Source organism: Aquila chrysaetos, chromosome 1, assembly GCF_900496995.4.
Source record: "Aquila chrysaetos chrysaetos chromosome 1, bAquChr1.4, whole genome shotgun sequence".
Classification (NCBI taxonomy): domain Eukaryota; kingdom Metazoa; phylum Chordata; class Aves; order Accipitriformes; family Accipitridae; genus Aquila; species Aquila chrysaetos.
In genome coordinates this window covers 83,604,385-83,891,973 of record NC_044004.1, presented here as the reverse complement: position 1 = coordinate 83,891,973, position 287,589 = coordinate 83,604,385, and the positions used below count along the sequence as shown (strand labels likewise).

At 44.0% G+C, this 287,589-nt stretch overlaps 2 protein-coding genes and 2 long non-coding RNA genes across 8 annotated transcripts; 3 read left to right on the top strand and 1 right to left on the bottom strand.

The window, feature by feature from the left end:
- The first annotated feature begins 84,223 nt into the window (after positions 1-84,223).
- LOC115342173 lies at positions 84,224-95,748 on the top strand. 2 transcript variants are annotated; one of them, XR_003923662.2, is made up of 5 exons: positions 84,224-84,699; positions 84,880-85,023; positions 87,376-87,498; positions 90,053-90,245; positions 95,619-95,748. It is a non-coding gene; the product is annotated as an uncharacterized LOC115342173 (long non-coding RNA). The 2 variants fall into 2 exon arrangements; XR_003923661.2 differs by having other exon boundaries at positions 84,224-85,023.
- A 19,755-nt stretch (positions 95,749-115,503) lies between these two features.
- ADAMTS3 (ADAM metallopeptidase with thrombospondin type 1 motif 3) lies at positions 115,504-243,779 on the top strand. 4 transcript variants are annotated; one of them, XM_041122759.1, is made up of 25 exons: positions 115,504-115,816; positions 116,601-116,628; positions 124,827-125,227; positions 157,555-157,711; positions 205,677-205,876; positions 216,938-217,021; positions 218,184-218,340; positions 219,553-219,658; positions 220,627-220,770; positions 222,169-222,301; positions 222,798-222,911; positions 224,003-224,148; positions 224,702-224,877; positions 226,049-226,182; positions 226,722-226,845; positions 228,921-228,977; positions 229,190-229,273; positions 230,622-230,702; positions 232,308-232,471; positions 233,076-233,241; positions 233,983-234,115; positions 234,386-234,593; positions 235,342-235,459; positions 238,265-238,408; positions 241,192-243,779. In XM_041122759.1, exons 1-25 carry the CDS (start codon positions 115,748-115,750, stop codon positions 241,785-241,787), a joined length of 3,924 nt encoding a protein of 1,307 aa, XP_040978693.1. In that variant the 5' UTR covers positions 115,504-115,747; the 3' UTR covers positions 241,788-243,779. The 4 variants fall into 4 exon arrangements, with proteins under 4 accessions (XP_040978693.1, XP_040978699.1, XP_029871956.1 ...); XM_041122765.1 differs by lacking the exon at positions 238,265-238,408 and having other exon boundaries at positions 115,505-115,816; XM_030016096.2 differs by lacking the exons at positions 228,921-228,977; positions 229,190-229,273 and having other exon boundaries at positions 115,505-115,816.
- Positions 243,780-264,115: 20,336 nt separating this feature from the next.
- Positions 264,116-266,981, bottom strand: LOC115344052. Its single transcript, XM_041126030.1, has 6 exons — positions 266,952-266,981; positions 266,772-266,816; positions 265,605-265,853; positions 265,306-265,496; positions 264,776-265,062; positions 264,116-264,480 (listed from the first exon to the last, which is right to left on the bottom strand). Exons 1-6 carry the CDS (start codon positions 266,979-266,981, stop codon positions 264,473-264,475), a joined length of 810 nt encoding a protein of 269 aa, XP_040981964.1. The 3' UTR covers positions 264,116-264,472.
- A 3,203-nt stretch (positions 266,982-270,184) lies between these two features.
- On the top strand, positions 270,185-278,892 carry LOC115342847. The gene is made up of 3 exons (XR_003923929.1): positions 270,185-270,305; positions 271,752-271,791; positions 277,294-278,892. It is a non-coding gene; the product is annotated as an uncharacterized LOC115342847 (long non-coding RNA).
- The last annotated feature ends 8,697 nt before the right edge of the window (positions 278,893-287,589 follow it).

Genomic DNA, 287,589 nt, shown 5'->3' with positions numbered 1-287,589 from the left:
AGTTGTCTTTGCAAAGCCATCCGTTTATGCAGCCATGTGTCCAGCTGGCAGGAGAACTCCTCTTTCTTTTTTCACTTGTTATTGTTGGACTACCTGTATTTAATTGATCTGACTTATTTCTAATGGTAAATAAAATACTGCTTGTTCCTTTGAAGCTCAGCATAGTGCTAAGAGTAACAGCAGCTGCTTTTCTCACGAGTGAGGGTTGTTGCTCTGTTTTTAAAGTTTGAGGGATTGCAAGTTAGTATTATCTTAAAAGAGAGGCGAAAAGGCCTGTGGGGAATTTGCACCACATAAAAACTGGCAGAGAGAATGTCCTTAATCCCTTCTTTTCATTCTCCCCCCCGCCCCCCCCCCCCCCCCCCCCCCTCATTTTGTAGATCTAGGGCTAGTTTAGGCCGTGATTTCATAATATTACTAGACGTTGCTGGATCTCTCAGCAGTACAAGCGTGGTCTAGATCAAGCTGGACTATGCGATTGCATTTGTGTCAAATTAGAGGACACAAATACGGAGTTTATGCTGACGTTGGGGCTTTTTCTTGCCAGTGTCATGCCAGCTGTGGGAGGATGGATGATACAAGATTTAGCAGAAAGTTAGTCACAGAAAGACACTACGTGCGGTGAGCCTGAAGCTACAAAGTTAAATTGGCAAAAACTCTTGAACACATGTAAATTGGCAAAGTGAATTTCCAATAAGGTATCTGTGCTTTTCATCAAGGTCGCCGTGATGTTTTTGATCAATTTTTGGTGCACACAAGAATCCTATGGCGCTATGGGCTTTTGGTTTGGGTAGGGATCTTTAAAGAAGCCTGTATAAGTTTAGCGGCTAACTTCAGTGCAGATTAAGGTGAGTGCACACATCCATATATTCCTTCATTTAAAGAGTTGAGCATCGTAGACTCATTTGTCGAGCTGCCAGTTCACAATTTGAAAGCCTTGATTAACTTTGCAGTTGAAGTAACAGTAAATAACGTTTTTAACCTGCTTTGTTTAATATAATCCCCTACTTTTCTTTCAAAGAAAAAAGATAAGAGTCCTTCAGGAGAAACTGCTGCTGCATTATTTATAGGGATTGGGCTTTTGGATAAGGGTAGTAGCTAGCCACAGAGCCCGGATGGCTCTTTTTTGCCCACTGCTTCCTTGTTTGGGGAAACAAGGGTCCCCTCTGGCAGTGCGGAGGATGCCTCTCTGGGCCTCCTTGCAAGGTGAGCGATAAGAATTTGCTGCTGTGTGTAGGTTCAGGTGTTTAAACTTGGTAAGCATGCTGTCCCTCCCAACTGCAGTTACTTTGGCAAATTCTTCACCGACCACATTATTCAGTGTTCAGTTTTGACCAGGAGTAGATAAAATGATAATAAAAATGACATCTCTGCTTTTACTTAGTTCCTTGCTAGAAAATCGCAAAGAAATCTGTAGTATTAGCAACTGCAGTGAATGAGAACTGGAATTTAAGCCTATGGTTTTCATCTCATTTCATACTTAGATTAGTGAATTAAGACCATCATCATCTCTCTGAAGTAGTTAAATTCTGTTCCCCATAGTACTGATAGGGGGAGGCTAAGGACCATGTTGTCTGGCGTAAAGCTAAAGAAACTACTAGAACTTGCTAACCCCTTTTCTCTGAATTCTAAGCATCGTGGTTTGAGCCATTTATTTTTTTTTCCTGCAAACTAATCCCCGGTATTTGTTTTCTGATTATTATTTTTTCCTGCATAGCATGATAAAATACACTGAAGTATATTATTATTTGATTATATAAATTTTAGCTTGTTTGCAGGCTATGTGGTGAATCACTTGGACAAAACATAGTTTGTCCTGGATCAATTAAATGAATGTGGTTTGAAACCCATGGAAAATGGGAGACAAATAATACTCATTTCCAAGTTTTCAGACGGACAATTAATGTTTTTACAAAAAGCTAACGTGCTTCTGGGGATTGGCAAACATTTTCACAAAAACAAGTAACAAATGTAATTCTATACTCCAGGAGCAAACCGATATGCAAGTGATGGAATATTAAATGCTGGGGAGCTAGTTTCAGTTAAAGAGCATGCTCGGAAGTTACCCAAATTGTTTGTGCTGGAGATGATTCAAAAAGGTCCCTCTGCTGTTTAACATGTGTCGCATATTTACAGAATGATGGAGGCTTCTGTTTTTAAGGATCACAATTCTCCTTAAGTGCTAGGTAATCTTTCCTGCTCTGAAAACTGTCCTGTCATTACAGACCTCAGATGTTATAATGATTGGAGCATAAAGACAGACTAGCGAAGCTAGCGGTGAGGAGTTCTCTCATTTCTTTCAGATTCCAGGGGGAAAACTTAGCGTATGACAAATTGTTCCGACTGGCCTGGAAAGGAACCAGCCGTCATCGACATTCCTAAAAGCTAAGGATGGAGGCAAGTGAGGATGACGGTCCTCGTGCCATCCTTCAGGATGGAAGAGTTTCTGTGGGAACTTGTTGGGCTTCACTCTGCCTGGAAGCCCGTCTGCTCCGTTCACTCACTCACACCCTTCCACCCCTCACGCTGGGATGCCACGGCAGTCAGCTGTTTCCAGTTTAGCATTCTGCAGATGAAGCCTAGAAGGCATTTAAATTCTGGCATCTCATGTTCTGTCTTCATGGAACAAGTATGGGGCAGGCAAGAGTCTCAGTTATTTGTTTAGATCCCCAAAATCAAAGCAAGGCTTTTATCCTTTGCTTGGAGTGTTCCTCAAGCTCTGAGTGTTCATCTCCTACCAACAGTAGGTATTTGAATACAAGTGTGTCCCTGCAGATAACAAAATCTTCACCATGGCAAGCATAAAAGCAATGAAATCTTCCAGCTCTGAGAACCCCTGGTACTCAGATCCTTCAGGAAAAAATGGGGTATTGCACTGTATACTCTGAAGCTTAATAATACCAGGCCTTTTTAGGCCTGGAGAGAGGTAGGGAAGGAAAACACTTTTACCTGTGCCAAGTACCCTGCCTTCCTTCAAGGAAATCACACTTTTGCATCCACACTTGAACAGTAAAAATACGGTTTTGGTACTTGTTACTAGAGTACAGCTGAGAACTTGTGATACTATCACAAGCTTGATTTTGGCTTTACGAGTCCAAGGTTCAAATGTGTTAAATGGAGGGGCCAGAAAGGTTGAAAAGCCGTTTGGAACGTTGATGGGTACCACACATGTTGTAATGGGAAGAATGTTGTTAATTAGAAACAAACGCCAGCCTTCAGCATCAGCCAGTTTTGAGGAAAAGGGCCTGTCATATTCAGAAGTTTGGGCCGTATTATGTTTGTTTTGAATTTGCGTGGGGACTGTTCCCCGGTGCCGATCAAAAGTGGTTTGCAGTTGTTCCATAGTGGATAGAATGCAAAACCATGGTAAATGATTGATCCTTGGAAGTGCGAGAGGGTGAGAAGAGATCTTTGGATCATGGTTAAAATGTATTCTTGCAGCCAAGTTAGAGCAAGCCAAGAAGTTGTTTTTCCACTCTAATCTTTTAAGATGACCTGGTTTATTTTGCACTGAGATGGGCTAGGAATCTTCAGGCAGAGACATGGTAACTTTTGAAGTACTTGAACTTGGGTAGTGGAGAACATCTGACTGGGTTTAGTATTCGTTCCTATTTGAGGATGTGATGGTTGACCATTTGTCATTGTGTGTGTTTTTCGCTTTGGGAACGTGTTTTAGAAAATGGTGAACCGTGAACTTTTTTCTGGCAGGATAACATTTTAAATATGGATTTTGCTTGAAGTTTCTGAAAGGCTGAACTGGATTTGAGAGGTCTAACTGAGGTACCAGAGCACTTAAGTCCACTGATTTTCTTTCAGCACCCAAGTTTGAACAGACAACTGACCTCTATACTGATGGGTGTTGATGATAGAGGTTTTTCAAAAACAATGAGGAACGTGTGTAAGGGCAACAGGTCCTTTAAGAGTCTGAAGCATCATTGTTCAAAACAGTAATTGCAGGATAGGTTAGTTGAAGCAGACTGTTAGAAGGATTCGGAGATCATTTTTTCTCCATGCAAATTTCTTGCACAGTTTTAGCTTCATCACTGTCGATGAAAAGCCTTGCCATGAGGAGGGGCTTTCCTAACATTCCTGGTTAATATAGCTGCCACAGAGGAAAAAATAGTCATAAAGGTGTTTTTTTAACTCAAGGTGCTGAATCAGTAAGTTAGTTATTGTTTGCTAGTTAATTCATAGTGTGCGTTGTTAATGACAGGAAAAGGAGTTTCTCTATGAAGCTTCTTAGAGAGGATCCCCTCCTTTTGGTCACGTTTCACGTCACTGGTGGGCATGAAGAAGGTAAGAAATGTCAGCTAGAACTTACCAAGACAAATGAGTCAGGAGCACAGTGGACTAACAGTTCCTCTGAAAGGACCCTGCCTTTTCTAGACCTTGACTTGAGCTGATACCGCTCGTGAGGAAAAAAGAATTATTGCCAAAGCTGTAGGGAGACAATGTGCTGAGTACGGTACAGGGCTCTGCCATGCATACATTTATTTCCCTGAGGATTGGTACTTCAGTGTTTCAGTTTTTCTTCATGCCTTTTGTGCTACCTGTGCAAGACATTTTGTACAGCTACTAATTTACATAGTAGATTCATGTACGTTACATGCTTGGAGTTTGGTAGCGATGTGAATACGGTGAGATCTTGTTCCCTATTGGAGTACATAGCTGGTCTGCTAATTGGAAGTGTTAAGAAAGAATATTACTTTTTAATGCTTGGGAGAGGTGGATAACAGTGGAACATTGTCTCCTGAGGGGCTTTTCAGAATATGGTTTGTTAAAGTCAGAAGGGCCTGTCAGAGCTATAATCTTAAATATTACACATACACACTAACTTCTACCTGTAAGTCCCTGACATCTGCCCTAGCCTTATGCTGAGAATGTGTATCCTCCATAGACCCCTGCCTACCCTACCCTTCTTGTTTCTCACAGAATTGTAAGTAATGTCACCGTTGTAGAGTTATTTTGTTTACGCTGTTGAGATGCTCTTCTTCATCTCTGCAGGGGACCGTTGTTTTGTAATCTTGGGTAGAGATACATAGCCTCAAGTAGTTCAGAGGTCATAAGTACAGATCGGGATGTTTAAGCTGTTTTTCTTTCACTGAAGGTGAGTGGAGTAGAAGGGGGATCCCAAGGCAGTTGGGACACATTTCTTTCTGATTCAGCGTTTGGTTGTGGTTTACTCTCTTTGCAGTTGCTGAGTGAAAAATCTGACAGTGGTCCTCTTCTCCTTGATGCCAGTTCAACTTCCACTGAAAGTTACTTTTTTAAACACCTTTGTGCAGTATTATTTCCATCAGCGAATGAGGCAAATAGAGATTAAGAAACATTTTCCACAGGTGCAACATGGCTGTACATGTCCGTATCTTTTTCAGTACTTGAACTGTAGGGGTTCATACTGTGATGTGTAATCCAGAAGCTGCCAGAAGTCAAGTCAACCACTGCAACAGGTAGTGGCACGCTAATTTTTTCCATGTTTAGCTATTTTTATGTTTGTTGTCTCTACACTAAAAGACATTCCTTAAATTTGGGCAATGCAGCTTGAAGTACTTGGAGCACAGCTATGAAGAAACATGGAGAAGTGATAAGCGCTCGGTTCCTAAAGGGTCATAGGTTGCACATCAAAAAGGGGAATATGCATACTGATAATAACTGCTCAAAGGAAGTCTGTGGCAGAACTGTGAGTGGAAATTCAGTCTTCAGCACTTGGATTATAACAAAATCTAAATATCGCTTTGTATGTGATGCACATCCATGTCTTTCATACCACCTTGTATTTCCCTTTTTCTTTAAGAAACAGGCAGGTGTTAAAATGATACCCTAGAAAGTGCAAATTCCACTTAAACACTGCACAAACTGAGTAAAGACGTTTTTCAAACAGAATTAGGATTTGCAGATATGCAGACCTGGTTTTTTAAGTACCTGAGCCTTTTTTCTGTACTCAATACTGTATCATAGGATGCTTTTAGACTTTGTGAGCCAAAACATCAGTCTCCATGGTTTGATCCTCCAGGGTCTTTTTACTGTCATTAGTCCCCATATTAAATAATGTCTTACATCTTGCAGGTTATTATCTGATTTGTACTTTGATAAACCTGGATAAAGTTGAAATATTGGTAGGCAGGCTAATTATTTCCAAAGTCTCTTTGCAAAGATAGCCGGCTGCGTCATGAATACACTGTTAAATTGGGGTGTATGGGGAAGAGAATGAGCAGAAGGAAACATGTTGTTACAGTTTCATGTGCGGTTTGGATAATTTTCTGAACTTTACCATTTGTGTAGTTAGTTTCATGATGCGCTGTGTATTAGTAAATACACAATTCAGTATGGCATAAATTCTGCTCCTTAAGGAAGTGCGAGTGCCTCTCCAAATCCTTGTGGAACTACTGCCCAGCAAGTGTCTGTAGTCTGGCTTTTTCCCGCATTAGTCTACAGTTAGTACCTCAAGCAGAGTGCAGTTATCTGCCGTAGATCACTTGCCATCAGAAGCTGTGAACTGTTTGAGTAGTATAGCAGGGTAGAGGAGTTGCCACGGCAGTGGCTGTGGCGTGAGCATCTAACAGTTTGCATAACTAGGTACGTTGGAATGAAAGAGAGCACAAGGGGGTTGTGAATGTGTCTGTATACAGTATGCGTTCCGGGCCTTGGTGAAGGCAGAAATTGCAGTCTTCTAGCCAGGAGCAAGAACGGGTTTGTCCTTTCAAAGATTCAGAAGGCGTCGCAGACTCCAGATGGCACCCAGCTCCATTTGAGGTGAGGGACCAGGACACATTGCAGATAGTGCAACCCATTTTCCCATGGAATAATACGCACAGGGATAATTCGTTCATCTAAATATGACTGTATGTTACAGAAAAGTATGTTGTTTGTTTTAAGACTCAAGTAGCTTGAATTGAGCAAACATGGCAGGAATGTAACAGATGATCTAAGGTGATAGATGCAATTTATGTGCTTGAATTGATGGGGTAGGACAATCTTGCATTCTGTAATACTCCCAGCCGTGACACTCATGGCAGAGCTGGCAGCTGGGTCGACTCTGTGATAGCAGGATTGGTTTGTAGGTACTTGACAGAACATCTTACTGTGGGCCGAGCACACATGTTATGTTACAAGGAGCAATTTGTTTATTTGAGTCTTGTTTTTTGGGACTTCTCTGTATTTAGAATAGGTTCTGTGTCTATAGGCTGGGATTGACTAGCTTTGGAAACTAACTGAAATTTCTGTGCTTGCCCCGTGAAGAGAGATGCTAAGGTATGACTTCCAGCCTGCTGTTACAGAGAACGTAAAAGACCACTTGCCAGCTCATGGGTCCTCCTGTGCTCAGCACCTGTGGAAGGTACAAGCGGCCAAAAAAAGAACAGCTGTAGTCCAATGTGATCCTGGTTGGGAGAACGTTAAGATGTAGGAATTCAGTTTTGAGTAATAGACATAATTGCCCTTAAGGGCTCAAATTAAAACTGAGGCCCTTTTTGTTTTACATGCTTGATATAAGCAGATGGAAATCATATTGAGCATAGCTACAGATTGATGTAAGTCAGGAAACATACTTTCTTAAGGAGGCGAGAGTCAGAGGGACTGCACTGTAAAAATGGCACGTGGTCTAGCCTTGGGCAGCTAATAGTGTACTTTAATGGGAGCTGCTGCAGGCAGATAAGGTTCTCTTCTGTACGAATTTCTGAACTGTTAGGCTAGGAAGGGAAAAACAAACATGGATTTGAACTCTCTTTTACAGTGGAGAACTTGAGTCCTTTTTGTCTAGAAAACAGTTAAACAATAAAATCTTCTAACAGGGAAAGTCAGTTGCTTAGAAATGTATCTAATAAAATACGAATACTGGCAGTACTCTCTAGGTACATTATTTCTGCTTTAAGGAAGAGTCTGAAATTGAAAGTTGGCAAAGAAGGACTTTTTAGAGGTTTCATATCAATGTAGCCTAAACCTTGTCTTTTATCTTGCGGGTACAACTAAAGGGATTTGCCTTTCTGAGCACTCGTGTTCTTTGTGCATTTTGTTGAAGTCCAGCTGGCCAGTCTATGTAGTGAAACAAGATATATTTTTTTTTAAGGTTCCATAAAGCAGAGGAACTTAAAACTCGGAGACAACTTCTGAAAATGTTTTCATTTATGCCTAAACATGACACTGTTTATGCGAACTTAAGATTCATTCTTGTGTCAAATTCCAATTAAATTTGCCTACAACACCATCCTTCCCACGAGTTCCATGTCATACCATTGTGTTGGGTCTTTTTGCAGAAAGCCAGCCTTCTTTAAACACTTTTTAAAAAAACTATTTATTTTTTTAAATCTGTCTCTCATGCTATTCAGTGTTCAAGCCAGGAATTGGGATTTTTACCTTTTCTGCAGCTGCCCATGTGGTTGACGCTATTTGCTAATTAAAATACTGCGTTCTTTTGACACTCAGCTGTTTGAAAATATTTCTGTTCCTTATTTCTAGGAATTTCTTTACTACATTGCCAGGATTATAGTTGAGTCACTAGGTCCTTATCAGCTTCTGTAAATGGAGAAGATCCAACTTTATCAGAAGGAAAATAGTGAGGGACTGAAACCAGGTCCATTGATTCCAAAGTGGTGCCATTTGCAAAGAAGCACTGATTTTTGTCTGTAATCACTGTGCAGTTCATGTTCTTTATTTAGTTACTGCCTGTATAAGTGCTTGCTCCAGAGAGTGCAACTAATAATTCTCTTTTATTTTACAGAGTAAACAACCTCAGATTAATTGGATAATAAAAGCTTTGCTATGCTTGCATTTTTCCACTTTATATGCTATTACTGGAAGGCTGAGAGATAAGCTTTGTTTAGAGATATTTAGAATAATGATTTCAGCAATAAGTCCCCCAGAGATTGACTATGCACATGACTGCAATTGTTTAAAAATATATAGTGACCTTTTACCCTTCAGATGCAGATTATCTAGAATGAACTCATTGTAGAAATCAGGAGAAAATAGAAGCAGCAATGCTTTAAAATGCTTTAATGCAGCATACCTGCTTATTAATAGCTAGTCCTGCAGGTACTTCTGTTTCCCTTTGCTACAGCACGGCAATGTTGACTTGAACATGTCAAAATGGAACAGAACGTAGCTGACAGACTCCGAGAGCTTGGAGCTTTGGTGTGTTTACTTTTCCAATGCAGCCAACTCCCTTAAGGAATGGAACAGAAATCAGAACAGTCTGGCTCAGGAGTAAGTATATATCATGTTATTTGCTGTCACAAACTATTTGCTCTTGTGACAATTCAAAGTTTGGATTAAAAATCTCTGTGGAAAATCAGGCTTAAGTCTGGGAGGTGCTGAAATGCAAAAGTGAGGACTTGACCACAGTATAGTCTTTTAAAAATCCTAAAGATAGGGAAAACTAATTCTGATATTCTGGCCAAATGAAATTTGTTTGGTGCTTTGGGCTTTTATAGTATTTCTCCTCCAAGTCCTATGAGGCGAGATGATTGAGGCGAGATGATGTCCTTATGGTGTTAAATAATGCAAAACACGGATTCGTGGTGCAGGCCTGAGCAAAGGAGCTGTTGTGTTACGGTGCTGGCATTATAATGGCTGTCAGCATCCCTGGGTTTGTAACGGTTTCTGACTTTCCTTGTTGCTATTTGGATGAGCATCACTATGACATGTTATGGGCCTATAGGCAAACAGCATTTTCTAGTCCTTGTTGTGAAAGCTTTGTGGTGCCCTCTCAAAAAATTGCTCACTTTTTTCCTTACAATTCACTCATTTTCTGACCTGAAAAATGAAGGTAGATTGCCCAAATGAGCATGCAGCCTCACAATCAGTTACATAACTCTTAGGCTGCAGAAGATGCAGTATCATCTAACTCAGTTTCATTTGCAGTGAAAAAACAGTGAAGTGAAGGTGCCTTAATTTAAAACTTTTTTCCCCGATGTACGAATGGAGATCCTTTCCTTAGCTAACTGGTGCACAGTAGCTGAGCCCACAGCCAATTCCAAAGTTTTTCAAACAGGATCTTGGCCAAGTCTGTTGATTTTTATGCTTCACTTGACTGATTTCATCCATCCAGACCTCTCTGATATCTTGAACCTGCTGATGCCAGCAGGAATTTTGTGACCGGTTTCAGTGGGATAAGGATTTCATTCTTTTTTTTCTTTTTTTTTTTCTTTTTCTTTTTCTCCTTTCTAATAAGACAGGTTGAAGCCAGATCAGTTTCCGCTCCCTTGGGTGGTAGTCCTCTGTGGAACGTGCTGGTCTTTGAAGCTGTAACACTGGGATGCTGAATTGGGCACTGAGTGATGAGGACACATGTCCAGATTTTGGTACTGGGGATGTGCTGAGAATGGCCTGTGATTTATGAAGTTCTCTGTCAACTGCACAATACTATATGTGGTAATTTGCCTAGAACATTGGCTTTAATTTCTGCTATCTTAGTGTATTTAATTATGTTACTATTGAGTAGTTTTGCACTGACGAGGATGTTAATTTTGTGTTATTTTAAAGTCATTTGAGACGGAAGAAGTAGAGACAAAAATCATGAGACAGTAATACGTGAATTTTCAGAAGAGAGGGTTTTACAAGTTAGTAAGTGATTGAGGGTCTCAAACAAGATGTTGAATGTTCACTGCAAGTTGTATTTTCCAGTGGAAATTGAATATATTAAAACAGTCTGAAAACCCTGAGAAAAGAAGATTCTGCCTAAAAAGTAAGCAGAGTTGGTGCAAGCTATAATATAGGGGCCTAACTATGGGTTTACCTTACCAATTTAAAAGTTCAGTTTTGGGCGAAAGCTGTTATTCTTTCCACACAGTGAACAGTGAATATTTCACAGGTTATGAATACCTAAAAAAAAGGACTTTTCTCTATCTAAAGCTCGGTAATTTTACTGGGCAGTGTGCTTGCTTCCATTTTGAAAATGATCAGCTATCCTTCTGAGGATGTCAAGTAATTCAAGCAGGACCTGCTATGAGTTGTTGAGTTCCCGTATGGATACTTACTATTTCGTATACCCATTTCTGTTTCTTTTCCACAGGCGTGATCTCACAAGTCCTGTCAGTGGCTGTGTCTGTGATGATGTAAGAGGAGGTATGCTGGCACTCCCTTAGGGCCAGTGTCCTATCCATGAAACTAACGAAGCCGGTTTGGATTTTCAGTCATTTGGAAATTGATCCTTTGTGATGCTGAATGATTTTGATTTGCATAACCTATATGGGGGTTGAAGGTGCATGCACGGTGTGAAGCGCAGAGATGCAAAGGGTGAAGGCACAAGTGTGTGACTGAATGAATTCTGTCTTCCTCAGCTTAGAGCAATGTATTTCTCACTCAGAGGGCTCCCACGTATCTTACTTGAGCAGTCCGCTGGAGGTAGCTGTGTGCACCCTTCTGAAATGTAATGCTGCCGTAGGACCCTGCAGGCTTCAGTACGAATAGGATCAGTGCTAGAAGAAGAAGTTGTGAAGGAACGTAGTTGTGTTCCACCAACTATACCGTTCGCTGGCTGTCGTAATGTGGAAGGAGTTCAGAGCAATCAGGATGGGTTCTGGATCCACTTTTTATTGCTGGGTCAGCATGTAACTATTTAATATGGGTCAGAGTCTTTGTAACATTTCATCATTCACGTTGATGGTGCTGTTGGAGCTATTTAGGATTACTTCTCTGGTATTTTTTTTCAAAAGCTGGTCAAAAAAGAACTAAGTGTCAGTATGATAAGACAAACTTTTAGATTATGGATGACCACGATAAAATGAAATTGTCATTTTCTTATGGCACAGATTATTAATTGTCAGGTAAAAAAGCAAAATGTATTAATGCTTACTCCAAGCCTCACTCTCCCTGATAGTCTGGGTAATATTTTGCCTTTTGTTTTTTCCTTCTCACCATTTGTCTGATAATTTTCTAAGTGGCTGAGATGCAGATAGCAAAACCAAAAAAACCCAACCAAACCCCATAATGGTCTTGTGCTTTTATCGCTCCTAGATTTCACTTGCAAAATGAAACTGCAGCCTATTGTACAATTTGCTTTCTTGTGTTTTCTGAAAATGTGGACGTATATGGGGTAGTGATGCAGTTCTTAAGGGAAAGAGAAGTGTCTATGATAGTCTGCGCGTCGTTGAAATGCCACTTTTCAATGGTAGTTAGCTGAAGAGAAGATGCAGGTTACCTTAAGACAGCACGAAACGCCGTAACAATGTTGGGAACTGGAAAGATATGCCAAAGCCTTCTATGAACTCATATTTTGCATGGTCAGTTAGGTATTTTAACACTGAGTTTGTGTGCCTTGTTACTCGTGTCCTCTATCTCCTTTAAAAAATGAGGCCTCTCTGAACTTTACCAAATGAAGGTCCAAAATGACTCACTTATGAAAGACCTGGCCAGGTGAGCGAGGCTGTGAGTGAATAAAGAGCAGCATTCTTTCGTAACAACAGCTGCCGGATGGACCCAAGCCCAGGGAGTCAGTTCAGTTGTTAACTTGGAGAACCTGCCAGGTAGCCCTTCCCTTACATAAAATTCCTGAAAACAAAGATGTTTTGATGTATGAAACTTTTGAAGAATAATCAGTAATTCTGGAATCCGTATTTTGCAATGCTTGCTCCTTTGAGAAGACCCACTGTATCTATTAAGACCTTTAAACAGATACGTGAACATAACATGTTAGGCTACTGTCTGTTGGGTTCTGGTATTTTAACATATAGTAAGCTTGTAATTGGCTCACTTGCTTTATCAGAGAAACTTAGAAGAAGTTAAACCCTTCTTTCTTGTTGTCATTTTTTAAGCTTTAGATCTCTACAGGTGGTAATAATAACATGGATATGAATAATATCCCAACCACTGGTCAGTATAACACAGTGGAATGTAAAGGGAAGGGAGGATTATCTGGAGAGCAGTGTCTAGGGCAGAAGACTGATATTTGAAATGCTAATAGTGGCTAGGAGCCAGCATACTGCTAGTAGTGAACTGTTTTCTTTGGAGATAAGTACTGTCCGTACTAATACATCTTAGTTTTTTAATACTTGTTGGTACTAAAAAGCCCTCCATGCAGAAACTGAACTAATATTTGGCAAACAGGGCGAATACAGCATCTGAAGCTCTTGAATGATACAAAGATTGTTTCTTTTTTCATGCTTTTGATTATGCTATGATTTGGAAGAGTATATGGAAAAGGAACATATCTCATGTTGCATCTGTATAACAACTGCCAAAAATATTGGAATGATTTAGCAACAAATACTTATTTTTCTCTATAACATAAGGGTTATGGCTAAGCATTCCAGCATTCTTGGTAGAATCCTTTCTCGCTGTTTCTATCTAAATATTTCTGGTTTATGGAAGGAAGTTGAGCAAATAAACTGCTTGTCATCATAGCTCTCTCTTAAAGTTTAGAATACCCTTAAAGTTGCAAGAGAAATGCTCTGAGAGGTCAACTATATTAGCTTTGTCTGAAGTTTATCACAGATTAAAACCCCATAGCTTATTTTAGGAAGGCTTTTTACTTTGTTTTGGGAGCCTCTATTCTTCAGATGCTCTCTAGAGAAGTTTGGATTGTGGGGAATGTTCATGTCAGGGTCAAATGGCCGTTCTATTCTTACGTCTGTCCCAAACCTATCTGGGGATACTGTTGTGCTGGGTACAGAAGGTGCTGATCTGCAACAGTTTTTCTGCTTAAGCTTAATTGGTATTGCAAGCTTGCAGCCTGTGTTATCTGTTGTTGCTGAAATTTGGAGTTGAGATGCTGAGTATCTTTGTAAAACCCGGGATAAGCTAACCTATAAACAGTAGAAGCAGGAAAAATACACTGCTCTCGCAGAAGTAAGACTGTTTCCTAATGTGAAACTAAATATATGGTAGTATTTCTGCCTGCATAGACATGTGTATGTGTCCATACAGATGGAAACACCTTTTATTTATTCAGTCTTAACAGGAGAGAGACTCTGCCAAACTCAAATGCAAATATCAAGAGATATTCCTGAATATGATAACACACCTAGAATAATGAAAACATATACTTTTTTTTTTTTTAACATGTGATGGGAAATAATAGTAGTTTGGGGGATTATTGTTTTTGTTAGTTCAAAGCCTTAACAAGATACTGTTAATCAACAGATTTTAATTAAAGAAACCCAGCTGTAAGTAGAGAGACTTCATTTACCACAGTAGACAGGTGGCTTCTATGAGGCTCCAAGTACTGGCTTTCACTTTGACATCCGTGTCCTGTGTTCCACAGCTGTCATACGGGAGAGTCTTGGCAAGAGACAGACCTCTGCCACCAGTCTGGGCTCCCCATGGCCGAACACTACAGAAGAGCTCTAGGAGGGAATATCTACATCTGGGGTACCTTTTCTGCCTGCTCACCACCACGGCCAGTGTCAACAACCCCCCTCAACACAGGCAAGAATGCTGTTTTTCTATGCGTTTCCTTTGCTTGAGGGACATAGGTACGCATGAGGCTTCTGGTGAAACTAGGGCACTGGTCTGTCCTCAGCAGAGAAGCAGCGAATAATTGCTGGTCTACCTAAGAGAGCTGTACACCTTTAAAAGCAATTCCCTGGGATTGTGAGAGACATCTTCGACGTGCTAACTACTCACACCAAATACCGTCTGCCCCGTGGCCGTCTTGTTGGAGTGCTTAGCTCTGTCCCTGTGACATGCGCTATGATTTGTTAATCCATATTTCTGTGACTTCTGTACGAGAAGTATGCTCTGAGGCTCTTTTCCTGCACAAAAGCAGCAGGTAGGGCATATGAGACTTTAATGGCACCAGGCACAGCAGCTCTTGAAACCCTGCCCCAGAGGTAAAGTCCTCCGGTCAAACTTGGGGTGGTTTCTGATATTTGGAGCTTGAGGCAGTAGTGAATGTAGTCGAGGTTAACGCTTTTCTCCTGCCCCCTCGAAGTTGGGGCAAGCATTGAGAACACAGCCACCGAGGGTGAAAGTCAGTGGACTTGAAGCTAAGAAAGCAGAGGTTACCCTTGTACCTTTTCCCCATTTCTTTTCTTATTGATCATTTTAATTCTCAGATTTTATGTCAAATGGTAGGGTTGTCATGGCACACATCATCTTGTAGTGTGTGTACATGCTTCACGGACTACAAAATACCTCTGACCACTGCTAGGGTTCCAAGGTGGATGCTGTAATACAAAGTATAATTCACATAGTTCTTCTGTGCTGAGATAAAATTTCAAATTGATTCTAGATAATGGCATGCATGCAAGCTATTGTATACTGCATTTCGATTCAGATACTGAAATGATTTTGGAACTGAGTCATAAAATCAAGTAAGGTTACGTTACCGCTGGGAAAAAGAAAGTCCTCTACCAACATTGATGTGTACATTGCTGAAGAATATTTTCTGAATAATATTTTCTGAACGTGGTGGCTATACTTCGTGGACTGTATATTTACGTCATTTGCGTGTGAGCGATTCTAGATCTTAGAATTTATAGACTGATGTAAAAGGCGAGGTGCTCAGATATTTCTAGACTTCTACAGCTTGGCACTTGTGGGACTTGTAGAAGAATCTAGGTAATAGTAGTACATAGTAGTACTTAGTGCCTAGTAGTACTTTTATGTGCTCAAGAGGAAAAAACAACTGCTTCAGAACAAAGTTTTCCACTGGCCCTGTTTTCATTAAACAAGACAAAATTACAAAACATCTTCGTCAAGTGTTTGGCTGCAAAGACCATCTTTTAACAAAACATTGTGCCTCTGAGAGGACTGGAATCCTTAGAAGTGTTTTATTTGGAAGAAAAGGGAAATGTGTTTGGAATTAAAGCAGAGAAAAACTTGATCATTTTGTGTGAAAAGGTGGAGGTTGCAGGCTAATAGTTCTGGAAAACCATAGTAAAAGGGGTGATCTGATTTGCTGCTAACCCTTTGGTGTGGGTGAAAAGTGTTATCGTGTACTGAAGAGTAATTCCTCACTGTATAATTGCAATCTAGGCCTCTCTTTGCTAGTCATTAAATGGAAAAAAACCACTGAATACTACTTTCAAACGAGACCATGCTGTGTATCCATGTAACAATCTTCTTGCAGTATACATACATGAAAACGAGGCTGTGTTGTTCCCCAGGTAGACTTTGCTCGGAACCTTTTCTGATTTTTTAATTTTTTTATTTTTTTTAACAAGTCGGCTTACAGTAGGCAGGGGGTGGGGAAGAAAAATCCTGATTACCAAAATAAAGTGAATGTTGAAGTGCCTCTGACTGGCATTTATCTTTGTTTCAGAATCTGTAAATATTACATAGGTGACTGTGGCATCAGGCAGGCTCTGATAGTGTTTAGAAAGAGAAGTATTAGATTTCACTGACTGACTGTGAAACCCTGTCATTTTTTTTCCCCCCTCCCCTTGGGGCTTAAACCAGCATTTCATATTGGGTGTAGGAATCTCTTTGCCAGCGCATCCCACATCAGGAAACAAATTTCAGCAGCATCATTTTGTAGACTGTATGTTAGCTTTTTGTGGATTTCATGTCTGGATGAACTGTAGGTTTGTTAGAATTAAATGTGTGGCTGAAAGATTGAAAAAATTCATATTTATATCTGTGTGGTGTTTTTAAACAGAAGTTTCCAGCAAGGATCTGTAGTAGTCCCTCAAGTGATAGGAAGGAAAAGTGGGAAGTTTTTGATGTGTAAGATTGACTGGGTTAATAATGTGTGCATTAAATATTAATTTACGCACATGCTGTAATGCCTGTATTGAACAAGAGCGGGGAAGGTAGGACAAATGTTGCTGCATAGTCTTAGAGTTGGGAGACCTTCACTGTGTTTCTGGTCTGCTGCTGTGTGACCTTCTGCGATCCCTTCCCCACATTCAACAGTCAGCAAGTTTTTGGGTTTTTGCTTGCTTTCTTGTGCTTTCTCTGGCCTACTTTGGTTGTAAAGTTTCCTAAGTAGGGTCTGTCTCCGCCTACACTTCACTTTGACCAGCTAATCTGTGTTAAAATTACAGCTTATTTGTTCTCAGTGCGATTTTAATACAGCTTGATTAATAGCTTGAAATACTCTGTTTTCCAGGTGTGAATACTTCTAGAGCGTAACCTAATGCAGCATTATACAAACAGTAAATAAAACTGTTTGCTTGTTATAAGCTAGCAGATCAGGAGTTTTGTTTGCTTCCTATCCGGCTTTGCTTTGCTCTTAGGTACCGTTCTAAGAAACAGACAGTTCAAGATGCCTAACTTCCTAGTCACAGCGTGATGTCACCTATGTTGTGTTGGGAAGAAACATACGTGCTATGACACAGTAGTTGTGTGTGTATAGTCAGCGTTTCCTTTGTAATATTTCTTGAGTAATATTTGACATGCAGTTTGCGTTGCTGCAACAGACAGAGTAAATATGCTAATGGCTTCCAAGTGGGAACTGCATGCTCAGGAGCTGCGTGTGTAATTTATCCCTGTTATTGTGTTCTAATACAACTCTTCAAATTGGCTGCACATGTTCAGTCATTTCAACCCTCCAGTTATTTAAGTGTATGTAATATAGCTGCTTAACCCTTTCTCACACCATTCTGATAGACTACTCGCATGGTTGAGGTAACTGTTCAAATGAAGGAAAACAAACTACCAATAAATTGGCTTTTGCATTTACTATTAAAAAGCCTGTGCCAAAGGCCTGATTCTGGTGCCATAAAAGCTTTGTGTAGGGGGAGTATAAACAAAACTAATGAAGGAATTTTGAAATGCAAGTTTCAATGGTTTTTGTGCTCCTTGACATCATGGGGACAGCCACAAGGCAAGTTTTTCTATTGCATGTCAGACGAGTCTGCTGAACCCTGGAAACCATTTGACTCCAAAGACCTGTTTTCTTAACTACAGAAGGCAGTTTTGCTCTAAGGAATTTAGTCAGGGAACTTCATTAATGTTACATGTGACATGAACTCGCCTCCTGAGACATGTAACTCACCCTGGATTGGTGCATCTGTGCAATTGCAAAATGATTTTATAATGCATTAATGTATGTAGCTTCATCTTGCCACAGAGGTAACGTAAGTAACAAAAACTGGATTTAATGCCAGCGAGATTTGTACGCTGGACTGAAGCAAACATTTGAACTCACGTCGTTCAAATCACTGTTGGCATGATGCTTCCCTTCTTTGTCGTATCTCGCTTAAATATAGTTTCAGCTGGGGTATACCCCAGTTTTAATCCAGGTTATGGTACTTAGTGTATTATAAATGTGAATATTTGAACTGAAGCAAAATATGCATGGTAATTGGACAGCATTTACCATTAATTGTAGGGCTATGCCCATCCACGCTTGCGTGGTGTACTTTTGTGGAAACACTCAAGATCCAAACAGAAAGGTGGCTCTTTTTCATGACTGAAGGTTAAGGTTCCTCCATAAAATACAATGAAAAAGTGATTTATACCGAAGTAAGAGACCCCACAATAGAAATGGAAGAATACCGCCACAGTTAATTTCAATTTAAACTGTCTCAGGAAAAAATATGTGCGCAAATGAGACTTAAAGCAGTGCTACACAAACTACTTAAGCCAAAAGTAAAGCACCTCTCGCCCACTGCCATAAATTATTTTCCTGGCCTATAATATCTTCTTGTATAGAAAGTATCAAGTGAAGGTCAGTGAGACCGCATATGCCTTCAAACTTGATGTGCCTGTATTTCATTATTTTTGGATTGTGGTGGTGTCAATAGAACAATGAGTTTGTGAATAGAGGCCTGGAGCAGTGGGTAGCAGGACGTGCAGTCTCTTCCTCATCACATATTTAGTTCATACGTCTCTTCCTCCAGATAAAACATCATTCTCTAGGTATAAATATGAGCTGGCTTGTATGCTGTTCTGTTCCTCGGTCAAATGAAGACGTTGGAAGGAACGCCTAGGGGTTTGTGGCTTATGTTCATTTTAATGGTAGTGTTCCCTCAGAGCAGAGGCACGAACAAGTGTCTCACTGAAACTCATCTTTCAGCCTCCGCAGCCCTGCAAGACAACACCTCTGACTGCAGGATCCCCCAGTCCGAAATGGGTCAGAGACCGCAAGCAAAGCTGAAGACTGCGGCCGTTACCAAGCCCTTTTCTGGTTGGAGAAGTACCCGTGAGCAGGCTTGCATGTTTGTTAGTGATAATGGTTGCCTGGCTGATTTAAGTGTTTTAGTCCATGGTCAAATTTATACTTTTACACAGCTCCTGTTGCCCGTTGGAGTCGTTCTCTACCTTGCTAAGCCAGGAAACACCGCTGTTGCTCGCTCTCTAATGGGACACCCTCCAATAGTTCTTTGAATCAGATGTGTTTTGATACAATTGTTCACAAAAAAGGCAAAGAAGAAGGAGTTGCTAGTAAAAATGAAAGATCTGGCAATTATTTTTTTGCTGTAGTGGTTAGAAGCTGTTCCTGTCTTGAAAATCCGTGTAGATTTTAATGTGGGGCTTGGCCGTCATTCAGTTTTTGTACGTTTATGACTGGTCCAGGTACAGGTTGTTTTGGTGGTGTTTGGGTTTTTTTAAATGAAAGTATAGTAGTCACTGGAGACAAAGTTAAATTGGTATAAAGCTTCCTTAGATTCATATAGCTTTTTCCTCTTCCCAGACTGGCTCGAGATACTTTGGCAAAAGGTCAGTATTATATCATTTCCACTCTACCTCCGTTCTGGCTGACTGCAGGTTTGCTGATAAAATTGTAGCGTGGAGGTTAAATGGTGAAACTTCTGTGTCTGAGGCTGTCACTCTGGCATGTCATAAAAGAAGCCTAGATGATTCTGTTCACATAAAAATCCCCTTCTCAGCATAATCTATGAATGTTTTTCTACCACTGTACTATTTAAAGGAAAGGAAGAGGTGATCTTCAAATCACTATGTATGTAATACCTACAAATATTTTGATTTTTAAAAATTTTTTGTTTAATAGACTATATGTTGATGTATATCTTACTCAAGACCCGAAGAGGAAATGTGACCTAAGGGGACACATATATCTGTCAAAAACTGTGTAAAAGCTCCTTTGTTTGCAGAGCTGAGTATTTAAATTACAGAATTGAAGTTGTCTGTGCAGTTCTCTTCACCCCTGTGTATATATCTGTGTTACGATGCAGTGTTAAATGACCACAGACTGTTTTATTCTTGGCAGTTCTGCCTCAGTGCACAGGATAATTGATGTTCAGGGGTTTGTGTACTGCGTGAGGGTCTTGGACATGCCATAGTGGATGAAGTTGTAATGCACCCGGTGAGTAGGTCAGGAAGTTACAGAGCAGAAAGGATGGTTTTGTCCTGAAGGTGGCTGAATGCTCCCTGGCTGTGGTATTTTATCTGCGGACAGTTCAGAAGGTAGTACAGGAATCTCTCTAGCAAGATGGAGCATGTCTGTGCAGCACACGAATAGCGTGTTAGAGGACTTCCTGCAAAGGAAGAGGCATGGCATATACTTATGTTCCAAAGGGTGACTAAAATGCATGTAATGAACTCTGTTATGCTGATGGGTATGGTGTTTGTTCCTTCTTCTGTTCCTGAGCTGTTTGTGTATGTTGCTTTATTAGATAATATTACTGCTTTATATGAACAAAAGAACACTAATAGTAGGCAAGCCTTAGAAACATGGAACGTATCAGCAGCATCCACGCATGCTCATATCCAGGTTGGGGTTGTAGGATGGCTTTTCTAATGCTCTCTGACTTGAGGAGCGATAGGTTGTTTAGCAGTAATCTGGACTGCATTCCGTACTTGTCTTAAACTGCTCCCAGAGATACCATCAGCTTTAGCTACATCTTACATAGGACTTCTCCTTTAAATTTGGACTCAAACGTGTGGAGTTCATAGCATGTACGTGTGTCTTTGGGGTCATACACGTGATGAGTGAATTTGTAGTATTTGAACAAATATAATGCTTCCTTATCTTAAGCATATTTCTGCGTACCTGTGGTTGATGTTTCTATTGCATATGCGAGGCCTGGGTGGAGGACAGCACAGACTGCTCTTGTTCTGGCCAAAGTTGTGGAGTTTCTTTTTCTTCCCTCTTCCAACTCTCTTCAGAATCCGTTAGGCTACAATGTATGGTGAGATCTTTGTCAAGAGGAAGGAGGACCTATGGATCCTTATTGCTAGGCAAAATAGTAGAACATTTTGCTGACCAGCTGTGAGAGAACTCCGGAGGAGTCAGTGTGGTATATTCCAATTCTACTGTCTAGATACTGGCAGCTGATCGCCACAAGTTTATTGGACTCATGTAGACCCAAACAGGAAATGCTAACTTGCCATTTTTGTTCTTGGAGTTTTTTGTGCTGCATGGAGAAAAATCTGATGCACTCGGCTAAATGTTTTATTTGCTGTGGGAATTTGCTTTGGCTAATGCAGTTTTTAAGACCTGTTGGTTCATTCAAAGGTCAAGGAACATTTATGTAAGACAGTCTTCAATAACATTCCTTTAACTTGGCAAGTTGAAAAAGCACAGCGCCAATTTTTCTCCTCTTTTGAGTATTAAATTTTTGCATGGATCCTTTTGACTTCCAACCAAACAGTGAAATTGCTTTTAAAACCTGAGGGCAGCATCATGTAAAGGCAGACACATGCATAATGAATTAGTTTCCGTTGATCCTCCCCCCGCACCCCTACCTCCCTATTAATAAGGGTTAACCCAAACCCCAGCACACTACCTAAGAGTTTTCAGCTGAAATGGTATACAAAGGTAAGATTTGTCTAAGATTGCTTAAGTCCAGCTATCTGCTGTTACCATTTTTTCACCCATCCACACATTCTGGAGATACCAGATGTGAGGGAAGGCCCCATTTTCTATGTGTGTAGTTGCTTCTCTTCACTGAAGAATAGTAGTATTTTGGTGTTTTCTGTATTTCTCTCACACTTGCCATCTGTACAAATGCTCAAAGCATTTGCCTCCTCTTAAGTTCATTTAAAAAAACCCACTCTTTGGTAAATTCCAGATTAAAAGGATCAGATTAGGAAACATTTTAACTGGTTTCTTTCCTTAGAAAGACAGACAGACTCTTCTGTCACAGGCAGCGAAGTGGGTTGAAGGGTGATTTACCTGAGCTGCCTTGTGCGACTTCAAGAAATGGAAAAAGCAGATGTCTCTCCACAGAGTTTTCTTATACATTAAACATTCTTCCTCCCACTTCCATATGCAGTTATTTCATATTATGTGCACAGAATTCACGTTTGGTTTATGTAAAGCTGAAGGAGGAGGAGTATTGGGGACACTTTACTGAGAAGCAGGATGAGATCCCTAGCCTCCTTATTAGCTGCGAGGTACCAGAAGGATTTCAGGTATCGTAGGAGCACTTGAAGGAAAGCTACTCTTAATTTAATTTTCCTCCTTTTTGCTGTTTCCCTTGGGACAGAATTATATTGCTTGTTTTATGATCCCATTGTATTGACAGATCCTGTGCTCTGCAAATGTGAACCATGGTTTAAAAGGAAAAAAAAAAGCCTGTGTTTCATTATAGAATGATATGCTCGATGTATGTTTGCTTTTTTTTTTTTGACCCTGGGATTTAAACAATAGTAACGCAGTCCTTGTGTGCAAATGCCTACTTAAAACACCTAGCTTGTGTTGCAGATATCGCCAGAAAACTTAGCAGCTTATCTTACTGCCAGAATTACCCTATGTTACCTGGACTGAAACTCAGAAAACCAGCCTTGCCACAAACTGTGATTTCAGCTGGGAAGGTAACACCTTTCAGCTGAGTCTATGCAGTTAAAGAAAATGAGCCGCATAACACTCTTTGGCTCAGAGGCTAGATGTCACAGCTTAGTTTGCATCCGTGCAGCTTGTAGCTAAACTCTTCTTCACCAGAAGAGAATGGTTGCGTCAAAACTGCCTTGCAAGGAGAGGTTTCCTGAATCGTGCCAGGACGTTATTCAGTAGAGTGATAGCTGACATGGGCAAAAAGTGCGCTGGAGAGTGAGAAAGAACCAGGGTGAAGGATCATGTGCCAGCGTTTGTGTCAGAGCCTTGTCCCTCTTTTATTTATAAGTGGAGACAGAAGCCTGTCAGTTCAGTGGAAATAATACAGAGCTGAGCATCTTTTATCTGCTTATATAGTCTCCTCCTTCAGTTGGCATCGCTTAACAGAGGGCTCTCAAGCATGAGAGCAAAGCCTGCAGTACCTTGCTTTGGAAAGTGATACGGTGCAAAGGGTCCACCACTGACCTCTGGGCCCACTCAAAGGAGATGGGAAACATTCAGGTGTGTGCACTTTGTTTTCTTGCCAAGGTTCTCAAACACTCAAACACTATGTGGCTAATTCTCTCTGAGAGATCACTTGGGCAGCGAGGCAGTGCATACTCTTATATTCTTGAGCTGGAAGCCAAAATGACAGAAGTAGAGAATCTGAATTTTAAAAAAAAAAAAAAAAAAAAAAAGATGCCTGGATTTAAGAGACTAGTTCTGGAGCAATATTCTAAATGACTGTTTGGTCAGCTCTGTCATTCTGCTGCTTTTTTCTCAGGAGAAGTAGCTTTTACCCAGGTGTGATTTTTATGATCAGGAGTAGCGAGAATCAACTTCTTGTGTACCTCAGTAGTATTAGAAGCTTAGCTGTTTCCACTGCTCAAAATCGAGCCAGCAGTGATGCGTATTCAACATAGCCCCTACTCAGAAAACAGCCGGTTCTGTCCTTTATCCCAGTAGAATTAACTGCTGAAACTGAGAAAAATTCAGCGCTTAGTTGAAGATGCAGCTTATGGAATAGTTACAGTGATCAGAAACTCACAGGCAACCTGGAAAAGAAGTTGCTTTTCCTTTCTTAGGGCAGCAGCATAGTATTTCAGTTTTGGTTTTTGCTATGGCTGATCAAAGTCAAATCAGGATTTCCATCACTGGGCAGAGCTTTAGCTGATTTGTCCTGTCCCTTGCTGTTGCTTTTGCAAACCAGCGATGACGTGTGCAAGTGGCAAATACAGAGAAAGAGGTAAAGAGTAAGGACTGTGCATTCACACCTAAGGCAGAAGATGCCTCTCAGGAGAAACCTCCTGAAATGAGACTTGAGTGAGCACAGCGTTGCATAGACAGTATTGCCACAGAGACCTCTGACTGGCACTTATCGTCAAGTCCGTGTTAGGACTTCAGTCCTCTGGGTCAGCACTAACAGTTCACAAGCTTGCAGCGATTCTTCCGTAAAACCGCTTCTGACAAGCTTGCTAGGGCTGCTTGCTTCATTGTCCCTGGTAGTTAGCGTGTAGGTGTTTGGCAGTCCTTTATCCTAGCTATGTTCCCTCTTTACTTGCTTGTTTGTCACTTTCCTGTGTATGTTGTACCTTTTACCTATAAGAGCTTTAACTGCTGTATTTTGCAGTTGTTGGGAGGAAAAAAAAAAAGGAAAGAAAAAGAAAGAAAAAAAAAAAAGACAGCAGATGATGTCTTTTTGTGTGGGAGAAGCCCTGGGTGGTGGAAAAAGTTGTTTGTAAAGCTCTGAAAAAATCTGCATTGACCTTGAAACACGTTTGGCCTTTTTTATCCTATTACAGTTCTTGCAGTTTTACCTGGGGTGAATTAATCTTTTCATTAGCTATGTCTGACTGCTCAGGCAAATGTATCATTCAGCTGGGTGAGCACTCTGACATTCTTTTTATGCAAAGAGATGTCACCATTTTTAATAGTACATCCCAGGGGTGGCTAAATCTTTTCACTGCTGAGAAAGACATGTTTTGGCTTTAAATGAAGTTTAAAAACCCTAGTGTACTAAGTATATTCCAGTGCCTAAATAGATATGCACACCTGTATCTGTGGTGTCCTTTGCTTTCTACCTCCTTTTGGAATTCTGAGGAGTATTCATAGTTATTTGTTTCCAGACCTACTGACGGCTGCTTGTGATTCATGTTTATGTACCTTACCCACAAAAATGGCAATGAATCTTCTTTCAGTGTGTTGCATGGAAACCTGAGCGTTTCCATTTTAAAGAAAGGTGCTGCCTCGTGCCGCAGCTGCGCATTACTGTAGGAATCGGCAAACTTTGTGGAAACCCATGGTTTGCAAATATTTCAAAGTGCTTTGCAGTTTCACATATATGACTAAAATACATGAATCTGACTGTCATGGTAAGCCAAACCCGCAGGCACAGACTTAAGGTGGTGTGAACTGGGAGAGCTCTTTAACGTGAGTGCTTCCCGCACCTTCTCCCTATGCATCGGATACATGCCAGATGGAAGTAGGGGTGCTGGGGGTAGCGTGTCCGAGCTACGGAGAACTGGTGTGAGACTGGTGAGTGCATTTGTTGTGCTTGCAGCTTAGTTGTTCTGCCTCTGCCTGCTCTCGGCTTCCTGTTTCTTCCTGCGTCTGCACTGATCTCTGTGCTGCAAAAACAGAACGTAGCGGGTGAACTGGAGTGTGTCAAGCCAACACCCTGTGAAATGGAGAGCATCTACTCTAAGACTTTGATGCAAATCAGGAAATATTTCATAGGGATCTACAACTGGAAGGGGCATAGTGTTTGTTCTAAGGTGTCCGTACGTTATAATCTGTCTATCTAGGATGAAAATCCTAATGTATTCTACTGAGTGAGACCTTAAGGCAACGTTAATGTTTGTCCTTACTACTTGTGCTGGCACATGAGTCCCGGCCTCAGTCCTCTTATGTATAGAAGCTTTAGTCTGATTTTCAGCACAAATTTTATTCCTGCCTAGTTTATACCCCTTTACTCTTTTGTCATCAGCATTCTCTAACTGAAAGTTTTTCTCCCTCCTTTGACACGCTTTTCATGATATTTTCAAAGAAATGGATATTCCAAAAGGATATTGAAATCCATATTTGGATTATGCAAATAGCATCTCAGTCACCTGTTAAAACAACTCCTCCAATCTATCCCTTTGTTGTATTTGTGTGTATTGGTGATTCTGTCACCAAAACGAAATCCCATTAGAAGTGATTGGAAATATTATTAGAGCATTAAGTGCCTTTGGCAGGAGAGGAGGGACAATAAAAGGCATTTAGCTGTGAAGAAAGAGCCCACAAAGGAGTATTTTGTGCACAGGATGTACAGAAGGCAGTAAACCGCTGGGCTCTCTTCCCCTCTGTCATCTGAAGGGATGTTGTGAAATGTGTTAGCTATTACGAAGAAAGGCTCTAGCTCTGGTTGCCCTATATATGTGCTAGCTTTAAGAAAATCTGTGGTTTTGCTGCTGATCTGGTAGTGATTTCCTGTCTGCAAAGGAAAAATTATAATTTTTAATTGTACTGTAGTAGAAACTCGTGTTGATATCACATGTGGTATTTGTTTGCAAGTTTAACTTTATTCTGTAGAAGTTTAGCAGTAAACATTGAGTACCAGAATACCTGCCAACTGCCTCTTCCACCAGATCTTTTCTGTGATTTAACTGAGACTTACAGTGCATCTTTCTTTACCAAGTTCACTTTTCAGTTACTGAGTTCACTGTTCATCTAAGCCAGATTTTTACTTCGTTAGTGAGTGACACTACCATATAATAGAAGCACAGTGATACCAGAGATTTATGATAAATTGCCTTTCCGTAATTCCAAAACATTTCGTTGGATGCTGTAGATGGTTTATTTGCTTGTATGATGTACTTTGAGTAAAACAGGCAAACTTCTTTCATTATACCAAAATGAATCTGGAACAAGTCAAAGAAAATGAGAGTGCAGCTCCACTGAGTTTGTGTTCAGCAGACTTCCCCTAGATGTAGGCCAGGGAAATCAATAGCAGCTGGGTGCATTGCTGCTGTTATCTGAACTTTCCTGTTCTATGGAGCGGCTGCTCACTATTCAGAATTACAGGGTAAAAATGCTATTGTGAGTGAAGGTAAATTGTTTTGAAGCTGCAGTTCATGCATTCGTGCATTTTTTCGTTCTAAAATTCCATTTTTGGTAATGTTTACTTTCAAGCTTTTTCTTAGTGCTTTTTTTTAATGACTTTGAAGTGCCTTTTCAGATTTATTTTCAAGACACTTATCTTGTAAACAATACTTGAATCAAGTATTTCATTGTCTAGGACAAATAAATCTAGATTTTGAATAATCAGAAAGCATTACTGAAAGATTTTCAGATTTTTCCATACTGCTAGTGTATGGAAAAAATGCGGTTTTCATAGTCCTTTTGGATTTCAGGCCCTAATGTAATGGTCTAATAGAATCCTTAAATTTTGTTTCTAGATAAGACTTTATGTGCTTTACCTATAAATTTCAGACAGTTCTTTGCTGAAATTGAAACCAACCTGGGAAGAGTATTTTGAAAGGCGATGGGACTTGAGATAATTGGAGGGAGGAAGGTACTCACTGTGCTTAAAGGTTCTTCGCGGATGGTGATTAGTTGCCCTCCTAAGATTATTACTGAGGTGGTGAAATTATTCCTGAAGGAATCAGGATATCTTAGGTCCAGGACATTTGGAAGGAGTTTGAAAAAGTGTCCTCAATAACAGTATTTCTCTATAAAATTAATGTCTTACACCTTTTTCTATTAAACCTTCTAAGCAAAAGCTAAATACTAACTAGGAGATTTTTCAGTTTAAATAAAAAAAAAAAGGAGAGGACATCATAGCCCAAACTATACACTCACCGGACCTCTCTGTGGTTTGGATTAGTTTTAATATTTGTAACCAGTTCTCGAAACAGATTTGCTCTCAGTTCATTCTAGTGGCTTGTACAAATGTCCCTCCAAAGTTCAGGGTGGGGGAAAGGATGGAAGGGAAAAGGGGGACTTGCCTATGCAGGCGTGCTGTGGACAGTCTACTTCTGTGTATTTCAATAACTCCTTGAAAAAAGGGTTGTTTCCATTTTTATGCGTGGGTCATTTCTGGTTTTCTTAGAGTGATGGTGAGGGAATTTGGGTTCTTGAAGAAAAAAAACCAACCCACATCTTTTCAGACTAAATAAAGTACATAAACTTGCTAAAGATCCTGGCTGGCTGAGCACGTTAAAATTGCTGCTGCTCAGTTTCCACTGCTGCTTTTAACCACTCTAACTGGACTGAACTAGCACAGGTATGTTAGCAGATAGAGTTGCACACTACATCTGCCATGTGTATACATCTGTAGAGTTCTGTCAGACTTCCAGTATTTTTCAAACTGAAACAAGCAGCTTTCCAAATATTTTGTGGCACCCCGGCGCACCTTTGTTCAAAAACCCTGATAGAGTGAAGTGCCTTTTACTGTTTAATAGGCTTTTCTGAGCCAGCTGTAAACGATTTGCCATTTTTTTCCTGAAGCACAGTTTGGGGAGTTTTTGCAGTGGAGGAGAGCTTCGCTTTGAAGTGCAGAGTCAATGCCCAGAAGAGGGCACTCCTGCCCAAAGGAGCATAAAAATATAGGTTTCCTGCGCAATACATTAGAAGTGTGTTTCCTTTGTCATGCCGCAAGTGAGCCAGGAATGATGTACCTGATAACACTAGAGTGGGATAAAAAGCAATTATTTTTCAAGAGGCATTTAAAAGCTGAGCTTTCTTTCCTGTCAATGAGATCTGGTTTTGGTTTGGTCGGTAGGTTTGTTGTTAAGAAATTAACTTAGAATTAAAGATAAAATTAACTATTTGCATCAAGACCTTACCTACCCTTGGTGTATTCAGATGGCATGATCCAAGTAGAAGTAATATTTGAGTAGTCCGTGTTTGCTGCCAAGTTTTCAAGGAAGTCAGACTGCTGAATTGGTGCAGGTCTCTGGCTAATCACCCAAACTTGATGTTTGCTAGCAATGTACTCGTTTTTAGATGACATGAGTCTCCTCTGTGGGAGCAGAGAGAGTGTTTCCTTGACTTGATTTATTCTGTTCATTCACTTCAGTCCAAAAAACCTGGTTCACTCACAGTTGAGGAAACCAAATGGAGGAGAGGGAGCTTGCAAAGTAGGGTTGCTGCTTTTACTCTTCGACAGTAGGAATAAAAACAAGCTGTGATGTACCAATGCTAAAACTCTGAAAAACAGAACAATAAAAAGCGTTTAGTTCATTTATTACAAACAATGCTTTATTTAATAAATCGGTTGTTTTCCATTGCAAAACTTAGTTAAGAGGTCTTTTTTGTGCATTCAGCTTTTTTTAACAGTTTTAAGGTTTGGCAGTTGTAAGTTTCAATATACTTTGCTAAAAGAGTAATTAATCACTCTTAATTTAATATTTATTTAGAACCTTATTAATTATATGATACTAAAATGGATGTATTATCTATTCTGGTCATTGAAAAGTTCAGTTCAGAGGTTTTATTTGCATGTCTTAATGGTTACAAATGATGAGTGTATCTTTTCTTATGATAGTAAATAAAATTTGCAAATACAAACCAAGATCTAAATCCTTGCTCTAAAGAAAGGTTCCTTGTTTCTGAACGCAATTGGTTTTTTCATCTGTGATGGTCTATGATAGATCCTTTGGTAAAACACTGGAGTACTGGTTGTATGATAGAAATTAAAATTCAGCCAAGGGACACTTCTCTCTCTGCGGCAGGTGTTTTCAGGTGCTAGCAATCCCGTGTCCTAAGAGAATGGGAATTCCAGCATCAGAACTGATTCTCTACTACCTCTGTGTCACCTCCTTTTCACTTACAGCTCCCCTCCTTGGTACTGCAGGGTTTCTTTGTGTGATCAAACTGTAATAGCTTGCTGTGATTGTAATTGATGTGTTATCTATATCTTTTTACCTTCCCATTTGTCTTTGAGTTGGGATAATGAATTCACACTAATCAATCCAGACTATGCTGGAGTTTATTCCTTAGGTATAAGTTTTAGCTTGAATGTACATCCTCAGACACTGAAGTCCTTTTCCTGTTGGTTTGGTTTGCCAAAGGTAGCCAAATTTCCATTGAAATCCCAGCATCTCTGCGCCCGAGTCCTGAACTGAAGAACCCGAAAACAGGAGGACTTTCTTATCCTCATTTTCATCCACGTTCATAACTTTTCTGCAAGTATCCCTAACAAGGGTGTTACTAATTGGAGTGACTTCTGAAAGTAAGAAATTGAGCCACAGTATCAGAATTGTTTCATTCAGGTAGACTTAGATCTATTAGTAAGTCTTGGCCAATATCAAGCTAAGTTCGATCTCATCTGTTGCTTTACTGATTAAATATTTATTCTTTTAATGTTTAGAACTCTCGATAAATTTTGGTGTATAACATTTACGAAAGAAGAGATCCGCATTAAATGAATGGTACGCCGATATGAAGTGTATGACTGGCCATTTTGATGTTTTGAAAGAAAAAAAAAGTATTTGTTGCAAAGAAACCTCTACTGGTTTTCCTAAAGGAATTATAAATATATAAGAGCTTGCTTCTTGCTTAAAATATTTTTTTACTGATTCTTTTTGAACGTACTATGCTAGGACTTTTAATGGAAATGCTAACAGAAATATTGCTATTGTAATAGTTATATAGAGTATAGAAAGCAGTGGTAGTGCCATTAATAACATGCTATCGACACATGTGGCATCAGGCAAGGCTGCCTGCAGCTGTTGCTTCCAGTGGGAAGCACTGTTGTAACTCATTTTCTCCAAGACCTTTCAAATGTGCTGCATTGAAATGGGGTCTCCGTTATGTGCATATGGGAATAAATATTCCCTCATTTGGAAGAGCCTATGAAAAATACATTTTCATAAGTCAGCTGAAAGTTTATTCTTGGAAGGGAGGGCTTAAATTGTTAGTAGTAATCTTCTTGTGTCTCCTAAATACGTTAAATGCTAACTCATGGAAATGATCTGACTTAAAAATTACTGTGATGGTTCTTGGGTTGCTCCCTGTTGTATTTGTCACTAGAAGAACAAAGTGGGTGGGTAAAATTGTGTTGAAAAAATAACCTACTAAGTAAATATCTATTCGTATCTATTCAAGTGGAAGACATACGTCACCCCTGAATAAGCGATGGGCAAATCTGCAAAGGTTTTTGTGGCCACCACTTCAGTAAGAAGTGGAATTTTCAGGTACTTATCCCATTATCCAAATTATGACCCACATCTCTTAAACCTTCACGCCGAGGTCAGAAGCATGAGAACAAGCTGGCTCTAGAAGGACTCAGTACTGTCTGCTCTTTAGCTGTGAAAGCAGTGCTGCGATTTGTAGTCTTTCTTTTGAGATATTTTGGTGCATCCAAGATCAACTTCCCGTCTGAGTCACTCTAGACAAGTAGATAAATCAGTAGATATTCAGACAGTTTCCAAAATGAAAATAAATTATGCCGGCAGAAGTTTGTTCAGGTGGAGAAGGGACAGCCTAGAAGATGCAGCAGAAGGAGCAGAAGACAGTGGAGAGCCGGGTTGACTCACGTGTGAGGGAGTTAGGAGGAGGCGGGTAGCCGGGCATGAAATGAGCAGTGTGACAGAAAACATTTGGGGGTGAAGCGCTTGCACCTACTTGCTCTTCTCTTCGGCGTGATCAGCAGGGGAGAAGGGAACTGGTGGAGAGAAGGGGAGTTTTATTCCGATTAGTTTGCTCCACAGAACTGAGCTGTGCTAAATGCTGCCTTGGCTGGTGTTTTGACTAACAGAACGGCTGTGAGTCCCTATAGAGAGTGATTTTGTTTTCAGGCGGCGGTGGTGTGTGACTGTGACAAGGGATTTAAGCCGTCAGAGCTTACCCAGGTCTGAAGAGGAGGAAACTCTGCTTAAGTCTCAGTGGACCTGCAGACCTAATTCAGTGCTGAGTTGACTGTGCTCAGTAACCTGTTCACTGGTGTATGGGAGAGTTTGTGCCAGGTTGATTTTTAGTGGGGAGGGTGGATCCGGAGCAGCGTTTGCTGGATCTAGCTTTGGCACAGGGAGAGTGGTGTTTAAGCGGTAGGCTGCACTAGAGCAGATGGGCAGCATGCTTTTGGAAAGGTGGAGTTCCTCGCAGGGTGAACGATTTGGTTTTGGCTACGAAGCTAGCGCCAGCAGATCCATTGTAGTGCAGCTCGTGTAAATGCAAGATTTGCGAGCACAAGGAAGAGTTAGATTCGGTTCCCTGGATGTTGTCATCTGTCTATCCTGTTTGAACACTGACTACAAAGACAGAGAACAGGATAATATGCTACCAGCGATACCGGACCGTGATATCAATAAAGCGGGGATAAAATAACGTTGGTGTTTGCTCTACTTCCTCCCTATTGCTTTGGTTTTCAGATGTTTCAGAATCCTTGTACTCCCATTTTCTGGAGTACAGAAATATCCGTGTGACTTAAGTGTTGCTTTAATGATTTCTGTCTGCCACTGAATATACATGAATTCATTGCTTGATAAGCCATACCTGGCTATGAATCATGCAATAAAAATATGCTCTCTCTTACAGTCATGTGAGTAAATCTAAGCATCAGTCAATTTTAAATTGCAGTTTCTATTTCTCAACAAGTGATGTTTCACGTATTAAGGGCACCAACATTTTTCTGATTATCATGAAATTATTTTGTTTACCTAATGTCTCTAATTTAGAGTGAAGTTTCCAAGCCATTCCAAGCAATTTTGTAACCTCTGCTAGAACATTTAGCAAATGTAGTCTACAGAAGCAGTTAGCTCAGCCAGAAAAGATACTTTCATCCTTCCACAGCACAGTGTTTTTACCACTCTGCAGAAAGAGCACAGCAACTAAATCTTGTTGCGAGGAGGCAAAACTATCCTGGTTGAACAGACAGCCAAAGTTTTACCTTCCTGTCTAGCTAATGTTTCTTCAGTAAGAATTATTTAAAGCACTGATACTTTACTGCAAGGGGGACTCTTTGAAGTCCCCTTGACTCTGCTGTAATTCACAGGTCTTTGTAAAACAAATTAATATCTTGGGAAGAAAGCTATGTCAGCTAATAGGGAATGAGAAACTTGGAAAGTGACTTCTAGTCGGTATATTTCTCTGACTTCAGTTCAGTAGGACAAAGAATCTGCCTGAGGATTAGACTTAAGAGAATGTATGAAAAAAAAAATCTATGGCCAGAGGAGGAAAAAAAAAAGGAAGGAGGGTAGATGATAGAAGTTGGAAATAAAGAACAGCAGTTTCATATGTATTGAAAAGGGAGCAAATAGATCACGAGTAGATACAAGGTGCTTTGTATTTCTTCTTACATATGGTGATGTCAGACCTTTTACATATCTCAAAATGATACAGAATTCAGTTCAAGACTTAAAATTATCACCAAAAAAATTGGTACCTATTCCAGACTTCTATTAAGCTTCAATTAGAATTAATTTAGCAAGTTTTGTCTGGTAGGCCAATAGCTAGTGTAAGCCTGTAGTCGAGTAAAGATTTCAGGGAGAGATTTTGTTTGGTTTTGTTTTTTTTTTTAATAGTGATAATTTTCTGTAGTATTAAATCATCTCATTCTTAAGACCTACCATTATGTGCTCCCTTAGATTACAAATGAATGCCAGATGTTAATGAATAGTCAGGAATTTCCCGCTGCTACAGAAGGAGAGAGATGATGTAGCAATGAGAGAAGATTTGACTTCAAAAATACAGGTGTCATCAAGTGCAGTTATATACTAGATCTGCCTGTGTTTAATCTGAGCATCAAGACTTTCTTGTGAGGGCAAAGTCACTGATTTTCAGGCTGGAACTGGAGCTGGCTTAAGCCCTGCAGCTTGAAATATAAATGCACACTTAGAACACCCTTTCAGTGTCTATCCATGAGCACATCTGTTATTTTAACTGTAGGACACTTTCCAGGGGCCAGAAGACTAAATACTGCTTACTGTCACTCCTGAACTGGTATATATTTGAGGGGAGCTTTTGATGTCTTGTTAATCATTTGTCTGGAAGATGCTTTTCTGAAGGTGGGCAATGAACAGGGAGGTAGTTCTGCCTTAAGTGCAACAGGGAGGGATTTTTCAGATGACTTTCCATCATATCTATAGTGTATGACTGTTTGTCTGAGTCTTCTGTTTGAAAGGATACATGAGGTCTCTTCTGTTGTATCAGTTAGCTACCTGGTCCTAGGTTAAGGCTTTTACCCCAGGACTTCTCCTTTCTTAATTTTTTCCTGATCTGGGTTGTTCTCTTGTAAATCTTGAAGTTTGGGTGGGAATTCTGCTTCTGAAAAGTTCGGCCACTTGTCCACTTTGACACGCACACACACAAAATTAATTAAAGGTGGTTAATTAAAGGTGGTTACTTAACCTTGTTTATGAGGCCACACGTAAGAATATGAATTTGACTGCAGCTGAGGAAGGAAGTTTCAAAGCCTAATTCAGTTTATCTGCTGAGTTTCAGAAGGATTTTGAGCCCCTAAGTTTTGAAAAATTCAGCTTAAGCTTTTAAGTTGACATTTGTAGCTCCTATCCCTCCACCCCCCCACCCCCCCCCCCCAAGTATTACCGTTTTTGAGAAATAAGGCCATTTGTAGTGAAAATGTTCCCTGTCAAAACCAGTGTTTCCATACCACAGTAGTAACCAATTTGGGATTAGCTAAATCCATTAAACAATGGATTTAAAGGTGGGAAACCAAGCAAAGTAAATTTGAGTGAAGTTCACAAAGACATGTGTAAAAGAATAGTCTACATAAGTTAACTTACTGTATATAAAGTGGTCAGCACAGCACGCTCCTGATGGCCAGGGAGGTTGTGCTGTCCTTAATCAAAATGGCTGAAATGAATTCTCTCTCTGAGACTGAGGTGATGAAATTAGAAGACGTATTTAAAAGGGCTAGTGTAAGCGTCCAAATGGACATAGTGATTAGGAGAGCTTGTTCTTTGTGTACACAGAGAATGTCAGCCCACAGATATTGGTCTTGTGTTTTGGCAGATCAGGGAAGGAATGTGTACAGAATGGCGTTGATTCTGTAAGTAACCGTGAAACAAGATAAAACAAGAAATGAGACCTGGACTTTTAAGTTCTAGCTCTGTGCATGTAAAATGGCGGTATGGAGCAGCGTACTGAAAGTTTGGAAGCTTTTTGGAAAGTTTTTGTTTGTCAAACACTGCTAAGCAGAATTATTTGGAAAGGCAGCGTAAAGCAGCGTTCTGAAATAATTCCTGTCCTCGCTTAGTACAGCCAGTCATTGAAGCTGTTGTTGAAGGTGACAGAGAATCGAAGATGACATACAGCAGCGTGGCTGTATCGTGAATCGAACGATACAAATTAACATCAGCCTAAAACTTAACTCAGTATCTGAAATAACCTGGGAAGTGGGTAGGAGAGAGAATTCTTCTTTCCACACTGGGGACCTGGCTTGATTGCTGGAGCTGGCTCTCCATGCTCTTGCCAAAGATAGCAGACGATTTTTAATGGCCACACCTATTTAGGATTGTTATTTTATGTCTCATCCAATAAAGGACAGAATAAATGTTGTTCTGTTTCAGAAAAATACAACAGCCATGGTAAATGCTTCCAAAACTAACAATTCTTTAGAAAAATAACCGTGTTCTGGGGAGTAGCAGAATCAAGCTCTTTATTAGTCTAATGCTTGCATAATGTGACCGTTATTAATTTCATTAGTATTTGTTGTGCCAACTCTAGTTATGAAACATATGCCATCTTCTTCTGTTTGTTTTTTTAAAATGTTTTTTGTATGGCCTTATAGTCAATTAAAAATTCCATAATTCCGTAAGGTGACTCTCGAGGGTGGTCCTGGTTAGTCGCCGAGAACAGCGCACACACCGGCCTTAGCTCCCTTGGCACGTGCTCCAGGGCAGCGCGGTCATCTCATCCGTAACGGTGGTATGTTACCGCGCTCAGCAGTGCCACGGCTGGTTCTTGTCCGTCTGTTCGTAGCTTGCACCTAGTGCTGCCTCTCTGCTGGCTTGGCCCACCATTTCACGTTGTGTGCTTGGGTTGGCACAGTTTAGGCAAAGGCTATCCCAGTTCCTATCCTAGAAGATGCTATTGGAGGTCATGACATTCAGGGGGTGTCAGTACTCTTCCAGTATTCTAACAGTAGATCCAGTGGACTTGATCTTACTAGGTTTTGTTTTTTGATTCCTTTATTCATTCATGAAGTGTGTGCTGAAATAACAACTTAACAAGGAAATGCAGGTAGTAGAATTGAAGTGGCTGTTTTGATTCCCCCAAACCAGAAAGTTCCATTTTTGGACTACTGTAATAAAAGCCAAAGAAGCAAAGAACACGAGAACTGAAAAATGGTGGTGCATGTGCTACTTCCACTTCACATCTGAGTAGATAATAGCTAGGCCATTGCATAGGAACTCTTCTCTAGTTCTTATACTTGTGGGCCTTTTCTGTGTTTTATAAACTGCAGAAGTAGCAAATAGACTGTCCGAAGTGCAAGTGTATTTTTAAAAAACCCAAGGCAGTTCAAAAAGCATTTGCTTGCTTAGGGACTTAGGTGATTTTGCCTGAAGAACTGCTGTTAATAAATGTAATTATCATATGTAAACAGCAAGTTTTATGCAGTGTTTCTGCAGTTTGTATTATTGCATAATTAAAAGTTCGGGTTTAGCTTTGTTGAATTTACAGAATTACTGTATTAACTTGCAACAGGGAGGCTTCTGGAGTGGTTTCCAGCATTTGCTACAGAACTGCACTAGCATTTGTAATCCTGGAGAGAGCCTGAATTCAAACTGGCGCACACGGCGTTAATGAAAGCATTCTTGATTTTCGACATTTTGGGTTTTTTAAGTGTTTCTGCTTTGCAATAGCTGTCTTTATTTGCAAGGCGTGCATGGTTAGAGGCTTCTCTGTGTCCTCGCGAGAGCAGCCTCAAAACCAGCCAGCTTGCTGAATTAGAGCCTACGGTATTATTACTGTCGCCAAACTCCAGCCAGCATCATGAAACCACAAGAATCGAACAAACAATAGGATTTGTTTGGTAAAAAAGATTTTTCCTAACCCTGAAAGATCTCATTTGTTGTACTTCAGAGATTAATGGGGAGGGAGGAGAATTCCACTCCTTTGAGTCCAGTCTCAAGGGAACATGTGAGCATTTGTCTTTTGTCCTGCAAAGTGGGATGGCTAACTGTTTCAGACAAGGCAAACTCAGTTGTTTGGGACAGCTTTACAGACTGGTAAATACAACTCCCAAAAGCAGTTTTCGCAAGTGGCTCAAAGTTGATAGCCAAGACATTCCTGACTACCTGAGGGTTCTTTGTCCATACAATTCATAAAAGGAGCTGTGAGACTAGTAGGGAGCCCCCATCTTAAAGATGCGCGTAGGAACTCGGTGTTCAGCTAAAACCTAGTGGCACTGATTTGTGTTGAAGTTCAGTGCGTGTGGAGTGTGGTGTGACTTCATCTCTTCGTCTTTGGAAATGGATTTCTGGTTGTCCTGTGGACATCTAGCACACTGGTTAGAAGTTAACATGGTGTCTTTCCCAGTATTGTATACATTTCATAGTCTACTGTAGACTGTGTAACCCAGAAGTGCTTGGAGGTTTCCAAAATTACTAGGATATCCTAGTAAAGTTTCAGGTTACATGACATCACTTGAATATTTCCCAAGCATTTGTCTGAAAACACTTTTTCAAATAAAATAGAAGTGAAAGGATATGTATTTTGTGTTAAGTAAAGGAAAATAATTTTCTCAGAAGCAAATGTAGTTCGAAAACTCCTGTCTCATTTTATACAAAATTAAATTTCGCAAACATTATTAGGACAAAATCGAACCAGAGTCTTAATGAACTGTAGTTTTACTACAGTTCAAAAACCGTATCATATGTAATTCTCATTGCAACTGAACATCCAGGAAGAATTAAAGCAACTGAAAGCAAACTGAAAGTTTTAGTGTTTGGCTTCAGTTTGTCATTTTAAAACTTCTAAGTGCTTCTTTCAGTTGTCTAAAATGCGTGGAACATGAAGGAAATACCTGACGATTAGCAATAACTTCAGTTGAGATGATGCTTAGAAGAATCAACCTTTACCAGAGCTTTTCCTATCTTAAAAATGTGGAATTGAAATTTTTAAAAGATTTCTATTATATGTTAGGAAACAAGGGCTGCAGTTGATTTCCTTAGTATCGAGTGCAGATGAGCAATCATGAGACTGTCAGATAGATGTTTTTAATTTCTACCAGGGTGACTTTTCCCTTACAGTCTCTGTGTAGACAATTAGGCTGTTAACAGTTTCACTGCCATGTCAGGCATTTAGTAGGGTCTTGCAACTGTTAAGTCACGCAAAGTCTGAGATCTTACGACCTAAAATACTTAAAAATAATGGTAAAACTTTGAAAGCAAACCTTTCAGAGTTGTAGAGGAAACGTCATTGGCAAGGTATGCTCTCTGTCTTATAAAAAACTTTAAAATTTAAAGGTACTAAGAAAATCTTTAGAAAATTAAAAAAAAAGAAAGAAAAGATTGGCATAGGAGTCTGGTGCGGAACCAGCATTTCTTGGCTGTGTACAGATTCTTTCAAAGAAACATTTGGAAAAGTTCTTTGCAGCATTTTTATTGTGTTTTTCTTCATCAGTTTCATTGCCAAAATAATTTAATGTGGGCTGAATACTTGCTCTCATTCTCTTTAAGCTCTTCGACATGAGCATCTTGTCTCAAAAAAAGGCAACTTTTATCTGTTAGACAGTTCAGGCTGTTATTTGGAGCCTAATGGCAGCAACCGTAACGTGCTGTAATCCAGACAGATTTCTGAAGGCTTCGGACCAAGGCTATACATTCTGTGGCTCAGGAATTTTTTCAGCGCTCTGCCGTGGCAAACAGAGATGCCTATTCCCTAGTTAGGCAGTGGTGATTAGTGAGGGTGGCAGAAGAGATCCTGACTTTGAGATATGCCAGGAGCTGCAGAATATAGTAAAACCACCGAAATGTCAGTGCTTAAAGTGGTTAACAATTCATATGGCACCAAACCTGGTAAGAATTTGGAATTTCTGTTGAGCAGTGGTATGTTTTTTAAGAATAGAAGAGTTGCATTAGTAGAACAGATAATTGTCCATCTGGCCTAATATCCCAGTTCTGGTTGCTTTAAAACAAGGTGTTAATCTTCCTTTCTTCTATATACTGTTAATTATCTAACACTATAGCCATGGTGGGGTTGGAGCAGAGGGGATTTCTTTCTGATCCCAGCTGGTGATCAGCTTATGCCTTGACGATAAGGATTGATAGCCCCAATAATTCTTATATAAGCTAACAACAGTTGATATGGAAAATATAGAAATTTCATAATGGAAATTACATTTATGTTTTGCAGACATCAAGGAGATGAGGTGGAATCTTACAAATATTCCAGCAGCTTTTTGAAATTTGCTACCTAGTTTGTCTCAGTAGTCTAATTCACTCTTCTGCAAGTCCTGTAAATTTGCTTAAACCACAGCTGAACTGATCCTCTCACATAACGCTAAGATCTGAATCTTTTCATCCATAGTGAATAAAGTCCTATTATGTCTAACAAGATTGACCCCAATCCTCCCACACATGACATGCAGTGTTCCATCTGTACAAATTTCAGTAAGTAGTATTCCTCTTCACTCTAAAAAGTCTCTAATTTTCTGAGTATGCCCAGCTCTGAAATTTTTGTGGATAATGTGAGCAGTTGCCATGATCATGAGCGCTTCATTTATTTGCTGTCTCAATTCACGAAAGACACAGAAGAGCTGTGAGATGGCCCTTTGCCCCTCTGCAAAGACTCCAGTTTGGGTTTTTTGATAGGTGCTTTCCATTGGTGTAGAAGAGTCGTTGGTAGTTGGGATTAAATATTTTGGATTTCAAGGCTGGGATTTCTTTACAGAAGCAAGCTCTTGATGTCCCCTTCTAATTGACTAATGCTCTCACTTCCTCCTGTTTTTTGGATTCCTTCCAATCTAGTCTTAGCAGCAGCTGTGACCAAATGTGTATCTTCATTAAGCTTATTTTGTAAATCATTTATGCTGTATCCCTTTTTGAATACTGAAATGACATTCTGATCACAGTTGTCTGTTCCAGATTAATAAACAGTATGTCTGCATAGGGAGTTTTCTTGTGCTGGGATGTGAATGAACAAACAGAATTTAGTTCTCGTTTGTGCTTTCTTCCTCACAGTGCCTTTGGCTGAAGCATCTGGGCAGTTCCATCTGTATATTTGGAAAGCCAAAGTCAATGCCTTCCTTATCTCAGAGGCACTGTAAGGTTGGACAAGGCTGCGTGTCACTGGAATCTAGCATTGCCCTGACTATGTAAGAGAAAAGCAAGATCAAAATGTTGTTTTGTAGCATTGGCAGCACCCACTTCAATTGTGCCTGAGGTCTTCAAGATCAAAAGAAAGAACCGTCAGTTACAACCGTATCTTAAGTGTCATTACACTTTGCAGGCAGGCTTCCAGCTGTCTAAGGGAGTTTAAAGATGCAAGAGCGAAATCGGGCTGTCCTCATCCTGGAAACTCAACACAACTGAGACGATGTGGCTGCAAGGTCTGTGAGCCAGCCATGTGGCACTCCTGTGCCTGGCCCTACAAGTAAGTATTCATTTAACGTAGCGATGCTACAAACATGCCTGGAAAGGAACTGCATTGTGTGGCGTGTTTTACTGTGACATTTATTTCCAAAGCAAGGTGGCTGACTGCAGGACGCTCATGGGCAATACTCATGTTAAAACAGAGACAGAAGAATTGTTGGGAAGAATAAAATGCCAGAACTGACAGCATGCACTCTCCTAGCTCATGGTAATTGCAAATTAAAATGTGTTTGCTTAAACCACACTTGAGATAATGAAGAGACTGAAACTGAGGATGGGTTTTAGTTTACTTTGAGTTGGTTTTTTGTTTTTTTTTTGTTTGTTTGTTTTAAGTTGACATTTGTATCGAAATGAGAATGTTCATATTGACGGTTATCATGTCTCACCTGCAGGCAATAGCTTCTTAGGATGTCCTCATAAAGTTCCTTGTAAATATGCGGTAATCCCTCCAGACTTGTGTCTGTAAATCTTGCATAGCTGATTCTGAATCAGATGTTTGTTTCTTGCTTGTAAATAGTTGCAAATGGACGTGGTTTCAATTTGTGTGAATGTTGACAAACTCTTCTGACAGGCATTGGTTAGCTTTCTGATAGGAAAAAAAAAAAACGGTTACCATTTCTCACACCTACTTTTCATTTTCTGTAGTTCACTTTCATATATCGCAAACTCAATCCCAGAAAGCCTGATCCAAACCGTAGCAGGATTTCCATCAGGGCCCAAGTCCATATTGTCGTTTTTTCTTTCCATGCCTCTGGTGAAACCAATGTTCAAAGAGAACTGTAAAATCCATTGTGAATTTGTACCATGGCTGTACGGACATGTCTCGAATACTGCATGCAGACACCCAGATGGGAAGCGATGAGCACTTTTTCCTTGAGTATTTCACCTGCTCGGCTACGTGCTGGTAACAAACTGCATGGCTACTTCAGTCATTGCCAGTATAATGCCAGTGAAATGACATAAACTTAGGCATCAGGTGACGTAGTTGTATGCTTTTCATCTCTGCGAAATACTCAATTTCTGAATCCATTAAACTCAAAATGGGGCCCAGTATGGTTTGTACCTAGTTTTTTCAGTCGTTTGCCTTCCCTTCTATCTTTTCAAATAAGAACAACATGAGAGTCCTTTAATTTTCTGCGTCAGAAGTGGAGATGGGATAAAATGTAAACTTGTTTGCCTTTTTCCAGCATGCGTTGCATTCACAGACCATGAAGAAGTCTGTGTTCTACCAGAGCCATGGTAACCATTGCCAGATTTTGATTTGATGGACCAATTTTCATTTTCACTGCTATTATCGGACTGAAAAACAATCCTTTTATATGCCAAACCTGGCCCTCACTCCAATTGCTACTAGGATTGGCAAACATTCCAGGAATCTCATGTTCTGACTTAATTCCAGCATTCCCCAGTGATTCACTTATTTCTTAGAAAAATATGTTCCATTTGAAATTAAACACTGGCCATGGTAGTGTGCATTTGTGTAGCAACTTTTCACCCTGAAAGATCCCAGCTTATGTTCCTGACTATATACGCTGGACTACATCCTCACTGGCACAGCAGTTACGATGTGACCAGTGGTATTTCCACTTGTGCTGCCCACGCTCAGCAGCCACTTCTTCGGTGCAGTTGTTAGGGCTGGAACGCAGCAGGGAAGTGGGACTACACAGCACTTTGGGAGAGGAAGTAGAAATCTTCTGAAAACAAAGGCAGGGGAGTCCGGGGATGACCTCTCCGTCCCCTCTCTGTTTGATAAATGCAACATGTTCTTCGGCAATTAAATGTGACGAAAACTGCTGTTTTCTCTCGCCCTAGATCAGCAATCTCCCCCTCTCTTCTTAAGAGGATGTATGGCTGGTTTAAGCACTGTTCAAAAGAAAAACCTTAGCTCCTCCAAAAAGGCGAGTCAACTGGAAGCTCAAGATTTGTTGGGAATGTGACCTCTAGAGAGTAGAGTCAGCTGTAAAGAAATAAGGCGTTCTTCTTTCACAGTGAGCGGAGCCATGCTTTTCAGTGTGCCTTCTTCAAACTTGGGGTGCTTGTTTTCCCACCTGATAGGCTGGAGAGTCTGTGCGTGAATTTAATGTTCGGGGAACGTTTGTCTTGTTTACAAAACCAAGTTATGCTGCCTCTGAATAGCAGTATTTAGCAATACTGGTCACTGTTAAGTGAGTATCAGATCAAGTGACTTTGGGGTTGTTATTCTATGTTATTTGTATGATTGGAAGTTTGCCCTCAGGAAAACTTGAGGCAACCTTTTTGGATTATGCAATGCTTTGTGAAACTGCTACAGATACGGCCAGGGTAGGAGATAGGGAAAGTGTTTGGGTTTTGTTTGTTTCTTTTTTTAAAAAAAAGATTTAATTTTGATACGTAGGTCTGATAGGAAACTTTGTTCCCTTTTTTTCTTTGAGGCCATATTTCCGTTCTGTTTTCTGGTATTTCTCAGCATATTCACTTGACTTGTGCATATGGAGTAAGTTCTGAAAGGCAGCTGAAGAGACAAACTGGCAGAAATTATACATACGTATCTTATTTTTGGTCTGTGCCCATATAGGATGGGCACCTGTTAGTAGTAGGTACTATAGGGCTGGTCTTTATTTCTTCATATTGATTTCTCTCAGGTGTACAGGAAAAATGCCTCTTGTCATTTTATAAATAGTAATTTCCTTGTCAGTCTTCAGCTATAAAAAAATACAAGCTTCTTTCATGCAGATTACTTGTATATTTAGGCAGATAGATGCATCTCTCCTGAGACCGACACCAACATGAGATAAAACATTAAAAGGTTTGCAGCAAATTATGCCTTTCTCCTTCTCAGATTTAGATGAATGACTCTCTGTCACTTAAACACTTATGCTCTCAGTTGTACAATTTGCAGGGACTGGCAGTATACAAAGAAAAAGTACCATTTGTTTTATGTGGAAACTTAGCTGCTCTTAGAATCAGCTACAGTAAAGCTGGAAAATATGATAATGATATTTTCATAACACAGTTAAAACTGGGCCAGCCCAGGTGGCACCATGCTTTCATGCACAGTGCCCAGAAGCACACGTTGCCAAATTGTACGGAGCCTGATCTCGCTGCTGGAAATGGGAGGAAAATCAGGGCAGAGCTCATTCCAGGTCTGTTGATATGTCTATAGTCTATCCACACACACCAGCACTGGGTCAAAGAGCATCTTTTATTTGTGGTCAGTGACGAAGCTAGAACAGAGCTGTGAACTGGTGAGGATCTTCAAAATATTTCGAGACCGAAGGGTCACTATTTAACAATCACTCTCACATTATATCCTTAAGGGGGTAATGGAGTTTATTTACAAGTTAATACAAATATTTTGTTTTCTCTGCTACTCAGCGTGCTTATTCACAAAGTGAATTCATAATTTCCCATAAAGCCTCAGAGTCACATTTGGAGACTTTGCATCTTCATGTTCCTTACATGGAGCAGAGTCCCAGCAAAGGTGGAGGGAGTTTTGTCGGAGAACTACGGAAGCAAGTCTTTGTGCACCCAACTCCAAAGCAGCCAACAGACAGATACTGGTGGGCAAGGTTGCACAGCAGTCAGTGCAGCAACTCTGCACCAGCAGAAAGCTTTGACCCATAATGGTGTTATTACTGTCTTTGCTGGAGTATGAAGCATGTGCTTAGTATAGTCTCTGTCTCCTCTCCCTGTAACCAAAGTCTTTGGGGTTTTTGCTACGCTTGGGAGAGATTTCTACACAGCAGTCTCTATTTGTATTTTATTTGGACTGGGTAACTGGAAGGAGGTTTGCTTCAGAGTACGGAGAACCACGTTAGAGACAGACATGTTAGCTTCCAGCATCTACAAACATGTTGCTTGTCTTTGCTAAAACCACATCCCCAGCTACTCACTAAAAGGCCCTTTTTATCAAAAGTACTGCAAACATGTGAGCTGTTGGCAATCCTGCTTTTCTCTAACATTCTTCCTGTTGGTCTGGGAGAACCAGGAGCTTGAATGGCAGTTCAAATACGGACAAAAGTATTGTCTACCCGCCTCTTGTCTGTGCTGCTGCTGTTCTCAGACCCAATACCTCCTCGTAGCCTTAGAATGTTTTATGAAGGTGCTCTCTGAAACATAGCCATCGCGTGTCCTGTATGGTGTTGAATAAACAAAGGCATGGCTGAAAGATTTGCAAAATTCTACAGGGCTGGAGATTTTTATATTCTTTTCTGTCTTGTTGTGATTGCCGTTTTGGGTGAGCTATGAAGCAGATAGTAACCATCTTTACAGCTTTCTTCTATGGAACGTTATAATTACAGCTTTCGATCTTCTTCTGTTTGTCTTTTGTGGGATGTTGAAAAGCATTTTCTGGTGCTTGTAGTAGACTAGATGTCCTTTGAGCTGTCCTTTGGAGGTTTCTCCTTGTTGCACAAGATCATCAAATTAGACGTTACTGGTTCATAGAACAGGATAGTGAAGAAAGAATCCCAGAGAGGAGTTTGAGCCTTTCAGTGTCCTCATGTCAGAGGCCAGGGACAGGTGATATAGTTGTAGATGAGTGTGTGGGGTAGGTAGGCTATCCTTGTTACTTTTTCATATCTCATTAAAACTGTTGTGTTGAATTTAAATAGGCCAGAGCCCTCTGTGAAGAGAGTAGCATTTGAAGCGGAGCAGGGGAAAGAAGCTCCTACTAGTGGGATGCTGGCAGTACAGTATCCAAGCAAGATGGAAACTCCAGACCTCTTGCCTCCTGTGCTTTGAAGGCAGCACTTAGTTAAGACCCAGCGGCCACTGTCTAATGGGCTGTTGAGACTAAGATAAAGGATCTCAAGGGTATGTGACTTGTATCGATAGCTGCTGCAGTGGGGTACAGCATCCCTGCACAGGAGAAAAAGACCTCCTTTATCTCACTGAAACCATTGCAGCTTCCACCATCTGTAAGACAGGCTATTGCGAGCGTCTCACCAAGAGCAGTTACTGAAAGGAAAGTAGTGGTGATGATGGAATAGGGAATAAGCTGCTCAGGGCCACTGGCTCAGGTATGAAGTGGCAACTGTTAGTGGATGTTCTTGCTCCTGTAACTGCCTATAAGGCTACTTTGATCGCCATCTCGTTTTCTTTAGTCCTCAGTAAAGGAGTTTGTAAAGTAAGTTTACAATAATTATCCTCCCTAAAAAATGGCATTACCTCAGTTTATAACATATTACCTTATGTATTCTCATTTGAGAAGGCTTTTAGCATTCAGAGAAATTGATAACCTTTCCTGCACGTGGTCATCGCTGATTAGATCCTTAGGATAAGGTTTTGTAGAATGGTATTCAAACCTGGCACAATCTTACTCATTATTTGATTTGTCAGGGTGTTCTAATTTCTGCAGAGCTTTATTAAATCCCATTAACAACATCTTGCTTTCATTCCTCTTAGGCTACATAGGTCTGTTGAAAAGGTCTCTGGTCCTATTGTGCATTTCTAAGAATGATAAAATGATGATAAAATGACTCAATCTGTTTGGACTGCTGTACTTAACAGACAATTTACATTCATGTTGGCATTTAAAGGCAACAGAATATGACAAAACCAGAATACGACAAAAATCCTGATATTTCTCAGTTTAAGCAACACCTTCTCAGGTTTTTAGCCTGATTTTTTTGGATATTTTATTCAGATCATCTACAGTTCACTATTAATAAGGAGCATGTTTCAATAAAAAGTTGTTTAAAAAGAATTGTGAGAAACAGCTGGAGCAACTTTGATAACCAGCTGTAACCATATTTCTGAAAAGCTGAAAAACGCAAACCCAAGATTCTTCTGTGCTCCCTTAGTAGAAAAAGAAAGGCCAATTCTAACGATTCTCTAAGTTATGATGAACTACATGTCAAAAGGGCTATCTTTACTTTATGAGCCTCCTGACTGCAGCCACCTCTGAGATGGATCCCATGGAGCATAGTGATTAAGTTCAGCCAGAATACTGCAACGCATGAGTGAAAACCAGGGTTTTGGTTTGTGGCTTGTGGGCAACGTGCTGCCTGTGAACTTTCTGCTACCACAGAAAATGAAAAAGTCTCAAAGTGAGCCTGGCAGGGCAAGCAAGCAAGGAGCAGCTTTAGACTTCTGAAAACAAACATGGCCCCTTCAGTAATTTTTGGTAGTCGTCGTTGCATCCTCTGTCAAAAGGTATAGAAGCTTCAGCAGCAGTGTGCAGGCTTAGTCATTGATTCAGCTCCGTCTTTGAGGAAGAAGCTACTTCTTCCATTTTTCTGTCCTGTTTGCATGCCTATTTTTTTAGGATTTACTCATCAGCTGTACTGGATAGACCAGAAATATCTAATGTCAGACAAGTGAGAGCAGGGTTTCGATGCCATTATGTTTACCTGTTTTGGTGATGGCCAAACTTAAAAACATGTGGGTTGAGTCTGGCTTTGGGCTCAGTTCCCTGCAGTTTGGCTGCATGAGCAGCACGGCATGAATTGAAATACCTAAGAATCTGCCTTCAGTGCAATTGTGACAAGTTCCTGGATGCTCTGCTGAGTTGTTTATGCAGTGCTGTGAATCTTAATGTCATGTTCAGGAAGCACTTTTAGCCTGCTATTCTGTGTTGCTGACCAAGGAATTGCTCAGGAAAATGAGAAGCTGAGTTTTTAGCAAGGAGAATTTTAACGAGTTTATGATGATTCACATTAGTCCATCCAATATTTGGTCTCTCTTGCTGCTGGGGAGATTTTGCTGTAAGTAGTTTAGAACAGAACTTTGTTGCCTGGAGATTAAAGCATTAAGTGACTTCATGAAAAACCATACCGAACTAAGTTTTTCAAGTTGTTTTTTAAATGCATTACAGCCATCTGCATCCTCCCCAGCAGTGACAGTGGAACATTCCTTTAGCTATTACATGAAGCAGAATCTCCTTTCAGAAGTGTTAGAATGTGCAGTCAGTCCAGACATCTGAAATGCTGGGAAAAAAAAAAGCAGGGGCACTGTGCGATTTTTTTTTTTTTTTTTTTTTTTTTTTTAATCAAAATGCTCTCGATTTATGGGGTCAAAAGCATTTGGACTCCCTGCAATGAGCAGATAATTTGTAATTAGTGAAAGATATTAATGCAGATACCAATAGAATGACAACACTGACCCAAATGTTTTGATGTAGATGGCAAGAACACTTTACAGCCCATATAAAACTCTTGTGAAATATTGCAGTAAAAATCCTTTCCATTGTTCTCTTGGAGTGTGTCAGCAATCAATGGGTTGATACAATATAATATGTTAACACAGTGAAATCCAGTTGTTAAAACAGGATTAAAGATACTCTGGCTTGAAGACTGAAGCATTCTGCTTTGGTTTTTTGATCGTCGGACAGTTCCAGGATTTCAGAGTTAATTCTAAATGTCATATTTTGCCACTATTCATTGTCAGTTGCAAATAGCTATGTTAAGAAAAAAAAAAAAAAAAAAAAGAACAAAAGAGGTTTCAGATATCACAGTCTATTCCAGGAAAGCCTGCCAAGTCTCCAGAAAACTCAACTTAGTAACTGAAACTATTAAAATCATAAAGTTTCATAGAATTTTCATTTTATTATGCTTTCATCCTAAGGTATTTAATAGAAGACGTTACACATAGGATGTCATACAATTTTCAGGCTTTATCTGTGCAAGGTCACTGTTTGTGTGATTAACAGCCATTCTTACAGCAGATTCCACTACCAAGGTATAGTGGTGCACCCCTCTGAAACGTTCACTGTGCGACTCAGGAATCTGTGATACGCACTAGGTCTGTGCAACCACGTGTTTTCACCCTCCCTGCATCAGGAAAACACTGTGCTCTCACAGTGATGTTCTTCATTGTACAAAAGTTGGGGGAAGGTAACAAATAAATAAAACAGCTTCTTGTGGGACCGCAGATGGAGTGTGCCACACATTTTTTTAATAGTAGTTAAACAAAAGGAACCAAATAGTTTTCCAAAACATTCCTCTTGGTCTGACTGCTAGGGCTTCAATTAATGCTTTCCTTTTGCAGAAGAAGAGTGTGGGACAAGGAAGGAAACGGTCTCCTTAGGTAGAGTAAATTTTGCCCACTAGCAGTTACCTCTGAAAGTTAAGGGTAAAGGAATAGGTATTATAAAAACCCAAAGGAGAGAAACTGGTAGCGGACATCCCGCTCCCTGCAGCACCGTGCTAATACAGCTATATACCTCCAGAGCCAAAAATGGCATTGGCCTGTTTGTTCTGGGCAAGCCTCGGTACCGCTATGTCCCTGTAACTATTTGGGAGCATTGCTCATAAGCGGGTGTTGGCGTCGCCGTGTCTGCTTGTTCCCGTCCCTGCAGTCTCCACACGTCTCCTCGCAGAAATTCATGGAAAATGTTTCAGCCGGATCAACTCCTTGATCAGTTCGACTTGTGGTTGCCCAGTTGCTGGATTAATGCTGTGAAGAAGCTGCAAAAAGAGAGGATCTGAGCAACAATAATGGGGCTTGCTTAATCTGGTGCTTCTGGAAAACCGAAAGCGGGAGCCACGCGTTATGCTGTGCTATGCAATGCTGTATCCAACTTCTGCACAAGCGATTTGAAAGAGATGTTCTTCATTAGCCCTAGGATTGTGGCATGGTGTGATTTTTTCCTGTTTCCCAAGTGCCACTGTCTAAACAGTCTGGTAGACTCCGCAGCTGTGGCGCGCTGCAGCTTTTCCTTGCAGTGATGAGTGCCTCGAGCGAGGGGGGACTTGCTTATGACTCTGGGCAATCCTGAAAATGTGGAACTCGTTCCCTCTGGAGTTATGAAATGTGGACGGACTCCTCTTTTTTTACAGTGGAAAAGCATGAAATCATAGCCACATTGGCTAGAGTTATTATTCATTTAACAGTTAAACTTCCATTATGTTTTACTGTTTGCTACATGCCATTTTTATGTGCTTCAGTTTTATGTATTTTGCAGTTAACTGTTTGAAAGGAGAAAGAAGCGATTTACCAGAACTGTGCCTTTCTCCCAGCTAACTCTGTGCTTTTCTTGTTGCTAGGGTGATATTTGTTTCATATTGCATGTGGGCATATTGGAAAATGTCAATGTATAAAGTTTTACTGTCTCATTGTTCGTAAGAGACCCCGAGAAAAAAATGACTCTACATATGTTGTGATAAATCATCCCTATCTGTGGGTATAACCATAGCTATAAGTACTGTTACTTGTTGGTTTGGAAGTCCAACTACTGAGAGTGATGTTGTGTCTCGCCGTTACTGTTCAAAAATGCTCAAGGCATGGTGTGTTTGCTTTTTAAATTAGTAACTTTCATGTGTTAGTTTGAAAAACTAAAAAAAAAAACCAAAACCAAAAAACCCAAACCAGAAAAACCCAACAAGCTGATACTTGTCATTCTTTGAAATCAATAGCAGCCCTTCTGTTAACTTAATTAACCTTGGCTTATGCCCATTATCTTCTACTTATTAATCAGAAAAAGTTTCCTTAATCATGTTTGCTTTGGCTTAATTGGAAAATTTGCTCTCTTTTTGCAGTAGTACTGTGCTGCGTGAAGTTCTTCTCCGAGAAACCCCTTTTCTGAAAGAAGCTCCAGGAAAGCAGGTGGGTGTGATACCACAGCTTTGAGCATTAGCTTGAGTCTGCCATTTGGTGCAGTTGAACATAAGCTCGCACTAAAGTAAGTAGATTCTCCTTACAGGAACCACTGCCCCATCCGAAATGGGACCTCACTCGAAATTCGTACCAGAAGCCTTGGTAGCAGTAGCTTTGTTAGGTAAATTAAGACTGCCTGAGGGAAAGCGCCAAGTAGGGGAGCGGGGCGAAAGGCATGGGGTACTTCTTCCTTAGCCCATCCAATGCAGGTGGCAAATGCGGCATGGATGCCTTTGTTCCCAGAACCCCCCAAAAACCTGGAAGAGGAGACTGGTTTATGCGGCGGCTACTCTGCAAGTAACAGAGGGAAAATGGCTGGGTGAAGTGGTATGTGGCTACAGACCCATTCCCCCTTCCATTCTCAGGCACAAACGTGAAGCTGTAATAGGAAAATCTAAGGTGTGGGTGAAAAAACTACTGCAGTATACCTCCACAGGGACTGGATAGGTACTTAAGGATAGTACTTAAGACAGCTTTCGCTGGTATAACACAACTGTAGCAACCCAAATATTGGGACTATATGCACACTACCGTAATACGTTCACAACTGATAGAGTCCAGTGGATTAATCTAATTTCTGTACAGTTACAGCACTTTAATAAGATGCTTGCAACAGGCACCTAAAGCCACAAGCTACAGGAGTTGCAGTTAATTCCAGAGTACTAGAATTAGAATCATAGAGTAATTTGGGTTGGAGGAGAGCTTTAAAGGTCATCTAGTCCAACACCCCTGCATTGAGCAGGGACATCTTCAACTAGATCAGGTTGTTCAGAGCCCCATCCAACCTGACCTTGAAAGTTATCAGGGATGGGGCGTCTACCACCTTTCTGGGCGACCTGTGCCAGTGTTTCACCACCCTCATTGTTTAAAAAAAAAAAAAAGACTTCCTTATATCTAGTCTAAATCTACCCTCTCTAGTTTAAAACCATTACCCCTTGTCCTATCGCAACAAGCCCTGCTAAAAAGTTTGTCCCCATCTTTCTTATGGGCACCCGTTAAGTATTGAAAGGCCGCAATAAGGTCTGCCTGGAGCCTTCTCTTCTCTAGAAGCACTTGTCTGGTACTTGTGCAGTTTTTATCTGGTGAAAATGTCACCACATTGACTTCTTACTGTATAGTCCATGGTTGTTACTGTACGTATCTAAAATGATTTTGAAAAAGCTGATGGAAACTCTCTTTGACTTGCTGTCTTGCTTCCTCTGTGTGAGCTTGTTTTGCTCTTGTGATGAGTCTGCCTGCTGGGCTATTCCAACGAAATCATACCGTAATCACAGAGTTTTTTAGGACCAGCAACTTATTTTTAGATCTTTGGTTTTGAGATTCTAGTTTGGGAGTTACCCTGAAGGTTTCAGTCTTTTCATAGTGTTTCCCCAGTTGAAATAGGGACATGGCACCCCTAAAAATTGGACCAATTCCAATTCATGCTGATAAATTACATGAGCAAATAAAAAGAAGGCATTTTATTAGAGCCTGCTTCGTAACTTTCATTGATCTCCATGTTAATTCTCGATATGGGTGTCTTGGAGAACAGTGAGCTGAATGTGAGCCGGACATGCATGCTCGCAGCAAAGGAGGACCAGCAGTATTCTGGGCTGTCTTATGAGAAGCATCACCAGCAGGTTGAGGGAGGTGATCCTTCCCATCTACTCAGCCCTGGTGAGAGGGGCCTCGGTATTGTTTCCTGTCCTGGGCTCTCCAGTACGAGAGGGACATGGACATACTGGAAAGAGTCCACCCACAAAGATGATGGACTGGAGCCTCTGTCGTAGGAGGAGAGACTGAGAGAGCTGGGACTATTCAGCCTGGAGAAGAGAAGGCTCAGGAGGATCCTATCATTGTATAGAAATATCTCATGGGGGAAGTAAAGAAGATGGAGCTCTTCTCAGTGCTGCCCAGAGACAGGACTAGGGGCAATAGGCACAAACTGAAAAACAAGAAATTATGTTTAAATGTCAGAAAAAAAAAATATTGCAAGAGTGGTTTAGCACTCTGACAACAGGTTGCTTAAAGAGGTGGTGGAGTGTCCGTTGTCGGACATAATTCAAAACCTGACTGGACACAGTCCTGAGCAACATGCTCTAGTTGACCCTGCTTTGAGCAGAGGGGTTGGAGTGGATCATCTCCACAGGTGCCTTCTAACCCCAGTGATACTGTGATTCTGGTTGTCAGAATTTGGCTTGGGCAGTGCTACGTTCATCTGATATTAATGAAGATTTTGTGGTTTATATTTTTAGCTGTTCATCGAAGTATTTTGCTTAACGAATGTTTTGTAAACTACAGTATGCGTTGCAATACTATTCTAGTGGTTTTTGGTATTAACATATTTCCATTTGTGCCTGTGGTTTTTTTGTGTTTGGCTGGTTTTTGGGGTGGGGTTTTTTTTTTATATCAGTGTCCCTAATGTAAGTTAAATTGAGATTAGTAGGAACTGGGCTTTCAAAAAATATGTGACACAGCTTGTTTTAATGTCTGTCTTGGAATTAACTGTCTTTTACTAACAAATGTACCTCGTAAATGATTTGGGTTTTGGACTCAGAAAAGAATAACAGCGATGGCAGGATGTTTTTGGTGGTTGGGTTTTTTTTTTGCTTTCAATGGCTAGCAGGCTGATCCTGCTTGCCTAGAAGTCAAGAAAGTATTTGGGGTTCCAACAATACTTACTTGTTAAACACCTGAAAGTCTCAATAGCTTTTGAATATATAGTGTATGTAAGATTTGGCTAAAAGGTAAGGAAGAACCCAGACAATAAAACGTGTGTCTGGGCTTAAACTTTCCAAATATGCAAGGGTTCCAGTTACGGCCATCTCTGCTGTGAAGGAGCATTTTAAGAATGTAGGGGTTTATGAGGGTTGGTATCATTGCTGATGCACGCAGAGCTGGAATTTCAGCTCTGGCTTGGCAAAGCCTCATCCTGAGCCCCATCAGGACTCGGTGCTTCATCTGCTAGCACGACCTCATCACTGCGGTAATGCCGCTGAAACTGAAACGCAAGGTACATTCCTAAAGCTGAGCGGGTCTGCAAAACCCCCTCGCCTGGTGCCTCTGCAGAGGTCGAGGACCAAGGCTGCTCGAAGAAAGGAGCAGTGCTTGGGCTGCCCGCTTCCCCAAAAGCAGCACCACGTGGCGTGGGGCAGCGGCTGCTGCAAGGACGGTACGTGCTGGTTGGAGATGGAGCGGTTCACCGAAAGGCTTAGGTGATGATGGTGTAAAGCGGTGACTGTAGCTCAGTGCAGCTAATCGTTCTTTGCTGACTCGGGATGCGACCCGAGGAGTAGTGGCACAGCGTACCCGTTGTGTAGCAGCTGGCTGGGAATTCTCCAAACTTGCGGAGGTGGCTCATAGGTGCCCGGCTCCCGGGGCTGGTCACTGGGGTTTAGCTGCCTCAATTTTCCGTAAGCTGTGTGGAAGACCACAGTCTGGGAAGCCTGACTTTGAATTCCCAAATGACAACGCATACTTTAAAAGTATGCATTATTTTACAATATTCCCTGTCAAGAAAAAAGCGTCGCCCACCACCTTCCCTACGCGCTTTTAGACACAGTCGGTGTGTAACTCTAACTCCACACTGGATGATAGGTCTGCTCTCTGGTTCGAGACAGTCCTAAAGTGTGGTGCAAAGGTCCGGAGGAGACTATGAGTGTCCTGGAGCACTGCTAAGTAGCGTTATTCGAAGGACAACTGGTCAGTCGGTCATTCATGCACTGGGAACGAAGGGAAGGAGCGGGAAGTTGGGCGGTTTTGATTTAAATGTCAGATTGTTTTGAATCATAGTCTGTGCAGTATGTAGGTCAGTGCTAAAGGGATAGACTGTATCTGCAAAGGTGCTGAGAATGATTAATTTCCCTGGACAGAATTCTAGGGGTTTGGTTTTTTTTTTTTCTTCAATGTGTGCTCAAGTAAAGCTGCACATTCTCATTCATGATGGGCTCAGGTTTCGGACTGTCTGCCCAAAGGGGAAATTTATCCTGGCAACTGCTGAAAGGGGAACTCTTGTGGATTGGCACCAGTTTGTGCATAAAAAAAATTAATTTTTTTGCTGTGTTTAGGGTAGCTTTTCAAGGATGGTTTATTTACATTTCCTTCTGTGTTCTCTAACCATTTGCATCAGCAAGAGTTGATATTTGTGTGCTTTCTAGCAGCTGCCAGGCACCGTGTAAGATGTGTATTAGCCTCCTTTCACTGCCATGAGCAAGCAATACCTCTATTCCTGTGGAAAATTGTGCCTACAGTGCTAGCTGAGCACTTGCTTCTGTGTGCAGAGACTGACTAACCGGTTGGTCTAAAGGGCTCTGTTGCTTAACGGAGACATTTTTTTATTAGTCAGTCACATTTATGCTGGTGATTTTGTTACTTAAAGCTGTGAAATCATGTGGGAGTGAATTGAGTTGAGAAGCTTGGGTTGGATCTTCTCTGAAGCGCAAGGGGTGGATCACGTAAGACCTCTGTAGCGGTCCTGACCAGAGAAAAGCTGTGTAGCTGTGTCAAGCCTTTAAGAGTTATTTCACTCATTAGCTCTTTATATGATGCCTAGCCTAGCTAAAGTCTGTATTGCCGAACCATAGATGCTAATGGTATAGTAGTATTTAAATATAATAAAATCCAGGCTAATGGAATATTTAGAGAAAACTTAATGAAATCTCATTAACAGTCCTTTACATGAGCGTGAACCTTGTTTCCCTTCTCCCCCTTGAACCCAACCAGTCTGAACTTTTGTCAAGGCCTTGCAGTCTCAAACAAAACATTTAAAACTTGGCTGATGAGAAGTTTTAAATGACAGTAGAACAAAGTCTGGAAAAATTATTTGATATTCTAAAACCTTAACTTTAAATAATAATTTATTACTTATTTTTTGCTACTTTGGTGCTCGCATATGCAGGAATAGCTTTTTAAAACAGACTCTGTAATTGTTATGCGGTCCATCCATCTTCTCACGCTTTACAGATTAATAGTGGTCCTCAGATTGTAACAAAGGAACATGTCTTGAGGGCCTGGGTTTTTACTGTGATTGCCAAGATGCCTGAAAACAAGGCCTGCGTTAGCGTCTATTCATTCTTTCCTATATTGTCAAATATGCAGAGTGCCTGATAGATGAGAAGCAGGTGGAGGGATTATGCACAGAGAAGACACTGGATGTATTCTATGCAGTATGCTGCAAAGACTGTTTAAAGATGGCTTTGCTCAGTAATTATGTCAGCCATGTTTTCTAGTGCAATTTGGCAAGTTTCTCCAAACGCTTCTCCTGGTACGTGCATGCATAACTTGTATGTGCTACGTATCTCCAAAGAGTACAACTTCATAATTTAAAAGAAGGTTTGCAAAAGGTGCTATTTACTGAGTAAAATGTGTTTCCCTGGAATCCTGATGGATTGATTTATTGCTTCTGCAGTTTTTTCTGGAAGCTGCCACATCATGGAATTGTGCCTTCTGGGTCAGAGATGAAAGGAGCTGGCCAGTAACTCTGTGGAACTGAAACAATTTTTTCCGAAGGTACAGTAAAATTTTTAGCTGTTGTGTTGAAATGCACTGTTTTGCCTGGTCAATAAAGACTACTAATTTATATTTTTGGAGCAAAGAGAATACTTGGATTCTTTGTTGCAGGACATCTTTGGTTGCTGCTGGATTTTTGAGTAGTCTGGGTCAAAAAATCCTCTGTTTTCATTTTGATCTCTTTTTCATGAATTGTGAAAAAAACCCATGGTCTGGGATTCTGTCCGTGTATAAGCATGCACTAAAGAGCTTGGGTGTATGTGTCCAGAATTTGTTTGTGGGCTAGTCAAAACTGACAAGTTATTCAGCATATGGGACTGGCCATGTGGTTGCTTTTGGACGGCTGGAATTATAAAAGAAAAATAATGCAGATGTCTTAACATTATGTCACCTCTGAAGTTTGTGAACATAATTACAAATCCTTTTGGTAAGCTGAGTATTCCACAGAAGTGTAAGCGTTACGATATCAAATCAATGGCTCTCCTACTGCAGTATGACTGTTTCATCACTGTAATGCTCAGGATTGAAATCATTCCCAAAGCTCGCAGTCTCGAATAGGTGAGGGAAAAAAACCGGGGGAAGGAAGTACACTGAAAGTAATTTCTCTATGGTATCAGTTTAGGAGATGATTTAGTTTCACATTCCTATGCAGTACAGTGTTACCTCTAATAATTTTTTTATCTTGCCTCAGCCAGTGGCAGGCACTGCTCTAGGGAGGGGGAAATGTTGGAGAAAGCCTCAGGTGAATTTGAATGTAGTCTTCTGGACGTTGCTTAAGGAAAAAGCAGGCATGCTAGTTCTTTTTCGCACGTGCTAGTAAGAGCATAGGCAGAGAAGGCAAATTTGCCAAGTAAGAAACCATTATGGACCATCACCAAATCAGTAATTGAATGTTCTCTACACATGAATTTATTGCTGCTTAGAAAGATCTGAGGCTGTTCTGCTCTCGCATTGTAACATCAACCAACATGGAGGTACCAGTGGAAAGCATGTTCAGAAACGTGCAAGAGTATAAAATTCTCTTCTTTGTATTTTATACACTGAAATGTATGCATTTCTTAAAATCTCCCATCTTGCCATGGATGTTTCAATGTTTTCAATTCCAGTAAGTCAAATATTTTCTTATAGGGGAAGAGTACAAACAAAATTGCTCAGATAGTAACAATGTCTCTTACTGATACTCATTAGGCATACATGGGCTAAGCAGCCTGTTTGAGTTGTCGGTAGGTAAGTCAGTTCTGGTGATAGCAGTGCTCCATGCATTTGACCATAAAAAAAAAAAAAAGATTTTATGTCTGTTGGTTTGTCCGCTGAGTTAACTTTGTCATTCTAAGAGGAAGGTTGATTGTTTCTGAGATTCTCTTTTCTTTTTAAGCTTTTTTGTAGACATCTTTTTCACTGACATGGTTTTGCTGAGGCAAAAGCTGTTATTTTTAATAATTATCTTTACCTAATTTTGCATATAGGGAGTGTATAATTACGAATAATAGACCTTCAACATCTTTCCTCTAGAGTTCAGCTAGTTAAAAATATTTCTTGGTAAATATTCTAATAGTCCTTTGTCCTTGCTGTCTTAAAGTATTACAAAAAAATAAAGGAAATCCAAAATCAAGTTATAGATTAAAAATCCTAGGAGTCTGCCCATGTGATTCATACTACTTAACCAGAGCTTTGTTTTCACAGATTTAGAACTGTGATACTGAGACAGTGGCCTCTCTTGGAAGCCTGTGCTTTCTCTTTGGGAAATACTAGGTCTTTCTCTGGACGTGCTGTTTTAAATCCCAGCCCTGTTTGAAGCCTCGCACCCTTCTGGTAGCTCCACAGGGCAGAAGGAGGGAAGGAAGGAGTTAGCAGGGCCAAAGGAGCAACGCATGCACTCCGACGTTGGAAGGCTCCTTATCTTTTGATAAATGTGTCTAAGAGTGATAAAGAAAAAGTGTAAGGACAGATCAGTGTCAGCAAGCGTATTCTTCCTTTCTTAGGATTTGCAGCTTTGCAGCGTTTTGGTTTATAAACCGAAAAAAAGAAGTTATTAATTACTAGAAAGTGAAGCAATCAAATGCAGTATGTGATCTAAGTCTTAGCTGAGGCTTAGTTGTGGGCAGGAAATTCTTACTTCCTGAAGAGGTTATTTCTATGTTCACTGAAGTTGAGGTTTTAATGGGGACAACTCCAAAAATGACACAGTGGACATGAGAACTTACAAAAAACATTGCAGTTCTGACACACAATTGAAATATTACAGATGCTACATTTTAATAAAATGTAAATAGTCTGGAAATCTTAATAAAATCAAGTTGAGATACTGGTTCCGTTGCTTAAATGGCAGCATTTGTAAGATTGAAATGAAAGGAAGAGGGGGAAAAGCACTAATTCTCCTGTCTCCTTTCCCTATACCAGTTCTTGGGCATCTTGCTAGGTGTCATTTGGCCAAGGAGTCAAACTCGGCCCTTCAGGCAATTTGTGAGAGCAAAAAATGGGGTCAACTTCCAGAAGATTTTGGGGTACATACTACAAGGTCAGTAGTGCTGGGCTACGTCCGTGCCGCAAGCAGAAGCGCGATGGAAGTGCCGGAGGTACGGCGGTGAAGTCCGTGCTGCCCTGTCCTTATTGCTAGGGTTGTCTGTGCTAGCTACAAATGTCAGAGCAAATGATGGAGTTTGTTCTCCTTTCAGCAATCCCATCTTCAGGTGTGCACTTTTAAATTTATGTAGGACAGCTGAAAAAAAAAAAAAAATTCCATGTTCCAGTGTCCCATGTTTCTTATAAGGCTTGGGGAAAACCTCAATTCAGATAATCTGACTGCAGTTCTGCCAAACCAGCTTTATGGAGCGGCATTTTCAAGAGCTTTAAGCATCCGTAGTTGGTTCCAGGATTTTCAAGTGGACTTACGTAGGACAGCTAACTAAGATTCAGGTTTTAGAAAATGAGTTGTAGCCCTCAGCTTCCAGTGCAGTGCTCACGTCAACATCTTGAAACCAAAGCTCTTGAAAACCTTTGCACTTGACGAGGATTCTAAGTATGGGTCAAGCATTCTGGGGATAGTTGCAGGTACTAAACTCAAAATGTAGGACAGTGTGTCTCAAAAAGAAAGCAACAGCTATGTCTTTGAAGCAGTACATTTCAAATACAGTGGTAATAGCTGGTTGTCCCAAATGTGAGTGCTAACAGTTAAGTGCCATCTCCAGGATGGTGCATCACTACTTACTGCCAAGCATGCATTGTTACTAAAGAACCTCTTTGGGCCCAGCCAATAACATTTTTCCAACATATAAATATCTTTACTTTTCATAAAAGTGTAGCACCCCTTAAAAAAAAAATCAACTTGAAGTCAAAGCTGTCGGAAAATACAAACCCTTCTTTGAAAGGTCATTAGTTTCTTTAATAATTAGTATTTTAGTCTGGGCAATATATTCAGTGACACAAACAGTCTTTGCCATGAAGATTTTGTAACGTGAGCATGCTGTAATTTTTTTTTTTTATCATGGTTGCTTTTGAATACTGAAGCCCCCCCATGCTGTGTGACTTTGTGCCTCCCTCTTGTGCCTTTCTATACCCGCTAGACTTCCTCAGGTAGGCAAGGTTATGCCTCAGCTGTTCTTTTGTTTTGAAACACAGGTTTACTTGCTGTTTTCCCCAGACTCTTTAATTCTGCCCTAGATGCCTTTTTCCCTCTTACTCGTCTCTGATTAGCAACAGAAAATCTCCCTTTGTTCTTAATTGTTGTCTGCTTAGGTTTCAAAATTAAAAACTAGTTAGCAGCCATGTCCTATGCAAGAATGCTTTATTTAAATGGGTGACCATCAAAATCCCCAAACCCTTAATGTTTTTCCTACAGAGAATGCAAGAAAGCAGCCAAGCCCATTTCACAGGAACTTCACTTCCGTACAGAAAGAGCGAGCCTAATACTGAAAAGAGCTTACAAGATGTATGCAAATAGCTCCCTCAGTTCATCACATTTCTCGCATCAGTTTATATACAGTACTACTTCTGTTGACTACAAATTACTTCACAAGAAACTCTGCATCTAAGCAGAAGGTAAGGAAATGAGGGCTTTTCATTTGGCCAGTCTATAATCTGCAGAAGATGTACAGTAAGTATATTATTGGAATTAAATATTTTAATATAATAGCATCTAATTTCCAGATAATTTCTTCTGGCTCAGTAGAATGCTATGTTATGGAAAAAAAAATATTCACTGTTAAGGATACTTAAAGAGGTTTTATGTTGAGGACTCTCAATTTTTATCAGACCTGCCTTCAAAGGATTGTCATTCTGCTGATCGGTCTTGGGGTCTGATATATCTTCAGCTTGTTGAAAGTATTTATGGTGGGAAATGGCATTACAGCATTAAGATAAAAACTTCAGTCCCGAAGCATAGCTTGGAAGCTAAGTGACAGTGACAGGAAAAAGTACTGGTGAATAGTTGAGTTTTGTATGGGTTTTGTCACTGCTCAAATCACCCCTGAATCCAAGTGCTTTATGATTTTAAAGCAGAATTTTTAAAAGTCTGTGTATGCTTTTAAAATTCCTGATTTCAGCTGAAACTCAAACTATTAAAACAGTATAGAAGAATCTGTGCTGGAGAGATTTCCAGCCAGGTTGAAACACAACCAGTACTGGAATTTTCATTTGAAGACTCTGATCTTGCAAAACTGCTTTGTGTATTTCCAGGCCATTAAAGTCTGGACAATCTAAGATAAGCAACTAAACTCCGTGTATTTCTTGCAGCTAAATCTAACTTGCGGAGACTCACTCACGCCACAGACAAATCTCCCTTGTCAAGAGAAGAGGTGTGTACAGACTTGGAGTTTGCAGTGTTTGATTGTGATTCCTGTGTGTTAGACAATTCACAAAGATGCTCTTCCACAATCTGAAGTGACCCAAAGATGTACTTCAATGATGATTTTCAGTTTGGTGGAGCAGTGCCTGACTCCTGCACGGGATGATGGCTTGAACTACGTGGATTATCCGTACGTATAAATTCATAAATATACACACAAATGTTTGGAAGGCTGGAGCCAAAATTATTAAGAGTGTATTTGTATGCTGTATTTTCTACATCTTGATTAAAATGATATTTGTAATATCTAGGATACATGGCTGAATTTAGCTTAGACTGGTAGAACTTTAAATCAGGTTACATTGAAAAGGCTGTTATTTATTTGGGGCTTTTTTGTAACATGTATGCATGGATCTCTAACAAAAAAAACAACCCACAAAGTTGCTTAAAAGCACTTCAACTGTTTTTAAATCATTAGGGTTTTTTCAATTAAGAATTTACCTATTTTTTCTATTGTTTGGATGGAGGAGTTATGTTGTTCTTAACAGTATCCATATATGAATTTAACAGCAATAAATTAAGAATTTTCTGTAGAAGCCACAAAACAAATTCAGCTTTATTAATTTCAGAAATTTCAGAATTTCTGGAACTATATTCAGAAATATAAAACTGGTTCATTTTTCCTGAATTTGAGTATCCTCCTACCAAACTGTACGGGAAAGAATTCTACCAGAAACTACAGAGGTGTCCATTTTTCGAGGGCAATGGGGACCTGCAGACCTATAATCACATCAGGGTTTGAGTGTAGGTTATCAGTGAGGAAATGACTTTGGTTTTTTTCTCAGCAGTGACTGACATTCCCAAGAAGCGTCCAGAGTTTTTTCCATTTTTCCTAAAAGAGGTTGAAAAGCAACATTGTGATAATCTTTTCTGATCTGCTGTTTCATTGAAATGCAAGAGAGAAAAGTGCTCTGCTGCATAGTGGTCATGGATCTTACAATGTGGGAGATGGAAGCCCTTCAGGAATAGGATGCGATGCACCGGCTGCTTGCTTATGTGATTGTTGGGAGAAGCAGAAGGAGGACCGTTGTTTTAGTGTGTTAGCCTGGGTTCAGTAGGCCAAGAAACCCTCAACTCCATACAGGTCGGTACAGCAAGAGTTTAATGAGGCAGACGAACGTGTGCACGTGCAGCGTTTTTGCCCAGTGTTGCAATATATCCTTGACCCTGTTCCATGAAAGCATCAGGAGTCAGGATGGTGGTTCTGCATTTGCATAGGTGTGAGCAGACACTGAATTGTCATGGCTGTTCATGGCAAGTACCAGAATACAGAATCATTTTGTGATTAAAATGCAGCTTGGTGGGATTTTTTTTGTTTGTTTGTTTTAAATTCTTCAAAGTTTTTCCTTCATCTCCTTCCATTACAATACGTGGAAGTTCCTTGGAAGGGGTAGCAGTGTGGAGGCATGGCTACCAAACCTGAGCAAAATTGGTTTAATTTATTAGCTTTCCAATCTCCCTGAGTATCTCAGTACAGACAGTTAAGCATTTACAGTTATGGAATGTATTTGCCCATCTTTTGGGTTTTGAGTGGGAGCATTCAGAATATCTTTTGAATGAACACAGTGACTTGGAAATGTCCCAGTTCTAGGGAGATGAGTGCTTCTGCAGGTATATTAGGTTTATTGTCTGCCAGCATTCATAAGAGCAAATCAAACAGATTTGAACCTGATTCTTCTCTTGCTCTGAAATCAGAAGTCATTCCCCTGAAATATATGAAGAGCTGCATAAATGCAAACCAAGTAGCTTTGGCGTGAAGGCTTTGGTTAATGCTGCTGCTTAGAGAATCCCTATGAAACCTAACCTGGCAGGGCAGGGTCCCATGCTGAGCAACTTTACTTTGTTTGCTTGAATCTTTCTGAAGGTCGTAGTCATAGGAACAAGGAAAAATTGCTGCTTCCTTATGCCCATGTAAATTATGGAATGGAGGAATTAATAGGGTCTCTGCTGTATCAGCTGCTTATATTTCTGAAATATATCAGAACTTTGAGACTTCGATTCCAACTCTAAATTGGATTAAGATTAACCAGTGGGTTCAAAGGGAGAGTGGGAATAGGAGCACAGACAGACCAGGATCCACAAGTGTCATTTCTTTTGGAAAGACGACTAGAAGTAATGAGTGACTGGGAGTCTCCTGTTTCGGGGAAAAAAATGTACTGGAAGTAAAACATGCATTTGAGCTCTTTTATGAATAGGGAAGAACCGATGTTGGAAGAGCAGAGGGTAAGCACTGCCAATGGATCTGGGACCCTTTGCTGGAATATGGGAGGATTTTGGGTTTCAGTGTTACAAGAAGTGAGAGACTGGTCCATGGGGATGATTTTTGAGCCCTAAGTGCATCCTGCAGGGATGCCTTTTTCTCACTTCTTGCAACAAAGGCATATAGAGAATCCTGATTTCATCTTCACTGGCTTGTTCTAAATTAAATCCTCCTCCTACGGGGAATCCATATTGTAAGTTCACCCCGTGTGAAATAAAGCACGGTAGTTTAATTCTTGCTGCCTTAGTGAGTAATCAGACAATGTCTTCAGTGCTGAAGTGAAGGCATGTGAGCAAACTGGGTTACCCCTGAGCCAGTGCATGGTAATTTTGCAAGGGTTAGCATTAAGTGATAGACGTGGGTTAAGAAGCGTGCTGGTGAACATGGGAAATCCTGCAAATAATAAGGTTTAGTCCAACAGAGATTAAGTATTTATTTTGCATTCTTTGCTTTAAAAGAAGAATAATCAGCATGAAAAAATCTCATTTTGAATGATGGATCTCATAGTCCTCAAAAGAGTAACCACTGAAGTTTAGCCAGAAAAAAATTATTATTTCCTCCTAAGGATTAGATTCTTGAGATACTCATCAATGTGTGCAAGAATATTACATCACTGTCCTCTGGGAATAACCATTTCAATCTTTTTCTGCCCCATTCTGTAAAACGCTCTGTTGGAATGAACCAATTCCCTGAATGAAATCTCATTTTCTCTGGCCTTTTCCCTGCTGAAGAACCCTATAAACACAGAAAAGAATGAAACAGAATAGAGGAAAAAAAGTTACACTTTTTTATTAAAAAAAATATCCGTGACTTGCTGCTTACATGGCACTCAGTCAGAAATCTCAGTTCTTATTATCAGCCAGTTTATAATAAGCAAACTGACGTTTATGTTTTGCAGTGCAAACAAGGTTAAAAAAAGCCATCAGGATTTTCCAGTGGCACCCATGACATGAACAGTGAGCCTTGCATTGACAAGTATAAGTAGTATGCACAGTTGTGAAGCTGGTTTTTCATTGCATCGCAACACCGGTCTGTATTAGTTTAAGGCTATCCTCTGTGTGTTGCTTCACTACGTTGGTTTGTGAGGAGACCCCAGTGGGCGTCCTCATTTGTTTGCTTCGCATTTCTCATAGCATCGTCTGAGGCTTCTGCATCTGGGAATGTTTATTACATGGAGTCTGGACAGGGGCGCTCATTTTGAGAGGCACCATACGTCAGGTTTCCATATGCACGGCAGATGGCTCGCAGACAGGAGGGAGCTTTATGTTTTGATACCTTGAAAGAGACACTTGGCGATAGGCTGCCTGGTAGTTTCGCTGCCGAGTAGTTTGGCAGTTCCACAGCATTAAAAGGAAACAGAAAACCCTGCTGGCGCACAGCACAGGTTACACCCCGCTTCTCTTGGGTTTAGGTATGTAATAATGAAATAGTCTATTAGAGAAGGGAGTGGCGGAGTCTTCAGTCCTGCAGCTTCTTAGGCACGGGTGGTTGGTTCACTGTGCTTACTCTTCTGTCTTCATACCTGTTGGAACAGTTTATCAAAAGAGGAGATGGTTTGGGGGTTTTTCCTCAAAGATACGCTACAGTTCAGAGAGGTTTGCTGAGTGGGTTCCTCTCATATAGGTGATAGGCAACTCTGTTTAATTGTTAAAAATGCATGATCAGGATTTGACTCTTAATGAAGTAACCGTTGTATATTACACCGAACAGTCATCATAATTAGCCACAATGGGTCATTTCATGGAGATGTTAATGTTGCGCGTTTATGTGTATGCACCACCTTGGTCTGCATCACAAGAATCATTGCGAGTCTGCAGCCTGCTTTAAATTACCCATAAACTTCAGCCCCTGCAAATATTTTAAATACACTAAGAAAGTTCATGGCCTTCGTGTGGTATCTGAGTCTGTCATTGCTTGAATTAAAGTCGGGAGTCTTATTCAGAGGTCGCTGAAGTCGTCGGAAAGCTCAAGGCCTTGATTGGCAGTGACTCCATTGTTCTACCTGCAATAATAGCTAGTGATAGACATTTGCGGCCTTGTGAAATTTGTTTGAAGCCTCAGACTCTTTTCCTGGTAGTAGAGTGTGCACATCATGGAAATCACTCATCGTGCTTGGCAATTGGAAGATAAAAAAAACCAGAAAAATGGTTTGGCTTGTCATGTTAGTTATCCTCCCTCCATGTATCTTTTGGTGAGCGTAGGATGGGATGTAGCAGCAATGACAAGGATCAAGTTCACACTGCCACATTGGAAGGCGCCAGGTTTCAATGGTGTAAATCTGCCAGGTTTTATAAGCATCAGCTTGAATTTTAAAGTGCCTTCAGACATGAGAGACTAATACCACAGTCTTAAAAAATGCAAATAAAGAACTGCACATTCTTTTTGAGTTGGTGAGCATCCCCGGACACAATTTGGCTTGGGATGAACTTACTGAACTAATTCCCCTGTTGATACCAGGGATGTTAGTGATGCCAAGGATGTTGTCTCTAGAGACAATATGTGCATCGAGGCTTTTTGAGTGAATGTAGCCATGATGCTGTGAAGTCTGCATAGAAGTGTCCTATTGTAAGTTGCTTTATTTTAAATGATCTCTTGTTAAAGTGTCCTTGTAAATTAACAGGATCTAGCCGATATATAAAAGATGTTGTTTCTTTCCCCATAGTGTCTTTATTATCTCATGCTATCAATAGATTTACAGTAATACCGGGGGAAAGCTCTCTTAGAAATGAAACTTTCAACATTTTATCCAGCAGCAGAGTAGAGTTTGATCAACAGCAAGTTCTGGACATTCAAGTATGTATTTCATGTGCTGATTATACCTGTTGGTTGGAATCTCTGTTTTAGAAAGAAAAGCTCTCTAAAACCTCTTGAAAGGAAATGTAATGTGGTCTGGAATGGTAGTTCTTCATACACCTATCTATTGGGGGTCACTCTTCCCTCTGATTGATTTATACCTTGTAGAGGACATCATTAGAAAAGCTGTGAGATTTCACCTTGTGTAGCTGGGAAGAAGGCAATGCTGCTGGGTTCTCTTGGGTGCGTGCTGTTGAGTAGTGTTGATTAGAGTTACTAGTACTGGCAGTAGTAAAAGAAATGAGAAAGCATAGTGAAAGTAGAAGAAATCATGACCAGCTATTGCTTTCTACTCATTGGTCCCATTAACCTTTCCACAGACAGCACCCTCGTGTCAGTTGTTAAAGAGTTTTGCGTCGGAACTAGACTACAGTACTAGATGACGTGATGTTTTGGGAAGAAGCAGTCATAGCAGTTAGATCTGAAAATTTAGAGAAGAGCTTTCAGTGGCTCACTTAGATTCCCAGAGGATGAAAATACGGATCCTTTAAGGCATACTTCTCGAAGTTGTAATTCTTTGTTTAAAAGCCAGGCTGCTTGAAGTAAAAAATAAAGGGCTTAAAGCATTGGTTTCATTGGAGAATTTAGGACTTCACAAGGCTCTCCATAATCAACTTGAAACTAGTAGCACTACCACAGCATAGTATTCATTTTCTGCATTGTTGGCACAAAAATATCACTTTATAAAGAGCAGATGCTATTGCTATTAAGATTTGCATTTTCAAAATGTTTAGCATTCAGTATGTTCCTACAGTTATAGTCAGATAATGGTTTGGGGTTTTTTTGTTTGGGTTTTTTTTTTAAGTCTGAAAGAACTGGCCTGTGACCAAACCTCACAGCAAGAATGTTTCTGTATGTGACGAAGAGATGAGTAAGTCAGGCTCTTTGTCTACTCTTATTTGTATGTTTGGAAGTATTATTGGAATATGATAGTAAGTTGCTACTGTTGACATCTGAATGTAGGTAGACTGTGGATGTGGTAGGTCCGATTCTGAGCCGGATCATGTGGGCACAACAGCTGTGCCAGGACTGTACAGAAAGTCTATGCTTGCTTCTCTTCCACTTTTAAAGCTCCATGGTAGGCATGAAAAGGTAACTGTTATTTCCATGGTTTTAAATATATTTATTTTACTAAAAGAACGGTTGCATGACTTTTTGCTGTATGAAGAAAAAGAGAGAGGTATAAAAATAACAGGTAGTAGTCAATGTGCTGTGGCAGTCTTTCTACTCCGCTGTTCTGGCAGCCTTGTCTTGTTGTCAAGACACTGATAACGGAAATGGTATTCGAATGTCATTACGAGAGTATATGCTGGGCCTATGCTACGGTCAATATTATTAAAGAAGCTATGCTAAGTTACAGTACTGAAGGATGAGAAAGATAAACTCATGCACATTGTAAGTTCAAATAGAAACTAATAAGACCCTTCCCAGACCTGTAGAAATGACATAGGTGCTGTCATAGGAGCTGCTGAAGGGAAAGGAGGATGGTTATCCTCATTAGGAAATGATGGTCCAAAAATGTGTAAGAGAAAGAAATTATCTAATCATCGTTTCTTCACCAATATGCCCCAGTGAAGTTGTTCATATGTGCATCTGTGTGTATGTGTATGCATGTTAAAATAGAAAACTCTCCTGTAGAATCCTGGTTTTTGGTAATATGACTGTCTTGTCACTGCTGATATTACTACATAGATTCAGCAAATCACGAAACCTGACTAAAGAATGTGTGGCCAGTTTTAGCTAGTCTTTAATCAAATTTACAGACACTACACAAGAAAGTGCATTTATGTTGCCCTGGACATTCAGACTGCTCCATGGAAAACGTAATTCTAAAGCTTATGGCAGATTTTAAGCTGTTTTTATTTTTGTTACAGATATTTTATAAAGCTATAAATTGGGAATTGTCTCTGGATTAAATTTATGTGCATCAATTCAGTGAGAAATCATGCTGGAAATTGCTGGTGAACAAGATTTCTAACAACTCCTGGGTTTGACAGGCTTGGAAGCATAACAAGAGTACCCGTTCTCGTCTTCTAAACTCCTTCAGACTTCAAAAGAGTTTTTTGTCGTTTTGGTTCGGCTTTTCACGCTAACATGAATGCTGTTCTTAATTTATTTTAACTTTGTGTACATCCTCAGAGTTGGTTCTGTTGTAGGGAGCTTGGAGGTTTTATACTCCAATGAGTCCTCTTTTATCCTTTCAGTTCACGTAGGAATAATATTAAATTCAGTGTTTATGTAGCAGTCTCACAAAGGTCCCTTTGAGCTTGGTGGCAGTCTCTACTCATAGGATAGGTACGTGAGGTGCACAGATTTAATGGCCTGCCCAAGGTCACCCAGCCAGCCATTAGTGCGGACAGCCTTTCTTGACACCCTGCCCCCACTGCAGCAGCCACAAGGGTAAGCACGTTGTTGAGTGGAGTCTTTATATATAAAGATTATCTGGAACTGGCGTTATTTCTAGAGCTATAACGTACAAGATATTCTGTGAATGAATGAATGCCGGATTATCATGAGACAGAGCTCTGTTGTCATTGTAGCGACGCTATTGGAGGAACATGGGGATGAAAAACACCTTTAGAAACGTGTGTCCTGTGTGCAACTTCAGTATTGTGCTGTCGATGCTAATATCAGTTTTGATATACACACTAATTTGCACACACATGTTGAGAGTGTCTCTCTGTCCATTTCTGAAAGAGCTAAGGAGGGAAGAACCAGGGAGCTTCCCTGGACGGAGGGGGAAGAGGTTATGGAGAAAGCGTGCTGCAGAGGAGTCTGGGGAGCTCCAGGGAAATTCCAGCTGGCCTCCATCCTCCCCTTCCCCGCTTTTCTGTCTCGGTCTTGAAAGTCTTCTTTTCTCTGGCAGCCACGTGAAGTGTGATATTTTCTTCACAGTACACGAGATGGGAAGTCAGGCGAGGCCGGCTGGCACAGAAAGCGGTGTAGGAAGTCTTTTCTGGTTTCTTTCTTTTCTTGGCAGTGTAAGATACAGTATAAGATGTGTTGGTAACTGACGTGTTAGAGGCTTAGGGCAGGACGTGCATACGTGGGGGTAGGTGTGAGCGGAGGCCAGGGCTCAGTACTAGTACAAAAAAGAAGGCAGAGTCTACCCTAAAAACGTGAGAACAGCTGGTCTGTAGAAGCTGTCTGCTCTGGCCCAGGGCAAGTGGATAAGCATGTAAGTCTGAGATAACCAGGTATTGTTTCCTTAGGAAAGTTTGCTTAACTAATATACTTCATTTGCCAATGGTTGTCTTTAAATTAGAGTTACAATCCTTTGCCTGATTGCTTCAAGATGTTTTGGGTTTTTTTTTTTCCTGTAAGGACTCTTAAATGCCAGGAGAATCCCTTTAAACATCTGTTCTAGCTTCACTAGAGACAGTGGTGGGTGACTGCTGAGATATTGTAATTAGAGGTGGCTGCTTGGTTAACCATGATTCCCATGTCCACCTGGTGCCATCTTTTCAGTGTGAGCAGTTAAATGCATCCCATAAGCAAAAGAAATGCATCCGTTCAACATTCTGAAATGGGATTCAGGGCTTGTTTTCTCAGCAAATTTTATAATTCATCAAGGTCTCTATTTGAAAAGCTTAGAATGCGCGTGCGAGTATTGAACTTCTCAAAATGTTCCCATTCAGGGTGCAAACGTAACCTTTAAGACAAAGCACATCAAATATATACTTTTTATGTTAGATACCCTCATATGTTAAGAAAGTTAAGATGTAAGCAAAGCACACAGTGCCAGTATAGCCTAGTTTACAACAGTAAATCCAAAATACTCTTTGAAATTATTACGTGGTTTACATGGTAGGAGCTAAGAATGGGAATTTGGTAGACATTTTCACAATTGACCTCTTGGAATTTTCCAGAGAAATATCTAACAGTGAAATACTAACCAGAAGATTTCACAAATTCTGTGCTATTCAGTCTCAGCAGCTAAAAATTGCAAGTAACGTTCTCATCTGTGCGAACACAGTGGTATGTTGTGTTATTGTACTACGCTTAATGTTCTTTACTACTCCAAATCAGAGCTTGTTTAGCTTGCAGATTAGCTATATGTCTAAAAAACTGAAAGAAAAATTAAACAGCCACTCTTTTAAATGTGTTTTGGGATGTTTAAGTCAAGACACTTCATTTTTTTGTCAAACCCATTACTACTAGTAATAAAGGTTCTGCAGTTGGAACTTTGTTACCCATTCCATTAATGATCTGTCCTGAGCTAGGATAACCCAGCTCATTATTGTGAAGGCTATATTATCTCTGAGTTTTCCTGGCTGAGCTGAAGACATCTTAAAATAACAATATTAAAAACATAGTTCTTACAGAAAATTTATCTGATTTGTTTCCAAAAAAGTTTTTTAAGTTAGAAGCTACCATTAGTCATACCCTGTGCCACTAAGATTTTTAAAACAAAACAAAACAATTTCAGTCAGAAAGGTGTACATTGTCTTACCCAAAAACTCTGTGGACATATAAATAGATTTCACCTGTGTGTAAATAAGAATACCTTCTATCCAGTGTAATTCAATCCATAGTGTATCAGGAGAATTAAATTAGCCTAAGGAAATCAGGTCAAGAATGGTGTGCAGCGTTATGCTACTGTCACAGCCATTGGTTCATTTTTGTTAAAGCCATTTTCACCTGTTCAGTCACCAAAGCTACCTTGCTGGAGCACTGCAGAAACAGAAGGATCCATTCACCCCATCTCCTGCTTAATCTGTCACAAGGCTGTGGCTGGAATGCTGTTTGGGGGGACAGTGGGGATGTTTGTGTTCTGTGTAGCTTAAAAAAAAAAAAAACCTATCTGCTTAAAACCCTGCCATTTTGGTGCTTAGAACAATTTAGTTTATTTCTGAAAATGTGAAATTCATATTTGTAAGAGCTATTTTGTACTACTTGTAAAGAGATGGACTGTTAAGCGTGTACTGTTACCTTAGTTTATGTTGCAACATCTAACTTCTTTTACGCAGAATCTTGGGAAATCGTCACGGATGAAGTTCATGGTTTGGTGCAAGTGCAATGAGTTATATGCATCCAGTGAAAATGATTTTAACTGCCTCATGAAGGATAAAATTCCAAAATAGTACTGATCTAGTACTACTCTCTTAAAATTGCCAGCCTGTTTGGCACGTTTGAGTGACAGTTCTTGTTGTAAAATTGTGTGACTGTGTGTACTACTACTTCCTCACGTCTTTTACAAGAAGGTTCTGACCACTGCATTTTGTTAAGTGCACAATCTTGCTGATGTGTAAAACATCAGTCTGGGATTGTTTAGCAGACTGAGTGCTTCTTGGAATTTAGAGGAAAAATAATTTTCTGAGTCCTGAATAGTTATAGATGAGAGTTGGATATAGCAGCTCATCTCTGGGCGAGCAGGTTTGGGTCCCAGACCCCTCAGTTCTTCCCAAGTCGTTTGTTTGGACCTAATCGTATGTCTTAGTCTATAGCTTGATCTAAATGTCCGTTCTTTTTTACCTAACTGGTCGGTTGGTCTCAGTAGAAATGAAAAAATGAGCTCTTGTTCCTGCTGTTGCATTGGGATTGTTCACAAAGGACTTGTTAGTTTTCCAGCACGTAGGCATTTCAGTGGAGACAGTTGGCTTTCCAGAAACCTTGCTCCATACCTCCCACTGGATGTCATTCCAGTATTTACACAGGACTGAGCACTCCTGAATATCTGGCGGAGAAGACTTTTCTGCATGGCTGGCGAGACCAGCACAGGGAAATGTTCTTTCTTCCTTTGCGTTTTGGATGCGTTTTGAATACAAGCTTTAACCAAAAGCTACGTTTTGAAGCAACTCTTCCTTTCTGCTTTCCAGATGTCCTTTCTCTGCCCTCTCCTCTTTCTCAGGTTATTTTGAATGCTTTTCAAGAATTGGCCAGGATGGGCCTCCAATAATAAAAATGCAGGGAATGGTCGACAGGATCATCTAATTATTTATGTTTCTGTTCCTTTCATTCCTTGCCTGGTGGCAAGAATTAAGTAAGAGAAATAAGTAAGCGTAGATGTTTCTTTTATGAAAACGTGCTGGTGATGGGCTTCTGCCATGGATTTCAGGTCTGGACCTGAATCAAACTGAACTTCTTCAGAGTTTGGGGATCATTAAATTGGACTTCGAATCACGAGAAAATGTGCTGGAAAACTTGGAGCTGTGTCTGAATTCTCCCAAAGAAGAGGTGCAATTCAAGCAATATGTGTAAATAAAGGCCACTATGTTTTCACATTTGATAGTTGCATTTTTGCTTTGCTGGAGGAGTGGGTGCAGCTCCCCGGCTTGAATAGAATCATAGAATCGTTTAGGTTGGAAAAGACCTTTTAAGATCATCGACTGCAACTGTCAACCCAACACCACCATGCCCACTCAACCATGTCCGCAAGTGCCTCATCTGTGTGTTTTTTTGAACACCTCCAGGGATGGCGACTCCACAACTTCCCTGGGCAGCCTGTTCCAATGCCCGACAACCCTTTCAGTACAGAAATTTTTTCTAATATCCAATCTAAACCTCCCCTGGTGCTGTTCATGCCAGATTATCTCTGCTAATGCCAATGGCCAATTTCTAGTATAAAGAAAGAAAAATAATAGTCCAGCATTACTTTATTATTGCTGCGGGTAGGTATCAGGCAAAGTGGCAAAATCTTCCGTTGAGATACCAAGTAAGGGAAATGAGGGATAGCAGATTGCATTGCTGTGCTCCGAGGGGTCCGAAAGACTAACCTGGCTTCTAGTCCAGGCCCAGCATTTCTAAACTGGGGGTGTAAAGGAGCCTGCCTGGTCCCACAGAGCCAAAAGTCAGTCCTCCCTGTGGATTCTGCAGAGCCACACTGGTGTCCTTGGGAAGCGCGTCGGTGCAGGGGTGGTGGTAAAGGAGTTCTTCAGTTAGCGACCGTCTTTGCTGTTGAAGAGACTCCGCTTAGGAAGGAGTTTGAGCAAGGAGGGAATTCTTAACTACTGGCTGAATCCTTTGCGCAGGAAAGCTAGGTTTGTAGATGAAAGGACTGAGTTTATATTCAGACCCTCTCAATAAGACATTAAATACGCGAGAGGAGCCGTGACATATGGGCCGTGTTCCACATTTTCAGAGCATATTTCAGAATTAATTGTGCTGACAAAATTTTATAAAGAGCAGCTCCAGACTCTTTTCTTTTTGGCAACCGTCGGTTCTGGCTGCTGTCTAGCAGATGAACACGTTTTTCTGGTTTTATTATTTTGGGCTTGGCTCACATGCTTACTGTACAGATGATTGGGGGGCAGCGGGGAGAATTACCTACATTCATTAACAAGGCTTAAAATACTTGCAACAGTCAACAGCTTTTTAAAGCGTCGCCCCGAGTGCCTGGGGAGTCAGGAGGGGGAATAGCAATAGGACTAGATAAGGAGAGGTGGGAGTGAAGCCTGGAATAGGATCCAGGCTGTGTTGTTGTTTGCAGCCAATGTAGATGGCTGTCCGGGATCCAGAGGGCTGAGGTCTAGTCTGTGGAGAATTCCAGCGTGGTTTAGTCTAGACTAAACATCTTTGGATGCACTGAGTCTATCACTCTTGCTCAGACTCCTCTGCCAGGGACTAATTGGAGCTGATGATCACCTACCCATGAGAATTGTGAATTCCATTTGGAAGGTGCTTTTTTTTTTCTTTTCCTTTTTCTAAAAGCATTTTACAGGTTTTGGCAGGAGGGTATTTTTGGCTCTAAAATTACAAAAATACTTTCAGCATGGATTCAGGTATAAATGTTAATATTCTCCAGATTCCTTCATTTAAAAATTATGCCAATTACAAACAAACAAAAATCCATCCCTCTTTCCAATTTGCTTAACCAAATTTACTTTCTATTCCTTTCTTTTCAGACTTAAGAAGCTCTTTCCTTCAGGCCTTGTAATATGGAATGCATTCTTTCACTCTTGTTTTGATAGGCGTTTGTTATATGCTTCTCCCACAAAATTTGCATGTCATGGTAGAGCGATATGGGTGGGATTTCCAAAGCACTCGGCCTTGTATTTGTGTCGTTTAAGTCAATAGGATCGGTGTTAGGCTGACTCTGGGAGCGTTTGAAATCTCATTGTTGCTCAGGCAGTTTGTGTGTGTTGGTTCATTTCTTATAATACACTTTACATGGATGGACCTTGAATGCTTTTACTTCATACTGAGTTTTCAGCATACATTACTTGACAGTGTGAACAAAAGGAAGGCGATATATAGTGTAATATAATGAATTTTAGGAATTTTTGCAGATTTTCTGTCAAATTTTATGACGAGATTAGAAGCATCATCTTCTCTTCTCACCCCGTCTTCAACCTTCTCTCCTGAGAGGTATAGGAAGAAACCTTAAGGGCAGATATTTTAATGGTCGCCAATGAAACAAAGGTTTTTTTGGAGAAGAGATATCAAAAGGCAATCATTGTTAAAATTAAGGGGTTTTTTTATGAGTTCTTTTGTGTATGTTTACATAATGCTAATTCAGAAACAGTGAGATCTTGTAAAAGGCATGAAGTTTTCAATAATGCTGTTTTAATCAATGTACACTTCCAAATTCTTTTTAAATCAAAACCAGATCCAGAAGTAGCAGCGAGGGAGCTGCAGAACTGGTGAAATGTGAAAAACAGAAGCTTTGCAAAGGAAGACTACTTACCGCATAAAGATCTTCAGGCTGTTGCCTTAAGAGATGGTATTTATAAGCATAAGGTAGCCCTGCTCTGATTGGGGTGAGATGAAAAGTTGCTGTTTGATCAGATGTTTGTGTAACAATAGTATTAAATGTAACATGAAATCACTTGCTGTTAGTAAAAGAATTGGTGGGTAAGTGTGATATGGCATTTGGGAGTTCAGTAGCCCTTGCATCTGATGAAATCCAGTGTTGCTATTTTAAGTCTGATTAATTTTCTTTGAGATTACCAATCAGACTTCTCAATATATGGATCTCTCTGGTTGCAGAAACCCACCCGAAGCTGGTAAAAGTTTAAGGGCTTGGAGTTAAGAGATCTAATGATCACCATTGCATACGTTACTGTAACAATCGGAAAATTATTGTCTTCTCTTTTTGTGGTGAAGTTCATTTCAATACTATTTCTGAAAGTCATAGCTCAACTGTCTGGCTGAAGGGAAAGAAATGCAGACTGCAAGGAAAGTTGTCCTCTTACTCATGGTTTCATAATTTTTATGGTAAAGCCTATTTTGTCTTGAGTCGGTTAGTTCTTGCTCCCATTTTGTTACAGCTGTCGCACAGCTTTATACTTGACTCATCCATCCTTCTGACAGGAGTAAAGGCTCTCTGAGGGGCACTGCAGCCGGTCTCCTCCTCGCAGGCACACGCAGTCTCCCTTAGAGCACTGTGAAGCAGCAAGGAGGACACGAGGTAGCACTGGCAAGGGTTTTGTCGTCAATCTGATCGGCTTTGCCAGTAAGAACGCTGTTTGTTTGGGGTTTTTTGTTCAGATTCCTGCTCCTCCGCTATAGCATCTACAGACCACTCCTCTAATGCTGCCAGTCAGTTTCAGAGGAAGACACTCACTGCTTTTGAGGAAATTTTAGTATGCTCTGTATTAATTGTGAGGAAGCTTTCAGAAGCAGTTTTAGCAAGACTTAAAATCACAAGGAGATAAAACTCCCAGCGTCCTGTATTCCTCTTGTCGCAGGTGGAGCCTCTAGAAATCCTGACGTCTTCCAAGCTTATTTCAGATCTCCTGTAGAGATTTCTACAGGAGTCTTTGGAGCAGTCTGGCTCTTGCAGAGGAATCTTCTCCTGGAGGGTAATATTACTGCTTACTCCTGCCTTGTCTGTGCCCTCTCATTTCTTGGAAAGACTTCTGAGAAAGTGGCAGCTGACCGACTCTAACAGGATCAGCCGTCCTCCAGTTTTGTAACCATCAGCTAGTTGGGTTTTTTGGAAATTATTTGAGGAGAGGTGGATGAGGACTCAGGAGCAGTGTGGTGTTATTTGAGAGAAGTGCTAGATTTTTTGAGTAGCCTTCAGCAACGCTGACTATATGATGCTGTCGATCGAAAAGGCTGTGGGATCTGGCAGGAATCAGAGAATTTTCTTCAACGAGCTGAGCTAATTACTTTCAGGGAGTCCCCAGACAGTTGTGACGGTTGGTTGCTCTGTCTCCCATAAGGTCTTTTAAGTGCCGAGTTTCATGAAACTTAAACTTGTCCACCCTATCGGTTCAGCTTCTTTGCTAAGCCTCCAACAGTGAACTTGAAATTGTAATGCTAACTGTATTTACAATGCTTAACAACTTGTCTTCTTCCCCCTGTGTCTTTTATATACGAATTTGACTCCTTGATGTTCCTTCTATACGTGACGGAAATTGTGGAATGTAAGTACACATAAGTAAGAAGTGAGATACAATGAGGATTTTTTGAAAACAAATGCTAATTCCAGTTTCTAGACTGTCATCTGTCCGTCCAGACAGTAGTTCCTCTTGAGTCAACATGTCTCAGTCTTGTGGTCTTTTGACTCGCTTTTTGTGGATAGATTTCAAATGCCTGCACTGGACGTGAAAGTCCGAGGAAACAGTTGAGATTTGCTTGCAAGACTGTCTCGGTCATTTCATCTGCCTTTCTCTGCCTCTAGAATTTCCGCTGTCTTTTCAGTGTCTGACCAATGTCAACTCCCTAAGTCAGCAGGTCAGTGGAAAAAAGGATGATGTTTAGCGTTGTTCAATGGAGGCCTTCAGTGCAAGGCTGTGGAAAGTGCCGTTATATTGTCAGGCCTTTATTGCTGTATAGGAAAGAGATTACACGGTGGCCCCACAGATGATTGCAACTCTCTCTGAGATTAGGGTGACACAAAAGTCTTGCGTAGCATAAAATTTGGCCATTTACTTTTGTGAAGGAGAGTGCCTGGCTTTTCATTGAATGCCAGATGAAAGTCAAGGTAAAAGGCAACTGTTGTAATTGAACTTTTTTTTTTTTTTTTTTTTTTTTTTTTAAGAGTCCAAGGTTGATCTTTAAATAAAGCAGTTGCACTCACTTGTAAAAGCTTATGCCAGTTGTGTGCCCTCTAATTACATTAGTCCAGGAATTCAGGTGTTAGGAACGGCACCAAATATTACATGAGCTGCCAAGAGTGATTTCTTCCAAGCATTGATGCATAATCTCAGGCTGTTCTGAAGTCAAGATGTATTTTAGTAGTGATTCTTTCATTCCCTGCTATGGTGTTACTTCAGTCGTGTCCTTTTAACGAGCAAAGTGGAAAATGCTGGAGAAAGGCCACGTTAAAATACATAATGCCAGGATGAAAAATATTGGGTTCTTACGTTATTGTGAAAATGAGGCTGTGAAAGATCTAAAACAATAACCTACCAATAATTTCTTCTCAAATAGTAGAAACAGTGACCAAAATAATATATATTAGCATCCCTCCATTAAAGTCAATTAATTTGTCTTGATTTAGACTAGCTGAGTGTCTTAAGAGATGTACCAATAACTATCGTATTTACTATTGTATGGTTTTATGGAGAGAGGGCTGTGAAAAATGCAATAGTGTTGAACATCTTACTCAACTCATATGCATCACTACAGTTCATCAATTAATTATGGTCATACCATTAATCATAGTTAATCAAATTAAATATAATATTTTAAACATAATAATAAAATAATTCCCAATTTTAAGATGACCTTTTTTGGTGAACTATGCTGGTGAAAAAACACATTTCTTATGCTAAGGCAAGCTGTGCTTGAGAGATGTGCAAAGTATTTTTTCTTAAATAAACCTGGGGTAAAAAAAAGAAGCAATAAAATGTAGAAGAGGCCTTTCACATGGTTTGAATTTATCTGGCCCATAGCCAGCAACCATAGATTTGATTTGTATACCAGCAGGTCACTGGAGACCATAGCATTTGTATTAAAATGCACTTAACTTTGTTAAAAGGCAGCATATACAGATAGTGTGTGATCTGTTAGCAGTTTTAATAGAATTACCCTACAGAAATTGGCAAGAAAACTGCTGCATGCACCGATATGTCCTATTTTGCTGTTTCTTCTAACCTTTTTGCTTGTTTTTTTACTATACTTAAATGCATTGCCTAATCTTAATTTTTCCAAAATGGAAAAAAGAAGACATTTTGCATCATTGTAATAAAAACTGAAATGCATTGCAGCAGAATTAGTCCATTTATTAGAAAAAGGTTTTAAGGAATCAATAAATATACTGATTTTTAACTAATTCCATAAAAGAAAAAGACCAACATGCTGGAGACTATTCATTGGCTCATACTTTTGGCTGGCTTCATCACATTTTGCGTTGGAGGAATATACAACTAATTTTAATAGAAGACACACAAATAGATGTTTTTGTTGGAGAAAATTTTGTAATTGGTTAAAACAGACAAAACCAGATTTCCCAAACGAAACATGAAATTCAATACACTTTCCTTGCTTATATTTGACAGATGCTTTAAACTTACAACAGACAGTTTCTGAGCAATACTCTTGCTGTGAAGTGGCGGGGCAGGCAGTGGGAGGAGAGAAGGAATGAAGTCAAAGGGAGAATTGCCAGGTTTAGGAATGAGATGGAGAAACTAAAGGGTCTTTTTTTTTCTTTTACAAAACAACCGCCAAGTAGATTCTTGACTTAAATATTCTGAAGGGCCAGAGTGAGACATTTTGGGTATGTCGTCCTCACCTCAGTCCGTGGACTAGGATTTAAGTACAAAGCTGTGCTCAGCAAACTGCAAATACACTACTGTGCCTCTGAGATGCTAATGTTGAAAAATTGTGTGGGTCCTAATAAATGGACCACGTTTTACTTTTTTGTAGGCAGAAATATAAGGGATCGAACTAGATGGAATCAGAGCGCAAAACCTTCCACCGTGGGATTTCAGGACGTCATTCTCACTGATGGGAAGGGAAGACTCTCTGTAGAGGGAAGGTGACAGTCCTCTGCGGTACGCAAGCTCACAACACCTGTACTAGTAGATATCTTCAGAAACGGGCAAGAGAGAGCAGTCATGCGTACGGGGTTTCCACAGTTCCGCCCCTCGCTCCCTGGGTCAAGCAGGGAGCCCTGGTCCTCTTGGCCGAGCGTCCTGGGGCTGCGATCAGGTTGGATGCTGCACTTGGCAGTTACTGGTTTGGGTCAGCTCTAGCTTTGCGTTTTCTGTTCGCTGCCTTGGGTTTCCTTTATCTTCTCTGTTGCAGCATTTATGTGCGTTATAATAGCTTTATTTGCACAAGCCCTGAATTAATCTTTTATTTTACTTGCATGATTTCCCCTTTTGCCCATGTTCCCTCCTACCTTGCTGCTATCCCAGGAATTGATTTCTCTCGTTGGAGCAGTGGTGTGAGAATGTCAGCTGTTGTCCCTCTTAAGTCAGAGGCTTTATGTATCCAGAAGCCAACGTTGCCTTCTTTTCTTTTCGTAATCTTCTTTAACATATTGCCAACATGTACATCATCTCCATCTGCTGACACTTCCCTACTGCATATTTCAATTTAGATAATGTGAAAGAAAACAAAGCAAGCAGACACCACTGAAAGCACTGCTTTATCTGTGCAAAATGATCACGCTCACTCTGAGCTGTCGAAATAATGCAGGTGTTTCTGCCTGGCTTCAAAGTTACCCAGTTACCGTGCATTTGGGAGATTGATTTCCAGTTCAGATAGGGTGTTACGTTTCGCTTAACAGGACAGCTAGAGGGACAGAGGTTGGGAGGGGAATAGTCTAACAGGAGAAGGTGGCAAAAGAGGTTAGAAGCAGAGAAGGGAGGAGAACGAGCAAGCCTAGAAAAAAATGGATGGAGTGCAAAGGGAAGAACAGTGTAGGAGCCGGCAGAAGAAGCACAGGGATAATCAGAGGCTGCAGGAAAGGAATGGGAAGGGAGAAGTACGGATGGTGAAACAGTAACTTAACAATAGTAAAAATTCTACAAATGGTGCTTATATATGATCTTATGGTATCATATGATATTATAGTACTTCTCTCTCTGTTATTATCGCACGCTTCTCCTGAGTTTAATGCTCCCTCCTTTCTGTGCCTTTTTTTTTTTTTTTTTTGAAAGGCAGTATGCTGAAGAATCTTCTAAACCTAACAAACTTAATCTCTTACCTCAGGATAAGCCAGAGGAGTAATCTCTTTTAAAAAAATAATGCTTAGCACATTAGTTGTTTATTGGTATTTCTTATTTTGTCAGTGTCTTTAGCATGAGAAATCCTTTAGAGTTTTGCCCTGGGTTTCTGTAGGAGCAGGATTAAACCTGCTAAAGGAAAGCAGTAGTATAAAAAAAGGCAGGCATTAGCGTCTTGGGAAGAGGAATTCCAGTAAGGAGCACTAAATTTCAGAATATCATAAAGCCTTCCTTTAAATTGCAAATTCTAATTTTAAACTGCTGAAACTGATGAAGATCTTGGCTGTGTCTCAGCTGATCAGCTCCCCAAAGGCTCTTATTCATCCTTCCTGCCTTTGACTTTATTAAATTGTATGATTCTGAAGGAAACCTTAGAAAAACACCTTTTTAGATATATTTATAGCTAGAGAGCATAACACTTTTCCAGAAACCAATTGATGCTAATTAACAGATAACAGCAGCAGCAGAATACTTCATTTTTACAGAGCAATAACTCCTTTCAGGAGGAGGCAAAATTTAAGGCTGACGATAGGACTAGCGTGGCGGAAAAACGGAGGTGTCAGTTCTGTTACGCCTATCAGACTGGGAGTGAAATTCCTTGGTACTGATAGCAATCAGGACAAAGTCATTAATGTATTAATAGAGAAATAATATTTTCTTGTCTCCTCACCCAGCTCTGTCCCCGGCTGTGTTTTGATGCTTAGACCACCCAGGCTCTGAGACGATGACTGCATCTGAAGTCTACATTCATTTCCAGAGCATGGCCAAGAAGAGTAAGAGTGACAGAAAGAGTTACAAAATCAAAAAAACAACAAAACCTGAAGAGGCTGCTACTATTTTGTATTCCTGAGATGCAGCCAGGAGGACAGGATTCCAATACTGAGGGAGAGCGAGTGAAGGAGAGTATAAACCTAGAGTTTACCTGCCGAGTCTGGAAAGGATAAATACTAGATGGGATGCAAATGATTATGTATAAAGTGATCAATGCTTACTTTTTCCTTCTTTCATCCTTTCGTAGGTGATGAGAACAAAGACATACCTGATATAGTAGAAGGGCAATGGGCTTTGAACAGATGCTGACTAAACATCTGTGGGATGTTTAGGAGCTGACTTAAGCATCGTATAATAAAAGGAAATGCTGAGGTTAGGTTTTCTAATGGGCTACATATTTTGCTGATTACTAACCATGTCTGTAACGTTGTGATGTGGAGGACAGTTCAATCTCAGCTTTAGGGAATGCCTAAGTGATTTCTGCGGTGTGTGGGTTGAAGGGTGGCTGCCTTCTTTGTCTGGAGTATATAGTGCTCAATTTTACCAGTGGCCAACATTAGTAGAGGACTAGGAGAACAAGTTACGTGATTCAGCTTGGCAAATTCTGAGTTTGTGTTAATTAAGGATACAAATTGTTTCATATACGTGATTTTGTGTTACTAGTGGGATGGGAGTTACGGGTGGGATATGTGACGTTTGCATACAGCTGCTGTAGGAGAGTACGTTACCTTGGGACAGAAAGCCCTTTGCATGTTATCTTGCAGAATATTTATGATGTTTATGTCATGTGTGGGACAGTAAGAGCATGTTAATCTTCATCCATTTTCCGTCCTCAGGCTTCAACCTGATCTTGCAAAGGGAGACTGGTACTGGCATCATCCTGGGCTCTGTGCAGAAGGAGTCATCTTGCATCCTTCCCCAACAGAAAACAATCCATTTTCTGGTTTGTGCCTTTCTTTTGGGAAGAACAAATTCTGTGGGACTGCCGCTGCTTCTCTTTGTTCTGACTTGGTGGGGGGGTTCGACTTTTCTTTTAAATGAATAACCTAAGAGAAGAAATCATTGCTGGCCACAGAAACGAGAGAAAATCAATGACTGTGTCCTGTGTAAAGGCAAGAGGCAGGAGCAGCAAAGCTGCCTCAGCAGCTCTACCCCATGTTAGTCTATAGTGCAGTATTGTATTGATTGTGCTATCTTTGTCCTGTGAGCGGCTGGGGCTGTCTTCTTTTGGTTTATGGTAATACGGATACTGAGTTACCAATGCACGTGTAGTAAAATTGACCTTACTGGGAGTGGAGGAGGGCAGCTGATTTGAAAAAAATCCAGAACTTACTGAAATTTACTGGATTGAGACCATCAGATTCAACTGTTAGGGTGTGTCAGAAAACAGGAGTGCCTTGGTGGGGAAAAAGGGGATGGCATTTGCTCAAAGTGTTGTTCTCTTGAATTTTTACATGCAGTATCTGATGTAGTTTTGCAAAGCTAATGCAAGGATTTCTGAAGTAATCATCGCAATGAGGGTGAGGGGAACTCCAAAACATGGTGTACAGTGGGAACGGACTGGAATCCATTCTTGGATGATGTAAAATCAAAACTGACAGAAATGTCTGTCTCTTACCTGAGTCACCTAGTACATTAACATATAGCTCTGAGTGTTTGTATGTGATTGTAGGTGAACTTGTAGAAGAGTTACTTTCAGTTAGTAAGGAGAGTGAATCATCAAAAAACATGAACTTTTTAATCCTTTACAAAAATAGCAACACCATTGCCAATCTCCTTTTGGTGCTGTATCAGAACCTCAGATTGTCTCGTGATTTCACACAATCTTGCATATACAACCCTTTTATTCCTAAAGGTTCAGAGCTGCTTAATTAGTGGAAATTGTGACGGTCTTGTGAATTTGAGTGACATCCAATTTGAATGGCATGAATTTTTCATTAAATGTTCCACTCACTCTGGATTAAGTTGCAGCTAAACACAATAAAATATATCCCTAAGAGCAAGTAAGCTTTTTCTAGTTGAATGAGAATGAAGAAAGTCCACCATGGCCATTTATAGTCCAATCTTTCAGTAGTCTAATATTGGCATAAGCAGACCCTGAGAAAAGTATCCCATATTTCAGAGTCTTCAGCTGTCGTGGTACAGGAGCACCTAAGTTGGTTCTGCCTTCTCTAATTTCTTTCGGTTTGGAGTTGCTGAGACAATGTCTGTGTTTTAGTGGAATCTGAATGAAGTCAAATGTTGAAGACTTAAGAAAATCCTGCCCAAGAATCATAGATAGTGCTGTAGGGGCTGTTCAGGCATGTTGAATATATTCACTTTTAATATTTTCAGTAGGTGTACTTTGGGAAATACCAACTGTCTCTGTCTTAATTTTTATTTTTCTATGGACTTTTTCTTTTCATCTTTGCATTTAGATTCTTACCTTCTAAGTAAGCATATCTGCCTTTTTCATATTTCACTCTCTGTTTTGATATTTCTTTTCCCCTTGCTATTCGCTACTCTTATAGTCCTTTCTTAGGGAAGTACAAAAATTCAGGTGTTAATGCTGGAATGATTTTTAGTCCTATAGTTTCAGCTCTTAAACTTGCAGCTTTCCCTTGCTTTCCTCAAGTTGATGAAATCTTCTGTGTGAGAGAGGTTGCATTGATTTTCTGTGTTGATCACAGGGTAAGCAGTTATTTTTAACATAAGAACGGTGGAATTAGGTCTTAAATTTTTTCATTCATCTAGCCATAACTGAACTGCACAAGGTGCGGAGCAACTGACTCTAGTTGACCCTGCTCTGAGTTGGACTAGAGATCTCCAGAGGCTCCTTCCAGCCTCAGTTATGCTGTGATTTTGTGGTGATCTACTTTTGCACCCAGCAGACGGTCAGAAAGTGGGGTAAGTGAAGCTTTGCAACCTACTTAAGATACTTCTGTTTTCTGAAAACTGATATTAAAAACCAGACTTCTCTGCCATGGATCTCCACAGAAGTCAGTATCTGATGCAAGTTTTTTCTTCTGAATACATCCCTCCTCAGCCAAGCCTTTCAAGATTTATTGTCAGTCAAACATTCGGTCAAATTCTTCCCTGAATGCTTTTGGTCAACACACATTCTTAATATATCCAGAGTAAAATCCCCAGTTGTATCATTTCAGCACAGCTCCCCATCATTCTAGTAGAAACATCAAGCTGAAACAGATGACACTTTTTGACGTAAAACTAATCTTCGTTAGGACAATACTTCTTCATTTGAAGTTGTTCTCTTTTTCTATGTATTAGTACAGGTTTTTCAGCTTGTTGTTTTAACAAATGCACATTTTTTCTGAAGATGAATAAGATTTCTGCACGGTGTGTTTATTTAAAACATTTTAAGTTGTAAGACATACAGATCCAACTTGAGCCCCATTAAAAGAACTTAGCCAAAAATGGAAAGCCTTCAGAGGCCTATTATAGTGAATTATAGTAATTAGAAGCATGAATTCTGTCTAACAGCTCAAACTGCTTCAGTTGATCTGGAATTTTTCCCAAAACCTGCAGAAATTTAAGGAGCAACATCAGTCCAGATAAAACACACTGTCTTGGCTAAACAGTCAACATTGTTAGTAAGTACTGTGGTTTCAGGTTCTTTACAGTGCACAGCACCTCTGTCAACAGCAGAAGCAGCACTATGAGGTTGGTCCAACACTGCTCAGGCTTCTGTAGATACATTGATCATAAGCACAGACTTACAGTTGGTCTGAATATGCCAATGTCTGTCGCTATCGGAACTGCTGTTACGGAAGTATCCTACGGAGCCAACAGCTATCGAGACCCTACTGTGTCGATCCTCTACATGTGCAGGACAAGAATTCCCTGCCTGGCTTCCACGTGCCTTCTATCGAGGACAGAGAGCAGCAAAGGAACTGCAGTGCTGTCTCTGCTAGCTGTCTGTTCAGAATAACATTTAAAGGAAATGCTTAGGTGATAGCAGAAACTGTTTTGGCTTTGCTGAGCATATGTATGATGTTATAGTTATGTGCATCTGAAGCAGTGACTTGAATTCTCATTATCATTGCTCACAGAAAAGACGTGCTTGGCTTTCCATGGATGAAACAGAGTTCACGGGGTCCCCTCCTGTAAAGACAAATCTTTTGTGATATTTTTTTGGGGTGACTCCTTTTTAAGGACAAATAGGCTGGGGAGTTCTCTAGGATAATGTAACGTTGCTTTTAGAAAAAAGTTAATTAGGTATTCAAAGGAATAAAGAGAAGCCAAATTAAATGTGTTAAATGCTTATCTTGTCATGATTATGTGTTACTCTTCATAGTAATCCCAGTCTGTTTTCTGCAGGAGAAGCGGTTCTGTGAGAGTAAGGCAACAGTTGGTAAATGTACAAACAAATGGCTAGTTAGATTAGCAATGTTCAGAAAATGTTTCTGTTGAATCTGGCTCATTCAAGAGGACAGAGTAAAGAGAAGAATTTAATTTTATGCTTGGATGGTAAGAGATGAATTTCATCTTTGTGCATGGATGGAAGCAAACTCAACTTTGTGTCGCTGGCCTAAGAAGTGGCATGTGGTTTTCTGGCACATTCAGTGAGATTTTCTAAAGAACTTGTGGCTACATTTTCAAGGACCCGGCAACTACCATCGGGGCCGGAGTTTTGAAGGCACTGTGAGCAAAGCAGCTTCCACTGGGACGGTTCAACTTGGCTTTTCTGACTTCCCCCGGAGGTATGGCCCTCACTGTGTTACTAACTTCCTCCAGCTGTAAGATGCAATTATCAAATATGTGAAACTTTTCATATTCCTTCAGTAAATCAGCCTCCACGGACACATACTCTCAGGAGCCTTTGGTCTCGTTACTCCTTCTGAAAAAAAAACCACTTTTCTTCCTGTAATAATTTCATACAGGTGAGCAGTGGGAATTCCAAATCATATCTTAGTCTCTGCTGTGAACCATTCAGGATGATGAAAAGCATAGAAATGAAGGTCCAAAGCAATCTGTGTTGTAATTTTGAATGTAGTCTCCCCACTGTTCCTGGCACAAGCTTTTAGGTGAATGTTCCCAAAGAAAATAGTCACTTTGTGTAAACTATCTATATATTGTCTGCTTTAATTATAAAAGCATCAAGTGGCATTTCCTTCCCCATAAAATTCCCTAGCCTTATGTTGCCAGATGTGGCAATAAGTCATATAGCTGTAAATCAAACCAGTCCCTTTCTTCATGAAACTAAAAGCTGCGATTCTCAAATGCTCTTTGCTATTGCTTCCCCCTCAAAATTAGAAGGTATCGTTAAAAGATATGTAAACTTCATTTCCAGTTCTTTCTCAATTTTTCAGACACTGATAAGCAATTTGAAATGGTGATGTATTACTGGTATTGCGCAGTGCTCATTTGGAGTTGGAACGGCCTGGAATGGTGCCCTGGAACCAATTTCTGTTGTACCGGAACTATGTCCCTGGTGATATGCATTAGTCTTCTGGCACCTCCTTCCTTGCAAAATTAACTAGGTTTTTCTTCTCTGTTTTATGACATTTTACATACTGCATACGTTGATGACATCCATCTGTTGATTTACTGTGATTCTGAGACCAATAAAGAGCTAAATATAAAAGCTGGAAAGGTAACTAATCCTTTTGAAACCAGGCACCCACTTGCAAATACAAGTGACTCTCCATGTAGGATTGTTGGATAGAGCAATTTTTCAATTAAGAATTTAACATGGAAGCCATATTTCTTACTTTTTAAATAAGGAAGTTACCTTTTACTTCTTGATAAGTTGGATTAGCTCATTTTGTGCAGAATATCATTGTTTCTTGCTGCTTCTTTGTGTTTTCTCCTGGGTAGCAATTTGCAAAGCACTCTTCTTAAAACTCAATTTAATTTCACCTCTGAATTGCTGGACTCTTCGGGGGGACATCTACCTGTCTAAGGTGTAAGTCAGTGGAGATTTTCTCTTGAATTCCACACATTGACGGCTGTTTATGCCGGCCGAGGATATTTGGATACTCAGTCCTTCCTGAAGAAAACAGGATCTGTAGAGTTGGAAGTATTAAATTCAGACTACCCTCCCAGTTTGTTTCCTATAAAGAGCTGACGTTGAAATGATCTACAGGAGAGGCTGAAAGATTTAGCTTGTACTCTGTTAGCAGACAAGTACACAAACCCCAAAGGATTCCTCCTATTGATCATGTATGTCAGCCTGAAATGTTGTCTTTTGACCAACCAAACTTTTTTTAAACATCCAGATAATCAGTGGGGAACTGTAGCAAATATTAGGTCCTTATCAGCCAGTCCTCTCTTGTCAAAGCCCCAGCGCTCTCTTGTCAAAGCTGATTGCACAATGTGTGCTAAGTGTTTCCCTCTCTGTCTTCAGATCCATTTGTGTCAGCAGGCAAGGGGGGAAAGTAAAATGGAAAAGTGTTGGTACAGAGGTCAGAGAGAGGTATTTTGAGTATTAGCTTGAAGTCAGTGTGTCTCCTGACTTAGAACAAAGTCTGGGTTTAGTATCAATAGATATTTATATGCACAAAATCAAACAACTGAGTGCTTAAATCCATTGCAAAGTGGACTCAACCAACATGTCAGGGAGGTTGGAGTACTGAGGGTATTTTTTTTGGTGGAACTAGAAGAGTTCTTGTTCCAGCATGGTCTGATTAATTCCTTTTACTGTGGAGGGTTTAATCTGTATCATTGCATCCCGCTATGGTTTATTTCTTTGTGACGTTCTGCATGTTTTATTCTTCTACTCTGCAAATGTTATTGATTTGGGTTTCACTTTGACTTGATGTAGTAATAAAAATGGCAAGTACGTAAAGCTTTTTGTGTGATAGCCTGACATTATTTTGTCTGAATCTAGGATCAGGTAGAAGACCCTTTTTGAAGGACACGCCATTAGTTATGTTTCTTTCAATATGCACTTTTTACTAATAAACAATATTATTTCTGTACAGTAGCTATGTTATAGTAAATATTTAGGTTTTTTTCACTCTGGGACTACCATTTCAATATCTCTGGTAGCATAGTGGCGGACTTGAACAGATTGTTGAATGCTTGGGTGCACTGTTTTTAAAGGACGTGGTATATATCTATCGTGACTGAAAGAGCACATCACGGGCTGGTGAAATGGCTGTTAGAGTTTATCTGCATGAGCAGACACCTGATTTCAGTGCAGAACTGTGACACTGCAACATCAATAGTAAAGCGGGAAATAGAAGACTGTAAGAGAGGGGAACCACTGCAGATTTTTTGAACTGTCGGTCACGTAGGTGTCAGGAATGGTTCCAGTGTATATCATGCAGGTGGTATAGACACTGCCTTGGGATAAGGGGTGCAGCTATAGATGATCTCTGTAGCTTTTTCTAACCCTGTCTTCTCTCTGTTCTAGGATAACTGTGTTTTTGCAGGCTGAACACCCACGTTTTCCATTGCCTTCTGCTCATACTGTATTCTGCCTCTCCCCAAGATGACTTGCTTCCAGTAATGAACCAGTCAGAGCCTGGAACTTGAAACTCAAACTGAATAAAAAGGTGGGCACAATCTCTTCGTACCAATGGAGTAATTGCCCTGAATTTAATGGGGTTAAAGTGATGTGAAATTGTGTTAATGAGATCAGAATGGAGTTTTAAACATTCCAAGTTGTGTGTATTGTAAGTGGCTGTCTTTAAGCAAGTGCCTTTTTACTGTGCAATTGCTTGACACAATTTTGGCACGTTAAGGCTAGTTAGAAAAACGTGTTTGTTGCATTTTCTGTAAATACTGTTTTATGCAGAACCTATGTATTTGTTAAACTGTAATGAGTTAATGGAGGGATTTCTTCAATTATATTTCGTACTGGAAATGCTGTCCTAAAAAATGGTGTCTCTTGAAGGGATTGAATCAAGTGATGTACAGAAATATGGGAAGGAACAAAGGTGCAGATAAATGTAATAATGTCTTTAGATTACTGTGTTTCAATGTAGCGTGCTGCCAAGTCGGTTAAATACCATCATCTTTCAATGAAAAAGCTGCTTGAAGCTGATAATTGTAGTGCCTTTGGGAAACCAAAGTCTGTTCATTATAAATACTTTATGAACTATGAATCTCTCTTTATCTCATGCAAAACTATTTTAGATTAAATCTCTTTCCAATTTGTATTGTTCAAATAATTATATTTAGCTGGGGTCAGAGTTTGGATAATGCATTCCCAGCCCTTGGGTTTATTAACTGGCTCCAGGACCAGACCACAATGTCAAACAGCCCGAAGAGGTTTCGTATTTACTCTGTGTTTTGGCTATTTTCAGCTCTGCTGCTCCGGCCTGCTGCAGTCTAATCAATGTAGCCATTTGATAAGTGTTTCTCCATTACGTGCCTTGCCTTATTTGCTGAAGCTTTGCTTTCCTAACAGAAACATCTACTTAAAATGCACAGTCTTCATTTAAGACTACATTCTTCAGAATGAACCACTTCCCAGTTCCAAGTAGTAAACCACAGTTAAAACAGTAACAGAAAGATGGTGTACGCAGCAAGGATCAAATCTGAGAGTAACATCTGGATTTGTTAGTATGAGGAGTCAAAGTATGCTGAAGTGTTGCTTTTAGAGCAGAATTTTCTCTGCGTTTAGCATTTTGGTCACCCTGTGTACGTGCTTCATTCCATTAACTGTAATGATGTCTAGGCAGAGCTGAGTAGTATGGTAACAGAGATGAAATCTGTTGAGGGATTAAAAACGACCTTTGCAAATGCAGTTATCTCCATATCATAACCACCATCCTGAAGAAGCGCAGTGCAGTTGCCTTATTGTTGTCAGGAGTGCTGCGTGAAATGCCAGATAGTTTCAGTTTTGTCTGTGTGAGTCCATGTTTCATTTGAAGACCACTTCCTTGAACAAAATATCTTTCTATGTCCTCTGAAATACGTGCAAGTTTTAAAAGAATTTCCTCCAGCCATTTCAGATGGGAAGAGAGGCTGTTTTCTTCTCCAGAGCTTTACAGTGATGGGCCCCCACATGATTGTTCCTGTTGTCATTGCTGGCAGTTTGGAGCTCTGCTTTCAGAAGAAACTAGAACACGTCAGTGGTTCCTTCACTGTGAGTTTCTGTGGGCATTAAATCACTTTTGCAATTGGTGCGACCTCTTAAGGGTCACTTTCCTTTAGACGGTGTGATGCTGCATAAGTTTGAAATGCCAGCCAGTGCTTCTTTCACTGTTGATACTCTCAGTTCTTCCTGGGACCTGCATTGTCAGTCCATTGTCAGTAGATGCAGAGAATGAGTTGCTGGCATGTTTCTGGAAACATTACTTGAACTGGATGTAATTTGCTTTTATTCAGTGGCTCGTGTCCATGAAGTTCCAATGACTGTTCTCTTCAAAGAAAAAAAAAAAAAAAAAAAGAATTTAAAAAACCATCAAGTGATCATTTTCCCTACTGATGAGACACCTTTCTGGAGGAACAGGAATCGGAAAAGCAGACAGTCGTGGCATGAGATTTGGGCTGCTATGCAATCTACTTGGCACTGGATGACATACTTGAATTCTTTGCACCTCTAATGCCATGTTCTTTCTTTTCGTGTATTTTGCTTGTAAATTTTGCGGGATTGTCTCTTGTCATGTGTTCACATACAGTACCTTGCACAATGGAGGCATAGTCTTGGCTAGCAGCTCTAGCCACAGTGCTGATGAGGGTGAATAATCACGCATTACTTTCCTCAGATGTGGTCAAATGTCAGTTCATATATCTTTGAGATGTTAAAGTAGATTTCTGATGAACATAAGTTAATTTCCTCTCTCGTGCTATATGTGTTGGAGGTTGTATGTGTTTGGGAGTCACGTAGACATTTACCAAAAGATGATAAAAGCTAGGCGTTGTTTGAGAATTTTCGTTTAAGATCTGGTTCATCGTAGCATTCCCCCTGCCCCCATGGAGATGCTACCATCAGTTGCAATAGAGTCATGTCAGACTGCTACGTAGTACGGAATACAGCTTTTATGTCTGGAAACATGCATGTTTCCTCTTCCTAGAAAACAGATTTCACACCCTACGTTGCTGAGTGACATGTTTTACAGGTGTTTTCGCTGTTGAACAATTTGTTTCTTTTCTCTGTAGCTTGAGGAAAGGACGTAAAGCGAGTCAAAAGCGTCGCCTAAGTCGAGACACGCGGAAGCGCTGCCCAGCAGTGACTCCCACCGTGACAGGAATGGCTTCTGTTGTGGTGAATTGCAAAGAAATGGCTCTGCTGGTGTAACGCTGGAACGGGCTGCAGCAGGGAAGTTACGCGCAGAAAGGAATAAGTCAGCAGGTAAGCATCTCAATGTCTCATTAACCCGTCCAGCCGCTTTGTGGTTTTCCAGTCTGTGGTGCACAGGAGCACTTCAGCAGGTTTTTACTGGAGCACTTTGGCCGCTGAACAAAGTGGGGAAGAAGGTGAGAGTGAGGAACAGAGAGAGAGTTATTGATTTGGGACTGGAGCAGTAAAAAGGGAGCCGGGCATCTGACTTCAAGAGCTTTTTGCCTTGTTCACAGAAATGAGTAACCTGAGGTACGAGATTTTTAATGCACGTGGCAATTTTTTGTGCGGAATTACAATGAGGTATTTCTTTGTCCTCTTTTGGCTTCTTCCAGTTTTAAACAACTGTCCCCATCTCGACCAAATTAATTTCAGCCACCACTGCTGCTGCATTTGGCACTGCTCGCTCGTTACAGTCTGTGCATGGCTACGTACGCCCTGATAATTGAGTGCCTTTATGGCCACAATTTGCAGAAGCAGCTGCATCACCTCCCCATTTGAAATTAGGTACTTGAAATAATCTTTAGTTTGGTGAGAAGTAAACAATACTTAGTTCCTTTGGATAATACAGTTAGGCTCTGATTCTTAGATTTATGGGGTTTTTTTTTGAAGACAGTACTAGCCCAGTGTCTTTCTGGGTTAATTTCAATGGGAAATTGTACGGTATGTAGCACTAGCAAACCAACCTTGTTATTGATGTCTGCTCTGTGCATGGACTTTCGGTTTGCGTAAACGTATAAGTCCCCATAAGTTCGTGTGCATCCCTTCATAAGCTTGATTGGTGTAAGCCAGAAGACCCTAGTCTTGTGTCAGATCTTGAAGGATGCCTGCCTTGAGTCAGCATAAGGGTCTTGCTGTGACAGCCCTGTAAAGCAGGAACATTAATCTTCAGAAAGAAGGCCCTACCAAGACTCCCTCATTCGACTGCCACAACCATTAGTTACTTTTCAAAAAGCAGTGTTTTCAACTCAGGATTTTCATAAGTCATAGTCTTGGCACCAAATATGTTGTGGTAAATTTCATTTCTATAGATTGGACTGCACCCAACATTGTGATTATACCTAGAGTACCTGACACATCCTGTTTTAAAGTGCAGAGCATATTGTATTGCGTATATGTGAAGAAACAGCAAGCCAGCTTTGCTCTTAAGTGATGAAAACTAATTTCCTGGAAAGGTAGCTATAAATTTTCTCAGAACTTTAGGCAGCAGAATATTAAAATGTATCACTTCTGGACATGCAGGCTTATATTTGCATTTCTGCTTCAACTCCTTCTTGCTAGATTGTAACCCTAAGTTAGGATTTAATTCTAAGAAAGAATTTTAACCAGTATTGAAACTGAAAAAATATACAACTCCTTTTTAAAAGTGATCTGATCAATTTGGAGCCCCAGTTTAATTAGGAAATCCCTAGGACAGGATTTAAAATCAGTATAACTTCATAGGGTATTTTTTCCGTATTTTTGCTCCTAGGTTAATTCCTAGAGAAAAATGCAGAGTTGTTAATAGTATTCATCTTGCATTCCCTCATCTAGAAAGCTGAAGGAGGAATGCCTTTTTCCTTTCCGTGCAGGCAGATCAGTCCCAAAACACCTATAGAAGGGCATAGCAAAGCCTTTCAGCGTTTCCCCAGATCCAGTCCCCTCCTGCGTTCTTCCTGCTGTGTATTTCCTACACCCACCTCAGGGGAGCACAGGGCAGTTGAAAATTCTGTCTTTTACTCTCCACTCTTGCAGTAGTCATAAAACTGGGTCAGGAGCTGAATTTTGTAACAAACAATGAACAGCTTAATGACAGGATATTAAGAAATGGAGGAAACATATTTAAAAGGCTGTGATCTGAGAAAAATTGGGAACCAACAGAGATTTACTAAGTCATGAATGAATGTCAGGTACTTGAAGTTACAGGTAGCTTGCTAGACTTGAAGAAGCAAACTTCTTTAACCTGCCATTAAAGGAAGGATAGACAGAAAAGCTAGTGCTTTTACACATAGTGATCTTGATCCTGTGCTGAAATTTTGCGCTTCCAGTCTAGAGCCATCACTCACCCAAATTCTGTATGCAGCCGCGTATGTCTTACAAACTTTATAACCTTGTGGTTTTGGCAGTATTGCTTGCAGGTCTAGCACTGTTCTTCCAGATCTTGCAAGTGTCAGCTGCTAGGCACAAATCTGGAATTCTGTTCATTTTGTTTGATCTCAAAACCAGCATTTTATCTTTAAGGCAGCATCTTTTAAAATGGTTAACAGTGAAATGATTCATTTTTCTCACTTCCTGCTTTTACACATTGAATTCAAATGATTTTCACACAAACTAGGTTAGGCCTGCCCCCGCAAAGCACTCGAGAAGCTAAAAAAGTAAGAGCACTTATATGGGATTATATGTATTTCAGGTTCTTCATGTCCTTCAAGTTTTTTACTGTAGCACAGGACTTAATATTCCCAAGGAAAACTTCTGACAAGTGTTTTAGGGGTAATCTGGTTTACCTACATCGCAGTGAGTACTTCTAGCATTTAATCCAGAATTATTATTCAACACATACCTGTGTAGTTAAAACTGCATATTTGTAGTTTTCATTTAGGAACTGTTCTTGTGCATGTTGTGACATTGCTTCAGCAAAATACAAGTACTTAGCTTAAATTGTATCGTAGAAGTGTTAAGCATATCTCCCAAGATTATCAAAAGTGACTTCTGGGTTTCAGTGCCTATTTTGAAATAGAGAGCCTGTGGTTAAGAGCGTGGTTTTAAGCTTGCTTTCTAGTGTCCCAAAAGGTAGTTATGAATATTCATTTTACTTTATCACTGCAGAAAGGCCTTCCTTCTGGGCACCTGTACGCATTCCACTAGTGAACACATTATCCTGTCGTCATCTGAACCTCAGATGGGGTTCTTCGAGCCAGCGTTCTGAAGAGTGGAGTTAAATTCCTATTAGTGTGAGAGGCTCCAAAACAATGCCAGCTCTGCACTTCAGTCATGTAGTTACAGCGTGAATTATGGCAAAGCCCAGAAAAATCTGGGGACCTGTCCTCTGTGGACACTGTATGCTTATGGCTTCACCCTAAAAATCTCAAAGTCTCCACCTGTGTAGCCAGCAAGTTTTGAATTATCCATCAGAAATGATCACTTAAAAAAACCTAAGTCTGTTTGGAAAGGCCATCTCCTAACAAGGAGTGGGGTAAAAATGCTGCTGCTTTCTGACTGCCAGCATTTCAAGGTTTTAGCTCAGTCTTTTTTTACAAAGCTAACCTTCACTGCTGTCTAATAAAATGAAATAAGAGTGAAAAGTTCAAATATTAGACTTTCCTGTGGAGCTGGTTTCATGGTAGCCTGACAGCCAACATCAACAGTATGATAGTAAGGAGTTCATGTTTCTGTCTAGTCTGTGGTGGCCTGCTGAGATGGCATATGCCTGGGAGTGAATGAAAACCCTGATGGGAAAACAGATCTTGTACCTCACATAGACCACTAGTCCAATGACTGAAGGGGATTTTTCTTTTCCTCTTCAGTATCTCAAAGTAGGTATCATTTATATGTCTGTATGGGGGAAGAATGGGCAAGCACATCATGGCTCAAAAAAAATGGATTTTTATTTCTTTAAATAGCTACAGAAACCTCAGTCTTGGATCCTAAATTCAGTTCTCGGTCAGAGTCAGGCTGTTGCGCTGAAATCCGTAGTTGGTTGGGAGAACTGAGAACAGAAGTTCACGCAGGTAGTGCATGCGAGGGAGCATCTTTTGTTGTTGCTAAGGTTATTGATACGTTGTGCATGTGTGTGTTGAGGCAATAAAAAATCAAATTATTTTATCTCTTAAAAGGCGTAGATTTCTCCAGTGGAAAAGCGAGCGTATTGGGTACATTGGAGCTGACAAAATTGAATGTGGCTTGGCTTTGCTCTGTGGAGGAGAAGTAACTCAAGTCAAGATTTCAGAATAGAGGGGAAAAACCAGGAAGAAATCTTTGTAGCAGCATTCAGTTAGAAAGCTTCCACTGGGCCTTTTTTATCTGTTTGTTGTCGTTGGGGGTTTTTTAAGTGAGATTAACTGAATGTGTGCTAAAAGTAGTATGTATCCTTCCAGGGCAGGAAGTGTCAGGACAAACACCTTCTGAAGATCAACGAGAAAGTGCAAGTTAACCAACTTCTTTAAGCATTTGACTCCAGTGCTTGAATTGTTTATGGCTATTGTCTTTTTCATAAGCAAGATTTGGCTTCTTTGCATGTGCTGTGAGAATGCAAAAAGACCCCAAACCCATGCACAAAGTGCATGAAAATAATTGTGCCTGTCTTTTATCATCAGAACCTAATGCACAGGTTTTGTGAAAATGCTAGTCAAGGGGAGAGCTTTGTCCTTTCTTTTTGTTAGATGCTAAATACAGAAGAAATGTGAAGGAATGCAAATTCTCGGGCATCATTCTGGGGAGTCACTTGTGGAGTATGAGAGGCAGATTTGTAGAGTTGTTCCTATTCATCAGCCTTCTCCCCTAGCAGTGATGAGCTAACTTAAGTGGACACTGATTTCTCTTATCTATTATTCAGCTACATAGATGAAACACAACTGTTCAAGAGAAAAGCAGACAGATGCCTCACTAGGCAGCAGACACTCCTCTTTTTGAGCTCATTCCTGAGCTTCTCCCCTAAGCAACTAAAAGCAAAAATTCAAATGTTAAGATTTCTTTAGAGGTGATCAGTAATTCAGCTATTTTCTTGATCATTATGAAGAAAAAGCAGACTTCTGACTCTAATTCTTGCAAGGGAGATAAATCAGTTTTATTTAGAAAACGAAGATCATGGTTTTCTAAACTCCCATTATAAACTACACTGTACAGTCAGGGCATACATTGAGGGAGGGATGTAATCAGTAAATACTGAAGTACGTTTAAAATTAGCAGTGTGCTCCTGAACCCAGTTAGAGGGTTTCTAAAATCTCCATCTGGATCTACATTAAGCAACCACGCCGTTTTAAGTTCAGCAATTTGCTTTCCTTGAAGGAGGTTGTTCTTTTGCTCAGAGAAGAGGTTATAACTAAATCTGTGAGTAAAAACGAAAAAGGGAGATTTATGTATATGTAAAAAGTAGGGCTGCAGTAAGATTTCAGTGTAGTGTTTACCTTGAAGCATACTCCTTATCAGTGAGATGCAGCCATATGCTGGAAGATAAGCACATGAATCGCAGCCACAGGAAAATTTGGGTCACCACTAGTGCTGTCTGTGAATTTATCATTAAATGCGTAGTTCTGTGAGCACCGCAAGCTGAGTTTTCTAACTCAAGATTTGTGTCTCGCTGATGACTGATTTTGGAGGCTAAGAAGTTAATGCTTGAACTGAAGCTTTTTCGGTGTATATGGCATTTTTACGACTTCTTTTCTGTGAGGCTGATGTTGCCACTCTTAGGACACTTGGACAGTCTTCTCCTTTACCTTACTGCCTATATTGCAAAATATGCAGGAGCCTGGTTATCTTGGAGATCTACACCCATTTGCCAAATTTTGTTAAAATTGAACAGCAAGACCAAAACTTACTAAGGAAGCAGGTATGTATACACAGTGATAAAGAAGTCTTGTTTCTGCAGTAAATTAGCAAAAAAACTTGTTTGCACTTTTCAATCATTTAGCTTCCATTTAATCAATTTTCAAGAGTCTAGTAGCCTGTATGTTGATTTCTAATAATGGGTGGCAGTTGTGCAGATGCAGAACTTCAAAATTTAGCCCATAGTGACAGATCTTCACTACCTTTATTCTTAGACAAAAATGTATGCTGTCAGATCTGTTATAGCGAGAGAGTAAGACCAAAGATCTTTTTCCGCTAACTTTAGACAGAAGGAAACAAATTGCTTGTCTCACTGGTGAGTTCTTACAATACAGCAATCTTGGATCCGCTCTTGTTGAACGCTTTGCTCCCCACCTCAGCCCACCCCCCAAAAAAAGGACAGTCGGGCAGAACAAACCCTCGCTCCTAATCCCTCTTGTAATAAATGCCTCAATTCTTTCCCCACTTTGTCCTTCTCCTTCCCTCCCCAGGCATTCCTCTAGCCTTAAAGCAGCAGGCCTGCCGCTTCCCTTTTGGAATTACCTTCCCTCCGTAGAGTGCAGGCTCTTCCAGTTTTTCATGGAGCACCGAAGCCCCTGCCCACTGCTGTGCTGTATTGGCACAGGCGTTACGTAGGAGTTTCAGAGGTCTGAGTGACCTCTGCTAGCTAGCTTGAAGCTTCTTCTGCATAATGTGAGTGTGCCCTAATAACTCCGATTAAAAAGAAGAAAAAAAACAATCTAGAAAACCATTTTGTGCGTCTGTGTTTTGTCCAAGTTTAATGCCCGTACAAAAGCCCACATGAATGTGAAACACACTGGAAAAGAGGACCGGGAAAAGGACTGAAGAATTAATGTTGGCAATGGTGTATGGAAAGAGATTAATAGGAATGCAATAACAGCCACCCTTAATGTGAGACAGAGACCTCTCCAATTCAAAATAATGAGCAGAAGTGAGTTTCCCCCTTAAAAGATGTTGAAGGCAAAAATCATTAACGTGGACAAATGCTGGAGCTCTGGGGCTTCGGTACATATGTTTTGAAGTTTTCCAGTCACCGAGAGATATTGGAAAAATATTTTCCTAGATATTAATATTGTCCTTGTTGTAAAATATATTCCTAGACCAAGTATTCATTTTAGAGGACTCTAGCAAGTCTGTATTTTTATTAAAAAGCCAAACAAACAAAGACTTTTTTTCTATTAATGGCAGATGGTAGGCAAAACGTGAATCTTCGAGAATAGGAGAGGCCCAGGCTCTGCTATAACAGTTTCGGAAAAATATATCTTGGGTTGTATTCTAACTGGCAGGAAAGCTACTTACTTTGAAAAGAGATTCTTTTAAATAAGAAGTGAAAGGTTGCTCATCTTATCAGTAAGGCCAAGAAGGCCAAGGGTCCTTTAATAAGGAGTTGCACCAATCAGCAGAAGGTTTTCCAGGTGTGTTATCTTGGGCTCTATCTTTTTTAACTGTCTAAGGAGAAGTCTTCTTTCCTACCATACTTCTTTTCACTCGGTGCCTCTTTTCCTTTTGTTTCTTCTTGCTGCAACAACATCCTTTATTAGTCTGTCTTCTAGGGTGCTGAAGACCTATTATGCATCCCTTTGATGTACTGACCCCTTGGTGAGGTCAGATACTCGCCTGGCAGCCATCCATCGTTTCTAAGGAGCTGCGCGCTAGTTTATACTAACTGAGGGTCTGTCCTTCTCCTCTGTCATTGCCTAAAAAATGCAAATGCTTTGGTATAGGTAGAGTGGAATTAATCTAAATAACTACATTGCTGTTTGGAAAAGTAATCTGAAATAGAGCAGTATGTAGCTGATGAGTTGCTGACTCATGCGGGGTGGGCAGTTACCGTTTTCACCGGCCAGCTGGATGCAAACAAAAGTGCAGATGGATAACATCAGTGAAAGCTTAGATGAAAAAAATGCGAGGATTCTGGGCTGGGACAAGAGGAGGACTGTGAATGATATTATAGCACAAATAAAAATGAGAATAAAACATCACTGCGCTGTCAGCACTTAAAAGCAATCAAGAGAGCTAAGTCAAAGTCCAGGGAAGTTAACAGCCTCCTGTTGCCTGCTACGGTCTTTGGACCGGTCCCACCAAGTGGGCTCAATTTTGCTTCCAATGACCAGGTATAAAGGCAGATCTTATCCTTCAGCTTTTTTAGAGGCTCTTTTGGGCAAAAAGACAAATACTTTATTGGACAAATGTGATTGTCAGTCCAGAGTATTTCAGGATATTTTCAATGCTGCTTGCTTTTTTTTCCTGTAGCTGGTTGAAAGGATAGTGTTTCTGCACAGTGTCATAGGGAGTGGGGGGGGAGGTATGTTCACCACTTATCTGATGCCAAACCATAAATTCATTTTTCTGGGGTTTGGACTGGCAGCTGAGTAATTTGCTGCAGCTGAATAGAGTAACTATGTGAAATACAGGTGGAGACTGAACATGTCAAAGCAAGCGGTACAGTCAAATCCTCAGCACAAGGGAAGGAACCACGGGTCTCTCTTCTGAGCCCTTCAGACATATTTCCCTGCTGGAAGATTTGAGGAGAGAGGGGAAAATCAGTACTCTTAAGAAGTGGGGTGCTCTTCCAGGAAGATGTAAGGTAGAGTTTAATTTTACATGGAGCCTCCCATAGTTGAGGTCTACCAAAGTGTTTCATACAGTAATGTGTTAAATATAGAAAGGTGACTGGGTAGGCAAAACAGAGCAACCACTAAATCAGTTCCCGTGTATAACATTGGACAGTAAATGAAGGGCTTCAGTAGTAGCAGGACTGTGATTCCTGACCTCTAGCAGCTCCTGCTGGGGTGATTTTAAGGAGTTACTGTTTATTGCTTTCCACTCTGCCCCTTGTCAGAGGGGGACAGCTCACTTCTGGCGAAGACGACTGAGGAAGGTAACTTGTAAATCATCCCCACGTGCCTTGCCAGAGCTCGTGAGTTAAAGCCAGAGCTTCTGACTGTAGGAGCCAGGTGGTACATAAGAACCGAAACATTAAGAAAAGACATTGGCTCCTTTTGGAGTTAAGCAGCTGCAACGCTGGCCAAGTCAGGTTATTCAAAAGCTGTGGTTTTGTTGTTGCTACGGGGTTAGTTCCAGTCTGTGCCTCGTTAAACAGCTTGCATTGCTGCATCCTGGGTAAAACAGCCAAAACGTGGAGAGGTAGGGTTGGTAACGAAGAGACTGGTTAGCCTAAAGAGAAGGCTCGGGGGGATCTTAGCAATGTCTATAAATACCTGAAGGGAGGGTGCAAAGAAGATGGAGCCGGGCTCTTTGCAGTGGTGCCCAGTGGCAGTAGGCACAAACTGAACCACAGGAGGTTCCTTCTGAACATCAGGAAACACTTTTTTCACTGTGAGGGTGACCGAGCACTGCAACAGGTTGCTCGGAGAGGTTGTGGAGTCTCCCACCTTGGAGATGTTGAAAAGCCCTCTGGACGTGGTCCTGGGCAGCTGGCTGTAGGTGGCCCTGCTTGAGCAGGGGGGTTGGACAAGGTGACTGACCTCCAGAGGTCCCTGCCAACCCCAACCGGTCTGTGATTCTTCTGATGGCCGCGTTTTGTTAACCTTGGATAAAACTGTTAACAAGGAGACTGTAACATCTTTCTCGGATTTGGCTGAAATTAGGGTCAGTAAGCAGCAACTGTTTCTACTGCTTATTGTTTTTACAAAGCTGTGATGTACTTTCTTTTCTTATCATCTTAAGGATTGGTGCTCTCCCCCAGCCCCAGGCAGGTACCGTCCATGTTGTACAAACCCACTGAAATGGATCAGCCACTTGAGAGATAAAAAACCTGTGCTTTGAGGTGTGTGTGAGAGTTACCTTGCCCTCGTTTCCTGACCCCTTAAACTACAGGTTTCTGCTTTCTCAGTTGCGCAAAGTGCAAAGCTGCCACTTGTGGGGGTATTTAATTACGTAGGAAAAGGAAAGGGAGTTTGGGGAAGGACACTCATTAAATCTATACCCATCTTTTTGCTAACAAGGTAAAATTAACAATCCTGTTGAAATTTACCGCTAGGATTCAAAAGATGTGAGAGACAATTGCTAATTCACAAAGTATGCTCCTCATTATACGCTTTGTTCCTGTAAGAAAACAAAGATAAAGCACGCGGATGAAAATAAGGAAGTGCAGTGGGCGAGTGTACTCTGAACTGGGCCAGGAGTGGGCTAATGGCTTCACTTGCCCCAGTTCTTGCTATGATAGTTGAGGACCTTGCTGGTGTGTGGGAGAGGAGAAAGTAGGGGAGGAGGCTACGCTTTCCTTCCAGGCTTATGCAAAACCACTTAAAACTTCAAGCAGGGTCAAAGAAATGGCAGGTTATGATTTGGCCAGCATTAGATGAGGCATACTGACCTGTGCCTGAGGTCGATCGTAATGGTCGTTCTGTGTTCAGGTGAGCAGTTGTGTGTGAAATTGCTTGCTGATTTTGTACTCTTCATGTATATGGAACCCACAATTTCATTTTCTGTTATTCTGCCAGTTCTCAAGACTAGTATTTGGGCAATCTTATCAAGAGCCAGCATCTAAGGTAACTATGGAAATGTTTGCTTCTTGTATTCTCAGTGATCGACTGAGCAAATAGCATCTTTTGCATGGGCATATGCCAAATTTGCATGTGCGCCATTTTTTTTACACTAGCAAAAGTTCTATTTGTATGTCAGATAGGCATTCACAGATTCAGTTTGATATGCAGAGATTGGCTGAGGAGTGTGTGTGTGCACTTCCAAGCTTGTCTGCACGTAAGAAGTTTTTTGAACGTTTGTTTCTTCGTATCGTTACAGAATCTGGTTTATGTAAAATGAAATGTTACCCCGCACCGCTTCTTGGTAGTAACGAGAACTACACAAAATACCGCAATTAAACCATGGACCATTTATACTTCATTCAGATGTCATTATGGTCTCAACTTAGGAAAGCTTTTCTATAAACTTGGTCTAATACTTGAAAACCTTTTAAATGACCTGAGCTGATGAGTGGTTTTGCTGTTTAAATCATATGAAATACATAGCTTTATGTAGTTGTAAAGAAAAATAGATAAAATTCTGCACTTTTAATCATATTTGTCTTTAAGGTGTTAGATTCAGTAAAACCTGAGGTTCAGCTAAAACTTGGAGCATGCCAACCCATGTGGATCACCACCAAAAGTCATTCTTGCATGACTTCTGCACGTTGCAGCAACCTGTAAAACGTGAGGGGCTGGTTAGTAGTCTATGTCCCTGAAATACTTTAAGAAGAAATTACTTGTATGCCTATGCCGTGGTCACAGAATTTACTGCAAGGCATGGCAAATATTCCTGAGCTAGTTTTCAGCTGGATAACTGTGATGCTGTAAGTAGTCTAGGCACCACAGTCTGAACCTCAGCTCAGACTAATTTATCTAGTCTTGGTGTTGCTGAAGCTGAACTTCTGGCTAAAACCGAGTTAACATGAAGCTACCTCGGATGCAGTGCATTCATTCCTGTGCACTGAAAGGAGGAGGCATCTTCCTGGTTGAGGAAGAGTACTTGGGATGCTTAGAAACAGTAATTTACCATTTGCAAAAGACAAGGAGTTAATGTACTGCAAAAGATGAAAGAGGAGTTACCAGAACATGCTACTGCTAGCCCAGAGGGTTCGAGAAGCAAGCTAAAAAATACTGAGAATGACCAAAAAGTACTGAGCTTTCCAGTCATATTTTAGTATTCTATGTGTTTGCTTTTTAGGCTTTCCACCTCCGAGGGTTAAATACTCAAGTTGTAACATGTGAGCCTAAAGTTCAGAAAGTCTTTTGATTTTTATTAAGGAAAACTGAAAGTCTATGCCTGTATTTCTTCTAGGGCAATTAGAAACACTGTATCTTATGAGACTCGCCAATACTAAGGATGACTGAAAGGCACTTTATTTACTATTCGGTACACATCAAGGAAGATTTACAGTATCTGCTCCCGTCATATTTCCAATTAAGATCTCTGCTCTGACGCAGAATGAAAAGGATGCATCAGGTAGCAGCGCTCTGTCACTCTGAAGTGGTGACTTCTCTTGCTTTTCCTGGCTGAGCGAGAATCTCACCTTGCCTCCCTCCAGATGAAGTGAAACAGTTATTTGTCTTTCGCTTCCTCCTTCACGTACCTGCCTGTCCGTAACCCCTTATCTCCTTGCTCCTTTCTTCCATTGCCTCTTGCGTTTTTTTTGCAAAGCCCCTGCTTGGCTAATCTCGAACCTGCTCCAGCAGCTGGAGCTGGGCAGTCTCGCTCAGCAAAGTTTGCTCTGACGCTATTACCCTGGAAGAACAAGACTGAAAGGCTCAGCTATTTGACTGATGTATCTTAATCAGTGGTTTGTGTAAGTAGTGAGTAAAAGGATCAGCCGATGTCCTAGTGCTGGCAGAATTTAGGAGCATTTTCCACATCTAGCAAAAACAGCTGGGGGAACATGATTTCTAATTATTGTTATATTTTTGTGCCAGTGACTGTGTATAGGTCTGTAAGCGGTATCCGTTTTGTAAGCCTGCCTGCCCCCTCCTCCCCACCATGTTTACGAGTATTTCTATTTGAATGAATGGAAACAGAGCACAGATGAAAACTCTTCCCCTAAATGCAGAAAACAGTTGAGAGACATTAAGCGTTCGTTAGTTCACTGCGACAGCATTCGTTCTGAGCGTGGAATGGGTGAGCTGTAAGCTGGCACTTCTACGTTGCCCAGTGTATTGAATTCCCTCTTTCTCCTGTGCTGAATTCAAAGTTCTAGCTGAGCGTAGAATGAAACCTATGAAAAGACTGTGATATCAAGTGTCTCTTCAAACAAAGCAGCAAGGGAGCAAATAGCAAATTAATAGAATAGAAAAAGGATCATGTTTCATGCTACGCGGCACTCTAGAAGAATCATTAGATGAGAGCTTTCCTAAGGCATTTTATGTTGAAGAGTGATTGGCTAAGCCCTTTTCTTCCTTTGAAATATTAAATCTATATTTTTCTTTAAGATGCAATTCTTTGCTAATAAGAATCCAAGTTTACAAATTTTAATTATTTGGATATTTTAATAAAGGACGTTGTACTATTGCTCGGGATCTGACAAGGGAAAGCTAAGTGAACGATGATGGCAGTGAGTGAAACAAATGGGTGGTAGCAGTTACTGATATTTTAAATTTGTCTTGGATTTCCTTAGATGGTGAACTTACCCATTTGTGCCTGAACGCTACACTTGAGTTTTGGACCTCCTGTAACTTGTCCTGAAGTCAAAACCTGCTCCACTGAATGGGAGGCTGAGGGGAAGCTGAAGGAAGACACTGGGAAAGCTAAGATTTCAAATTAAAGTTGGAAAATGTAAGGTAAGGAATATGTTTCAGTCATGCTAGCTTCATTATTACTTAAAGTCCATTAAAAACAGCAGAATGCTTGGGCCTCTACGAGCTCGTGGTTGTTCATGTTCTCCCACAACTTCTGAATTCATTGGCTGAATCTGATAAATCAACACAGGTATCGAGAGTTCCTACGGATGATACATGTTGTGTGACTTTGCACATTGCTGCACACAACTTGAGACTTGAGAAAGAGCCTTTTTACATTTCCAGTCAAAGGAAAAGCTGCAGTCAGTGTTCACAAGCGAGCATGTGATAGGAACCTGCAGGAAATCAGGCTTGATTAGTTCCAGTGCTTGGGCAATTGCATTTCTGCCCATTCTTCTCTCCTGCTTTTCTCAGGCTCCCTCAGCAGAGCGGAGAAATAAGAACATTAGAAGACAAGAAAAATTCTGAGGCTAGAGCTACATTTGAAAATGAGGTCTCTTGTTTCTAGTTATTGTAGTAGCTCTCTCAATTTAAACTGAACTTAAATGAAACTGCTAGGAAGATATGCAGGTAAAGCCTAGTAAGTTATAAGCCTAATGTACAAGCCTTTGGCATCAGGTTAAAATGGTATACTGTTTACAAATTGCAAAATGTACTGTGATTTTGTTTGTGAAATATTAAAGATCTGAATGGGGTTTTGTGGAGAAATGTTCATGGAGGTAAGGATCCAGTGAGACTTTTGTTCATAACAGATATGTATTTGCATTTCATCACCTGTATTCCCCTGAAGAGTAAGTACCCCAGCTGTCTGAGTACCGTTTGTGAAATAAAGATGGAAAGCTTTTAAAATTTATTTTAACTATTCCTCCTTGTAATGATGTTGTATGCATATATGCACGTCCATTGTGGTTTGTCATCAACACTGATGGGCTTGATTAACAGGCAGAAAAGAAACAATAAGCAATGAAGAGTGTCTCTTTTTATACATATTTTCCCATTTCTATTCTTGAAGCTGAACATGTGCATTCATATTGCAGTCCCATGGGTTAGAGGTCCCTTTTTCTCCCTCTTCTTAGGTGCATGGGGTTGGAAGTCGCTGCTACTTCTACTTTTGTTAAAAGTTGCCGAGAAGCTGAGCAGAAATACTGGCTTCTAAGCTAGGGAGTATGCTTTGCACGTGAGCTCCTGCCTGCCTCTGCCTGTGCCTGAGCACGGCGCTCCCACCAGAGAGGGGGTCTTCTTGCGGGTGGGCTTGTGAGCTGCGGTAGCAAAGGGCAAAGGCTGTTGTTCCGAAATCACTACTCTGTTTCCCGCTGTTCAGCCTTTCCTCAGCCTGGCAGCTGGGAAAGCATTGTCAATAGGCACTTGCTCCGCTTTTTAAGTCTTCCTTGGCTATTGGCCGCTCGCAGAGGCAAGATACTGGCTTGGTGGGTAGACGTTTGATCTGATGTGTTCGGCCGTTCTCATGTTGCCATAGTCTTATTTGCCATTTTCTGTGTCTGACTGCATGTTGACTCGTATCGGCATCACCTTGTCAGTGAACAGGGTTTTGTGTTTCTTTTTTGTAACATGTCTCAACAGTCATGAGGTTCGGAAAAGTAAATTTTGCAGGGAGCTCTGCTTTTCCTAGGAACCCAGAGCAGATCTCAGTTCCCTGTGGGCTTGGTATTTGCTCAGAACTCCTGGAGTGAAAAAATACTTGTTGGACAGAGGTCTGAAAGCAGCAGGGCGATGATGAAAGAAGAGGTTTATCTTCTAAAAAGCTGCTTCCCCATCTCACTTGAGTGTTTCCTTGGTTTAAATTCCAGTAAGAACAGCAGAAGTCCTTTGCTTTAAATCTGTTCGGTCCTTGCTTATGACACACTTTATGGCTGCTTGGTCCTTGTTGGATTTACTCTCTCCTCTACCCCATGTAATTCACCAGAAACAGATTGCTGTGGTAGTTTCCCCTCTTAAACAGTATTGTTTCCTTTTGCAAACCCCTTCTTTTCCTTTTCCCAGAAACAGTGAGCAACTATGTTGAATGGATTTCTCTACAAGGTTATTTTACAGGTCAGGAGGTTAGCTTACTTTTGTCTTTTTACTCCAACTGTTTCAGAAGAAATCCTCTGTGTGTTCTCCTGAATTGTAAAGGCTGGTAAGAATGAGAAGCCTAAGTCATCCATTAATCCACAGGCAAAGTACTATTCAAGCAGCTGCAGTGAAAGCTCTCACATGCTGCCCTGGAAATAACCCCAGCCATGACGTGGTAAGATGACCCTAGGTAAGGTCAGAAGCTCAGTTCTCGTTTTCATTTAAGCTTCTGGTTTTTAAACAGTATTTGGCGTTGTCCCTTGTGGGTCTGTTGATCTGTTAAAGCAGATGGATCCTCAGAGAGAGAGAGGGGAAAAGTGGAGTCCAGAGAGGCAGTGGTTTATTTGCTAAACGTTGCTGCTCTCACATCTCAACTTATTGTTGTTTTGGCTTAAATATTTAGTGACCATGACCCCATGTGAGAGCAGCAAGTGGTATCAGGATTTTAGCTTAAGCTGCTTTGCAGAGACAAAGCACCTGTTTTAATTCCTTCTGGAAATGGAAGTGATTTGGAAGTGTCCCAGCAAATTCAAGTCAAAGTGGTAATACTTGCCTGCTTGTATACTTTCCCATGAAGTGTGTGAATTTGAATGGTCTGTGTACACAGCGCAAGAGATTGAAGCTCATGGCTGGGATTTTCAGGAGGGCATGAGAAAGCTGGGTGTCTCTGTCCTGATGGCCGGAACACTTAACTGAGTATGGCACTTAAATGAGCCTTAGGTCAAACCTCTTTCAACTCCTTTGAAAATCCTGCCCATGTTAGCCTTCCATGTGCATTGGGGTCAGTGTGCAGTGCAGAATATGTCCCCGAGTGAGTTCATTGGTTTTGTGTATAAAACTGTGTGTTTAAATAAAATACAACTGATAGTGCTAGAGTTAGACTGTGACTTCACCATCTAGCTCAACCAACAGTATAGCCAGTACTTCTGCTACTACTTCTACTACTACAAATAGACCGTTAAGCTTTCTGGAGACGGTAGATATGAACACTCGTTCCGTACCTAAATAATGATGATTCCAAAAGAACAAGTTTCAAAAAGAGCTGTCCCCACCCCCAGTTAAGAAGTAAAGCTCTAATGTCTAACTTCACTGACCTTAAGCAGTCTTATCTAAGTATCTGTAGTAACAACATCTAGGAAGTTCCAGCAGTGTTATAGCCTGCATCTGAGGCTTTCTAAATAAAAATGATCTCTTTCCGATTTAGTCACATATGTTCCATACTGAAAAGAGAGGCTTAATAATGTCTTCTGTCAATTAAAACAGGCAAGAAGGAAGTGATTACATAGGTGCATATACGCAATGCATGCATGTCCTAAAATAATGTTAGCATTTCAACTTTCTGGTTGCATCTATCTATAAAGTTAGTGCAGTTTCTCGTATACCATCAGTATTTTCCTAAGTACTTACTTTTATCTGATGTTTCTAATTTATGCCTAGATGAGTCTGCTAGGAGTGGTCACATGTGCTAGCAGCTCTGGAAACTTCCTTCTCATTTTTGTTTGATCCAGGTGTTGCTCTCTTACATGAAACTTACTGAATGGGTCAGTCTCCATAAGATTTACTGAAGGCACTTCGTACTGTGGTTCTGGTATGTTTATTTGTGACAGATATCTTTCCTGCTTTCATCCAGAATTGGGGTTGTCAGGAAATAACAGTGCTCGGCCCGGTCCTGCCATTGCATCTGTAGTGACAGCTCCTTTATGTTGCACGCTCTTCGTCGCAGAATCTCAGTTCAGCTTTTTACTCTTGGTGTTGACTTAAGTTTGCATGATGGTGTATATAGGTACTTTATCTGTGATACTGGACTGAAGGAAATTTTAATTCCTTATTATCTTAATTATTCCTTCTGGAGAATCCCAGTTCCAATGTATGTAACAGATAAGAATAGTTTGCATCTGACCTTGCTGAGATGGATGGCACATGCATCTGCAGCAACACAGCTCCCACGTATTGTGCACGAGGAAGAAGTGGGTGTTCCTTTAATGGAGAGTAACCTAAAGCGTTTAAAGCACCTGATGAGAAAGCTGACTTTGTCCTAAGTATAGATTTACAGGTTTTCATGGTTGTCCAGGTGTCAGCTGTGCAACACGGCCACCACGCAGGGAGCGGATCGATGTCGGAGTCGCACAACGCCGTGAACGTGCTAGCCCTCCCAGGACTGCACACAGCTCTGCATTCGCTCTAGGTGAGTCGTTTGTGTGCTGAGTCTGCATGGAGGTCAAGGGTGGGGTTTTTTAATTCCTTAAATTAGAGTTGCCCATCCTAACTCAGGGGGGACTTAGTAGAAGAGAGTTAAAACTGACTTGGAGCTTAAATTATTCTGCTTTTCTTTTAACTTGGGAGACAACAACTGCAATGGCAGTGCGCAGGGGTTGTTGTTAGATGGTCTAAATTCCTAATAAGTCCAGTTTTCTCTTGGCTGGTTTTATGCCTTTCAGCTCAATAATTTCATGGATATAAGGCTACATGTGCTTGAAGTTGAGCGTCCGCTTAGTACTTTGCTAGGTTTCAGCTGTAATGCAAGATGCATTTAATGCAAAGGTAGTGGCATAAACTGTCTGCCTCTTTTTTTACAGCCACTGACATAATATCATGCAGAGCTGATGTGTAGGGGGTGGGATATAGCCTGCAACTTCACGGCATCCTGGTTCACGTGCCCTTTGAGCCACTGGTGGTTTAGAGGAACAGTGGTGTCTCTTGGGTTCCTACTGCGGTCATTATTAAAATGCTTACAAAAGGGGCTACTGGCAGCCATCCTCAAGTTGTTGTTTTTACTCTTGTGACATGGAATGACCTTTTGTAATAGAATGAAGGAAATGGAAGTAACAAAAAATACTGGCATGATTGGCTTGAAGTATTTTGTGAGGGAATCGGATAACATCATAACCCTTTGGAGTAGGCAGCTTCAAACTGGAGCTGAATCAGATGTTCTCATTGGCTCGCTTAAGGAACAGTCTTTCAACAGGATATTATTGATTTTTACATTTCATTTTTCATTTCTGTGGTGCAGCTTTTGTCTTTTCTGGTTTTAGGGAGTCAAGCCAGGATAGTTGATTTTCATTATGTTTGAGAGGTAAGGGAATGCTTAAGTCTGCAACCTTCCTCCCTCCTTATGGAAACTTTTTTTTTTTTTTTTGCATGAATCAATGGCAGAAAAGGAATCAGAGTACTGAAAAACTCGCTTCCTCTCCCTGCAGTCATCTCCCTCCCCCAAAATTTCTATAAGAACGTGACTAAAACCAAAGCACTTGTTAACAAGGTACAAAGGAAGAGTGTCAAGCTGGTGAAGCCAATGGGAGGTGTACAGGCCATAGGGAAAGATGCTGATCTGGTTCATACTATATTCTGTCTAATCTTACAGCTTTATGGGATTACTCATCAATCAGGCTGCTGCGTGAAGGGCATGGCCTTTATGAGAAGGCTTTACAGTATCTTTGTTGTCAATCAACAGCTTGTCTAGGCTGCCACAAGGTAAGTGTAGGTAGCATGTTCTTTGGAGTAGGTTGATTCAGAGCAGACGTTACACTGATGTGCACAAATGATAAAAACCTGCAGAAAATGAGAAGCTGCAGCCGGTCAGCTGGCAGTGTGGGATGTGAATATCTGTCGTCTTCACTGGGAACAAGCCTTTTGTTGATTGGTAGTGTCTAGAGGAGGGTCAGCCATGCATTCAGCAGGGCTGTTTCGGCTGACCGCAAATGTCTTCGTAGAAACAGATATTTGAAGTGTTTGTCTGTAAATCTCCTGGCCAGAAGCAGGCTTTAAATTATGTGGTGTATCTCTGTCCTGTGACGGGGTGGCCATTACACTAACAACCCAACATTTCCCAGTGTAATTTTCCTCTGGAGTAAGCTAACATGGATGGCACTGCTTTTCATGGAAGGATTCTTACAGTGGACTTCAGACCTCCTGATATCTTCCTCTTCTCTGTTCCCTCTCTCCTTATCACGAGTTGAACTTTACCTGCTAATATACTGAGAATTCATTCCCTGTTCTTCCCAGTAATGGTTGTATTTGCTATTTTTGTAAAATGTGACTGATCACCTTCGCTTAAGAATTCCAGTGTTCTAGCGTATTTGTGGATGTCTTGTTGGGCAGTACTTGGCTATGGAAGTAATAAATATTTGTGCCCAAACGGTTATTGTAGGACATGAGCAGCGCTGCAATATTTGTCATACTTGCATTACTTATGCCCTTCATTGGTTATGAAGTCCTGGGGATTAAATGTTACTGAAATCCCGTTCCTCAGGCCTGGTTGGCTGCCCTAACAGAAACATTTACTTTGACAGTTCCAGAAATTCAAACATGCTGTCACACTTTAGCTTACAATAAATGTCACAGAAAGAACAGCTGCTCTGTGGTCATAATAGTTATAGCATCTCTCCCATTTTGCATAACTGGGAGGAGATGTCCATTTCAAAGAGAGCACTGGGCAGCATTTTCTGAAGTCCTCGGATTGAGTGCTTCCCAGTGGAAGGTACTGTTCTGCCCAGTCAATGAAATACAAAAGGGGAAATGGAAAGTAAAAAAATCCCTGGCAAATATAATCCCTGTTTAAGACCTCTGAGTGTGGATTCCCAGAGGGCAATAATTGCTCTTCCTCTTATCGGTGGAAGAATTATTGAGAGTGTGTGAGCAGTCCTTTCTGTGCATCCAGCAAGTGCTCAGCCTCCACTGTTACCTATAGGTGTATATCATCTATCTGTCTGTCTACACAAGGAAATTGCACAGCTCCCCACTGTCTAGAAGGGCATACGTGTAAAAGTGTAAATCGGGAACTTTTACAACCAGAAAACCGCTAGCAAAATAACCGTGGATAGCACATAACAGTTCCCATACCTCCAGCATACAGGTATAATTCAAGTAGGGCTATCCCTCGCGTAGAGGCAATTCTCTAAAATTCTAAGGCAGAGCACATGCACACCACGCAGTGGCCGTGCAGGGCAAGAAAGATGTTTTCCATCTTTATTTTCTTCTGAGGGCGTAAGGTAAGCGCAAGCATTTAACTGGGGCTTCGATGCTGCCAGAGTCTGTACAGTGCGTTAGGGTTGCTGCCTCAGCAGTTCCAGGAACCTCTTGCAACACAAGAACCACCAATTTCTGTATCAGTACCGCAGGCCATTAGAAGCTTGGTCTTACTGGATCTTATTTTTAGAATGATTTATGGGTATTTGTTTATTCAATTCTTTTGAGCATTGGAGGTGGTTTTAATTGCATTTTATTTGGCACACATCGTTTCAAAATTAACCCCCTTAAAATAGGAAAAATTTTATGGAATGTATCTATTATACGAAATTGTCACAAGCACTGCCTCTTTCCATTACTTTTTATTTTTCATAACGTATTTTACAACTGTAATTTTCATGTCTCACATTTTTCTCTCCAGTTTCCTATGTCCTGTGGTTAAATCTTGACCATAAATCTTACGCTGCTTTGTTAAAAATAATAGGTCTACTATGTTTCTTCATTTAACAATCTGCTAGATTAATAGTGTCTTTAAAACAATTAAATATGGTTGTGTGGTTTAATATTCCCAGTTTTAATGCACCACGAAGGAGAAACTATAGCGTTTTTCATTTTATAGAGTGCTTGCGTTTCACGTGCTGTCTGGCAATTCTTGTCTGACACCTTGGTACTGAAATCCCTTTCTTATACTGCTGTGGTAAACACACAAGAAGAGCAATATCAAAAAAGAAAAACTTCTTGCGCAGTTTTGGAAACCAAATGACAGAAGTCACTGGATGGCAAATAAGGCTAAAATTTTAAACGTGGTATCTCAGCAAAAAAGGCTTTTGCAGGTTTGGCATGCACGACTCGAGTCGTCATACAGTGGAACTAGAGAGGAGGCAGTCCTTTGGATTGCGCTGGCAATACCGATAGGCCTGCGTGGTGGCAGCGACAAGGTCTGGAGCCGCTTGCGGCACCTTCCTTACCTGTGATCTTGAGAAATTGCCTGGAGAGCAGAAGAGACGCTTCAGCTGCAGCCGAGACTCTGCTGTGTGAGGGTAGCTGCACGACTAACCCTGCAAGCATGCAGGGAGGGATGGGTTTCCATTTCGGAACGTAAAATTTGCTTCTTGTGTAGCCAGGCTTTTGGGGTTTGGGTGGTTTGGGGGTTTTGGGTTTTTTTGCAGTAGTGTGACTGCAGCCCTTGAACTGAAAGGTCTTTGTGCGTGGCCTTTTTATTGTGTGTGCGCTCACAGTGCCCGCTACCGTGGGGCTCCAGTCCGTGAATGGGACCTCAGGCGTTGCTGAAATGCAAATAGTGACGAATTTTAAAAATGAGGCGCAGGGGTTCTTGTCAGATGGATCCTGTGCTAAGAAACTGATTTATATTGCCTTAGTTTTAACGATCACACTGTAGGCCTCCTGCATCTCTAATTACTTGGGAAAAAATATTCCTACTTTTCATTAAGCCAACGGTTAGCAGGCTGGAAACCTGACCAGGTCATGTACACGTCCTCTGGTTTCACAGGAACAAGATCTGGGTCTCCGGTGTCCCTGCCTCATGGAGGATCCTGCCCTTTGGTTATATTTAGATCAGGGCATGCTTCATCAAGAAGGAGAACCTGAGGCCCAACATATTAATCATTAAAGGAAGTCAGGCTTTGACACCAAAGCCAAATTTCAGCAGAGCTGGTGTCTGGAAGTAAGTAACAAACTGTAGTTTTATTGCTAAAGATCAAAAGATTAAAAAAATAAAAGGGGGGGGGGGGGGGAAGCCCAAGCATTGCCTAGGGGATGCGTTCTTCAGTTTGTGGAGGTGGCAAAGAAAGTAAATTAATCTGTAACTACCTTATCTGGACTGTCCTGTACCTTTTTCTGCACCAGGCTGCATTATCTTTTCTTAAAGAAAGATGTCCTCCATGGCCCACTGCTGCAGCAGTTCCTGAGAAAATAGGCAACCATCTGCACGATGCTTAGAAAATACTTGTAGTTTTCTAAAACAGGCATTCGAAGTGGCTATCTCTGCCATCTTAAATAGGCAGCTTGTTTTACCCGGCTAATTTGTAGTGGTAGGTCTGTTTTGGAAAGAACAGAATTAATGCTTTCTAAACTGGCCACTATTAAGAAAGGTCATCAAATGCAGACTGGCAAAGAACCTAGTAGATCAGAAGCTCAGTAAATTCTAAGGATTCCTAAATATCAGGAAATGTCACTGCAAAACTGAATATTAAACCATGCATGCGTACACGATCAGTGAAGACTGTGATTTGTCTAGCCTATAGATATTATTCCTAGATGTTATAGTTAAGTTTACTAGGGGCTCGTCTCAAAAAAAAAGTTAATATTTGAAAGCTTGTATGAAACAGCATTGCAAAAGCTCCTGTTCAGTTAATTTCTCTTGGTTCCACAGAGGGAATATTATTCTTTAAAGTTTTTCAGTTTGAATTCTTGTTCCAGTTAAAACTTGCTTTGAAATTGTTTTGTGTTGCAGGCACTTCTGCTGTGAGAGAATGTGAGATTTCATGGAGACCATGTTCCAGAGCCTTTATAATCAGGTAATGCCACATTTTACTCCCAGCGTTGAGTGCTTACTCCCGTAAGTGTTATTCTTGCCATGCAAATACTGCTGCAGTCTTCACAGTCCGGAATCTGGCCCTGTGCAAAACCTTTTAGACTTCAGTGCCTCTTCGCTTCAGGGCCTAACCTCAGGTTCATAAAATATTTGTAGCTGTCAGTCTAGAGCATCAACAGAAACTGCACAGATGCAGAAAGCCTATCTGGTGTAGTGTTAGCAAGAAAGAATAATTTTAGAATTGCAAATACTTAACAGATACAAATATATATATATGTACATGCATATGTAAATACATATATACATATGTTTATATATATCAGACTTGAAATACGCACGAGAAAATCTACAATTCCTTTGATAATAATATGTCTGAACTTGGTTGTTAGAAAAATGTCTTTAACTGAACTTTCAAACACTGCCCTGGTTTACGCTTGTTACAGATATGGTACTCAGTCTTGTTTCTTATTAGAAATAGCTGATGAGGCATCTAATTTTAACACCCTGTTTTTGCTCCCTTACAATTCTGTCAAACCTCGGCTCTTTGCTCTCAAAGGCTACAAAAGAGAGTACCTGCCCTGGCCTCCAGGTCTGTCTTTTGTGCATCTTTGTTTCTTTGACGTTTAGGAACTTTTTTAGCTAATATGGAAAAGTTCGACAGCCTAGGACGTAACACACACAGCTTTATTGAAAGAATGTTTTTGAGATCACAGAAACAGCGTTACAAAAAGTTCTGTTCGGCAGTGCTCCATGCAGCGCCTGGATGACAGGGAGTCATCAGAATGGCTTTTTCTGCAGAGTTCCGGCGAGATGCGGAGCGAATTGCTTAAACCAGCTCCTCCTGTGTATGCCCCATGGCGGGGAGCCTGACCTTGTCTGTTTGTAAAATTGCAGAGTGAAATCAAAAAGAGCATGGCTTGGAACTTAGCTAGGTAAAATGGAAGAAAACGAGATCAAATAATGAATTGCACCTATATTAGCCTGGAGGAAGCACCAGAGATTGTATTGTGCTGGTCCATCCTGTCACCGCAGAAAATGGATGCTTTGCAAAGCACTCGGGTACGTTGCATTACGGACAAACCCACAAGGAAATCAACGTTGTTGTTTTCAGGGTTTGAGAAATGCGCAATAAGTAAGGTCTGAGGTCACATAATGAACATCAGTGAGGGAAATAAAATGTGGAATAGCTGCACTTTAAGTGAACGGGTGCCCCTTTTGTGCACTGGATGAGGGAAAAGTCCTGTGGGAGAAGTGGTGTGTTAGGAAGTCATGCCAGTCGGTGTCTTCATTACTGGGCAGACAAAAGCAAGCTTAGGCTGGCATCCTGAGTTTGGCAGTTCTGAATTGACAGTTCTGACTGTGGCTTTGCAAACTTACTGTCCCTAACTTAACTTTTAATGCGTAATTATGTAGCTAGCAATTTATAGGACCTCAGCCTTTTCTGATTCTGGTCTTTCCAAAAAGTGGCTCTTGTGCAGTGTGCAGCTGCCCGCTGTTATGGCGTGCCGAGCGTTAACAGGCTCCTTCGTGTAGTTTGTGTACCGAAATGATCTTGGACTCGTATTAACAGATACATATCCAGGCATACCCACTTTCTCAGAAAAATTCCTTCTGTTGCTTTGCTTAGTCAGAGAACATAATGCAGTTCAGGACTTGTGTTTTCTGAAATGGCGGTGCTGCTCCACAGGCTGGTATGGTTAAAATACTCGAGATACCTCCTGAAAATCAAGGCTTGAGTTCTCCTCCTCTTAAACGTTGTTATCGGGCAACTTGGGTTTAGTAGAACTAGTGGGGTTTTTTTTGTGTAGATATGATGGTTTCTGGCAGGCAGTTCAACTTAAAAGATTATTATAGCTAGGTTTTCACACCTTTTTTCTGAAAACCTTTGAGTAGCAACGATCTGCTTGTTTGTGCTAGGTGGAGGCCAACAGAAAGTTACTTTGGTTGGTCGTGACGCATCACGAGTGGTAATACAGAAGGCACAGCAGAACAGGGAGATTGTAAATTGGGATCCCAACGTTCCCGTATTAACCGTCTCTCGTAACACTAGATAATCCCGGCCTTGACAAAATTCAGCCCTCGCTTTGAATACTGCTGAAGTGCAAGGATGTAGGAGTGTTTTATCTCTGGTTCCTAACAAGTGTTGGCAAAGCTTGTTGTTTCCCCTTGGGGATACCCCCGGTGCTATCCGTTACCGACTTGTCCTGGCATCACCGCAACCGCGTAACGTCATCTAGGCAAATACAAAGAAGGACCAAGAAGGTACAGAGCGCGTTCTTGAAGATTTTTGTCAGCGGAAGGCCCTACGTGAGGGGGCTTTGGTCTTTGTCCAGGCTGGGCAACGTCGCCTTTTGCGCAGCGGAGATTTGGTCGCGTGCCGAGCTCCCGGCTCGGGGTGGGGGGGGTGGTGGAGGAAGAGAAGTCGCTTTGCGACCGGACTCCAGGCCGGTGGGAGTCTCGGGAACGCCGAGGCTTTCGCTGCGCTGCCTCGAAATACGTAAAGTTGGGGACGTCGGCGGAGGCTGGGGAGCTCTGCTGGGAGCGAGCGTCCCGGCGGAGGCACGACGGCGGATGTCTGCCCTGGGGGACGTTCGTTCGTTCGTTCGTTCGCTCGCTCGGAGGGACGCGAAGGCGGGGAGCCGGGGCGAAACGACTTGCGGGCGCAGCGCCGGCCAAGTCGCGAAGTTTTCCCACGTTTCTGCCCTCGCTGCCGGGCCGGGAGCTTGCCTCCTCCGCCGGGTCAGGCAGCCTGCGGCCGCGCCGCGCCGTGCCGTGCCGGGGGTGGCGGCGGCGGCCCCGGCCCCTGACGTCGGTGTGTCGGGCCGTACCGAAGGCGGAGCCGCGCCCGGGGGGCCGCGGTGCGGCTTTATTAGCGGCGCAGGTTGCGATGCGCGGCGCAAGGCAGGGCGCAGCGAAGCAACAGGAGGCGGCGCGGTGACTCGCCGGCCCCACCGCCGCCCAGCCCGGCCCGGCCCGGCCCGCCGGCCCCGGGGCGCCGGTGCTAGCGGGGTGTGCTGCCCGCGCTCCCCGGGGCGGGGAGCCGGAGGAGGAGGAGGAGGAGGAGGAAGCAGGAGGCGGCGGGAGGAGCGCGGTGCGGCTGGGCGGCGGGGTCCCCGGGCGGCCGGCTCGTGATGGTGCTCCTGCCCCTGTGGGTAGTGGCAGCCGCGCTCCTGGGGGTCCGCGCTGCAGCCGGCCGGCAGGTGAGTGGGGCGGCGGGGGGGCTTCGGACCTGCGCTCCCCTCCCTTCCCCTCCTCGCCCTGCCTGCGGGGAGGCGGCCCCCCGCTCCCGTCCCTGCCTCAGCCCTGCCTCAGCCCTGCCCGCGGGGTCCCTCTGCCAGCGGCCCCGGGAAGCCGCCGGAGCTGCGCCCCTCGCTCCCCCGCGTCCCTCGCTCCCCGCCCCGCCGTCCCACGGGCTTTCGGGGCCGGGGCCGACCGGCCCTGCTGCGGCTGGGCTCCGAGGGTCCTCCGGCAGCGCTGCCCGGCGCTTGGCTTCCCCCCCTCTCCGGGCGTTTCGCAGGCTCCCGGAGCGCTGCCCGGCGGCGGCGGCGGCGGCGTCCCTCGGGAAGCGCGGCGGGGCTCGCCCGTCCCCGGGTGGGGAGGCGAAGGAGACCCGCCGACACGCGTGTCTCGTCGCCGCCCCGCTCGACAGATAGCCGGGGGGCTTTCGCGGCCTCTCTTCGGCCGACCGAGTCGCTCTTTTGGCGCGGCGTCGCGATATCTAGGACGGGGCGGCCGGAATCGGGGTTTGGTAGCGGCTCTCTTCGCGCCGGGCTTAACGATGGACTCCGTTAGCGTGTCGGCGGGAACAGCTGTTTATGCAGTTAAGGGAGAAACGCCGTCCCGGGAAACCAAAAGCAGAAACGTAAAAAAATGGTGCAATACGGCCCAAGTGATTTTTCAGCCTTCTAGAAGCGCTCTGCTGTCACACCTTGCACAGTCGTTACACTAACAACTTTGTGCTTGTGTTTCTTTTCTCTTCTGCAGGCTGGTAGAGAACAACAGATCCAAACAGGTAAGTCTTTTTAATTGTTACTGCTGCTATCGACACGGGAATCAAAGAAGTAGGCGCAACGCACTAGTTTATTTTCTGGAAGAGCGATCTGTATGCAGGCAAGCGTTCCCTCGGGTACCCCCACGCCATTACCGGCCAGGAGCATTTGTAGTTTCACGGCGATGTGGCATGACTCGAATTTGCATGCCCTCTCGTTACGCCTTTTTGTATCCTGATAACATCTGTGCTTCCCTTCTTAAATATAAACCAGCAAAAGGTAGAAATTGCAGCGTAAACCAGCCCTCTGAACATCACGGCAAATCGGGTGTGGGTCAGACGCTTTGTCTTCATTTCTACGTTTCTGAAACAAGGAGGAAACGCCTACTCCATTTGGTTAGGGCAAACCATGTATGTCTTTGTACCATTTTTCTTCTGTGTTGGAAGTCTTCAACCTTTTCTCTTAGCTGGAAAAAATTTGTCTAATGCCGAGGCCTCTTCATATTCTGTTGATGGCACAGTGTGCTTGCTGCATGCCTAACGATAGTTGTTCACCGTTGCGTTGTAAACTGATAGGCTTACGTAGGAAAGTGCAGTGCAGCAAGGTCGGCGTCCGTGATGAAGGAGGGTACTGAAGTGGAAGGTGCTTGTTTAGTGCCCACGGGGTACTTCGTATTGAACCTCAGTCCTCTCCGACTCTTTTCTAAAGACAGGAAGCTTCACATAACAAGGAGCATGCGCACAGAGTTTAGTTTCAGAAGATCTGCATTCGTTTAAACTAAGGGATAATTTAGTGCTCTATGGGATGGAAGAGGTTGTGGAAAGATGCGGAAGCTGGCGTTCTCTCTCCCAGGGCGTTAGCTGCAAGGGTATGCCATCTTACACGCTCCTTAGCTTACCTGGTTGTGAAATGAGCCTTTTAACAGTTTGCCACTGAGCGCGAGTGCCTGCACACCGGAGTGTGCTCTGGCGCTTTACAGGGAGGAGCGGTAGCGCTGGGAACAGACCCCAGGCAATTCTATTTCCAGTTGCCGTTAGACCTCCAGTTCTGAGGTTTTGGTTCAGGTTTTGATCTGAGCTTTTGTTCAGACAAGAATTTCAAGTATTTCTCTAAATTTCGGAGGTCTTGTCTCAATTTCAGCTCTGGCACTGCATTCTTCTGGGCTTAGGTTGATTTCCACTGTGATCAGTGAATAATGGGAGTTGAGGCAGTTAGGTACATTTAAACCTAACTGGCAAACAGACTTTTTTTCCAGTGGTATGCCGATCCTGTGTTTTATTTCTAGTCGTTTCCATGAGAAATGGATTGTATTTGAATTTCAGAAACCATAAGCTATACAGGAATGCGTCTTTTCAATTACGCGGGACATCAGACAAAATTCCTCGATCTGGAAAATAACTTTTTGTCCTTTAACTTCTTCCTTTCTTCCACGGTCCCAGCATTGCTGTAGTCGGGAACGTTTGAGGCGCTCAGGAACCGCAGGAGAGAGAGGTGATACGGCATGGCAGAGGGTGAATCGGGCACCCCGCGCCAAGCCCCCAGCGCCCAGTCTGCGTGCTCGGTGTGGGACGGGCTCTCCGCCTGGCTCTCGGGGCACCTCGGGAGCTTCTGCAGCCGACGTGATCTCGCCCCCCTCTACCTGGGAAAGGGGCAGGTGGGAGCTGACGAGGACGTCGGCCGGCGGGTCTGTCCGCTCGCAGATCCGGGAGTCCGTGGTCCCAAATGTCCCGTTGTGCGGTTGGGCAGTGCGGGACCCCCTTGGGGTGGGACTCGGTGTTGGTTGGTGCCCGGCGAGAGCGAGCTGCTGGCCCCCCCGTCTCTTCTCAGCACGGCATCTCGGTGGGTTTTGGTTCAGGGTAGCAGGACCGAGAGCCTGGTGGCTTACCAAGACCAGGCTGTCTGTGAGTAGCTCTGGCTTTCAGGGATTGATGGTGTTTCGTTGAGGGGAAATATGTATTTTCAAAGCACAAATAGCTAGTTAACACTTACAGTCGTTGGGATTTGTCCTACGCTTTATGTTGTTAAACTGTTAACATTTAAAGTAGTGTTTGATCCTGTAAATTCTGATTCAAAAAGTATGGCTTACTCAGTTTAGAGTTCTAATGACGACAGTAAAACCTGCATTAGGATTGCCTCCAAATGGGCTGTCCTACTTTTAAGTCCCTATTAAGTGTCGCTTCGCATCGGTGTTGTGTATTTTGGTTTGGCCTGGGGCTGGCTGCTGTCTGTAGCTAACCTTTTCTTGTAGCCTGGAAAGTTACTTAGGACAAATTAAAACATATAGAATTTTATTTTTTTTAACTATCAGTACAGAATGTATTCCAGAGATGGGTAGTGACCCAAGCTTAATTAACTGCATTAATGTGTAATGTACTGCGAATGCCTGCAAACTCTCAGGAGGAAATCGTACTGTTGCCACTCGTGAAATAGTAAGCCTGAAGGTGCTGGCGCTCGGGCTGGCGCTACATCTTCGCTTCTCCTGCCTCAGCTTCCCACACAGCAGAGCTCCATCGCTGCTCGGTGCTACTTCTGGAAGAAAACGCGAATGTCTAACGTGCAAAACGACAGTGCCAGGCTGCCCCGAGCCTGGATAGAACACGTTCACCTGCAGCTCAGCAGAGGCTGTGAAAATACCACAAAGAATTGCTTGGGCTGTCTGTATCCCAGGGACAAGTCGGCAGCGAAGTCAAGGAATGAGGACGGTAGAGAGGTGTACCACGAGTGAGCCTCTCTTCTTGCCATCCCTTGCTTTTATTCATCCACCTAGGAACGTGTAGCACTGAAGTATGGTGCGTAGCCTCATCCCTGTTCAGGTGCAAAGTTGTGGGGGAATCCTCAAGAAATCCATTCCCCTTTTCTATCTTATCTTTCTCTCTGGGAATTTCTGCCACCTAAAGGCAGCCAAATACAGAGCAAATGGTAGTTCTGAAGTGATAAAGATAGTTGGAAGAGGGGGACTAAAGCCGCTTCTTCGTTTCTGGAAACCACCAGCCAACAAGGAAGGCAGAGAACAGTGGGGACGAAACCCCTGCTGGGGTCGTCTGTTTGTCACTGCACCACCCTTTCTTGTTAGTAAGCAGCGCTTCGCTAAGTGACAGGAACAGCTCTGTGCTCATCCCATTGTGGTTATCTGTGGGACGGAAGGGTGATCTCTCGGAAAGTGGGACAGCCTTTTGGTTGAAATGCTGTCCTCTTAATTCCTGCAGCAGCAGGTAATTTTAATTATTTTTTTCTCCAGTACTTCCACTGCAAAGCTGGATGTCTGCCATCCAGCAATCTGATTGCATCATAGCTTGTGAATTCCATCCAGAAGATGCAGGCACAGTGATGCTCTGGAGGTGTTAGGTTCGATCCAGTCCTTTTGCCGAGGTAGCTGAGCTTCCTGACCCTAGAAGCCACATTCAGATGCATCCTCCAAGAGAGATGAGGGAGCTCTGGAAGCTGACAGTAGCTCGTTGGTCATCCCATCGTGTCAGTATGGGACAGCCTGGGACCCAGCATACGGCCCGATGCGGGGGCAGCGTGGACGGGATGTTATCGGGGGTTCCCGCACATTTATTTCCTTGCACAGTACCCAGCATCGTCTCTGCCAAAACAGTTGTGCTTTTGGTATCATTTTAATAGGTTTCCACATTGCTATTCCTAATTGAAAAATTTGCTAGCAAAATAAAGAGGCAGGCGTCGTTCCTGCACGTAGTAAATAATCTACATCTCATTGCCATGGCTCAGAAAATGTTTGGGGAAAAAAATGATGCTGCCAAGACTTTCACTCTGTGGAGGTCATTTCACAGGTCACAGCGATAGGCAAAGGAGCTCCTGTGATCAAAAAATTAATTTGTTCACAGAAGTTGGTCCTCTGGCTGCAACGCAGAAGGCTGGAAAAAGGAGAGTTCTATTATCACAGTTTATTTACGTGTAGCGTGAGCAAAAGAATAATCAGAATAATGAACACTAAATGAGGTTTAAGTACTTTTTAAAAGAAGAAGAAGAAGTAATGTCTTCAAACTTGGGTAGCTTGGGTTGGACATAGAAATAATTTGTCTGAACTTTCAGAAATTCCTCCTTTTCCACTGATTTCAGTTTAGACTGGGCTTTTGAAATCTTCTTTCTTAAGTGGGTGTTTATGCATTTGGAATTCTACTGTAGACAACCGCATGAACAGTCTTCGATCAATGTATTTCACAAAATCTTATGCTTAAAAAAATAATGCTCTTCCAAATCCAGGTGATTAAAAAAAAAAAAAAAGTTTAGGACTTCTGAACCTCCGTTGTCCACAGTTGTTGTACAGTAGAAAGACAACTACTGCGAGGCAGTGGTGCTAGTTCTTCAGTTTCATGTATATTTGAGGGAAAAAAGTACAGGCAGCCCTCTTCAGAGGCATTCTCTAGCTAATTATGTTTTGGCACACAATGGAAGAATGGGATGTTCTTTCTTAAGTGCTTCCTTTCAAGTTAAACATTGTGCAACTGGAGCAGCAGTTTAAAGCCAGGTAAAAAAAAATGAAGAAAAATTGAAGTGCTTTTTCTGTTGCTCAGTGTTTCCTCTCTGATCATTACTGTAAGCTTTGAATTAGCAGAACAGATCAACTCTGAAATTTTAGCATAGGAAAGGGAACACCTACAGCTGGAATAGCATTTCCTAAGACCATACAGTCTATGGAAAAAAGGTAATATAAGTCAGTGGAGGAGTTTAGATGTCTTGAGTATTCAGTCATGTCACATATAATTTTAATTGCCTTTGAACAAAAGGCATTTCCTCTTCTAGCTCAGCATTTAGAGACTCTGGAGAAGGCTTTTGCTGACTCAAAAACTTGACAGTTCTTATTTTCCACCCTTTGTTCCTACCTTCTTGTGGCTAGCTGGCTGTTCTTGTTATTAGCAAAATAACGTTTTTTTTTGTCCCCGCAAGTAGAAATCTGGCAATACTGCTGCAAGATGTGCAAAGCAATTTCTCAGTTGTGCGGTGAACACAGAATTTGATCACCAGACTGTGGTCTCTGGCATTGAACGTCCCACTTCAAAAAAATAAAAAGCCACGAAGAATCTCGGCGAGGTAAAAGGAGGAATGTCAGTCCGTGAATGAAATCTCATCGCTGAAGTGTGCGGAGAATGTGAGGATCTAGATTTTTACTTTGACCCAGTTAGGATATACAACCCAGCAGCTCTGTCTCCTGTTCATGGCCTGGTGTCTAATTAATAAAAATGAGTTTAGAGTTTTAATTTGGTCCCTTCTCTAAAGAGAGAGATTGGCAATCCTGACTCAGAATTCCCAGTGTTTTAAATGGGAATTATCTGAAGGATAATGTCCTAATTAGGTTACCAGTTTTAGAACTTGATCTTGCAGGTGTATGGCAAAACACGTTCAGGTGGCTGCTACTGAAAAACACACTGTGACTGCTAGCTGTAGGACGTGGGGTATGTTTTCAGAACAATGGACTTGAAAATGATGAGGACCTTTTCACTTGCCTGGGATATAGTATTTGTGTGTTATGGCAAGATACTTACAGTGCAAAAATTTAAATGTCCGTGTACATCCTACTAGTACCATACCTTGTTTTTCTGTCAAATCCCTCAGTAACTGGCATAAACGAAAATGGGAGAAAAACCAGTTATATGAAGCTGTTAGCAACATTTTCCTACTGAAGTTATTCGTTGAGTGCGTGAGTCTCTTAAAATAAGCAGCCGCTGCTACCAGGAGAGAAGAGCTAGCTATGGAGCTTTTCTCTATTAATTCTCAGTTCAAGTGTGATTCACACTGGGAGTGGGTAAATTTAGCTCATTTAATTAAGTATATTTATTTGAGGATTTCTCAGTGGCACTTAGTGGCAGCATCTGAGCTACGCAATCGTGGAGTTTTTAAATGAAAAGTGTCAGTAGTATCACTCTAATATTGCTTTAGCCAGTTCTCTCAGGAAGAGAAGAGCTAGGGAATAATTATTTCTGTGCTAAGTGTCTTTTTAACTCTTACGCGGCCGAATACACAGCCAATAAGACTTAGGCTTTGGTCCAGTTCTTGGCAGCACTTTGGCCCACAGCTTGACCTGGCCTGGGAATGTTTTTCCTTCTCATTTTACAGGATGAAAACTGTACAGCAAATATCCTGATTACTTCCAGGTCACAAAGATCTCTCAGACGAGATAAACTCATTTGATGGACTCGTTTTACAGTGGTGCGAAATTACTTTAAGGCAATGGGAAACTGTGTGTGTCCCCTGATGCAGGGCTGGAGGTGTGATAGGCGATAGCGGGAGAAGACCGTTCTCTGAGCAGAAGAGAAGATTCTCTTCCTTTTCTCATCAGTGCCTAAGAATAGAAGAGAGGGAAAGAATTATTCTCTTAGGCTGATAATGCTATTTTCAGGATACAGGTAAGGGACTATGCAGAAAGAGGCTTTTCTGGGGGACGGGGGGGAGTATTGTATTCACTTAGGCAAATTCAGAACCCAATTGGAAGGTTTCCAGTCAGCTAACGTTGCTGCTAATTGGACAGGAATCCCGAGTTGACTGGTGGGAACCACAGAAAAATGATAGGCAAATGGGGCTTTCGTTGCTGTTACCTTTTCTCTACCATGGCTTTGCTTGCTTGGCCAATGCTTCTGCTGAAGCAGGTTAGCCTTGGGGTAACTTCTGCTAGTAATTGTCTGGCCACGCCGTTCAGGTATCCGGGGATGCTCTGACACCGATTCGAGGTGTTACAGCAGTGACTTCTCCTTGGGAGCACACCTTGGGTTTGGGACGCATTGTCCTCACTGAGGGTGGTGCCAGTCAGCTCCTGTAGTATTACCTGAGGATTTCTTCAGTGCTGTCAACAGAGTGCGGTTTTGCTGTTGTTACAGCTTCTATGTATTGCAGTAAAGGTAGGAATTTGCAAAGTTCTGTGTTGATTTTTTTTTTTAATTAGCTTCTCTGTTGTTTTTGAACTCTGTTACCCAAGTTACGCGAAGAGGAGGGGCAATAGCAAGTTGCTGGGTAAGGGGATTTGTTAGAGGAGATCTGTAGAGAGAAAAGTTACTGCTTATACCACTGCTGACATCAATTAATTTATCAGCAGTATGTGATATCCACTGGATTCTTTTCCCTACTTCAGTTTTCTAAGACTGCAGAAATATGTGTGCAAATAGCAGTTATAACCAAGCACGGCACTTCATTCTCAAAATCTTAATGGCGGTCTTGACACAGGAGCAAGCAGTTCTGTTTAAGGTGTATGAAGGAGTTGGGTGGCATTTCTTACAAGAGAATTCAAAAGGGTTGCTGCCTCTTCTGTGGCTATTACGCAAACCGAAACTCCAGGAAACTCCCCAGGTAATTGTAAATGAATATTTCAGGGTTTTCTCTGTAAGTTTTATGAAAATAAAGTCATGGAAGGCCTGCTTCTTGAAAACTTCAGCATGTGGAGGGCGTTTTGCATGCGCTTACTGTGTATCCCGGCATCTGTGGTGTGTGTTTACTTGAGGTGCATAGCTGGGCACAGCTTCTTGTGTTTGTCCACCTCGGCGTGACCCGTATCTTTCCCTGAAGTTGACGTGACCTTCCTCTCGCGTTATCCCCCGTTTGCTGTACCTTGCTTAACACATCTGATGATGTGTCAGACGCTTTTCTTCTTCTTTCTTGCATGTCCTCCCAGTGTCTGCGTACAAGTAGTACAAAGCATTTTTATAACAACAAGTGATCGTGTTAAGAGTGTTAAAGGCCTTGCTGTAGGGTAACCAAGTGAAGATTTATAAGCCTGAGCATTTAGGCTAAAAGAGAGCAGTGACACATACCTTACGTTTGCCTACATTAGATTGGCATGCTTATCTCCAGACTAGCTATCTAGCAGATAATTAATGTACCCTGGTGTGGTAAGTGGCACTGTCCCCTGCCCTTCTAAAAACTATGCAGGTTTTCATCATTCTTCGGCCAAACTTGTCGGTGGACTGATTCAGAGCAGCTCTAATGGGAACCCTAAATTGGGAATCTTGGAAGGGGAGATGTGAGGCGGAAGGGTTCCGCAGGCACGGCGTTTGCCATTAGGCCTGACCACACCGTAGTTGCGGTGTGTTGCTCCGAAACTGAGCTGCGTCGTAGGGCGTAACAGTCGGGGCGATGGCCGGTTGCGTCCTTGCATCTAGCGTTTGTCCTGGCGACGTGCGCTGCCGTAGCCGCACGTCTGGTCTTCAGTCTGCAGGCTCGTTCCGTGCTCTTGTTCTAATTTTAGTTTGGTTTTGGGTATTTCTTTTGGCAGAATTACGAAAAAGCAGACCGAGACCGTATGGGTTAGTGATTCCAATTAGTACCAATGCGGACGGAAGCTACATCTCCAATATCCTCTCCGCAAGTCACCAAAGAAGATCAACGCGGGAGGTATCGCAGAGCCCCAAACAGCTGTATTTTAATGTCACCGCGTTTGGAAGGGAATTCCATCTCCGGCTGAAACCCAACACTCGTTTAGTGGCTCCCGAGGCCATAGTGGAGTGGTACGAAGACTCTGTGGAAACTGGAAACGATGCTGGTAACACGAGTCAGACTAGAACTGCTACGGAGAGATTATGGAAGAAAGAGCCCCTGTGGACCAGCTGCGCCTATGTGGGAGACATAACTGACATCCCCGGAGCTTCTGTTGCCATTAGCAATTGTGATGGTCTGGTAAGGCTTGTTTAATGGCATTCATGTCTGGTATTTGACCACTTTGTACACAGCTTTTGTTGCTTTTAACTACGCTTTGCTAGTGATATCATTTAAAGAACTTAATTTCTTAAATCCCTTAAAAATCTCTCAGTACGTATTGATTGATGTCTACAGTCCTACTGCTTTATGCTGGGATAATTTCTCTTGAGTTTGATAAGCAAAGTCCTTAATGTCACTGGTGTGAGAGAGAGAAAGCAAACCTGCATTTTTTTTGTTTTGTTTTCCTTTTTACTTTCATGAGGTGTTACAAATGGGAAAATTAATAATGAAGTTCTTTTAAGAGTTAAAACACGACCCTTTGGTGAGCGAATGTAGAATTTGGCGTCCAAATCGTCACTGCGTACTTCTCGGGTAGCAAAACTGGGGGCTGCCCTGCAGTCTAAGAATAGCAACAGATTTAAGCTTTAAAGGATGTATTTATAAAATAAGCACGCTTTTTGTTTTCTTACATGCAGCTTTGTTTCATCAGAAGGTATCGTATGAGAATTGAGTGGTTCACATCTGTAAACAGTTTGTTCTCAAAACTGCGCTGGCCTGATTGCTGCGTTAGTTGAAAACGCGTGGTATTTCATTGTAGCTTTAGCAGATGCGCAATGACTGGTTTGGTACACAGATCCCATATTGAAAGACTGGGTATATATTGAGTACACATACCATTTGTTAATTCAATCATGCGGTAAAGAAAGCTAACAATACTTACCTTGTACTCTTTAAGTAGCAGGAGCAGTGGTGGAACGCGACTGCAGCATCCAGGAAGATTAATGTAGTGGTTACTCTGCTGCTATTCAGGAGGGGAATCATACGAACAAGTCTGCAGCAAGTATCCCTTTTTGGAAATAGGCTTCCCTCTCCCCGTCATGTGCCCCACGTTAATGGTTTTGATTCCATTTTGCGATAAGTGCTGGCTAGCGAACCTCCCCACCTCTGTAGTGTGTCTCAGTCACTCTATGGGTAATTTCATAAATGTCTCAGACTCCTGATTCAGAGCTTAGGGCTGTGCACAGCCAAAACTCCTTGACTTTCCTTACTTAAAGAAAGGCAATACTGGTGGTGTTTACATCTGAGGTGGTCGACTAATGTCAGTTTGGTGTGTTTTGTTTGGTTTGGTTTTTTTTTTTTTAGGAGAATCGTTTGGCGGTGTGCTGTGTTTACAAAGGCTGTGCAGATACCTGCCTGGACAGAGATAGCTTCAGGTGTAGTTCTTGCAATGAATGAGACCCTCGGGTTGAGAGCAGTATTTTAGCAGTAATCCTGAATGAAGTTCTTGTGTTAAGTGAGACAGCACATTAAGACAATAAGTTGGATTAAATGGAATTAGATTAAGGAGTACAGCAGCTTCAGAAGAGATTGCCATGTGGCTGACAAGCTGCTCGTGTTGTGTTTTCAGTTAACTGAAATGAAGTAGTTGCTGTCTTTGCAACCCTCCACACGTATCAGAAGACAGCAGATACCGAAGGGGTCCTAAGTAAAGAACAGGAGATTGCTCGGTTGTGTGGCTTATTGCCGCTCTTTTCCCATAGCACCCAGGAGACGCCCTTCGTGTGCTTTCCATGGTTTTAGGGACTGGACTAGGAGAACATGTGCTTTTGGTTTGAGGAGGGGAGTGGGTCAATGCTCCTGAGTCACTGTTGTCCTCGTTCATCTCAATCCAACCTGTCTCGTGCAGTCTTTGAGAGGCTTCTTCAAGCCCCTGAACCACCCGCGGCGTGGCAGGGTTGGAAACCGGCGTGGGAGCACAGACGTGATGTGAAGCGGTCACGACTCCGTCCCCTGCCGCTTTCGCGCCCGTCTTGCCCGGACCCGACCGTAATGCCGCTGTGGCTGCTGCCTGCTGCGCTTTACGTGGCTGCCCGGGGACGCCCGGGCTGGCGGAGAGCCGCTGCCGTGGCTTCGCTCCTCCCTGCGTCGCGCAGCAAACGTGAGAGCGGCTCGCGTGTTGAAAACCATCTTTCTGAGCGCTTTTGCTTGCTTGCTTCACCTAGCTGTTGTAACGGTCTTTTGGAGCTCTGAACAAGGGAGTGTGAAATAAATAAATAATCCTGAAGATTGATGGGATTTCAGATTTTTTTTTTTTTTTTTTTTTTTTTTTTTTTTCCCTCCTGCCAGCTCCAAGGTTAGCAGAAGTAACTCGAAGTTAGCATTTCTGGCTTCTCTGTTGCTGTTCTATGCGTCTCTCGACCAAGCTAGAATATTTGATCCTCGGTGTATCCTAAAGATGTGAAGGGTGAGATAATATGGCTTAACAGAAACTGGAACAAGAGTGAGAAATTCTAGGGCCATGTGTCTGTTGGAAAGATTTATTTTCGACTTCAAAGGAATTTAGACGCTCTCCAGTGTAGCCAGCTAGGTTCTTACCTTCTGGGAGAAAGTGAAGGGAATCACCGTGGTAGCAATTGACTCAATGTATAGCTTATAAAAAGAGTTTGATGCCATAACTAACACAAAAAGAACACTTGGTTCGCCACAAGTTAGCAAAAGACCTCGCAAATTATATTTTGTGCATAGGGAGGTTTTTAATCGTGACTCATAAGACACCTGCTGACAGCAGGGCAAAATTCTGTGTTGTGCTAATGCATACTTGATAGACATTGCTGAATTACATATTGTTTAGTGTTTGCTCTCAGCACTGGATGTATGGTTATGAGGAACATAAGGGTGCTAAATTTTGATTGCCTGATTGTAAGTATGTGGAATAATTGGTATTTGCACTAGTAGAGCAAGATTTTGCCCATGGGCTCTGCCTGCATCTAAACTTACATTTAAAAACCTAAATTATTTTAACACTTTTGTTTTGAAGTAGTTTACGTATCTACTTTTGCAGTAAAAATCATCTGCATGCCATCAGTTTTGCAAATTCCTATCTTCACATCTGCTTAATATCCCTTGAAAATCACCCTGTTTATTTAAAAAATCACATGCATGTGCATGCACTTCTCATAGCAAAGGAACACTTAATTAGTCATGTAGAAGTTGCCTGTTGTTTTTATTACTGTGTTGCAGAAAGCTGGTGCTCCCGCAGGTTTCTGTTGTATATTTCTGCTGTTGTTTTGGTCAAAAGAGCAGTAGTTATTGTCACAATATTTAGAGAATTTATCAAATACTTGCCAGAGTTCCAGCAAAACTTGCAAGTAAGTTACAGTCATCAAGCAAAATCATCCTTCTGGAGGTCAGAGAGCATGTGGAGAAGTCCTGCCTCGTCTTACTTGAGGAGGATCGTGTGGTTTGTAGTGCCTCGCAGAATTTGGCCTTCTGGTAATTGATCACTGGTACCTCCTCTAGTTACTGCTGCGTTTCTCTACTCCCTGTGCTCGTGTTACTAAAGCTTGCTCTGCGACAGCAGGCTTTTCAAGCTCGGACGGTGCTGTCGTAGTGCCGAAACGTTGATCCGGCGTTGGGAAGGGAAGAGTGCTGATGAAAAACCTGATGCTTTTTCTAGGAGTTTATCCTAGTGTCACGCTGACGTTCATCAGCTGAAAGTAACGGCATCCTTGGGCTCTGTGGGCTTGAGAAAATGAAGCCTATGATCTCCTACCAGAGGAGGGTGAAAGGAGAAAAACTCTTCATAACTTTGAACTGCAGATGGTAAAAGTGAAGTTTCACGGGCAGCAGCCTAGATTTAAGTCCACCGATTGATCCCTTGCCTTTTCTTTATTTGGCTTTGGTGCAGTAATCGTTCAAGAGGCCGAATATGTTGTAACGGTGGGGGGACGTACGGTCGTGTGGGCACGACGAGGCCGGGCAGACGGCTCCGCTGACCCACGCAGCGCTCGCGGGGTACGTGCGCTCCCCTCGCGTGTTCGTAGTGCTTAAATTCTTGTGTCTCATTCTGCCTCCTTCCTGCTTTTCCTTCCTTTTGGTGCCTGTACAGTAACATCTCACCTCGGTACTCTTCTGCTGTCCGTCTCGTTAGGCTCAGACCTACTCAGGGGAGTAAGTACTATTAAAGGTTATGACAAGCCTTCCTGCATGAGTTGCCCAGCCACTTCCCGATTTATATCTGAGTAGCGTCTTCCCTTTAGTTCTCCATATAAAGGTCAGGTCACTCAAAACAGTCATGAGGAACTTAATTTAATATATCTGATGTAGCATGTCAGATTGTGTTAATGGTGCCCTCTCTTCTGGATAACTGTGGGAATGCGTTTTGTGTGTCTGCACTAAATGATACGTTTAATCTATTCTAGATTCCTAAGCAAGGTAGTTAATCTACTCCCAGGTGAGCATACGCTGGACAGTATTTTTGTGTCTGGCCCGTGTGGTAAGGCTTCCCGTTCTAAGAGCCAAGATGCTACAGGAGGTTTAACAGCTTAGCTATTCAAAAGTTACTGAAGTTTATCTGACCTTGTAATTTGTTGCTCAGAAAGTATTGGTATGCATCTAGAGGAGCATGTGGTTTAGAGAACTGGGAAAATAACTGCAGGACGTTCAAGGAGGTGGAACCAGGTTCAAAGCATATTTGGCAGGCGGCACTTCTCACAGGTTGCTTTTGCCTGGTGCAGTGCTGTGTCTGCTGTGGAAGATGCAGAAAATGACCAGCCTCAAAAAAACATTGCAAATGTTTCAGATTGTAAATAAACAGGACACAGCAAAGTTAGCGTTTAGAAATAGCAAAGCAAAAGTGTTAAATCGATCTGTACCGTTCGTTATAGAGAAAATTACTTCAGTTCCTCAATTAGCTTTCTCCCTTTTGTAACAAAACCCAAACAGTTCTTGGTGTGCGATGCCGTTAGGTTGTACTTAGACTTTGAACATGTTTTTATAGACGTGTGCCTCCTTGTTTGAGTTGTGATCTGGTTTATATTCACATATATGCAATGCCAAGTCTGAACACTGTCTTCCGTTTCTTCTAGAGCGTTAACCTTTCTTGTTTTAAATGAAAGGGCCAGACCCAGTACGATGAATCTTTAATCTTTGACTTCAGATACCAAGTAAAATGTGACTTGGTTTGTTTATTGGCAAGCCATGGCCTTCAAGGCCAGGGCTGCATACGCTCATTTGGAAGTTCAACTGTTTGCAAATGAAAGATCTTCAGTAGCCTGCCTGCCTTTCAGCGTTCAGCTGTCAAACCAGGGAAATCCTTGAAGAGAGACCAACTGTCAAGAATCAAAAAACCCACGCTTGCTCAGATCTATCGTTTGTAACGGATTATTCCTCACTTGCTTATTGTCATCCCTTTTTTCTAAGGATATCGAGACATGAAGAAACCCGTCTGTGTCTTTACGATCAATACTTCCACACGAGTTTATATGCAGCTGCCGGTATTTTGGGAGTTTTAGCATATCCTCAGAGTTTGGTTTTGATATCTGACTTGACAATCCCCTAGCACAGACCTCTTGAAAGTAGGGACTTCTTAAATGTTAGCTTTCAACTTTGTGTCTTCATTTCACCCTTTGTGAAAGGAAGCTGGTGAGAGTTTCCTACCTTCGGTGGTTTGGGCATTCTTTTCATTAATGATTGCGGAGTTATTTGAAGTGTCGGAGCAGAATGATGCACAGAAATGTGCACAGTTACTTTCCTTTGGTGAGTATGTTTGAGATACAGGCTGGAGTATCTCAGGCTAGAGATGCTTGCCCAAAGACCTAAGCCTTGGTTCAGGAAAAGCCTTAAAAGTATGCTTAAGTTCAGGCATGTGGCTAAGTGCATACCAGGACCTAGGCAGTTTCAGGGCATTTTGATCTGTTTCAAATGCTTTTTTATTACCGCTGTTTCATCAAGACTGATGTATTAAGGCTTATTTCTTGTTCATGCGTTGGTACTAATGTATTGTTTCAACATCGTTTCCCCCAAGCTGGCAGGGGGATGTTACTAAATGGAGAAACAGCTTTCTAGGAGCTGGTGATATTTTATCTCGGTGTATTAGAATAGCATTGCGGAGCCAAACACTTGAACTGCTGCTGAGCGCCTGGTTATAGCACATGGGAAACTCTCGATGAGGGTAATTCCAGCGTCCTAAAGAAGAATATTATTAGGGACCCACTGTTGAGCGGGGCGGCAGTGGGAAGACGATCGGAGCATCGCGACTTCTCGGTGCGATGGCAGTGAGCACGTCGCGGGGCGCAGCCGCGGCGGCCGTAGGTGTGGGTGCTCTCCGAGGGGATGGGATGTGCATCGAGGCTCGAAATGGGACCGTCCCCTCGCCCCGGGAGGTCTCTCCCAGTCCAGGCTGGGGGCTGCGGGGCCAGCCTGGGAAGCTGTGTGCTTCTGGCGGACATCTGGCAATCCAGTATCTTCTGGGAGCGCGAAACACAGGAAAACAGAATAAACAGCTAGGGAGATAGAGCGGCGTCCGGACCGCGCGCTGCTCTGTGCAGATGGTAGCAGTGTCTTAGGCTGATTTAACGTTCTTATATTCATGCTACCCTGCCCTATTGCGCGCTTCCCACAGTAATTACATCCTTGCAGTGAACTCCCTTAACCTGCCGTGCCTGTTCTTACCGCTTGCATTTTGCTGTACTTGGCAGTCCTGCTGACTTATTAACTGGGCTTGATAGGTTGCAGCTGCCTCTTTGGATAGACAGACCCCATCTGGTAACCTCAGCCTGTCCTCCCCGTTTGACCGAGCAGTCTTTGGTCACTGTCAGGCTGGGCTTGGACTTCATCCCTGTCACCTCTCCGGTATGAAGCACTTCCTCGAGGCTAAAACAGACTTTTTAGAGGTAGTAATCCATAGTAAAGAGGATTTCTCAAAGTTCAGAAGCTCCAGAAACTTGGAAAAAGGCCAAAGAAAGGAAAAAGGCAGTGCCATCGTGTCGCTTACTCAGGACTTCTGGCATAAAACACTGAGGGAAGGAGTATTGAGAAGGGAGGTGATGGTGTTTGAAGTAAAATGTCAATACAGTGTAAAATAATGTAACATAGAAATTCTTCTATATATCTAGTTTGCTTCTCCTTGAAGTTGTTACTCAAAACAAGCAGGTGATTTATCCTTACTTAGTGTAGCATAGTCCAAGTTTATGCAGACAGTTGCTCGAGCTCCATTATTTCTTCTTGTTTGTTTTTGTAAGTTTTTCTAATGGGGCTGGATTTGGGCTAATGATAGACCTGCCTCACTTCTTAGCCCCTGCGTCTCCTTCTGTCCTCCTGCCTTGCATTTCTCCCATTCTCGCTTGGAACAAATTGCCCTTTCCCCCGTAAATCGTCCCTTTTCCTCCAAAGCTCTCATCGAAACTCATTTTTGTGAAGCTTTGTCTGTCACAGTACAGTGCCAAAGAATTTGTGTCTGCAAGACAGATACTGTAGGTAGATGCGTAAATCGCGTGGAGAGCACTTGCAGAAGATGATGAGAGCAGGGAGAAGATCTGAGGCTTTCCAAGTCCCAGCTCAGCTCTTGCCCCTCTCTGCCTCCTGCCCTCTTCCCCAGGGAGCCTCAGCCCATGACCGCAGTAAGATTAAACCCAGTTGAAAAGAAGGCTCTTTTTTAGAGGTACAGAGAGACTCTCTTCGCTTCAGCAGATAGTTTTAGAAACCCCTTGCTCACATCAACTTCTGGCTGCCTGTTCAAGGATGGCAAACGGGGGAAACCTCCGTGCTTTTTACTTCATGTACAAAGTAGGAAGTAGTAAAAAGGGTTATGCTCAGAGTTTCCACTTGGTTGTATGCTTTACATTTTCAAGGCTGATTGAACTGCTAAGTCCTCCTCTGAAATGATTATTTTCCTATGGGCTGCAGCTCACTCTCCCTTTCTTCCAAGGATTGCGTGGTCATAGGAAAAACTGAATAGATATACAGTAGTACCGCTGTGGACTTAAGGTAGACCAAATTGGGCCAAAATATAAGGAGACGCACAAATATCTTCCATAGCACGGAAATATGCGATCAGTTTGGGTAATAGGTTTTCCAAATGGGAAAAGATGTCGTGTATTTTTAAAATGGAGCACAAAAGCAAAACTTCACTGACCTGAAGAAATCCCTCCTGTGAGAGCCGTTCTCCTCCCGCGTGAAGAGGGATGGGAGCAGCCCTGTCCCATGCTGCTTCCCTCTGCAAAGGGTGCTGAGAAGAATACCGGGTAAGGAAAAACTGGGGGGGTGGCCTGATCCGGTTAAATAAATAAAATAGATTAAGTACATCGCGCATCCCTGCGCCTTGGTCCCTGTCTGTCCGACAGATGATAGGACAAGGAGACCAGCTCCTGCCACGGCAAAGAGTGAGGGGACTGCTGGGGAACATCACCAGAGGGGCTGCAGATCTCTGGGGCCTCGGGGTATGAGTCAGGACCAAGAAAACCCCTTCTGAGAAAAGGGATCATGGACAAATTGGAGAATTTGTTTTTCTCCTCCTCTCCGGTAGCCTTCCCCAAGCGTGATTTCTCAGGCGGAGAAAGAAAGGGCAAGAACTGGGAATGTAAGCAGACCTCAGCGAGGTATTTGAAGCCTACCTTTGAAGTAACTCAGTTTTCCCCCTCATCGCTTAGATTACAGTAATTCCGTGCTTAAAACCGGGGCTCGTGATTCCTGACAAAACACTGGGCTGCTGGAGCCTACGTGGTTCCTCCAGGGCCCCAGCCAGGGTTCTGTGCCGCGCTGCTGTCATACGGATGTTAGATTTAGTCGAGGTGTCTGTTACGCGACGCTGCAAACTTTTTGAAGTTTTTTTTTTTTTGAAGGGGCTCGATGGTCTCCTATACAAGCTGTCCAAACATTAAATGCTTTAAGCTCCTCCTTCATTTTTGCCGTTGTGCAAGTGATGCTTGATAAGAAAAAAAAAAAAGGGGGGGGGGGGGGAGGAACGACCCTTTTCTGCTCGCTTAATAACAGCCAACTTAGAAGATACCTGCTTTAATAGTGTTTGTAGTTAGTTTTGATTGAGAAATCAGGTTTTTCTTACTTAACAGCACGTCCATTCAAAGATTAATGTATTGATGAATTTTTCCACAGTATTAGCCGGGCAAAATATGTCTGAACACATCACTTAATGCTGTGTGCATTTGCCTTCAGAATAGTCCATTTAGCAGCACAAACAAATTCAAGATTAACACATGTGTTAACTAATTCAAGATTAATACAGATGTGCGTAAACCTACTAGATAATAGTTATGTATGTATCTGTCTTAAATCTAGAGGACTGTCCTCACCTGGTTTTATTAACATCACTGTACCTGTTGGGAAGATCCTGGGGCTGGTTACATTTTGCACATTTTAAGACAAGCATTACATCCCCACAAATGTGTTTCCTGGACCTCTGTCGCAGGAGAGAACTTCGCATCCCTTGCTTTATCAGAAAAGAAGGTATTTAAAGTCCAAGCCTAGTGAGCAATTTTTTCTGGTACTTTAATTGCCCTTGAATCCCTTCCCCACCCAGTCCTCCCGCCCTATTCCAGTAAAGCTGTGGTACCTGCTCACTTACAGGTTCCCCACTTGCGTGTTTGGGGGTGACTGTGTGGGCACACGCGTGTATATGTGCATGTATGAATCTTTTACAGAGAGAGAAACCCTTTGCTCCTCAAGGGTAGTGTAGCAGTTAAACTTGAAAACAGCATTTATTAGTTTTTTAGTTTATTTAAAAGTATTTTTTCATGTGGCATATTTTAAGGAAAGGAAGTCTGTGTAAAGTAGTATATTTTAAGTCCACGCATCCCTGTCTGGAGGTGTTGTGTCTTACAAAGCAGAATGACTGTGTTCTTATCATCTTTCTTTGCTTACTCTTCATTTCACTGATGGAGTAGCTCACAGGGGTGAGAAGGTGGTTAAGCTATGAAAGGGATGCTTGTTTATGGCTATGAATATGTGAAAATAAACGTCTCTCATGCGTGGATTTGGACAGGTTTGAGTTTATATTCCAACAGCGTGTCCCTACAGAACAGTTGCGGTTTTACAGCCCTTCTTGAGCTAATCTTAACGGAAAATAAATTTTGCTAAGCTGCTCCTTTGCCCTTGTATGTAGAACACACCTATACTAGCGTTTCTGTGGTATGGGTGCTCTGCAGAGGAAAAGAAAAAAAAAACATAAGTTGCCCTATTTCTGTATAATCCAACGAAAACATTATCCCTTCATTTCACCCTCAGAATACCACTGAGTCTGCTCTTGAGTCCAGATTTTTCCAGGCTTTGCAGAGCCCTGGAGGAGCAGGAGCGGGTGCTGAACACTTCACAGTCCCTGTCAGAGGCAGCGGTGGGTGCGATGGAGTTGGCTTTACTCGTGCTGGCTTTGGTGTCCCATCAAAAAGCCCCTGATATTGAGTGTCCTCATCCTGGCACTTGCCTTTCTTAAATAATCTGCTTCATGAATAGCAACACAGTGAAATTCAGTATTCATTTCACGAGCGTTTATTCTGTTAGCATCACTGTGTAGTAAATAAACTTCTGCTGGCATTTGTGATTAGGTAGCACGTGGCTGAAGAATTATGTTGGTCTGAGATTTGAGCTGCTTCCTCTTAATGGAAGAAGTTCCGTTTAAGCTTTCGGGGTTTACCAGCGGTTCGCTCTAGCATCCCAAACAGCCTTTGAGCCTCCTCGGGAATAATTTGCAGTCACGCCATGGCAAAAGCAATGATGAACAGTACTGTAGGATGCATCCTCATGTAGTCTTGCCTTGCTGACGCCATACCACCTTCTTTGACGTTCCAAGACAGGGAGCAGGACTTAGAGGGACGCGTTGCCCTGCCGTGGGGAGGCAGCTGGCAAATGATCCCTCTGCAGCAGGAGCCTTTGGCTGCTGAAGCCTGTTGCTGGCATCTAGGGCACTGCCGTTAGGATCCGTCCTGCAGGTTTTAGCTCTTTCGTGGATCAGAAGCAAGTCAGAGCGTGACTTGGCTTTCGCCGCTTCTGCTGCATTTTTTTCATGCGGTTGTTCCTGCCTCTCTTCGGCTTAGGGTATCAGAGGAGGCGTTTCAGACGAGCGGTGGGACTCGTCCATTCCTGTTTATGAGAAGTGTTTTGAGGAGGCGTCAAGTGAAGGTCCCTTAGGCTTCCAGAGAGAAGAAATGCTCCGCCAGAGCAGAAGCAGCCTTGCTAGCCTGCCTCAGGTCCTGCCACACTCCCCATGAAATCAGCATTCCAACACGTGGTTGTAGAAACCGTAGGAGACCATAGTCCAAGCTGACGTTGTCCCTCAGTAGGTTCCTCTTCATCACCCGCCCTGCTTTCCTTGTAGGAACGAGATAGCTGGAAAGCTAAGGTGATCTCTTCATGGCTTTCGTGCAACTCAGGGTGGAGCCAAGGGGGGGGATAGGCAAGGGACCTATGCATGCACGCTCGCAGACGTGTGCCTTCCAGTGCCTTACTGGAAATAGTCCCGTGTCACTCAGTACCCCTGCACGGAGAGGTGACACCGTCCTGATGGCGGCCTTGTGCAGGCTCTGTGTTTTGGGAACTGCTGGCTTGGAACTTACCTGTGACGTCCTCATTCCACCGGAGTCAATTAATTCCTTGGCGCAACAGGCTAGTTTGGGAGCGGTCATCCTCAAACGACAAAAATGACTGACAAGGCACTTTTTTGGCAGTTTTGATGATCAAGTCTAGTAGATAGCTAAAATAGGTCCAAATGGTATTTTGGCCTCTGGGGTTTGTGTCGCTTTGTATTTCTGGTCCCTTGGAGCAGTTGGCCTCTGAGTTATTTTCCCTGACCCAGAACTTCATTCAGAGACCTGAGAGCCAAGGTTGTCTGAGGTTTGTCCCGCTCTTCTGATGGCGTTGGACTGAAGAAGTGAGCTCCTGAAGTAAAATAGCCTTGGAAATACCCTACGTTGTGGGCATGCTGCCTCCGAACTTTCCTGTTTTCTCTTCCCTCTCTGGAGCTTATTCCTTCAGTCCACGACAAAGCGCAGAACGTAGATGGGATGGAAACAGTGCACAATTCTCATGGGACATATATAGAAATGGTATATGCAGTCAGCCTGTCGCTTTCCTTCATCTCCAGCTCCCTCTGGAAGAACACCTGGGCAGTGGAGCTCTGGATGGAGTGATTTTAGGGGATGGTGGTGTACAAGGTGCTGGCATTCCTGCCCTTTTTTTCTTGGCAGGCTGAAAGGATATTTCCCTCTTGGGAGTCCCTTCTGCAGATGGATCCTCGCAGAATGAAATAAGGTTGGAATGAATACGGGAATAGTTTCCAGCAGACTGCTCTTAAAGTTACCGACACTGTCAGGTTTTGAGGTGTTGTTGGGCTTCTGCCCAGTCAAACTGTCCCTCCTGTGTCTGTATCTTTTGCAAGAATGTGTTGTTTTATCCCTAAGCAGCTGCATCAAATACAGCTTTTTCTGGGGAAGGATCTTATTATTTGAATGCCTTCCCAGAGTGGTGCTGAGGGATTCTGTTTCAAGTAGGATTGTTTCCATCCTTGTACTGCACAAGGAGTTGGGTGGTACACCGGCAGTGCAGTAGGTGGACAGTGGCAGTAAGAAAATCAGAGATTCGAGACTAAGACTGCTTGTGAAACAGCTGTTGGGATCTGGGGAAAAAAATACGGGAAATGGACAGGAAAAAATTTGGTGAATGCATAAGGGTTCCTTTATCGCATTAAATCGGTTCCCTTGCTTTACATTTACAGCTGCGCTTACTACCTTTCCATTTATCTTGTAAGATTTTTTAAAAGTCCACATAAATTGTAATAAACGTCTGTTAAAATGTTTTGAGCGAATTGCTGAGCCCTTGCTCCGCTGTGGCTAATCTTAATCAGAACCGAAAGCCCTCAGCACCTGCTGGCATCTCAAAGGGGTCAACCTTACTTTGTCAAGCATTACTCTATTCAGCAAATGCTCAGAGCCTAGGAGAGCACGTGCCTTTTTGGTGTCTTAGAGGATTGCCCAGTCACAACTGTTACGTGGGTTTTGGGACCAGCAATCCCTTCATATGCAGAGACAGAAGTGAGATTTTCTTGGTTGGTAGCAGAGAACTCATCTTGTGGGAAAAGGCTCTTTCCAAATCTGCGCAAGATCAGTTTTTTTTTTTCCCCACCTGCCTGGTAAGCTGCGATAGGCTTACTGCTCTCGTCAGCGGCTTTCTCCTACGTGAGTGGAGAACTTTTATGGAGAAACACTTCATGCTGCAAACCAGCCTCCTGGCCTCGGGGGGGTCTGGGGCCCCGGCCATGGAGCGGAGGGAAACGCTCCGTCTCTGGTGTCTTTGGAAAGGGTGGGTTTGCCTCCCCCGTGTGCAAGGGGAAGGCGGCATGATTCCAGTGTCTTCTCGGTTCCCTGTTAGGTATTTCTGTAGGTTTTGGAAGGAGTGAGTTTCCAGAGATCTTTTGCGGTCTTTTGTCTTGACCTGTCCCTTCAAAAAAAGTGGAGGTGGTTTAGCTTTTTTCGGAATGGGCTCAGAGGAAGCATTTGTAGATGCTTTTTGGTAACTGAAAGTAAAGTTTTGACATTTGTCTTAAAACAAGGTCTCTATTTATTCTCTGTTCAGGGAGAGTGGCAGCGGGTTATTAAATAATTGAAAGCAAGGATGAAAGTAGAATCAATTCCACCTGTTTTAACAGTCCTACGTAATTCCTCATCCTTCACTTAAGGAGAGATAAGATGACTGGCACCAAAGCTGTTCACTGCTGTGTCTTCCAGGCAACACTTCACTAGTATTGATTTTTTCCTGGGCTTTCTGTGTGCCTTTTGCTGTAGCAGCAGCAGCGAACATGATGTCCTGCCTCTAAGTGCACGTTCGAAGAAAGTAAAAGTGACGCTGGTTAATGATACAAAAGAAAGCAGGTTGGGAACTAGAAAAACAGCCTTAACTGGAGTTCACAGAAAGGCATAATTGTTTAGCTGGCTTTGAATAATATTTCATCTGATTGTAGAAAGTTGACGTTCCAGAACGACCGTCTGCGTACCGAACTGGCCAGCCTCTTTGCCTGAACGAAGAGTCCATCAGAAGCCAACGGCCGGACGAGCCGTTGCTGCAGCAGGTGATGCAGCTCTTGCCTCAGCAACTGGATTTTCAGAAGCATTCACACCAAACGGACGGGCCAAGTGCTGCTCGTGGGCTGGGGAGCCGGGAGGTACGAGGTCAAGGAGGATTCTGCTTGCCTCGAGTGGTGTATTGGGGGGGCTGGGAGGAGAGGAGGAGATGAAGTCAGCTCAGGCTGGCACCAGAGTGACCTGAAGCGATGAAATCCAAGTTGCCTGTGAGCTCTTTAGAAGAGGAGGACTTCTTTAGAAGACCTCTTTAGAAGAGGAATAGCCCAAAACGCTTGATTTGGGAACTTAAGGACTACCCCAGGCTTGCCAAAATGTGTACGTGTTACATAGCCACAAGTGGGAAGTATGATGCTAAGGAATCCAACATGGTTATTAGTCCCTTTTTTTCTGTATTTCTAGATTGGAGAGAATATTTGAAGGTTAATTAAGACACTTCACAGCATGTTGTGAGTTGGGCGGAGGTGAGAAGAGCACGGTTTGAATTTTAAGCTGCACTGGTTATGCTAATGCTGAATATGGAGGAGTTTTAATCAGGTCATCTTCTCTAGAAAGGGATTTAGGAACAAGCATCTGTGGAAAGTCTGCGTGAAAAAGCTCCGACTCTCCATAAAACTAAAATGTTTCGGCTTCGATCGCCACAACTTCTAGACTTTTACTTATAGGTTATTCCTGATTTTGAAAAATTATTCTTTACAACAGAGCGTGGGTTTGTGTGTAATACATACCTTATAAGCAGTACATTTAGGGGCTCACATAGCTATTTACAGGTCAGTATAAGTCTCCCTAGTTCGCGCTATCTCACGCGACCTAAGAGTAGAAAGAGTCACTGGTAGGTAGCGCAGCAGCCTGAAGTGTGCTGTGAAGCTGAAAACTGGGGATTTACATGTTGCCCCTGTTTGCAGCTTCTCTGCTCTAGGTACTGCTGCTTTAGTGCTATCTTCTATTTAATGTGTGAAGACCTGCTCCAAAGTCAAGAAGGAGGCTGTCTAGTACTACTTCCCTCTTCGGCGTGTAGAAGATAAGCCCGCGCTTGCAGAGGTGGAGAGCTGTTGGTGAGTGTGTCTGAGCTCAGTGAAGTGATACTGTTCTTAGTGTAGGTGGTTAAAAAATGGTCTGAAACAAATCACTGGTGACTGGGGTCTGCTTTGTAGCTGTGATGGAATCACACCTTTTAGTCTTGGCTATGCGTTTTCACAAAACTGTGCTTTTAAGGCGTTTGACAAATAATTTCCTTTGTGGATTTTTGCTTTTTGTTACCAAATGCTACTTAATTTTTTTTTATTCCTGGAGGCTCACAGCTAACAGTTTATAAAATAGCCCAAGCTTATTAAAATCACTAAGTACAACCCTTTTTTATAGTTTTAGTAATAAAAAACAGATTGTACAACTTCTGTGGACCCTTGATAACACACAGCGCACATGAATTGGGCTCTCATTCATGTCCTGCCTTCACATATCACGTGTGGTAAAGTATGTGTCTCAGTAAAAGAAAGTAAATAGATACTGAAATAGGCAATGTTCTCAAAACTTAATCCTTGTAACCTCTCTCAAAGTTCTTATTGACGGTGGAGTTCGTACTGAATTTGAAACTGCATTTTGTAGGGTAGAGATACAGAAGCCATATTCAGTAATGCCTTTTTTGATGTTCCTTGTTTATTCAGCGCTGTACTTACTTGTATGTGGAATTTGACCTCGGAGCCGCATGGTCTGAGGTTTGCAAAGGGGGCAAGAAACAAGACTGGACAGAAAATACCGTGCAGGGTTATTGAGAAAAAAGGGAAGAGCGGAAGGCAGACAGGATAGGTTTGTCTGTTGTAGGAGCTCATCATCTGCATACCAGTTCTTAACTTTTTGGGAGGGTCACACTGCAGCTCCAGTCATCGCTTTCTGATTCAGGCTCTGAAAGAGTTACGGATATAGAAGTCAGTCAGTTCGACCTCCTGACCTCACGTTTCATCAGGAGTTTCTTGAAATGATGGATAAAGCTGCAGCACTGTTGTTCCTGTTAATGGGGTGAAATGGTGCTTTCACTTCAATTTTAAACTGACACTTAGTTTTCATAGACTACTTCTGTGACTTGGCTGATAACTTCAACAAATTACTTCGGCTTTCTTTTTTAAAAGCAGCAACGATGCAACAGTAAATTAACTTTCTAACCTCGTAGAAATCACGGTCATTTGGCTTGCTTGTTTTATACCTGACTAAATCACTGATGTGTAAAACTAGTTTTCCTTTGAGAGATTTTACCACAGATTTTTTCCCACAGATATGTGGAACCAATTTAAAATAATGAGTTTGATGTAAATATGGCTAGCTTTGGCATTTCAGTACTTCAAAATGGTGCTTCCTAGCTTTTGATCAACAGAATATTTCCATTCAGAGTTAAAATGCATCAGTTTTCTATTCTTCTCTTAACTTGTATCTGAGGAGACGACTGTTTTTCACCCTTTGTTTTGACTGAGTTTTCTCTAATCTCGGGAGGTCTTTTAAGTAGGGACATCTTTGTTATCTACGTTGGTAGCTTGCCTATAGCCCTAAGCCCTGTGTAGCAAAGGACCGGTGAGCGCAGCCCTTCCAACCGTGGTGAAAGGCCAAGTGCTTCGCAAAGCTGATTTATGTGCCCCTTACAACATAAATTAGCAAACCCTTGACGTTGATACTTGTGGAAATGCACTTTATTGAGGTTGAGCCAACTCTCCGGTGTCTTACTGTTTCTCAGGAGCACGTGAGAGAGTCTAGAGCTGTGTAATTAGTCTTCTCTACCGTTTGTGAAAGTGACCTGTAGAAGCAGCTCCAGTGATGCAAGAAACAATGAATTCCCGCTTTCTAAACACTGCCGAGAAGAGTCAGGAGGAGTCCAGGAGGTCACCCGGAGCATCCTTCTGCCGGCATTCCCGATGGGTGCCGAGTGGGAGGTACCCGCCTCCCTGGCCGGCGCGGGCGGTACGTCGGGACTCGAGGTGCCCGCTGCCCTCTAAAACGGTCGGCGTCGGAACCCCTCGGGCGTCTCTGCCTTCCACGGCGGCGTGGAGACCATCGTCTGACAGGGCAGGTCGGCCCACGGCATCGCTTAACGCGGTCGTGGGAGGGATGGAGGGAGGGGGGGTGACGTCGGTCATACGCGACGATTCCGTGGCGTCGGCCGCCACCGCTGCATACGGGCAGCAGGTGGAGAAATACCGCCGTTGCGCGCCACGATGGACGTGGTGCTGCTGACCTCGGGTGTCCCCTTTTCCATCCGCCAGATCGTGAGGTGTCCATATTTTGGGGTTATTTTATTTGCTTTGTAGTTTCGGAGTATTCAGCACTTGATTCGAAGTTCTTATTTTTCCTTCTTTGAAGGCTATCAAATGTCCTTGCTTTTTGTTTTCCTTTCCGCTGTTCAGAGGAAGCGATGACTCTGGTAATCCCATGACTCCAGGAGCTGTGAAAACACCAAGTTTACTGCAAGGACTGGCAACCCTCCGCGTATAAAATTTACCTGTGGCAAAGGGCCTGTGTGCCCCTTACCAGGCACCGGCTTCGGGCTCCTTGCGCAGAAGCGAGTTTTGCCATTGCTGTACCATTTCACCATAAATGAGTTACTAGCGTAGAGCTTCTGTAATTGCCACAAAGGCAAAACTTGGACTCAGTAAATATTTCTACAGAGATACACTGGGCTCAGGGAGATACTTGACTGCACTGAGCATGTTCCATGCATACTTTTCAGTTTTTAATAACTGATATTTTAAAACCACAGTTCCTTTTTTAAGGACAAAGCATTTTACGTGCCAGTTTTGCACGGCAGTTTGCCGTTAAAATGAATCTGCGTAGGTTTTCCAAGAACAAAAAATAGAGACGCATTTTTCCACATAAAATCAAAGTTTGTTTTTTCTTTTTGCTTTCATATAGCTCTTAAGGGGTTCCATTGATTTTTCTTAGACTTTCTGAAAAGGGAAGAAAGAAACCCAACATTTGGATTAAAACCAAGCATGAGAAATTTCAGCATAAAGGAATTTTCTTATGTATTTTTATAGAGGAGGCTAAAAAGCTTAATTTCAGTCCTGTGCAATGACTCAGTAATATGTTGCCATTTTCTTTCCTTCTGTGCAAATTCAAGAGAATATTGATTAGTTTGGTGGCTCTTCCGAATGTCTTTTTGCCCCTTAAAGCGGTGCATCAGTTAGTGTACTGAGAGGTCTTCGATTCCTCGGAGGAGCAAGCAGAAATTGCGGGAAGGGATTCTGCTCTCACGTGAGATACAGAGATTAACAAGGAGCAGTTAGAATTTTAAGTACTGTACATTTTAAATGCGGTTGCAGATTTCTGCAGGAACGTCATTCCATTTTTATTATGCAGCTTGGTATCCTGTTTACTGTGGGCCACGCGTTTCACAAAGAGATTCTCGCCGCCACCCGATGAGTCCTTGATTGCACTGGGCTGTAGGGTTTGGAGGGAGGTCTGCCTTGGTTCAAGCCTACTGTTCCTGCTATGTTTTAGGTTCATCGTGGCAGGTTAAAGACCTCATTTTAGAAAAAAGACATGAAAGGCACTGCATATTTCTGATGCGAATTCATATAGTTTAATTCTCTAGTCTCTCTATTTATTTCATCTTTTATTTATTTCATGTATTAATGGACCATTTAGAGATCATGATCCGTTCCTTCTATTCTTAGCTCTTACCTTTCTACTACATTGCAGAATGGTCAGTTGCGTGTGGCTTTTGACTAGATTACTTTTCACAGCTTAGTGTCAAATTAGATTAGTAATCTCATAGCGATGTTTTTATTATTCAGATTACCCCGAGTGTGCCAGGTGCATTTAAAATGAAGAACATGTTTGTATTTAAAATGAGTTTATTAGCAACAGGAAGAACTCTCCTTAGTTAAGGAAATGAGGGTATTGTTTCTGGTCAGCTTGACATTCAGTATTTTAGTATGAGTCTATCTTAGCTTCTTATTCCTAAATCGTGTCTGTAGTTTGGAAGAGGATATTAAACATTCCTATGTTTTCATCCTGTTTCTGAATCTTCATCCTGGTATTCAGTTGAACAAATAATATTTTTCTTTGCAGCTGCAGAAGATGCTTTTTTTTGTTTTAAAAACCTGGTATTGGGTGATCAGCCACAAACTTCTGCTGTGTGAATAATTCAGCTGGCTGTGAAACCTGAGCAATGTGTACTGTTTGAAGATTTCATTTGACTCAAAATTGGTTTTAATGTTTTTAAATAGATGCCATCTCACTCTTGGCACTTACTTAATAAGAAAAATCTTAACACTGCTCTATGCCGTCTGTGCTTAATAGCCTTCAAGAATTGAGCCTAGAATGATTCCGGAGCTCTTGCTTTAACTCTGGGATGCATTGCCAGGAGTTCTGCGACAGATAAAACATGCAATATAACGTGGATTTTATATCACATTGATCTTCCCGAGAGGAAAAAGGAGCTGTTGAATTCCTGCTTGCTATACTAGCAATAACTCAAAGGGTGCCGGTGCTGAAGGAGCCGGCAAGCGCAGACGTTGTGCCTCGAAGCCGCCGTGTCTGCCCGGAGCCCCGGAAGGCTGGGGGGCGTCCGGGGGGGCTGGAGGCCGATCCATCGGGGAGTTTCATCTGCAAACCTCCTCCCCCTCCGTAGGCACCCAGCAACTGTATCAATAACATCTGTTTCTCAAAAGGCGCAGAGCGCTGCCGTATTACTTTTTTCCAGCATTCTTCTAATGTGTAGTATTTTTTTATATGCCAAGTATGTCGAGGCCATAAATACTTTAACATGCAGAAGATGTGCCGCGAGAGAAGTATGTCCTTTTTGGACGGCTTTCCCCCTTCCCTGCCAGACAGACCTCGGCGGGGGCCCGGATCCCCTTAGGTGACCGAAAAGCAGGCTCTGCCGGAGGCGCGGGTGGCCGTCCCCGAGCCACCTACCGCCCGTCCCGGGTCCCTGGGGAGCTGCCCCTGCCATCGCCGGGAACCCTCTCCTTGGTCCCTGGTGCCGTCTCCTGCCTTCGCAGATTCCTCGCGAGACGGCTTCGCTAAGCGCGTGCCTCGTTCTGCTCGTCACGTCGCAGGTCGGTGTCGTCAAAATCCCGGTACGTCACGCTTTCGGCTGCGCGAGCGGGCGCACGAGGGAAGGGCCTGTTTGGTCAGCATCCAAGGGTGAGGCTCTGTGTCCGTGCCGCAGGCTTGACCGCTTTCACTTTATTCTGATTAACCATTATATACGTTGACCTACGCAAGTTAGGCAAGCAGTAACTGCGGAAAGTAGAATAAATGGAAACAGAAAAAACTCGGTAAGCGTTACAGGTATCTCGGTAGCATTACGAGCAGAAGGGGAGCTCTTTCTTGGTTTGCCAGATGTGTTTTGTATGGAAGTAACGGGACTCATCTATACACACAGAGCTGCTTGACTCCGTCTGTCCGCCGAAGTCTCGCTGAATTGAGATTTACGAGGTGTGCTGTGAGGGTACTATGCGGATGGCTGAGCTAATCATTCTTGATTGGTACAGAGCACTAAGATTGTGGATACTGACTACAAAGCAATGCTTTGGGAAGCTAGAAAAGGAGACTCTTTGTCTACCAGATCTTTTATCTAGCAGGAAAACGTATCTGTGCTGTCAGAAGGGTATCTATCGGCGTTCTGTCGCAGATTGTAACCCCAGTAGATGATGGACGTGCCTTAGTATAACAGCAACATGTGTGTATCTGTGCTAGCTTAATAAATGAAGCCAGAGGACTATGCAAATGTGCTTCTGTTTGCCAGTTCTGTGTAGTGGTAGGCTGTTCTCTGATACTCTTTTTTTTTTTTTTAATGACTGTTGTCGTTTTGTTTGTACGATCTATTCTTTGCTGAAATTTGTCTCCTATTTCCTGTCGGTGTCCGTTGTTGGCTGCGTAGGTCAGTGATACACAGCTATTCCAGCAAGGTGGCAGCTTGCCCCCCCTGTATTTATTTAACAGGTGTGATGCTTGATATGCATGCTTTACACAGTGCACGTGCTCAGGCCAGTCACCCCCCCCGAGTCGCCCCAGCAAAAAGGGGTGTCAGGGATGGGCTGCCGGCACTGCGACTCCTATCGCAACTTGCTCTTTGACACCTAATGCAACTTGCTCTTTGTCTCCACTGCCGTCAGGAGCGGGTTGGCCTTTCCCCCACGTTGAGTGGGGCACGGCTGTGGCGTGACGGGGCAGACGGAAAGGCCCCTTGCCAAAAGGATGGCCCAATTCATGCTTTCTTGCAGTTGACAGTCATGCCCAGTAAAAAAACAAAAAAGCCAGGGGAGCAAGTGAATTCACCATCCGGGTGAACTACCCTGCCAGGTTATGTACATGGCCCTGATGTATGTGAGAAGAACAGCTGTGCCTTTTTTTGTTCATTTATCTCCTTAAGCCTCTCAAACTTGGTGCTCCCTGTCCCACGGAGCACGGGGAGCACGCAGGACGCTGCCTTGCTCGGGCTCGGCGTCAGCTTGCTTGCCTGATCCTTGAGATCAGCAGAGGCTGAAAACAGACACCGTCCACGTACGGCGAGGTGACAGCCTGCAGTCGTAACGCTGAGTTAACGTGAGATAACGCCCTGCGAGGCATTTTGTTGTGTGCTTGTACCTAAAGGGAGAGAAGCGTGCTTGGTGTGTGAAGAAATTCTGGAGAGTAACACGCTGGTTGATAGTCGCGACCTGAAGAGAGGCATCGTGGGGCAAACTCTACAACTTCAGAAGTTTCTAGGAAATTTTTGAAGAAGAAACTCGGAGAATCAGTTGATTCTTGTCAAAATAGGGATCCCAAGTGGCATGAGAAATAATATCCGCCTGATGAATCGAAGGTATAACCCTGGAGCTACGCATGTAGGAAACTTATAATCAATTTCCACCCACCGTAGCTCTGTCTTGGTGGAGGCAGGCAAAGGGAAATGTGCTGCAGGCAAAGCATCCTTCTTTGCTTTTATTTTTCTTCCAATAAATCAACCAGTGTTCGGTGTGACTCCAAAAAGTTTTCGTCTTTGGATTAAAAAAGCGAGCAGCAGGTAGCTGTGACGCAGGTTTTGCACAGTCATTGAACTGAACACACCTTAAACTAACAGAGAGGGTGAAAGGTAGTAGTGTTTTTGCGCTGAATCTGTGTTTTTAGACGAGGCAGCACCTTTTTTATAAAAGCATGTTTATATCGACTCCTTAAGAAGTTTAGACTGGAGGGCTGTCTCCAGAAACTGCCCCCCTCCTCTTTTGCCAAGTCCCATATGTTTGTCTTGGCAGGATGCGGTGTCTGCTTGGCTGGTGCTGGGGTATTAAATTGAGGGAACACAGGGCTCTTGATGCTTTTCAATAGGGCTTCTATTTAGTTAGCGGCAGGATAGAGCTGTCAGCCACCTGTGATTGTCCAACAGGGAAAAAGGGAGAAATAAGAGGGGTGGGGGGAGAGCCCTGGAAAACATTTTCCAATTTCGTCGATAGAATGGTCAGAAGAAAGCTTTTTCTGGGAGGTAGCAGCTTTGTGTTGGTTTGACTGTTGAGTCCTTTTGCTGCGGTTCTGGCTCGGTCGGCTTTGGTGGTAGGTGAAATAAATGATGATGCTAGCTGAAACTACGCGGGTCAGCGCGAGCAACTTTCTTATTTTAACTTACCACACATGGAGAATCTTCTAAGAGATTTTGTTACGGGCCGAACGAGCGATGTGTGGCTCGAAGTGAGAATAGATTCAGATACCCCAATTCTGACACTTACGGATGCTGTACATATTTCTGCATTTCATTCTTAAGGCATGTGTGGTGATTGATTCTTTTAGTTACTGTGTAGGAAACCAGGGTGCTGGGAGTCCATCTTGGCTACACTCAGAAAACGCTGGTGGAAGGTGAAACCAGGCTTTGCCTCCCTCTTGGTTAGATAGCACCTCACTTGGTCTTCGTGAGAGAATGATACGCAGCTTCTCTTGGTCAAATAAAGCACGCTTCTGCCCCCACCACATGCTTTGAAGAATGGAAGGGGAAAAAAAAAAAGATTTGGAGAAATCTCCAGGAGGTGGGGAGTAATTCCTCTGCATTTTTGCAAGCTTGGCCAATATGTCACTGTTTGTCTTGATTCTTTCTCTGACTTGCTGCTGCCAGTATCCTGCTTTTCTTCCTTTCGTTCAGAAAGAGCATGTCCAAGGACTCCGTTGCCTACGCTGTTCCACTTGGAGAAACATCTTGGGCGCGGAGCAGATGGCAGTTGCACCAGGTGAGGCAGGAGGGCTAATACGGAGCGCTGACCGAGACGTCGCCTGAGGGGCCCCGTCTTTTGTCACATGAAAGAAGAGTTTCTTCTCTGTTTTTAAGGACAGATGCCCAGATGGTGGAGGAACCTCGTTCTAAGCAGGCGTGTTTCCTCTGCCATCCTTTGTAGCTGTCATGCACACTCATAGGACAGTGAAGTGTGTCATTTCACGGACCGAGGTGTATCTGTGCCCTGCTCTCCTGACCTGGGGTAGTTACGGCCCCTTTGCTCGCACTCGGGTGACAACTGATCTGAACAGTCACGGGCTCTCAAAGTCTGACTACGTCTTGCAGACAAAACTTGCCACTCTGCCCATGTTGGTTGCAGTCAATGGATTAAGATCTTATTCTTCTAAGTGAGCAGATTCATCCTCCTGAGCATAGTCTGTCCCCTAAAACGGGGGTGGATGTCTTGTGCATGCAGTTTTCCCTTTTTGCACTGAATTCTTAGCTGTCCTTGGACCGGAAAGTAACTGTCTGGCTCCTTCACACATGCCTGCTTCCACACGTGCTCTGGTGAAAGCTGTTACCTTCTTCTCATTTCTGCTTCCCTCCTTGGTAGAGTCCAACTACATAGCCCATTTTTGTTACTCCGTATTTGCACCTGTGTGCTACCGAAGGGTCCCAAGTTGAAACTTCCTTCCAGAGGGAAGGTGATTTTTGCATCCTCAGATCCTTATCCTTATTGCTGTTTTTTTTCTTTACGTAGCTTGCTTGTTCTTTACCAAGGACTATTACTGCAGCCCGACTTCATACAGACAACCTCCTACTGCTGAGCTAACTCCGGCCTGCTTACTAATCTGCTGCTTATATTATTGACAACCTCCTCCATTGGGAGATGAATGTAGAGCCTTGAACGTGATGTTAAATTTCAATTTTTTAAGCTTTTAATCTCCCTGAATTCAAACCTTCACAGTAAAGACACAGTGCGTGGTATTTCCAAATTACTCTGTGTTACAGAAGGGTGTACGTATCCTAAGCCAGATAAAAGGTGCCTGTAATACAAATGAAGATCCTCATGTCGGGGGATGCAGTGAAGCTCTATTGATCATGTATCCCTCGCAGTGCAGTGGAATCAATTATGGGTTGGATGACTGACTTCTTTTAGATCGTCAAGTTTTGTGTCGCGGGTACAGATAAAGCAGATCTGTCGTGTGTATTCAGCTGGAGCAGTACCATTTTGCTAAAAGCCTGTATAATGGTTAGTTGCAAGAAAGCTGGATCAGATAGGTAAACATTTCACTTTAGGATACTGTGAAGGACTTGGACTCCGTGTTCATTGGATTCAGTGTCGCGCAAAGGCTCTGTGTCTTCATAAAAGCAACTGAAAGCAGGCAAATAAGGCATTTAATCTGAGAGCATGAGCTTTTACAGAGGCGTACAAAGCTAGTCAGCGTGGCATGTACCGTATCCGCGTCCTCAGAAGAGAGCGGCATTGGATGTTCATCCTCCGAAGACCCACGTGAAGCACCGAGTGCGCCATGGGACAGGGCTTTGCCGTTCTCCAGAGCCGACTCCAACCTACCGCACCTGCTGTATCTAATTCAGGGCAGTGCTGTTTGTCCTCAGTTTGTAAAAGACGTGGATTAAATATGTAATCCTGATTAACTGCCAGAAAAGTACTTAGGTACTGCTCCTAGTTTCTAGCTGGGAGGGGAGAAAGGACAAAACACAAAAATAAACAAAAAATTCAGAGTTTTAAAGTCTGGTGACAAAGGAGCTGGTTAGAAAAGTTTGAATAGAGCATAGAGAGCAGGTGTGGTGTGAGAAACAGTTTATCCTTGCAAGGCACGTTCTAGAATGTGATCTCATTTCTTTCTCACCTAAGTAAAAAAAGAAGATATTAAAAAAACAAAAAAAACCAAAAAAAAACCCAACAGGGGAAAAGAAAACCATGAGAGAGAGGGAGAAACCTGATGCAAGCAGCGTACAAAACCAGCTTGGCAACAGAACTGCTCTTAGTCTTTACACTTTACTCCCATGCATGCCATGTGGGTCTGGGAGCAGCCATGTCACAATTTGCAAATATTTCAATATTTTATTTTTGATTTGCTTAAAGCAGCCTTACATTTTCAGTTCTCTCACTGTTCAAAGCTGGCTTAGGAGAAATAGCTGCTAATTAATGCCTCAGCTCCCCAGAGTATCATATCAATGTTTTAAAAACTCTCTCTTTGTAGTACAAGGGCACTAAGGACAGTTTAGAACCATAATTTATATTATTACCTTCTCTGTGGTAGATGCATTATGTCTTAAAAAAATGCAGGGTTTTCAAAATACAGATACCAGCTGAAATAAGTGCATACATGGATTAAAATAATAGATTGTGAAGATTAAGTGCATATGTAGATTAAAGTAATATCACAGCCACAAAAACATTGGGATGAAAGCATTTTTCACTGAAATAATTATTGTACTGTGCGCTCACTCACTGCCTTTAAGTCAATGGGGAGTAGTTGAACCTGTTAGGATTTAGCTGTAATTCAATGTCATTCTACTTAAACGTGTACATTTGTAGTGATATGAAAACGGGCAGCACAGAAGCCCATAGGGACGACGGTATGTTGAGCTCACTGTGATCGTGTCGCTGGTGTCATCCTTGCTGGTGGGGCAAAGAGGGATCCCTGCGTGACTGCCCGCAGTTTCAACTAGCTGCTCATTTACAAGTGGTGCTGGGGAAACGCATCCTGACCCTTTACAAGCCAACCTGAAAAACGGAGGACTTCTCCCACTGGTATCCTTGAAGGTTCTCTGTGTTTCCCCACCACCGCCAACTTTGCCCCCTTCTGATTGAAACCTAAACCTCGCTGGTTTGCGTCCTTGGGGAGCTGGCTGTCTCTGAGCATCGCTTGATGGAAAGGCGGCCAACGGCCAGTCCTGGAGCAGCGCTAGCTGGAGATTTGCAGAGAAAAAGGGAGAGCTAACTCTAGCCGGGGAGGAATTGGTGTGACACTTGGTCACTGAAACCACCGTTCCCCCTCTTCTCTTGCTCCTGGTTTCCTGCTGAGAAGTTTCCTAGGCTGGAGCCCAGGAACGCGCCCGGGGGAAGAGTCACCATGCCGTGTTTTGCTTGCTCTGGTCTTTCCCTTGGAGCCCGCGTTGGCCGCTGCCGTACGACAGAAACGTGGGTGCTCGATTGTCCCGGAGCCCGACTCCTCATACAGACTTTGCCTGATTCACATTCAAAGACCCTTGTAACTCCTTTAGCGTCAAACCAGTACGCTCCGATGGTGTTAGAGGATCCGATGGCTGCTGGTACTAGAGCACGCAAACTCGGATCTACTCTAAACGTGGGCTCTTTGAATCATTTTGGTGGCATCTCTCTCGTTGTTGAGTGTTCTCTTTGAGCATTGTTATACAGATACAGATGCACATAATGCCCGGTTTCAGCTGACAACGTGCCTGTAGTGTGTTTGGTTTATGCCAGCATCTACGGATGGATCAGGCGTCCTACCGCGCTAGGTGCTGGGCAGACGCGGGTCGTGAAGACAGCTTCTGCTTAAGCTTGAGCTTACGGAGTTCAGTGAGAGACAGGAGGGAGCAGGTACAGACAGGACAGGAGCCGGCAAGGGTAAGACGTGATTGATGAGTGCAGTAGATAGAGGTCTTGGCACATTAGAAACCTAACTTTCGTCAAGCTTTTTTCATAGGCAGTTAAGCAAATGAGTGTTTTGTAGGGGGAGTTGCATGAGAAAAGGAAGTTTTCATGTTTGGGGGCACCACATCCAGTCTATCAGAGGGCAGCAAGAAGGGACAAAAACCCAGAACTTGGGACAGAGGTGGGCAGTGGAGACCGGCATCGAAAACTGAGCGCATTTACTGACCTAGTTGCATTGAACATGAGATGATAGGTAGGATGGGGATATTCTGTCGTAGGTTTATTCTGTAAAATAAATGCACTGTAGATTTTAGCAACCCCAAGTATTTCCTACTCTCCAGTAAGACGCAGTGGCAAGTGTTAGCAGTATTTGACTTGATAATGGCCAGTAGTGTGACCCTGCTGCCGTGCTAAACAAACTCTTTCACTTGCTGACATTCGAGGGTGGGCTTTTCAAAACACACCTGAGAATTAAATGACTTGCCCTTACTGCAAACCACTAGAAATGGGGCATTTAACTTCCTAAAATACTTTTGAAAATCCCACCCGTAATGTTTACTCTAATACCGAAGTTAAATGTATCCATTCTTAATGGTCACTCCACAGTTCTCTGTTGTGCTCTCTGAATGAATGGTTCTTTCCTCTCTCACAGCTAATACCCCATGCATATTTACACGGAATCATGTTCTCCCTTAAATGCTGTTGATTTTGGCTCAGTCAGTGATTCCTTAGTTTAACCTGCCCTTGTAGGTTATTTTCTCAAGGCTTTATATTGTTTGTAAGTCCCTTATTATTGTCTGCGTCTTTTTGCATTGGAAAAAAATTACATATATGCCTTTTTCCAGGTTTTGCTTTATCAGCAGACTGTCCAGTAAAGAGTGCATCGTTTGCTGTCCTCTGGGAAGCCCTCCTAGGTGGGCTGCCTGTGCCAGACTAGATTTGGCCTTGCTCCCAGTTACCTTTTATTATGAACTCAGGCAGGACTTGCTCCTGCATCGGTTAAATTCAGCGGAAAGGTTTTCCCTCAGTTTGCTATGCACCATTACTTCTGGATGGAGGAGGACGAAAAGAGCTGCAGGGATGAAACGTGTGAATGGTCGGGAGTCATTTAAAGACAACTGTAGATATTGGCAAGGTGGGTGCTCGCAAGGTGCTGAACCAGACCTTCGGCAGGTTTCCCCTGTGACACCCCTCAGGGAGGGGAATTTGCTGCCCTTTTCAAAATGGGAGAGTCTGCAGGAAAGCCGAGAAGTTAATGTGCTTCCCCCGAGTCTCAGTCAAGGTTGAAATGGTGCTGGGAACAGGCGGGTTTATTTCCAGCCACTGTGCCACAAAGGCTTCTTTTTGCTTTTGGTAGTTTTGTTGTGTTCCCGTTTTCACGATTTAAGAATAATTAGGACAGTTCTAGATAAACTTCACAGAAGCACAGATTTCAAACTGCATCCTTCAGTTGATGGAAATTTTGAACATTGTTAATTTATAAGAAAAAGTAGTAAAATTAATAGCATTCCAGGATTTCAGACTATGCTTTCCTGTATTGCTCCATAAATGTGCTTTTGTGGAAAAAAAAATTTCCACTACATACTTCTTTCTTGAAAATCCACCGCAGTCTTTTCTCCAAGTGAGCCTTTAAAAATATGTGCTCTAAACACCTGCTTGCTTTTCTCTCCGGCTAGTGGAGAAGAAAATGCTGCGTTGACAGTAGAGTTTACAGTGAAGATTCACTTGAAAATGCACTACCTGCTTATGCCCCTCTTTCTCCATTAATTTGGAAAATTTCAAGCTCTTTTTATTGGTGAAATTGCGGGGGGGGGGGGGGGGAGTTGGAATGGAAAGCAAGCTGGATTCTGCATTCATGCTTGCCTGTAGGCTGTTAAAATGGACCAAAACTGTCCCTGTTAATTCTCAATCTCATTTTCCAATACAAGGGAAAGAAAAAAATCAATAATAATAAAAATTCATCTGCTGTCATTTGCAACATGCTTTGTAAGATAACACCGCTGTAGTATTTTAACACTTAAGTGTTAAATGCCAGACATGTTAACATTTGTGCTTTTTACTGTAGTGGTGAAGCAAAGCAAGGGTGGGTGAGTATCCCAAAAATGTGGGCAAATTAATTATTCAAAAGCATGTGAAATGTATTCAACATCTGCACAGGTGATACAAAATCATACCTTCAAAGGAAGCAAAGCGTAATACAAGGCTAAAAGATGTGGGAGGGATGAGGAGCAAAGTAGGTGAGGAATTATGCTGAATAAACCCCGAATGTGTTCTGGTTAGTATGACGGATGTGCGCTTTTTCTTCTTTTTTTAATCTGTGTTTTCCCTTCATCAGCCCTTTAGGTTTGGCCCTTTGACTACAAAGCCACAACGGCCTGGTCTCCACTGTAATTCTGCCTTTCTCTTGGGACTGTGGGGAACGCTGTTCTTCCAAAAAGCACATCGCCACATGTGGTAAATGGTCTGTGCGTGCAGCCTTCAGCTTGTGTGAGCCATTTGACAGCGTGTATTTTTAATTAAGTTCTCTGCTGTGCCGGGGGAGGTTGCGAGTCGTACTGGAGGTCAGATCATGGCTCTCGCGCTGGATCTGCGGGAGATGTTGCTCTCTAGGAACACGGTGTCGGTGACAACCAGTTGGAAATCCAGCCCTTTAGCTCCATTTGCAAATTTTGCAGAGAAATTGTGTCGCGTTTGTTCACGATTACGGGCGTAAATCCCCTCAACGCAGTTCAAATCCACTGAAGTTGGTGGAGTTAGCCGCTACCATGAAGACGAACGAAAGGTAGAGATGCACCTTACAGCTGTATATATAAATAATCATCCATAAAAGCTGTTTTAAAAGAAAAAAAAAAAGGTGGATATGAGATACAGTCTGACTGAAGAGGGATGCAGCTTGGAAAAGGGACGGGACCTGATCTGTGTGTGATTCCAGGTGTGTGCCAAGGCAAAGAGACTGCTCTGCGTCTCCCGGCGAAAAACCCGGCGTGTGCTGCGGTAATTGTGCCAGATGGCAGCAGGCTGGGAGCTGTGTAGGTGTAGGTGTAGGTGTAGGTGTAGGTGTAGGTGTAGGTGCCGGTCCCTTCTGCCAGGTGTGTTTGCAGGGAAAGGGCTCCCTGAAACGATGCCTTTTATCTCAATGGTTATACTTTGTGAATTAGCTTTTTTTTTTTCCCCTCGTGATTAGTTTTGCATGATTAGGTGAAAAGGGATGTTCGCTTTGGGTACCGTTCCTCCTAATGAGTAATTAGACTTTTAAAATAGCAACTGTTTCTGTCTCATATTAATACGGCCGGGTTACCCGCGTCAGTGAAGTTAGGAAGGAGGCTTTTGAGGAGCAGACAATGAGTTGTGGCTGAAGGGGGGTGGAATGTGTTAGGTCTGTCAAAGTGTTTTATGGAGAGTTGTGAAAATGGAAACTGTACTTGATGCTTGCAGATTATTCTTATATGCCTTTTACAGCAAGGCACACCCATTCTCAAAAATATAATTGTGGTTCTTTCTTTGTAGTTTTAACACAGACAAGAAAAAGCATACACGTCGAAGCTGGGAAGTGAAGCCAAGCTTCGCTTTTGCACTGAGCACTGCTTTTGGATAGAACTGCTTTCAACTCACAGGCAACAGCTTCATAGAAAACGGGTTATTTACAAAAAAATCTTTATGCCCAGATGAGGTCTACACCAGTAACATAGCAGCTGTAGGTACGAAACTTAGTTTTGCTCAGAAAAATGGCAAGCAAATAAGCCATTCACATGCAAAGGGGACTTGTTAATTCCCAGTGTAATTATGTGTACTAGCCACATGAAAAACTGACTCGTGACACTAACCTGAGTTATTCCAACCAAAAATCTCGTTTGTTACTGCTACTCAAGTAATGAAAACAAAGGAAGAATGTAATATTTAGATTTAGGTAGTTTAGCCAATATTTGAAGAAATTCATTAACTGAAAATTTGAGTGTAGATGTAAGAAAACACACAGAGCATGGAAAGCTTGTGGTGAAGTACCATTTGTGACATTTTGAATATTTTTATTAAAATATTAGTTTTTACACTGTCATATATCTTCACAATTCTGTCTACTTGTATTTGACAAATTATCTAAGCTTGGACTATGGGAATCCCCATTTGTTGCAAAAAAACCCCACCCCAAAACAGAGACAAAACCTGTGTAGCATTGCCATAAATAAGTTTGATGGCATTCAAAACTGGAGTATAGGGTTGCAACTGTACCTCCTCCAGCGGAGCTGCAGAGACCCTGGAGCAGTTTGCAGAGCTGTCAGGATTGTCTCCTTTGGGTTTGGGTTTTTTTCGGTGGTTTTCTTTTGTTGTTCATGCTTTGTATGTGTCTATGGTTGCAGTAAAAGCCATAACTGTAATTTCTACCTTACGTGTAGTGAAATCCTCGGTTACAACGTTAGGGTAACTGAGCTCTCTTGTAGGAGTTTCTTTGGTTTATGGGAAAAACCAATGCATCGCTCAGCTGATAGCGAGTAAGCGGCAGCTGTAACTGAAGGTATATCCTGCCCTATTATATATACATATATATATATGTACAAGACCTCAGCTCACCTGTGCAACCGACGTGGGTGGGATGAGAACGGGAGGTTTTGCACGCCTTGCTTTCCAGCTGAGCAGAGCTCGCGCCTCAACTCTCAAGCAAAAAGTTTGCAGGAGTCTTACTGCAGGTTGGCCGTGGGGCATTTGCCGCGCCACGTCAGACACGCCGGCCGACACGATGTTCTTGCATGAACAACATGATTGTTCAACACGAGTTCTCCTACACGATGTTCTTGCTTTCGCTGGCTGTGCTGGAAGCTTAGTCTTGCTGCCCTTAGATAGAAGCAGGGTTTTTTAAGCGACTGTTTCCTTGAGTGTATTGCCAGATTTCCTTCACTGTTATTTACCGTGATTTATATTTGAGTGCCAGCAAAGAAATTTTTCCTCCTGAGCATGAGTCTCTCTTCCCTTAAACTGGACTTAAGCAGGTATGACTTAGTCCAGTGAGTTTAATTGTGGTAATCGCCGGGATAAATCTGCCTTGTCTGCAAACCTGTCCCGCAGCTTTTACAGGTGGAAGACATAAAGGGAAAGGGGTTTGAAGAATTGTCAATAGCTACATAGTTACAGGATGGAACAGTATGTGTTCATTTAAGTAGGAAACCATATGGCTTCTGCTGGTTTTAATGAAGTACAATGAAGGACCTGAGCCATAAGGGGTTCAGAATATATATGGGTTAAGGATTAGCAGAACATTGCAGTAGGCGATGCTTAGCGTGCCATGCTTAGATTACAGAATAGCTGTGCATAACATACAAATGGTAAACTCCTATACGACTTCGGTCTTAGTTGTGTTTTTGAAGGGGTAATGTATCTCATGCATATACAAGATCTTCTCTTAATGCCTTTGAACAGTGGCCTCAGCCAGACGACCATCCCCAGAGTGCAGAGGGATATCACCTCTGGCAAGAAGTCCATGCAAAGGAAACCCAGCGGTAATTTGAGTCTTACAGTACAGGAATATGCTGAGTGTTTTATGCTTTGCCCCTCTTGATATTTGTTTTTAAAGCATCAGGCCAGCTCTTTAGACTCTCAAATGACATGTTGGTGTGCTTTCTCTCTTCCTCACCAGGCTGGAATGATAAGAACCGATAAGGATGAATACTTCATTGAGCCTTTGGAAAGAGGAAAGCAAATGGAAGAGGAAAAGGGAAGAATCCACATGGTATACAGGCGATCAGCTGTAGTACAACATCCCACCGATACGCTCCCTGATGTCCATACGGAAGGTACAGTACCCCTGTGTTGATTGTTTACAAATCTATTCCAGGTAACTTGAGCCTATGGTAGCTTTTGAAAGCAGTAGTTTTGACTGAGCTGTTTGAAAAGAAAATGTTTAAATGTTTTGCTGAAATTTGCTGTCAGAGTCACACACGCAGTTTGTCTGCCAAGAGCAGCGCGCATGTGCTTCCATCTAGGAGAACAGAACTCAGCCACAAAGTGTTCTTGTTAAGAAATGTTGCAAAACGCTTGGTTTTTCCTTCCTTCAACCAAGGGCAAATTTTGTACTGATTGAAGTGGAAACAAGCCTTGAGCTCTACATAAGTTGGTAAGATATTGTGGGACATGAGATGTCAATAGAAATACTGATGTGACTTTAATGTTCTAAGTTGTTATTAAGGCTTGCCTATCCATACAGCTTCTGTTTAAAGTTTGGGTCCTATTTCTTTCTGAGTAGTAGCTAAATTGTGCCAATGACTGATACTGTTTTCCTCCTACTACTGGTTGCAATTAATGCAGTTTGAAGGCAGTTCTCTTGATCCGATATATTTTGACATATCCAAGGATTCCCCTCCATCTTGAAGATAATGTGGTTGGTCCATCTGAGAATAATTATTGTGTAGTTTAATCCATTTCCTTGTATGTTTTTCCGCCCCTTTTAATATTACACAATCCTTACAAGCCAACATATTGCATAGTGAATGTTGAGGTTTTTGACGCTATGGGCTGAGGATGAAAGAGCAGCTCTATTCCCCTTCAGTGCTCTGCCTTGTTTTTCAACATCTCTCAGCTTCTCAAATTCCTATTTGTACTTTGTGCTCACATGTTCTTGGAACTTAAAAGGGTTTGAGAAGAACAACAACAACTATATACAACACACAGAACTAGAGTTAGATACAAATATTAAACAGAGAGAAATCAAGCCGTCCCTCATTGCCAATCCTCACAGACTTAAATTATTTGGTGTGGTTTTGGAGTTCTGCCTCTGAAAAAGCAGGTAGGAATTGACAGCCATTTCAGATAAAATCCTGTCAGGCTTTCATTAGTCTTTCAGAAGGTAAGTCCATGCTGCCGACTGCAATATGGCACAGCGGTATTGCGGCAGGCTTGGGAACCAGCAGCAGTCCGAACCATGCAGGCTGTTCGATCTGGCTTTTCTCTGAGACCTGTGCTGCCAAAGGTACTTTGCTTTTGGTACCCCAGCAAGGTCGTTCAAATCTAGCTCATGCGTCTCTGCTGTGCGATTGACTGAATGGAGCTAAATAAGCCTTTGTGGAAGTGGCAATGGGCTCAGCGCTGTTTACTCCGTTGAAACCACTTGGTCAGATAGGCTGGCAGACTCAGACCGTGGTTAGAAACAGCACGTACTTGATGATGGACCATCTGGGTCTGCTTTGGTGAATTCAGCATCTCTTTCCTCTACAAATTATTCAGCAATTTCTAAATCACAATTCATAATATATGAAGATTAGCGAGACAATAAACATCTAAATGGTGAGTCCTACCTCAGAATCTTTGAATGTTGTCTGGGATTTGGTCAGTCCTTTGTGGATCTTCATCTCTTCAGCGCCTTCCCATCTTTTGTTTGGTCAGAGGGAGCACTAAAGAACAGCAGCTACCTTTTTGTAACTCACAGCGATGTTTTTAGTTAGTGTCAAAGCCGTGTGTCTGCAGCTGATTTCTTGTTTATCAAGAAGTTCAGACCAAAAAGGCTTGTTTCTTGTAGATCGCTTTATTCCATTCTTTGGTAGAGGGGATCTGTTTCTGTGATGCTATGCATTGTTATTTTAGCATTTGTCTGGAAAAGATCGATGCAGTATGTAATATAGGTCATCTTGGCAAGTGGAACTGAGAACCAGAAAGGTGGATATGGATACCTTGAGGGCATTCAGCAAGGAAGGAGCATCACAAAAGGAGCCAGAACTTAATCAAACATAGACAGACTAAGGGAACTTGCTGCATCCTGTATAATTCTGAGAAAGGTACAGCTTTTTATTTTAAATGGAAGCAGAGGGTATGAGAGAAGAGAGGTGCTTGTGTCTGCCGCTTGATTACAAGGCTTGCCGGTCCTATCCTGAAACAGCTGAATGTATTGTGATGTTCCTGGGAGTGCTCTGAAACCTGGCTGCTGCTCTAGAGAGCTGGGCTCTGTAGATTCCTGGGTCTCCAACCTGTTCTACCCCTAGAAAAAAATCAACAAACCTTTGGCTAATGGACTTTATACACAGTCCAGCAGTCTGTGTTCATGGTATGCTCTGGTAGGTGTTTTATGCAAAATGTGCCGATTAGGGAACTCAACCCAGGCTCTGTCACTTTATTGTACTTTCTGGGACCAGTATTTTTGCACTTAGTTTCTATCATTTGCAAGATAGTTGTCCTCCCTCCCCTTTCTTTCATAATTTGAAATGCACATTCAAGGAAAACTGTTCACCCACTTTTGTACCACTGTGCTTACAACTAACTTGTTGATATGTTTTTAATTTAAAGTTCCTAGAGTAATAGCCACAGATTTGTGGATCACTCGTGTGTAACCATACCTAGCTGAGAGTGCCCGGTGATGTCTGGGTATGGTCCAGTCCTGCAGAACATCCAGCTTAACATGGTAGGAAAATGGGGATGTTTTATACTTCCTAGATTGCTGCCGTTGTTTTAACTGAGCTCTACTCCTGTAAGACCCCCCCAACCATTCCATGCCAAAAGTTTATATTCTTGGGTAAAACTTTACCTAACATGAAAGAATTGCCACTACAAAATAGAAAATGTTGTATGGGTTTTTTGGCTTCCATATTTATGTATTCTGGCACTGTCTTGGTTTTGCTGATCAGTTAGATCACTTGCAAATCTGTAAGGTCATTTACAACATCAGGCGAGTGGTGCTTGCATGTCCGTATCTGCACCTGTTGAGCTGAACCAAATGGGTGAGTCTTATTAAAGTTTGTCTTTACAGAAGATTTTTAATCTCCTTTCTAATGGACTTTATACACAGAAGAATTCCTCTTGATTATTGCCTTGCCAAACAGTTTAATGTACTAGACAAACTGCTTTTTTCTATAGCTCATTTTGAGTTTAAAAGTGGCCAGAGAACCTCTCAACAGCCCATGTATAAGAGCATTGGCTGATCCTGGCACAGATAACGGTATGGCCTGCCGGCGCTTCTGTGAGAATGCCATCCATGTTGCAACTACTGTTGATATCTTGAACTTTCTCCTAAGAGGGTTTCTTAAAACGTGTTAGGTGAGCTTTCTTCTAGAGGTGAGCTTCCATTGGTCTTTAATTTTCAGATGTGTCTAAAGGTCTCCACTTGCCGGTATGTTGTGGAAACTGGAAGGCTTTCTGATCTTTTCTGTTTTTCAAAGAAGAAAGTTAGATGGAGGCTGGCTAACTTTCCCTCCTGGTCACTTTTCAGCTGCAGTGATTTCTTTGCTTTTAGCCACCTTTCATTGTCATTGACTAAGCCCTGTTACTGACTACTCCTGATTGGGTAAAGCCTGATCTTTATTGTACTATGATCCTTATTATATAAAGGACTCTAGTCTTGTCTGCAGTGTTGCTTGGTAGTTCCACCTTGGCTCAGATTAGGCACAACAAAGGAGTAAGTTATATTGCCTTTTTCTTTATGTCTTCAAGATGTTTTTTAAGATCCAGGCATGATCAAGGTTAAAGCAAGCTGCCGAAGCCCATGGAGCCTGAGGAAATGTTTGGCCCATGTGATGGGTTAACGTTGCGGCTCTTCTAAATAAATCAATGGTGAGCGTTACTCATGTTCACAGGAAATCTCTCCTACTTTTTTTTGACATTTTAAAGCTTTTATGCACATTTGAGTTCAGGAAATAGATCTGGCTATTACGCCACGGTGAAACGGTTTGCAGTGGTTAAGTAGTCTGCTACATATAGATGCATGAAAATCCTTCTCGATGTGCTCTGCCCCTGCTCCCCACCCCACATGCCCAGTGCTCGGGCCAGAGGCAGAAATGCAGAATACGGTCTGCTGGCGGTTTAGAAGTTCAGCCGCATATTTAGCCGATGCAGACAAGAATCCAAGGTTTCAGTACTAGATGACAAGATGACTCAGTGAACTAGACATTAAGTTAAAAAAGTACTTAAAATTGTTGTTGTCAGTGAAGTTGTTACAGAAACTGGGAAACGTGTAAAAGCCTTCCTCCACAATGGAATAGGACGTGCTGCGTTGTGTTCTCTCTACAAGAAGTCAGTTTTATAAGCTACTGTTGTCATGAAAGTTTCCGACTCCAGCTATACGGAAGAAGCTTTTAGTCTGACAGGACATCTGGTATTCCTGCAGGATTTTGTAAAATTTGGAAATTTGTTGGACATTTTTCAAACCATCTGACAGAATGAGCATAGGAGTTCTACGTCAAAAAAACTACTGTGTTAAGACCAAGGTTTTAGCAACGATCGCGATGTAGGGGAGAGTTTATTGGTTCATGTACTGTGTTCTCATAGAAATGAGCACACATATATGATCTATCGACTTCTCTTTCCTGTTTTTCTTTATTGCGGTTATTTGTGATGAAGTTTCAGCGAGCTTTCTTAGAAAGGTGGGAACCAGGAATCTGCATTTCTGGGGCAGATACTGGGATGCCTCAAGCTCTACTGGATAGCGTGTCTTTAGCCTTTCCACTTTTGCAGCAACATAACCCTACCCCTGAAGCAGCACCCTGTGCTGATTCCTATTTACGGTATCCATGGCTATCCATAGCCTCTTTAGGGAATGACGGCGTATGGCGTGCACTGCCCTATTGTTTTCATCATTTGCTTTGTGTAGAGATTGGTTTCCTTAGAAGTGCATCGCATGAAACACTCAAGAAATTAGATGGGAAATCCTGCCTCATTCATTTGAGGAATGTTGTAGGATTACAAACCTGTTAACATTTATGGATAGGCTTTGGTATTCCTTCCCTCTGCATGTCTGTGCTAGGAGGAGTGCTGGGGAGCTTCTGCATCTTTGCACACTGAAATGCTTACACAGTCTTTTTTTAAGTACTTTTTTTTTTTTTTTTTAACTCTTCTGTTAACCATAGGGAAGAGCCCCTCAAAACACTTAGCAGAAGATGGGAAGCAATGTGAATATTTCAGAGAGAAAAGTGAAGTGGTAAGATAGCAGATGCTTTTTTTTCTTTAAATTTTTTCTTTTTAATTTCATCATCTCTCAAATTAAGGAGCTAGGAGAATATACCAGAGGCTGAGCCTTTAAAGAGATGGTGCAGATATCCTTTCCTTTGAACTGGTGGGCGCCTGTTGTTCTTTGTGTCTGTGCACACCCAATTTAGACTCCTTGAAGGAACCCTTCATGAATTATTGCCTTTTTATACCTCACGCTTTTCGGTCATTCTGGTGTGAATATCATCTCTTGCGTATAAATGGCCCTGAATATTTGGTGGTGGTTTTATGCTTATAAAATGCCTATGCTCTCACTCCGTGCTATCAGGGAAATGCGCATGATGTTTTCTGTATTTTGACAGACTGGTGGCAGGAGTGGCTATTTGTATTTCATGGGTAATCTGTCTGCTAATTCAAAGGGTCTTGTTTTACTGTATTTGTTGGAACCTGATCTTTCTTCTGCTAATGCGAGGCAACGCAGGGCCCTGCAAGAGGTAGTAGGTCCTGACCAGTTGATGTTAAAATCATTTTAAAAAGCAACAACCTAATGAGTACCTGCGGTCTCCGTTGCCCTGGGTAAGCCAGGTTTCAACTGCTGAGCCTGGGTTAGTTCTTCTGCACAGAGGAAGCTCTTTCTCTTCTGCAGGATGGTAGCCAAGGCCTCCCCCGGGAAGCCCCCGCTATTGAAAACCACTTAAACGTAGTAGGATGTGACACGGCATCAACAAACGTCAAGTGGATATCTCCCCTGGGAACAGAAAAGACTCTTGATTATTCTTCCTTGTGAAGAACTGGGTCAGACAGGAGTCACGCAGAAAACCATGTGAAAACTGGTCAGCTCATAATGTCTAATGTAATCATAACCCAGAACTAGAATACTCATACCACATTTTCAGAATACGTGTAGTGTCCCAAATTTTGTCTGAATTTGAGAAAATGATTAAAAATTTGTATCTCTGCTCAGAGGTGAGGTGGAATCGACCATTGTGAACCTGGTAGGAGAATACGAATGAACAGGTACCTGCTTAGAGCAAGTGACAGCAGGTTTGAGACGTGCTGCTTAGCCTACAGAGGACCTTCTCCCTAGGCTTGGTAGGAATATAGAGAAATAGCGGCACTCAGAATTTCATAGAAATTCCCAGCTATTGCAGCATGCTTTCATTTGACTTGTGCTGAAGGAGAAACACAACCCAGAAATGCGTTTATTGACAGTGGGGACTTGGCAGCCCAGCAATCTTAATGAATCTTTTCAGCTTTGGCAAAGGCGATAGATGCAGAGGGAGGAGGAGGAGGTTTTCTTTCTGCAGGCAACAGCCTCTGACCGTCCATTAATCCGGCAGTATGAAAAGGGGGGAGCTCCTAGTTTGAGCTATGATGGATTGCCATGTTTAACCTACCAAACGGTTATCGTTAGACTGAAATGAGCGAGCTGCTTCATGAATAACCCTGTTCTGAAGTGTTAGTACTCTAGCATCGTCCATGTCTGGTACTGTATCATGAAGGCAGTTTATGCGAGGCTCTACGCTGTTTCTGAAAATATTTTAAGTAGTTGCTCTACTGTAGAAGCCGTATGAAAAGCTCTGTCGCTTGGCATCCCCTGCTCATGCGGACATACCTTGTGGGGCAGCGGTTTGCAGGATGCCACCAAGCAGCTGCTCTGCCGTAGCATTTGACTGCTCCATAGGGTCGCTCATCTGCGGAGCGGAGAATGCTCTGCTTGCCGTGTGAGTGTCGGTGCTCGGTGAGACGGCTGTGCTGGGCCAGGAGGAGGGAGTAGTGTGGCTTCTGAGACTTTTTTTTTTTTTTTTAAAGACACTGGACATTTGTTTTTAAACATCTGGAATGAGCATCTGGTTAGGTATGGTCTGGGAATCCTATCATAGGGCAGGATGATCTCTAGAGTTCTTCATGGGTGTAAATATGCATAATTGTCTCCTAACGGCTTTTCCATATCAGATTGCCCTGGGATGACTTTTTGTAAGCTCGACTTCCCCAGTAATTTAAGTCTTGATCCTAAAGACACTGTACATCTCTGCTTCTCATTTTAGTTGAGTACTACAGGTACTCGCGATCGGTGTTCACTTCGTGAGTGTTATTCCCAAATAACATTCGTTAAAGAAAAAATACTTACTCTTAAGGGCAAAAAGAAACAAAGATCAAAAGACTCCGTATTGGGGGTGAGGGGTCTGGGGGACACAGAGCGAACGAGCTGTGCATACAAAGCTGAAAAAAATAGAAGAATGTATGAGGCTGTCATGTTAAAATATCATTTAAATAAATCTTCAAGATTTTATCACCAGAATAGCTTTTCACGTAGGAACGGAAAGAAGTGCTCTCCGGACAAGGCTGAGCTTGGAAGGTTTTGAAAGCATGATGATGATATTCTGTCTGGACGGGATGAAAAGAATCTGTTCTCCTTTGTTAATAAGCTGACAAACATCACCAAGCTGTGTGATCATTAACCTTATTCCTTGAAAGCATTCAAGGAACAATAGAAACAGGCAAAGAACTGTAGAGCTTAGAATCAAATTTGCACCCAGGAGGCCGCCTTTGCAAGTTCTGCTGAATCAGGCTCAGGAGTATGGTAAAATAAAATCCAAATTGTATTTTTCAGAAATGTAAAAGCCTGATCCAAGTCCACTGGAGTCGGTGAGAAGACTCAGATTTACGTCAGTAGGCTGATGAGGCAGGTTTTGGACCATATTCTGCTTGAGCTGATCACAAAGAGTTCAATTTATCTTTCCTCCTGGTCATTGATTTATTATTTTTTTCCATGCACTTTCTTTTCATATAGTATAATGATGACAACCAACCTTAAGCTTGGAGGTTACACAGCATGGTAATGTTCTCAAAGTTTTCCTATTTTATCTTCCTCTTCACATCATGGTATTATTTTTAAATGACAACCAGTTCACCCAGAGAGCACTTCAGATTAAAGTATTTTTGTAATTACTTCCTAACAGTGGGAAACAAGGAATAGGAGCCTTTATCTCCCGGCTTCCTTTCAGAATTTTCATTTTCCCTAAAGAACCAAAGTGCTTGTGTGGCTGATGGGGTTGCCATGGCACTGGGTTTGAGTGTCTTTGTCCCAGGTGGGAAACATGTAGGAGGAAGAAATGATTTGGGAATTGCTCCTGGTTGCCTGGGAATGAAACCCTGGAACAGAAGGTAGAAGAATGGGAAGACTATTGCCTGCTTCGGAGACCTCCCTCAGCACTTCCCCAGGCACATTAGTGTTTCTCAGAGATGTCGTCGTGCCAGAAGGTGTCTGAACTCTTTCTCAGCAGAATTTCTCATGACCTGTGTTCTGATGGAGGATATTTTAGACACGGCAGAGCGCACCACACAAGTTTGTGCACCAGTAATAGCGGGAAAGATGGAACTGATTTCTGTGGAGACTTAGTACACCACATTTCGTAACATGCTCTGTTGCAATATAGGCATTCATGTATAAGTTGTATTGGTGGCGATAACCTGTGTATGTTCTCATCTAAAGACATCCTGCCTCTTAATCCAAAACTGCTAGAGCTTTTGCTTTTAAATGAGCCACCTTCTATAAAATTGAAACTGAATAGCATTCGTAGAAGTTCTTGATTGAATATTGGTTAGTGGGGTTAGGGTTCTTCTTTCTTTTCAGGTAACAGTTTGCTTAATCAAAGAAAAGATGGTCAACAAAGTACTTTTCAAACAGGAACAGCACGGCATGGGACAAAGGAAAAGATGAGTATTGGTGATGGGTGTATTTACAATACATGGGGAGAAAAGAGAAGGGATCTGAGGAGGAGGAGAAGTGGGAGGAAAAATAATGAGAAAACCATCAAGCACTTTTAGAAGTGGAAGTAGATGAGTAATATCTTTGAGTGCAATGGAATTACAGCCCTCTCCAAGGGTTTGAGCATCTGTTTGCACCACAGATGGAAGTGTGCTCTATGCCTGGTTAGGCATAGCCTGAGCTAGATTTAACCTCCCTTGCTTGGACATCAGTATCAGTCAGTACACCTGTGGAATCAACTGATTACCGCAAAATACAACCAAGAAGCTACGTGTGTTACTGGGCTCTGCAGAGCCACTGTTGCTTTGGTCTCAACCCAGAATGTCCCCTGGTGAACATGGCCCGGGATGCGTGTCCTCCGTCTGCTTTTGTACTGAGCGCTAGCCCACCATTAGGTTTCAGATCTGCTTTCTTTGCCCTCAAAGTTCATAGCTGGGCTTGGCCCACTTGTCCTCGGGTGGAGTTTGGGATTCATCTCATACTTGGAAAGTGTCTTTGGTTTAGTATTTCCTGTCTCTCCTCTCTTTTTCAATGGTATCTGTCACCGGAGATATACAGGGAGACTGGACAGTTGGGTATGGAGTTGGCTTGGTGAGGTGTTTTTCCTCGCACTCCAAGTCAACTCTATGTCGTGTATTTCCACTAATGTGCTGGGCGGTGCAATTTAGCAATTAGTTGCCAGAGGTCAGTGATGAATGCCAGTATCTTCCTGTGTGCAGTTATTTACATCCAGCTTCAAAAAATAGAAACAATCCAATTCTTCCCTTAGATGAGTATCCAAAACTTGTGACGTGAGTGGAGAAAAATTAAGGTCCTTGTCTGTAGACTGTGAATTAGATACTGTCTTCTGGGACATCTCTCAGTTCCCTTTGTGCACCTATCTTTTTGGCCTCTGTGGCTCAACGTTTCAGAGAATCGGAGCACAGGAACTCAGCAGTTATGTTTTCAATATTTCCAAGGATGGAGATCCCACAACCTTTCTGGGCCCCTGTTCCAGTGTTTGATTACCCTCGTTATGATTTTTTTTTTTCCCCCTCCTATCTAATTGGAATTTCCCTTGTTCCAACTGATGTCCATTACCTCTCATCCAGTAGAAACTTTTTGAACAGTAATGATCACTGTGTACGGAAATTCAGTAGGCAATGAGGTAGCTGGGCTTTTCCTGGCAGATTCACTATCCAGCCTTGACTTTTCACAATCGATTTAATAATTGCTCTACATTAAAGGTTGAGTTAATATACAAAAAGCATCAGCATGAATCATAACTGGGCACGTTAGACAACAGGGCTGAAAAGTGTAGGTAGTCAACAAGCGGAGAACGTAATCTGCTGTAATCAAACAGGAGGTCTGTGGCAAAGCTAGGAATAGAAACACATTTGCTACAAATCCTCATTCCTCGTTTTGAAAAGAGTTGTAAGAGTTAGTAAGATGTATTGAAATTATATTTAAGGTACAGCCAAGAAATTATATTAACGAGATGCACCGCTTTAGACCTGCTGCACTGCTTGTCAGTGAGCCCCCGTGGTAACGAAGCTAAGGTTCAGGGCGATGCAGCGCTTGGGGAAAGAGTCCCTTCATTGTAGCCAGATAATTATAAATTTAAATGTAAATATAAGATCCATAGTCTCTGCTGTACAGGCTTTATCCTGTTTGCTCTGCAATGTGTATGAGTAACAGAAAACCCAGACTTCATAGCTGAGGAAAAACTTGTAACATTTTTTTAAGAAAGAAAGAAAGAAACTTGAGCAGGAATGGATCAAAAAGTGCTAGAAAGTGACTTAAGCGCTCCGTCTATGTCAGGGAGGTTGCACTTACCTCCCTGCGATGGCAGTAGGGACATCCATCTGTTTAAGTCATCTTCAATTCTTGGCAATAACAAAGGAAAATTATTCTTAAATAAAACCAAGGATAGAGGCTTGATTCCAACCGCAGGCACCCAAAGCCAGAGTAGTAAAACACACAGAAATCTGTATGAAGGGAAAACTGAAAAAATGGAGCAAGATCAGTACATGCAACTTGCAGCCATTCCAAGCCTTATACAGTTTCCCAATAAAAACTCCTGATGCCCCCAAATTACATAGGAAGAAGAAAACTTTCAACGAACAGTGGTGATAACAGACAGCAGAGATTTTCAAATATTCTGTAAGCAGCTGTTCCCATGCGAAGGGAGCCTGTTTCATTTACAGATGATGTTCTTGAAGTAATATCCTGAGAGGTGAAGACATGCCAAGGTAAGGACCGCCCTTTGTGCCCTGTCAGCATAATGGACAATTCCGCTGTCACGTCAGAGAGGAGCATCACACGGGACTCACCGTTGCCTCTGACGGATAAGGAGATGTTAAACCCTGCACGTGGTACTTGGTCTGTGATGGTAAACACCAGCCAGCACTCTGTGTCTTCTCCCCAGCTCAACAGTCACCAGAGCTGGTTTTGTGATACGTGTCAGCTGCGAGTAGGTAACTAACTGGAGGTGATGCTTTTCAGAGCAGCCTGATTCCCAAAATGAGATTCATAGTGTTGGCTAAACATACAGTGAAAGAAGAATAAGCAGCTCTTGCCGAGATTTCCTCTCTGCTGCCGATTTCATTCCCATTGTTTGACGTGGAAGGCGAGGAGAGGCTTTGAAGGGAACGATAATGTTGTTATAGGTATACGATAACTGTCAGAAGTGCTGGACAGCATCGCAGAACCGAGCTCCCCAGCTGAGACGAGAAGTAGCTCGTTTCTGCCACCGATTTCGATAAGAAAGGTGCACGTGAGATGGTTAAAAATGCTTTGAAGCTGGCTGGGTAAGGTGTCGGTGAGAGCAGAGGGACCGGGACCCAGCGGTGGGTCCAGGGGTGATCCCTTCTGCCAGCCCCGGCCGGCCATCCGCCCTTCCCCAGCCCCACTCGCCACCAGCTGTAAAACAGAGTACCTACCGGGACGGTCCCTCTCTGAGAAAACACGCTAATTGGAAGCAGAAGAGCTGCCTTATCAAGATGAATTTATGCGAATTAGAGGTCAGGAACATGAGGAAATGAATCCTCCCACAGCTTGCGGGGGCTGATGCTTGCTTATGTGTTTCACATGCACATCGTACAAATTTAGTACTGAAACGTGGTACTAGGAAAGCACCAAGAGACTCTCTTTCACTGAAAGAAAAGGTCCTTTTTTTAATCAGTCTGCATTCTACAGTTGACCTTTTTAACCGATGTCTTTGATGGGAAAATGAATTAAAATGTAGCAGTTTGCATCATCGTATAAAATGGTAATTTTCATACCATATGACTGTTGCTGGATTTTCTTCCCCTGAATTTTAGGCAGTTTTGGCATTTTTGCCCACTGTGAGACGCCTGGTTTTAACGGGTTTGTAGCTCAGTGTATTTTTTGAAAGATTATAGAAACGCGGAAATAGGTAAGAATCCAAACCGAGGGGGACATAGGCAGCTTAATTCAGTTTTTATCTTTGAAAATGTCTGGATACGATGTAGTCATCCCTGGTTTGTGATAGCGAAGGAGGAAAATTGATCCTGTGTGCTCTGACTGCGCGATTTGGATGCTTGCAGAGGCGGGCTGACAGGCCGTGCTCCTCTCTCGGTGGTTCGTTCCCGCTGGGAGAGACACGTGGGGTTCCCGCGCAGTAACTCTTGCCATACTGCGTGTGCTGGACCAAGATGTCCCCTGGGGTTCACCGCATCCTTCCGTTTGTCCCGCCGAAGCGCTGCACAGATGATAAGTAAGAGTAAACTTATCTTCTTTGTCTGCCGTGGGATGACACGGTATTGGGCAAGCGAAGCTGATAGGAATGCCTGTGGAAATGACTAACGTGAGAACATCATCCTTGCAGTTAATTCTGCTCCCAGCGGACCGAGTTTCTTCAGATCCATTTCTGGGTTACAGAAGTGCGTAAATCTTTCCAAAACGCAATAGTAAAACACCGCAGAGTAACAGCATGACCCAGCTGTTGTTTGCTATGAAAACAGTGGGGTTTTTTTGCCAGAATGCCTTGCCTAATAATTCTTTTGAGTGTTCTAATAACGTGGGATAAGATCGTCAAGATAGTTAGGATTCTGGAGGTTATTAAAAGACACACAAGTCTGAGTCTGCAGTTTGAGTTGGAAGAGAGCGAATTGCTATCGAAGGGAAGCTGGCTTCTCCTGCCGTAGTGACGGGGAGAAGCTGACCTGTGGGAAATCTGGGTTAGACTCTGTCAAATACTGTGTGGTTTGGGAAGAAAACCCAGTGAGTGAGGAGCAGCTTTGTTGGCTTGTACCTTTAGGAGTAGCCAAGGAAAGCTTCTTGTGTGTGTGCGTCTTCCTTTGCAGTGTGACTGGCAGTGCCTTTTTTTAAGCATTCCCTGGAAAAGTCTGAGGACACGTCTGGAGGAGAGTACAAGGAACGGCTCGGGTGCCTCTCCAGTGTCTCCTTGGGAGTCTTAGCGCTCCCCCCAGATGACAAGCAGGCTGCTTCATCTGAAAAGCTAAGAGAGTGACATGTGTGCCGGAGAGCAGGTTTTTCCCAGATCAGGATGGAGTAGCTAAATGACTCCTAAGACTAGCGAAGGTAGAGGTGACGTGTAGTTTCCTTCCTGTCCTTGCTTTTCTTCTCTGCCTTTCTGTAAGTCAGGGAGAGATGACTGTGTGGGGCTCAGCAGGCATTGGAGTTCAGGAGCCTTTCTCATACTCAAATATTTGCTTATGCTGGGCTCACGGCTTACATCTGTAGGTAAAAGCTCTCCTTTCTCTTGTTAATGGCAAGGGACAGTAAGATTTTCCTCTTCCTCTGATTTTTCTGCGTGGGCTACCCAACTGTGGACCTAGGCACCTGGAGAAAGTCGGATTCACGTGCTGACATCCTCCGTGGAGGGCAGGGAGTGATGGGGTGTGGGTACAGAATGGGCTCGGGGGCTCGGATGGCTGGGCCAGAACGAGGGATGGATCATGTACTGCTGGTCCAGCTTCATATCAGCCCTGGCCCGAGAGCAGGGGGAGAGGTGTAAGGACTCAGCTGCGCTTCTCTGATGCACTGTTGTCTCGGTCTAGGCTGGGATAGACACACTGCTAAAAAGATCTTGGCCAGATCTTAAAAATATCTTAATCTAAACCAGACCTTTTGTATACCTTTGCATGCTCTTCACCCCCCACCCCCCCCTTCTTTTACAAGAAATTTTGCAGAAATCTTGCTGCATATTGAAGCCTAGTTATCCGAGGGAGAGGTGGCGCACCTGCTCAGGCACTTAAAAGAACTCTGCGGACCCACTGGTGAATTCAGGAGCCCGCGTCTGCTGTGGTTCTTCAGTGTAACGCACAGGCAGCTGCTCCGGTGTCATCATTTCTACTTGGGAACCGGTCAGCTATTGCTAAGCATGGGTGGGCTCTGGCCCTTAAAGTAACTTTTTATTTGCTGCAGGAACAGAACAGAATCGGAGATTTTCCCTGAATAAAGCTTTGGGCTTTGCTGCTTTTGTCCTAACCGACAGCAGAAGATATTCTGCTTGTGTCTTTGTAAAGGCTGCCAGTACACTGTGACTCATGGAGCGGCTAAAGTAAGAGGGTTACAACTTGCCGCAGTCCTGTGTTAATGAAATTGCCTTACAGAATTAAATGCAGTGGTCTGAATTCGTGTCACCTGTATATTAAAAAGCGTGTTGGAGACATCGGTACAATCGGATTGCTTGTGGCCTTGATGGTAGGAGAAAACTTTAGAAGGTGCTCTCGTTCCAGGAGCAACTGTAGTTGTGCTTTTCTCTCCTCAAGAATAAATCTGTTGGCGATATTAAGGCAACAGGTAGTAGCAACTCGGTTAATTATTTACGAAAGTTGAAGAGTGGTGTGACAGTCAGTGATGGATTTGCGGCTGTTTCCTGCCCTGGAGCATCTCGTTAATCTTTTGGGCTTGTTTTCTCTGTTTCATGTGAAGCTTAATGTTTTAATAGTTCACCAAGTTAGTACGTACTCTGTTCCCTTATGTTCAGTTTCTTCTTGAATTTCAAATGTGCTGCGAAGCGGTATGCCCATATTCAAGAAGGTCCATGCAAGCGGATAGCAAAAGCCTACCTAGTTTTAGGATGCTGATTTCTGCAGTCCACCACTTCTGTTTGCGACAGTGGACCAAGTGGGAATGGGCCAATGAATCGGGAAAAGCCTCCAGGGCTCAGATCTGCAGGAGGCACCTGCCGCCACAACCAGCCGGCCGGATTGCAGCTCGGTGTGTGCCTGCGCCTCCGGCTGCTGGCTTGTCTGGCAGCCCGCTAGAGCAGCGCCGGGACCGAATTTTGTCAGAGTCAAAGGATCGTTCGTCCAGCATCGTCACAAGCGACGGCACGACTCTCCCAGCAGCTCTGCCGGGGTAGCAAAGAGGTACTGAAGCACGTAGATTGGGGGGGTTTGGGGGGAGAGAAGTAGCTGCTGAGGATGTTCCTTGGGAGCTCCGAAAGCACCTCGAGCAGAACCACTGGGGATGACCGCAGACTTGTCTGCCAAGTACCGCAGTCCTTGCAGGCCTCTGAAAAAGTTTTATTTTAATTAAAAATATTGCCTAGAATGGCTGGCCCTGAAGAGGCCGTGGCTTTGAGGTGGTGTGCGCCGTGAAAGGAAAAAAACCCACCCAGCAAACCTTTCTGGCAGCAGGAAAGCCTGCCTTTCTCTCTCTAGTACTCCTTCAGATCGCTGAATAGAGCCTGATTCTTCATTATTTTTTCATAGCAGTAACAGGTAGTTAAGTTCCTAGGCTCACTCACTTCAGGCATGGATCTGTTATTTGCCCTGCTGCCCAGAGGTTATCTTCTAACTACTGAATACGGCTTAGCGGCAGGGTGCCTGGGACACGTATTGTCGTGTTTTAATATGAGGGGAGTTACCCTGGAAAGCTCGTCAGGAATAAGGCAAGAAGCGGTCCCAGAGAAGCCAGTTTACAGAGGAAGCGTCAATGAATGACATAGTCGCAACTTTGTTAAAATGTTTTTGAAATTGAAGTTGTTAAGAAATACTTTTGTCCAATAGGGATTTTTGGATTGTTGAAAAAAATTGTGGCGGTAACAATTTCATTTTGTGGAGAACCCGGGAACCTAGGGTTTTCACAATTGAAAGCAGTTGAAAACACGAATACCTCTTTCAAGTCACGTCTGCGTTACCTTTCTTATAAGATAGAATGCATTTAGCGCTTGATGCTTTTTGTCTTTGTTGATTTATTTTTTACTTAGGTCTTGGACTTCCTAACTGTGTCCAGCTGGAAATGAGTGTCTCTTGCTTCTTCCATTTTTGGATGTAGATTTTCATTTGGCTTTTTTGAGTCTCTGTGATTTGATGATAAAGATTCTTTGTGGTTTTTTTTCACTTGCTTAGGGCAGAAAGGAAGGCCTTTAGCATTTTTCTTCTGCAAGATCAGTTCTTCGGGAAGCAATCCCGGAGTAGAACTGGAGCTTTTCCTTTCCTCAACTGTGGTATGCGTACCGCAGCCTACTTGAAAAGGGTACGCGCCGGCTGGCCAAGCCTGGTCTGCCGTTCCCGAGCACCGTCCAGGGCAGAGCTGGGTGCTGGGTGCTGGGTGCTCTGCCTCTGACAGCAATACCCGAGCCAACGGAGCTGGGCAGCATCTGCCGAGGAGGACTGGGAAGCTCTGAGAAATCCCCTGGGCCTTAGGCGGAACAGTTTTCAGGTTAAGTGGAACTGCGTTCTGGTCTTCCAGGTTTTCTCACAACATAGAGTGGCTATCTCAAGCTTAACTTAAAAATCGCGTTGTTGAACGTTTCTGGATGCGTTATGTCCAAGATACTTGGTCCTTTGCACCTGTGTGCTGTGGGGAGTCAAATGTCATTCACTTGATTTTCTCCAGATTGTAAAAAAAAGTCTCTGTTGCTCAATTTACACGCATGACCCCTTTCATGTGGAAGCAGCGTTGTTGCTCCAAATTCCAAGTGTCAGATAAAGAATGCTTGTTAATTTTCCTAATGCTGTTTTATTCTCACATGCTGCTTTCCTTTTGATAGGTTACCTGTTTTAGGCTTCCTTTACTATTCACCAAAGCTCGGTTTGCCCTGTTTCTGGAAAATTCAGCTGGTGCTCCTAGACTGAGAGTAATTTGAAATATATCTGTTGCTTTAATTTGATCTGTGGCAAAAGCTGTTTTGAAAACCCCTGAAAAAGGTCTTATGATGAAAGGGTAACTCATTATGCTGTGTGGCTTATGAATAAAATATAATTAATATCATCACAGATTATATAACTAATAGCATCATAGATTTTGTTGATTTTCAGCAAAAGCCCGGGATTTCTTTTTTAGATCTGTGATAGCAACAGAAACCCAGTTCACAAAACAATTTATTACCTAACTTTTGGTTTTTTTAAAATGCTCAGTTTTAACCAACACTCAGTGAGTATCCAGGAACCATATAATTCATTTTGATAACTACTGTAAATAGTTTGTCCTTCACAGTCCTTGAAACTGCACTACCATATAACTGGGTTCTGCTCAGGTTCTTCCACAGCCAACTAAATGTTTTTTTTTTTTTTCACTAATCGCAAGTGAATTTGCAAACAGATGCATTTGAGTCTGTGCTTTGGTATTTTAATGGTATTTCTCAATTTGCTTTCACAGGGTTGATTCTTGATTTATTTCAAGTCCTTTTTCTTAATCAGTTTGCAGGGTTTTCCCTGCCAAGAATAAGTAACAATATATTTTCATTACTTCCAGCACTTCAAAGGTTCCAAGTTTCTGATGCCCAGATCATTTACTACTAGAAGAAAAAAGAAGTCTTCCTTTAGTTAGCAGTTGCTCTTTAATAGGGAACACAAGGTAAGATAAATCAATTAAGAGAGTCTGGTATTTGAGTGACCAGCAGTTCAGTTCATGTAATGCCATCTGATGTTTTGGTGGCTGGTTATATGCGACCTTAACTGGACAAAGGCTGACGAAGTTCTGACCTCTGCAGATCTGCTTCGTTTGCTTTTTTGTCAAACATGCTTTTTATTTTTGCTGGCGAGACAGACTCATCATTCATATTTATTTTTTTACATCTGAAGTTTGTCAAGCTGCTTGGAAAAATATGACAATGAAAGACATCTGGGCATCCCATCCACTTTCTATTTGGAAACATCTGCATCGTTATTAGGAACTTCTTACTAGCACTGCAGTGAGCAGATGCATTCTCTTTCCGTCTCGAGGCTGATTTACAATTGCTAGTAGTGACAGAAATTCGATAAGCACTAAAACCCAAATACCTGTTTCTTGACGGGGCTTTTTAATGCCACATATTTAGGATGCCTTAATGTTTGTTCCTGTGCAAAGAATAAACCTGTGGCATTTGTGGGGGGAAGAGATGGAGAAAAGCCAGCAGTGTCTCCTTCAGGTTATTCGTTGTCTGTATCAATAGGATTTTAAAAGCTAAGCGCTTGTCTTCTTGAATCTTTGCCATGCAGGTTGATTCACAGCTGTTCATCAGATGTAGTGCTCCTTGTAAAACCAGAGTTCTCTGTCTCAAGCTGCCCTTTGGTTGTCTTTAAAGCCTAAAGAAATCTCCATCATAACAAAAAAAATCCCTACTCTTTCTTTCCGGGCTTAATATGGGAGAGCCTCTGAATTGTAGCGGCTACGACTAGAAGACATGATTTGATGAAGCTTGGCTTTAACTGTGGTACAGGCTGTATACACTGAATCACGTAGCTACAGGGACAAAAAACCCGTCCATACTGGGTTCTAGTAACGAGCTGTTCAGTTCAGTAACCTGTCTCTGACACTGGCCCCGAGCTGAGGTAAGGAATTGTATAGGAGCAGCACTGCGATAAAGCCCTCCTGCCTCCCGCGCATCCTCCCAGCCTTCGGCGGTGTTAGGCTTTCCAGGGCTCCCTGTTCACCAGCACCCACGGATCTCTCCCACCTTCACTTGATTAATGCTTTCTGAACTTCTGTAGCAGTGACTTAGGCATTTCGGTTAGGCACTGTGGAGGACTTGTGTTTATTTTAACCCTGTTACCTGGCCATTTTATTTGATCCACCCTATCTCCGGAGAATATCCTTCAGCTTTCCTCTGTTTTTTCAGGTTTTATATCGACCTTGCTTATCCCTCCTCATTATCTCTTTTCCAGTCCAGAGGGAAATACTTTATTCCTCGCTCACAGTGTGTGAGCGGGTCCTTATTTGTGGCCATCCCTGCCACTTTCTGCAGAGCCTCCCACCCCTGTGCTGCCGGGTGGCTGCGTGCGGGTCTAGATACACGTTGCGGGTTTGTGCAGCACTGTCATGTTTTGCTTCTGGGCCTTTTGTACCAATTGGTGCCTTTTTGGCTTATCAGTTGAACGCAGTTGTTTTTCGAGAACTCCCTGCGTTGAATTTCGTATCCCTTTTCTGAGTGACCGTAGGTAACGACACTGTGCATATGCACACGTTTTGCTGTGCTTTCGCCCGTGTATTAGTTTTCTGCTGCTAGTTATCTCCTAATAACTCAGTATTTTGCAATCTGTGTACAAGTTCTTCATTTACCTTGAGGTATCACCGCCTTAATGATCAGAAACTTTATTACTTTTGTGTGTATTACCTTTTTCAGAGAACTAGTGAATGTCTTGAGTAGCAGAGCTTCCAGCATAGATTTGTGCGGTTCTTTAAGAAGAGCGGCTGTTACACAGAAGGGAGATTGCGTTACGCACTACCTGGCTCACATTTTATACACCGTACCTTGTGAAGAAAAAGCGTAATTCTTAGCCCGCGCACACGGAAAGTGATGTGAATCTAGATAGCTTAGCAGCTGCTAGCAGCGTAAGTCCGGCAGGCGCCAGGCTGGGCTCGGGAAGCCCACGGAGCGCAGTCCCATCCGCGGCGATGCCGTGCATCTGAAGAGCAGCTCCGCGTTTCACGTGGAGCAGGTCCACCACGGGGTCTGCAGCCAGGTTTGTCGCCTTCATGTTAACATGTGAGCAGCTTTATTAAAATTAGAGAAAGAAGAATTGGGCTTGAAAATACTGACTCAATTAATTAGCTTTAAAAAATTAGAAGCTTCGATACAGAATGTAGATGGTATGGTTTGTGGACGACATCCCTTTGGCCTAGAACGACCTCACTTTCTTTGTTCTATAATAAGAAGCTAAAGTGGCAATGCACTGTTTTTCTGAAATTGGATTGCATTTAAACTGGCTAGAGAGGTTGATGCGATGTAACTGATAAGACAACGGAATACACAAGTGTGACTTTAAAATATTTGAAATGCTGGAAAGGGAGTGAAGGTAGCGTAATGGTGAAAAGAAATCCTGGTGAAGGTATGTAGCATCAAGAGAGCAGAGTATCTCAAGTCAGTTATGGGCTTAAATATACCACAAGTGGTGAGCTACTAGCTGGAGAATTAGTTGGTTTGGAGATAAAGTGGGCGTAAAAGGAAGTTTATTTGCAGGTTTTTTCCCAAGCAGCTGCTCATTTCCTTTCAGCTATGCCAAAAAAGACCATTTATTTCCATTTCATTTGGTATTTGCTAAACGTATACTATGATAATCTTGACATCACTCACTAGAGGAGCAAATGTTCAGTATGGTAGGGTATATTGCACCAATGAGCATTGCACTGAGCAGAGTGTGTTGTACTGACCAGTAAAAGCCACTCTTTCAGATTAGGACACGGGACACCGTCACTGCGAGCATGTGCGAAGCCCCGCTGCCAGTGGAATTCCTTAGAGGATAGTGTTGTGGTCAACGCTGTTTAACGTGCTCATCAAACAAACTAGACGATGGTAGCGAATGCGGCTTCAGTAAATTCAGAGAGCATGCCAAACTGGGGGGATCCGTAAATCGGCTGCTCTTCAGGGGTCCCTGGGCAGGCTGGAGAATTGGGCTGACCGCAACCTCGTGAAGGGCAACAGAGGCAACAGGCAGAGCCTGCCCCTGGACTGGGACAACCCCCTGCACCAGTAAGGGCTGCACCGGCTGCGTAGGAAGCAGCTTCACAGGAGGAGACGTGGGGAATGCTTACAGCAATCACCAGGCTCAGAATTATAGCAGTAATGAGTTGAGGCCTGAGGATAAGTAATAAAAATAAATTTCTGAACTATTACTCCTTACTCTCTGGCGTTAGGAATGTCTGTACCATCTATAGAAGAATGTACTGTATTCTCCTTTGTTCTTGAAAGCTCTTTTTATGTTGCGGTCACAGAGAAACAGAAGTGTTATGTTCCTAAGACTGAAGATAGACCGCTGTGGAGAAGGCTCACCCAGACTGTTGCTGGCTGTTTGGATGAAGTTTTCAAATCTCTGCTGCTTGATGTTAGCTTTTGCCTCAGTTTATTATTATTTCAGTCCTTTATAACTGTGCTAAGAGAAACGACCTATTGATTTGTGGAATTATTTCATTGCTTGAAGGTTAATCCTCAATTTGTTGGATGTACTAATAATGTTTGGTTTGGGATTTTCCCCAAAGAGAGAAGATCAATAAGCAATTACATTCGAAATTAAGTTTGTTCTGAAGGCTGATAGATGAGAATTTCAAAATGGAAATCTATTTCCATTTGAACATAGAGTGCTTCTACTTAACTCTGTGTTTACTGTGGTGTCATACTACACCTTTTATGACAGCTGTGTTGTCGGCGATTGGTTCTTTACCAGGAGCCTGCCGCATGGTCCAAGTTCTGCCTCAAAAACACTCGCTGGGTCTGCCTTTAACTTAAAACAAGTAATGGTGAATATGAAGCAAAGCAAAACCATGATGTTTACATCCTGTTTACAAAACCATGCCGTTTAAATTCTTGCGTATTTTTTTGTTTCTTGTTCAAGTGCTCTGTCAGGTAGCATGCAATTCTATTTTTCCCGTTTTGCCCGCTTCTAACCATTTCTTCCATATCACAGTCTGAACAGGCTGCGTTCTGACTTTAGAAACAGCATGCAATGACTTTGAAAGCACATTTGTGTGGCACTGAAATAAAATTTTTCCAACTATTTAAACACAAGCATTTCAAATTACTCGATAAAAACATATCTCCCTCTGACTCACACCGTAAGAAATACTAAAAGCTATTCGTATTACAGGCTGGCAAAAGTCACCGGTGGAGCTCTTCTAACCCTCTTCGTTTATGCCCATACCTTGTGGGCATCCTACGGTTTCTGTGACGCTCCAGTAGTTGGTAGCATGTCCCAGCAGCTTGCACCTCTGATGCTTTGCTTGCCTCGACTCCTGAAGGCACAGAATGCCCTGTAGAGAGCAAGGGCTTGTCCACACGCACACAGGTGTTCGTTAGTATATTCACACCATAGATCAGAAGACTCTGAGATTTTACTCATTTGGCATAAATAACAGGCACCTTTGGAACCTCAAGGTTCTTGTGTCAGCATTTAGCAAACGTACCGTAGCATCCCCCCCAGTGACTATTGATATTGTTGGCTTATCAACAGCGAGAACAGAAAGGCTGGTACATTTGTGTACTCCGGGACTCGTGTGAGCCCTGGGTGCTTGCTCACGTCCCGGTGAAATGAGGGAGAGCGGGAGAAGTAAGGTATTGCCAAGTGGCTTTTATATGAGGAAAAAAATGCAAACCACCTGCCAGGTGACGGGGAGTTCTGGTCTTCTGAACAGCACTGACGGTTTTGGCACGTATCCTTGAGCCGAAAGCATTTGCGTCTTCCTCGGGAGACGGGCATTTGCCTTCCTTTCCTTTTTCTACATAAGGTAAGCGAACACTTTCCTGACCTGTTTTAAACTGCTGCAAAGGTAGAAGACAGGATTCTGGCTCTAATGCCAGGGAAACTGAGGCAGCAGCTGGCTTTCCAAAGCAGGGAAAGCCATGTTCCAGAAGGAAAGCCAGCTGCTTTGCTGGGCAGGGAGTTCCCTCAGGCACTTTTCCTTGGAAGACTAGAGTTGGACAACAAGAGCCTCCGTGAAACCTTTTAGTTACTTGGGACATAATAAGCTGTGATCAGCACCTTCTATGAAGGTTTATTTGGGGTGATTATAACATTCACAGCTTAAGTGGGATTTTCAAAGACTCTGCAAATTATTACCCCAACCAGAAGGGGGTAAACTGATAGCCAAGGTTAGGAAGAGTCTAAACTTCCCAAGTCCCAAGCAGATGCTTTGTCTCACTAATGGCTACGTTGAATTTCAACTGGCTTAACCGAGAGCTGACTGGGATATTGTTTGTTTTTCATTTCAGAAACAGAACGATCTTTTTGCTCTAGTTGTTTTGTTGAAGCTTTTTGTTGTCGTACTTGTTGAAACCCAAGACCTCATTTGTGCAGATCAGCATGTTTTGTTGGTGCACCCCCTTCCTCTTTTTATGTGGTGTTAGAGGAGAATGGCTTCCTACATATTTTTGCCATTATCCTGGACGATATCGTGGTACATGTGCTGTTTGGTAATAGCTTGGGTTTGGAGACGTTTGTTGGTCTTGGAATGCTGACTTACAGCGCATTCATGGAAAAAAAGCAGGAACCCGAGTTCAACAGCATTCAGTGATAGTTTATAGTTGGAGCTTTTCCTTTATATCTATGCCAGTGGAATTTTGAAAAATGGCTGAAATTCCGTGTGGCAAGAAAGAGAGGCTTATTATCTGTGACTAACGCTTTGATGCATTTTTTTAAAATTGGTATTATTTGCTGTCGTGCCACTTCTACGCTTCTGCTCTATTGGTTGCTTCTGTTGCCTCATCATTTTAAACAGCTTTTCTTCTAGCTTCGACTGTTAGTCTTACATTACTCATGCTGCCATCCTCCTCTGGGGATCTGGCCAGTGCAACCACACTATCAAATTTGAATCCAGAGTCGGGATAAGCTAGCCTTTGTGTTAGTCAGTAATTGAATCCAAGCTGAAGTCTGCATTTTTGGATGACAGTACTGAAATTATATGAAGTCTTTTGAAAACAAAGAGCAGAAATACCGTATGGACCTGTTCATTTTTTAAGATCAAGTACTCCCACATTTTAAAGTAACTTTTAAGTCAGAAAAGAAAAATCGGTTTCCTGTAAGCATCTCAGTTCACATTTAGATCTAGCAGTACTCCTCTTCCCAAATATCAGCCGCCTTTATTTCATATGGTTTGAGAGTCCTTCGCTTGTATCTATGTTGACGTGCAGCAGTCTGGAAAGATAGAAGCTTTGCCATTCATCGGTATTATTTAGAATTTAATCGAGGATCAAAATTGTGTTAAACTTCTCAGAAGAGCTCCCAGAGGATAACATAGCTCTGCTGAAATTAAAAGGCTTTTCCTTCTGTGTGTTGCTAAGCCTTTCTGAAAAAGTGACTGTCTGACAGCACTGTTACATGGAGAGACAAAACTCTGCTTTTTCTTCCTTTTTTATCTCTACTAGGGATGCCACTAGGCAGTTTAGGCTCCTGTTGATGGAAGTGGCAGCGTAGATACTTGTTACGTGGGATGAAGAGCAAATCTCGCTTTTGCAAAGGCAGGAGGGCAGCTCAGCGCTGGGGGATCCCCAGCCTGCAACTGAGAGAAGCTGTACTCGGATACGGTGCGATGCTGCATACAGTGGTTTCGGACACTGGAAACATTTCGGGAGGAGAAGAAAGAGGTCCTCGTTGTTACGGGCGTTTGGAGTAGCCCAACTCTTGTAACTGCAGCACAGTCTCTGGGCTGAGTCGACCTAAGGAGAGTGAGGACTGGGAGGTGACCGAGGCGTTTAAAAACACTTTTCGTCCCTCTTTCTGAGCTGCTCTGCGCGCCGCTGCGGGGCACCCCGCCTCGGAGGGACACTGATGGCTTGTTGTCGGTTGTCATCGGCCACGCTGCAGCAGCTAAAGGCCCGCACCGGGATTTGGGGGTGGAGAGCAGTCCCTGGACTGCGAACGCGGTGGGGGACGCTGTCCCGGGCTGCTCAGGGTCCGCAAAGGCAACGTGGCATAGCCCTGTTCGCGGCTGGGGGGAAGAGGGGAGTCAGTTCTCGGATTCGGATAAATCAGGTCTCCGCGTTCACTTACAAGTCGAACGAGGCTGTCTTTGTAGGGCTGCTGGATGGGAGAGCAGTGGCAGACCGAAATGGCTGGTGGTCAGAGTCCAGCGTCTGCAGCTAGAGTGTTGTTGAACGGACCAAATTCCTGATGCTCAGGCTTCTTTTTGCCGCTCAGCACCGTGCATACCCGTGTACTTCTTTGTGTTTCCTGCTGTGAGCTTGTTAGTGCTTACCAGCACTGAATTTCAGCTGCCGCTATCTCCTAATCGATCTATATGACAAGATCCCTCTACAAGTTCTTCAGCTGGTTTTACATGCTACTGCTTTGCTGATCACAGAATGTATCAGGACTGTATCTGCTGCGTTGTTAACCATGTCTAATGACATAACTAGTCACACAAACTATCAAGATTCTTGGCTGTGCAAAAATAAATTAGCCTCTACACACCTTGTGTTCTCTTCCAACTCCTGCTTCAGCTTTCCATAAACCATACTCTTCATTTCTTTTGGTGCCTTGGACTGTCTTTCTGGCTGCTATTCGTACGGTATTCCTGTGCTCCTGCAATGCAACTAATATTATACTAAGCTTTTTTGCTTTGTAATTTTGTTTAAAAGTCATTAAATTTACTGATTAACATCAGCTTAAGAGGTCCTTTTATGTGTCTAAAACTGTGAAAGGGCAGATTAAAAACTCAGCAACAAATTTGACCATAAAACGCTGTCTAATCTGGACGTCTAGTTTCTGAAAGTTAGAGGTAATCCTTGGGAGTTTTAACTTGGTATTATTTGGACATCTTAACCATCCTCAGTCAGTATAGGATTGTTATGAGGCTGTCCGATGAAATGATACCTGCTGTATAAGCAGGTCCAGAGATCGCTTCTGTACACTTTAAAACAGTTCTTGTCATATTCTGGCCACCTTTCTCCCCCTTCTTCACCCTCGCCCGCCCCACAACAGCGTGCACCGTAGGGCTGTTTTCCCTCTAGCATTTAATCTGCCTTTTGAGGAGGACTGTCTCTTTTTGTCATATTTATAGCCAGACCCATTGTATAGTCCATGGAAAATTCTTCCTAAATCTTCTCCCCTCTCAGGTTATTATTTTTTTATTATTATTATTTTTTCGCCGTCTCTGTTAGCTTTCCATCAGACTGGAGGGCTCATTAAAGCATACTGTACAGGAAGTCGAGAGAGGCGCAAGAATGGGACCCTGCTCGCCAAAGAGGGAAAGTTGGCAGCTCTCTTCCAACAGGGAAATTCCTTGGCTTCAAGGAGCAGCTTCATAGAGAGAGTGCACTCTTGAAGAGGCATACAGGGCATGAAATGCTGCTTGAAATGCCGTTCCACAAATAAACGGCATTTTGGTTATTCACACGTTATGGTGGGGTTCCATCAATAATGTTCAAATACTGTATTCAAGTTAATTTGACTATAAGAGTTGGAAATTTACAGTTTTATCTGAGCGGTCTTGAGATCAAACTGCAAGTGTCAGGAGGGAGAAGATCGGTTCTGGGCATAAAGAAGTTAACCGCGTGCGTAGTCATCTGCTACGGAAGGTGTTTCCAGCAGACTTCACCTCCCGTGTCAGACAGCCCAGGCAGAGCGGAAACGAACCTCTCTGAAAAAACTCTCTCCTTAGTTACCGCTTTTTCAAGCAAACGTAAATGGCAGCATCTTTCAGGCCAGAGAGGGATGGAGGTCAGAATGGGAGAATTTATGACTCTGTGCTATTTTGGACGGGATTGGGATGGGGAGAAGGAGAGGGGAATGGTCAAAATATCCTGTGTGGAAACACTGTGAGTTATATTCATAACACATCTGTGCGAGGTGCAGTCAAGGTTGGCTCACTAATAGGAATTTGGTGAGATGGAAAGGAAAAAAAAAAGTGCTTCTTTGTATAAGAGTCTATATGAAAAAAGGAAAGTATCAAAGGGTAATGAATCTATAATGAAATAACTTCTGTTGCAATTACTGAGGGCATGGTGGTTTGAGCCTTGCAGAAGACTTTTTTTCCCCCTCCCTGAAGGGAAACAGGAAAGCTAATGTGGGATCCTCTCCTGTTTGTAAACCAGTTTGGTGGTATGACAGTCAAAATTAAAACTCGTAAGCTGCATATTTGCTGGTTTTTTCACTGAAAATACTGTGACATCAGTATGTATGTAATGTCAAACTGTATGGTTTTTCTAAGTATATCACACTTGGGTCATATTCTAAATAATTATAGCCAGAGCTGTGGGTAGGAGAGGTTGTGCTTCGTAAGGAATTGTGAGATTAGAGAACCAGCTTTCAGTTGAGGACTGCTCCCTCCACCTTTTAGCCCTTCCAGTTTTAAATTCTCTCTTACAGAAAATGTATTGCTAGGAGAGGCTTTGACTAACTTGCTGTGATTTCACAAAATCTACACTAGTGTCCGTGTGTGCTGTTGAATATTATTTTGTAATGAAGAATCAGAATTTGTTAACCCAGAACGGCTATCTGGAATATATTTATAATCCCTCACTTCAAGTATTTTTTTCCAAAAAAATTATTCCACCTTCACTATTCTAGCCAGTCCTTGTGTACAAGTTAGTTAAAAAATGAAGTATTTCAGCTTGAGATAGGGTTGATAGCCAAGTGAAACAGTCCTCAAATCTTCAATTTTATGCACCTTAATACCTAAACATTATGAGCTAACATATCTATGTAAACGTAGTGTGTTTATATATATGTGTGTGTGTGTATATACATTAGATGGTGCTCTTTAAGAAGGATAACTTTGTGTATATATATATAGCTCCCTTCTTAGAGTGCGGTAACGATGTGCAGTGTTTACTAGAGGATGAGATGTTGATGGTTTGGATGTCGAAATGCATCACGCCGTATCTTAGATAATCTGTGCACATTGCCTTGATCCAAACACAGCAAGAGTCTTTGCGTTGAAGTCGGCGGGCTTTAGATTAGATCCCCAGTCTCACGTGTTTGCCCAAATCAGAGTTCGCTGGGGACTTTGAGGTAGAAACTGCCACGCTCCAGAGTCAACATCCGAAGAACTGTTTTTCAGCTGTTGGAAAACTTTGCCAAGATCATCCTCGGTTGCCATCTGTTGGGGTAGAGGAGCAGAGCTGACAGCTTTGCGTCCTTCAGCAGCCTGTCGCGCACGCAGACTCTTATCCGAACGCCGTCCCCCGATGCTGCCTGGCAGTTGGCTGCTAGCGGTGGAGGAACCCTGCCTCGGACTTGGGTCGGTGTCGCTGCAGGTGCGCGGGCTCATCGAAAGGCCGGTCTCCAAAAAACAGCTGTCGGGCTTTGTCACGTCAGAAGGTTGGAATCCACTTAGTGACAACTGAACAACTAAGGACAATTACGCTTTCAGCTACATTAACGAGTAACTCGTAGGAAGACATTGGAAGGAAATGACCCGTTGTCGAACACCCGCGTAATTTGTGACTCACGGCATCGTTGGAAGGGTGTTTGAAGTTCTCTTTGTTTTGGTAATATGGACTGCATAAATATTTTCCCACATTTTTTTCCAGTTTTACACACTCAGTTATTCCTTTTATGTGACTGAATACTGTGAATTCCATTCTTCTGTCTCCTTTAAATGTTTATCTCTGCATAAGCCATCCAACAGCTGAGTCTGCCCGTTATGTTCGCCGCCTTGGCTTTAGTCTGCGCTGGTGGCCACGCGAGGAGAGCACGCTTGGAGTCATGAAGCGAGTGCTGTTCCCTGAAACCTCCTCTGGAAAAATACTCTCTGGGGTGGGGTTGCGATGGGTAACGCAGCGGCACATCGAGCTTCGGGAGGCGAAGTTCACTCACGAGGCAGGAAGGGCTCATCTGTGGCCTGGAGTTGCCCAGCAAAGTCACTGTACACCAAACACTGTCTCAAAATTATTTATAGAATTAATTGAAAAGCACAGAAGCAGTGACAAAGATTGAACGAGACAGGTGTTTAATGGAACCCTTCAATGCGCTTTCCATGTCATCTTTTATAGCTTCTCTCAAGTGGATGTTGCGTCTTTCTCTTGTCTTTCCTGTCTGTTTAATGAATTAATGACTTAGAATAATTAGCAGTTTTTATCTGTAGCAGTAAAGCTCCAACACTTTAACTTTGTCAGAGAGGAGACCTCCTCAGTCAAGTACTTCACTCGCGTATATTGCTCTTAAAATGACTCTCTCTCATTTGCGATGGCTTGAGTGAAGCACCTGAAAACACAGTTTGAAATATTTACTTGTGTACACTAAGGTAATGCTGATCCGTGGTCAGGTGCCGTTTTAAAATTTGAACTGGAGACGGTATTAGCCAAGCCATGGTGCTTGCTTATGCTACTCTTGTCCCTATTAGCATACTTTACAAGAACGTCTTTTTCAGTGTTTAGGTTAACTGTTTTCTCCTTTCAGCTCTACCAGCTCGGCAGAATGATTTTCTCTTTCTAATTTTCCCTTAGAAATGAAGCTGAATTCTTTTCATTAAATTCACTAACACAAAAAATAAGTCTAAATCTCAAGTGTGATGGAAGTGAAAAATTATTGGTTAAATGCAGTATTTTTTCCTAATCAAAATTGGGATATGATTGCTCCTGCAGCTGCTGGATAGCTATTGCAGGCTGTCCTTACAGATACCACATAGTTTACCTCATTCACTTCTGTAAGTAGTGTTTTGTTAAAATGCCGCCATTGAATATCTCTTCTGAAACAAAATCTGGTGTTTAATAATACACAGAGATGCTCATTGATTGTGACCAATGCCTTACATATAGGACCTGATCTACCAAAGCTATTCCTTTACAGACACATCAGCCTTCCTGGACAAAAGAAAGACAAGTGTCACGTCTGTGCAACCAGGTCAGTAACGGCTGTTACCTGGACATATTAAAAAAAACAACAAACCCAGCCCTGTGTCCGTTGTAAGTACAGCAGAAGAGAGACTGAAGATGTTGAAGAATGATTTTGCGTTTTATACCTGTAAGGAGGTTCATTCAGGTTAGAAGGGAAACGGGCCCGACTATTCCAATTCTATACATAGACGTGAACGTATGAGAGCTAGAAGGAAATTGTTGCAGTCCTGATAAATTCAGAAATCTTCTTTCATTTCTTTATGTGCAAAGCTTCTAGCTTTGGTATTTTGACAGAGCTTCATCTCTTCCCTCCTCCACTTGTCATTTGTCCTTTTAGACTGCAGATGTTTTATTGTATCAGGCCCACTGTCCACTCTGGCCAGTGTCCTCCAGCCGTATCGTCCAGATTTCGGAGCTCCATCTGCACGGTTAGCCACACGTCAGGGGAAGGCTGCAAAGGCAGTGGAGAGTGCCGAGCTCCCGGCCGGCGTTAACTGCTCGTTATCGCTGGTTTGTGGCGTTCGTGGTCCGCTCGGGCTCTTGGACGTTCAAGAGAACTCGGAGCGCTGCAAGACAGTGAGAAGTGTGTTTGTGTCTGTTTCCTTTTACAGAAAAAAAAATCAGGGGACCTTTTTGGGTTTTCCAGTGTGTTGCCACCAAAATGTTGTCGTACTTCGGCATTTTTAAAGTAGCAGGTTACCGTGCCCCACCTCTTCACAACTGACATTTTTTCCTTGGATTTTTACGATGTGTTTTCACCGTTGGTAATTACATTAATGGAAAAGCTTAGCTGCATCAGCTTCAGCTTTTCACAGCGCTCCTCTCCAGCTGGATAGCAGTTTTGGCTCAGACTGTGTTAGTAATGCATAGCCCTTCGGCTCTTAGCTGAGGGAGCCATTCTTTCTGCTTCTCCGTAGGCAAGAGAGTACAAACGCTGTCCTGGAAAAGGGCAAAGACTTTTTCCTGAGCTGACGAGAGAGCCTTCCCCTCGCATGGATCAGCCCGAGAGGCCTCCACTACAGGGATTTTATGTCGGTTGTGGAGCTGGTCCGCAGCACAGATTTTAAGATACTTATTTTTAGGTGAACCATTAAATTGCATGCTGGTGGCATACAGAAATCCTTCCTCAGTAGTTACCAAGCTCCACACCTTTCGTCAACAAGAGCTTGGGAGTCATTTGTCTATTTACTACTGTTCTGCTTTTAGCAAGGCACGCCTCCCTGCTCCAAATAATCCCATATCAAATGGAGCGGGGTTCTGTCTTGATGTCTTGCCATTCTGTCTGGACAGTGTAGTAGGCTTTGCAGGCTTTCAGGGGCTTAAGGCAGATAAAGCGATGGTTAGAGTGTAATTGTTGTTGACAGTAGACAGTGAGCTGCTCAGTAAAGATAATGTCTGTGGCTGGGGGTATGGATGAGCAGAGGCCATGCCATGCTCCTGTTACACGTTTGCTGTGGCAATAACACGTTCCACATGTTTCGAAAGAAATTCCTTTCTGAGCAACTGTATGTAAACACTCCTCTCCCTTCACCTAAGTGAAATGAACAACCAACGTAGCAGGTAGGTGTCCAACAAAACAGAAGGTGGAGAGAAAACGATACATAAGGAGAAATGGTAAAGAAGGGCTATTCCAGGAAGTTTTTTGTTAAGCTTTTATGATTAAGAAACTGTTCTTTTGCTGATTTTTGCTTTTCCTCTTTCCCATGCCACCTGCAGTTTAACTACTTGTAAATAGATTTTCCTGGTTTTATTACCTGGTAGGAAAATTTTCTCTTGTTGCTGGCTTCTGTCACAGCAGAGGTTTGGAGCTTCCACTGCCAGTATGTACTGTGAGAGCAGCGGGGGTCTCGAGCAGCGGTGGTAGTCAGTCCTGACACGGCTAACCCCGGGCTTTTCATGGCTATGCGCTCAAGGGCAGCTTGGAAAGTTGACAGCAAAGTTTGACGTTTCAGAGTTGAAATAAAACAGAGCAAATGGCATTTTGACACAACACAGGTAGCATCGAACAGTCAATGGGCAGCTGTCACTGCTTCAGGAAGGTCGCCATCCACCCCGAAAGGTTTCTTGCGTCCCCTGATCTGTCCAGACTGTGGAGGGAAATTGTAAGCCGCCTTTGTGGGCGGTAACTGTAAACATCCTTGACAACAGCATTCCTGACCACAAATTAACTAACAAAGCAAAACGCTGAGAAATACTCATTGGAATGGATCTGAGGAACTCTTTTCCTCCGTTAGGGAGATGGGAGCTAAAAACCTGGATGCAAAGATGTCTACAAAGGATGACCAGCAAGGAAGATACTAGCTAATCGCTGACAGGGTTGAATGCCGCACCTTAGAAACTAATTCAGCTTTTCTGTTACAGAAGAATAGCAGGTGGTGAACTAGAGGTTAGCAGAACCTTTCTTCTCTAACAAGAAATGTTTGTTTTAAGAGTGTCATTTGTGGCACACTTCTGTCCAAGAACAGGAAAGCAGATGATGTGGTCAATTTTAAATGTCAAATGTTCCTAGAGATATTTCTGGAGCTAAAAAATACAAGCTTTTGATATAAGTTCTGTGGTGTTAAATGTGTTTATATAGACAGGGACTTGTAAAGTGTGACTGGAGTTCTCTCTCTTTGAGCTATAGCTTTTGCTGCAGTTATTCCTGGTTTTACCGATAGTTTGTCCACCTTGCCGAGCCCTGTGCTTTGACATGAGTGATTTTTTTTTAATTTTTTTTTTTTTTTACCGTACTTTAAAGATCAGCCATGGCCTGAAGCCTGCTGTGTGGTGTGTGTGTTTCTGCTTCTAGTGACATGTAAATTCCTAGGCCGGCTTATGGATGCGTCCTGCTAACATATCTGGTATCAAGGTGTGAGATGAGGGAATAATCTTCCTCTAAGGCACGTGACAGTTATGACTTTTAGTCCGATGTGAAGCTTGCTGGGAAGAGCTCTCTCTTCCCTGGTGCCCAAGGGTGTACACATGATGTTTCCTGGGACTATTCCGAGTTAGGCGTCCATCTCGGGGTCGCTGGAGACTGCGGAGAACTGACCGTAGTGCTCCTCCCAGTCCCCTCCAGCCCTCTTCTCCCAAATAGGATGCTTCGTGCTTTCCGTGCTTTCGAACAGCTGACAGAAGCTGGCTCAGGTGCCTAGGAGTAAGGAATCCAAACCAGCACTGAAATAATTTTGAGACCTTGTTATAGCAACTTAGTTAATGAGCTCTGGGGGGCTACATCTCCGTTAAAGCAACTTCTTCGGGCATTGAAAATCCATAATAGTGGTCTGCTACTGAAAATACCTGTTTAAAGAGTTTAGGCTCTGGAACTCTTCTGAAGCTCGTAGGGAGCTCAGGGAAGCTGCCCAAAAATGCAGACAACTCAAGCCATCCAGCATTGTTGGAACACTGCTCCATCCATTGCAGCAAGTTCTGAGTTAGTGAATAATTTATGAATACAACCTGTGTTTTCAAGCTGTGGTGGACTTTAAAGGTACCCGCCCCTTTCTGAATTACCCTGGCCTTTTATAATGCCTTATTCAAATGACGAATCCAAGGACTTGTTTAAGCATGCTCCTTCCTGAAGTATAAATGATTTTCACATTGATTTAATGATACGTGAAGGCATGAGTACTTTCAGAGTTGTTAATGCAGAGCTCTTCAATGTTCCTGGGAGAGTGTCTGACTTTGAAAGCCATGCGCTTTGCGCTCTTATTAGCTGGCAACTTTGGAAGTAAAGGGCTGGCCACTCTGAGCTGTAAAAACTAAGAGAGTCCTCACGTACCTAAACATGTGTGTAGTTCCAGCAGACCAGGTATCCAGGTACGCATTTCAGCAGTGGACCAGTCTGGAAATTGTTGCTGACTTACTTTTTCTCATCTGCAAGCTGAATACCAGGGCCTCTAAAGATGCGTTTTCCATACTTTTAGACATTGATACATCTGATGATTTTGCAAAATGTGACTTTTTTCCTTGTTGTTTTTCATCTTTTATTACAGTTGTGTTTAAAGGGCTCACTTCATGACTGATTTTAGCGTTATGTATACATGCACAGTTCTGGTCTTGGACTTGTTTGGACTGTACGGGTAGTATATGAAGCCATGTTGTTCGTCTGCAATTATGACATGAGGTGTCATGCTAATACACTTGATATTTAATTGAAGAACTTAGTTTTGTGTAAAGTAAAAGACGAATGGGTTTGCTTGCTTTATGTGTATCTAATATGTGACCCGCAAACGTCTGCTGTCTATCCTGTATTTGTATGTAACCACCAGCATAAGATACCAGGCATGTCACTTAAAGAGCCAGCCCCAAACGCTTGAGTCTTCTTCATGTATACAAATAAATTACGGCCCTCACCTGATAGAACGTTCTGGTGATTAATTAAAGTGCAAAAACTTTGATTTATTACTGACCAGAGGCATAGATGCAACTGACTCCACTGATCCGGAGAAAAAAAAGAAGATGCATTTATCAATTGTCGGTTTATTAGCAGCATCCCAATTCATGGTGAAAAACCTCAGACTGTGCAAAGCTCATTTCCCTCTGCAGCCCCCTGTTGCCCACCTCCCCGGTCAGCTCTTGTTCGCGAGACCAAGCTAAAAACGCCGGCTCCCAGCTCTGCCGGGTCATACCAGCAGCCCGCCTGCCCTGGTCCAGTGTGCACTGGGTGTCTAGCCAAGCCCATACTTCAGCAGCAAAGCAGACGAGCCAGGCAGTAGTCACCTCTCTATGGGCAATGCCTCGTTACTGCTAAAACCAAGCTACAAATGAGGTCAAGAGCAGATGAGCCAGGGCAAGGCCGGACAAGTCCCGAGGCCCGCGTTAAGCTACTGCAGAGCTGTGATCTGGTATTAGTGGTGGCGAGGCAAGGTGTTAATGTGTTCCTTAGGCCACGGGGCTATACAGAAAGTAGGCTGCGAATTGTTACCCTCTATTACTTCTCCTCTTTGCTACCTTAGTGGGTGTCGAGAGCGTCCTTCCTGTGCTCTTAAGCTTCTGATCGTCAAAGTAGAAGCCAGCAGTCCTTGAGCAAAGAATGGCAGCGTGCTCAAAAGGAGCTCGCTTTGATCCTGAGACTTACCCGTCATCTTTTTGACAGTCATCCGCTACACCTGGGGTGTCTGAGACGACTTGTGTTTTAAATCTCACTGCACCGGTGGCACTTTCTGCGAGCCCGTCTGAGAACCTGACAAGTGCCTAATACCGCCTTTGCACTATTTCTTATGGCAGAGTGGTGACAGCTGGTTTTACTTAAAGCTATAAAACGTATTGAAGGAGTTTCCAGCATGCGTAAATACCAAACCAGTTTATATCATGTCAGGTCTATGGAAGCAAGGTCTGTAGAGAAATGATCTCATAGGCGTTCTTTGGTGTAGATCTGGCGTGTTGCCGTGGGCTTCATTCTTTTCTAAAAACAACTCCCGCCTTTTCAAGTTGGCACGCCTCAGACGTATGCCTCCTGCTTGCTTTACATTAACCAGACTCACTCTGGCTCTGGAAGTTAAAGGCTATATAGATTCATTCAGTAACTTTGATACCCAGTTATTTGTGTCCACTAACACCCCTCACCCAAGTATGTTTTCAAGCTGCTTCTTATCTTAGTGTGATTGTATGATTGTACGTGTTAGAACCTCAGAGCGACATTTCCAATTCCAGCAACATTTCTCATGTGCTTTCTAAGACCTAGAGCATGGCAAGTCCATAGGCAAAGCTAAAAGTGCTTTCACCATGAATCGGCCGAGTGCAGAGGGAACCAACGACCCTGTTGTGTGTCAAGCATAAGCTTGTGCCAGCAAGCTCGTGTTCTCCGGTAGTGAGAACTCTGGACCTGGCTGAAGTTCCTCTTTTGCTTTTTGTATTACCAGTTTCTGGTCTTGGGATGGAAAAAGAACGGTTAATAGTTGGCCCAATTTCAGACATATTTAATTATAGTTTCCTTAATCGCCTTTAAGTTCTGGCTTTGTTTTGTGTATATTTGCTGCCAGGTAAGGATAACCTACAGTTTTAGAAAACCCTCATGCCAGGTAGGGAAGCGATGACAGGAAAATTATGGGGTAAAATTCTAGCCATTTCCATTGGAAAAGTTTATCCTGAGTTGGCTCTGGACATATTCAAGTATATACAGAATTATGCCTTTGGTGGTTCTACGTGGCTTCCTAAGTGTGCTGCTGGCATCGATCCGCCGTGTAAATGAGCGCTAAGAACTGTTTTTGCTGATGATGCGTGGAAGGGAAGAGTCCTTCCCTTTATGTCAGAGCAAAGCTGTCTCCTCAGAGCCAACAAGGTATATAGTGCAGGAAATCTTCCATCCTTCCCAGAATTATTCTGCAGCTGGAATTGCTAAGGTACCAGAGGAGCAAATTTTTATGGAAGCAGTCAGCACTTCAAAGTATTTTCTTTTCTCTTTTAAGTCTACCAGCAAAGTAAGACGATCTTCATGTTTGTGGCCCATTGAGTTCATGCATTTAATGAACAACCCTGCAACCCAGAGATTCAGACCTTCTTTTAATCCCTGTTTTGTAATTCTACCAGTCCCTGTCACTCTAAGGGTCCCACGGAAGAGAATATAAACAGAGCTAATGCTCTAAGCTGTAATTTGCTTAATCATCTCAGGAGGGTGAAAGATAGCCAGATTGCATATGAAGTCACAAGAATGTTTTTCTCCCTCTTTTCTTAATTCCTCAGTGTGGTTAAGCTACTGTGAAAGTGAAGTTGTGTCTGAACCTAATCGGTACTATTTTTATTTCTCAGAATATTTCATCAGACCAGAGTCAGCATTACCTTGCAAATGCAGGCAGTCCTGCTGTAGGCTGGGAGGTCCTTCTTCCATTTTGGTGGTGTTTCTTCCTCCCAGGCTTCCCCTACGCTCTCTTTGCTGCGTTACCCCAGCTCTCACAGCAAGTCACTCATCAGATGACCGTCTTCGGTCACATTTGCTGCTTCCTCCTTAGCCCATCTCTAGCACCAGTCAAGCACCCTCTAAATAATCCGTAACCAACTTGGAAGGAATCTCACAGACGATTGATGAAGAACAGAAACACTGAGGGGGAGGTGGGAGGGTATTTCTCCAAAAATCTTCATTCCACCTCTGATGTCATTTCCCTGATCCTCAAGGGAGACCTTCAAAAAAAGATGAGCCTAGAAAATAAAAGTTCATAATGTTACTAGGTAAAAAACCTCAGGCACTCAATGGGATACTGGTTCAGTGGCACATTTTAACCCCTCGCCCCCAATCCTCAATGTCCTAAAGATCTAAAAGTGTCTATCACACCATTTTCATTAGGAAAAGCTCTAGCATCTTTGTCCTCTGCTAATGCCTCCTCTGATCCACAGATACCAATTCCATTTCGTGTCACGTGACCAAAATGATAAGTATCTAATCAGACTCAGAACAGATGTTTCCAGCTTGTACTTCCCTTGAAGGTTTGTTGCTTCAGTTTCAAAAGGGCAGCTTGTGTGCTTGCAAGGGTGACGGTATTTTACAGCTCCGCTAGTTGGCTTTGCAAGATGTCACGTCTACTGACAAGCCTTGCCTTGCCATGTCCTTAGGCTCTCACAGGCACAGCAGCGCTTCCATCCGCACGTGGAGTACAACATACAGCAGAAGGAACACCTGATGGATGTTCACGTCTTTAATTTTGCCTTCCCGTGCCTTCATTTCTTGGCATCTCCTGGGCGACTTTATTCGTATCGAGTTTTTCTTCTTAATGCTTTAACTCCTAAGTATCTTCAATTAATATTTTAAACACTGCATTATTTAGTCTGTAACATGACGCCTATGTTTGTTTAGGGTATTTTTGGACTATTTCTGTGTTTGTGCTGTGTGACAAGCTTCTTTTTTGGCCTTTCCACAGCCCCTTTGGCTACCCTCAGGTGAAGATTACTTCTTTTACACTACCCCTTGGCTCATTTAGGTTTTGGAACGCAAATAAGGTCATACTCTTTTTAAGATAGATGTATTTTTTAGACCTCAAAATTAATTACGTTCTCCATTTAACCTAAAACTGTTCACAGACTACAATGCATATTCAAGTGATGGAAGCACTTCCTTGTCTTTAAAAATCTGTATATTTGTTACTGTTACAGCATAGGTTTGGGTAGGTGAGGATTTGACCTGTCTCGTTCTCTCTGGGATAGATAGCAGCCACGTAACTGCTTTCAGAAGCAGCCCTGGGAAGAGGAGAGTGTTCTGACGGCTCCGGGTCTGGGCTGCATGGCGAGCTGGGTCTGCAGCGCTGAGAAACATTATCCCCACCACTTCATTTAGAGGAGAACCCAAGGGAAAAAAATACGAACAAACGCAGGACTGCTTGCTCAAACGCTATTCCCAGTGTCATTTGCTTCAGCAAGAGCTGTACGGTTTTGCCCAGGTTTTCATTTCACTTTTGAATTTAATGTGAGTTCAGTCAAAAAGTAGTCACAAGGCCTGGAGGAATTATACTTCTAAAGATCCAGGACTGTATTTACCATGGGGCTGCAGTTCTCACATGGGAGGCATGGCTTCTAAACTGTTTTTCCCTGCTTGGTTATGCCAGTGAAAGAAATAGGGCATTGGGAACTTAGTTTTCTCGGTTTTGTGTGAAATCTGCTAATTTTTGTGTGCAGGTTTATCACAATGCAAACAACATCCCTGCGGAAAGTTGCACGTAGAGCATTTCAAACCATTTATTTTTTTTAATAGGAATGTTTTGCATTTGGTGGCCCCAGTTTTCTTCGCTCTCCGCTCACTGCTGTACATCCCGGTGCCTCTGTCATTCATGCTTGTGAAGCAAAAGCCCGGTGCTTTTCTAAGACTTTTCAACACCTGTCCCTTTTCCACCCACGTTTGACATGGAGCAGCTCCGTAAAGTCGGAAACCCTGAGATCTCACCCGTGTTCCTTCTCAGCCGCGGGGATCCTAGCAATCGCTAACAGTTCACGTTCATTTCAGCAGGACTTACAAAAGCAAACTAAATACCCAGCTCCCACTGCAAGTCGTTTCAGATGCTTTTGAAACCGGGCCTGAATGGTAGGGGTCAGAGCTGGCTGGCTGCAATACCAGTTTCCCACTGGTTTTGTTGGGAAGCAGACAGAGTAGCGCAACTGGCAGTCAGACCCAGGTCATTTTCTGATAGCTTGGTTTTCTGCTACGCCTTTCAGTCTTTTGCTGACAAATTTATGGTGGTCTTCAGTGAAGAGGAGGAATGACTTGTGGTTTGTTCTGGGTTTTTTGGTTTGGTTTTTGTTAATGCTCAAGTGATTGTTCTGTCTCCCTCGAGGGAAATGTTATGTGCGATTCTGTCTTCTGTGTAACTGCACTCTGTTTCTGCAGAAGAACTGGCTTGCTTTTTGTTATCATAATTTCACAGATAATATTTCTTTATTGTGAAATATCTCAGAGAGACCTGGGACCTGTAGGGTGCCCACTGGCTTCTGGAAGCACTTCAGAGGTAGAGCCCTTAACATACAGTGAAACATAGAGTGAAACCATGTATTTTTATGGCCAACTTGCTTGCTTAGGGTTGCTTCAGCTACAAACCCTTCCTTTCGCTCAGCCCCCAAAAACAAACAAGCAGAAGTTTTGGCAGCAGTTAAGCAAAGAGTAACAACAAGCTCGCATACGCATTCCATCAAAGACAATAACAATATTAAGGAACCGAATCTCAGAGTCAAGATGGCAAATCCCAGTGCAGGTGTTTTGCGTGGGAAGGGGAGATTTGGGGCAGTGACACTTAAGTAAAGGACAGATTCTTCTCATGCCACAAAGACTGTTGTGGTACTGTTAGAAAGTCATTCTGATGCTTCTGGAGTAAAAGGCAATTTCTTGCAGTTCTTCAAGAAAGATAAGGGAGAATGCTTAACTTCATAGGGTTTTTCTTTTTTTCTTTTTTCTTTTTTTTTTTTGAAGGACCTAATAAATCAAAGCACACAAGTTTCTTCAGCACATCCCAGAACCTAATGAGAACATCCTGTCATAATATTTTCCACTTGACGACCTGGGTGGTTTCTTTTGCAAGCACTGATCCCTCATAATTAAGCAGTACCAGCAATGCCACAAAAATTTTGCATATACACAATTCCTGGGGAAATAAGTTAGAAGTCTGTTGGAACTGTTTGGAATCAGCACTTGATCTACATGATTCTTCTTTTCTTCCCTGGCTTTTTAAAAGTTACACTTCAAAATAAGCCTTAGTAGGCAAAAAATCGGTGGCTTTCACAGGTTCATGGAAGTGCGTATATTGACCTTTGTTACAATTAAGCAACCTGCGATGTTTCTCATACTAATTTTTTGGCAAAAGCTCCACAGAAGCCAACAGGTGTTCTTGTGTTCTGCTGAAGTGTGTGGGAGCCAGCTGCCAAAACATCTGGCCATCCGTTCTTGGTAGCTTCTTGTTCCACATCTAAAGGGCCAGATCTTTAGAAGGCATCAACATCTTAAATTGTTCTTTAAAGGTAGTTAGTAAAGAGCAAATGGAACAGTCAGCAAAATGTGTTGTGGAACTGTTAAAAATACACTGTCATGCTTGAAACTCTTCTAAACCTGAGTTCTATGGGTGCATCCGAATGGTAGATGAGCTCTTGTATAAAGCTGGTTGCTGAGGACTTTTGACAATCTGATCTGCATTGAGCATAGATAAAATCTGGATAAAATCTCAGTCTTTGAGCAGCCAGGACAAGTCGCTGGGCAGCCTGCTGTAACTTTGAGTTTGGCCTTGCTTTGGTTGGCCGTACCTTTGGAGGCCAACCAAAGTAGGGCCAAATGCAGAGGACCCTTCCGACGCGGGTGCTTCTGTCAGTGAATCTCATTCTAAGAGAAAGGTGAGGAAAGGTCATTTTCAGCTAGCTGCTTCAATTAGCAAGCCCTGTTTCTACCCTTATTTAGTCTTTTTGACCTGTTGGTCAAAGAAGCTGACGGCCTTCCCTCAGAGTCAGTTGAAAGCTATAAGTGGCTGAGTTCTCTGGAAAGGGTGCGAGATGTCCTCACCTCAGCTGGCCCCCGACAGTCAGGAATCACAGGGCCTGGCCAGACAACCTGCTAAATACCGAAATCGTCCTGAGGCACCGGTTATCTCTATGCGGTTTATTCCAGATGTGTTTTCTGTGGAGAATTCTGTGTTGCAAAGAAAAATATTCTCAAAAGCAAAATTCCTTGGGGTACCTTCGCTATTTACTTCACAAAGTTGCTTCACTTCTTATATCTCGTGCATTGCAAAGCGAGCAAGGCTGCCTTCAAGGGTTTTAAACATTACCTTCAGGCTGTAAGAGAGGCACTGGTATCCTCAGCTGCCTTTCCAACGTGAGCCGTCCTTTTCTGCGCACCTTTCTTGCGTTTGATTGCTAGAGGAGCTTACAACTCATTTTTTTGTGTCCAGTAATTTCTCTTGTTGCTGTCCTGGATGCAGATGTACAGCAGTTCAACAAAATAAATTAAATAGACTAAGCCCTATAGCAGCCTGAAAGATCTGAGCATTGAGACTGGGAAAAAGGGCAGAGAAGACCTTAGTGAGAATGCCTGTCTCCACCCTGGTAACACAGATTTTGAGAACCGAAGAAAATACAGAGCTTCAAGAAACTATAACTAGGAGAGAAAGCAATCATGGAAACTCATATTCATCCAGTGGTTAACAAGTAGAAAAATGTGCAACGGCTACTTAGTGCAACTTTAGAAGTGACATTATGAATTGGCCTCGTTTCCTTTCTTTGAAAACAGCTTAATGGAATTTTCTAGTTGCTACAGAATACAGCTGTCCTTGGGGACATTTTATACATTAATACGCTGGTTAAGAAGGGATATAGATTGATCTCACTTTGTTCCGAACTGGCTTTTTCATCATTTTCAGTCTGAATTAGCGACGTTGTGGAGCCTCCCTAGGCACCGTTGCCAGCTGTATTTTCAGGAAAAGGCTAGATCGGGCAACCGAACGCTTGCTTCTCCCGAATTTGTCCGTGGGTCGTAATCTTTTGCCAAAAAGAAACTCCAGCTTACGGCTGCCCGGCTGACGTCGCCCTGCTCCCGGAGAGCCGGAACGCGTGGCCGGCGTCCCGGTTGCGCGGCGGCGGGTCGGCGCGGGGCCGCAACCGTCGCTCTCCCCGCCGACGACCGGGCATCGCCGTGAAGACAAGGCACTCAACATTCCTCAACGACGTAGGCGACCGCGAGTCAGGGCGGCCGTGGGCACCGTCTCCGTCGCTTTCCAGCTCCGCAGATGGAGGAGCGTGGCTGAGGGGGGGTGAGGCAGGCTGGGCTTCTCCCCAGGCAGCGGTCAGCCTTCGGGAGCGGAGCACGAGCCACGTCTCGCCGTGCCGCCGTTTCGAGACGTTTTCCTTTTTTTTGCGCGCTGACGGATTCGAACGGCTTGCCTGCTCGCTCGGACGTCTGCCGAGAGGAGGAAGGTGCCTCCAGAAGAGGCGGAGGAAAAGGCATAAATCTGAAGGCCCCAAGCGCGGCAGCAGCTGTGGTATCGATTCGGCAGGATTAGCTGAAGGCAGATCCCTCGTCTGTGGGCCCGGCGTCCCGGGGAGCCATCGCCTCGCTCCTCGGCGCACGGCGTGGCTTTGAGTAAACCTCGAGTACCTTGACAAGGGGCAGGTTTATAGTTGCGCCAATCTCCGCCTCGTGCTTACAGGCGTCAATCTCAGAGCCTGGGTTATTTTCTTACTTGCCGATTTTTCTTCGACACGAGGGGAGCGGTCAGGGACTGAGCAAGGTGCCGGGCTGTAGCCGTCTGATTCTGAAGATAAGCCCGTGCCTGCTGGCGCAGAGCAATTCCTGCCTTCCATGGCTTGCCGCAGCTAGCCGAGGTCTCCGAGGGTCTCCGGTGCCAGCTCAAAAGGAGCCAAGTGTCACGTCGTCACGCTCAGCTCAGTTACGCTGAGTGATGTGGGTCTGAAGAAAGGATGCGACACCCAGACATAGCCTGTTATTCCTTAAGCAAGTAAGCACATGAGGAACGTGTGTACATAGAGATACATACATACATATATATATATAAGGAATGCTGCTGCTATCAGTGGATTGTATCACAAAATTCAGCCCACGTATTTTACAGCGTAAAATAAGATTGTAAGAATCTTCCATGCGAGAAATGCTTAGGGCTCTCTTTAGGTATACAGAGGTTTGACGGATGGCAGCGTTGGTGAAATTCGACTTGGGCAGATCACAGCTTTATTTAATAGTAGGGAAAGAACTGTAGTTTCGTTCTTTTAAAGTTACACTCTAGAAAAGATACATGCTCTAACCCAGAATATCTTTTTTTTTTTTAAATACTGGAAAGCATTTAGGAGGGGTACAGTTATGCCCAATTTTTGACGTAGGTGTTTATGTTAAAAGTTCAGTGTTTCTGAAAAAGGATTTAGAAGGGAGGGAGACTTTATTGGTCTGCAAAGGGGTTATGGCTTTTAGAATACGCACGTCTGGGTTCACAGAGAGGCTCTATAGATATATTTGTGCTTGACAGAAACTTGCTGTCTGATTCCAGCAACGTGGTTCCAAGTCTCTAGAGGTGGCACAAGGCGAGGTTAGCAGCCGTGGTTTTCAACAAAATACAATGACAAAGCATGTGGGGGAGATTTCCTTCTGGTGTGTCTCTTTTCCATTTCCACTACTTCATTTGCTACATGGACAAAACTCCTCCTGCCTTTTCTTGGCAGAGGAAGCCCAGCTGGACTGGGGGAAGATGTCGTTCTTTGCTCTCCTCATTTTTGCTAGACGATGCACAGTAGACGGGCTCTGATGTGTGCTGTGAAAAAAAGAAAAAAAAATACACACCTGCACATGTGCATACAGCGCTGTATGTTTTGGTTTCCCACCCAGATGTTTGCATTACCATTTCACTTGGTGAAAGAGGGTGGACTGATCTTTTTCTGACAGGTAAGATCATGATGTAAAAGATGCAGGTGACTAGCAAAATAAAAAAGGAAGAGATAATGAACCAGCTAATTCCAGAATGAGATTAGGAAGGATTAGTCTGTCTAGCACAAATCTGCAAACAAACACTAGTTTCCTCTGTGCGTAACAGAGAATATTGCCATTCAGCGACAGCCGTGTCTTTTTACTGTGTTAGACAATGCGCTCAACGCTGCCGGGTAGGCTTTGTAGGTTAACTTGCAAAGAACCTTTGTCCTCAAATGATTAATTTAAATAATTTGTTTCAGTAAGCGTTGCTGTGATCTCTTCCCACTCATAAGAAGGGGGTTGTTTCTCCAACTTCTGCTTGTGTCTGAATTACTTGCTCTGTGCTCTAGAGAAGAATTTGATAAGGAAAGATTGATTTCTCCATGACCTGGTGGCAGCAGCTCCAACATGCAGGTAAGGGGGTGTCCAAAGGCACTCCTGTGGCATTCAGCTAGCAAATCTGCAGGACTGCCAACGTGAAAACTGTTCATCTCGATGGTTAAACCACCCCTGGATTTAAATATTTGCAGATGATGTGCTCCCTGCAGTGCTGATGCTCAGTAGAGTTCCACCAGCTTCAAGCACCTCAGGTTTTCCTAAGCCCTGGATTAACATGCAAAGATTATGATGCATTTTTCTTCGAATGCCAATTTTCTTTATAGTCCATTATATGCAAAGCCTGTAGTCATACACAGGGGAGGTCACAGCATGTGTGTTTCTTAACCATTGCCTAATGACCTCTAGACACTTAGCTGTGTTTTGCGTCCTGAGTTCCAGTAGTGTGTGGCACTACCAATAGGTTACGCACATTTACCAGCACTGCAGATGTCTGTCTGTCCCGGAGAGTCAGCAGGCATGTGCAGATGTATAGGAGTGCACAGTTTGGACTGAAGAAAACAATTAACATATCTTTTGGTTTTGGCGAGAGGGAGGGCCAAAAGGAAAAGGATGGTTGCGTTTGTTATTTACCGCAACACAGAAAGTCTGTGAAAGTCTTGCGGAGCACAGCCCACAGTCTTACTTGTGCATTAACAAAGATTTTGTGCAAGAAGCGTTCAGACTGAACTCTGCCCTTCCATTCCGAGTACCTGTAAGTACCTACTGAATGAAATGAATGGAGAACGCTGGTGTCTTCACTGGCTGTAGCAATCCTACTGCAGTAAATAGCTCTCCACCAAGATTTTTCTATAATGTCTCCTCCGGCTGTGGCATCTGTAAATTTTTGAAAGAGCTCTGAATTGTAGGGGTTGTGGTGTTCTGAAAAGCTCACCCTTCCAAAGCCGGGAAGCTCTCAGCACAGAAAGAAGATAGAAGACAGTTTGCACTGCAGCTTCACAGTAAACATAGGGGTTGGCTTCGTAATTAGTCTCATTTGGAGCAATATGATGCATAGACCAGAGGCAACCTGGGATAGCCTTCTGTAGAGCGGATCAGATAAAATATCTAATGTGTTTGTCTCTGCGTCTGCCTGCCTGGGAGGCTCTGAATTACGCACGTGTATTTTGTATTTATAAGAATAATAATGCCGTCTCCTGAACAGAACACATCTGGGGACGCTTTTTGTGCTGCTCAGAAAGGGTATCTGCTGATCCCCCTTTCCTATGCCTCGGCTGAAGCCACAGAACAAACTTTTTAGAACTAGCCAAAATTAATGGTGATCAATTATGGTAAATAGCTTCAGGCTGATTGAGGTATTTGGAACAGACTTTCATGCTATGAAAAGGTTCATTGACTCTGTGAGCAACTCTGAAATTTCCACTAGTGCTCTAGTACTCAGCTGAATCATGAGCAACGGCACGAAGAAAGAGATTTAATGACTGGGCTATAGGAACGTAGGCATCTCCTCACTTTGTGCTGCTGCTCTCGTGTCACGCCGTCATCCCCTTGCCTTTACGTTAAGTGCTCGGAATGGATGCAGAAAGCTGCATTTGCAAACAGAGCTATCGTTAGTACGTATAACCTGGGTTTGATTCCGATTGTTTGACTCTAAAGACACTTAAGTGCTGGATTACGGAAGACAGACAAAGGAGAGAATAGGTAAACCACTCGTATTACCCTGTGTTTTTTGGACAGGGCATAGCAATTTACAGTTCATGCGTTCGGGGAGAGGACCCCACAGCTTCCCTTCCCAGCAAGGTATGGGGAAAGGAAACACAGAATGAGGCTGGCTAAGTAATTGCTAGCTGGTAAGTAGCTCAAATCGGCCTTACAGTCGACAGTTGTCTTCCGACATTAACAATTCTGTTAAGGAGTAATGTACTTAAGTAGTGACAAGAACAGCAGACAAAAAATTAAAAACCAGTCAGCACCAGGAAAACTGTAGCTCCAGTGGGTACTGCTTAATATCCTCAGAATTCCTGGTACGTTTCGTGGAATATGCCGCATGCCAGGCTGAGCAAAATGGTTGGGTTTTTACCACTGAGCCCAGTCAGGGGGAAGTTTGGGGTTTCTGTGGAAAGAAGTATGCAAGTTGCATTTCAGGAGGTGGGAGGCTCAACGCTTGAAAATGTTTCCAGTACTACTTCTGCTTTTTTTCAAATCTTGGCCGAAAATGGTCATTACATTTCTTCCTAGAGTGAGGTTATTTTTTCTTGCTTTCTTGGGATTGCACACTTGAAAACTATTCTGTGGGTGCATGCATGGAAACTGCTGGCATATTGAGAATACCCTCTGTGTGCAGAAAGTGGCTACATACTAGAGAGGGATGAAAAAAAAGGAATCCTTTCTGACTCGCTCTGCCTGCTCACATGCACACAAAAAAGAGATTCTCCTCTTCGCTGGAACCGCAAAACCACCTATTTAAGAAGGGAAGTGACGGCCAAACCGAAGGTGCTGCACAGCGCAGATAGTGGGTTCTTTCTGAAGTGATCTCAAGGTATTCCATTCATGCCGCAGGCGTAGCGATACGATGACATTACTGGTATATTTCCGTTGGACACTGCGCTCGGCAGCTTTGCCAGCTGCAGCAATTTTTAGAATTGGAGCTTGTCTATGAATTTCCCACTTGTGTGCTATCATAGGGTTCGCATTCTTGAGAGCAAGAGGACTTGCGGTTGAATTGTGAAGCTGTTTGCAGACCTGGTCTCTCACCCACAGTGGCGGCTAAGCTTCTGAAAACAACAGGGGACAACCTTGCCATTTGATGTGGGGTTTGGGAGAGTTATTTATGTGTTACTGTGAACTGCTGCGATGCTGAGGAGGGACAGGCTTCCCAGCTAACTCAGCCAGTAGTTGAATCTGCTCAAGATGAATTACAGCGTGGCCATCCAGCGCTTTCTGCAGCATTGGTCCTGGTCCCGCTGTCCTGCCACAAGCAAAACTTACATCCAGTTTACTGGGAGTCTTGCCTGAAAACGTGTGAAGGGCCAGCTTGTGCACTTGCAACCTTGGCTTTCATCAACTCCAGCGTAGGGAAAAAGGGCTTGGAAGCTGTGCCGTCATTTGGGGAAATGCTCCGCTACAATACGAGTCAGCGCGAGTGGAAGGCAGGACCGTCCTCTCCTTTCTATCCATTGGACGCTGTTTGGTTTTGCTGCGTTCGTAGAGCAGGAAGATCCCTGTGTATTTAAGAGCTGTGTCGCACCTTTCTCCGAAATGGAAGGGTGGGGGAATGGGGATGCTCCCTGACTGTCACAGAGCCAGAAACTCAAGAACAGCCCAGTTCCTAGTGAGGACTGCAATGCGTAGCTCGTGGTTTACACTGTAAGATGTTCCAAACAGGCCTCTTCGCTGTTGTTTATTGCTTAGAGCCTGTTGGTGTGCTGGCCTAGATTTAGGAATAACTAAGTGGCCTACAGCTGTGACTTTTTTCCTGTCAAAAATCCATGGTGATATTTTTCTTTACTGTCCTAAGTGGAAGAAATAGCTTTTGAGTCATTGCAGGTACAGCCTATTGAATGCATCCCCTTAAAAGCCAATTCAGAACGGTTCATCTGAACTCTGCCCCTTGACCCGTGTCTTCAAGGGACCCTTCTAGTAATTACTCTGTCATATTCACAGGAGAGGATAGTCCAACACCTACTTTTTAAACAAAGAGTTACAAAAATAGTAGGTCAGTCAGAAATTCTAGCTTAGCTGTTCCAGTGATGGGGTACGAGGGGCAAACACACAACACTGCGATTTGAGATCTTTTCAGTATGAGTTGGGGCTGACCATGTTACTTTTGAGGACTAAAGCCACAAGTTAAGCGTTGTACAGCATCCCCAGTGAATGCTGAGGCATCCCATGTCTGTGGTACTCTATAACACGTGCCTGATGTCGTGCAAAAATAAGGAGAGCAAAAGTTGTGTTTGGAAGTGAAGTATTTGGTCTAAATCTCCTTAGTGATTAATTTTATGCTTGAAATAAGAACCGTGTGATAAATTATAGAACTGTATGGTTGAAAGAATTTTTTATTGGGTACCTGGTGATTTCCCCCACCCCTACGCCGCTAGAATAATCTCTTCAGAGTTCCTGATTTATTTTATCCAAAGAAGCGGTGACTCTACGGGTGAGGATGTTGTGCGGGAGGATGTGTCTGAAATCGAATTGGAGTAGATGTTGATGTCGTACTATTTCTTGTAGAGTCTCTTCTCGGCGGCCTCGGAGAGCTGAGTTCCCTGTACAGCAGCGCCGAGCAGCAACTGAACGAAACCCTGAGGCGACGCAGGCACGCGGGAGACGATGACTACAACATTGAGGTGCTGCTAGGTGTGGACGACTCTGTCGTCCGATTCCATGGCAAAGAACACGTTCAAAACTACCTCCTCACCCTCATGAACATAGTGAGTATCTTCCATAGTGCTGCGCTTGTTTTGGAGTGCAAAAGGCTTTTGTAAACTCTTGCAGGGCTATCTAGGAGACCGTGCTTGATACAAATATGATCATTTTGTCTGCTCTTGGATGTGGTTCTCTCTTTTCAAGATGTTCCTTTAATTGATCTTTTTCGCAGTAGTGTTCTAGGGCACACTCTAGCGTAATTCCAAGAATTTGGAAATAGTTGAAAAATGGTGGGGAAAAAATGTAAAATTGATACATTTCTAATAATTTCTAACTTCTCCCGCAACACAGTTCTAAAGGAAGCCTGGTTAAAGAATAAACATGCAGAGTGAAAAAGTGTTCTAAACCCCTAATGGCTCTTTGAAAGAAAGCAAACCTTCTAGTAAAGTCTGTTACTTAACTCATGTGGCAATATCCCTATTTATATAGAAACTGCAAAGGAACAGACTTAGAGAATTGCTTTATCATGGTGCGTCTTACGGGGTTAGCAAGTATTTTTTGTCTACGTACACATTTCTGGCTGTAAAATCAATGGCAAGTTACTACATTTAAAGATACAGTCTTGAACTACCCTATCAGATTCTATGGAAATGCACATTATGGAAGAGCACAGTTCACACTGTGCATTAAAAGTCATGTACTATACTAGCACTGAATGCTAGAATTGCTCAAGCTTAAATGTTTTCTGTTTTTTCTATCTTAGAAGAAATCTAAAAAAAATACATGAAAGGAGTGTAAAGGAGATGTATAATCCCTTGCAATATGTGGCCTTTTCTTAATGGATCTAAGTGTCAGACTCGTATGCATATATCTTAGAAGCTGTGGGGATCATAAGGTTTTCCAGGAAAGAAAAACAATATCTTAAGGACAGATTATAAGAGAATAGGCTTACAATTCATAATGATTTGATGAATGTAGAAATGATTCTTGTCTTTTTTACACTCACCTCTTTATTCTTGGAATAATTCAAAAAAGATTCCTTAGGCTTACGAATCACCTTTGTAACATTTCCTTATTCTGCGTCACATCAGCCGCCATCGTTCCTGACTGAGAGAATTCAGTCCTTTCACTATTGCAAAGTATCAGAAGCACCTTCTCCCCCTCCTCCCCAAAACTCTGTTTCAGCTCCCCTTAGTACACAGCATTCCACTTGAGGAGGGACAGCCAACATGAGTAACGCGTGTGGTGAATTTGGCCTTCAGTCCTTCTTTTATGGTTAGTTTGTGTGCTTATGCAGATAGTTTTTTCTTAGGCGTTTCCTGCTCTTCATGCCTTCTTCCCTTGGTCCAAACTCCATGCCATCTTGAGTGCAGTGGCGGGCAGCGAGGCTACGTGTGGTGCTAGTGTGTAAGAAGGGTCATTGAGGCTCACTCTTTCGCTTAGTTCATTTAAGCCTGAATTACGTGCCAGGTGACTGGTGATTGCTGGGTGACAGGAGCAAGCAACCCCCTTGCACCTAATCCGGCCAGTGGAAAATCTGCTCCCAGGGGGTGAATGGAAGAGGCGAGATAAGTGATGCCGTGAGCAAGACTCAGTGTTATATATATATATATATATAAGACTTGTCAGGACAGCGTCTTTGTGTTAGACCTCACGTATATCGCAGGTAACACAGAAACGCTGCGTTCAGAATGATTGAGGCGTTACTTCTCTCCCATGCCCTCTGCCTTTGGTCCCAGCTTTGATCCACGTGGCCTGTGTCGTAGCGTGCCCTGCACCGAAGGCTTTTACCCAGCTCCCGTTCAGCGCGCGCTGCGCAGCGATGGCATCACGCACCTGGAGACCCGAGGCTGAAAGCGTTACCTCTGGTGTTTCAGACTAAAAATGAGTTGCCATATCCAGAGAAGGTCTCTTTGCTCCCTTTGCAAGCTCCTCAGTCAGATAAATAAGCTATTCCTGTGCCGCCAACAACACAAGTCCTACACGTGTGAAAGACTATACTGCTTAGGTACAGAGGAGAACCCTCAAATATTGAGGGGGAAGCACAGGGCCAGGACCAAAGTGTACCACAAGTATGATCTCATTGTCCTAAGACCTCCGTTACCTTTTAGATGTTTAAAGCCAGGTCCTTTTAGAAAAAAAAACCCTCAGCACCACACAGCTTTTGCCTGTCACAATCCCATTGTAGCTTTCCAAGTGCACAAACATGCTGAGCATCCTTGAAAATCTGCCCCATCTGTTCTAGCTCCCAAAATGAGGACCAGCAGTTTCAAAATCTAATGCATAGAATTTGAGAGGAAAAAAAAAAACCTCTGTATGAATTTAAACCAACTGATATCTTTTCCAGCATAACTCTGTGTAGAATTACAATAACTCTGAATAGAATTATACTGTGCTATAAATCTAGAATAAGAAACTCCAGACATACACACACATTGTAACTGAAAAACAGAATTTAGTCTGCTAGGTTTACAACCTGGAGCTTTGTTCGGTCTTATGCCTTCCCTACTGTTTCTGTAATTGTGAGCTTACGTGTTTTAGGTCACTGCGGTATTTCAGCACGTCCGGGGAGTTCCTCTCTAACAATAAGTGAATGGATGCTGTAGAATCTTGGTTTGATGAAAAGGGGCTGTTAAGTTGAGTAATGTCTGTGCATTTGGTTTTGGAGCCCAAGGCATTTAATCATAACTTCCTCCCCTCCTCTGACACGCACACAGAAAGCCTTTGACTGCGGTGCGTTAGGAAGCTGGGTGTGAAGATCTTTGAGGAGAAACAAGGCACTGAGCCTGGGCTGCTCTGTGGATCGCCTCTGAGACACGAGCGAACTGACGGCGAGACTTTTCACGGCCGTGAATGTACGTCTAGGAACTGCGTGTCTTTGTTGTTAGTAGAAGCTTCTTTTTTAGGCTTGAGGGAGTCAGAAAGCACGTGAGCAAGTCTTCGCTTGTTCCTAGAAGAGCATCGGCCACTGGGACTGCGGCCGTTGTGGTCCGGTCCGCTCCTGACATCAGCAGGCATGGTTCTGCACAGCCTGACAGACACGAGCCTGACTTCTGGTTCAGATTTAGGCTTGGATCTCGTGGTATGAAAGTCCAAGAAGTGAACCTTGCATATCTGAACTTGTATCTTTCACTCTTCCTAAAAACAGCGCATCTCTAGACAAGAAAGAATTTGTGACAGTTGTTACGAGCGTTCGTGGTGATTTTTGCAAGGCTGATGGTAACTTGCTGAGACTTCCTAAGCAGAGAAATTAAGGGCAGTTTTGCCACATGTAACGCAGCATATGCAAGATAGCTCCAGAGTAGCTTCAAAAGAACAATACATACGGGCATTGTAAGGAACGCTGTTTTGCGCAAGTGCAAAAAAAGCAGTATTAAATCAGACTCGTTCAACCCTGTGCCAAGACTGGTTATCCTGGGCACCGTGCCATGCTGACACAGCTATACTGCTCTCGGTGCCGGAGCTGGCTCGCTGGGAACCAAGCACTGCGCGGCCTTGCCATGCCGTTGGGAGCTCCAGGCCTGGAGGTTCAGTTTCAGCTAAAGAAATGCCCGAGATGTTTGCCCGTACTTAACATTGGTACGTACTCCTGGTTTAAGAAACAGGCTGGAAAACCCAGCATCAGCGATGCATCTAAAACAGGCGTTAAAGGTCAGTGCTGGAAGTCAGAACTCCAGATGGGCTCATCTAGTCCAAAGCAATAAAATCTCATGTGGTCCCTAGGTTTTAGGTTGAAACTTTACCATTATCTGACAGCATGAACTGCCAAAGTCACCGAGAGCCTGCCTTCCAGAAGGGCAGAGGGCTGAAATCACCCGCTGGAGAGAATGTCATTCCCCTGGAGTTTTTTCGGGTAGTTCACTGGCCTGTCCATTACGGGGCAGTTTCAGCTGAATTCCTTGAGGTGACAGAATCGCCGTTTTCCTGACCTTACCTTTACCAGGAGCACATAAGGAATTGTAGCCTCCATCTCCCGAACCCTGCCATAGTGTTCGCTCCGTTCCTAAACCCCCGAGGAGCATCCCCCCGAGAGCATGCACAAGTAGAGCGGGGAAGCACGTAGCGTGAAAACTGGCAGAGGAGTGGGAAACGGGGTGCAAGTAGGAGTGAGAAAGCCTAACCCCCCCCTTCCCGTCCTCCCCTTCCCTCTGTTTGTTCCCCCCCGCCGCCCCGGTTATGCCCCAGGGCCAAGGGAGCCCTGCAGCGATGCTCTGGGTCTGTCCGGAGCTGGGTCCTGTCCTTGTCCCGCGGTGGTGTGCCACGCTGGTGCTGAGGTCACTTCTTGCGGGAGGAGAACCGGTTTTCACCACTGTTTGTTTAATGTTTTATGGGAGCGTGGCACTGGCGGTGTATCTGGTGCTTTGCAGCTAGCTCTTCTTTTGTGTTATGTTGTCTCTGATAATGTGGCTTTCCTCTCCTCTGTGCTACCTAAGAGAAACCTCTAACAAAAAGAGAGGATCTTGAAGGCACTGTGTTCAGTTTAGAGGGATTTCCTTTTTCAGCTAACAAAAGACAGAACAGCGAAACTTTCATAACGATCACTTTCAGCAAGAGGTAGCTAGTACACTTTCTGAAGTGGATACTTAAAAAAAGCTTGATGTTTCCAGCACTGTGGTGCTAGAACTGAAATTAAAGGTCTCCTGCATTAGGCAGCTGACATTTGTTACTCCCTTGGGTGGTTACTTAAGACAAAGCTTCCCTGGATTAAAGTAACAGAGATCAGAAAGATATGTACAGAGGGCATCAGGTTATACTAAGGGATTCTAAGCAGGTTTGGACTTGGCAGTATTTATATCTTTCAAATTTTTTTTTCTAGAGAATAAAACAAAATCAGCCAGTAGAGTGGTGCTTCTATGCATCATTCCTTCTCAGACTGCAGGTTACTTGTGACAGAATTCCTCTTTTGGTGATCACTATCCACTCAGCCTTGCAGTTTTGCGGGTATCGCCGCCTTTCTAAATAACAATTTTAGTTTGTCGTCCACATGCCGAAGTCAATGACAGCTTTATGATTAGCTTCAATGAGAACAGACGGTGCCAGATATGTCTTAAGAATTCGGCCACAGGTCTCCATGCACACACGCTACCTGCAGTTCTTTATCTCCCCATCACTTGCTCTCATTTTTTAATTCACTCTGCCTCTGTGTAGAAGTGCATAGCAGGGCCTAAACACATTACTGAGTTCAGAGGTCTCTTGACTTTCTCTAGTCTCTAACCCCATCACTTGCCTGGTAGTTATTACTTCAGATAAAGGAGAAAAGTCAGATCAGCACTCACTCTGTGCAGTTCCACATGGAAATCAGAGCTACTGCTGGTGCCTGACTACAGCGTGCATGAGGCAGACAGGTAATCTGCAGCGTTTTTCCGTGCAGATCTGCTGCACTATTCTTGCTAGCAGCGCTTCAGAAATGCCCGCGTCCCCTGAGCAGTCACCTGTGGCTGAGCTAGACTGCACGGGTAATTTGTATTGCTGAAGGAAGTGAAATAGGAGTTAACGTAGTTCTGGCAACCGTGGAAGCAAGTTAACTTTTGAATCCCGAAAGTTTGGGATGAAAAGTTATTATTCTTGTGAGTAACAAAATATTCTTGGCACAGGACTTGCAGGGAATCATTTTCCTTTTACCACACACCTCATGAACCATCAACAGTAAGTCCTCATTAAAGATGGTTTCAGAATATTGTCCTTTTAGTTTTAAAAACTTTTAACTTTGTAAACGGCAGAGCTGATACACTGTCCCAAAATTCTGCCATCTTTTCTTAAACGTCTGCGGCTCCATCTGCTGGGAGTGGATGTCAGTCCAGAGCCTGTGCCAGCTGGAACACCCACCGCTTCCCTGAGAAGCTGTCGGTCCACCACGGTAAGTGTGGTTACCTCTTTTAGAAGGAATGCTTTTTTAAGAATCTAGTCATTCCTGTCAAGATTTTGACAATGGTAGTCTTTTTTAGACGATGTTTCCAAACAAGGTGCAGGTAAAACAGGAAATGAGAAGCAAACATGATGCAAAATAAATGCAGGGAGAGATGACAGACACAGAAGAGTATTGAGCTTTTAAAAATTCTCTCAATAAAAAGGTAGCCAGAGAAGCCCAAGTTCAGCACTGTTCCTGCCAATTCTTTTGCCTCTGCTCGGTGGCTTTCCGGGAGTCTTGCCTGCGTTGCAGAGCCTGGACACCTCCAGAAGACCTCGCAGCGGGCAAGCGGGCATTTCGGTCTCGCTGCCGGCTTGACTGGGCTGTGGGTTAGGTGTTGAGCTGGAAGAGGAGAGGGGAAGGAGGCAGCTTGTGTTCTCTCACTTGAAACCTTTGAGCTGTCATCTCCCAGCCCAGCTTTCTGTGGCAAGCAGGCGTGCTTGAGTGGCACGGTTCAGAAGAAAATCTCTGCTTTGTTTCCTCACGTTCCAACATCACGGTGAGCACTGGGAGATGTTCTTTACGGGCAAATAGCCTGTTCTGTACGCGGTGACTTTTTCTTACAAGTTTGGGAGTCGTCGTTCTCGCCTCTCATCCAGCTGGTGGGTTCCGCTGTGGAGCTGAATTGCGGGGCTTTGAGAATGGCCCAGACCCTCTCTCTTTGTCACAACAGTGAAGAGGCTGTGGCAGCTGCTTCTCCTTCAAAGCCACCCTTCTTCACAACCCTGAGTTTTGATTTTGTCAGGCTTGTACCTCACCCTGTTGTCTGTCAAGATTACTTGTTAGGGAGCTGTTTCTATACCATATAGTCACCACGCACTCGCTTCTCCCGTGTATCAGTTTACATCAGTTTTAATCTAATAGTGCCCTCAGCCTGTGGTAAAGACTGATGGCACGCGAAGGTGTCACCATAAGAGCACGACTCACTCCTTGCCATTTAATCTAGTGATTTATACCCTGGATGGTCAGTTAGACCGTTAGTCAACTGTTTTTTTCAAAGCTGTTTCATTTCCAGTGATGTGAACAGTAGAGCAGCTGATGGCATTAATCATCAAATTCTGAATTACTCAACATTCCTTCACTGTAGAATACCAATTAAGAAACTGCACGGCCCCCCGTGCAAGTCACTCACAGAAATGTAAGTAGTTTCATCAAGGCAGAAACAGAAGGTCATTGAGGCTGTATGGTCCCCAAAACCCCAGGAGAGTCCAATGAAGCATTTGGTGCAAGCGGAGAGGAACTTGCTGTGAGTGAGCAGAGGCAGGGAAATGTCAGCGAAGAAACTTCTGTAACCTTCTTCAGTCAGTTCAGTTACTCCTTAAATTATTTCTGTTGAAATATCTTGGTAATTTACAAAAGTGATCAAAGTCGCTGTAGGTTCTCAGAGAAGGAAATGAAGAGCTGGAAATCAAGGTAATACTGTTCTCATATAGAGCTTTTCATCAAAAAATATCAAAGGGGGTCACTACAGGCAGGACCTGAAAAACAGAACAGGAAAGCAAACTCAGTCTGGCTCAGCGAGTAATCAAACCAGGAACAAGGGCAGAGTCCAGGTTTCCCATGGCTCTTGGTGCTTCGACCCAGCAGCAGCCATCCCTCCTAGTCCTCCTCCAGCTGAAAGCCAGAAGGGACCGCTTATGCTGGCAGACCTGGGAGCTGGTCTGGGGAGACCGTGACGATGGGTGAGGCTTTGCTAGGCAAATGGTTTACCCCCCCCGCCAAGTCGTTTGGCACCTCAGCCGTTGGCAGGGCTGCAGATTGCCTTGGACTAGCCTGCAAGCCCTGCCTGGGCACCGCGGAGGTAGGGTCGGCGGGCACTGGTGGGCAGCCCTGACGGGGAACCGCACGGTACCCGTGCAAAACCAGCCGTGCATCTGCGGCTTGCCGTCTGTCCCGAATTTGAAAGGCCAGCTACCGAGAGCTCGTACTGCAGAAGGTGCTCAGAGGAACCGTCCAACATAACTTGGGGATGTGTGGTTGACTGCGGGTCAGGAGGCAGCAATTTCTGCGACGGGTGAGAATCCAGCCAGTTCTGCTGTGGGGAAGAGGTCTGGCTAGAGGGTGCCTTCGATTTCACCAGTGTTGTCTTATGAGTACATGGAAGGCGGGTTCACCCGTGACATTCGTACTGCGTCAACACGGCTGAGTTTCTACAGAAGCACCCACGTCCCTTGCTTAGCAGTTATCTCCCCTTTCCAGTGCTCCTTCCTGCAGTTCATTTGCCAGGTGCATTTATTTTGTCTGTTGGAACAATTTTTTTATCCATTCGGTAAACAGACACTTCCCAGCTTTGTGGAGTCTCTCAGTTGTCATCACTGTCGCAGTGAGAGTGCCGACTGACTTCTTCTTGTGCAAATTGCTATTGAATTCAGTCCAACCCCTTTCTGCTTTTCAGTACTACAACAGAGGCTATATGGCCAGTTGGCCATCTGTGATACGTTTCACAAGTTCAGATCAGACAAGTCAAGCTTCCTGGGGTGTGATTTATATGTGCGTTTTGTACCAGTTTCTTGGAATGTGATTTCTTTTGCCATTGTAACCGCAGTGTAGATGCAGTTCCAGCAGTCTGAAAGTGCTGCAGTCTACACTGACGTTTTCCTGCCCTTTTTTAGAGTTGTGTCCTTTCGGCGAGGTTACGGGTTTCCAAAATTTCCTGGGTTTTGGTCACAAGAGTGTATACGAACTTAGTCCCTGTAGGAATCCTGTAGTGGAGCCCTCCAAAGCAATCCACAGAGAACGGGGTAAAAAATGGTGTTGCGGAGAAATCTTGAAGAAGACGTGAATCTTCAGGTGAGGTCTAGGATCCTTTTTGCCTCTAGGAAAGTCACTCCTGGGAAGCTTGTTGTTTCTTGGCACAAGGGAAATGTGAATGTTTTTTCTGACACAAGCCTTTGTGGGAGCAATGCTGTTGCATTAATAGGGAGAAAATATGAGATGAATAAGTGAACTTTGGAATAATTGCTTCACAAGACGGGCAGTCTGAGTTATGTGCTCATTCCTTGTAAAACTGTCCTGCTGACAGTCTGTTCTCAGCTGGTCCTAAAAGGGATTGCATTTTTAAAAACCATGGGCTGAAATCATTGTGCCAGGTCCCACAGTCTGGACAACTCGGAATGACCTTTTTCCCTGAGGGGAAGGGGGAAGTTCTGTTTAGCCTGACTAAAAAAAAAACCTCCAAATCCTGCTCAAATATACCAGCTTCTGAACAGTGGTATTTATTTTTCACCAATTACCCATAATATTTATTTTGGTTTTAGGGGGATGAGTAGATTCATTGATGATCTGCAGATGTTTTAGCCCCCTAATTTACACTCTGGTGGCAGGACATTTCTCACCTTCCCAGACACAGGGAAGGTCCTCAAGAAGAACGATTTTTGACCCATCAGCATAATTCTGGGATTTTTTAACTTCACTTCCACAAATACTCTTTTTAGTACAAAAGCGACCACATAATTCTAATTTATCTCTAAAAAGTAGGGCAGCAGTATTAACTGCTTCTAAAAAAATTTTTTTCAAAACAAAAACCACCATGAAATATTTCAGTTGTTCAATGAGCAGTGGAACTGCAGTGTTACCTCTGGATTTCTGTCTTGTGGCTGGGCTCTCTCATGGGACATGGGCTTCTCTTGTGCTGGGAGTGTTCTCCAAGCTCCCGCATGTCTGTGTGACAAAGGATATGCAGTCTTACCTTCTTTGTGAGCAGTAATAAGACTGTTATTTCTAATCACCGGCTTATTTTCACAAAACTTCTGGATACTTAAATTCTTTGAGGCCTTTATTGTTTGCAAGTGTTGCTGGAAGTGGTAATCGGGGCCAAAATTTGTTGAGGCATTAGAACTACCAGAGGGAGTGACTGTCTATTCTTTATTTCCTTTGGAAATGGGGCTAAAAACACTTGAATCAAAATTCTGCCTTTAAATGACGTGTAGAGATCTCGCTGGGGACCTCTGCAGACCTAATGTGGTGCAAAGCCATGGACTGTTTTATGAGGACTCCCTGTGGGCTTTGAAGTTTGCTCTTTCCTGTATGTTTTCTGCAGTCCTGGAGGACTAGAGTTTTGAGGTCTTGTGGGGTTGTTTTACGGATGGGTGTTTTCTCAGGCCAGCAGTTGTTTTTAAGGTAGTAAGTCTTTCCAGATCGCATAAACGTTACATGCTTTCATGCAGCTGGTGAATTTTTCTAACGGAACGCGTTGACTTGCAGAAATCAAGTATATTTGGAGATATCATTACCCTGTAAGGTATACTACAGCATTTATGTCTCTGGCAATACTGTTGACTTTAAAACTTTCAGATGAAAATTTCCAAAGCATTTCTGGGATTTGGAAACACTTTGCCCATTAATTTTAGGACGGATTTAGAATCAAGAGTACTATTCACATCTTTAAAGCTAAACACATGCCTACATGTGTGCAGAAATGGAGCCTCGTTGTTCGTGTCATTGTCTAAATATTCTGCCTTCCCAGCCTAGAGCTTCAGAATGCAGAAATGGCTTTAAGCCAAATCCTTGAGTGTTTTCCGAGGACAAACCTATGCTGAAGTTAACGGCACATTTCCTTGAGTGAGAGCTACTGGCAGCAGAATCTTTTACAAAATGAACAAAAACATGCTCGCTCGCTCTCCTCGCTAAAATACTCATCCCATGTGTTTAAACTGATTGAAGTGAGACGAATGGTTGATGAAACAAATAGGAACGGAATCTGGAATTCATCCACAGTTAGAGTGGCCAGATGACATAGCAGAGGTGGCCACGTGGGATGGATGGTGATGGGTTTATCTGTTGTTAAAGCAAACTCTATGTGCTTTTAAATCCCTCAGTGAACTTGAACACACTGCTATAACCTTGCTTTCAGGAATAACCTCATTTCCCTCATTATGTTTATCAAATGAGTGAAATCAAGCATTCAGATAAACATTTGCAGGGGTGGAACTTGAAATCTTTTTATTCCCCAATCACCTTTTCTGTTGGCCCTGATCCAAAGGCCAGTAAACTTGAGAGGAGTCTTGACATGCGCTTCAGAAAGTTCTGTGTGAGGGGGTGTGTGATGATGGGAAGTGTAGTCTGCATTTCTCACTGCATGGAAATGACTCGAGACTTGAATCCTCTTCTGAGAAGACCGTAGTGGTCTAAGCACTTGAAATAACATACACGTGGCCTTGGAAGTTCCCTTGCTATCATCAGTGGTGTTTTCTTTTTAATTTTTCCCTTCTTTTCTCAGGTGAATGAAATTTACCACGATGAATCCCTGGGTGTTCACATAAATGTTGTGCTGGTCCGAATGATCATGTTGGGGTACGCGAAGGTAAGCAAGCCTCTGAACCGATTCTCCGCCTTCATCTTCTTTGTAATTATAGTCCATGTGAATCGCACAAAGGGCTGTGGGAACGGAAGGCTACTGACCAGCTAGTTCCAGAGAACTGCTTTCCCTGCTTGGTGTGTGCTAAATGTGCCTGTGCCCTCCTCCCTGAGGCTGACCACGAGTGTCCCTTCCGTGACAGAGGTGCAGGACTGGCTCAGCCTGCTCGGGCTTGCAGCCTGAACTCTTGCCCTTTTGAGTTCTCCGGGAATTAAATCGGTTTAGTAGAAGCAATCGCCTTGGTTGACCAACACAGCTTGCTGGTGCGTCCCCTCCAAGCAGTCTCCTAGTGTTAACTATCTCCTTTTCTCATTTTGTGTAGACCCCTGTTACCGGGTCACAGCACTCCTCTACTTTGTACCCTCGCCAGTACTTGTAACAGTCCATTGATTTTGCTGGTAAAATACACTCGGAGAGTTTTGAAACAAATGCTTGTTAAATTGTTCAGGACGAGAGGAAAGCAGTAATAGTGTTTAGGGTTTGATAAAGATTGTTATCTGTTCCATTTGACACAGACATTAAAGTTGAGCAAGTCAGAAGACCAGTTTGATGTTTGTCTTGTAATTAAATTTACTGAGCTTGTAGGCGCACACTGTAGCACAAGTCTCACAGAACCAGATGTTTAATCTGTGTTCATCACTACACATTAACTGGCATTACAGTGGTTTGCACCAGCTGAGGCACTGTCCGATGTGTTTATATTACTTGCTTCCTCCACACAGGCTGTGTGTGTCACTACGTGCTCATTCATCTCAACTGAGTCACGTTGTCACCTTGCAGTCAAGACTGCGAGCAGTTCCAACAAAAGAAAGAAAAATGTCTTTGTCCAATCCTAACATCAAGTTGTGGGTTCCTCCTGCATGTTGCAGGCTATACACAGAAAGGCAGTTATTTTCGTAGATGATGTGAACACTCATTAAACTGTCTTAAAAAAAAACCCCGGAAGATGTACTATTACATGCGCATGGTCACTGTTAACATACACATTTTCTTTTCTCACAGGAAGGAAGGCTGTCGTGACTTAGAGTGATAGGGTATTAGGAAGAGAGAAACTTGTCTGAATTTCCTACCTGTAGGAGCTCCTGGGTCTAATGTATTGCTCTCTCAGTCCATTAGCTTGATTGAAAGGGGGAATCCCTCGAGAAGCTTGGAGAACGTTTGCCGCTGGGCGTATCAGCAGCAGAAGTCGGACCCCAATCACTCTGAGCACCACGACCATGCCATCTTCTTAACCAGGCAAGATTTTGGGCCTGCTGGTATGCAAGGTAATGCAGCTGACCTGGACCAAAACTATCTGGACTTGGTGTTTCTGGGCTAGTGCCTGCCAGAAAAGAGGAAAATTTGAAAATTGCATTGTTATGTGATCCTGAGACAATAAGTAACATAGGCCTTTATTCAGCAAGTATTTAAAGAAGTGTTCAATTTTAAAGATGTATTGAAACCTGGTCCTGTTGGGGAGAGCACGTACGCTCGTCATAACCTTCAGTTCCCTCTTATGGCTTCAGAAAAGGCCCGCATGGACAGCCTGAGCGTGTACTCACTACCCTGTTGTGGAGAGAAAGTACCTCCTCCCAATCATTTTACATCCTTTTTAAAAAGCAAGTAGACCTTGCCACGGTAATCCTTGCCATTTCTATCTAACTGTAGCAGATTAAGTTTCTTACTGGAGAGATGTAAGTAAATAGCTATTTACTTTCTTCAAACACCGGGTGTTTGTGTGTGTGTGTGCGGGGATCACTAGGAATGTTCAATGCACTTGGCATTCAATGTCGCTTTTATTTTATTGTGTCCTTCACTGTAGATTTCTTTTTATAGAAAGCGTACCAGCTACTTTGATAGCTGTGTTAATCTTTATGACTCAAGGAACTAAAGATAATGGGAAGTAAATTCACAATACGTGATTTTTGTCAGTGCAGATAGATAGGAGTCTGGGTGAGCCTGTGTTTTGGCTGTCCAGCTGGAGATGTCTTAGATATTTGTGTTCTGTACGTCCATGCTCCCTTGACCTTTCACGGGGAGATAAGGGTCTGAGTTCTCCTGCAGGTGTGGGCTGGGATGTCTGCCGTGAAACTGGTTAGGTTGACATGTTAGGCAGAATTCCCTGTCGTCAGAAAGATTTTGGCTTTTACTGAGGAAAAAACGTGCACTATGCTGCACCAGGCAGCATGTAGATGAAGGTACTGATACGAACACATGCAAAGCTTCCCAGCCTATAGCTCTACCTTTTAATTGAACAGGAATCTTTTGCGGTTTTGGTGATAAAAGTGTAAGTGCCCAAAGTAGCACACTTGTCTGTGGAATCAATCCCAGTATGTCAGCGCCATTTACTCTGTTTGACAGCAATTGCAAAGGCAGAGAAAAAATTAACAATCAAAAGAAAATAATCCTAGCTTCTTCTCAGGTTGTAAGTTTATTGGGAGGTCTCGTTTAAAATAAATGTAATGGGCAAAAGAATCAGACATGATTTCTTTCAATAGGATACGCTCCTGTTACTGGCATGTGTCACCCGGTCCGAAGCTGTACTCTGAACCACGAGGATGGGTTTTCATCAGCTTTTGTTGTTGCTCATGAAACCGGTCACGTGTAAGTCTAACTTTTACAATTAGATTGCCGACAAACTATGGTACTACATCTCCTGCTTGCTTCAAGTGGTTTAATTTTAATGGCTATATGAAAGCTATCCTGTTTTTATCTCCATTCCCTTGGAATGCATCAGTGGTTTAAGCAATGAAGAGATAAGCGGGGGAAGAAAGCAAGGGGAATAGAGAGGGGGGACTTGTTTTCTCTAGGGTGAGGAAGAGGTCAGTAAGAAACCTGGAAGGCCCAGGCAGTGGAGACAGTAGCTTGTCAAGCATCCTTAACTTCTTTCTTCTCATTGACTGAAAGTGCTGATTTGTTAGATTTGGCACCTCTTCAAGAACAATAAAATTTTAGGTTGGGAGCAACTGATTAGGCAAAGGTCTTTGTGAGCTGTCTGGATGAGTTAATGTCAAGCCCTGAGGATTTGATTTTTGTCTTCCTTAAGTAGTGTGGACTACTTTTTCAGCTCACTGGGAGGAATTTAGCCCAACTGGAGATGACCAGGTCACTCACATATTAAGATGTACCAGGTGCATGCTTGGAGAGGTAACGTGCTAACCACGTTAGCTCTTTGGAGATGCAACATGATAACTGTGTTAGCTCTGTGTTTAAATAGGTGCTTTTGATAAATGAGTATACAAACATGAACAATTCAGTGTCTGCATGAACTGCTCCCCAGTGAGTGGAATTGTTGTTTTCCTTTATCTAAAGCGTAAGAAGTCATCATCATCTAGTTAGTTCATTCCTGGTATTAACAAATAAAATGAAGTATACATGAAGGAGTATTCAGAGAGTCCTTATGTTTTGGCATCAGAGAAGATCAGTTTGAAATGCAGGTGATATCTGTAGGACGCAAAGACCGATTTCATTTTGCGTGATTACATGTGCATGAGAAACTGGTTTCTTTACAGTTGTTTTTCCGGTTGAAGAGCGGAAACTGCCTGGGCTCTGATGCTGGTTCTTTGTTACAGGCTGGGAATGGAGCACGACGGGCAAGGGAACAGGTGTGGGGATGAGACAGCGATGGGGAGCGTTATGGCTCCCTTGGTGCAGGCTGCCTTTCATCGTTACCACTGGTCCAGATGCAGCGGCCAAGAGCTCAAGAGATACATACAGTAAGGACCCGTCAGCACTGGGGGGTAGTTGTTTTACTAAAGGAAACAGAAGTCTCTGCAGTTCCTGGGATGTGGGGCCGGTGTGCTGCCCTCTGCTAGACAGCAAAGAGAAGAGGAGAGGCAATCCTGGCGTAAAGGAGCAGGCACAAGGGTTGTAAACGGGACCCTTGAGTGCGGAAGCCCTTTTTGTAAACGCAGCGGTGCTGGGGCCTCGGAGGTACTGAGGAATGGGATCCTCCGGGCCGGCCTGCCCTCTGCTTCCAAACAGGGATTCAGCCTTTGGAGGGGTTCCAGGAGACTGCGCTCCACGTCTGGCCTCCTCCAGTGGGGCATTGTCCCATCACCCTTTTTGCCATACTCTTTTTTTCCCTTGAAATCTATATTATACGAGCTATGAACCAGGGACGATGCTTCCTCACTTCGGGCTGTACTCGAAAGCCCATCGCATCCTCTGGGGGATGGTAGCAGGAGTCTTCCTGGCAGACTTTGTGTCAGGTAGCTGGTGTTTTCCCTAGGTTTTTGATTTCTCTAGGAGTTATGCTGTGAAACTGGCAGGATGAAGCCCTAAACTCAGAAAAGGAACTAGCAAAAGTTGTGGAAGAGAGAAGGCGGCATGCATGCGCGTGTCTGAATTAGGGAGAAAAGGAGAACAGATCTCTACCCTGCTGGCTCTAGTCTCCCTCCGTGTATGTACCTCTTCATCCAATTCTTACTCAGGCTTCCTTCTCCATTGCAAATAGCTGGGTTTTCCAGTCAAAATTGAGGGAAAACGAGTTGACCCGCATCTCCTACAGAAGAAGCCCTATTCGTAACATAAAGCATAAAACAGTAATTGATTGAGACCTTAGAGCTTCAAGTGAAATATCACGGTGCAGGAGGAGCAGCCCACCAGTATCGCTATTTTAAGACATCGGAGTTAAACAGGAATGAGAAAAAAGCGAGCCTTAGTCTTGCCCTTTGGATAGGCAGGGCTTCATCCCTGTGAATACAGTAGGTGTCAGGTAAGAAGGCCTGTTCTCAGACTACTGTCCTGTTTCAGAGTGCCATGAAGTCAGTGGAAAGACTCCCTCTGACTGCAGCGGGATTTGTGTTAGGCCTTGTATTAGGAATCATAATCCAGGTCGAAGCACGTTGAGATGTTGCCCTTTGGCACTGGGAGTGGAGGGATTTTGCTGTAGGATCCAATGCTCAGTCACGTTGCACTAGGCAGTATTCCTACAGAAGGGACTGTCCATGCGTTGGGGAGCAATAAATATGTAAACAGGACAGAAATCAGGTTGGAGAAATGGAGTATTGCCTTACTAAGAATAAGTGCTTTGATCTTGCTGATCAAAAAAAAAAAAAAAAAAAAAACACTACATCTTCTCATGTTTTTTTTTTCCGTGTATCTTTCCACAGCTCTTACGACTGTCTTCTTGACGACCCTTTCGAACATGATTGGCCCAAGCTTCCTGAACTGCCAGGCATCAATTATTCCATGGACGAACAGTGCCGCTTTGATTTTGGTGTTGGCTATAAAATGTGCACAGCGGTATGTCCAAGGCAGTCATTGCAACGACAAACGTTCATTCAGCCAGTTGGTGTCTGGCCTTATTAAAGACTTGCAATATACTCATTTTCTCATAATTGAAGAGCAGTTAAACAGATCTATAAAGAGGAGAGAGGTATTTATGGGTGAAACCCAGTCATCTGGGTCACTTGGTTTAATGGTCAAGCAGATGGCAGCACGGTCCACATGACACAGACTTGTGGTAGTGATGCCAAGGAAGAAGGGAAAAAACCCTCATTTCCTCCCACTTCTGGGTGTCTCCTCCTTTTCTCTTCCCACCAGCTCAGGGCTAGGGTATGCAGGGAATAAGCACTGCCCTTTTCTTTCTGAAGATACTTTTGTCCTTGTCTTTCTGAAGATACTGTACTTACTGGTAGCCATGCGTGTGGGATGAATTGACCGGGTGGGTTGAATCCTTATCTGAAAAGTATTAATAATGTAACGTTGAGTTTCATCTCATACATGTTCTGCATTTCAGTTCCGAACCTTTGACCCATGCAAGCAGTTGTGGTGTAGCCATCCAGATAACCCCTATTTCTGTAAGACTAAGAAGGGACCTCCACTCGATGGGACAGAATGTGCCCCTGGAAAAGTAAGTACTGTGTTTTCAATTGAAAAAAAAAAAAAACCAACGGTTGCATTCATTTGGGTTGAAAGGCACAGGGGGAAACAGGGGATTGCCCGGTGTCCCCTGGGTGGAGCCAGAGGAAGGGAAATGAGGGAGCTGTGCTTTCCCAGTCTGATATTCTGTGAACCGTACAAGGTTTGCCATAGTACGAAGTAAATTTTGGACATAGAAATATCCCAGGTGAGGTGTAACCCATTCTCAGCCTCTTCTGTGGCCTTTTCGTTATGTTCTTTGGATTCTTGTCTCATCTGCAAAGTGTCCGTAAAGTGTCTTTAGGAATCCATGGTAGCAGATAATGCCGTTACTGTAGGATCGCTTCTTAGTGCTTGTGGTCCAGACATCCTGTGGCTAAATGTTTGTGTAGGCTTAGGATTAGCTCTCTATTTTTCCCTTTTAATATCCCCATTAGTGGGTGTCCTGCTGCTAATTCATTTTTAATTATAAAATTATGCTCAAATAAAAGTTTGTTTAGCAAATTCCATGTATTTTGAGATACAGAAGAGCCACTTATACCATCTGAGTATGCCCTAGCCAGCAGCAAAACAACACGCTGCCCAGTGACTAGCCCTCTGTTCCAGCCTATTTGCCTAAGCGTGATATTTGGCCAGTATGGGGAAAAAAAGGAAAAAAACAAGTAATCCTTAGCAAAGACTTTATCCTGCTAATATTCAGAACATGAAAATTCCTTCAAAAGGGTGGTAGCGACTAAGACTCAAATGAAACAAAGACCTAAATTAGGTGAAGAGGAGGGTGGAACGTGTCGAGCTCCACGTGTCTGCCCGTGGCAGGGTTCAGGCGCGGGTTCTGCGGCGCTGCCTGCTCATTCCCGGAGCAGACTGCCTTCAGGGAGGGGGATCGGGTCTTTTGGGGCCCAGAGTACAGAGACCCTCACCCCCTTTCTCCCCAGGGAAGTCTCTGCTTGCAGTCTGTGCTCCGAGATGTCCCTTCTCAGCCCGTGAGCTCACCTGTGTATGCTTTCAATTTTACTGCGGTTATACATTTGGTTTGGTTTTTGTTTCTGTTCTCATCTGTTCTCCTTGCCCGGTTTCTCTCAGTGGTGCTATAAAGGTCACTGCATGTGGAAGAACGCTAACCAGCTGAAGCAGGATGGCAACTGGGGACCCTGGACAAAATTTGGCTCCTGCTCACGGACCTGTGGAACTGGAGTTCGCTTTCGAACACGCCAGTGCAACAATCCAATGTAGGTCTTCTGGCTAGTGGTAGTTCCAGTCAACTGGGAATCAGTATAGGTGTCAATTTAAATGTCATTTACATTTTGCATGGAGTTTACCAAAATCCACATTCTCTTCAAGCCCCTTGAAATACGGCGCTTTGTAGGGAGCCAGGACCATTTTTGGAGAATCTGAGAATTTCCAGAGGAAAGACTGTGGAAAACCCTCCCAAGGATTTAGCTCATGTGTAAGAGAGTGAAGAGTACATGAGCTCAGCAAGCTGCAAGATAAACTCAGATAATCTCTAATTGTAAATCAACTATTGGCAGCGTATAGCTACACATGTATTACTTCTGCATTTCAGCCTGCGCCTTGGGGATGCGTGGGCAAGCTCGGAGGCTATACAGCAAGCATGTATCTGCGCAGTGTAACTGCTCTGTTTCCATTGCTGTCACTTCACACATCTTTTTTGCAAAATTGTCTCTTAAAATAGAGTGTGAAATTTCACCTGAGACAGAAGAAGAATCCCCAGAGCTAATGTCCAGAGGGTTTTAGAATCTCTTGAATGTTTTGTCTTCACAGGCCCATTAATGGAGGTGAAGATTGTGCTGGTGTCAATTTTGAGTTTCAACTTTGCAATACAGAGGAGTGTCCGAAGCACTTTGAGGACTTCAGAGCACAGCAGTGCCAGCAACGCAACTCCCACTTTGAGTACCAGAACAGCAAGCACCACTGGCTGCCCTATGAACACCCTGACTGTAAGTTCTTTTATTTGCCTTTGTTACAAGTCAATCCTGGAATCTCACGGAGCCTGGGGGGGGTCTTGTTCATCAGCCACGCAGAGACCAGAAATAACCGGTGTGTGAGCGAGGGTAGGTGAGACTAAAAAGCAGGAAAAAAAGGATTGCCCCAGAAGGAAAGAAGAGGTGCCGTGCGAGACAGCGGTCATTTCCCCAAGCCTAGGCCAGCTAGCTTCCCCTGACTTTCATCCTCCTCGTAGTGAGAAGATGGCGTAGCAAGAGGCTTGAGGCTCTGAGCTCCTGCTGGAATAGTTGGTGGGTGCTCTTAGCATTTAATGCACTTCACTGGCGAGCTCTGGCTCTCTGCTGTTGGGGCAAAGAGTGGAAGGCTGCCGGTTGGGTCGTGAAAAACACCTCCTGCCCTCTCTCCCGTATGGCTCTGTGTCTACCTGAGTGCCAAGGGTCAACGCTTGATCGCGGCTGCTGAAAGTATTAACGGTGTTTTACTAATGGCCCTACTTGAGAAGTCCTTCTCGCTTTTTTCCCACTCTTTTATAGATCCATCTGCCTCAGCCTGATTCTGTCAGTCTTCGGTACTAACTTTAATATACCCCAATAATTACCCTGAGCGACAAGGAGAGCTTCAAGCACAAAGGCAGATTCCTAGTTCACTGAAAGGTGTTGCGGAGTTGCTGGCATTTCTTCCTCGGGTATCTGCGGATGGCTAAGGAGTTAGATTCAGACATTAACCAGGAAATATGTGTTCAGCTGGTATTTTCAAAAAAGGGTAAAGAAAGTTAGAGATCCAAATCCTCTGTGCTTTTCACCTAGCTTTAGCACTGTCTTCTCGCAGACTCATTTTTCTGCTGTCGTTTTTCTGCATCCCTGTGATTTTTGTAAACTCAGCCCTGTTCCCAACAGGATAGGAGTGAAAGCCGCTTTAGGAATAGTCCAGAACCCAGTCCTAGGAGCCTCTTGAGAAAGGAACGGATTTCTCTGACAACATTTCAAAATGATAGGCCCATATTTCACAGAAAGGCAAATTAGTCGCTTTTTTCCCCACAGCTGTCTGTTAAAGGTCCTTTCTATCTCTGTCGTATTCTCTTCACTCCTTTAGCAGGATATTTTTCTGAAGCACATCTGGATTGCTGTTAATTTATGCAGTTACTTCTCTTTCCTTGCTACACAGCTAATAAGAGATGTCACCTGTACTGCCAGTCCAAAGAAACCGGAGATGTTGCTTATATGAAACAGCTGGCACACGATGGGACTCGCTGTTCCTATAAAGATCCCTACAGCATTTGTGTTCGTGGAGAATGCGTGGTGAGTGACAGCGTCCCAGGGTCGTCATTGAGTTCGAGCTGTGCTGTGTTACAGAGCAACTCTGGTTAGAATCAAGCAGAACAACTCAGTCAACAGTGCAGAGAGAGACTTTGCACGTGGTTCTAAATTAAATATTTGCAGCATCATATTCCTCATAATTCCTTGAGATTTAAATTAAATTAGAGCAATGGCACAGACCTGTTCCACGGAAATACTCCAACTCTCTTCAACTGATCGTTTCATTTGCCTTTTTTGCACTTAGTTTCATGTCTGAAAAGAATTGTGTCTGTTTTTCTGTCTTTCCCATCTTTCTTAGTCTTGAAGTACAGTGAATATAAAGCAAGAATCACTTCCTGTTTTTCACATGAGAACCATCATCCAGCACCTGATTTGCAAGTAATTTGCGTTTAAATAAAATAGATCAGTGTTGAGTGGTGATTTCCTCAATGCATTAATTTTGCAGTGGCTTCCCACCGTAACTAAAACCGACAACCAATGACAAAGCCTTCTCTTTTTTTTCTTTGCTCTTCCTCCTGCAGAAAGTGGGTTGTGACAAGGAAATTGGCTCCAATAAGGTCGAAGATAAGTGTGGCGTCTGCGGCGGGGATAACTCTCATTGCCGAACTGTGAAGGGAACCTTTACCCGCACTCCAAAAAAGCTTGGTAGGAATAGCTTTGTCATGCATCTGGATATAGTTTCTGTCATCCCTGGTGTTTCTGTCGTACCTCCTGCTTTTGCAGACCGGTCTGAAATGCAGCCTACTTTAAGGTGGCAAAACACAAGTTGTAAGCTGATAAGCAAAAATAGTTTAGTCCCTGATAAAGGAATGACATCTTTAAAACAGTGTACTATTTCCAGCCTTTGAAGGACGTGTTAGAAACAAGCTTGATCAGTCAAGTGTATTGAGAAATACTCACTATGCAGAGCATGTTTATTTCTTCTTTGTAAACGTTGAAGCCCAGCCAGACAATGTTTGTGATAAGCAGGGATACACCGAGTTTTGCTAAACAAAACCGAACTGTTCTTCTCACAGTGAAATGCAGAAGAAATTGAGGTACTTCTCTGACACTAAGCGTAGCATGCCTCTATCTGTAGGAGGACTCAAGGAAACATTTTTTTCTCACATTAAAGATTAAGCCTTTCACAAGTTTTTCCTCTCAAGCTTAAACCCAAGAGTTTTAAATGGAAGTCTGAATTTCTGTGCATGCGAAATGAGCATATGGATCCTCGTCTCAGATTGGTTTTTTATGATGCTTTCTCAAAAATTACAGCCCTTTAGTCAAATAAACAAATTAAAAATAAATTCAGCTGAATTCTGAACCAAATACGAAAATGCTTTGGCAGGAATCCTTATTTCTCATACCCTTTAAGTTGTGTGACTGAGATCCAGTGGAACATATGATAGCATTCTGCTCGCTCAGAACTAAGAATGACCTGGTTACAATTTTCAGACTGCACTCTGGGGTATTTTGCAATACATTTCATATCAATAATACTTCAAGATCTCCTTGGACTTCATCAGACGTTTCTATTTCGTCAGTTACTTGTTAAGCCAGGGCAGTATTATCTGGTACATTTTGCTGTGACTATTTTGTATTTTAAGGCTTTCCTGTATTGCTTGTTTTGTTCTTTCTGTCTGGGGAACCTACTCAGGGAGGTCTATCTCCTGTATGACTGGGAGCAGTTATTTCAGGAATATCTGTCTGATAGAACTAGGTGTTTCGAGACAGAGCACAGAAAGGCTAAGGGACAGATAATGTGAATACTGCATTAACAGTTTAGAGGCTGGTAATTGCTGCTGTGAAGCAAGCTTTATTGCAACATTAATATTTAAATTTGGACAGTGAGCAGACAGATAAACTTAGACAAAGATAAGTTAATGTGCGACTGGAAATAAAATACATAAAATATTCTGCTGAAAATACTTACTAATTATTACAAACCAGTTGGAAAAGTTTACTGATTGTAATTATCAAATTACAGTAGAGAGCCTTTCTGAAAGGCATGGTTCCCTGGAGGCTGATGGATTGGACATGGAATAACACAAGAATCATTCCGACTTTGGGAGTGATGGACTTAAGACTTTAACTTGAGCCTCATATATAAGCCTGTGTGTTTCTGGAGCTGGCAGCTATTGTGCTTTTCTTAAAAAAAAAAAAAAAAAGTAATCAGAAGAAATAAGTGCTCAGCCTTCTAAGAGCATTTCAGATTTTTTCACTAAGAAAATGATTGGAATTTTGGGGGCAGAGAGGATATTCACGTCACAACTTTGGATCCAGTCCAATAAGAGCTTTCTCTAATGAGTCTGGTTTCTGTTGTCTATACCAATGGTTTGCAGCTCCTAGCTCGCAGTCCGTGGACTGCCTAAGCCTGTGGTTTGGCTTACTCCTCGGGAGATGAACAGGGCAAACGAGAGGCCAGCAGAGGCCAAAGTATGCCCATGACCCTGCCACGTTCTGGCTCAGCATTTCTGCCTGCGGCCCACCGAGGACCGCTGCGTTGTCAGACAGGCTGACAGCACACGATTGAATGTTTGCACAGTATTTTCGGTGTCTGGAAACTACGACAATGCAAAGGGACAGGCAGTGCTAGGAGATAGTTCAGGGAAGACTGCTGTTAATCAGCCACTTACTTGCAAATGTTTATGAAAGTGATAAAGTGTTTACGAAATGTTCCTTGTTTTACCCTAACTTTGGCAATCCAGTCATTAAAAAGACTAATTGACCTCTTCCAACAGGAAAACATTTAAGCAAGAGGTGCCAAAAAGAATTCAAGTTTCTGGAAAATGAAATCTGCAAGTATCCAACTTAAATCACCTACCTGAATTTTCACTGGTTTGACTTTCATTGACTATTAACATTTGCTAGATGTGTCTAATTCTGCTTGAAATGCATTTGAACACATAACGTAATTTAACACTTGTAAAGACCATCTGGCCAACAAATGTAGTCAATGAAAGAACAAGACTTGGCTCCCGTAGCACTAATTACAGACATTCTATTTAAGGGAAGACAAGAGGAGCGTTTACACTGCCCAAAGGAGCTCGCAATATTTCCCTTTCTGAAACAAAGGAGTTTAAAAATACGCTGGGTAAGTTTCAGGTGCTTGTAGAAAGAGAGGCATCCATGGCAACTCGAGAGTTCTTGCTGCAGTTCTCACCTCCGTTGAGACAGCGATAGATAACGCCAAATCAGGCAAAAGCTTTCCATTTCCTATGCTCAGAAGACGATCAATGAAAAGATTGGCAAATGCTGTTTGCGCAGTCACTCGTCAGCCGAGACCGTAGAGCTACATATTCCTAGCTCTTCTCTTTCTTCACTTAGATTTTCCGAGGAGCTGTAGTATGTCAGGTGCATGACAAACTACCGATGCATTCGTTAGTCCCAGAATACCCAGGATGAAACAGGGGTACTTAAATGCTACATCTTGTGTTTGCAATGCATAAATAATAAAACTCTTGTCACATCTACACTGCTTCTATAGCGGGGCTAGATTACTCGGGAAGATTGCATAGCAGAGTACAAAACAGAGAGAAACTTACTCAGCTCTTATAAAAGGCATCTACAGAGATTTATTGTAATTAAATCTGCAGTTGTTAAAAGAGAAAATAATAGAAATATTAAAATACCGTGCGCTCAGAGTGCTTATGATGCTCTTGATTAAAACTTGATACAGAAGCATCTGTTGACAGGTCCCTAGGAGGGATGTTAGCCTTCCTAATGAAAACACTTACTTAACGTTACAGTAATTACCTGTGGTTTGGACTGATAAATAATTGAAATTTAAAATAAGAATTGCTTTCTTTGGGAACAGCTTTTTACTTTTAGCTGTAGAGAGTTGAATTCAGCCCCGTCACTTCAGCACTAGCAATTTAATTTATGCGTTTTACATTCCCAGTTGTAAATAGTTTGGGTTAACTTCCATACAGACAAGCCTTTTCTGACGCGTAGCGACAGCACACTGTACTACGCCCACCTTTCTCCAGTCTTTGATGTCTCAGAAGTAAGCAGACACACTTAAGACATTAACATATAACACGGCAGTAAGTAAACTCAAATCTAACGACCGGGCTGATGAGCGATTTGGAAAAAATAATCAGGAAGACTTGTGGTTTTCCCCCTCGTACGCTGAGAAACATAGGAAACATATTTTTGCCTGAAGTGTTGATTGATACGGCCTGTAGCAGTGTAGCTAGTCAAGTGACAAATAGATTTGTAACTGGTTTCTCTTCTCTCCCTGACAGAGAAAAAACACAAGGAGGTCTTGTCAAATACGTTACAAAACTATTTGCTCAGTTTCTTTCTGACACTGCTTCTCAGTTGATGATGGATGCCCTCTTCTGCAAGTAGAAGCTGGGTCATGTAGCGCGCTCCTAACCATGGCTATTACTTTTTCTTTCTGTCTCTGCTTTCTCCATTGACTACTACACATGCCAAAGGGTACCTTAAGATGTTTGATATCCCTCCTGGTGCTCGACATGTGTTTATCCAAGAAGACGAGGCTTCTCCTCACTTTCTTGGTAAGTGTTTCTCCTCAGGTTTGGCTTTGAGGCATGATGCGAAGCATGGGGCAGTCATGCAGAAGAACCTGAGAAATGAGATAACCAAATTAAAGCATTTGGGGTAAATATGGGCCTTCAAAATTGCACATTAAGGACTGAGTCTTACAGCATAAACTCAGCAAACAGACATTTACTTCTCATTTGAATTCTCCAAATATTAAACTGATCCCAATTTGCATGTTTACTAACAAAAGATTGTCATCACTCATATTTAAAGGGGCACTGCCAGGGTAAAAACGATGTATTCTATTATGTAAATCAAATTCAGTATCTTTAATTATTCTTATTTGCTGCAGATTGTAAGCAACAACTATTTTAATGGAAAGAAGATTGTGGAACTTGTGATATATTTGTAGTCCATTTCATTTCGGTTTTTTCTCACATAGGACAGTTCATACTGTTATCAATCAATTTGTATCTTACTGCTTACCATTTTCTAACACTTAAGGGATTTTTAGCTCACAGGAGAGGGGTGAGATCTTCCATGGATTTTAACGGTCTTTTAATCAGTTCCTCATGTGCTAGGGCAGTGTCTGAGTTGTAAACCCTTCAGGCAGAGTTGGATTAGTTACTAAGAAGAAGTAGGAATAGAAAAGAAAAAAAAGAAGAAATTGTTTCAACTGTGATAATGTCAAAGGGGGAAACTTAGCTTTTGAGGTCCAAAAGCTTCATTTTGGACCAAGCATAGCCTGAGAGTAACTTTCAGAGAAGCATAGCTTCGCTTTGGCGGCAAGTGGCTTCGTGAAGCTACCCACTAGGTACTGCAGAGCTCCTGCATATGGATTACTGTAATCATAGGAACCTGTAAGATTTCTGCATAGGTGGGTTTTTTTTATCATGTTTTATGCTGCATTGGAAAAAGTTGTACGAAAGAAAAAGTGAGGGTCCATCTTTCAGATATCTAATGTATTGGCTTCTAATTGGAGCATAATAATAATAATCCCCACACTACGTGACTTCTGAGGTGTGCTGCAGGAACCCCAAACCAAGTAGTTTCCCAGGGGTTCAAATGCCTCAGCTCTTTGCTGACTGATTTTAGCATCTCGTACATACATATGTACGAAAAGAAACTGAAATGTGATGAAAAAGTTGTCATTTGCAGAATCTGAGGAAAATAAGAAATGCACTTCAAGTCTGCTGAGGTGTCTGTTACACTGATAGGCATTCCCAGTAATACTGATTTTGGTCTTGCGCAAATAAGGAAGACGGGCAGTTCTGAAGATTTGACCTGAGTTCCTTGCTACTACCCGTGCTTCTTGGGAACTAGGGCTAGTGTGGGAAATGTGCGCATTACGTAGGAAGAAGTGCCTCTCTCTAGTTCTCTATCTAATTCACGTGGATGAGGAGGTACAAAATTGAAGCAAATACGCGAATGCATCTATCGTCAAACTGGAATTCGGAGGCTGCGTGAGATGGCCGTGGGGGGTCTTTCTCTCGGTGTTTTGGGTTTTCTTTGCAAAAGGCCTGCCTTCTGTAGTGTCTCCTGTCAAGTTCCACATAAGCTACTATGGTTGCCGACGATATGACAGGAGGCACGACCGGCACTGTTTTCAATCCTTTCAGCAATTAAGAACCAGGCTACAGGACACTATATTCTGAATGGGAAAGGGGAGGAGGCCAGATCCCGATCTTTCATCGACCTGGGCGTGGAGTGGGAGTACAACATAGAAGACGACATAGAAACTCTCCACACTGACGGGCCCTTGCACGATGCGGTGGTTGTGCTGGTAGGTTACGTGTCAAGCACCAGGAATACGGTGGGTTTGTCTCTCATAAAAAGCGCGTGGCCAGCGTGGAGCTTGCGCTGAGATAAAACGGGGCTGTGCAAGACCTCTCTGAAAGACACGTGCCAACGAGGCGGCTGATAGCCCAAAGCCCTTTTCTCATTAAGCTGTTACCCTCTCTTGTAAACTGCTGCCTGGTCACGCAGCGGTAATGTGTCAATCAGTAGCCAAATATTGCGTTGTCGGACATCAGTGGGACGCTTCCAGTGTACCAAAAAGGGGCACGGCATGGCAAACCATGTCCGAGACCAGCCCTACTCTTCAGCCAGGTCAATGATGTGGCCACACCTTCCTTTCATCTGAGATGATGGTGTCCTACTTGGCCAGCTAGAGCCTAGAAACATATGTCATTTTAAATGGCTCTCTATTGATTGTACTATTGCTAGTTCTAACTGTGAAGACAAAAACCAATTTGTTTTTTTTTCCCAATGAGTTAACTAGCAGTTTCCATGTTTCCCCTAAAAGCCAGGCCTTGGTTTCTTTACTTTGCAAAGTAATAAATAATAGCTCTGGTTTTGTACCACTGTTTACATTTGATTATTAATAGATCATTCCTCGGGAGAATGACACAAGATCTAGCCTGACTTACAAATACATCATTCACGAGGATTCAGTACCAACTATCAACAGCAACAATGTCCTACAGGAAGAAATAGATACTTTTGAGTGGGCGTTAAAGAGTTGGTCGCAGTGCTCCAAACCCTGTGGTGGAGGTAAACAGATGCCGTAGCACTTTCTATTAATGAATGACAAATTACTGAAAGCGGAAAAGTAAAAGGTGGGGGACGTGAAGGCTTTAGAAATCTTGGCCTTCCTGTTTTTTAAAAGCAGTTTGTTATTTTGGGTACCCAAGCCTAAAATATCTTAAGTGCCTGATTATTCAAAAGTGTCACACTGCCAGCCTAGAAAGAAAAAGTTCTTTTTAGGTGTTTAAATTCACTACCCAGAGCCACCTTGGAAGTACAGACTGGGACATTTATGCTACTGAGTGTTCACTGTACTTGCGGTACGTACATTACTCTTATGCAAAGATTGGGGAATGCAAATGTCAAAATAACTTCAACTCTTACATATAGCAGTTGAGCAGGTAATGTGTTCTGGTAGCAAAAACACTAAAATAAGACTTGGGTTCATTCCCAGGTTAGCCGGTGACCGGCTGCTTGATGTTTAGGAGGTAATTTCTCCCCTCTCTATGCCGTGATTTGTCTGTAATGCAGAGGTTAGACTAAGGGGTCGTAACTGTCCCTTCTGGCCTGAAAAACCTATCACAGTGTCATCTTATAAATAGCATCCACGGAGCATTGTGCAGCAGTCTTGTGCCTGACAACTGAACAAATCGTGAGCATGTTTAAATACTTCATAAATATCTGTCATGTAAAACCATTTAATAGGTCATAAAACTTAGGTTTAAACCAAAAATTCTAACAAGGGCCTGTTTTGCCGATATTTTCCAGGGTTCCAGTACACCAAATACGGGTGCCGCAGGAAAAGTGATAACAAAATGGTTCATCGCAGCTTCTGTGAAGCCAGCAAAAAGCCAAAGCCCATTCGTAGAATGTGCAATCTTCAAGAATGCACACAGCCTCTGTAAGTATGTCTCGCATAAAGATGTAAATGATTGCTCCTTGTGGTAGGTGTCGAAGTTAACCCAAGCCAAATTTGCTAGGATGCTGACAGCTTTCTAGACTGGAGTTCCTGTGTTACGGATGGGTTTTTTCCACCTGTATAGGAATGCTTACTGATCTTACTGAGTGGTTTCATCACAAAAATATCGTATACTAAGGGCTGCCTGACCCGACAGTAGTTTGGATAACAGGTAAAAGTTGCGATGGCATCTTACTCCTTTTTACTTCCCAGCTGGGCAGCAGATGAGTGGGAATACTGCACAAAAACCTGTGGGAATTCAGGCTACCAGATCCGTACTGTGCGTTGCATTCAACCCCTTCATGACGGCGCCAACCGCTCCGTCCATTTCAAGTACTGTAGCGGAGATCGCCCCGAGAGCCGCAGGCCGTGCAACCGGGTACCGTGCCCCGCACAGTGGAAAGCTGGACCCTGGTCTGAGGTAGGCAAGCAGCGGTCGTGAGCGAGTAACGTGCCTTTGCTAACATCTCCCAAGTGCCTCCGAAGTCAGAGCTGTGCCTGGGCTCAGAGCTCCGGACTGCACCGGACAGTTTTCCAAAACCTGAAAATCTGCAGCAGGTAATGCCTTCCAGCTTCACGGGCTTCTATAGCTCTGGAGACTTCTCCAGAAACCGGCAAGGAAAATATTCACAATATCACATACACGATCCTGCAAAACGAATGTTGACATTTTGCTTGGTTTTCTCCAAGTTTCCAACTTCTCAATTCCCCGCTTCTGAGGATAGCGTAACATTTTTTACCAGCTCGGACTGTTTTGGAATCACAGAGTTTCTGCAAGCGTTGATATTGTTATAATGACTTGGGAACAGACAGCTGAACCCTACAGCTAACTCAGTGAACACTTGAGTTTTCTCTGCCCTTTGTATTCTCTTTATGTTACACTGCCAAGATCAGGTATCGGGCTACGGGAAGTATAAGTAGCAAAAATTCATAATATGCACTAATAATAAATTTAACGTTACAGAAAGCAAGAACCAAGGAAAAAAAACATCATCCTCCTCTGCATATTTCTCCATAACGTCAGCCGTCACTAAAGTCTACTTTCAAAACAAATTGCTGGAATGTATAGCTTGACCTGAAAGCCAACCTTGGGCTATTTTAGACACCTTAATTTTTGCACTTTGCTGTGAAAGCTGAATGTCCTGAGTCGTCTTGTGTCTGTTTTGTAGTGTTCTGTGACCTGCGGGGAGGGAACCGAGACCCGGCAGATCCTGTGCCGTGCTGGTGACCAGTGCGATGGAGAAAAGCCAGAATCAGTGAGGGTTTGTAAACTCGCCCCCTGCAATGGTAAGAGAACGTCGTAAAATGACTGCAGTAGATGAGGGTAACAATTCCTGTCTCGGTGCAGCCTGTCTAGATAGCACAGTGCTGGGTAGAGGTGTTAGACACGGATTTCATCCTTGAGCGAACTCCAGTGAAAAATTAAGAGACCTATAGTTGGTCGAAATAAAAGCTAAGCTTTCTGTGAACTTTCTGTGTTAATGTGTACAGGTTTCTAAGGCGAGGCAGAGCCTATGCTTATGAACAGGTAGTGTGCACACCAAACTTGTACTGTACTGCATTTTAAAGATATTACACTGTCAGGTGACAACCACACAGCACCGTTCATCTCTTGCATGCTAGAAAATGCACCCCTTCCTTGGAGATTCTCACGATTTTTTCCAGCTAAAAGCACCCTGTTGTTTAGTCCAGCACATTACTGATATCGTAGCTCCAGGTAATCGGTGCTTCTCGCACGCCAGGGTCTCTCTTGTAACCATGCTGAAATAGGGGGTTTAAACGTGTTAGCCTGAGTTGCATTTGCAAAAATTTGTGCTAGAGGTGAAGGTCAATCCAAAGTAAACCCTGTTCAGCCTCTAAATCCCAGGATAAGTTTTGCAAGCCTGCCAATTGAGGAAATGAAAAAAAAATACATAAAAATGGAACCACATTGCATTAATAAGGTTCCTAGGAATCTCGTTATATTGTTCTCATAGGATTTTTTGAAGAGATTTTTAAGCATTTTATGACAACAAGGCCTTTCTTCCTCTGGGTCCATGACTCTCTAAGATTTGGGGTTTATTTGTTTTTTAAATCCCTCATGGTAGTCCTAACACTCTGATCACTAGCTGGTGGAAACAATAGAGTAAGAGTTCTCAGAAGGCGCAGCGTGTTTTCGCACGGAGTGAATCTAACTGCTTCCCACAAGTCTGGTAAAGGTGTCTGCTTTTGCTCTTGTCTTCTGGCAGAGAAAGAACTCAGAGCAGAAAACAATTGTGGGAGCAGTGGAGAGTTATAAAACGTTGTATCCACTAGGTGGGAGCAAATCACAGTCTGTGAGACTGTAAACAAGTGCGAGGTTTAAAATCCCGTTTTTCACTGGTGATAAAGATATTTCTGAAACTGAAAGAAATCAGGGCTACATCTTTGCAAAACTGTTCACATAGTTTTGATCTTGTGCTTAAGCACCCCCTTAAAGAAGCTGTACTTTAAGCATCAGCTGGGATTTTCTCAAATAGCCAGTGTTAAATTCCTACCTTTCAAAAGTAAGCAGCGCACCGTCTTTTTTTCTCCATGTGAGAGTACTGCGTCTCTCTCACCATAAATAGTGCTCAGAGCCAAGTGCCACTGACCTGTAAGACCTAGGATCCACTTAGGTGGCATATAAGCAATAGGTGGCCTTGTACGGGCCCTTTACAAACGGCGGTCGAATCGCATGGGTTAACACTCACTGTATTTTTAGGGGTTTGGGTGTTGATATGCGCCCCATCTCGCCTGCCCCAGTGAAGGAAGGATTCTATGGTCACAAGTAGGGGGGTGCCTCACAGCGTTCTGAAACACTAGGTGCTCTGCCCAAAGAGAGAGGACGCAGCAACGCATCGCAACAGCTGTTAAAAAAATGTGAACTAATGGCCACTGATACCCCTGGCCTTGATTCAGCAAACTCAGCAAAGACCTGAGCTTTACGAAACCGCTGTGAGCTACGAGGGCACGGACAGCTACATCCAGCCAAGTCCCTCCTGCCGGTGCCAAAACCGCAGGGTCCCCGTGGGTTGTCAACAGCCCGCCTCCTCTATTTGAGCTCAGACCTCTCTGCTCTGCTCAGGGGTTTGGGCCATAACTTTTACCGAGCAGTAAGTAGCTGGCCGTATTCTTTCAGGCCATCTCTTTTTCGCCACACTTTTCTGATGCGGTTTCTACCACGTTCTGTGTTTTGGGAGAATACAGCTAAAATATCGATCGTGTTCGGTAATATTTATGTAGATGAACTCTTTATGCATGGTCATGGCATGTAGATAACCTCTTTATGCGTGGCATTCTTTTACTTTTAAATCTGTATAGCCTTGATTGCTATCTTGATTTTCAGGGCTTTAGACTTAGCAAAACATTAGTCTATATCAAGTTACTACCTGCGTGCAAGATTGCTGAGAGTTTAATCTTAATGGAGTTGTCCTGAACATTTGCCGCAGATGGTGCGATTTCTTTTGTGCTATGTGGCATATTAGCATTTCTCTTCCATTTCATGAAAAAACATGTGCCTGCATACGGGAGAAGAGCCACCAGCTCTTCCACCGTATGCCTCGGTGGAGCTGAGTCTCATAGTGTGGAAAAATGAGGACACCTCCCATAGATATTTCACTTAAGCTTTATAGGTTTCTGTGATTAGAAGGAAAGAGGAGGTAGAATTTTATCCTGCAGGTGCATAGCAATAATCTGAGCAGCAGTCATGTTTCTGTGGCTGTGCCAGATTAGAAGAATGGATTTTGTGGTGCTCAGACAAATAGATGAGCCACGTAAAAACCTGTATAGAACAGACCCTCGAAAAGTCTTTATACAAGCTGTCCCTGCTTTGCAACACAAGATACAAAATGAAGAAAGCACGTGTTGTTTTAAATTTTAGTCCCTAAATACCAACTTTCAGCGAGATTTCTCAATGGGATGCTGTCAGCAAGCAATGTACTTAGAGTTACAGTGATGCCTTCTGTAAGAGCTGTTTCAATTCTAAAATCTAATGTGAAAATTTTTTAGTTGATTTAAATTATATTCTAGTAGCTTCATCTTCTAAAGATTCCCTAGGGAGCCGATACGCTTTCTTGTGTCTTCTGCTCTTAGTTACCGTGAAGCAAGTAACAAATTGTGAGAAGGAGAACTTTTACCGTGAACATCAGCGGAAGGATACAAGCACTTACATACTGAATAGGAAATGGTTGACTAGGTTGTGCAGAATTAACCTAAAAAATAAAAAAAAGGGATTATGTGAGTATACAGCTCCAAGATTGTACTTATGGAACCTACTGAAAGTAGATAAGTACAAAACCAAATCTTTGCACTGTCGCATGAGTCATGAAATCTAAACCATCACAAACCGGTATCACAAAAATTAACCGTGGGCGAAAAGGACCAAATAAGATGCATTGTCACTACGGAAAGGCAAAAATAATTGTTTGGTACTTTCTGTTTTGGTTAGTCACTTTAGGTGATACTATTTGCTTTGACTTATATACTGACGTAAATCACAGTACGTTAACAAGATGATTGCCATAATTTTCCAGATCAGGTGCTTTCGTTTACACAGAAGCATAAAGATTGTTCTATATATGATGCAAAGATTTGTGTTTCAATATTAGCTTTTCTAGTTTAGATTAATTATAAATATAGCCCTTGAATTTCCCATGCTAATTTCCTGCTGAAAATAGTCTTATAGTGCCTTCATGGAGTACGTGTATTTCCACGCAAAGCTGCAGGTTTAATGCTAGGTTTGTCAAGAACCAACAAACATCTATGCAAGGAAACACGTCGGGATGAGGAGCAAAGAAAATTTTTGTGTTACGTGCCGCAGTTGTGTAATTTGCTATTTATAAACAAGGTCCCACAACCCCACTGGTTTACTGAGTTCAGTGGAATTAAGCTGATTTACACTTATTGTGTAAATGGAGAGGTTGGGCTGCAGTTAATATTTTAAAACAAGAAAATTGGTTGCCTAACATACTGTTGACGTGTGGTGCGGCAGCGTCTACACAGATGAAAAAACACCGCTGTACAGAAAGCTAATTTAATTGCAGAGCTTAATAAGTGGTGTTACATGCCATCTGTTGCTCATGAAAATGTTGACTACGGAATTGCTAACTATGAATGGAGGACTAGGCATGGAACAGATCTTCTCAATAGCTGGGGTTAACTTTTGGCTTTTCACATGATAATTTTGCATACTTCTATCTTAAGTAAAACCCATCAATACCATTTCAACCAGCCGTGATATCTTAGGAAAATTCTGCCAATGGAAACTTTTTGCTGGTCTCTCCCTGAAGTGTTTGAATCGTTACAGGATGCAGCCAGCTACTCATTTGTCCCCGTTGCTGGTTTTATGTCCTGTGACGGGTAACATGTTTGTAGGGTCCTGGTCTGATTCTGGAGCCCTGCCAGGGCCTTAGCGCCCGATTTAGGAGACTGAGGGGAGACACAGACGCCCCGTGTTTCTCAAGAGTCCCAGTCGCTGGGCTGAGTCCTCCGTGGGAGAGCGACAGGTTCGGCTGGAACACGGCACTGAAAGGCACGGTCTGTTCTGAGGGTCCCTGTAGGTGTCTGTGGGAAGGCGGTTGCCCCTCTCTGCCTACAGGAGCATTGACTTTAACATAGCAAGATGCTTTTCGGAATGGTGTTGCCCCTGCTGCGAGGCTGGACGAGGTGACCTTCCGAGGTGCCTTCCTGCGTTAGTCTCTTGGGTGTTCATGCTGCCAAGGCACGTGATACTCCAAACTACACAGATAATTAACAGTATAAATGAGCGGTAGGATGAGTTAGACACAGGGAGGAGAATAAAAAGCAAGCATTAAATCTCCTCATTTTAAAATCTGCAAATAGTGCAGCTCATTTCAAAGGCCCGGAGCCAACCTCCCGTCGTCTTCTGTGCCTTGACACAGCTCTGCTCAGATACTAACTGAGAATTTGACTTTTCCTGTGAAACGAGAGTGAAGTTTTAATTTAAACGCGCATTCCCATACAGAATACCAAACTACGCAGGGAGCTTGTACCTTGATGTAGTCAGTACAACAGACTGCAAGATTAAGAACATAAATTCTCAACGGTGCCACCTACTCATGAGAGTTACAAACTCTCAGTGTTTGTCCCAGTCCTGGTAACAGTAAAACTTAGGACTTCACCTTTGAGCTCACGTGACAGTCTGAAGGAGCCTGGCCGAGTACTGATGTGCTCTTAGCTCAATATCAAAGCCTTATTTTTCTTCTGACTTTTTGCGTTACTGCTTTCCTCTCTACCAGTTTTGTCCAACGTGACCACTGCATCTCTGTTTGTGGAACAGACATCCAGCAAATGCTTAAAGAAACAGTGACGTTTTGGGGATCTCTAATACATCTTTGACCTCTCTAAGATCTTTTCCCTGACTGGGAAAGGGAATGCCACACACTTAACTTCAAGGCATGTTATGTCTGAGCTTTCAGTTAAAATTTTTCCATCAGTTCTCCAGTTATGGTTAGGTCACTGAAAAACTCCGACTTTATTCAAACAAAACTTTACCCAACTATAACATTTTATTTTAAGACATCATGTAAAAGGCATCTTTGAGAGGTATTGCTTGGGATTTAATTTCTTTAAGGGAAGATTTCATTGTTTTTAGTGCTGTTGGTAGATAACTTCCTCAGGCTACAAGTGAAGGTGATTTGGGGTGGGTAGAACCACATCTGGCCCAGTATGTGGGAGCTCTAGTAGGTTAGCACTGGAAATTGTTGCCTGTGACCCTCCGCAAAGATAACATGCCTTCCCACGGCTCTTCGTTTCTGGTGTGCGCAGAAGCTGACGTTGTCAAAGTGACCACCGATATCTTTGCTTCCCAACTAGGGTTATTTTTTAGGGTGGTGGTGGGTTCTGTCAGGGGATGAAGCATCTCAGGTTGCCTAATCGTAGTTGCCCATCGTTCATGAAACGTAGGCAGAGCTTTTATCAGTGCCCATCTAAATGCTGTCCTCCGGGCGTTTTGGTGCTCTTCACTAGGTTTTACAATCGCCATTACATCTGTTTTGCAGACGAGCCCTGTATAGGAGACAAATCTATCTTCTGTCAGATGGAAGTGCTCGCACGTTACTGTTCCATCCCTGGCTACAACAAGCTGTGCTGTGAGTCCTGCAGCAAGCGCAGCAGCACGCTCCCACCGCCGTTCCTCACGGAAGCTGCTGAAACCGAAGAGGAAGCGATGTTTGATCGGAGCGATCTGCCGAGGGCTTTGATGATGCCGACCCCTGTGGTGCCCCGCTACGCACAGTTCCCGCCTGGGAGAAGTTCTCTGGGCGGGCTTCCTTTCGCAGGAGAGAACGCCGACGCGCACGACTCCCCGTCCAACGCCCAGCCCAAAGGTGCTGAATTTCCGCAATGGAGAGCTCCTCAGGCGAGGAAGACCTCGAGGCTGTTCGCTTTGCTACACCGGTCACCTGCCAACAGCAGCAGCAGTCTCCATCCTCGTAACGCCCTCGCGTTGGCCGCAGCCGTTCCCGTGGTGCCAGCTGGCGTGGTGCCAGCTGGCAACACCACCGCGGGTGCTCCTTCTCCATCGAGAACCTCACGGAGGGGGGAGAAGCACGCCGAGAAGAGATGGCCTTCGAGGTCCTCCACTGTGGAAAGATGAACGCGAATGTCTTGCGGAGGATGGCCGTTGAAAGAGGCTTTGTTTGGCGCTTTGGGTTTGATTTCCTTACTTCTGGACGCTATGGTGCACGCTGCTTTCCACCAGCGGGACGCTGCAGGTCATCAACTCATCTTCCTTGTAAATACAAAGAACAAGAAGTGCTGGTTCACTTTCTAGTTGCTCCCGTCCTCCTCCAATGCTGCGTTATCTGGCTACCTTGAACGCACCGGAGGAAAGCACCAAAGAATATTCCTAACGGTGAGCAGAAGTTGCTGAGGGCGTCAGTCGAGCTCTAGTACAGAAAAGTGGCCCCGACCTCAGCACTCACCTCATTATTTTTGGTTTTAAACACTCGCATGTAGAAAATGCCCCACTACAAGAGGTACCAAACGTTTACAACTATACAAAATACTTTTGCAGTGGAACAACCGAATCCATAAGACTTGTTTTGCTAATTTATCTATATAAACGGATATTGTACGAGCAAATTTGCAGCTGTTGTGTAAATACTGTATATTGCAGAAAGTCAGTATTATTTTTAAGAGTTTTGTGCTGTCAGACAACTGTTTACCTATGTTGCATTCTGGACAATTCTAGGTGCCTGCCATTGAGTACTGCCTTATTTCCATTCCAAGAGTTGATTTTTAAAGCAGCACTATCATAAAAGGAGGAGTTCCCTTTTCATATGAATGACATCTGCTGACACTAGGAAAGGGCTTTTTTGGAGGATCAACAATGTGATGCTTTCTTTCAAAACAGGGGGGAAAAAGCGTAACCCTCAAGGTGTGAGTCTACTTAGAGCCACCCGCCCATTAGAAGTCGGTTTAGAAACTTTAGCGTAATTCCAGTCACAGGTTGGAGAAATGGTTTTACGTGCCTGTGGAGTGAACACCGACACCCGCGGCCTACGCTGAGCAGGCGTTGCTTCAGCTCAGGAGTAGCAGTGCCGTCCCTTAAGTCTCCTTTTGCCGAAGAGGTCAGACCAGTGTAGGAAACCATGTATATACTGTAAGTACTGTAATGTTCACGAGTCAAAAATGAGTTCTGTTTTCCAGATGATCTGTTTGTTGTTTCTGAAGCTGAAAAAGCATCACAGAGGTAGAATAAGCGCTAACAAGAAGTAGCTGTGGCAAGACCTAAAATAGATTTTTTTGTTCCTACTGGAAGCATTGATTTAAAGGTGAGAGAGATATTTATTTTTCAGCATGGTTCACCTCAAAATCTCCACAACCACAATGCATCTGACTGCAATAATGTACTAGTAATTTATGTCAATAACCATCTTGTTCACAGTCCACCCAATCGCACTCTCTCCTGTGTGTTGCTGTAAAGTACTTGTATATAGGATTGAGAACTAAAGATATTTATTAAAAGTTGATTTCTTGATAGTATTTTATGTACTAAATATTTACACTAAGGGCAGTTGACTATTCTTTTTGCCAAGATAAAATAGAGAGATGTAATTAGATACCTGTACATGCTATGTCATATGGATAGAACAGAAATTTAAGCTAACTAAACTACTGTAGAGAAATTGTTGATCTTATTCTTAAAAAAAAAAAAGTCTTATGACAGTTTTTTTTATTACAGGCATCTTTAATTTCTAAATAGGTTATTAAAGTTTCACGTGCAATTTTTGCTTCCCTGTAAAAAGTCCTCGTGATCGACCCATTTAAAAGAACAGTGAATATGTACCTCTGAAATGCTATGAAGTAGGTTAGGACCCCGGAGATTAAATTCTAGAAATATGTGTAGTGATTATGCGGAATCACTAGGAAGAAATAAGGATGAAAATTGTTGTCAGAAGACTTTTAAAGTAAATGAGAATGGGGGTAGGTTAGTCCTGTTCGGGGAAGTGTAGGGTCACACTATGCAAGACGCATCTGACATCGCGATGTGTGTAATCTAACCCGCTGAAGTATTGACTCGACACCTCTAAAGAATTGCTGCTACCTTTCTGCAAGGCTTTTGAAGGTCCAAGAAACTAGTATTAAACAGATTGTACAGACAATCCCTGAGCCTCAAACAGACAAATAGGGTGTGTTTGTTCCTCTAAAATTCCCCAAAAGTCAAATTCTCTTCTCTGTCTTTATCTTTTACATATATACAATGTGGGTGTAGATAATCCTTGTACCTTTTTGATTTCTTTTCTACCAAGCTAATTTCTCTTTCTATAAAGTGTACACTACTGATACTGTTTGTTGTATTGGGGAGCACGTAACAATAAAATCTTTAACATAACAAGTCTTTCTCTGGTTTGATTCACGTGGGAGGGTCTGTTTTTTTCATTTTTAAGTTTTGTCTTTTGCAAAATGACGGGCCGTGTGCTTTAGGCATGACCTTTACCGTCTTGGAAAAAGTGCATTTGAATTAAATATTTAATTTGATTTTTAAAAACACATCCTGCTCTTACCATTGAAGACTGCGGGTTGCAGCGAAATTGGGGTGTTTCCAGTGATCCAAAGATTTCTTGGTACACGCGTGGGCGTCCAGATAGCAGCTCCAACCCTTTTGACGAGAACACGTAACTTTTGGGGCTTTGCTTTTTGAGGAGGGGTATCTGAGGCATTCTGTGCCAGTCAATCAGGAGGCAGCTGCTCTCCTCTCCTTTACCTAGAAATGTTTTCTGAGCTGACGAGAGGATTTCAGGTCACTGCCGGAGGTGGGTCATGCTGGTACTGCTCCAAAACGGCGACAACAATTTTTTTCTGCAGTTCCGGTTGCCCGTTTTCAAGAAGAGTGGACCCGGACCGAAACTTCTAAAGAAAAGCTCATCTGGTAAGAAAACAGGGAGGTCTTCATCTCAGAGGTGGAGTCTAGAGAAACTTTGGGTTTTTAGCTGCGTCTGGAGAAACTTTGGGTTTCTAGCCGAGTCTGGAGAAACTTTGGGGTTTTAACCCAGCAGAGGAGAGGCTGAGAGGGAGATCTAATTGCTGCGTGTATGCACGTAGCAAATATGAACAAGGCAGGAAAACAGATGCCAGTGCTTATGATCCAGCAAGTATATATGCAGCGAGGAGCGACCTATGTCGTGCGTGTACCTCCAGTAAGGCTCTGACAGCCGGGAGCCCCGCACGATGCACGGCAGTCTGAGTGAGGAGAGGAGATTTCCACGCAGCTCCGCTGAGGCCGAGAGGTAAGCCCACCGAGTGGTAAGCCCACCTGGAGCTGCAGACCTACAGGGCATTCACAAACCTGCAAAAGAAGCCCGGCGTTCCTGCGGCAACAGCCTTTGCCTCTGCTACAGATACGTACGGTGGGGCATTAACTTCGGGTGTGGTGGTTTGCACCGGAATTTGCCGGTAGTATTTTGGTATTTGGTCTGTAATTATTGATTTTAATTGTAAATGGTGTCATGAAAAACGTTAAATGATGTTTAAAAAAAAAAAAGGCAAAACAAAATTAATACTAAGAGGCCAAATTTCCAACCCACTGCGTTTGACAAGAGACGTTTGTATCACTCACTTGGGCTTCAGGTCTCAGCTAAACCTCTGTTTTACTACATTCTGCCAAGAATTACACTCTCTGAGTACGTTCTTGATAGTTTTAAGCTGGGCAAGTAAATCTGACGTAAGTGTCTAGTTGAACTCAAATTCTTGTAGAGAAGACCAATACTAACATTTCATAAGCAAGAGTCTTAAAAAAATTCTAAGATCCATCTAAGCGCCACTTGAGAGTGCTAAAAAGCTCTATTAATCAAAGTTCTATGCGCAAGCTGTTAGGGTAAATGGCTCGCAATTGGCAATAACAGTGGTTGTAAACTGCACTCACTGGTTTTCCGCTTCTGGAATGGCTCACAGAACGGCAATACCTGAGAGGGACCGATTTTAATGGGAAACTGCAACTTCAACTGTTCTTGCAACTTCAGCGTGTTGCCAGATGACAGCTTGTTAAAATACCGCTTAAAAAAATTCTGCGAGACCAGCGGGTAGTTTTTCATGTGACAAAGTTCAGGTGTTAGTTCTTTAAAAGTATTGGGGAGAGGTATCTTTGAAGAGACAATTTGAGCCTGTCACCATTTGAATTGTAATTAAGGCAGAGATTCTAGCAGCTTTAACCAGTATCTTAGGAAGATGCCAACCATCTGTATTCCACATAGAAGAAGTGCTTTTCAAGTTTTTAAAGTGCACAAAGAAAGGTCAGGCTTAGGTAAATTGATATTAACACAGTGTAAAACGGATCTGGTTTCTTCCAGGGGCTTCACACGTTCCTGAATTATTCGCATGGGTTTTTTCCTAATTCTCTGAATGTAAGATGGTGCCCAAGGCAAGATCTCTTACGTGGCAGGTGTTGTGTATGAACTGGCCCTTATTAATTGCAGCGAAAAGGGGAAAAAAGCCTCTGTTTTAAATTTCATATTAAGGTAAGGGAGTGCTAATGGCAGAGTCGGGACCGGCGTACCCTGCTGGGTTATTCAGCGAGAGCTGAATGTGAAGTGTCACCTTCTGGGCTGGCAGAGCGTGGACAGAGAGCTGCTGCTGTGACACCGGGGGGGGGGGGGGGGGCGGCAGACGGGAGAGCAGTGTCAGGTTTTCAAAACTGGGAAATCGGAGGTACGGGCAAGACCCTCTGCGGGAAGACAATGCTTTAGAAGGATCAGTCAGCAAAATCACATGTTATTATTCAGACATATAAATCGCCTTTTGCCAACCCACAGAAATACCTGCTCTTGCTTATTTCTTGCATTCAGGCTCTGAGCGTTAGGTCTTTGTTGGAATAATTGGGTTTTAGGACCAGGTGCCTGTGCTGATATGGAAGAGAAATCCCTATCCGTATTGATGGAGGGTGTTTTCGTAGATGAAGATGATTTCCAGGCTGCTCTGAAAGAGATTTCTTTCCTTTTAGTTACAGGAATTTGTCACACTAGGTAACATTTTCTAAAAAAAAATGGCTGGGGGGGGGAATTTGCATTTTCATTTTTGCCCTACTTTGTTTTCAGCCCACACCAATACTGTGCATTTCATTGAGAGACCGATAGATTACTTAGTCCCTGGGGGTTGCTTCTCAAGATCTTGCAAGGACTGTTTGCTTTGGAGTCAAGCCAAAGGACACACACCAGGGATGCTTACAGCACTTGGAGTTGACCACAGTTTCAAAAGAATCTGGCTGGCCTCACACTGAGCGAACTCCAAACTGGGTGGAATGGGTGACTGGAGGGGCGACTGGGTGCTACAAACCAGAACACCTGGGACAGAAGCGGAGACGTGATGCCTGTGGTGCTGCTGAAGGAGGCACGGTAGTTCAGGACGAGCAAGAGCCTTTTCTTTGTTACTTGGTATTAATTTACAGGAGTTTATGCCGTTTCTTTCGGGTACAGTGCACAATATTTTAGCCTGTTACTTATACCCTTGTTCCACGTTGTGAGGGAAGTGCAAAACCCCTTTGAAATTTGATGGGTGATCAATCCAGAGGTACACACATGTACCAGAACAGTGATTTACTCTGTAGGGAAGAGTCACAGCTGCTCCTTTCCTTCCTTTTAGGATGACTGTTTTGCATTGAACATTAAGATTGCATGGGTGTTCATGAAATCAAAGTTATAATAGTACATTTAAATAAATTTAATTTCATGTGTTTCATGGTGTGCAGGTCCTGGACCCAAATGCTAAGACTTCTACGCTACAGTCACCCTCAAAAGGGTGCAAGAGGATCTCTTAGATTCTAGTACCAATCCCAAATTACTTAACCACCTCTACAGAACCTAAGGCAAGTAATATACAGACCTTCCGATGCTCAACTCGTCCCAAACCATTGCTACGCTGCTTTAAGAGACTAGAGAGCATGCCACTTTCCACACGAGAGCTGCTCTATGAGACAAGACCCTTCGCATAGAAACTCAAACACATTCTAATAACAGCATTAAAGAAAAAAATTAAAAGCTGAAAGTAGCAACTCAAACTTGTCCTCCTTTTATTTCCTAGGAAACCTAGCGCACGGGGACAGGCACGCTGGAACAGATTGACCATGTAGCCCAGGATCTTCTTTCTGGCTGTGGTCAATAATGGACACTTAAAGAAAGAACGTAGGAGCAAGGGACGCATAGGATGGCCGTCTATTCCCTGGCAGCCTTCTCTCTCCCTGTGTGCTGTATTCACAACCCGTTGCAAAATTCTGGTTAGTTAGAGTTAACAAATCTGAAAGTGCGGGACCAAATTCTTTTTCCCCAGTTGTTTTACGTCAGGTACTCCTCAGATCTGACATCAGCGCAGGCGGCTCAAGTTATTTCAGTGCCAGCTGAGGAGGTTTATGCTTCTGAGGAAAAGCAATTGCTTTCAACATGTCTTTCTCTGGCAACCGGTTATGATGTTTAACACGCTTCCAGGTTCCCCTGACTTGGGAAAGAGGTACTACTGTAAATTGCTGACAACAGCATAAGAAATCTGTTTAAATCTGAAGAGTGCTTTCTGAGCCTAAGTAAATGCATTTTGAAAGTCCCAAGTGGCTTTCTTAATATCCCATGCCATTTGCAGTGGATGAGAATCACTCAGAGTTTTCCAGTGTCCCAATGGACTCAGCACGGGGAATGAGTCATTAGTGAAGAGGGGCTAAAAGCAAAGTTATCAGAAGTAAACTCCCTTGTGAGAAACACATAGGCACCTCGCCCAGACCTCTGCAGTCAAATGCAAGTGCGAAGCTTTCTCTCACCTGAAATAAGAAGTATGCGTGAAAGGCCAAAAGCATCTTTACAGGAGCCTCAGCTTTTGCCTTTTGGGTGCCGCACCAAAAACGTGTACAGCTGCATCCATCTCTTGATCTCTTCCTGTGACCTTCCTCCGACTCTGAGCCCTTGGAATTTTCCTCCTGAATGTGAGTCTGACATCACTGCGATGGCTGGTCTTGATTTGGGGAGACCTGGAAGGCGTGAAAACTGGAAAAAAAAAAAAAAAAAAAAAAGGCGTGAAAACTGCTCCTTTCAGGATCCTGAATACAGAAGGAGGAGGAATTGAGGGTGAAGACTGGTTTTCCTGCCGCCTCACTCCCTCTCTGCACTTCAATACTTCCTTCTGATTTGAGACTAGACCCTAGCTGTGTATTTTCCAGGAGGAAAAAAAAAATCCTAGTTTTCCAGGAGGCGATGGACGGTGGTGGCAGGGGTTAGAGCCAGGCTCGTGCCCCGGGGGGGACAGCTCTGCCAGCAGACTAGCAGGACTTTTTCCTTGGAATGCCCTCGTCCCCTACGCCTCAGGCTTCCGCCGTGCTCCGAAGAGCATCTACACGCATCCACCCCCTCGTACTGCCCCACGCAGCAGCGGGCGAGTTGGATCCAGAAGATGCTGTACAGTAAGCGCCTTGGAATATAACAAATATTCCTTCCTTTCCGAGACGTTCACAAAGCAGGCCATCCCATCACCGCCACCCCTCCGAATCCCTATTCGGATTCAAGCTATTCCTATAGCATGACCTTTACCGTCTTGGAAAAAGTGCATTTGAATTAAATATTTAATTTGATTTTTAAAAACAGACGTCCTGCTCTTACCATTGAAGAGTGCGGGTTGCAGCGAAATTGGGGGAAAGGAAGGAGTGCGTTTCCAGTGATCCAAAGATTTCCTGGTACACGCGTGGGCGTCCAGATAGCAGCTCCAACCCTTTTGACGAGAACACGTAACTTTTGGGGCTTTGCTTTTTGAGGAGGGGTATCTGAGGCATTCTGTGCCAGTCAATCAGGAGGCAGCTGCTCTCCTCTCCTTTACCTAGACACGTTTTCTGAGCTGACGAGAGGATTTCAGGTCACTGCCAGAGGTGGGTCATGCTGGTACTGCTCCAAAACGGCAACAACAATTTTTTTTTTTTCAACTAATCCTGTGCTATTCCTATTGAAGCTCGCTTGCTTGTGTGCACGTGGGGCAGAACGGAGAGGAGCCACGAGGTCGTGTTTCCCCTGAAGATGGAGCGTGGCAGACCGCCTGTCTGCTGCCAGCAGCAAGGGAGATGCTCCTGGCCTTTCCGGGAAACCGGAGTTCATAGCGGGTGCGATATTGACAAAGCTGGAACACAGAAGAGGAAAGGAGAGGGATAAAGGACGGGCTGCCTGCTGCTTTCTCCTTTGTATCAGTTCTGTGCCCTCTGGAGGGAAGCAATCAAGAGCGCTCGTGTAGCACAGCAAGACATTTGAACTTCATCTTGAAGGAGTACAGAAACTCTCTGGCGCTGGAGCAAGCCGTCGGGCTGAAATGAGCTATGAGAGAACCGCGCTGGTGACCGAGTAATTGGTTCCCATCAGTTGAGAGAGGATTTCTGTGCAATGCGGATTAGCACGTTTCCCTCTTCACAATAAAGTCATTCCTACCTTGAAGTGCAGCAAGATGTCCTGGAGCGCCGTGGGTCAGGGCATCGTAGGACACAACCTCCGCAGTCTGTGACTACTCTGTGATTACGACGTGTTTATTCCCCTCTGCTACGAATATGAAGTACCAATACCTTTATGTTCCATAGTACTCTGGAAGCAGAGATAATAGTGTTTTGGTAAACATATCTTGGCTGTGGATGCGGCATTCTCTCCTTCTTTATGTGTGAAAGGCATGGCACCTGCAGGTGAAAATAAGGAATTAGAAAATCAACATGTAATTGGAACAGTCTATGCTACTGGAAGAAATCTCCTTTTCATATTAAACAATAAAAATGCAATTGCTCTGCATTCTGTGCATATTTCCTCCCTAACATGTTAGTTTCCACAAAAATATTTCTGGATATTGCTTGTAAACTATCCAATAATATTTACTTTTATAAAGCACTCAAAACACACTAAAAAGAACCTGGCCTGAAAATACTCCTGATGCTGTGAAGACACTGAGTAAAGCATCTCCATTTGTCTTTCTTTGGATAAACGGTTTAAAGAAGAACCAGCATCGCCCTTGCTGAGTATGATGGCTCCTGAGTGTGTAAAATGATGTACGTAGTCTGCCTGAAAGCGCTGTCAGTATTTGACGAAAGTGCAACTAACGCTGTAGATACTTCTTCAGTCTTTCAAAACAATATGGTGTCTGGGTGTTCACCTGGGGGAAAAAAAAAAAAAAATTCAGGGTTAGATATTCAAGTTTAGCTTTGAAAATTCCTTTTGGAGTTATACCTGCCCCCCCCCAGAGATGAGCCCTGTATTCGTCTGCTTGGAGCGGCCAAACGCCTGCGCATTTGTCTTTGGCTTCAAGTTTGCTAGGGCAGCTGAGAAAACTGGGCAGGAGAAGCAGGAGTTATTTTCAGCTGAAAATCTGGGGAGCTGAATTGCCTAAAATCCCACCTTGTATTGGTAACCAGAGCTCCCTGCCCCCCCCCTTTCAGGTCTGACGCAGCCCAACACGTGCCTATGTCAGGTATTTTAATGCGCCGGAGTTGAAACGTGCGGAAAACACACGAGGGGAAGACGTTTGGTCTCACCCTCACGCGGACCCCGATGGGCTTTTGCTGCGGAACTGGCCCCCGCGGCGGGCACGCGGGTAATGTATATGGCAGCGGTATATACAGTCCTCGGCACCCGGGCGCCCGCATTGCGTGACGTTGCCCTCTTCCTTTTGTAGGTGGTTGCCATTAGGAAATAAACGACTGGAGCTGTTAAAATGCCGAACGGCGGCGGCACGGAGGCGGCGGCGGAGCCGGAGCTGAGCTGCGGAATTTGGGAGGGCCGAGCACCGGCACCCGGGCCGGGGTCTGGGGGAGAAACGGGGGGGGGGGGGGGGGGGCTCCGTCCCCCATCCTGCTGTCGGTGGGAGAGCTGCCTTGGGGTGGGTTATCGGGGCAAACCCCCTCGTTCTTCTCCCTTAGCAATGGATGGGTGGGTGGCTGCCCCCTTGCATCACCACCCGACGCAATGATGTCATTGCACGGGACCCCGGTCCAGCCGTCGTGGGCAGCCACCCCAGGAGGGATGGAGAGGCAGGAGGGAGCGGGGCGGGGGACTCACGGGCAGCTGCATTACCCCCCCAGGTCGCTGATCTCCGACGCAGAGGAGGAGGAGGATGACGGCACCATAATTACTCTGCCAGCATCCTCCTGGCTGGCAGCCACAGGCCTGGGGGGCTCCTCGCCCCCCCCCCAAGCCCATCTCCATGGGGATAACAGCCCAAAGTCCTGCCTCGGCCAGCTGGTATCCCAAAAGCTCTTGTGTCCTGGGCAGCCCCCGCGTGCTCCACCGCGCTGGAGGAATTCCTGTGGTTTTGGCAAGCGTCAGAACTGCCTTTCCCCACGGCGTGCCCTGGGTTTCGGTGGGACGATGCTGCACCGGGAGGGGCCTCTTGCAGAAACGTTTTACACAGGCCTTTAGCCCAGAGGATAGGAGAAGGAGAACCGCCCCCCCCAACCCCAGAAGGCTCCGGCAAAGCCCCCCCGCCACGTCCCGGCTTCTCCCCCAGGATGGGGACTGGGGGACGGCGGGTGGCTGGGGGGGGGTGCGGGGACCGGGCAGGCAGGGGTACCCCCTGTATTGTACCCCACATTTGCACACCCTGCCCCCCCACTGCTGAACGACCTGGGGGGGTGGTTGGGTGTTGAGTTGGTTTGGTACTTTTGTTTCAATACAGATGGGAAGGGTGCTGAAAGAAATCCGCGTTTCCGAGGGATTTAGCGCCGCCCTGCACGGATCATGCCCCTCGCTTGTGCCACCCCAGGTGAAGGGACCAGTCTGAACAAACCCAGCCCGTTTTTGAAGCTGGGGCAGCCAGCGGACTTGGCGACAGATCGTTTGAAAAACAAGACCCCCTCCCGCCACCGTGACACACGGGGAAAGGGAACCCAGGAAAGGTGCTGCAGCGCTTGGGGCGTCATCGCCTGTGGACAAAGGCTGTGGGAAAAGGGGTTTTCTTCTGTTGTTTGACGTGTAATTCATCATCAGTAGGTGCCCCATCCTGCCTGCTTTTCATGAGGGGCCAGGCTTGGCCAGAGGGGCTCCGGGCGGGCAGAAGGGGCTGAAGTCCCCGTCCTGCCCCGCTGCGGGGGCTGCGGGGTGACAGCACGTGCCTACGGCCGGGGGAGAAGGCTGGCGGCGATGCCCCCCCATTGCAGCGATGTCCCCCAACTCAGCGATGTCCCCCAACTCAGCAATGTCCCCCAACCTTTGCCTTCTTGTTTATATGTTAAAAATAAAAAATAAATGGCCAAAGACGCACCCAAGCGGGGTGGCAGCCTGAGGCACTGTCGTGGTTTAACCCCAGCCGGCAACTAAGCACCACGCAGCCGCTCACTCACTCCCCCCCCCCCACCCAGTGGGATGGGGGAGAAAATCGGGAAAAGAAGTAAAACCCGTGGGTTGAGATAAGAACGGTTTAATAGAACAGAAAAGAAGAAACTAATAATGATGATAACACTAATAAAATGACAGCAGTAATAATAAAATAATTGGAATATACAAATGATGTGTAGTGCAATTACTCACCACCCGCCGATCGATGCCCAGTTAGTCCCCGAGCAGTGATTCCCCCTGCCCCCACTCCCCCCCAATTTCTATACTGGACATGACACCACATGGTATGGAGTACCCTGATGGCCAATTTGGGTCAGCTGCCCTGGCTGTGTCCCCTCCCAACTTCTTGTGCCCCTCCAGCCTTCTCGTTGGCTGGGCTTGAGAAGCTGAAAAATCCTTGACTTCAGCCTAAACACTACTGAGCAACAACTGAAACCGTCAGCGTTATCAACATTCTTCTCCTACTGAACTCAAATCACAGCACTGCACCAGCTACTGGGAAGACCCTAACTCTATCCCAGCCAAAACCAGGAGAGGCCCCGAGACCCTGCCCCGCTCTCTGGCCCTAAAAGCAGCCGGGGGTGGGGGGGGCACCCGGAGCGACCCCGGGGCGATGCAGGGGGGACCCCGGCCAGGGCTGCCCTGCCTTGGTTTGGGGGGCTTGGGGGCCAGTTTTTGCCAGGCTTTGTCCTTTTTCCCTTTTTCAGCAGGTCAGTCTATTTTCCTGCTGGTTTTCTGAGTTGTTTGGCATGGGCAGGTTGAAGGGGCTTTGGTTTGGTTTGGGGTTTTTTTTATTTTGTTTTTAGGTGGGGGCTTTGCAGGGTCAGTTTTGCTGCCTCGGGGCTTTTCCCCATTGGGTGGGGCTGGGGGGGGGAATGTGGTTCATTTCACGTCTTTTGCACCTCTGCTTTTTATTTTTGTGCTTTTTACTTTACTCTTTTTCCTCTTTTCCTTATTGCTGGGGTTCCTTTCCTTTTTTATCATCCTCTTTTTTCTCCTTTTTTATCTAGTTTTTTCTGCTTTTTCCTTTTTTCTTTTTCCTGTTTTTCCCCCTTTTTTTCTCTTTCTAAATATGTTTTTTCTGGTTTTTTTTCCTTTTTTCCCTCTTTCTTTTCCTCTCTTTTTCCCCCTCATTTTTCCCCTGTTTTGTCCCCAGCCTCTTGCCGGTGCAGCCCCACAGCTGTGGGCACTCGGCCGATGAGAAAGGACCCGCACCTGGGGTGGGCTTGGCTGGGGGTGGGCACAGGGAGGGGGTCAGGGGCTGCGGGGAAGCCGTGGTTGGGGTCTGGGCTTTTCTGCCGCCCTCCCCGGTCCTGGGGTGCCCGAAGCCCCGGCAGCTCTCGGCCGCGGGGGTGGCCGGTCCCCAGCGAGGGCTGTGGGGGTCCCCGTGCTCGTGCCGGGTACGTTCGTTAGCTGTACGGACGTAGGCCATCTATGAAGACCACCGGCAAAGCGAACGGCCCCTCTCGGCTGGCTGCGGCCGTCTGACCGAGCTGCTGCCGCGAGAGAACCGGGGCCGCGCATCGGCCTCTGCCTCCCAACCTCGGCCGTCTTCCCGGGAAATCTGTTCATTTCTCTCCTCTCTCCCCCGGGAAACGAAAAAGCCAACGCGATGGCGCTGGGCAGCTGAGCTGGGACGGGCTGGCACGGGGAGGGCAGCGCTGCGGGGAGCTGCCCCGCAAACTGGAAACGAAGAGCCGGGCACTGGTCTGTGCCCGCGGCCGGTGGCGTCTGCGACGGGACGGGGCTGGAGACGGGGCCGCCGTGCCGCGTGTCGGTCCTTACCGGAGCCGGCGACCCGACTTGCTGCCCGGGTTGCGTTTGTACCCGGTCTGGCTGCTCTGGGCTCTCCGCAGCCACGTTTTACCGAAAAAAGCTTGCGTGGCGTTCCTGGGTTTGGTGACGATGCTGTCGCCGACGGGTCGAGCGCGGCTTCTCCCGGGAAGCAGCGGGACGGCTTTCCCTGCCAGCGAAGCGGCCTGGGGCGGCAGCCGGCCCCCCGCGAGGGCTTCGGCCGCTGCATCAAGTCGCGGGGCGTAGCGTAGCTGCCCAAATAATTCAGGTCGGTGCGTCCAAAGGTAAAGGAGAACCCCTCCCACTCTGTTTGCCCGCAAGCCGGACGCCGGGGTTTGCGGCACAAAGGGCTAAAGGGGGGCAAGAGCCCCCCGTGATCTCCCTGCCCTGCCGGGGCAGGGGGGAGAGCCCGGCATCTGCTTTTTTATCCCTGTCCTCGTCGGTGCCGGCCCCCGCAACCCCCGACCTTCGCCGCCGCCCCGACGGAGCAGCACCAGGTAGGACGCGGGGGGACCGCAGGCGGGACGCGGGGCGTCACGAAGGGCTTTAGTGGGGTTGAACGCGGGAGACCTCGCTCTGCTCGACGCGGGCTACGGGCGCGGGGCTGCCGCCGGCGTCGCCGTTAAGAGCAGCGCTGGGGGACGGCAGCGCCGGCGAGACGGTCCCCGAGCGGGAAAGCGCCGGCGTGAGGGACGACGGGGACGAAGCGCTCGTCGCCTCTCGCGGGTCGCCGACGGCGAGGCACGCGGCAGCTCGTGGCCCTGCTCCGGAGGGACCGTGGGGCCGCCGCGGCCGGGGGACCGGGGCACCCGGGGGGGTCAGTGCCCGCGGCCCCGCTCGTGGGGGGGCTGGCGGAGCTCCTGTGCCACCACCGCCCCTTCACGGGCCGGGCTTCGGAACGTCCCGTCGCCCTTCCCACTGGGAAGGGACCGCTCCTGGTAGCTGGGATCCCAACGGTGCCACGTGTTCGGGTGGGTCTGAAACGCGATTGAGCGGCCATAAATCAGTGCGGGGAACAGCAGACGTGCTCAAGTCCTGCCCCGGGGCTCTGCTGATGCCGGGAGCAGCCGTGTTCCTCCCCGAAACGAACAGCCAGGGGTTCGCGGTCCCGCTCCGGGGGTTCGCCCGAGGGCCAAAGCGGCCTCTCCCCGGGCTCCAGTTCCCCTTCCCCCCGGCCAGCGGCTGCACCGGCGGGACGGGTCTCGCCAGCCTCAGGCTGAAGCGAAGCGGTTTCTCCCGGGAAGCGCGTTTCGGCCGTGCCTGTGGAAAATCCGGGGGCCGCACGGCGCGGAGAGAGGCTCCCCCGAGTGCTACGGCTGAGTTTGAATGGGAAGAACGGAGTGAAACCGATGCGAAAACCAGTCTCGCTGTCTTGTTTCGGAGTCGGCGTTCCTCCCCCGCGCCCCGGCTTTGCGCGCTCTGCCTCCGGAGCGAGGGGAAGGAGGGAGAAGTGGAGGTGAGGATGAGGAGGGTGACCCCAGCGGCCGGCGGCGCCTCTCTGCCCGGCCCCGGCCCCTGGGGGCGGCGGGCAGGACGGGCTTCTGGGAAAGGCGGATTCCTGGCACCGCAAGGGAAGGGCCGGCTGGCGTCAGCCGGGACGGACGCGTGTTCCCCGGCCGGGCCGGGCCGATCTGAGTCTCCGCAGGCACCGGGGAACCTCCTCTTCTTCCCCGGGGGGAGGAAGGCGTCGCAGCTCTGCGGCGCTGCACTGGGGCCACGGGCCGGGGGCCGAGCGGGCGGGCGGCGGGACCCGGGGCGGCCCCGGCGGGCGGGGCCGGGTGCGTGAATGGCGGGGGCGGGCCCCGGTCATTGAATGGAGGGGGCGGGGCGGTCCCATTAAAGGAGGGGGCGGCCCAGGTCTCTCAATGGAGGGGGCGGGGCGCGGGGCGGGGCCCGCGGCTGCCGGGGCATAAAGCCCCGAGGGCCGCAGCCCCTCGCTCCCGTTCTCGCCCCCGGCCCGTTCCGTTCTGCTCCCGGCGCCGCGAACCGGGTTCGGGCCTCCAGGCCGGGCCCGCGGCGGGCCCGAGGCTCAGCGGAGCCGGAGCCGGGCCCGAGAGCCATTCCCGCGCTCCCGGGCCGCGCCAGCGGCCGCTGCGGGGTCCCGGCCCGGCGCCGAGATGGAGCCCGGTTCCCGTGCTTGGGGGGCTCGATGCCAGGGTCGGCGGGCCGGTTTGGGGGCTCTGAAAGAGAGCCCAGGTCCTGCGCTGGGGGGGCTCAGTGGGTCAGGGCCAGAGCTGAGAAATGGAGCCCAGTCCTGCACCTGGGGGCTCGACACCAGGGTCACTGAGCTGGTTTTGGGGCTCCGGAAGGGGGACCGAGGGCTGCGTTTGGGGGGCTGGAAACTGAGAGCAAGTGCTGTGTGTTTGGGGCTTGAAACCGGGGTCACTTGGCCAGGTTCAGGGCTCAGACTCCGAGTCCTGCACATTTGGCCAAGTTGGGGGCTCAGAAACAGAGTCCGAGCCCTGCGTTTTGGGGTCCTAATACCAGGGTCACTAGGTGAGTTTTGGGGCTCACAAAGGGGGAACAGTGCTGTGTTTTGGGGGGCTGGAAACCAGGCTCATCTGGTCAGTGTTAGAGCTGAGAAACCGAGATGAAGTCCTCCATTTTTGGGCTCAGAAACAAAGACCAAGTCCTGCGTTTTGGAATCGTGACACCGGGCTCATTTGGCCATTTTGGGGGCTCAGAAACAGAAACCAAAAGTCCTGCATTTTGGGGGTCCTGACAACCAGGGTCACTAAGGCAGTTTTGGGACTCACAAACCAAGACTAAGTGCTGCATTCAGGGGGCTGGAAATTGAGACCAAGTCTTGTGTGTTTGGGCTCAGAAAGAGAGACTAAGTCAGTCCTGTGTTTTGGAGTCCTGACACCAGGCTCATCTGGCCAGGTTCAGAGCTCAGAAACAGAGACTAAAAGTCCTGCGTTTTGGGGTCCTGACACCAGGGTCACTAAGCCAGTTTTGGGGCTCACAACGGGGGACCAAGTGCTGTGTTTGGGGCGGCTGGAAACCAGCCTCACCTGGTCAGTGTTAGAGCTGAGAAACTGAGACCAAGTCCTGCATGTTTGGGCTCAGAAACAGACTGTGTCCTGCATGTTTGGGTCTCAACACCAGGCTCAGCTCAGAGACTGTGTCCTCCTCCATTTTGGAATCATGACACCAGGCTCATGTGGCCAATTTTGGAGCTCGGAAACAAAGTCCTGCATTTTGGGGTCCTGACACCAGGGTCACTAGGCCAGGTCTTGGGCTCACAAAGAGAGACTAAGAGTGCTGCATTTTGGGGGGCTGGAAACCAAGTGCTGTGTCTTTCTTTGGGCTCAGAAACAGCGACTTACCCTGCACATATGGGATGTGACACCAGGCTCAGCTCAGAAACAGAGACTAAGTCAGTCCTGCGTTTTGGGGCCCTGACACCAGGCTCATCTGGCCAGGTTCAGAGCGCAGAAACAGACTAAGTCCTACGTTTTGGGGTCCTGGAGCCAGGCTCATTTGGCTAGTTTGGGGGCTCACAGAGAGACACTAAGTGCTGTGTTTTGGCGGGGGGGCTGAAAACTGTCTTTCTTTGGGCTCAGAAACAGAGACTTATCCTGCACATGTGGGGTGTGACACCAGGCTCAGCTAGGAAACAGATACTAAGTCCTGCGTTTTTGGGTCCTGGAACCAGGCTCATTTGGCCAGTTTGGGGGCTCAGAAACAGAGACTAAGTCCTTCACTTTGGGGTCCTAACACCAGGCTCAGAGCTCAGAAACAGAGACTAAGTCCTTCACTTTGGGGTCCTAACAGCAGGCTCAGAGCTCAGAAACAGAGACTAAGTCCTGCATTCTAGGGTCTTCGAACCAGGGTCACCAAGCCAGTTTTGGGGCTAACAAAGAGAGACTAAGTACTGTGTTTCAGGGGCTGGAAACTGAGACCAAGTGCTGTGTGTTTGGGGCTTGAAACTGGGCTCATATGGCCAGTGTTAGAGCTGAGAGCCCAAGTCCTGCATTTTAGTGCTCAGAGACAGTGACCAGGTGCTGTGTTTTGGGGGCCTGGAAACCAGGCTCATGTGGCCAGTGTTAGAGCTGAGGAAGAGAACTTAATTCCTGTGGGTCAGGGTCTTGGAGCATGGGTCAGGGAGCCACTTTCTGGGCTCCCAGAGAGAGACCAAGTGCTGTGTTTTGGGGCCCAGACAGCCAGGGTTGGGGCTTAGAAACCGAAACCAAGTCATGCGTTCTGGGGGCTTGAAACCAGGCTTACCGGGCCCCACTTACAGCAAAGAAGCAGAGCCAAGGCCCCGTGTTGTGGGGACTCACAGCCGGGCTCCCTCGGCCAGTTTTAGGGCTCAGCCACCGGGCGCCCATCCCGCCTTCGGGGGCTCGAAGCAGAACCCCAGCCCCGCCTGTTTGGGCTCCCACCGGGCGCCCGCGGCTGCTCCCGGGATCCCCCCGGGGACCGGCTTGGCTGCAGCTAGAGGGGAGCCGCACCTGCTGCCCCTCTCGGGCCCTGGGCTGCCCCGGCCGGGCGGGACCGGGACCGGGACCGGGACCAGGACCGGGCTGGGGGCACACACGCTGCCCGCCGAGACCCCGTCGCCTTCCGCCTTTATTCCGCGGCCCCAGCCCGGCACCCCCGCCCGGCGCAGGCGGGGGCCGCCGGACTTCGGCCCCGGGTCCCGGCCGCCGCTCCCCGCCGAGGCCCGGCCCCCGGTACCGCCGCTCTCCGGCCGCGGGCCCGCGTCCCGCCCGGGGAGAGACGGACACCGGCCGCGCACGCCCGCGAGGCGAGAGCCAGGCCCAGGCCCAGAACCAAACCAGACCCGGCCTCGGCCCCAACCCCAGACCCACCTCACCGCCCCCGGGCTCCGCACCGCCCCGGAGAAGCCGCCGGGCCCGGCCGGGGCTCCGTCCCCGCGTCCCGAACCACGGGTCCCGCCCGGCGCCCCCGACCCGCTACCGACGGCCACCGCTGCCGGCGCCGGTCTGGCGGCGGAAGAGGAGGCGAGCAGGGGCGTGGCCTCGGCGCGCATGCGCGGGGCGGGGCAGGCACAGGTGCGAGCGGGCGGGGCCGCAGGGCGCCTGCGCGGGGCGGGGCGGGCACAGGTGCGACCGGGCGGGGCCGCGGGGCGGGGCCTGGGTGCGCCTGCGCGGGGCGGGGCCGAGCAGATTTGAACCCCGGCGGCCGCCGTCGGCCCCCTCTTTTCGTTCCCCCGCGGCGGCGGCGGCGGCGGTGGCCAGGCCGGGCCGGGCTGGGCTGGGCTACCCCGGCGGGGCCCGGGGCCGCGGAGCCGGGAGGGGGCCGCGGGGTGCTGCCGGCCGAGGAGCGGCGGGGCTCGGGGAATAAAGCCCGGAGGGCCGGAGCCCGGCGACCCCCGCCGCGTCCTCGCTCTCGCCCGCGGCCGGGCCCGCCCCGCCGGTCCCCCCGGCCCGTCCGCTCTCCAGCAGCGCCCGGTCCCCCCGTCCCGGCAGCGGGGGGGGGGGTTTGGGGCTCCGCCGGGAGTTCTGGAGACGCGAGAGCCGCGGGGCCCCGGCCGAGCCGGGCGTTTCCCCGGGCGGAGAAGGGAGCCCCGGGGCTGCGGTCGTGGGGCCGGGCCGGGGGTTGGAGCAGAGCCCCAGTCCTGCCGGTTTGGGCTCAGAAACGGAGCCCTGGGCGGCTGCTGCTGCGGCCAGAGCCGGGGGGTGTTGGTGGGAGTTGGGGGATGTTGGGGAACTGCGTTGGGTGTTTGGTGAGGGCCTGGGTTGGGTGTTGGAGAATTGGGTGGTGGGGGCCTGGGTTGGGTGTTGGGGGGGCAGTGGGTGGTGGGTGGGAGGTGTAGGGGCCTGGGGTGGGTGGTGGGAGGTGGTGGTGGTGGGTGGGAGGTGTAGGGGGGGTGGGTGGGCAGGGTGCGTGGACCCCCACCGGAGGTGGGGGTCCGGTCGCGTTGGTCCCCGAAGCTTGGGAGGCTGGCATGCACCAGGCCGAATTAAACGTCTGAGATAGTCTCTGGGGGAAAAGGTGCTTTTCGCTGCGGGTTTCCAACTCTTTATTCAAGGGGTGTCCCACCCCCGGACCAGTGATTGAACAATAAACACAAACACACGAGTCACTGCCTGTACAGTTATGACATTTAATATTCATATTCAAGTCATGACAGTGATTGATTTACGACCTTGCCAAGATCGTTTTAACAAGCACGAGCTGGAGCTGGAGCTGGAGCTCAAACCAACTGGAGTCTATAACATGCTGGAAGCCCGAACCAGCTGGAGCCGTCCATGAGCCGGGGCAGAAACAACCAACCTGAAGGTGGAGCTGGGCCTGAAATGAATGGAGGCAGAAACAAATGAGCTGAAGGTGCAAATGAGCCGGAGCTGAAAACGGGGGGGGGGGAGCCAACATCAACAGGGGCAGAAACAACCCACCTGGAGCTGCACATGAGCTGGATCCGAAACCAGGGCAGAAACAAACTGGTGCCACAAAGAAACTGGAGCTGTCCATGAGCTGGACCTGCAAACAAACGGGAGCCTGAACCAACAAACTAACAAAAACAAATGGGGGCCCAAACAACCGACCCGAAACCACACTGACCTGGAGCCGCACAGTCCCCGGGCAGGCGCAGGCAGCTCAGCTTCTTCCTGGGGCTCCGCTCCCGGCGTGGCTGGGGCTCGTCTGTCCGTCCGTCCCTGCGCAGGGATAGATGTGGGACAATCAGCTCCTGGCAGCGTGGCCGGGACCAAAGAGCCCCGGAGCTGCAGCTCTGCCCGGCCCCTCGGCAGCAGCAGCCCAGCACCGCACACCCACGAGGGGAGGGGTGGAAACGGGGACAGGACACGAGAAATGTCCCATTTCTCCCCAGATCTGGCTGAACCCCCCTGCCCTGTGCAGCGGCAGCGGCACAGACTGACAACCAGCAGCCCCGGACTGGAGACAGGCCAGCACCACACCACTGCCAGCAGGGTTTGGGCTGCTGGGCCAGACCCCGACAGCACCAGTTCCCAATGCCCCTCGCAGCCACAGCCCCCCGAAACGTGCGGCCCAGACCTGCCCGGCCCTGGCTCAGCGTGGGCTGTGGGCATGGGGACCCCCGGCTCCCCACCTGCGCCCACAAACGGCCTCTGGCCATGGGGGGACCCTGCCCGGGCGGGTGCAGGGCCTGGCCCTGCGGCGCTGAGCCCCAAGGGACACGCACCGGCACCCCTCCTTCCCCGGGCGTCGGGATGAGCTTTCCCACACGGCATCGCCTGGGCCGCAGCACCAGGACGGCCGTCGCCCGGCCAGACCGGGTTTCACTGACGGGGCCGCAGGAGCCGGTACGGGTCCCTGGAGCAGCCTCTGCTCCCACCGCAGCGCGTTTTGAGCTGAAAAGTTAGCTCTTAAGTAAAACGATGGCTTCACACGGAGCCCCGACTGCCCTGCTGTGGGATGCCCAAGGACGCCCTGTTCAAAGACGTCGCCCTGCGCGGCCGTGCCGTCGGAGGAGCCCGGCCGTCCCCACCTCGGCTGTGCGGCCCCGGTGCCTCTGCCCGTGCCAGCTCCCCGCAGGCAGCAAAACCCATCACTGCAGGCAAACCCCGCTTTTACAGGGAGCGCTCGTACTCACCCCAGGCTGCGGGCAGGCGTGCGAGGTCCACCGGCGGCTGTGCGAAGAGCTCTCCACGGCTGCGGCCCCTCTGCGGCGGGTTCGGAGGCGGACAGGAGCCCCTCTTGTCGGGGACTGGGCGGGAGTCCGGCCTGCGGAGCCCGTACGGCCGCTGCCAGTTCATGCTTTGAGCAGGCCTTGATCCCGCGGCCGAAATGCGGAGCTGCCGGGGACCCCCAGCCCCACAGGCCGAGCTGCAGCTGCTGCCCCGGACCCCAGAGGGTCGGTGCCCAAACCCACTGGGGAGGTCACCGGGTCCCAGCCGGGCACCCACGGCGGGTCCCGCACTGGGGGGGAGAGGGAAAGGGACCGCTCGCCCCCGGCTGCCCCGCGCGCCTGCCCCAGAGCGGAGCGGGAACCGAGCGCCCAGGATGGGGTACCCGGCTGGGAAGGGGGGCTCAGCTCCTGTCAGTGAATCTGCAACCGGCCCGTGCCGACCCAGGAGAGAGCCTGGGACGCAAAGCACAGAATCACAAGAGAAAATACTTATCCGTGCGCTTGAGGCGTCTCAGCCACATCGGGGCATCCCAAACGTGGGTTTACCCGGAGCTCTCGCACCCTTCAAACGTTCGGCTCATCGCTGGCACCCACACTAAGGATTCCTGCTCACAGAAAAACTCGGCACAGCAACTCGATTTCTGCAGCGTTCTTGCTGCTTGTCTGTGGATCCAGACGGCCCCGGAGTCCGTCTTGCCAGAGTCACCTCTCCGTGCCGCCAGCCGATGCCGGGAGGGTTTCAAAGCCGCGTCAGAAGCGCTGGGATGGTGGCGTTACCTCGGATGTCCCGGGGTGTCCTTTATCCTTCAGGGACAGCTCTCAGCTTCCACTAAGCAAAGTCCTCGTGTCCGGGGCCAGGCCATCCTCCAGTTCTACTTAGCATGAACAATCCCAAGGAATAGAATGGAAGAGAATGGAATGGAACAGACTATTTCAGTTAGAAGGGACCTACAACGATCATCCGTTCCAACTGCCTGACCACTTCAGGGCAGACCAGAAGTTTAAGCAGGTTGTTAAGGGCATTGTCCAAGCGCCTCTTGAATATTGCCAGGCATAGGGGATCGACCACCCCTCTAGGAAGCCTGTTCCAGCGTTTGACCCCCCTCTCAGTAAAGAAATGCTTCCTTACGTCCAGCCGAAACCTCCCCTGGCGTAGCTTTGAACCGTTCCCAGGCATCCTGTCCCTGGATCCCTGGGAGAAGAGCTCAGCACTTCCCTCTCCACATCCTCTGCTCAGGAAGCTGTTGAGAGCAGTGAGGTCGCCCCTCGGCCCCCTTTGCTCCAAACTAGCCAGACCCAGAGTCCCCAGCCGCTCCTCACAGGACATGCCTTCCAGCCCTGTCACCAGCTTGGCTGCCCTCCTCGGGACACATTCAGGAACCCAAACACCCTCCAGCCCGTCCTCTCCCAGTTTACAGTCGTGCCCGGGTGCAGGTCCCAGGAGCAGAATCCAACGTTTGTTCTTGTTCCGTTTCACGCCGCTGACGACTGCCCAATGCTCCCATCGATCAAGATCCCTCTGCAAGACGTCTCGTCCCTCGAGAGAGTCAGCAGCACCTCCCAGGCTGGCACCATCAGTGGATGTGCGAATGGCGGATCCGATTCCTGCCTGGAGATCACAGATGACTATACTGAACAGCGCTGGGGCACCGAGCCTGTTCGAACCGAGCCTGAGGCACGCTGCTGGCGGACGGTGCCCAGCCAGATGCAGCCCCGTTCGCTGCAGCCCTTGGAGCCCTGCCGTCCCGCCAGGTCTCGCACTCTTCAGAAGTTCAGCTCCAACACGTTCAGCTCATCATGGGCACCCACATGAACGATTCCCGGTCACAGAAAAACTCAGCACAGCAACTCGATTTCTGCAGCGTTCTTGCTGCTTGTCTGTGGATCCAGACGGCCCTGGAGTCCGTCTTGCCAGAGTCACTTCTCCGTGCCGCCAGCCGATGCCGGGAGGGTTTCAAAGCCGCGTCAGAAGGGCTGGGATGCTGGCGTTACCTCGGATGTCCTGGGGTGTCCTTTATCCTTCAGGGACAGCTCTCAGCTTCCACAAAGCAAAGTCCTCGAGTCCGCGGCCGGGCTGTCCTTCAGTTTGTTTTACTTCAGCACGAGCACTACCCACGTCTCCAGTAAAACCCCACAGCCTCATCGCTCTGCGGTGTAGAATAGGAACCAGTACAGATCAGCTAAGTTAATACGCTTTCATACCATAAAGACCAACCGATGTCATCGTTAAGGAAGAGCATTTTCTTAACACACCCCAGGCAGGGGGCACGCGCAGCACACGCCGCAGCTCCCCCCGAGGTCCCCAAGAGCGAGCCCTGCAGGGAGGCGTCAGCCCCCGGGACTGCGGCCGAGGGATCTGCGGTAGCCCCAGACCCCCAGGAGCTCCACTCCTCCCCCTCCCCGAGCAAAGTCACCGCAGCCGCCGCCAAAGTCCCCGCTCACCAGTGCCAGGAGCAGCCACGGCTGCCCCGACGCCGGCGGCCCCGTGAGCGAGCAGCCCTCGTGCCCGGCACACAGCAGAGCCCCGGGGAGCTGCCAGAGCGCAGGCAGCTCGGCGACGGCAGCTCCCGCAGCCGGGAAACGTCGCGGCCGACAGCCAGCGCCGCGTCTGCCCGCCGTCACTTGCGGGCTCCCGGCAAAAACCCAGCGGCTGAGGGGCTGCCGGGTCAGGCACACGGACGGGGAGGGCTCGGAGAGGGACACGGCACAATAAAACACTCTGTTTGGGCCTGCGGGGGGGAGAGAAAAGCATGGTAAAAATTAATGCACAAACGCAACGACTGCTGTGCGAAGTCAACACTTTAACCTTTAATCTTAAGTTCCAACTGTACATCTCAACCGTAACCTGTGGCTAGCAAGCACACACAGGGGACTGGTAAACAGCTGCTTAACACATCAGCTAACGAACGGTGTTAAGCAAAAGGAAACAGAAATGCATTTAATTATACCCTTGATCTCACCAGAACGCCTACAGACAGGCTCTTCTTGTTTGGGTGACCTGAAGAACCGCTGCACCAGTTCTGGTCCCAGTCCCGCTTGCCCCCAGCAGCACGGGGGACGCGATCCCCCCCAGCTCCGGCCCCACTGGGAACCAGCTGCAGCTCTTGGGTTTTTGAAGGAAGCAGCAGAAAGCATTCTTCAGAGTAACTGCCGATACCCGAAGCTGGGAACCAGAAGAAACTGTGGAGAAAGCCAGGCAAGGGAAGACAGGTGGAGCCGAACGAGATGCCTCCGGCTCGTGGTGGCTCTCCTCATGCCTCCCGTTACTCACCACGATTAGGGCAGTAACCAGCCTCTCCTCCCTGTGCCCCCTCTTTGGAGAGCCCCAGGAACGGCCGACAGTCCGTGGGTCATCCAGTCTGTGGGTTTGGGTGCCAAGACCACGTCCCGGCGTCCAGGGAACGCCCCGCCTGTGCAGCCCAAACCGTCCTGGCCTGGAAACGGGGCTGGAAACGGGGGTAGCCCAGAGGAATCGAGACAGAACGTCTCGCAGCCTGGGGTCTCGGCAAATCCAGCAGCACTTGGGTTACACGGGGACCACGCAAAGCGCACCAAAACGGCGTCAGCTCCACCGAAGGGGACCTCAGACACGGCTCCCGGCACCGCTGCGGAGCCCGCGCCCACCGCCCCCGCCGGCCCCCGAGAGCCCTCCGGGCACGGCAGCACCCGCCCCGGCGGCCCCCGCCCCGAAGCCCCCCGTCCCGAGCCCGCGCGGGGGACGGACGCCCCTGCCCGGGCCGCTTCGGCCCCCGGCGGGGACGGGCGACGGCGGCGGCTTTGGGAAGAGGGAAAGCGGCGGCGGGGCCGACGGCAGCCGCCCGGCCCGGCGTGAGCGGTGCCCGAAACGCTGCCCCGAGAGCCGGGTGCGCGGGTGCCGGTGCTCTAACGGACCCGGGACGCCGCCCGAGGAGCAGCGGTGCAGCCGCGTCCAGTCATGGACCCACCCTCCGGTCGGGGACCCCCCCCTTCCAGTCAGGGGCCCCCCCTTCCAGTCGGGAACACCCCCCTTCCAGTCAAGGACCCCCCTTTCCAGTCAGGGGACCCCCCCTCCGGTCGGGGGACCCCCCTTTCCAGTCAGGGACACCCCCCCTCCAGTCGGGGACACCCCCTTCCAGTCAGAGACTCCCCCCTTCCAGTCAAGGACCCCCCTTTCCAGTCAGGGACCCCCCCCCCTCCAGTCGGGGACACCCCCTTCCAGTCAGAGACTCCCCCTACCAGTCAAGGACCCCCCTTTTCCAGTCAGGGACCCCCCCCCCCTCCAGTCGGGGACACCCCCTTCCAGTCAGAGACTCCCCCTACCAGTCAAGGACCCCCCTTTCCAGTCAGGGACCCCCCCCCCTCCAGTCGGGGACACCCCCTTCCAGTCAGAGACTCCCCCCTTCCAGTCAAGGACCCCCCTTTCCAGTCAGGGCACCCCCCACTCCGCCCGTGCCCGTACCCGCTCCCGCCGCGGCGTCCCGTTCCGTTCTCGCGAGGGCGCCCCCTGCCGGCGGCGTCAGGTACGGCGGGGCCTCTTAAAGGCTCGGGGTGGCCACCGCGCACCTGCTGCCGGGGCGGGGCAGGGGGGCGGGGTCTGAGTCTCGCTGTCCAGTCAGCGCTGCGAGCGTCACGCGGGAACCGCCAATCGTGAGCTCGGGCGGGAGTACATAACGGTCGTTGTCACGAGCCGGTTTTTCTCAGCTGTGTAACCGTTGTTGTTTGTTTTGATGCAGTTATATTGGGTTTTAATTTTTCAGGTTTTTTTTGTGCTTTTGTCTTTAAATGTTGTGTTTGGAGTTCTGTTGAGGTGAATAATGTATTAGTTAACGGCTACCACATAAACTTGTGGCTGTGTCAAGGGGGTGTTTGTTCTCAGAGTTTTTTGAGGGGAAAGGATTTACCTTTTTTATTTAAAGGATATCCATATGCTGGCTTATGGAGTAAAGACTTAATTTTTTCTTGTTCTAGGATTTTGCGGCTTATTTAAGTCTCTTCCCCTATTATGCTTTAATTTCTTATCTTAGCTAGGTGTGGAAGTATTTTTGTGGGGGTATGTTAAAGCTGTCATGCTATCTGTGCTTATAGCCTTCTTTTTGGGAGGGCTGTGTGTTGAGCATAGTTTTTTTGGGGGAAATCATTTCTTTGGTAAGTTTTTTGTAATCGATGGTTGTGCTAATTAATCTAGTTTTAATTGTTAAGAGCAGGAATCCTAGTCACAATGAGGAATTGGTATTTGCTTGGTGAGTGGTGAGAGGCAGAGAGGTTTTTTTGCATTAATTCTACTAACTATTTGTCTTGGTTGGTTGGTAGCAATAGCTTCATAAGCTACATTTGTCTTATCATTGATGGGGATGATAATACCCAAGCTATTCTTCAGGTTTGCTAGCACAACCAGGAACAGAATTTGTCTGTTGTGTTAAAGCTGGTTTGAACACTAACTGTTATAAAAATGTAAGTGTTTGAAAAAAGAATATCCAAAAATGTATAAGTATGTATATAAACATGTTTCTATTTAAATAAAGTACCTATCACTGTGTTGAGAAATATAATTTGGAATCACTCTGATGGTAGAGTGTTTCCAAAACCAATTTGCTAAACCATCATCTGCTAATTGCATAGGGCATGTTTAATTGTCTGGTGCAGCTTGTGTCTTACCTATGAGGTGTAATGCTGAGCTTAAAGGAGGTGGGGTGCCTTTTAGGGAGTAAGTCCTCATGTTAGTAGGATGCTCTCTTAACTTTTTCAGTGGAGCTCTCTAATCTTGGTTGGAGTTAGTCATATGGCAGTATTGCTTGTATGACCAGGTTAGTTTGCTCAGTGCTGACAGGGTTTAACTGGCAAGTGTTGTGCTTTCCAGAAGCACTGTGAAAGGTGTAGTGTAGCCTGTGAGCTCTATGTTCTTTACAAGCGGTAGTGGTGTCCACAAGCTGTAGTGAAGTGTTTTTTCTGCCCCATGTCTCTGGCGCTGCTGCTCTGCTGCACTCAGTTATGAGACTAGTGCTTTTTAGTCCTATGTTCAGATGCTGAGGTTTCTCTTCTGTTCTACCTGGCCCAGGGAATGTTTTCCTAGGTAGTGACAGGGTGTTTAATGCCTGTGGATGAAATCCTGAATTTAATTTCAGAGGAGAAAATGTGCTTAGGATGTGAAAATGCTATGACATTTGGAAGGAGTATGTACTTGGAGTAGGTGCCTTTCTATACTGGTTTGTATATATAGTTATTACTTTTTGTTATTGAGGTTAGTAGCTAGAATGTGAGTTTTACTTTTCTGGTGTTAGCAGGTTGGCTGTGTCAAGGTAGGAGTGAGTTGTGGCTCTCTTGTTCAGCTTTGGCTATCATGCTTTTGTGTAGGAGCAGCCCTGGTTTGACACCAACTTCAAGTACCTGCTCAGTTGTTTCATCACTGACTGCTGTAAAATGTCTTTAGCAGCAGGTGCTGTGAGGCATGAAGAACTGCTTTTTGAGGATTCTTCTCCCTTTTTTCTCAAAACAGAGTGAAACACTCCTTAAAGGAGTCCTTGAAGAGGGCACTTGATAGTGTTTTATTGAGTGACTTGGTGTAGCAGGCTTTGTCCTGCTGTCAGTTCATGTGCTGGATATCCTCACAGGAGGCAGAAAATCTTGGGAGTGTGCTGGAGAACTGAGGGTACTAAGAAATGCCCTGGCCAGCCTCACCTGGTACCTTTACCCAGTTGTCCTAGCTGTTGACCCAGGAGTTCCAGTTAATGTATGTCTTAAATGGCTGTCCAAACCTTGTTTGATTTTGCTGGTTGGGAATGACTGTAAGATGTAGTTATGCCTCTCTAGTCCTCTAAGCTAGGAATCTCTTCAATAAGTACATGTAAACACAGGTTCACAGTGACATGCAGTATTACAAAGGTATTGGGTGCAACAATTGCAGCTGGTGTTCTCTTGCTTGAGGTATGTTGAAGTCTCTCTATATCACATGTTATGCAGAGCTTGTTCCTTGCTTTCTGAGGTTGATGGTTAAACTCACTATTTGAATTCAATAGTGTAGGACCAGATGCTGATGCAGAAGAGTGTGGGGTTAGAATTATTGGTTTCATCAATGTGTGGTACAAAGCTCATATCAGAGCTTCTTATCCTTGACCAGATCTGCCTCGGACGACTCACTTAAGATTGCAAGTAGTGTTTTGAGCATTTATTTAATGCCTGGATAATTCAGGTAACACTAATTAAGAGTTAGTTCTTGGACACAATACAGTTTTTTTGGCACAAAGACTAGCTGAACTGATTGAGGTAGTACACAGAGATAATGCACTGTAACTTTTGGGTCAATATTAAGTTTTGTCAGATTATTCTTATTAGGTTAATCTTAAGTGATGTTATAACTAAAGAAGTGGGAATTGAAGTCTTGAAACATAACCATCTATGCTGCAAAAAAAGCTAGGCCTTGGTCTGACAGTGACTCTAAGTATTCAGAGTGTTCACCTGATGTGTTTTTAGTGCTGCCTCAGAGAAGTGGAGATGTGCAGATTGAAAAAGCTGTAGTCAAACCACTTGGAGGCATTTCAGAACAGCTGTGCAGTACTGAGGCAGAGCTTCCTCTCTGTTTCCCAGTGGACTACTTAAACACTTGTTCAACTGGTCTGTAGGATATTTGTCTTGTGTGGTGCTTCTCAAACTGTTGTGGCTGAGAGCGTGAGTACGTCATCTACTTGCTAAGCAGTGTAGCTGAAAAATAAACCAGGAAGGCCAAGGGCTACTTCTCCTTTTTTGTCAGGTAAGACTTGTTTTGTGCATAGCTATCAGTGGCTTATTTGGCCTTTGGATCTAAGCCATCTGTACGATTTTTTTGTTTTATTTCTCTCTTTTGTACTTTGCTGTTGTGTTTCACTGTGTATTTGGGGTATGAGTGCTGTGCAGTATGGGGAACCAGATTTTCAGGAAAGCTGATGATCCCTGTGGTGTGGAGAGAATCATGACTTGGTGCAGGTAGAATTGCGAGGTACATGGTGTTATGCTTCCAAGGGTAAGGAGAGAGGTTCATTTCCTAGGCCTGCCCATATAACACTTTCAGTTTATCACAAAATGATCTAAAACAAATTGATAGCTTCTCCTCATGTGAAATACACTCAAATTTATCTGAAGTTAGGAATGTGCATCTTGTTTGATTTTGTGTTTGGAACAGAGTTAATATCTGGTTCATTTCAAGGAGCTATCATTGGTCTTGCATATATGCTTATGGAGTATGTGAATTTTTGAGATTTTAGACTTGTTTTTAGGGATGGAAATTAAAAAACTGAAACACTTGCAGATAAGTATGTCTGATCATCATAATGATGGTTTTTTTTCTGTTAAAGCAGGTGTCCTTTGTAAGTCTTAACTATTTGCAGGTGGTAAAAATCAACTTGGTGATTTGCTTCTAGTAACAGCAGTCAAAAGAAGAGCTTTTTTCTAATGGAAGTCATTGATATTGAAGTCAGTAGCTTAAGAAAAATGTGAGTATGCTAAAGATGGTAGAGTGATGGTAATGGATAGTCTATTGTGAGTTTTTTCTGGAGTCTCTCTGTGTTCGTGATCCAATGCTATTCTGTCATTGAGTAATCTCTTTCTGATTTAAAATGTTTTTACATGTGTTGAAAGTACAAATTGGGGACTAGCAGACCACCGTATGTACTAAGTGTCATTTTCCTAAGTGGCTGCTTTAGGAATGTGTAGCTTCTGAAATATAAAAATGTTTAAGCTTAGCACAGGAAACATGCTTGAGAGTAGTTCTGTGACAGGAGTGTAATAAAATCGGCATCTTGGTAGATTAATAGTTTTTTTCATTGAAGCTCTCAAGATTACAATGAAATAGTGTTTATGTACCACTTGAAAATCACTTAGCAAGATACATGGTATAATTTTGTGTATTTTCCTGCTATCTGCATTCTCTCAATTATGTCTGTAAGTACTAAGGCTAATGCCAATGTAATGTCTGTATGTTGGAGCTTTCTGTGCTCTCCTGTACGCAGCTAGTCATTAACTAGAGAGACTTGTGAGGTCTCTACTGAGTGACATGATTTCAGGTGAATGCTGCAGGCACCAAAAGTGTCTTTGATCACTGAAAGGGGGACTAGGGGTTCCCAGATAGGCTCTGATACCATTTCACTTATTTCTGACTTAGCCAGAAGTGATTGCTGTGCTGGAGAGCAAGTGTTGGGGGTGGGTAGTAGTGACAAGCCAGACTGAAGGCCATTTCCCTGTAGTTTGGGTAACCTGTGCTTGAAGTACCTTTAAGTTCAGTGTGCTTAGCACTTTTTCCTTTAGTTTTTTGTGCACTTGGAAATATATTTCAGGCTCTACCAGTTAATTCAGTTAATTGTACCAGCTAGAGACTTTTTTGCTGACCTAAATGTGGTTTTAAATCCTAGTAGCACAGGGCTTGCAGTAGCTTATAGTAGTAGAATAAGACATTATGTGTTATCATTTTCAGGGACTGCAGCTGCTCATGAGGGCCAGGTCACCTGGAAAAGGTACTTGCTGTCAGCTCCTTATTCTTAGAGAGAGGAGGAAAAAATCACTTTGCTTTAGCATGCAGGATTGTCTGAGACTGTTAATAGCAATACAGAGCATTTATGAAGCTAATGTTGCTTGGGGATGTGCTGTTTGGTATGCAGATAAAATCCCAGCCTGTGTTCTCCTGGGTTTGATATGCATTTACAGGAGTAACTTAGTCTGGGTATACCATCCACTCAACACTTACTCTACTTAAGACACAGGACTGGCAAGTCTGTGAAGCTTGGGGAAGAAGAAATGAGGTACAGGGAGAAAGATTAGTTAACACATCATTACTGCCTACACTTTTTTTTTCCTACCACTAGTTGCCATTGTAATGGGAAAAGACTTTGCATCCCTGCTGAGATGAGCTGATAAACTGCACTAGCTGTTTCTCAAGTGGGTGGTGAATGCAATTCTACTGGTCACTTTTTGTGTGAGGACAGCACTACAGTTGTTCAGTTGCCATCACCAGCTTGACCACCAAATGTCTGCACTGAATAGAAATGAAATGCAGTTTGAGGTAAACCCTTTTAAAACCAGAAGCAGAGCTAAGTGACAGGGAGGGGAAATGTGAAGAGCATGGTGGGAAGGGCTTTCTTTCAGGCCTGGACACCTTTGAGGCAGGGATGATTTTTAGGTGTTCCTTGTCAATCTCTTGTTTGATGGTCCAGGACTAAGTTCATGTTAACTGAACTGGATGCTGAAGTGAGGAGATCTCAGTGTTTGGAGAGTGGGTGAAATGCTCCTTCTGTTTGGGATTATCTTGGTGTAGGACTTGGTGGGCAGACAAATATGGTATTGGCATTATGGGTTTATGGTTATTTAATCCATAGGTGGCAATATGTCTCTAATTCACAATGGTTCAGGGCAGAGTGGAGTAGCGGGCTAAAAACATTTGGGTGTTTGGTCATGATTGGAAATGAGTGCCTGGACCAAAACAAAGGCTTGTTGTGATGCATGCAGATTTGGGTGTTATCTGGCCACAGATCTACGCAGCAGCTGGAGACTGCAGGTTTTGGTGCTGTCGTGTCCCAGTGTGCATGTAATTGGCCCAGGTACCTTTGAGCTGTGCCCCTTAGCTTCAGTTTGGGAGTTAGCCTCCATTTCTGGGTCTTTGTTCACTGGCCATTGTGTCAGAGCAGGTGGTGCTTAATCCAGGAGCTTGCTGATCAGCTCAGAGAATGCAGTCAGGCCCTGGGATGTTGTACCAGGTCTGCAGCTCCCTTGTGGCCTACACCTTGCAGGAGAAAAGGAATCTATCACTGGAAACTTTTCTTTTACTTCATGTCCTGTAGTAGTACTATCTAGGATCAAGACTCCTTCATACTTCTGGTGTTTCTTCTTACCTCTTACTTTTTTTGTCACTTTTTGTTTCCTTTTAGTGGAGAAGTATGCCTGCTTCAATGTTTCTTGCACTGCAAACAGAAGAATATAGCCCTAAGATGTCTCAGCATTTGTGTGAGCCCAGCTATTGTATCTGTCACCTGCTCTTGGTACAGACATCACTTCTCCATTTGCTTAACTTGCTGAAGTATGGGAGCTGCACAGAACCAGGAGGATCCAGGTAAAACTACCTTTTTTTTTTTTTTTAAATGAAATGGGAGGTGGGTGTGTAGGCAGCTGGAAAGAGCTAGAAGACAGAGGTAGCAGGGAGAATTTCAGTGCTGTAGATCCCAACAGCCTTGTAGGGTGCTTGCTTGATTTAGTGCTAAGAAAGATAGCCCGGTGGCATGGCTAGTAAGAGGCCACTGACCCAGCACAGACTTTGCAAGGCTTCAGGACTGACATGTATTGCATCTTCTTTCTAACTTGTTTTGGTCTGTGGAGCTGGTTTTGGGTCAACTGTAACAAGCAAAACAAACTGTAGCATTTTCTAATGACCAGGTGCGATTGCCTAAGCTGATGGACTTTGGTTTTACTGTTCTATAGCCTAAGTGTAACAAACTTTTTTTCTAGGTTGCAGTCAAGTGTGTTGCTACTGTTTAGAGGGAGATGTTTTTGGGACTTGTCAATGCTGTAGTGTACAAGTCTGATGAGATAGCAGGGGCCTTGAAAGACAAATATGTCAAGTGGTATGGAGTATGGGGCTGATAAGGTAGGGGCATAAGGTGACACTGGAAACCCTCGGGCTATAAACAACTCCAAGTAGTCAAGGAAATGAACATTTGGAAGTTGGGCAAAACAACTTCAGGAGTTTTTAAGAGAACCAGAAAAAAACTTAATATATCCCATTTTACTATGTTTTTTTGCATGTTGTGGGCTGGAAGATAACTGAGGAGCAAGGCACTGAGTTAAATGTATGCAGATAGCCCAAAGTGCACAGAGAGAAGATGCTGCCTACTTCATCTTTTTCTGGCAAAAGATTGAAGAGTGAAAGCTTGGGATAACCTGTCTCCCAATTTAAGTCAATGACATCAGAATCCAGGAGTGGTTGAAGGGTAAGCTTAACAGCAGAGGAAGGGGTGGAATTTAACTTCTGTATAGCTATGTAGTTAGTGCCCCCAGGATTTGTCTCAATTAGAGGGTAAGATGGTACCCTGCACTGCAGGTAGCTTGTGTGGGCTCCCGGGCCTTCCCAGGCTCACTAATGTTGCTGGGTAATCCTGGTGACTGCCACAAACACAGCCCTGAAGAAGCCAATGGCTGTGTGCATCTTTCTAGTCACAGTCATGCTGTGTCAGTTGCTGGTACAAGGCTGTTCCCTCAAAGGTTAATGTTTACACTGAGGGGGGCTTAGTATTTATAGGATTATTTCATCTTCTGTTTGGATAAGCATAAGTGCTTGTTCGTTATCCATTAGGTATTTGGCATATAGTGTCAAGCAGTGTACTGGCTTTGGTCCCCTCTTGGAGTTTAGCTTTTGGTATTACTGTATCTAGTTTTTCATCTACAGGCATTGAACTTGAACTTAAAAATGCATACATTGAGTTGTATGCTATATTAATTTTCATAAGAACTGATGAAATGAAGTTGCAGGCAACCTACTTCTACTTTGCAGAGCTAGCTTTAATGCTAGCAATGATGTGCAAGTTGAAAACAGAAATGAACATCAGGAGGCTGGAAACAAGTCCCAGAATTCTGTGAAAATAAAATGGCACGAACTTTTCCAATGTATTTGAAAAGCTTTTTTTGGTTTTGCTTTAAAAAAAATTTAAAAATGAAGTTCTAAATGTGTTAGCTTTTCTTTTAATGTAGTTTTGGGGATGTGTTTACTCGGTACCCTTATTTGAGCTGCTGTTGGATGAATAGGCACCCTTAGTTTACTTATAAGGTCATAATTTTAACTGCTTCTCACAACTTGTACTGTAGATGCAATTCCAGTGATGCCTTACAGATGACTTGTGGTGTTCTTAAAACTAGTGTTTCTTCCTGCAATGACAGCTCACTGGTGCATGCAGCGTTTATGTCTTCTGTGACATGCCATTTCTCAGCTCTGTAACCTCCACAAGGCAGAGTCTTCAACTGAGTTGTCCATGGCTGTGCTTAAGTGATACTGCTGCTCTGCCTGATGTTGTTGTCTTGAGCAACGAGTCTCATGCTGTTTGACCTGTGTTCAGAAGTGTAGAGTTTACAGTGACAGGTTTGTAATCTGCTTCATGTTGCACAGACAGCCCTCAATGACAGGATTTTTTTTTTTGCTTCTTGGCTGACACTTGTAAAGCACTGCAAGGGCCTTAGTTGCATAGGTAACAATATTTGATGGAAAAGCAATGCCAGGGATGTTATGGCTTCAGAAAGACAATTTAGTAATTCTTTTCATTATATGGTATGCTGAGCTTGCACAACAGGCTGTAGTGCTCAAGTTAAAATATTATTCTTTCTGAAAGGATAGTGAAGTTGTCCAACTTCCATAGAAAAGAAAAAATTGGATGCTAAGGCTTGGGGCAGTTTGTAAGGTTCTACTTGGCAAAAGGAGCATGGCAATTGTTGCAATGGAAAACTCCAAGTATAAGGAGAAAAAGGTGAAACAGTTCTCATGAAAAAGCTAACTTAGTTCAGTGGAGCCAAGGCTTGTGGGGTGGGGAGTTGTTGCCTCAGCTGCCCTAGATGCTTTAATTCATCCTTTGTGAGGCACCAGTGCAGTGAAGTCTTCAGCATTAGTATTTGCTGAATGACACTGTCTGATACACAGCAACACAACAGATGCAACTACAGTTATGTTGGGCTGAGATTAAATGTTGTGGGCATTCATGTGAAGAATGAAGCTTTTTTCCTGACACCGAGAGCCATCGGAAGAAGCCAAGATGATAGGACAAGGACAACAGTAGCAACTATTTGCTAAGCTAACTGGTGAACTTGTTGGCCACCCCAGGAGGTACAGTCACTTCTGTAGCACAAGGCCTAGCATGAGTTCTACAGCTATGCAAACAGAACATGAGTAGGCTAACTCAGTCTTACTGCCTGTGCTTACTGGCTGAGTCAAGCTGGCTGAAGGCTTGGAGCTACACAAACCTTCTGCTGTGATGCTATGCCTGCTATTTCAACTCTTCCTCTTGGCACCAAATGAGTATGACTCCTGGACCGGGTCAGCTTGTGACAGAGGCAGTGCCAGTTCCTGTGTGTTTGTACTGGGTGTTTGGAGGAGGAAGGGATGGGTTCAAAAATTGGGTACAGGGAGGAAACTTCCGTAGAGTTTAAGCTTTGGGTTGCTTACATGCTTGGTCCTCTTTCAGCCACTGTAGACACCAGTGAAATGGGTGGGTATGTAACTCTCTGTGTTTTGAGGGAGCACAGTTGCTAGCTTACGTATGCTTTCAGCATATCCTCTGACTCTGCCTGGTTTTGGATCTACTAAAATATCGCCATTACTAACTGGTGCTGAAAAGGTTTCTTTTCCTCTCTGCTTCTTAAATTTCAAGTAAGTATTGCATCCAGTGCATGCATATAACTAAGCATGTCTCGTGTCTTCCACATATATAAATTAATGATGGCTCTGGGGCTTTATGTGCAGAATATCTATGTTTTTAACAGCTACCAATAAATCCTGCATGATTGTATGTTTTAACACTTGATTTAGCCACATGGTATAAATGTGAGGTTGTTACCTGTGTTCATGAACTGTACTCAGAAGGATTTGCTTGTGCAATTGTAGTCTAGTTTAATAACTGAATCTGAATTTGACTTTCTGAGGAAAGTAAATAGGCTTTGTCCTCAGAGGAATAATTTGGTATTAACCAATGACCTCAAATATATTAGAGAACCCTAAGTTCTTGATCTTTTAAATAATTGTCATGCCAAAATGTAGGCAACCCTACTAGAATATATGGGACTGACTATTGCCTTTTTTCTCTACTTGTATCTAGTTAAAATTATTCTATTTTGCTTTAGTCATAGTACTTATATCCTGAATCAGAGTCCATCCTCTAATGTAAGCCTGAATTTCAAGTTTACACTAGTGACCACTTCTAGTTAACAACTTGGTAAGGCGCACAGCCTTGTGCAGGGTGATTTTACAGATCATGTCTTTGCTCTTCCAGTCTGCTCCTCAGGGGTGATGGGACTGCTGTGTTGCTGTAATGACTGAAGCACTTGCCCTTCATACTCTTCTCCAGAACCTGTGTGGATGAACAGTCAACTTAGCTGTGCAATGGGGTCATTCTGCTCTTTCTGAATGAATTGTCAAGGAGCTAATGTCTCTTCCCTAAACATAAGAGAAGCAACCTTGCTTACATGAGTTATGTTTAAAATGTTAGCAGATGTAGTTTTTAACATGTCAAACATGGATGTCCTGTTGCAAATTGCAAGTCTCATGGAAGTAACGCCTATTTATGCTGTAGGTATTCTTTCCACAGGTCAGGCATAATTTGTGTTAAAGATTTAATGGTTTAGCATCATTTCTCTTTCTCTAGATGGTGGTTACAGTTAACAGAAACTCAACTTTGCTATTAAGTTTTTCAGGATAAAAAAAAGAACATAGAAATGAGCTTGGCAGAAAACCTGTGAAATAAAGCAGAAGTAGAACGCATGTAAACAGAAACACAAAGAACAAGTGCTGCTAGACCCTGCCATCCTTGTCTTCTAAGATACATTTTTGTGATGAATTGAAAGGCTTTTTTCCTGCCTCTGGTGAATGGCACATATGTACTACCTGAAGAAGAATATGTGGAGAGAACAGCAGGCAGGAAGACAGTTTTTTAGATCTACGCTTTGATTCCAATTCCTCCTGGTGGGTCTGTGCTACTTGAAGTACAAAGAAAACTCATCTTGGACTACCTGTTTGTTTGTTCACCTGTTGTTTAGCTTGAAAGAGACAGGCTAGATGTGAAATTACAGGAAACCTCCACTTGCTGTAGTGGTCAGAATGATAAGCAGCTGAAGTTGTTTACTGCCCTTTTGTTTACAATCTTAACCTCAGTTGCTTGTGACTCCAAATAATCATATGTCAGGCTTGCATTTTCTAGGTCCTTGCTTAAGGTTTTTTAAATATTTTCTGTAGCTCAAATTTAATTGGAGGATCTGTTCCAGGAAATATTTTCCCATTGTATAGACTTGTTTAAAAGTTCCCTTGCCAGAATAGTTGTGGTGAAAGAAGGAAAATGAAGAGAATATCCATGACTAGGGTGCAAGTATGCTTATGCCAAGCAGAGTGGTTGCTTTTTGGTGTTTGTTTTCCAGAGGTCTGGTCCAGTACTGTCTGCTCCTTGTTGCTGCTGATGGCTTGTCCTTCAGGGTTCAGCCTGGCTGGCTCTTGGGTTAGATTTGGTTAAAGGTTGAGTAGATAGTCTTTATTGATGGACTGGGGCAGGGGGTCGTGGTGATACAGGACCTTGGTGGTTAACTTAAGCTTCAGACCTCAATGGTATTGGATGAAGAGGTGGAAAATCCTACTCCTGCTGTGGATAACTTACTTGTCTGAAATCACATGCTTGCTGAGCAGGATTCTTGTTGCACACTTTGTTAGCTCTGATCCATAAATACTTTCCAGTCAGCAAGGCCTTGTTCCCAAACCTTGTCCCTGCTGCCATAACCTGGTAAGATTTTACTCTTCCAAGCCCCAGATGCTATTTCTATAGTCCTGTGTTCAACTCTTGCAACTGCCTACTGTGAACATCTTTGCGCTGCAGCTTAATAAAGTTAATGGCAATGTTCATTGTGTGTGACTTTTGAATGTAATAAAACTATTTACTTCCCTACTATGTCAATTGCTTTAAACTATTCCCTTGTATCCATGTGGTTTTCAGTTTAGGTTTTTTTGGTCAAATATGTAATTAAAACACAACCCTTCCTACTTGCTGGAGAACAAGTGTTTCTGCACAGGGGATCTGCATAAGATATCCTTTACATGACAGGCTATTTACTGTAACCTTAATCCCATTTAATAAGATTGGTAGGAGCTAGTGTTTGTCTAGTTTGTCAAAAGGGGGAAGGCATTTAGGTGCAGGATGAGGCGTTTTAAAGTAACTGGTAATATACCAGATCAAGGCCCACAGTGAGAGACAAAATAGGAGGGCTGTTTCATTTTAATAGCCAACAGCTTGACAAATGAGCCTGTAATTGAAACACTTCAGAAGAAGCAAGAGATTGAAAGAAATGGTTATGGTTTTATAAATATATGGAAATTAAAGGGTGACTAAACAATGTTTTGCTATGGAGTGGTATGGGTGTGTGGAGAGAGACTGTGCTGCAGCAGCTTTCAGTACTGAACAAAAGCACCAGTTGTCAGAAGGGTTACCTAAGGACTCGCTCGCCTCTCTCTTTAGCACTTTATGAAGGCTAGAACTCAGACCACTCGTCAAGGATGGAGGAGGAGCATGTAAGGATGAGAATGTTCTGCTTGCCAGCTGCTGCCTCTTCCCACAGTTGTTACTTTTGCTGCTGTTTTTTAAATGGTATTACGTTTAAGGCTTAATTCTGAACCAGTAAGGCACTCAAATAATCCTGTTCTGCTTCAGGTCCTCGCTGAACTCTGTAACCATTGACAGAATTAAAGGTGTCCATAAGCCAGTGTGTTTACAGCTTCCATCTTCCTTTCTGTGCTCTTTAACTGGTGCTGGAGAGGGGGGGTGTGGGGTTTTTTTTCTTCTTTTCTGTCTTTAAAAGAAGGGTGTGGTAGCTGCCCAGGGTCTCTACTAAAAATCTCAGGCCTGTGTTTTATTAGCTGCAACAAGCACAAGATGGGAAGCAGAGGGTGAGCCAAAAAAGTGACAGTAAGGTAGATACAGTGCCTTAGTGCATTGTGCATAATATTAGGTGAGGTATGAGGGGAGAGTTGGAGAATGTTAATGAATAGGTATTGCTTTTTCCCAGGTTGCTCTGCGTTGGTATAAGAAGAAAGCAAGAATGTACTACTTGTCCAGTTTCATTAGTTATGTGAACTTTGAAAACATGCAGTGTTAAATGTATCTGGGGCATGATCGCTGTCTGTGTTTTGATTAATCATTTTCTCCTTTGTTCGTGGGCCTTAGTACCACTCTCTTATGACAGAATCAAAGAACTGCCTCAGTATAATAGAGCATTTGATCACAATCCGGTGATGAATCAATTCAAAGAGGGGAAAAGTGCAAAGAGAATCCAGCTGAAGAGAAGTCTTTAGGAAATAAGTGCAATTAACTGACCATGTTTACAGGCATTTCCTTTAGTTATGCTTCCTGTCATCACCTGGGCTGGAAAGACATGTATAGCCTCTGGCTGTCGTATGGAAGGGATGTTATTATATTTGTCCAAAATTTCTGAAAGGCTAATCATAAACACTCATTTTCTAACATGAAAGGTCATTTTAATTTTGCATTTTAAAAGTGATTTTGGTGCATTTTAAAAGCATCCATGTGGTTATACAGTATTTACACTAGAGGAAGTTGAGCATTTGCCTTATCTGTACAGGTCAGATGTATTTGACATAACAGAATGGGTGTCGACTGGCAAGGTACGAACAAATTTCTGTTTTCTGAAATGTCTTGAAACTTTTTTTTGTCATGTTTTTGAGGTATTTCTTTTCATGATTTCTCCCTACAATCTATGTTGGTGGATTCTCTCACAGGGGGTTTTTTGTACTTTTTTTCTCAGCCTTGTGGTCTTGAATAGTTCGGACAGAAGAAGTTCAAACATAAAAGTCTGGGATGTTTATTAAATTGAGTTGGTTGTAAGGAGATGCGTCATCATCAGTTGCACTGAGAAAAGGCTTTTGTTCCCTTACTGCCATACAATTTGAAAACTCCCCGACTGAACAATCTCTGCAGAAGGAGGAGAAAATAGTTCAGCTGTGATTCTCGTAGCACAGCTCTGTGACCAACCAGACAGAATTCAAAGATGGGTGTTTTAAAGGACTTGAAAGTATTTGAAGACAGTTTTTGTTGTCTCTTATCAGAGGGAGAATTTTTGGCTCACGTTTTGCTTGCTGATTTTGTCTTCCCATGTTTCTGACACCTTAGATTGTTGCAGCATGCTACCCGAGCCCTGCACCTGGCGGATGCTCTTTTTTCTGTTTGCTTCGGGTTCAGTTCTCATTAAGCATTTCTTTTGGTCCGGCGTACTAGGTATCTGTTACTTTGGCCAAAGTAAAACAGCAAAGGACTGAATAACAAACAAGGTGGGGTATATAATGAAAATGGTTCTGTTAAAATTAGGCTAAAAATACAATAATAAAATTTAGCATACTTTTTATGTCTGAAAGAGGTAGGAATAAAAGTGTTGAAATAGGGCACTTTTATGTTTTATTTGGCAGTCATCTCTAATTTTTTATGGAAAAAACCCTGTGGTGAGAAATCAGAATGAAAGCGTGAAAACCGGGATCCTTTGACTGCCACAGTGTACTTAATTTTATTTTTCTTTTTCGCCTCCCTTTCAGAACAGGAAAAATCACTTAAGTCAGTACAGCTATGTTAAATAGTTTGGTGCTTGATCAGCAAAACCCAACGCCCTCCCTGCCCCAACCATCTGTGCTGAAATGGCATCTAGTTCGAACGATGGTATGGGTTAACTTAGAGGGAAGCTTTTACTGGATACGATTCTATTTTCCTTTCTGCTTGGGATTAACTCAATATGAAGATGACATTTTTAAAACTCCAATTTGGTCCTACAGGTGTCTTCTGAAAAATGGTAGAAATTAAGAGTCATATGACAAAGTTAATTTTGGGTTAGTAGGGGCTGCTCATTTATCATGAAGGATTCAGTACAACAGAATTTGCATTACAGCTTGCTTGACTGTATCGCATCAGCGCAGAGGATGCCTCTGGGTGGAAAACTTTCAAGAGCGAAATGACTTTAGAAGTTCTGTGTGTATTTTACATGAGATGAAACTTTAGGAATTAAATTTAAGTAACGTTACACTATTTATCTGTCCACCACGTTAAGAAGCAGTCATTGTTCTTACTTTGTTCTTACATTGTTCTCACTTACTTTCATCAATAGTTCTTGTTTGCCTAACAGCAGGCATACACTTCCTCTTCGTGTACACTCAGCATGTGTCTACTTTAACAGCGTTCCATACATCTGTACCTATCTATCATGGAGCTTTACCTACTGGGGCCATGTAGGAATTTTAGCTAATTGCTTTTCCGCCTCTTCAGTTCTGCAGACCCCTTTTGGCCTGAGGTGCAGTCTGCTTTGCACCAGTCGCACAGGGTGATTCATTCTTTTTGGTTTCTTGGCGGGCGTTTAAGCCAAATTCAGCAACACGGATCATTAGTCATGAGATGATAAAGGCTCTTACTGAAATTAGTGGTAGCATCACACTACTTCTTTCCCCAGTGGTGATAATTATGTTCTGTGACACTTTCTTGAATCAGGTCAAGAGCCTATGGCTTGCGTACAGCCTTGCTGGTTCAGAAGATCCTCTCTTCTCCTGCTTTGTTAGACTCGGGACTTCCAGCATCTCCCTGACATGTCCATCGCTGACAGGTATACTGATACTGAAAAGCCAGCTGAAGAAATTCTCTAAGGCTCGTTTTGGAGTTTTAGAAAGCAGGCATTCTTCATTGCAGCGCTGGATGCACGGGGGATAGTTCCACCTAGCGCGCGTGCCACAGCTTTAGCACTAACAGGTTATATAGAATAACTAATTGCATATTAATCAGATTAGTATACATATACATAAAAATAATTGCAACTGATTATCTTAGTACTGCCTGCATCCGATCACGCGCAATGAAGGATCCATTTGAGACAAAGGGCTGCTTTTCCGACCACCGACCCATTTGAAGTTCTTGCTGGCTGTCCTTGAAGTCTTTATTCTTGTCCTTGTTCTTTGATCTTGAAGCTTAACGCAGCTTCAATCACATGTGGTCAGTTTCAACACTGTTCTCATCTAGCGTACAGGAACATCTAGTCATAAGAGCAAAGAACTGCAAAACTTACGAGTACCTACCTCTACTAGTTAATTGCTTGGCTATACTTTTGTCTATTGTTTCAATCACAGTGTTAGTATAAGATTTCTAATAATTATTTACCAAATCTCACTTTTAGAGTCACCTAGCAGCAAACCAGTTTCCACGGCTGGTACAAAATATTAAAACCATCAAAATATTTAGACATACCATACAGAATGTATGGAAATATGCTATCAATACCCCCAGGTCGCTCACTGAACATATCCTGTCTGTCCTCCAGCCCCACTTTTCTGCATGGGACAGGCCTTGCTGGCTGCACCCTCAGGTATCCCTGGCTGCTGGCAAGGGGGGGGGCATTGGTTTTGAGGCAAGTGCCAATCACTGAACAGCAAGGAAGGGTGAGGGCTGAGATCAGGGTTATGGTCAGATGGAGATGAATCTTGCAAAGCCTCCGGGAGTAGACTACAGGCCTGGTCAGACAGGGGTAACTGCCTTCTCATTAGCTGTGCTAAGAGGTATAGGTTGCTAATTATCGTGAAAGAGAGTCTAAGAATTGGTTTGAGGTTTTAGGACAGCAGGAACCCAAGTTCTCCATTTATTTTCAGACCTTACAAGGATGACAGCTAACGCAGGAATGGTTGACAGCCTCTATAAAGGGCTTGATGCAAGCACCAGTCATGGGAAAACAGATACAGTTAAGGTTTGGTGAGGATTTGGGGTTAGCCACTGGAAAGAAGCAGGACAGAAGAATACCATTATTCGTTAGACCACTGAAGACTTATTGGAGGAAAATGAGTAATGGTGCTAGATGAAGTGATTGGCTTGTGCTTGTTTTAACACAGCTTTACAGGTTACTAGGATCTTGTTAAAAACTCAAGTTAGCCTTGTGTTTAGCAGCTGTGTTCAGGAATGCAAGGTCTGAGATATTTATCTCTGTGTTTCCACAACACCAGAAACAAGAGAAAAGCTGGTGCCACGACTGTGTCATATCAGGTTCCTTTGAAGATAGAGGTCTCTGGACTGTTGTCAAGATTGCTATGAGTTTTTTGATGAGCAATCAAGATAACAGGGAACTCTTAATTTCAGGTGCTAATTGGGACAATTGCCTTAGGTTAGTTTAGTTTGTGCCTGTAAGAAACTGGATTTGGGCTGGCGGGAGGTTGTTTCAGAACAAAGGATGGAGTAAATCTGCTCCATGTCTTTGTAATCCCTCTGGGAGAAGAATCAATGCTGGTCATGTCAAGCAACTGTCTCGTAACTCAGTCACCTGCACTTCACTGGATTATAGTTGGTGTTAAATTTAAAACTGACATTGTGGTTTCGTTCTTGCTTAACGGGTACTCAGGATGTCCGAACTGCCTCAGTTTATGAAGTATGTACTGTGAAGCTGGGAGTTATTTGAAGGAGAGTCTGGCTGCAATTAGCTTTGTTGCATGCATGGATCTGAGGGCATGAGAGCTAGGGTTACTTTAGGATTATTTTTTCAGTGTTAGCGATGGACTTGTGTTTTGTCAGACCTACTTTGGTCAATTACTTTATCAGTGAGTGAGTCTGTAGGTATGTGAAGATGTTGGATTTGCAGCAGCATTACAGTGACGCACAGGAGGGACTGACACTCCAAGTGTGTTTCAGAAGCTTTACAGCTCAGTTTTCTCTTCATTTTTAATTTTCCTGGTGAAGCTTCTTTCCTGACGGGGTCAGAATCCCAGGGAAATGAGAAGAGCCATTGCCACTCAACACATCCAGCTCTAGGGAAACAAGCTGCCTCCAGAGAAGCAACAGTCGCAGTTGTTATCTGGCTGTCTGGTGTAGGTGTTTCCCTGATGAATGACTTGATAGAGGTTCTACTGAGAATGTGCTCTTGTTGGGAGAGGCTGGTCCTGCAGATAAACCCGCTTCTCTGCTTTTCCCGTCTGCTGGCTTTGGAGCAGTGGAACTGTGTGCAGCTCCTGCCAAGAGCTCCTGTGTGAGAAGGTATGCAGGAGCCAAACCATTTTCTTTAGCGGCAGCCACCCGAGCTAAACCACTTCTGCAGAGGACTCAAGCGGGGGTCTCCTGCACCGAAGGATGGGAGCGCAGAGAAAAGGGGGCTGGGAATAGTAACAAAGGCCTCAACAGCCAGCTGTGGGCTATCTCACGTGCTCAATTGTAGGTATAAGCAAGAGCTGCAAAAGCCAAAAATAAAGCTTGTAAAAGTCTGAAAGTAAACTTCACGTGAAGAAAACCAAGAGGAGAAGAGAAATTGAAGTTGTGCAATACGGAGTTTGTAGCATGAAAAGGGAGTATTTATAAAACTAGATAAATATTTTGCCCAAAGTGATGTTGGCAGTCGGGTTTGGTCTAGGCCTGCCAGTATTAGCCCCCACCAAACCCCCCAAACCTAAATGGATGGGTGAAACACTTCAACAGAAAAACAAGTAATTAATTTTTTAAAAAAGAAGAAATTATTAGAAGTTGCTTATGATACATGGTTAATTTCCTTTGTAATTATCAACAAGGAAGTGTTTCAACACAGAGCATTTGAGTCAGCTTATAAAAGGAGCTGTTAAGAAAAGAGTCTGTGGCAAAATAACTCAGGTCTGTTGTTTTCTTGGGGTGTTCTGTTTAACTTTTTTTCCCTCCCATTTCTTTTTGCTTTTGTTCTGGTTTGTAATTTCCTCTCTAGCTTAAATTAATTTTGTATGCTAATGTTAAGTAAGAAGCATATTTTTAGCGTAAAGTGGGGGGGAGGTGTTCCCAACTGAATCAGGACTTTGGGGGTTGTGGAAGTCTGAGGAATTTATACGTGGCCAAAAATCCCCTATTCTTATGAATGTCTGGATTTGTCATTCAAGATACCCCATTGAACGTGATTTTTTACGAGAAGGTTCAGTGTCCTGCACATGGGAAGTTTCAGCAGCTCCGCTGCAGGTGACAGCAAGGACAGTGAGACATTGGGTAGTCCTACAGGTAGCAGACTTTGCACCTGGGTCATTAGCATTTGATTAGCATTGTCAGCTCCTGCCAGGTGATTGCTTCCCATCTGTCAGACTAGCTTGAACTGAGCTTGGCAGCTGGAACATCAGCTTGGATCAGTGGCTTCTGTGTGCGCTTTCGTGTAATTTCTCTTTTGTTCTAAATGGCAAGTGATAACATTTTTCCAGATTTTCATAATAGCCCTCACTCTGAAAAGGTAATTTAGTTGTGTTGTGTTCAGTGGGTTTATGCTGGTTTACCCAGATTGATATTCTGCCCTTTGCTTTCTAAACATCGCCGCCCACCTGTAATGTGGCCTTCCATGAATAGTCCGTGTTGTTCTACATAACTGCTTTGATTATGGGTCACGTAGAGATAAGTGAAATTACTTTTTATTATCTTGAATCTTTCCAAACAGAAGCGGGCCATTGTCTCGCTCCCCTGATAATCGCGCAAGGCATATTCGAGTAGCTCAGTGCTAGCAGAATTCTCTGAATCATAATAAAGTTTGAGAGACTTCAGTATTAATAATAACTCTATTTTCACTTGATTGCAGAGATTCGGTCCTACAGATTGAGACTTAGGAGGGAAGAAAGGAACGGAAGCTGACAGAGGAAGAAAGAAAATGAATGCACTGAAACTGTGAGAGGAGGTGTGCAGTTAGGGCTCTAATAAGGCACAAAATAGCAAATCTAGCCATCTCATTAAAATCATTAATTACCTCCCACCAGTCTCTTGGAACTGCTGTTCTGTTTGTAATTTTGACACCTGCTTCTTTTCAGCAGGAAAAACAGTCGTCACTTTCGTATCTTTTGGAAGCTGTGAAAGGAAGGAAGGATTTTTCACTAGTCGGCCAGTTCTCCGCTTTCCCTGATTTTGTGACCCTCGCTCCCACACCAAAGCATTTGCAAACGACTCGGGGAGCTTTAGCCATCTCTAGTTTCACAGCAGTAGTCCAGTAGTCCTGTTAATTCAATATAGTCAGTAGTGCTCTGGAGCACCTGAGGGTTTGTTAATTCTTCTGAAATTGTTAAGTCTGAAGCAGAAACGTGGTGAAATGTCTTGTGGATTATTTGAACAAAGCTTCTTTCTTCTTTTTCTCCCACTTGAGCCTGAGATGAGTATTTGCTTACAGGCCCCAGTGCAATTTCTGCTCCCCTTGCACTTAGAAAAATAGCGACAGGACACTGACTGTGTGGGAAAGATAGCTCCTTTAGTGCCTTTCACTGATGCATTCACAAACACAATAACAATTCCAGAGCTCGGAGGACTGTAAAATTTAGGAATTTATTGTCAAAAATTTAATGAGTTAAATCTGTATATTTTCTGGGGCAAGAAGAAAATCCTCATTTCTCCAACTGTCCTGGCTCTCTTATATGCAACACAGTATCACTACCTACTAGAAAACTGCTGTTATTCTCGTATTCAAAATTTGTATCTTTTCTGTTTTCAGGTAAGCCAACTAATTGCCACGGAAGGACTGCTGTTATTCATTGTGCAGTCTTTTAATTATGTTGTATGATTTACTGTCAAGATTCTTTTGTTAATATGTCC

Coding starts and splice junctions, on each gene's coding strand:
- LOC115344052 (XM_041126030.1), bottom strand. CDS start 266,981: ATGTACTCCCGCCCGAGCTCACGATTGGCG. Junction 265,854..266,771: donor GGACGCCGCGGCGGGAGCGG/GTACGGGCACGG, acceptor GTGTAACCCAAG/TGCTGCTGGATTTGCCGAGA. Junction 265,497..265,604: donor TGGTTACTGCCCTAATCGTG/GTGAGTAACGGG, acceptor TCTGGTTCCCAG/CTTCGGGTATCGGCAGTTAC.
- ADAMTS3 (XM_041122759.1), top strand. CDS start 115,748: ATGGTGCTCCTGCCCCTGTGGGTAGTGGCAGCCGCGCTCCTGGGGGTC. Junction 222,302..222,797: donor GCTATAAAATGTGCACAGCG/GTATGTCCAAGG, acceptor TCTGCATTTCAG/TTCCGAACCTTTGACCCATG. Junction 226,183..226,721: donor GTGTTCGTGGAGAATGCGTG/GTGAGTGACAGC, acceptor TTCCTCCTGCAG/AAAGTGGGTTGTGACAAGGA.